We start from the raw sequence: 238,416 nt of genomic DNA, 5'->3' as shown, positions 1-238,416 counted from the left end.
AAGAGATATCGAGCGTGTTCTAAGTTTGCTGCAGCAAGCATTTGGAACGATCTGCCTCCACCTCTAAGAACTAAAATGAACCCAGACACAGACAAAACAAAATATAAATCGGCCTTGTTAAAAAAACAACTTGCTGCAGAAAGCCTGAAACACGCTTACAGGAAGTGCTTAGCCCTGAAAGAGATTTTCACGAGTACATAACAAACACGTATCTTATTATTTATATATTATAGGCATATTGTTTTTATCCCTATATTAACACACACACACACACACACGCACACACACACAAATGTTAAATACTATTTGTTGCATATTATTGTTGCTATATAGAGCAAATTTACGAAGCGGCGATCGCAGGGAGAGGGAGAGTGAAAAACAGCGCTGCACGAGGTAACCCGTGCTAGCACAAGCTGAGACTCTTCCTTTGCTCACAACAAAATATTGTTGTGTGAATTAGATTTAAGTTTGTGATCATTTCTTTTTTTGTATCTTGTGTGGCAATAAATTATTATTAGTATGTTACATCCCTGCGAAGAAAAATCATATGTCACTGACGTCACACTCACATCAGGTATATTCTTCGATCACTAATAAGAACTATATTATATGAAAACATTGCCTATTATTAAAGTATTATGAAAATCCATAAAATGATTTAGTAACCTAAGGACCCCTACAATTACAGACATTTAAAATGCAATTAGCGATTATTTATACAGATAATAACAGATAAAAATTGTCACAGTTAGATCTTCTGATAATTGTAATCCGTATACCTCAATTCAGGGGTATAAAAGGTCCACAATATATCACTGGAGCATTCAAAGTTGAAGCCTTCCACGATGAGACCGATCCAAGTTGTCCTGGCGCTGGCGGTAGCAGCATCAGCTGCGCCTCAGTATGAGCAAATATTCTACAGCTACCACGAAGAGATCGGTATCCCCGAAGCCGCCCGCATCAAGGCTGCTGAAGAGAGCATGGACTTCGATGGCTCCAGGATCGTAGGAGGCTCCGGCTCCAGCGTCGGACAATGGCCTTTCTTTGTAAGTACCTAACCTTTTTAACTTATTTTTATCTATATCCTTATATATTTTATATATCCTTATTACATCAGAGCTTGAATTGTTTTCTGTCTGCGTCAAAGTTCATTTCTTTAGCAATCTTAACAGCACGTATATATTATTATTATTATATCTGAAAAGTAGTATACTTAATATTTTTGGTTTTAATGCCCGAGAGTTTCGTATTCTGACGAGCATCATATTTCAAAGGAGTTTTTATCGACCTCATTGAAACCATTTATGATTAGTTATATTAATTATCTGCTGGATGACTGCTTGAATATGTTCTAAGGATGTTTTTTTTATGCAGGGTGGTCTGTTGATTCAACTGGTGGACGGCCGTCAGTCCGTCTGCGGCTCCACTCTTCTCTCCAACACTCGCGCCGTCACCGCCGCTCACTGCTGGAGGCACCGCACCCTCCAGGCGCGCCATTTCACTGTCGTCCTCGCCTCCAACCGCATCAACGCCGGCGGCACCCGCATCGTCATCAACCGCGTGGAGATGCACGGCAGCTACAACCAGGAAAACCTTGCTAACGACATCGCCATGATCGCCTTCAACCACATTGCCTTCAACAGTAAACATTTTGATGATGTCTTCAAATCATTTTTCATTTGATTGCGAATTATTGATTACCTTAATGGATGGAATGGAATGGATACTCAATTCCAAATTGTTTCCCAGATAACATCAACCGCATCAACCTGCCTGCTGGAATCGCCAGCTACGCCGGTGCCGCTGCTGTTGCTATTGGCTTCGGTCGTACGTCTGACGGTGAGTAAACCCTTAAATCATTATACAATACATTTTTTTTACACTCGAAGTGGCTAAGACGCAAATAAGACAACTACTACTTTTAAGGTCGTAGAACCCTTTGTGGTTCGACTCGGGCGGCACCACCGCCACACCTATTTCTGCCTAATAACAGCAGTGTTACGCGCTGCTGTGTTCCGTTTTGAAGGGTGTGGTAAGGGAGACATACTTTTCCGAGGCGTTTCGAGCTTAGTCCTCAGGGGTAGCGGCGCATCTGTGGCCGACCTCAGGTAGGAATATCTAATCCTATCTGGGGTTGATTGCAGATGTCCATGGGCGGCAGTAGCCACTTAGCATCAGGTGGACTGCATGCTCGTCTGCTACTCCTATATTATAAAAGAAAAAAAAAGTGGCAACACGATGAAAATTATGGAGCTTTTGATGCTTAAATAAATAAATATTTGCAAGATAACATTTTTTTTCTCTTTTATGTGAATTATTTTATTAGTGCACGTTGGGAGTAAGAGTTTCCTGTCACACGTGAGTTGACGGGACTACGCCATTTTTAGAAATGATATAAAATACCTTTTTATAATATTTTAATTATAGAATAAATTTACAAAAGTTAAAAATCTGGTAAAATAATATAAATATATTCTTTCGAAACTGGTGAGAAAAATATTTAAAAACAACTTTTATAAATCGAGAACATTTTACTTTACTTCACTTTAACAAATTAACAATTAAACACAAATGAGCGTTTTACAACAAAAGTGGCAGAGTAACTTTATTTACAACTAGGGGTCGCAAACCGGTATTCGGGATTTCGAAAATACCGGGATACCGGGCCAAATTTAGGTCTTATGAATACCGGTTTTAATTTCACAAAAACCGGAATATTCGATATTTTCGGTTTTTAGTAAACAGTGACATACACACGCACATAAGAAATATATATATATAAAGACTTCTTCTGTGCGTGTGTATATCACTGAACTTCTCCTAAACGACTGGACTAATTTTGATGAAATTTGTTGTGTTCTTTAAAATGCGGGCGAAGCCGCGGGCACCACTAGTTTAATATAAAATATAATTAGGATATTTAACAAGAAAAACAAGAAAATAATCGAATATTCTTTATTTACTTTATATAACAAATACATGTTTTGCAATATTTTTGTACTATATCCAGATACATCTTATTGAAGTGTGTTCCTTCCGTGTTATTACATAGTATAACAATATTTTATTATATGTACACTAATAATCCCACGTCAAGCTATTGTCCCATTGCTGGACATGGATCTTCTTTCAAAGTAAGCGAGATTTACGTCAAATTCATTGGTCAAAACTCAAATTCCACTGCGCTGGCCAAATGCGAATTGGTAGACTTCACACGCGTTTGAGAACATTTTTAAAAAACTCTTATGTGTTTCATCACGTTATTGTCCTTCGCCGTAATAGCAAACGAAAACTAATTACTAATAAGCACTTTTTGAACACGACTTTGTAAAATTGATTGGTCGACCTTCGACGTAGGTCGTGCGTTCTACAGCTTCTGTTTTTGGACAAGAATCAAATATACCGGCCTCATACTTCTTATTATCACTTATATCACAAAATTACACCATTATTCTAAGAAAAAATATTATTTATAATGTTTTATCTGGTGGTTACCGCCCGATTTTGAGAGATAGCAAATTATTGACAGATGGTATTTCAAACTAACTAAAGTAAGCTGTCAGAATGTTATTGAAACGCTTTATGTCATTTTTGTATGGCTCAACCTATGGTAAGCACAAAGCCCTCCCAAAGATAGATAAATAGTAAAAGTTAAATTTTCTAACTATCTTGAGTTATTGAAACGCAAAAACTGTCATCAGCTACTTTTGGTAGCTAATTTAACTTTTAGTTAAAGGTTAGTAGGTTATTGAGACCGGACGTTAATAGATAGCAAAATTTTAGAAATAGGCGTATCTTTTTTCTGCGTCTTAATAGTAAGTAGACTGTATTCTTATAATAAGATCCTATTTTTCGCCATCTAATTTTTAGATAAGTAAACCATACTTTCGACTTTCAGTTTTATTTCGAGTCTAAACCAAAAAACGAAAATCCTAGATTATCCATTGATTACGAAATGCAGAAATGAGAGTATTACGTGCCCGTCTCTCTCGGTGTCATCGTCCGACTGAGGTTATGCCCTTAGCGTTTTCTTCGGCTAATGGAATGGAAACATGTAGGAAAACAAAACGAGAAGTATATGTAGCTTACGTGGCGCGGTAAAGTTTGTACATTAAGTGAACGTCTTCCTGTCTAGTCCTGTGAAACGAGTAATCATGTTCCATCAGTTAAGCAAGGAAGTACTTATTTTCTTTTTAAGAAACGTGTTCGACCCTCGACTTTCCCTTGGCTCCCATAAGAAGTGATTAAGGTTGAACGTGAGTTTGGTTTTGACATCGGGTATAGCAAACACTTTAAGTAATTGCACTTATGTTTCAAATACGCAGACGAACATATGATATGTTTTCAATGATTCTAAGATTAATTATAGGTACTCGTAATTTCAACCATATTGTTAGCCTATTGCTAATACATATATTAAACAGTCCGGTATCAGGTGTCTGGCTAAAATGGCATGGTTATGGACAAGGCCGGATTTAAGGAAGGGCAACCGGGGCGGCACCGGTGCCTCCACAAAAGAGGGGCCCCCACAATAGAGACGTCGGCTTTTTTTTTAAATTCCGACTAGTAAACACTAGTAAAAAAAAAAAAAATCTTTTCCTTTGAATTTTTTTTTCGCTGTTTTACCTTTATCTACAGTAGGTACTTTGTACTAACATGAATACTAGAAAAATCTATCTCCGTTTCACAATAAAATATTTATTGAAAAACTCAACTGAAAAAATGGTTCATTTTATTCGGAAAATAATTTGGGGCTAGGGGGCCTCCACTCCTTTGTTGTCCCAAGGTCCCTAGACCTCTAAATCTGGCCCTGGCTATGGATGATACATACTTATGGATGTTGAACTTCCAATTTTATTCCCATTCAAAATACTACTCAAACGTCAAGAAGAGTTATTTTTCTATTTTTATGCTTACTCATAAAATCAAACCAGCCAGTGATTATATCAATGAGAACTTGTTATTATAAAAATAGTTAAAATAATACTATAATAGAATTATTTAAATAATTATCTAAAACTATGATGTTTGTATGTAGGTTGGGTAAGAATGAAGGATTTGCACTGTGCTTTGATTTTGGCAAAATTTTTTTTTTTTTAGTAATCTCATAAATTTAAAGCATAAACTTTACTTTTATGATGTTAATCTTAATCGCCAGTAATAAAACATTAGCGCACATTAATATTAATAGTAATCTGCATTACTTAATTAAGATCCAATCATCTGCACTGATCACCTAACTATACATCAAGTGGTTTGCAAATGCAAAGGGAAATTCCTTGCTTGCTTGCGTGCTACTGTCTAGCAAAAAGTTACAATTATGTAACGTTTCTTATTGCTGATTTTTTTTTCATGAAAGCCCATTAATTGCTGTAATTAAAAAAATATGGTTCGGTATACTTAGACAACTTTGTCGGTCAAGTAACTTTTTAAATAACTCCTGGGGAAGTTTCCTCGCGCTGTTTTCCTTTACCGTTAAAGCAAATTATAATTAACTTCGGGACATAAATTAATAACATTACACAATCTATTTCTGTAGTACCTACGGATACAAAAAGGGCGATAACGAATTACAAGAACGATTTTCTGTTTCCTCGAAACAAGTCATCAGCTCGAGTTATGTAAAATGGACTGTAAATGAAACTTATTAATTACAAACAGAAGGTTGCTTTACCTTCCCACAACCCGTATAATACATGCATGATTGATGCTAATGACACATGCAAAATAGAATATAATGTAAACATTATGTTTTGACATATATTGGACTAGCGAACCAGCTTAAGAGTCCATGTGATTTTTCATGGTCACTGCCGTCCAAATTACATTAAGTATAATAATAGTACATTACGATACGAGGACGAAAATTTTTTTTCTGACAAGTGTGAGTTTGCAGGCCGAGCCGCAGGCGAGGACTGCAATCACACGAGTCAGAAAAACATTTTTCGTCCGCGTGTTGTATAAAATTTTATATTACGGGGTCGGAAATGGGGGTTTTGCGCACGCGAAGCGTGCGTAAAACGTCAATTTACGCACGCCGTGATATAAAATAGTACATTACGATACGAGGACGAAAAATTTTTTTCTGACAAGTGTGAGTTTGCAGGCCGAGCCGCAGGCGAGGACTGCAATCACACGAGTCAGAAAAACATTTTTCGTCCGCGTGTTGTATAAAATTTTATATTACGGGGTCGGAAATGGGGGTTTTGCGCACGCGAAGCGTGCGTAAAACGTCAATTTACGCACGCCGTGATATAAAATATTATTTTCCTACAAAAATCGGATTAACGTAGAAATGTATATCCCTTATCTTAATATTTAACTAACAGTAATTGGTGCGCAAGTTATTAGAGATAACTCTTAAACACGTTCACTTAATGTGGGCACCAAGAACAAACTGTACGTTTTTTATAACAAACTGATGACTAGAACTATTTCTAGACATCAAGTTGAAAATAACACCGCAGAGAAAACATTGTTGGTAAAACACCTATACCACAATAGATCCACTGAAATTTATTAACATGCTGATCGAAATACAACCACACAACGTTGTTAAATGTTACTCTTACAAGTTATACCTAACGGCACAGAAACATAAACATCACCAACAAACCACCGAATTGTAAAAGCTCATTATACATTAAAATTTATTTCCACACTTTCATTTGAGTGAGGGAATAAATCATAAAATACTCGCCCATATAAATCTTTCGCAAATAAATAAATACTATACTATATATTCAAAGTACTTGTAATCTCTAATTAGAAGTGTTTTAGGGCTGTGTTATTGTGACGAATGACAGCGGAGTTGGCACCCGCATGTTAACAAAATTCTTTGATATTTTTTTTATATATCGCAAAATCACAAATAACATGCTATCTAACAATACTATCGTTGCTATCTAAGGGCTAATTGTTGATAAACCGCTTCAAACCACACTCGCGTTTCTGTCCCTGGAGAACCCTACGTATTAAAGTACGAGTGAGTATCTGCCATATCACACACATCCAACCAAAAAACTGTTACACTGTTATAAAATGTTAAGAACAGAAAAATTAAGGCAGCAATGCGTTGGTACCATCTTAATACAGATATGAAGAACACTATCAACTTCAATAGTGATGAATGAAGGTAAAGTGTTTTAAAAGTACACAGATGTAATACATTTTATAGGAAATACTTGCTTTACGTTTATACTTGGTATAGAGTACGTAGAATTTTGCAAATAATTTCCTGTACACAACATACTCGTAATTATTTCATTTTTTTACAATATGGGAGTGGCAGACGAGCATGCAGTCCACCTGATGTTTAGTGGCTACTGCCGCCCATGGAAATCTATAATCAACCCCAGATAGGATTATATATTCCTACCTGGAGTCGGCCACAAGTGCGCCGCTACCCCTGAGTACTAAGCTGGAACACTCAACACTGCAGTTATGAGTCAGAAATAGATGTAGTGGTGGTGCCGCCGGAGCCGAATCACAAAACGTTCTACCACCTTCAATTCAGCAAGTAAGGAAATCTTTATCAGTACAAACGCAATAATCGTACTTAATCAGTGCAATAGTGATTTAGTCCTTTTTTTTAACGAGGGGGAAACCTTCAAAAGTTAGCCGACGACGTGGGAGCGACGTCGAGTTATGTGGGATTTTTACCGCACTAAAACCCCCCGGTGGCCGTCCTCAGCTTGTTGGAGAACTCCGGGAGCTCCGACGGAACACAACCTGAGTCCTCCAAGCGCGATGCCCCGTTCGGGCTCTGCCCTGAGAGAGTAGTTTTCGCTCCTCCCAAACCATCTGATTTACAGCTCAGCTGATTTACAGTCCTACGTCAATCGCTCTCACCGCCGCGCCGCTCGCCACGCTACCAGCCCCTTAATCATATCGAAGGCCATTACTACCGCTATCGATTGTAATGAATTAAAGCTTGACACTGAACAGATGCCTGTAATGAGCGATGCTCAAACGTCCAATGAACAGCGATAACGATATGATACACGTCAAATACTATCCGCTGTTTAATACAAATTACCAACATTTCGTGATAATGTCTAAGTTTAGTTTGTCTTGCGGTTATCGGTCATTAGGCATAGTAATGCGTGATAGCTAAGTAGTTGAAATTCAGTTTCACAATAGTGGCGTCCGAGGTTTACACCCAAAGGGTGAACCTGCGATTTTCTTTACTTGCTACAATGGTAAAAGAAAATATCGTGAGAAAACCTACGCTAAAAATGAAGGTATATGACGTTATGTATTACCATACCTTAAGGTTTCCAAGAATTGGTCTGGACTTGTAGCCTTTACCGGATGTGCTAAATGCTAGAATCATTAATAGGCCCGAATTAAACTCACCGTCTAAACGAGTAGAACCACGGAAAGAAATCATTTGCCTATTGTGTTACGAGTAGTAAGTGAATCACAAAAAAAAAACGCAACAAAGGCGGTAGAACTCTTTGTGGTTTCACTCTATTTCTGTATAGTGACAGCAGTCCCTGGCTGGCAATACGAGAGCCGTGTATGGCTTTGCAGGTCGCGGTGCAGGAGACACACAGTCATTCATTCCAACTTAGACCTCAGGGCAATGGAACTGTAACTGTCATCAAATAGAACACTAAACCTATCTGAGGGTAATAATAGATGTCCATGGGACGTAATTATCACTTACTATCAAATGGGCTGCTGCTTCTACAATATATAGGAGAAACTAAAAATAATAATTTTAAAAAGATCTAATTTTTAGTGACCTAAAGTACCCGTGAAATAGGTCATTTCGCTCATAAAAGTTACCCTTATCGAAATGATCTTGGCATTTCAGCTTAGCTTACGCTATATCGTTGTACAGGAGTAGATAATGGTCACTAAACGTTACCCCAAAATGTAAGGCCTTATCACGTGGTGCCCGCGGCGTCGGCGTCGGCGCTTACTGCATACAGATTGCCACCATTAGTTTGGAAACCTCTACGACACCTCAAAATTGACGCCACAGCTTGCATGCATTTATGGTTACTTGGTGTTACGAAATAGCTACAGAGGATACATAAATCTTGTCTGTCAAGGAAAACTGAAGTAAAGTGTCGTTCGTTGTTTTAGTGTTTTATATGTCGGAGGAAGAGTCAGAGTTATTTAATATAGCTTTAGCTATACTGTTCCTTTAGTATTTTAGTAATGTTATTGGTACTTGATCAATCGAAGGGTTAATTGATATAAATTATAATTAACAGTCATTGTATAGCTTTCGTATTAGAATCAGAGCAGAGACTTTAAGAGGTCTAAGAGTGGAGTCGAGGTATGTGGCGGTGCGGTGGGGAAACATTGATAAGAACTGATGTGACTGATCGAGGTGGATCATTATTTTGTTGTGCTTTGAGCGTGTAGTTACTACCTTGAACCTACTGCTCAAATCCTTTGTTTGTAAAGTAATAGTAGTAGTATAGTATAGTTATTATGTAAATCCGAAGTTATAAATGTTAAGGACAATAAATACTGTGATTACTGTATTTGTGCCTGCATCTACCCTATGACAACGTCCACAAAACCCATAGATTCTATCAATGATGTCGATGAGAGCCGTCCTTCTCCGACATATATATCTTTAAAATTAAAAACTCAGTTTTTATATTTTTGTCAGGGCTCGCTTGTATATCATTTTGGAAAGGGCTAAACCATTTTCTCGCCTCCAACGCTGTTGTTACTGTCGTTACTCTTCCGGAAATGGTGATCCAGCTTTTATCCCCAGACAACTGTTGTTTTATGAAATATAAGGTATTCTTTAGATGTAAACAATATATTTTCTCGTCACTTACTACTATTACAGAAATATAAGACTTATTCTACAAGGTAATTGAATCACTCATGTTGCTGCGTTATTTTCGTTTTATTGACAATTTAACCAATTGACTTTTACTCACAACGTCGATCCATTAATCTCTGGTCAATCAGAGCTAAATCAATATCATGAACTCAAATTGTTATTCCCGCATAGCATGTTCTAGCGTTCTATCTATATTGCACGTGTAACTTTAATTGAACATTTTATATACCCTTCAAAAATAATTGTATTAATCGAAATGTAAAATCTGTAACCAAGTACCTAACATTATATTAATTTAAACCATGGATAAATATAGACCTTTGATGAATCGAACCGAAGATAAAAGCGTTCGAAGCTAAACACATTACAACGTAAATAATAGGCATTACCGCGCCGGCACAAGACAAAGAACCCTCCTCGAAATAATTTTCTCCAACGAGAAGCGGCCGCTGTTTGCTACCACCGGCGCCGAGATACGGACGCAGACACTAAATCCCCTTAGCCCCCTCTCCGGATCCGCCAGCGCTCGTAATCAAGCATGAGATTAACATCATCATTTCATACATGTCTACATGCAAGAAATAAATGTCTTACGGGCTGCATTTAGCTTCAAATCCGCTGAAGGTCTGGCCTATATCCAAGATTCCAGACAAAATCTACGTGACAAGTTTTTTAAGACTACCAATTTTAACTACGTTTCGAATTACACCGTTTCCTCTTAAACTAATTGACGTTTTGCGATGATTAATAACGAATTTTGTTTTGATAAAATGAAACCACAAGCCAATTAATTTACTGTCTGAAGCAGCGGCAAATGTATGTTTACTGGCAAAATGTTAGATGGGCTGTAACAGTCGCTGTATATCAACGGCATTGTGGGAGCAGACGTCTAAACGAAGTAGAATTAATGTTATGTTATTTAATAGTGTTCTGCAATTGGAAAATTTGCTCAATTAATCTTCTTCAGTTGTCAAGAAACTTCTTTGTAATTGTTTGTAAAATAACAATTACATTTAAGATATTTTGAAGGTGGTAGAACCCTTTGTGGTTCGACTCCGGCGGCACCACCGCCATACCTATTTCTTTTTGAAGGGTAAGGGTAAGGTAAGGGAGACAGACTTTTCCGAGGCGTTCCAGCTTAGTCCTCAGGGGTAGCGGCGCATCTGTGGCCGACCTGAGGTAGGAATATCTAATCCTATCTGGGGTTGATTACAGATGTCCATGGGCGGCAGTAGCCACTTACCATCAGGTGGACTGCATGCTCGTCTGTTACTCGTATATTATATAAAAAAAAATACTTGGGTTTACTATTCTTTAGTACCTTTCAGTAATGATAGAGACAGAAAATAACATAATAGACGCGCTCATCATGTACCTCGTTTATTTACATTTTTGTCTTATTATGTACATCGCTTGCATTCTGTAATCTGTGTGTCTGCATTAGTAAGAGCAATTGAAACTCAATGTGCAATAAGACTAAGCAAGCGCTCGTGATTCGCTTGCGTTGATATGCGTCAAAATCGGACATAATAATTCCGCATATTACAAATCCACGTTGGGATATTCGTATTATTGGTCGTATTTATTACTTGTCATATTTGTTTATAAATTATCTAAGAGACAAATATAAAGAATATGCTCCGTTACTGACATTTAGGGGGTAACGTTTCTGTAATTCTTAGCTTCCGTGATAGAAGCTGAGCTGCTTTTTACTTTAATTTGAGGTTGATGATACATTATTCTTTAGACAATAAAGAGGGCATCGTCCGCCTTGCAATGACGTCGGCGGCGGCTATTTGCGTCCGTTTGACTGGTAACTGTCAAACTGCAGATTAGCAGATGCAGTGTTATTTATTTCATTTACATTGCACACCGCACTGCACTATATCACTCCAGGTTGTTTCTTGAGTGTATTCATGAGATTCATTGACCTGTTTTGTTTATATTTTGATAAGAAATTATCTGATATAATAAGCATAACAGACGTAATACATCCGCATAACCGGTGAATGTGAACGTTAGTTCACATTTGATATATCCCGTTATTAATCAAATATGACACAAGCATGTTAGAATATTAAAGTAGATATAAGAGCTGCGTATACTAAAACGACTTTTTAAAGTGTTCCGTGAGCGTGTAGAATGAAATTTGTAATGGAAGTTCCTGCGGTTGTGTAGAGAAGCATTCTCATAAGTAAGCTGTGTTACTTTTTTATGAAATTTGTCGCTCGTCTGTGGTCTTGATTTCGAATAATGGCTTAGATAGAAATATGCAGGCCCTTGAATCTTTTAAAATTGTGTTTGTATAATGTTGCATTGTTTTTTGCTTTATATGCTTTTTATTTAAGAAGTATGAAGAAGCGCGAACAATTGAACATTGCGATTGAATAATTCTGACCACAAATTTCCATATTCTATTGTCTTGTCTTTTTGATATTTGCAGCGCAACAATGAAAGGGACTCAAGATAAGTGGATGAATGATGGCAGTGATGGCTCCACAGTTACATGTTTCATGATTCAATGATTGACAGCAGCAGCAATAAAACATCTTTATATATATATTTCTTTTGTGCATGTGTATGTCACTGAACTCCTCCTAAACGACTGGACTGATTTTGATGAAATTTGTTGTGTGTGTTCAAGGGGACTTGAGAATGGTTTAGATTCACAATTTAGTCCATGGGAAAAGGTTTTTTTTAAATTTATTTTCAATTATTAATTAGTTATAGAATCGGAAACTATGTACTCACGAGGGTTCGGGAGTTGGTAAGACCAATTTTCGACAGATGGCACCACTGTCATTCCAATGCAGGTACAAATTTTCCGTTTTATGTATGTCATATTATATCTTTAAAATGCGGGCGAAGCCGCGGGCACCACTAGTTTACTAGTTAAATTGAAACGACTCATGATGCGAAGCATCAGAGAGTGCTTTACGATCGAAAAAATTTTTTCGCTTCATTTTGGCGGCTATTTTTATTATTATAGCCTTGATAGTTCACGGAATCAAGATATTTTGCATACTATTGTCGAGATAATTTAATGGAGATTAATTCCATACTTTTTAAAAATTGATTTACTGCAATAGAATTGGAAAAAAATCACCAAAATAGGTCAAAAATTTTTCCTGTCCGTCATGTGTGAAACCTGAAAACACTGTAACTTGTGAAAAAATCCATCATTTGAGTTAATTTTTTTTTAAATTCTAATCGACGATTGGAGGTCACTGAATGCGAATGATTTATTAATTCAGTGTCGTTTAATTGCAATTAATAAAAAACGAAAACTACAAGACTGTATATCTATAGATATTATGTACATTTATTCCACCAGGGGCGCTTGTGCAGTACCTTCTTCTTACTACAGCTGTTTTTTCGGCAATTAATTTTGAACGACTTAAGTTTTTTTTTTTTTTTTTTTATTTCATAATTAAATGAGCATTATGAGTCGTGCACTTTTGGATTTTCCAAACTTTTTTACTTATATTGCCCAATGACATAAAACCTTATGTTATTATCGATCTTTTTGCCATAGTGGTGGAGTCTGGTGGACTTTGGTTTTAAGTGGTTAACATTTTTAATCCAATAAGAGAGCCGTGCTCAGTCAACATTATTACAACATTAAATAATCAACGATAAAGTTACTAATAAAACTGGTTAAAAACCAACCAACCTACTCAATATGAGTATTATACTTGGTAGTATGTAGTCAGTAAAGTAATAAAAACGGTTTAAATGTTTAATATAGGTTCAATTAGGTTCTAATTAAATTAGTTTCTAAGCAGGTGCTATTCCCAAGGTAACACCTTACGGTCACGAAATAATGCTAAATAAGTTATTTAAGGTTTGGTTAACTTTTGGCTGTGGGGCCGTTCAAGTATTACGTAACGCAATTTTTGAAGATTTTTGACCCCCCCTCCCCCCCTTGTAACGCACCGTAACGTTTTTCTATACCCCCCCCCCCTAACGTTACGTAACACTCAAGTGTCAATTTTTACCCTAAACTCGCTAAAAAGTTATGTTATAGTTTTTATCCTTGGGATACTTTTACTTACATATTTACTTTATAATACTAAGAAATAAAACAAGAGATTTTTAATCCGAATAAGAGTAAAAACTAATAAAACATCAACTCCGAAAAAGCCGAACTAAGTCGGCTGAACCCACTCATTCAAGGGATTTCCCGTAAAACGTAAATGAAAAGGGTTGCCAATTTAGGAGTTTTAATTCCCTATTTTTTTATTAAAAAAAATGTTACGTAACGTGTATTACGGAAGACCCCCTCCCGCCCCTGTAACGCATCGTAACGTTTTACAAGACCCCCCCTCCCCCCCAAATTGCGTTACGTAATACTTGAACGACCCCTGTATTATTTTTTGTGCTTGAGCAAGGCTTGCATTAATTGAGCTCCTAATCATTGAAATTATAAATTGCTTTAATCATTAGACGGATAAACTTAATGAAGTTTTCGAGTGCTTAACAGCATCCATCCCAGCAGGTACATAAATATTTATCTGCCTACCTAGTGCCTACCGTTCGTTCATTCATTTTCTATGTCTGGTATTATCCGGCCATTGAGGAAAGGCGCCTGCAGTACACTTCCGCCCTCTGCGCGCCGCAACTCGCCCCGGCCCGCTTCTGCCGCCCGCCAAAGTTAACCCGACCAACGCGAACGGCGCGCGCTCGCCAGTCATCGAGCGGCCGTCTTCCGAGACGCTATGAATCTCCGCGAAACGTTTGTGACAATATTCAAGTGACATGCGCGCTCTTTTCTTGAATTGTGACTAAAAACAAACGACCCTATTGGATTTCAGTGTTCGAACAGAGTGTCAGTGGAGTGTAAACATTGGTTTTTGAATAAGTTACGAAAGGGCGGTCGTTTTACATTTTGTGCTGTGTTTATGTTGGGAGCGTTCCGTCCGGCGTGCTGGAGGGACGTCGCCCTCGAGGACTCCTAATAGAGGTGAGGCTGAGTCTCGATCGTTTTAACTTTGTTTGTGTTAAGCATATGTCTTGTGTTACGGCGGTGCGGTGGTGAGCGGTGATTTACGACGGTCGAGAGCCGGTTTTCCTCCCCGGAGACGGTAATGTTATAATAAATCCGGTTACGAAAATCTACCACAACATAATAACAACCATTAGTTATACCCAACTGACATCACTCACTAATATGTTTCTTAAATTTACTACTTTATAAAAGTCCAGCTAAGTTGGATGTAGATGCCTAAAATTTGAGTGCTTTTTCTGAAATGCCAGTTCCTTTTAAATCGTATGTATTTCTTGTGGGTAGTTCGATGTTTTAAAGATTAGTATAGACACAGTATAAGGATCTATATTATACTGTGATATAGATATGTAAGATAGATATATTGTAAGAGGCCAAGAGGATATTTAGTGAATTTGCAAAATCTTTATTGCGATCTATTAATTATATACGTAATGCAGGTAGGTATTTGAAAAGAATAATAAAACGGCTGAAAACAGAAAGTATTGTTGGTACTCAAAAAAGCTAAGCTCAAAACCAGTTTTAATTAAATGTACGAAAATACCAATCAGCTGTTTTTTATGTACCACCGAGTCCCACTCTGCAGTTTGAGAGCTTATCTACCTTACCTTAATACTTATTAATTAATGTAGCGCATTTTAATGTGGTAGGTAGGCGGCAAAAGTTCGCGATCTGGACAAATTAAAGAACATTTTTCTATTCGGAAGGATTATAAATTAATAGTCCGTGTAAAAATTTATTTAAGTAGTTAACCAGTTGTAACCTTTGCAGTAAATACTCCTTATTATGCTAATTCTTGTTATTGGGATAAAATAGGCAACTGTAAATGAAATTGTTCATTGCATTACCTACTCGTATCTTCACAGTCAGATAGGTATAACGTTTTCCGTTGTAGGTGTAGACGTGCGGTCGGCCAGTGAAACCACAGCTTTTACTAGTAAAAAGGTTTTATATTGAAATAATTTAAAATTTATTGTAACTGTTACCTAATTAGATGTTATAAATAGAATTGTGAATAACATTTTACATTGGAATAAAATGTTATCTCATCACTATTTAAATTGACGCTCGCTATTAATAATAAAAAGTCTCTCAAAATTTTTCCTACTTAAGATAGATCATGGGTAGACAAAACAAGGGATAGATTGGATATTTATACGTTATATTAGTCTGTTTATGGTTTTGAGACTGTTTCCAAAACTATGTGATACTATTATCACATAATATGGCATTAATGCGTAGCTGATTTTCACCATACTATTAAAATCGGTCGGATAGTACCGATGAAGTGAATGGTGTAACTATAACAATACGGAATTTAACCGAAGACCATAGACCATTGTGAATCAATACGACTTGCGTCGATGTTTGTGTCTAAGAATAACTTAGAATTCTTCAAAATTGTTTCCTATTTATTTTATTGTGTCACAAACTATTATTCGAGTTTATACGTAACGTTAATATGTTTTTTTTTTAGTTACAATATGGAGACAATTTTATTATGTCACATATGTACTCGTATAATGTATGATGATATAAATTACAATCAAAGCCTATAAATATAAAGTCCTTTACACTTATACTAAGAATACAGGGACCAGACTAGATACCACCCTAGGATACTATTTGTAATATACAGCAAAGCAATTTTGAGTCTAAACAACTGTAGGACGCTTCACACAAAATAGACATAAACCTTTTAAAATAATTCCGAGCATTTCTCAAGCTCCTTGACTAGCTGGATTTTTTTACTTATACAGGCGCAATTATTCTTATTAGGAAAGTTCTAGTTTCAGAGGAGGACTAGCAAGAAACCTACCCACCTAGTTATTACTGGCTTTCCTCCTGTTATTAATTTGCGGCGTAAAGCTCGTCGTTATCGCGTCGTAAAGATGTAGTAATTACTTTCGAGTGTGGCTTAGCTACGCCGGTCAAAGATAAATCAGATGGTTATTTGAAAAAACATTCCATAAATAATAATGTTTTGAAATAAGTTATGTCTCTCGTGAAGTGAAGAATTGATTATGGAATCTACAGCAGAATGATCATGTGGAACCTTCGTACATTTTTTTATATTTAGAGGTTACAGAGGACGATGTAGGCCTACTCATGATGAGTGACAACTGCCGATCATGGGCATCTGTTATCAATCCCATATGATTGGAGTAATTCCTGAGGTCGGACGCAGATGCGATTGTATGTTGCTATTCCTGGGGACCATGTTTTGCGTATTGAAAATCGAACCTTTAACAACTTCTGCTTACTAGATATTGTAAATTTTCTATCTTTGGTGTGCAAACATTAGATAAATTGATTAGGAAAGTTGGAAGCTTCCAATTATATTCTCTCATATACAAACCATTCGAAGCAGAACAGCTGCGCTTAACACTTGTTTTGTGCAGGAATAAGTAAGTGGTAGTGCCTCCGGAGACTAACTAAAGGGACTTACACCAAGTCCGCCTTATTCACACGAATATTTATAAAAAAAAGTCTAAAAGCTTCGATTACACATGTAAGCACCCTATAGATGCACGTTCACAATCCAATAATTGAAACTGCTACAAATTTGTTCGTTGACCTACATTCCGTGGCAGTAAAATGAATCCGGGATAAAATGTGTTACGCGATGACAAAATCCAATACGCCTGTTCACATCACGTTTTTACAAAAAGTTATGCAGCTTAACTTTTTGTTGGCATCGTGGAAAGTTGGCTAATATTTTTATTAGTTCGAATAAAAACGGAGCTCATGTTTAAGTTGTAATGTTTTATTGCATAAGCCATTTTGTTAAGCCTAATGGTATAATTTATACCTTTGCAACCCCTTACTTATAGTTGTTTTCTACGCGAGAACAAATTGTATACATTACACTATTTGTAAACGTAAAAGAACTTCAATAAAGAATACACGAAAATATATAATGTATTATAGCAGTAATATCCTGGTGGTTAGAAACTTAGCCTCTCAATCAGGGCGTCCAAGGTTTGAATCCCAGGCAATTGAGTAACAATCTGCATTTGGCCAGCGCGATGTGCTATGTCCTAAACTAGAAAAGTACCCAACAGTGGAACAGTAATGGCTGGACGACGACATAATGTATGCATAGAATATAGTTGTTTTTAAAACGACGTAACGACGTGTTTCAGCACTACAAATTACCTTAATGATGTCATGAGCATTATCCGACTAACTCGCATATTAAAGCCGGTGTGTGTGTTTTCAATGCGGTGTTATCGCCACAATACCTATTTAAGAGAAAATTCTTATAAGAAAATTGTTACTGTATATTGGTTTGGAGAGTATGATTAAATCAGATGATTAGATTAAATCTTCAAAGGCAACAACGCATCAGTGATTGGTCTCAGGTTATAAGTACTCCACTTGGGGTCGATTACAGTAATCTTTTACGGCCATGTCCAAAAATTATGTGGTGTTAATAAAATTTCAATAGTCAGTCTGTCGTATAAGTGGTATAAATCATCTAAATAGGCCTCATTACCGAACATAGGCCCGAAGCGAGAATGAAAATGCGTAACCTACTTAGCGGGTCAGCCCGGCAGTACCAAATAGCGAATTATTCGCCGCATTTATCCCAACTAAATGATCTTATGTTTGGCCGGTTTGGTGGTCGGATTTAAGTGTCATATCCTCTTTCGCTTGAAAACAGTGAAAATGTATTTTGGTACGTTTAAAATTAACCAATGTTAGTATGGCTGTTTATATCGCTTTTGCTTTTTCTTAAATAGAGTTTAGAGGAAACATCATCTCACTAAATATCATCATCAACGTCAACTCATTTGGGAAGTTAGGTACTTTGAGGGAAGCCGGTCGCCAAGCTGGTCTGATGCAGATCCTTGAGGTCTGATAATTTTCGTTCGAATTTGCCCTACTTTTGGATACATTAAGCCTTTCGAAGGGAGAACGGTTAAGGGCTTTAGGCTTTAGTCCACCACGTCGATCAATTACGGATCGGTAGACACACTCATTGCAAACTTTGTTTTATCCAACTCACAGCAATTGATGATGTAAATACGAAAATAAAACGCACCATGAAGTGACCTCATGCAGTTAATTGTACGCGAAAATGTGTCTTGGACTATTTATGGCTAACAAGGATCAAATTCTTCGTTTTAGTTGCAAATTGGTAGAATAGTAGGTTATCCGATGCGTATACTCAATTCTCAAATAGCAGAATCGAAAATAAAAGCACACATATTCTACCACTATAACCAGACTAACACTACTACATATTTGTTGTTGAGTAGCATATAAATGTGTGAATATTTCAGCATGTATGAGATGCCGCTTTAAAAAAAGAAATTACTTTAAATATTGGAGCATTTGAGTCACTTATCTTGATTAACTTGGAAAGTAAAAATATCTGCATATAAAATGTCGTGAAATTGTTAGAGGCACTTTAGAGAAACCAATGATTATAACATACGTACAAGAATTTCTCTTTTAAAGTCATGTGTAAGTTCATCTAGTCATTGATATTGATCAAAATATTGACAATTTTAACACTAAAACTCCTCAATAGCCTCCAAAGAAAATAAATCGGCAAATTAAAGAGAAAAGATATAATTTTGTATCTGTTTTCTATTTATACGTGGAAGATGAGTGAAATATGTATTTGAAATAGAGAACACAAAGGCTATTTCACTTCTATCAGTCGTATCCAAGTCTTGTATAACAGGCTCCGTCTCGAATGGATGGAGAATTAGGTTACACAGGATACAAGAGCGCGAGTAAGCAATCCTGAAATAGTACAATCAATAAACAGCTTGAGAGCTACTGCAAAATAGAAATTTGCGTAACTTTGTACCATTATCCAGTTGAGGAATGCTATAAATTTCTGTAGTTGAACTTTAGCTGTAAATAATGTACACCATGTGTTTGGGTCGGCATTTGGCAAAATATTTCACACTTAGTGTTAAGCGCTGCTGTGCTTTGGTTTGAAGGGCGTGGTAGGAGAGACATTTGTATGAGGCGTTTAAACTTAGTACTTAAGTGTAGTAAGGCATTTGTGGCCAACCTCAGGTAGTGTTCTATTTCTATCTGGAGTTGATGATAGATGTTAAACGACGATAAATTCCACTTGCCATCTGGTGGGCTGCATGCTCATATGCTTATTTATATAAGTCTGGGATACATATTTGTTTACTCCAAAGACCATCGCCATGAACAAGCTCGCAATATGATAGGCAAATATTATACATTGGAAAGAAAAGGTATGTCAATTAGTACAATTTGGCTCGGAGTTGACTGTACTTCAAGCACGGATAAGAGGTGTTGAAAAAGTCTTTCACGTAACCAATGGTTGTCTATTCCAAATGTTGCTTTTACGATTATGTCAGATTTGATCCAAATACGTTTTTGTGGGATTTTAAGTTTGAGTAGTTTCGCCTGAAGTTCCATTAAACGTTGCATAAGAAAAAAAGCTCCTGATTTATATTTCAATATTTAATTAACGACTTGATAAGAAGACTCGATTTTTTACTATATGTATATCATTTGAAACATAGTATAGTATACTGTATAGTATAGTAGTATTGTTTCTCCGGAATTAAATAATGTACTGAGTCATATCTAATTTATCAGTCTATATAATCAACTAAGCTACTCGCGGAGCAGTTAGGCGACACAAATACGTTTCGTGAACTATTCAGCAGCTCAATAGGCTCTCGAGTTACTGGCTTTGTTTCAAATGGAACGAGAATTCGGTTACATCGGATAGAAATCGATACCGCACAAACGTAGCACCGAGCCGATTATCGGTTGAACTAATGCTAGTAATTGAGACTGACGGTCTTTGATAAGTAAAATATAAAGATACTTCACCGTCTTGAAATTAAATGAACCCACAAACTCGTGATTTCATAATTTAGTTTTTTAATTCTTGACAGATTAAATTGACGTATAAATATATAACGAATATTACGTAGGTAATTTACGTAATAAATAAATATTTCAAATATTTTATGGAAATTATAGAACGGACACGTGGCACCACTTTATTTAGGCAACAATTTCAATTCTCAAAACTGGTTACACTTTCTTGTTAGGAGTGATCAATCTATGAATTTTACTCATCTAAGCCGACGGTAAGCGATATGATGCTGTGAACTTTGCTACTCGCATAGTACGGCGTGTAGTCTGTCTATGCGAGTTGATTGTGGTTCAAGTGAATTTGAAAGTGATAAAATCCTTTGTGATTTTCCGCCGCTACATATAATAAGGGAAATTATAAAACGATCGAATAAAAAAAAACTTAGCGACTGATAATGACATACTGTTTTAATAACTTGTGCGACTACATTACTAAGTGAGCGACTACATTACTAAGTAAGCGACTGGAAATATAGAGAGGCAACTTTAGTATTAAGATAGATTAGGTTTTTCTAATTGAATTGGTTAGGATAGGTTGGAACATATAAGCCAAAATAAAACTAAGCGAGAGCAGGGCGCGGGAGCGCCCTGCGAGCGGGTGGGACCAATCTGTATGAATTTAGTTTCAGACCTTACCTTTCATTCATGATCAATGACATGAGCACACAATATTCTACTTATTATAGTATTTCTCAAAGTGGTTTTTGTATTCGAAACACTTCATTTAAAATAAAATGCTGTTCAGTATTAAAAAAAAACATTTGCTAAATATTTAATAAAACGCAGGACGTAATGTTTACACTTAGACAAATATTAGGTCGCTTAAATATAATGAAGCTTCTCATTTCGTATTTTAAGTAACTCACATTAATGTTTGTAAGTTATTGTTCTGTTGATTTCTCGTCACTCGCAGCCAGTCGCTCACTTAGTAATACTATAACCAAAATTAATTATTTTTGTCATTCATAACTTGTATTTGCAGTCACTCGTTTAAATACTACCCATATAATAACGACGTTTAGGCGCAGTTTTTAATTTGTAGCTTGTGGTAATGGACTCATACGAGACATTTTAACTCAGTCTTCAAGGAAAGCACTGCATCTGTGGCCAAGATCAAGTAGGACTTTAGTCCTGTCAAGCTTTAGTTTTGCCATCCATTACATCAAAATTTTCTTAAATTGACTCAGCTATTTCCAAGATTAGTTCATTCACACACAGAAATTAAAAAATGTGCAAATAAACACATAATAATAAAATATGGCTATTTTTAGAAATCTCTGCGGAACACTTCCATGTATTTGTTTAGATAGCGTATGAGGCATTAACCTCACACAACGAATTTTTATTACATCAGAACTTGATAACTCATTTAGACTTCGTTTTTGTGGAGTTTTTGCTAAGAATAAAATTGTGTTCACATTTGCATATGAGTCAATAATAAATTTATCATTTAGATTTACCGGTTTCCAATGTATAATTTTAATAATATGTATTTGATTTATTTAAATGGCAGCTTAAAATGATTTTCGTAAGATATTGTAATACAATTCTTAGAAGAGGTCATTAATTTTTGGTCGATATTTTATAATCAGTCGCGCCTAAAATGTTCAAAACTTGTCACATTTTCTGTAAAGAACTTGATTAATGAATATTTTAAAAATTGGTAAACCCAATGTATGTTACAATAAACGCCTATCGCCCGTTAGTACCCAATAATCCACCTTAACGAATTTCTATTGTCTGTCTACACTTCCAAATTTGTCAGTTTATGTAGGCAAACATTCTCTAATTTCGCGATTTTGGTACGCAAAAATTGAATAGGTTGATTGTCGTTGGTAATTACGACCTGATTAACATTCTGGAGAACTTACGGCCGTGTATCTCGTGTAAAGGTTTTAAACATTTGTATTGCTTTATTCATTGACTTTATTACGCCAGCCTGATTTCAGAAGACATTTATTCGTCCAATGCTCTTCAGCCTTATTAACGAGTATGAAAGAGTTTTTAATCAACGTAAAGTCAAGGTACAGGTCACCTATAAGTTTGTTGAGGCATTTATATGCGTTACGAATAGGTCTTGAGCACTTTAATTACTCATTGTTCCCCGGTTTGTAGCGAGGCGATTGCAACAACCCGACGACCCTTTGTTCCGCTATGCACCGCGACGCACGTCAACGATACAGGTCACTTGACCTGCTTGTTATGCTTATTCTTATAATAATAATTCAAGAACTAAAAGTATTTAGTTACGAAGGATTGATTCTTGCTTTGGACGTGGATAACGATGCATTTATCTACAGACATCGTACGTGTCGGCTCGGTCCGTGGCAAAACAAAATTATATCGCTCTATACATTGTGTTTGAACCTATGACTGTACTCATATCTTCCGTAACATGATCGCACTGTGCCTGGCCAAATATTGTACCCATGGCAAAATTATTATGTTTTTGTCTGACACGACACGTTTAATGTGTGTAGATACTCGTATGTACCTTAAAGGTTTATTACACTCATCAGAGTGCCCAGATTTTACCTAAGACAAAAAATCTTAATAATTAACCGACTTAGAAAGAGGTAATCTATTCGTCACGTACTTTTTATATTATACGCAGTTTACACACGTGGTACGTCATAAAATATTCGTTCGTATGCAAAACAACCGTCATGTAAAACTGATAAGAAGTATTGTTTAAAACTAATTAGGGTGTAACGAAATGTAATTAAAATATGACTACATGCTATAAAAAAAAGTGTGTGTGTATCAGCTACGACGCACGATTGGAGTTTACTCCTTACGAACGATAATTATGATATATATCGAATAGAAAAAAAGGGTACATGAACGCATCTGCTAAAATGATAAGAGAAACAAACATATATCTGTAATTATTCGGATTATTTATATTACTTCAATAATGCGTATTACATAAAGTATGTTACAAAATAATATAAATAATAATAATAATAAAAACATTAAAACTTGATGGTTAGGTTGCTGTTTATGTACGTTGTATATAGATGTATACAATAGATGCTACTATATGCATTTATTATACAGCATGCATACCCTGTACTCGGCAGCAGTATACAAGTTGTGGCAGAACTTCGTAATACGCAGGCGCGCAACACACACGTGCAAACATACGCACACATTCAACTCTCAGACTGGAGGTAGTGAACTATACAGTGAGACTACGAAGTATCGCGCAAAGAGGAGACCCCGAGAATGAGATACGCTGTGTAATGTATTCCATCTCATTCTTTTACACGTTCAATCCTACAGATATATATGTTTGTCTCTTTCTACGTTACGCCTCAACTTTTCGTGTTACACTTGATTTTACTCCTCATAAAATTTCCGTACCGGGCCTTATAACTCAAATCGTTTCTTAAGGAGTAAACTCCAATAAACTCCAATAATATATTCAGTATACTTTATGAATGTCTCTTATAATTATTTATTGTTGGACAAAAAATTGATTTACTGACTTGGCGTTCTGTTTGTGTAATTAACACATATTAAGGAACCATAAAAATGAATTATGAGAGCCATTGACCATTAAGATGATGTGAGCGTTTATGATGTTCCGCCAATTAGTGGGGTTTTAATCAATATTTTATAATTTGCGGCACAATACGAAGGTTTTTGTTTTCTACAGTAGCGACGAGTATTTTATATAGTACTGATATGAGGCGATCATCTTGTTCCATATGGAGTTGGTTGCTAACGTCAATTGGCGGAAGTGACAACTTACTAGAGATGGGTTGTACTAGGTAAATTAGGGACTAGGTATGCCTGTTCCTAGTATTTAAAAATACGTGATCCAGATACCTGTTCCACCTAGTCTCATAAAGTCTTATTAGTACAATTTGGTGTGGACTAGGTACTTATTCTTGGACTTGGAAGCTAGTTCGTTTATGCCTTAAACGTGTCATGAAACTGTCGGCGCGACGAGCAAGATAAAAAAAACGGGAACCGTGTCATGAGCCGGCACGACGAGCAAGCAAAAAAGAACGGGAACCGTGTCATGAGCCAGCCGGCTACCTAGTCCGGTAAACTACCTAGTCCAAAAACTAACCTAAACCGAGAAACTACCTAGTCCCTGAACCTATTCCACCTAGTCCCATAAAATACTAGGTACTTATTCTTGGACTAGGTACATATTAAAACTTGGACTAGGTCCGACCTAGTCCGGTAAAGTACCTAGTCCCTGAACCTGATCCAGTATATACGCCTCACCTCTACAACTTACCATAATTTGCTAATTCATTCTTATAAAAATGTATTTAAAAATAACCAACAGCACAAATACGGACTCGAAATACCTAGTACGTTTTAACAAATGCGGTCATTACTGGTATAAACGTTGTTTGTGTAAAAATATTAACAATACGTCTTTCAATGTTAGACCTACTACGTATAATATCGCTCACGTTCTAAACCGGAACTAATGCACAAAAGTTTTTAATTTGCGTGTAAAATTATGATTTCGTGTAATTGCACAGCAAACCCGTTTGTGAGTAACTCGTTTTAACTCTTAATGCAGCCGGTTTATTTTAATAAGCGATGTAAAGAATTGTAAAGGGTACCGTGTTTGTAAACTTTGAGGTATAAACATTAGTTAATGCCTGAATTTAAGTACCTACCCGGCAGTCATCTGCGTTCATATAAAAACTGTTTTTATTACCGTGTTGATCGCGAAAGTCATAACGAGATAAGAAACCGGTTTTCAATTTTAACTTATGGTGTGGTTTTAACCTTTTATATAGTTCATCGATGTTTATCGTATACTTATTATTATTAGCAAATCAAGATTTGTTAAATCAGATCATGATTAAGTGTTTTAAAAAGGATTGAAGGTATAAATACAGATACTTTGCTATCCTTGAGGAATTAGTTAAAACGCTCTTTTCAAATCTCTTTCTTACCACGTTATTAAAACTAGAGTAAATAGTGCTCAATACCGCTGTTTGAAGATAGAAATACATGGATTCTACATCTAAAATTATGAAATCAAAATTGAGATATTTAATTCAAGATAGATCTTTTACACTACTGTACAGATTTCTTTTTATACCTCAATAAATCTACAGCCACTTCGAAAGGTTACGTTATAAAGAAGCGGCGAAGGAAACTCCATAACACACGCACACTCCATAAAAATAATAATTACGATATACATTATCAGCTACGCTAATGGAGCATGTGGAGCTGGAGCCACTTCAGACCACGCAATTGTGTCGGTCAAATAATTACCAGATTTATAGTATGCTTTTTTTACCTATTTAACATGATGGAATGACATGATCTGATATTTTGTTGAAATATATATATGTGAACCAACATAACATAAATGTAAACATAACATAAGTAGATGATATGTCAACAAACTATCTAACAATTTGGCAAACTATTAATAAAAGTTTGATTCTACATTTTGAGAGAAAATAAATAAACATACTAAATTTTTGAGAGAATATAAATATACACGAAACACATAAAGTATGGACATGGTAATTAGCTTTAAAATATAGCTTCGTCTTTCTCCGTTTGTGTTTGTTGTTCGCTAACGAGATGTTTCTAGAAACAATACAAGTACTAGTTACAAGCGAAGCGGTGGCTTGGAGTGACGCCAAATGTCAATGCTTTATAAACAAAGATTTATCGAGCCAACTTGTTTGTTAACGACGGAAGTTGTTTTGATTCGCATTCTATAAATGGGCCTGTAAAATTTAAAGATAGTCTCCCAAGGTGCTAATTTCGAACTGGTTATGGACGGGATATACAAAAGGCACATTTTGACGTAAGAACTCTAGATATTTTTGAATTTTCAATCGTTATTGACTATTTATGTCTCAAATTTTCGTATTCAGCCGTTTCGTGATAACCAGGTACTGATAGACCTAAAAAATCATAATAAATTTAGTACACATCAACAATTGTACGTAAGGTAATGTACACACATTTTTTACGAGATTGGAGTAGCTAGTAAGCCGTGCATCTGATAGTAATTGTTCACTGACTCTCATAGAACCTGTGACCAACGCCACGCCTGCGAAATAAGTTGATAAAATAGAAATGTAGATTTGATTTGTGTAAAGTAGACAAATGTACATACATATATTTCAAAGAAAATATATTTCAAGAAGCAACTTCGAAACGCGCTTTCGTAAGGAAACATAACAAAATCTGTAAGCCTTTTTCTTTTTGGATTTCATTTTCATGTCACGTCAGCCTGGTAGCAGGCAGACTGGGTTCTCAAAGTTGCCGCTTTATATTACATCTGTCGGCGGTTCATATTGTATTGGAAATTTAATATTTTCCGCACTGATAAATACAAAAGGATCGTAGCGTACATTTGAAAGAAAACTGTGTCAGCGAAGACGAACGTTTATTGAACATTTCGACATATGTTGAAACAAGGTGCGCATATAAATGTGGAACAAGGGTTATAGAAATTACTAACTATACATTTAATACTTATATTACATTATATAAAACTCTGTCTACCGGTAATTAATCTCAAGATAAATCATTTGCTGATTGATGCGATACCAAAACACATATTAGTTAAATAAACGTATTAATACTTTACATTTTTAAAAACTTATGTCTCTCAGTACTGGCCTAATGAAGGAACTACTAAAACGATCATACAAGGATTAATCATAATATTGAGATACATCACTTAATTCAAGAAAAACTTAACTCGAAGGGTTGTTGAGATTCTTTTTATCCGAAATATTTTCGGGTTCTGTCGTAAAATTCTAAAACAGTACGAGCGGAACTGCGTGAGGAAGTACATAATGAATTCCGTCTGTTGTGTTGAACTGTCACCGATGCCCACGACCTCGGCGCCTGGCCCACACGAGTGACTCACTGTACCTATCACCTTGCTAATTTTACCAGACTTTTTTTCAACAAAACCGCACTGTGTATGAGTATTTGATGACAACAATGTAATTATATATTATAGATGTGTAGATATCGCGCGTAAATCTACATAAATATGTGTTCAAGTGTTAGTATGTGATTTAGATATGACATAATAATTTGCCTGTTTTTATTCGCTTATTATGATTTATATTTTGCGTGATAAAAACGTTAAAAGTTTTTAGGCTTTCTGTGTAAGAATTGAAAAAGATGAGTACAGTTGTGCACATAATATTTAAAATAAAATAACCAAATGGTTATTTTATTTTAATTTTGCAGTGTTTTTTTTAATGTTGTAAAAATCATTGACTTTATTTTGGACATTTATTACCGTTTCCATTGATGTCATTTTAATGCTAAAAAAACAAATATATACATTTTATACCATAGATATCGGGTTATTCAAACAAAATAGAAGGCTAACTCTATTTCCGACATTACCTGCACGAGAACTTTAATAGGCAAATTCGCATTTCGACCTTGTCGATCGAATGCCCTTGGTATCCAAAAATTTACGGCAAACACGATTACCTAATACACTAATAGCCCGCCACCCTGATGTATAGTTCAAGGATGAGTTTTGTTTAACTGCCTCGGGTTGGCATTGGAGCGTGATGGATAATGGCGCTGGTTTCGGGTCAATCCACACTTTAACAAATAATCTAGTTAGAGTATAGTATTTTCTGCATCGTATGCCAAGTTGATAAGTTCCTTTACTAGAATTTACAAATGGTGACTTCGAAAATTAGGCTTAAACACATAAACTTATAATTAAATAGTTAAGCCAATGACTATTTTCGTTTATATGCTGATTATAGTTACCTTAACTTGTACTAGAATAATTGCTTTCTATTAAACATCTTAATTTAAAAGTAATTATAATTATACATTTTATTTTAATTTTAGGGTGATAGATATAGAACAATGTGAATATACAGAGTCAAGGTATAATACAAGTAACCATCTATGTCTTGCGAAGGTGTACTATTTCGACAGAGCAATCAACAGTAACGGTTTTTTCGTGGGCGTATGAAGTATTGACAACAGTGTGTATGAAAAAGAACACTTTAGAATTCGGTTTTCGTTTTTACTCGTATATGGCTTCTAAAAGATAACACTCACAATGATTACCCTTTTTCCTTATGTATTATAGGAATTTTGTGAATCATTTTCGATATCATGGTTTTATAATTAACGTAACTTTAATTTAGCTTCTTTTAAAATAGTTACTTATTTCACGCGTGTAATTATATACGAGTAAATATACTCGTACATATGATTCGTTGAGTGTCCATTACGACCTCGGTGTGTTAGATAGCCGCTCATGAAGAAGGAGCGCGATTAGGTCCTAAATGAGGCGAGCTACCCCAAAATACGCGTGAATAATGTTATTAAAACTTTAAAATGTATAAGGGGTATGAATTTTTAGAGTTGAAGGTCTAATAAAGATATTGATGACCTGATGAAGTGTTTTGAGTCTCTAAAAAATCAATATTTATTTTGGACACTGTTGGCAATGTTTTTGAAGGTAAAAATTCTGTCCACAATAGTAGTATAAATTTATTTGTGCATGCTTAGATGCTAATTTATTTAACCGTGATCATACTGGAGCAAAGTTCTTGATTATATTAAGCACTTAAATTTTTTATATATATATTTTTTCTTTTCTTGTTTACAAGTACTAACTTCTTGTATACTTCGTGTGTTATAGTTTGACAGACTAGGCTTGTTGGGATGAAATTGATATTCGTAATACCAAAACTTATACTGAAAGTTGTGATAGACAATTTCGAACGGAAGGCCTGTAATACGTTGTTAGTCACATTTATTACCGACTAATGGTTTTCGGATGTCCCACTAATCGTTAATGAAATGTCCTGTTTTTGTACGAGGTGATAAGCGAAATATGCGCTAACAAAGTTCGTCTTGTAAGTATAATGTCGATAGGTATATTAAAACTTTATTTAATGCAATTAACAATTAGTTATGTAAACATGGTAAAGAGAGCGTTTCAATTTATGTATCAAAAAATAACTATAAAAATTCAAAACCTGGTTCATTTAGTTTAGTTAAAATATGTTTTAGTCACAAATAGTGAGACGAGAGCATTAATATTTCCTTTATCCGAATAACATTTTTAAATTGAAGGTCAGACCGAAAATTGATTCCTCAAAAAGTATAGGTGGGTTTTTTTGGATGGAACATTTTGATAAATATAATTTATAGTATAAAAGAATTTACCTCATAATTATGAGCATTACTTCTAGCGTACATTAATTCATATGGTTCATTAGTTTCGATCATGTCATAAGCTATATGAAAATAGGTGTATGTATGATGAAGAAATAGTATTTGTCTAATACAAGCCCTGTATGTAGGGTTTTATCTATTCTATTTAACTCTATCTACGATGTTAAGCTCTACAAAGGTCTTAGAACTTTCGAAGTCACTGTTAATATATCTTTTTCCCCAATGATTTAAGATTCAGATTTTTATTTTCAGTTTAATGATGTGGACATTTCAACCTTCTTTGAGATACGAAAGAGCTGGGTTACAATTGGGAACAATCAGGGGAATAATAGGAAAGGATTAGGAGGAAATCCGGGACTTATTATGTTTTGACTTGTTCCTACAGCTGCGTATAAAGATAAGGTTTGAAACGGGGAAGGCTATTGCTGTATGCTGTCGAAATACGAGCTCGTACTTGTACGCTTCTATTTAATCTTAAATATCATATTTTATTAAGATATATCTCTATTTAATTTATTTAAATAAAAATATATCTCCTTAATATATATATATATATATTTTAATATATATATATTTTGAAATTTATAGCATTTGCAAAGATTGTTTCACTGCAATCCGTTATTGAATCACCGATCGATAATAATACGGGTAATAGTATGCCCCTTTCCTTACATTCGGGGAAGCGAGTAACGTGAATGCGAATTATTTTAAACAACTAACTACGAGTACTAATAACATTTTTTATCAGTCGGCCTGAACTTTGTCACCATATATGACTAACACAAACAGACTATGTCTAAATTCCATTACTTTGCGGGTCGCTTACAATTAGCCACTTCCACAAAGCTATGAGCGCCTTGAGAACAAAGGCTGTTCAAATGTAATAAGTAAGGATTATGAAAACAAGGCGTATGGGGACACTTATTACGGTCTAATATGTACCTAGTAACGGCTGCGTCATAATAAAGCTGGGTATTTTGGGAGCAGGGGACGCCATTGGCGCCGGATGTCGCCAATATATATATAAGGTGTTACTTCGTAGACTTATTTTTGCTTTAATAATCTATAATATAAACGAACGTATATTTAGTATGTTACAGGTACATGGTATAACTCGTTTCAATACTCTCGTTAGAAGCACATGTATGTAGGTACTCTTATGATAGTGTGCGTAAGCGACTAATAATTCGGTTTCAAATCACGATGTTAACTTAACATCAAGTGGTCTGCATACACTATTCGTATTTTACATCAATAAAGAACAGATTAGGTTACACCAAAATTCTCAAAATTGAAGAGGAAACAGTTTATTAAAACGATTGTACTGTTTGTAAATAGTTGAAGTTGTTTAAACATTGAAGTAAAATACATCGAGGTTATTTATTTAGATGTTACGTTTGCACTGTATTTCTGCGTGTCGGTACTTATGCTCTTCGAAATTAACTGCCGCGTAGGTGTGGACCTATTTAGACCAGTATTTTTATGTCTGGTTGTTTCCGTTCGTGCGATCCGACTGCACAATCGCTCACCGCGAGTCGCGAGTCGCCAAATGTTTTTGTGGTCGATAAACTCGTTAATGACTCCCAAAGACATTTTTGTGTTGCCGTCATTTACGTAGTTAATAAAATGTCATTACTTTTTCATTACATTATCTTTTTCGACTATACTTAATTTTATTATTGGTATAGGTATTCCTACAAAGTTTAGTCGGCATAATATTTTTTTGTCTGGTTGTTTCCGTGCATGCGATCCGACTGTGCACAATCGCTCACCGCGAGTCGCGACACGCCAAATATTTTTGTGGTCGATAAACTCGTTAATGACATTTTTGTGCTGACTTTTGTCAACGGACATTTCCAGTCGTCATTTACGTAGGCAATATAATGACGTTACCTTTTCGAATACATTACGTTCTTTAAACTTACTTAATTTTGTTTCTGGAGTATCCTTTGAATGTTTAGTTATTGTATTTTATTGTGGTATTTTCTGTCTTCTGGTTGTTTTCTTGCGTGAGATCTGACTGTGCAAAATCGCTAACTTGTAAGCTATTTTTTGTGGGCAATAAACTCGTTAACGACGCTTAACGGACATTTCTGTCTTGAAACTTGTCAACGGTTATTTCCGATCATAATTTTTAGCAGGCAATAAAGAGCCGTCGTCATCTCGATTATATTACCTTTTTGGACTATCTTATTTATCTATACTAATACTAATACTAATATAATATTATAAAGAGGAAAACTTTGTTTGTTTGTTTGATTCTAATGAATGGGCTCAAAAACTACTGGACCGACTTTAAAAGTTCTTTCACCATACGAAAACTACATTATCCACGAGTAACATAGGCTATATTTTATATGAAATATATTTGATAAATAGATTTTGAGGCGGTACAAAGTTTGCCGGGTCTGCTAGTATTTCTGTAAAGTTGCTGAATTATTATTTTATATTCGTGGTAGTTTTCGCGGCATCACACTTTGGATATATTAAATTATTGTTTTTAGATGGTTAAAGAATTAAATGTTATACTGCTTCTTACTTGTACCGTAAAGAGAAGGTCACACCACATCTAGGAATTGTGTGGTAAAAACGAATTTACAAAGTGAATTGGCTATTCTCGTGTCAATTAACTTTTATACCGTCTGTTAACAAATGTTGAAGCTAGTACAAATAAAGCAGTTGTATATAAATTATAGCAGTTGATTATACAAAAAAATATAGATAGCCAAATTAAAACGAAAATGTCTTAGGACTGCCTAATTACACATTTTATTTGTACACAGTTAAATCAACAATATCTAGAAATGCGTATCTAAGAAACATAAAGTTGAAAAATCTCAGGGGGAGTTAGAGAGGGTGTTTTTTCGAACGTTTCCGGGAGTTCGTTAACGACTGAAATAAAATTTACCCGCGCTCCCAAAAGGCAATGAGAATTCGTGAAAACGAAAAATCCTAACTTTAGTGTACCAGCACTTTTGTTCAGTGCAGTTTAAAATACTCATACATCATTCTCATAGTTTCCGCAGCTCAAACTAGTTTGAAACGGGTATGCATAGTAGGTACAATGTATATAGGTACTATGTATTAGGGCCCTAGCAGACTAGCTACTTTTAGCAATTGCGTTTTGGCGACTGCTTCGATTAGCGGGTTGCAGTCGGTCGTGGTATCGATGACGAGCGTTCTAGTGACTGCATTAATGTTGTATCGCGTTTATTGTGTTAAACTGTAACGAGCATCTAACAGACACTACGAACGGCATTCAAACATGTGCGTGATGTAGCATTTAACCCTGCGTCTAGCATTCGAAGCACCTAAATAATCGACCTCCGTTGCTAAAAGTAGCAAGTCTACTTTGCCCCTTATGTGCATGCTAGTTATAATCCGTAATATTCTATCAAGCTGTACGAGATAGTTGAATTGAAGTATTAGTGAACGTATTAATAGTTACATAATTTATACCCAGTTTCTCGTGTGCGAACTTCATTAATAACTTTCTGGGCGCTTTTCCATTTTCCTCGCGATTACAGTAGCGAGGAACATCTGTCTTACGTCTCTCCTAATTTTCTTTTTCGGACGGCTCTTAAAGGTTGAAGGGTAAAGTGATTTTGTATTAATCTTAATAATTTCTGATGTGAACATGACATGTTCTAATGTTTGATATAATGACGTATATACTTATACACGCCAATATATCGACGAGCCTGTATGTGAGAGTTTACCTAAGAACCATATTATTTTTTAGATTTTAGCGTGAAAATTTTCATTATCTGTTCAACTTATTCTAAGTTATTCCACAAATTCTTGGTTTTTGTTTTTTCTTAATATTTTAAATGCTTTCTCCTTAAGTTTTTGTTTATAAAACATAAGTCTATGACCATCAACGGCTGCCAATTAAAGACACGGGTTCTGACAGTGAAGTCATTAATAAATCTGACACTAATAAGGTGTTAGACGCGATCTTAACGTAATAATAATATGATTAATTGCTTATCATACGTGTGCAAGGGTAAAAATAAATTATACATTGGAACGTGCTGTCTACATGATAACATATCTATGTATGTTTCGATGCAAGTAAAGCTAAATTCATACGAGATGTAGTGAGATTCTACTCCTTGTTTGATATGCATTAGAATTTTATATTTGTTTACATTATTGTGTTTGGAATTAGGATTCCAGTGAGGAACAATTTATGAATTTTAATGTGCAGACGCGGCGAATAATAAATTGGGTTGTTTGCATAAGTTTTGTGTCAATAGACTTTACATTACGTTATATTATGATATAACGTTATTTTTGTAATTTGAATACATTATTGTAGTGTATTTGAAATAAAAAAAAAAACATTTGTGATGTACAGGCGCGCACAAAAGAAAATTGGTTCGTTCGCAAGGTTTTCGTCGATATGTTACGTTGCGTAATATTAATGTAACGATGTAAAATTGATCGAGACTTTTTCTATGTTGTTTTTGTCGAAGTGAATGCAAATTAGACGAAGACGTACATAAGTGATACAATTTGTGTCATAGGAAGCCAAAGTAGTGTATTTAGAACGCATGGATGGGGCCGGTGTAATTCTCGCTTAAGCTTTATGGACACGATGTTACACTTTACTGCTTCGTAAATAAAATAGAATAGAAATAACTTATTTGATGATAGTACAAGCGCCATTATTTGTCCACAATGGACTATTCACAACCACGTAGTGACAAGAATAATGACCGGTAGATAACGTCTATCATATTTTAATTGGCTTCTTTGAAGTGGGTTACTGGTACAGGTTTCCACAGAAAGGCGTATTTAAAAAACTTGAGTCTAATCTGCGACGATTTGCGACGTGGAGCGGACGCTTTACCGGTCTCACATGTAGAGATTCCGTGTTCAATCATTGGTCAGGCATATCTAAATGATGTATTTATACTTATTAGAAATAGGATTTAATGAATTACAGATGAATAAAATGTTTGTAGAAACAAATCTTAATCTGCTTAATAGCAGTGTTAAGCGCTGTTGTTTTGGTTTGAAGGGTGTGATATGAGGGATTTCAACTCATTCCTCGGTGGTAGCAACGCATTTGTGGCGAATTAAGGTAAGACGGTAATCCCATCTGACAGCATTACTTGCTGTAACGGTCAAGGAAAACATCATACCTTACATGCCTAAGAGTTCCTTAAAAAGTGCTCAAGAGTTTAGTCAACCAATTCGCATTTCCATTGTAGTGGACTATGATCTTAATCCCACTTGCTTAGAGAGGATACCGGTGCCCAGAAGTGGGTACGTAATAGACGATCTTCTCTTTACAAACCTTGTGACATACGAAATTCGCGCTTTCTACACTAACTAGAAGTCAGCATTGCTTTTATACAAAATTACACTGGAAATTATTAATGTAGACAAGCTAACTAGACCACGGTCCTAATTACGTACACGTTAGTGTCTGAGTTATATCTGAGAATCTCAAGTGCATTTTGTTTTTGGTAAAATTGTTTTTTATAGTAGTTTTGGGAGTGTTTGCGAGTGCTCTGTTTTGGTTTGTTTTGTTGTGTTGTTTTGTTGTGTTTGTAAGGTTTTTGAAGGTGGTAGAACCTTTTTTAGTTCGACTCCGGCGGTACCACTGCCACACTTATTGCTGCCTCATAACAGCAGTGTTAAGCGCTGCTGTGTTCTGGTTTGAAGGTGTGGTAAAGGAGACGTACTTTTCCGAGGCGTTTCAACTTAGTCCTCAAGGGGTAGCGGCGTATCTGTGGCCGATCTCAGGTAGGGATATCTAATCATATCTGGGGTTGATTACGTATGTCCATGGGCGGCAGTAGCCACTTACCATCAGATGGATTGCATTCTCGTGAGCTACTCCTACATTATAAAAAAAGTAAAAGACAGGTATTATGAATTTAAGTTTTTCACCTCGGAGGCCTGAGTTCGAATTCCAGGCAACAGGCGATATATTCTTTGTCCTTAGTAGTGACATTTACTTAATATCGTAAATTGAGGCCATAATTTTGCTCAATCTAAAGGCTTAGATCATGTGTCGTTTCTGTACGCCCACATTTTACATAACACCAGTATTAAATATAACGCCTCTACTAAATATAGATCTAAACAACGAAACTCTTTTCTCCCCAAGATTAACGAGATAATAATAAAACATGATTATGCTTTGTTATCCGTAAGAGTAATAGATTAAAAAAAATAATAATAGTTAAAAAAACTAAAAAATACGCTTTTATAAAAAATTCGACCAAAAAATGAAAAATAAATAATAGTTTAAAAAAACAAAAAAAAAACACTTTTTATAGAAAATCCAACTAAAAAATAGAAAATATTTTTTTTTAAATTTGAATTAAGAATAGTGTAAATAAGATAAAAATATTTTTTATTGTAAAAAAAGCGTGGGGTGCATGGTGTCAATAGTTATAAATATTTTATTGATAGATATTGAGTAGAAGGATTATCATTTTGATAATATCTTAAAAAGCACCCCACGCTTTTTTACAATAAAAAATATTTTTATCTTATTTACACTATTCTTAATTCAAATTTAAAAAAAAATATTTTCTATTTTTTAGTTGGATTTTCTATAAAAAGTGTATTTTTTTTGTTTTCTTAAACTATTATTTATTTTTCATTTTTTGGTCGAATTTTTTATAAAAGCGTATTTTTTAGTTTTTTTAACTATTATTTATTTTTCATTTTTTAGTGATTATTTTAGCGATTATTTTAACGATTATTACGTAGCGTATTATCAAGTTTATCTTTCGAATCAGCATCAGCACCTTTGCTTAGCAGTGCAAAAATGAATATTGGGTCATTGTTTAACAAAGCTGTATGAAGTGGTGTTTTACATTGGTGTTTATTTTTATTGTTAACGTGAAAATCCCAGAGGAGTTGTTGAATGGCATCCGAATTGCCAATGCTAATTGCTTTCTTTCATAATTTATACCATATACCAGGTTCTCTATCTTGGATAAAAGTAATCACGGAAAAAGGATGATAGAGCATATTTTAAAAACAGGCGCTGATGGCAATACTCAAGAGAAAAACGGTCAACTGCTTTACATCTAGCCATTTCAAAAGGACGTCGTCCAATCATCGATTTAATATTACAGCATGATGATGTTAATATCAAAAATAATTCTAGAATTTCTTCTCTTTGTGTTGCTGCTGCCTGCAGAGATTTTAAACCTGTTAGTAGTTTAATTAATTTTACAGCTCGAGTTAATAATATAAGTTGTGACTATGACGATGAGCTGAAATCATATATGCCTGTACATTTGGCAGCAAGAAATGGGAACAATGAAATAGTGGAAATCTTGTTAAAGGAAGGTGCAGATGTTGAAGTGCTGAATGAATAAGGATGATGAGACACCGCTTCATGATGCTATCGAAGTTGAGGTCAGGTCAGGTCAGGTCAGGTCAGGTCAGGTCAGGCCAGGTTAGGTTAGGTGATCGGCGCGCCTGGTAGATTCCTTTATTGGTCTTAACGCAGACCTTCCGGGTCTCAGGAAAACAAAAATCGCTGATCCTGATTATCCTAGTAAGGATAACGGGTCAGAATGTTTAAAATATTGAATTGTCATCGGTACTTAATAAGTATGCCTAATTTCGAGTTAATTCGACGTTTTGAAGGGGGTTAAAATCATGTTCAAAGATTCCGTTACATACTAACATACCAACATACATACGTCTGAAGCTAATAAAAGCGTATTAAAAAGAAAACATATCATATCACCATAATGTAAACTTATACATTATGGTGTATAAGTACTTAGTAATCACTGCAATTAGTGCTTATGTATATTGTATGTAACTTCCTAAACATGTTTATACTCCATTTAGCCAATTGCCAGTATTTGCCAGTTCAGAGACTGTTTATCACCAATCGTGGATTCGATTAGAAGCTTTAAAGCTTATGGCTTTTGCATTATGTTACCGTTAGTAATAAAATAGATTTGTGTTCATATTTATCAAACAGTGAATGAATCCAGTGATACGAATATTTGCTGAAAATTGACATTTATAACATATTTATGACAGATTGAACATTTATAAGTGCCCAAAAAGAATAGTTTTAAGCTAGCTAACGTTATTTATAATTATTTTGCTGTCTTGGCGATTAAGTTGGAAACCCTTACAAAATATATATCAAATCTCTGAATCAAACCATCACAGGTTTTAACACTGTATGGTGTTGGCTAGTTCGGATTCGAATCACAAGTAGGTATATTTATTTCGAAATCAAAATACATGGAACAGGTGGGAAGTGTTAGTAGATGAAATAAGTAAACTTGAGCGCATTACTAGTGATCACTATGAACAAGCGTGATTTGTTACTCCAAATATTTTTCAGAAAGAGTAATGATTCAACGGATAAAAATCAACTGATTCTTCAAATCATAAATATCTTTTCGCGTAACAAAAATGCATTGTAGGTAACGATGAAATTGTGAAAATATTTGTTACACTGGTAGATTAGGTTTGTGCGTTCAAATTCAAAAGATCTTACATCCTTACAATCAAAAGATCTTACATCTTTTGAATTTTATTTCAGTACTGAAGTGATAATTTGCTTTTTTGTAGCATTTTTTTTGTGATTTGTGTTTGATGACTGTTTTAAACAATAGAAAGTTAAATGTTCCTTAGAAAATGTTTGTTACTGAGACAATCTCAATAATTTGCTCAATCAAAACATACACTCTTTTTTAGTTTAATATTTGTCTTTTATACCGATAACATTAGGAGAAATGTAAGCATAACTTTTAAGATAAAATGAATTGGGTATAAACATAGTATATTAGCATCGATTGCCCTTGGCCTCGTGTATACCATTTTGACTTCAGGCCAAAGCCATTAGGCGAGCATAGTGCTGCCAGCTCCAATGTGGCGTATTGTGGGAACGATAGGCAAAACTGCGCTTGTTCTCCTAACCTGGATGTTGTATGCTTTATACCTTTGACATACTTTGGGTTTCTTTATGAAGAATGTCTTAGATATCTTACGCGTCTACTCAATTGGAAATAAGAAATAAGAGGAAATAAGAGCTATTGGAAACCATAATTTTGATTCTTATTTTTTGCTCTTGATATTTTTTCAGTAAAAGTTTTCGAATATCATTGTAAGTGTGATGCATACGTATTTTATATTTTGTGGAAATAAACAATCGCAGAGTCATGTTAATGAAGCGTTGACTGCGGTTCATATATATATATTGAAGTGAAATTGAAGCACAGTTTTATCTGAAGTCTCATTACGTCTTGTTACTATATTAAAAGATCAAGTTCGCTGACAATTGCTGACAATAACTAGATAATTACGTTTGTCTATTTTGTTAGAATATGGAACCGTAGGAAGGGTTTTTCAGATCAAACGGGTGAATATACCCTAAGTATTAGGTATATGTTTCGATATCTTGCAGACTATTTCACTCACAGGATAAAGTTAATAGAGTTACCTAGTGAACTTCGTACTCACACCAAACTTCAGACATAGTTAAACCATGTTAAAGTTAAATCTAAAACTTAGTTCAACGCTATTCGGAATTTTCGGTATGAATTGTGTGCAGGTTTTTTCCGGGCGTTTACTGCAAGGTCTCATACCTTACAGTAAACGCCCGGAAATTTGAAAATTGAAAATATTGTAAATACGTCTGTATAGAAATATAGATTTAATATTAGTTTCGTACATGGATATGTAACATTGAATAGGAGTTAAATGTAAATTATTTTGGAAGGGACTTTTTTGTCTCAAACTTTCTAAAAAAAAATAGGTTTCGGAGACTGCAGGTTGAACGCCTATACTGCTCCTTTTAAAAAGAGCTTTTTTCGACGACCTTACGCCTAGGGGGACAAATTCTATGATAAAACTAGGTTAAGTTCGTCATAATCCTGGATCCACTACTGATGATGACATAGGTAGTGCTTAGGCGTGCTGGTCCAATTTAGGTACATCTTAGAAGAAAAACATTCGTAATCCACTTTAGTTAGACTCCAGTACTAGTATGAGTTTTTACGTTTCGATAAAAATGACTTTTTTTTGTATTTGTTTACGTATTTGCCCATACATTTCCAATCAGCGCCCCTAGCGGACTGTATCAGAACTAATTGGAAATCTATGGCAAATACGTAAATAAATACAAAAACAGTTATTATTGTCAAAACGTAAAAACTGATAATTGACCATTTGAAGGTGTTACAAATGTCTATCGTCGCAGTGGTCACTTGAATCAAGTGAAATATATGCAATTTTTCTACACTTTCACGTAGAAAGCTTATCGGTGTTAAAAATGTAACCTAAATCTGAAAAATCCGGGTTACTTCTCTAAAGACTACAGAATTGCAAGGCTCTACGTGTAGTCGTAAACGTCCTACGGTTATGCAACTCTATCAAAGCGCTTTGACGGCGCTTGGCTTAAAAGCTCTACCTTTTTTATGTTATCATTGACAGACAATGGACGGCCGACTTTAAGTTCATAAGTTATTACTAAATGGATGCTGTAGTTTTATTACATTTTGAATGACAGTGTACTAAGTGTGCGTTGTGTAATAAGAGTATTCTGTATATAATAAATAATGATGAATTAAGATATTTGTACTCTTCTAGAATCTGTTAATTTCCTGTATATGTGCCGTGGTAACTCGAACTTAGGGAAATCTTAAGTGCTTTATTTTCGCTTTGAATTAAAAAAAAAACGGGGATCGTAGATGCATATTCGTAATATATATATGCACATATCAACGACGATGTCCCTTAATTCTAGCAAGTAAGACCACACTATCAACAACATCAGAAGGGTCAAGCTATGGTAACGTTCTGAAATTCGTTGCATTCTGTAGTAGTTGATCTACTTCTCTTCGTGCTTGTAATGGCTAGTGGCAAAAAGGGTTTAGCTCTTATGACGTGTTATGAGCAAATTTAAATATAATTTATTTTTAAATTCTATCTATTTGCATCATGACGTAAGTGCTAATTTTTATGTGATAAATTTATTCCGGGGATGCGACAGTTGTACATGCGCGTGGTTATAAATAGCGGGAAATTTATTCATATTTCGAGGTGACAGTCTATTTCTGTTTGACCGCGGCTGTCGACATCTGGTGACAGGTTTTTGCGTAAATCCGGGGGAGCTGTAAAATTATTGTAATCGTGCCGAAATCGAAAAATTCGCTTTGTTGGCCCATAAGCCCTTGTGGTTTGGCACCCTAGTTAATACCGGTCTGCAAGCTAGATCTCCAGATTTTCACTCAGTATTTTTTTAATTTTAATTTCCAGTTAAAATTATTTTTTTAGTTTGAGTATTTGCTTTTGTTATATTCATGTATATGTCACGCGTTTATTGCTTAATTTATTAGCTTTGTGCTAATTCGCTCCACTTGAAAGACAATTAAAAATTCATAAAAATCCCTTTGCCCCTTTTATTTCAGTACAAATTGTTGTATGAATATGGGAAACATTAATAAATTATCATGGGGTCGTCCTAGCTACTGCAAAATGAATTGTGAATTATTAATGCAGGTATACCGGTAGCTTTAGACCGTACTTAAAAATTTAAATAAAATTATTGCATGAAGTAAAAGTGCCGCTTTAATTCGTTCGATAATTCTTCACATGTCCGTTACTCATAAAAGTTAATATTCCGCATAAAATAGCCTACGTAAATAGCCCACTATTTAGTTTTAATTACAATGGTATTTAAGATCGTATCAAGGTATTTAAATAGAACTGGTTTGTACGATCCCGAGAACATCTCCCCAGAAACGTTTAAAAAAGTAGACTAGGTTCATTCATTTACGGAGTATATAATTATAGTTAAGAACACGCTATCATATATGGGCTTCGTCGAAATAAGCTTGAGAATTCGAATTCTTTACTAGTAGTCAAAACAAACCTAAAGAAGTCGAATTCGACGCGCATACTCGCTGTAAAAATAATACTATCCACTCTTTGGTTCCATGATTAGACCAGTTCGGTGGTACCCCATTATTAAATTATCATGAACAAACAAATGCAAACATTCAAATGGTTACTACAGTAACATAGAACTTAAATTTTGAAAGGGCTAATAAAAAGTTGGTTAAGTTTGGTGGCTTGGTAAAATCGTTTTAAAAATTGGTAAATAAAAGAAATATTAAATTATCGAAGGTGTCATGTGTGATATAAGCAATATCGAGGGATATGGCTCGAGTGCAATCAACATGCCGTCAGCATACGGTCCAACTAATCTTAAGCGAGGACCGTAATTGAGTTCATGTGGATTGCATTTATGTTATGTATGGAATTATTAGAGATGACATAGTGTAATCAGTGTAATATCTGTGGATATCATCAAGCTGTGGTATTCATTTGTGGTTATCAGAATCCTTCGTGGTTGATTCGAAGGCACCGATGTCACACTTATTTCTGCGTTACAAAACACTCCTGTGGTTGTAAAGGGTCTAATGGAGACAAGCTAACACGAAGTGTACCAACTTAGTCCTTAGAAGTATCAAAGCCGGGAGCCGATCATATGTTCTATTACATGTTCATGGCAACTGTCCATTACTTTGAACATGATAATCTTCTTCTATAGTATAAAAAATAATAATAAAAATGCATCTTAGGGCTCCAATATAAGGCACGTCCCAGATGTATCGGAGACGTGAATTAATTAAATGAATTACAGAATAAAATCAAACCAGCGATTAAGTTTCCTACTAATTGCCATAACGATAAATACTAATAATAAATAATGATTTTATGATAAATACTACGGTATTATTTACTTTAGACTTATATTAAACCGTCGAGATGGAAAGATTTCCGTGGCCTTAGTAGTAGTAATACATCTGTTTTCTAACGGATATGACCAACGGCAAGTTCATTTCTCGTATCGATTCTTTTGGCAAAAGTCACGAAAATGTTTGCCAAAGCCTTCTCAATTTCACCCACTGAGCCGGAGTTCAAATTTCCTCACGGAGTTCTCCCGAGCGCAAGATAGGAAGGTAATACCTACGTGTACGTGATATTTTTAAAGTTTGTAAATGCAGCGACATGTTTAGTATAAATTGAATTTTATAAAAGTATATTCGCTAACCATCACAAAACATTCTGTATATGCAAATTGTTAAAAAAATAGAGTTCACTATTAAAATACATATTTTCAAAAATATTTCAATTGCTTTTTGAGGTAAACCAATTTTGTATAACAAAATGTTTTTGATGTATGCATGGATAAACTATATACGAGTAAAATAAATCAAATCCGACAAACGTTGCCAAAATGTCAACTTTTTGTTATGACCTCTCGTGGTCCATTGTTGCGTTATTCATCGTCAACCCATTACTGTGCGAGTGCGAGCTGATAGACCTCACATACCCTTGATACTTTTTTAAAAATCTCTCACGTATGCTGGTTTCCCCGCGATGTTTTCCATCACCGTTAAAGCAATTGATAATTAATGTTTAATACGCATATACATATTTCTAAGATCAGAGACGACCTGGGATTACCTCGACCCCTTAATTGAGAGATGCGCGAATTGACCACTAGGCTATCACTGCTTGTATAGTTGCATATTGAATACGAATACTGGATAACTTATTATGTAGATATCGCTCGAACTCTAGCGTAAGTTTTGATCGAGATGATGTTACCTTAACATTAGTCACCAGATGAATCACACGTTCGTGACTTAATTGTAATAAATTTGCTTTAAGATTACAACATTACGTGTATAAATAAAACGCTTAGTGGTCTGATAGCTATGTGTTTACTGTGACTACAGATGAGTTTATCAACATAGTATTGTATTCAATTGAGATAAAACTGTTGTATGAAATGTTTTGTGTCCTTTATTGGGAATTGGTCAAAAACGAATATCGATCTTGTACGTACAGAATTGTATTGCTGATAGATTTTTTTATTTTGGACATTTTTAATATTAACAAGGGCATAAAATAATTGTTTACGTCGGTTTTTGTAAACTATTCTTAATGTTTTACAGTATTGTTACATACCTACCTATTAAGGATCATGAGAGCTGTGTCCCATAGTTATATGAGCGCGGAAACCTTTAGGAAATCGTTTAATAACAACTACTAAAAGTATACACAAATTGGACAATACTAAAAACCAGTTACAATGAAATAACACAACTTTATTAAAGTTAACTTTATTTTAAGTGTTAGCGCCTTTATGCCAATGAAATAAAAGTTACGTTCACAAATTGTTCCATTGAACTGTATCGCAGTTGGTTTTTATTTCTCTCAGCTTGTTGTTTTATCATCAAACTGAAGATACGGCGGCGGAAGTAAGTCGTTACTCAGAATAGGCCCATTAATAATAATGTTGACATTTAAATCGATTGTAACGAAGCAGCTGGTTATTATCCATTAGAACATTTATTGATAGAAGTGTAATGTATTGTAAAGTGTATGTAATAATGCTAATTGTAATTACCGTGTAATTTGTTTTGGTACAAATATAATTGTTATTTGTTTAGTGATAATTTCTATATTGAGCTATCAATGAACGTATAGTATTATTTTTGGGTTGCGAAAGTACGTCTGACTGATTAAAATATCAATTAACGATTGATAAAAATTTAAAATGGCTTTGCATATTGTGAAGCATGATATGAAACATAAATTCGTAGCTATAACATAACTTAAATTTAAATTAGAAAATGGCTAAACTGTTTTTACAACATTTTCAAGCGTTGCTATGCTAGAAGTATTAAAGCGCCTGAAATAGGCAACTTATCTTTCCCTGAATATAACTTAGAATGTAGCTAAAAACTTGAAACTCTATGTTCACGAGGAGTAGACACGCGAGTCATTTATAAAAAAAATCCTTACTCGTAAATAAAGTATTCTCAAACAAAATATACAGCGCCAGACATTATGAATAACACCTTTGAATGCCGATCTACACCAAGTGCAATGCACGAGAGCGGAATAGAATTCAAAGTGCACGAGCCCTCACCTATTCGATGAAGTAACACCACTTTTATATGCCTTTAATTAATGTCCAAGTTGTGTGCGGAACCGCGGTTCAGTTTCAAGTGACAACGTTGGAGGGCCATCGTAATTGCAGACTGCAACTTTTTCACTATATTCCCGCTGGAGTTGTGGCTTTTATGACGGCGGAGAGCTGTGACTTGTGTTGAACTCGGTATTGTTATGTGTTTGGTGTTACATTATTAAGAGTGAAATATTGCTGTAATGAAAGAAAATAAGAAATTAAAATTAAAAATTGTTTTGAGTTTTAGCCTGCTTAGCCAAAGTGGCCCAGGTGGAAATGGCTATGTCCTATGCCAGAAGGCTATGTCAGATACCATGTCGGTCTAGGTTCGTGAAAAGGTGAAAAAAAAATGGGGATTCACGTGTTATTATCTAATCTTCACATTTTTACGACGTGTTTTGGTAATAAATGGTAAAAGCACTGGTCCACCAAAAACTTGAAAATGGTGTAGGAAGCAAAAATGTTTGGAAACTTCTGTCCGAAAGCGCATGTAAAGAGGCATACTGGTACAGTCATAGAAACGTTACTAACGTATAGTTAAAAGAAAGGATCATTGTTATAAAAATATCTAAAGTTTACGAAAGGAAGTGTGCGATGTATGAGTATATTATGTTAAATAAAACCACGCTATTGTTCAAATATGTTATCGTTTACTTGTGTGCTTTAGACTATTGACATAAAATGACTAGTATATTAAATAATGATCAAGAAGTGTAGATAAAAGTACAACACCACTAACAAAGGGTTTGCAGGTACACAGAAATGTCACACATACATATAATTAAATTGACATGATTATACAAACTTCTTTTTGATCTGGGTTCTGTTTTGTGTGCAAAAAGTAAGCCTCCACAAAAGTTTACCTTTTATGAATATGCAAATACATTACTGTACATTTAGTCCTTACTTTTCTTTACGAAGCCCATATCTGTCGAATATTAAAACAAACATCTGTCAGCCTTTATTGTAACAGTTCGTATGAAGAAGCGAATTAATGAATGTGAAGGGTCGACAGTAGGGTTGCCAGATATATGGGTTACAAAAACTGGACAATTTTCTTATATTTTTTTATTTATGATGAATTACTTGAAAATATGAAAAAAACCTATAGTAAGTTACAGCTACATAAGCAGTGCCGGGAAGCATTGTTATGTATGTTTTCGCCACGCAGTTGTTGGACAATCAGTTTTCGTATCAATCATAGAAATCAAAGTGTGAATTTAAACCAATTCTTTACTTTATTATTATTGAATTTTATATAAAAACTGTCTGTGTACCAAATTTTTTCCAGAAAGCCACGATACCATTTTATCCGGGATAAAATCGGACAATTGGAAACTGTAGTCGACCGCCATCAAATATACGAGGCAAACAGCGACTGACAAGTCCTATTCATTTGTATGTCTGCATTAATTAATTACCATCTGTTTACTTTATCGTTTTCCAAAGCACAAATTTAAATCTAAATACACGTAACAGGGGAGATTGCGATATCTCGCTCCAGTTTGATTAGTAATGGTAATATTAAGTAATGGACCTGTAAATATTTCAAAACAGCTTCCATCTTTATTGGAAATCAGTCCGATTTTCCCGTAGAATATTTGGTACAAAAGTATATAAAAGTACCCTTATGTGAACTTGCAACCTACATAACTTATGCAACCTGCAATTATACCTACTGTAATTGAAAATTGTAGTATTTAGACATTTTTGATTACCTTATATTCTACATCACTTTACCGTGTGTTTAGCTAATAAAAATCTTAAAATTATAGTCGCGTTACCGTAGTTCAGAAGCGAATAATTCAGTTATTACAAAGTTAGCTCTGTTTTACCCAAAAATAAACAATCGTGGCCCAGATCGGTTATTTGCTCGCATATTACATTCAAGCTCCACTATTTACATTATGCGGTTCGCATTCGGCGATACATTTCGCAGAATACTATTTCTGTTGTTGCCTTGTGAATTGAAACGCGTAGGTGACTTACTTCCTTGCCTATGCTGACCATTTTTTTTAAATTTTAAAAACCAGTGGTTTTTTGTCACCAGAAAAAAGGCTTTAAGTTTTTTAAAATTATTATCTTAAGAAGAGTCGTGATGACTCAATATTCTCTAAAATGTGTTCGGCAAAAAATACACGTACTTTCATTTTTTTTTTATTACAAGATTTTCGCGTCCCCGGCTTGCTATTAGGGGCACTTGGACAGAGATCTGAAAAAAGGACATTCCTGTTCAAAGTAGGATGTGTGGTCACATTACCGTTGCCTGAAATTCAGGAGGTAGCGGACTAGTGACGCTGCGCCCTGCGTTTCTCGTTCACGTCTCATTCGTCTGCCGGGGTGCCTCCTTGGGTTTATTGACCCGACCGTGACCCCCTCCCCCTGTCCCCTTTTTCGCCTTCGATTCGTAAGCCGTGCGAATTACTTTTCGTTCCATATTTCAAATCTATTCCGGATCGGCCGTCTGAAATGAATGTGTGGTATTGGGAATCGAGCATTCCCGGAAAATACTCAATTACAGAACTGAGTGATGAGCTCATTCATTCATTTCATCGACACTAATTCCTTTGACTGGCGGATGATTGTCGAATTTAAATACCGTTCGTTCGCCGGCATTTTTAATAGATGTAAACAGGAAATGCGAATTTTAGCCGCTTTACGAATTTCTTCCTAAATGTAGGTTAGCGTAATATTAAAATTTATGGACGCGTAGTATAAGTATGAACGTGACTGTTTTCTGTTTTGGTCGGTTAATGGAGGAATGACCCTCATTCTAATGAAGATAAAAGTATCTCTTATTTAATGCAGCTTCGTGGCCGTGGTCTCTAATTCGGTAGAAACAAGATGGAATGGTTAACTTTATTGCCGTCCTCAACGTGTCGTTTGAATATTAATGTGCGTTTTGTTCCCAAGTTACACTGAGGTAGTCCGGAAGGACATGCATAATACATAAGTAAGTTACGAAACCGTTAGTTAGGAATGTTAATATGTATATTGGAATTCATTTTACCAAATCTCTCGCAAGACCTCGGATTAAGTGGGGAAATGGAAATTCCGATTAGTTACGGGAACGGAATGGAATGTGGCGGGTCCACGGCTTTATCTATTTCTGCCTTATAATAGAGTTTATAACGCATGCGTTTAAGAGTTACGATGTTTTTATTTTCTTTTATACAATTAAACATAGAGAGATGGAATACTTAATGAAAAGTCGGCGCTTTCGTCGCCTATTTGCAATACCAGAATAGTAGCCAAAACGACGCCGACTTTGAAGGAAATCTCGTTTTGCTCCTTTCTTTAAGAGCCCCGGAGCACTCAAGTTTGTGATATGGCAAAGTCCAAAAACTTACATTCCAAGTTTGTACTTCCGTTGAGGCAACACATTCAGTGTCCATAGCTGACCTCAAAGTAAAATTTCGACTTTTTACGAAGTTACAACTTAACATCTTCTCAGTCGGACTAGTGATTTAACTTCATAAATAAATACGCTCAGTAGGACAGTCTCTCCGGACTCGATCTGAACGAGACCGAGCGAGCAAATAGAGAAATAAAATGTCTCACAGGAAACAGCTCATTAATCGATTCTTAATTAGACTGGCCTTAATAGGATTTACACTTATAAAACCGTTGTAAAGGTTTTATAATAAAAATATCATGTTAAATATTTACTTACATATCGAAATCTACATACGCACAATAAAATACATCTACATACACACATATTGAAATCAAAATCTTGAAAAAATCACTTTGTAATTTTACGCGAGTGCACGGATTCAGAACTTTTCACTCGAACGTCTGTCGTTTACAAAAACCAAAGAGTATTTAGCGCTGTAGCAATCTGAAACGCAAACAGCGATACCCTTTATGTGAAGCCCTACGCGGTCTGGCATAATCTGAAATGCATAAAGAGCCTCCGAGTTTTAACGCGGGCCTGGCAAATGATGAAAAATTACTATTTCTCTCGAAACGTCGACATGTTTTCAGCTGAGCCGCCGCTAAAAGTAATAGGAGTTTTTAACTATATCTCGCACTGTAGGAGCGTAAATCTTTCAGCGTTTTAAGCCAACTGAAAAGTGGATGATTTTTAAGCTTTATTCGTTTACGGAATACCTACTGGGAATAACGTGAATTTATAAGCTGATTGTCTGGTGGTTTGAGTCGGATTCTCGTAATGTAGGTCCGAGGATTGAACCCCAGGTAGCATTATTGATTTCAAATATGGATAAATAAAAAAATATTTAATTCTTGCTTTAATAGCGAAGATCGAAGATCGTGAGATAATTATGGTGAGTTATGGTGTAAACTAAACCAGGAGTAGGAGAGATTTTTTTAAATGATTATGATGAATATTAATTTTACCATTTACTAACTTCGACAAGAGTTACGGTATATACGAATTGTTTTGATTCAAGTTTGCCTATATTCAGAAGACGCTACGAGGGTAGCCGACTGTAATATTATGTAAATTTGCTTGTTTTCTTCTCATCGATATTTGTTCGGCTGACTTACAGAACCCAAGGTTTTAATGTCCAAATAAATAACTTACACGACCCTGTAGTAACGTTACGGCTTTAATATCAGTAGTTTATGAAAATAAGAAACAAAACTATTCTTGGTTATTTTTAGTTTCGTTTGGCACTGAAATTTTATAGAAAAATGCTTATAAAATGTGCTTATAATAAGTATTTCAAGGGCGATTTAATGCCTATTTGCATTTTCTGCATGTCAAACCTGGGCGACGGCCAGAATGTGTGGCGTGAAAACATAACAACAGTAAAATGCCGTGTTTCTCAAATATAACATCACATAATAATAAATATTGCGTCATAACTTAATTAACTTTTATAGAAATATATTATGCTTACATAAACACGCATAAATATTATAGTTGTATAGAAATTTATAAAGTTGAAGGTTGTTAAAGTTTAAGTTTATGTTTCAAATTAAGGTTAAGGGCACAGAATGAGTAGAAGGTAATATTTAATGTAAATAATTGTCTAATATTAAATCCTCATTGGAGTAGCGAGGTGAAACATTCTCCAGACGTCCACTATTTATACGGAGCGGTTTGTGCCCAGTAGTGAATCATAACTAGGAATTGTACATAATACTCGTATCATAAACATAACTATCATAACCAGAAATTTAAAAACAATTAAAAAAAGGGAATTAGTAACTATATCACTCCCGCAATTTAGATGAATCCAACGACACCTCATGTGTTAAAATCCTTCAACCCGTGCGGGCTGTAGAACGTGCCGAAGAATAAGACATACAGACATACATACGGTAGAATAACAATATTCTCTGCAAAAAGGCCTATAGCCAAACATAATCTACGTCATATGCTCTGAGTCGTTAAAAAATCATACTCCTACACAATCCGTTGCCACAATTTACATATTAGAACACTGAATAACATAAAAAGTATGTCACAAGTATAATATTCATAAACAACGCTGATTTCTAAAAGTTCAAAGGTAATTTGCGCGAAGATAATTAGAAATTAAACGAACTTACCTAAGTGAAGTTCCAATTTCAATTGTACGAACTGCATAGTCTCGAAATGATAATGTTGACTTGTAGTACACCGTCAGTCGTCAGCCTTGTGTCACGTATATTCAGAGCTAAAAACCTCGAATTCAAATAATTTAAAACAATATCCAACCTACTTATAGCGCCCCCTACCGGTAAATGTCATTAAGTTTAGAGATCCTGGGGTCAAGATGTAAGTTCATTAGCTCGATTATTTTACAACATAGATGATATTATGGGTAATACTTATCGTATATAAGTATGGGTGGGTGGGTTATAATATCATTTCGAGACTATGCAGTTCGTACAATTGAAATTGGAACTTCACTTAGGTAAGTTCGTTTAATTTCTAATTGTACTTCACTGCATAGTCTCTTCAATGATAATGTTGACTTGTAGATGTTTAGAGATTTGTAAAATAACGAGCCTATTAAACAAGATACAAAAACATTTAAATCCTATTATTTTTAAAATTCCTAATTTAATATATCTATTTAAATATTAATTACAGTTATCAAGTATACGTTTGATGTAACGTCTCTACTACAAAATTGAACTTAGATCTGTTCCATTCAGCTATCCTTCTAAGAGGGTCTTAACTGACACTCATATGTTTAGACGTCAGCGTAGCAGCGTGGTAAAGCGTGCTCTCTAATGGTATGTATTGTAAAAAATGATATATCAATGCCATCATCCTCCGTGGTTGGTAAAATCTAGAAACTGTCGTCTGGGAGGTCACTGTATTATAAGATTACATAAAAGAAATAAACTTATTCTTGTAACTCTCAAGTGTTACTAGGCCTATCTAGGTAATTTTATTAAGGATGTGCTGGACAAATACTATGATTACTATGAAATAATGGTAATACTAGATTGTTTGAACACTGGTTATAGTAAGGTTTAAATTCATGTGGCAATTTAATATACAATATCTTCTGCCAAGCAATTTGGTTAATATACAATAATGTTATTATTATGTTTATGTATACTTTTTAGAAGTCTCGACTCAGATGTAGGCGAATCGGTACTAATAATGGCATTCACGGGCTTACACCAAGTGAACGTCATAATATATACGATATCTATTGTTTTTATATATTACTTATATATATATATTACTCATATATTATTATTGTTTTTTTTTTTTTTTTTTCCTTTTTACTATATTAGTAATTACAATAACCAAAAAAAGTAAATAGTATTTATTCTTCATCTCCACTAAATAATATATAATATTTTACACTTAACTCGCTAAAAATATTTATACATCAGATGTAACTATCCCAACTAATAGCATACTTGGGATATGGAGGATAGAAAACCTAAATATGCTTTTTAAGAACAAAAATAATTCTAGATATATATATATCAAAATGAAAAGAATATTGTAACCAGTCTACAGATAGATCTAGTTATTTACACTGTTTAGGCCAAAATATTACAAGCACCAGCATCACGTTTTCATTATTGCGTCTAACATTGCTTGTAGAGCAACAAAATCTTGAGATTCGTGTATAGAAACGAAACGCTCCTCGAGGAAGCGAGTAACATACAGGGTAAAGCGTTGACGAAAAACAAATGGATCTAGAGATTTTTTTTTTTTTTTTTTTAAATTCACATGAGACCCAAAATGCAACCCTTCCAAAACGAAAGGTTTATTTATTTTTATTTATTATTATTATTTTTTTTAATACTATTTTTTAGGACTGTCTGGACCAGTCTGATACTACCACAAACTCCCCAACCGTTCAGAGATAATCTTTAACAACAATTATTTTATTAGAAATAAAATGAATATTTCCATTTAAATAGTATAACCTTAGTCATGACATGTAAGTCATACTTCTTGTAGGTTTCCTAGTAAATAAATCTATTTAAAAACCTTCAAAGTGTTAATTCGCTTGTATAATCTTGATTTAGTGATAGCAAATTCATTCTGAAATTATTGAATGTATTAGGGAAATAAAAACATTTTTTGGGTATTCAATAAATCCAATATGTGCCTTGATATTACGGTTAAATGTGGGTATTAAACACCATGCTGTTTCTATATGAAATAACTGTGGAGTTGCCTACACGTATTAGGGTTTCACCGTGTTGAAGATGATTATTGAAAAAATATCTTTAAGCACAAGTAACGCTGCATTTAACTTTTAATAGTTGATCGGATTTGTTATTTAAATCAAATAACAAAAATACCGAGAATAATGACCATATGTTACATAACTGATTGTGTCCCGATAATAAAAATAATATGACAACTACCACCTGTAATTATATCTATCTGTAAGAGGGATAGTATATTGATAAACATTATTAAAATTGTTATATATATATACATATCTTTGCATTTATAATAATTTTTATTTTTTAATATTATTATTATATATATTTTTTTTTTTTTATTTATTTTTTTTTTTTTTTTCTTTTTATTTCACCCTTGTGTTGATTTTTAATCTTTTATCTAATGGTAAAGCAATTTGATTTTTTATTTATTTATTCCTTGTATAATACAATGAACAACCTTAACAGTTGTATTATTTCCAATTATCAAACTATCTTTTAAGTAACCAATAAATCCTAAAGAATGATATAGCTTATTATGTCTATGATCCTAAATTACTAAGTGTCGTTATTGTTCCTTGTCCAATATTATGACATTTCAAATAGGAACTATGTTATATAAATATATAACTGACACAATGTCCCTAGATCTTAATCAGTTATGTATGGTCTTGTATCTTTTAAAAGGTTAGTAAAAACATAAATATAGTGTTCTGCTCAAACCAAAGGAAAGAACTTGAAATGCATAGAATTTCCATCTAACCATAGACATGTAAACACTGTTTAAGGTAATCATGAATTAGTATCCAAATATGCATTCTTGAAAACAATAGTAAGTAGTGAGTGGAATGCCAGGCTTTATTTAAAGCTCAAGATTAAGACCAAGATATTCAATATAAACCAACATCACCATCATCAGGTGTTGGTAAAGTAAAAATATTGTAAAAAATTGGTTAAGAGTAAACAATATGTTACCACTGATGTGAGAAGTCTTTCTACACACATACCGAGTATATTTTGAAAAAAAAATCTTCATTCCTTGAGAATAATGAGTTTAAGTGTTTATACAAATAGACTCTTAAAGCTAACCACTTGCAAAACTTGGGTCAATAGTTATTTGTTACAACTGGTCTTTAAAATTATAATTATAATCGACCACATTATTAACCACTCACCTAAAAATCTGTTGTGATTGAAGATTTATTCCAAAGGAAACTTCGATCAAGCCTTTCTGTGATACAGGTATTTGTGCATGAGGCTTGTTGTAAGTCAGATAATGACCCTATTTGGTATGAGTATCTCAAACTTTTGGATGAAGTTTATCATAGGATGAAGTGTAAATATCTTCGTCATATTTGTTATTATAAAATATTGTACTATATATATATGAATTGAACAATCATTGTTTCTTAAACCATTTTTCCAATCATTTGTTCCAGTACTTGTACTATGAAATTTCTTCTTATTATTTATTATACATAATAAATGACCAGCACCAGTAATAAGATAATTGATAGCAAATTATCTTTATAAAGGCAAATAATTTAAAATTATTAAGAAACAATCATGTCAAATGCTCGAGAGCAGTAAGCATTCGCCTGATGTGGCATGGCTTTTGACTCTTTACAGCTACAATAGTAACTGTGACTTGTGCAACTTTTAAAGTCTAATCATGTGTTATCCGTCCCACAGTTTCCTAGAGGCTAGTGTTCTTCCTTTAAACTATTTTTTCCTTTAGTCTATCTATCACCATCTAGATAGATAGATAGTTCCTTTAGTAAATTACTCTTTAATATGCTGATCTACCTAGATACCAAATTCTTATGAATGGTTAAACCAAATTTAGGTTCTTCTAGAGTATTACAAAAGGATATAAATTGTCATCTCTATATCCTGTATCATGTACATTATTAATCTGAATGATTCTTCAATAAAATGTTCATTCATTAAAATCATTACACCCAATTGATGGTAATAGTTGTGTCTATCTACTGATTATTAGTATTTTGTTATATGGGTTATTTACCCGATGTGAAGGACATCATACCCTATTAGAATGGGTGAATATCCGTTGTATCCGTCTACTTAATAGTAGTATCTTATTATAGTTGTTATATAGGTAAATATACAATATGTAAGGGTCCCTTATTTGAACGGATGAATATCCATTAGGTATATTCTACTCAATAGTAGATTATTTTATGTGAGTAAATACTCAATATAAACAGGTTAGTACCCATGAACGGGGCTAAATAGCACCCTATTTCTTGTAATGTAGGTAAATATCCAATATGTAAGGGTCATAACCTTATTTGAACGGGTGAATACCTATTAGGTATATTCTACTCAATAGTAGATTCTTTTATGTGAGTAAATACTCAGTATAAACGGGTTAGTACCCAGGCACGGGGCTAAATAGCACCCTATTTCTATGTTCATAGCTTTATATAAGCGAGATTTATATAAGGATTTAAATAAGCGAGATCACCTAAATAGGTGACAAGCTTAGTTAATGAACATAAGACGTCAAATTCCTTGCTACAGAACAATATGGTAATCTAAAAATCCTTTGCTTGGAAAAATATATATGTAAAAATTTACCTTGTCATTCCTCATTAATATATAAGATTATCATCTTATCTTTAATAAATGAAAATAATACATTTTCAATTTGCGACTGCATTCGTAATGGCCGCCTAGTACAAGTCTTCAGAATAATTTCGTCAAAATTCTTTATTTTCCATTGTAACTTTTCTGCACAATATATCACACCTACGTCTTTTATAAATTATTAATTGAAATATTTGTTATAAATTAACAATTTTTACGATAAATTACTTATTTTATTTCTTATTTTGAAAAATCATAAATGTACACAGGCTGCACGAAAAACGATAATGACATTTACCGGTAGGGGGCGCTATAAGTAGGTTGGATATTGTTTTAAATTATTTGAATTCGAGGTTTTTAGCTCTGAATATACGTGACACAAGGCTGACGACTGACGGTGTACTACAAGTCAACATTATCATTGAAGAGACTATGCAGTGAAGTACAATTTTATGTAATGTGACAGTTATATTTTAGGGAGGCATTGCGAAGTTGTTATTTTACGTAAAGTAGTCTTGGAAAATAGCGAAGAACCCGAGGCTTTGAGTTTGAATTATCTCGGGTTACTAATTAACTACTTAGTGAGGTAATGATGGATGTCGGCAGTCTGAATGCAAATTAAACTTATTTGGATCTTCAGCGAGATAGTGTTAATTCTAAAGGGGATTTACAAAGAAGCAATATAGTTTTCTTGACTAAACTGCGGGTCCTGTAAATAAAATTGAATAAAAACAGATTCGAAATTCGTAGCGTAGCGTAGGCCAAAGTGTAAATAGTTTCAGAGTTTATCCATTACAATTAAACATTTCTTTTTTAGGTGTGAAAATGTAGATTGTTTAGTTGTAATCTTTAATTTTGATTGTAATTTTCATTATACATATTTAGAATCACTTGTTCTGAAATTATTTTGCCAGAGGAACTCCAAAAAGAGTATTAAAGAGACATCAGGGTTATTTTTACGAGATTTATTATTCCTTCTTATCTAGAATTTGTTGCTAAAATTAGGTGGATTTCTAGTGAATATCAATCAGCAGAACTCTAAAAAGTTGTCTCGTGAAATTATTTGTAGCAAGAGAAATTAAGACGAGACTTGATTTATTTATGTTATTCTTCCTTTTTATCAAGATTTTGTGGTTTAAATTACGCAAATCTCTAGTGAATATAAATGGACTTAGCCAATAAGTTTTATAAAAATACTGTATTATTTATGTTAATGTTACTTTCGTTTGAATTGAGGTTTTCTATGATTATACAATTTTATAACCAAAATAACAGAATTTATTTCTGTATCGATTCCTGTCTTAGGATGGTATAGGATCTAGTGATAAGAAACAAGTATACATGTATGTATTTTTATTCATGAAACGATTTCGTGGTCGGGTAGGTACCTTTTGAAGGTTTCCCCCACGAAAAGAAGAAAAAAAAAAAGATGTATTATTTCGTAGGTAATATTGCGACATTAGGTAGGTAGGTACTTAAATGTGGCTTTTTGACCGTTCTTGTAATTTTACGATGACATTATTTTAAGTATTTTTTGTGACTGCCTGTATGAGAACAAGGTTAATTATTCATCGCGAGGTCCCACAGCGGATTAAAGTGAATTTTAACGAATGCAATCTGCAAAGTCGATTATTTTTGAGGTCTTTCGTTATTGTATTTTTATGTTAAGGTCACATAATGAAACTAAATGTTTAGTTGTAGCTGAGGTAAGCGCGAAATGTTATGTTTACGAGTTGTCTGTTTAACGATGATGTAGCCTCACAATTTATAAGCCTCCTTAAACAAACCATGTATTCGTAATAACTTTCTTTATGGACCTTTATTTTAATGTAGCTTATTCGAAACTTTTTACCTCCTCACCAAAAGATTTTCTTACATTGTAATGAATAATTACATATGCGTAAATCCACATTCCGGTTTTGGAGCTTGCTTCAGAAATTAACCTTTCGTGAAGCTAGGTTACTAGGCTTATTGCAAAAGCTTTGCGGGAACGCGGACCGATTCGTACGTTGCTTTGTTCTTTTCTTTTATTTCCTTGCATTCTACTCGTAATGGTTTCAGAAATTCGTTTCTGAATGCCGATTGTGTTTTAACAACTTTGAGAACGCATTGTATTCACCTGTTAAAATATTCTACATGCACCGATATGATTGAGCCCTTCTGTATTACTAATTGGTCTGCGTGTATTTAATAGTTACTAAATTAAATCTAAAGTACAAATTCTTTAAGCAATGTTGATTTACGTACGTATCATGACGACTGACTTGATTTATTATGACGACTGACAAGTAAAATAATAGGAGTACTTGTTTTTAAATAAAAAACATTTATTAACAAATTATGTTATGTTTCTTATTTACATATTAGCAAAACTACTTCTCTAACATTAATCATGTTATTGCCAACTGCAGAACATATGTAAAAATGACAGTGAACATCGAATTATCGCAGACCTGTATCTGAATTATACATACTAGTCAATTAGATATTTTGAGATTACGCTTTAATGTATTTATCAGGAAGCAAGTTTAAGATATAATCAATTGGGTAGGTGCATTTAAGAACGATTTGACAGCTAATGAATAATACTGATATAGATAATAATTTAAGTTACACAAAAAGCTGTGCAAAAGCTATTTCGATTTTAATTAACATCAGTATTGAGAGTAAAGAGTAATTCCAATTACTCAACTTTATTCAGTTACCTGCGGGGTTACTACCATCTCTTAAAGCAATATTATTTTAATCATACGTTGAAATTTCGTACCACGATCTCGTTAAAGTAAGATTGTTTAAACAATATTAAAACAAGCGGTTTTGGGTGAAATCATTCATTCTTTTGTATCGAATTCGTACCATGAAGTGAACTTTTGACACAAAATGTCATAATTTAATGTTGTACTTATGTCAAATTTTGCAATCTTAAAAAAGTGACAATTTCGGGACGAACTTAATATTATTTAACAATTTAATAAGTTTCTACAATTTGGTGTCGATCTCATATACCTCCAAAGTATACAGGGTAAGTAATTCGTGTTTGTATTCGTATATTATGTGTACTTTCTGTAAATAAAAGTGGTTCTGTTTACATCTTATATTTTGTTATTGTAGATGGCCAATGAATATGAAATTTTTGAGTTCTTGGAGGAAGACAAAGCCGAAACGGATAAGCTGAAGAAGATGCAACGCAAAATTTTGCGCGATCAATGTGATCTTTTTGAATTGGATGATTCGGAGTTTGTTAAACGTTACCGGTTAACGAAAGACCTAGCCAACAATTTATGCGAGGAATTAAAACCTCTGCTAAGGAAACCAAAAAAAACAACAGACTTATCAGTGGAGACTAAGGTTTAATATACTCTGTATATTAATAGATTACTTAGATTAAAAAAAAAATTTAACCTTCAATTCTTTTTTTTAGGTTCTGACTGCATTATCATTTTTTGCCAATGGGTCATATCAAAGACCTATTAGTGCAAGTGAAGGACACTCGATGGCACAGCAAACAGTATCTTCTATTATATCAGAAGTTACAACTGCATTTAACGACCCAGATATGAGGCAGAAATATATACATTTTCCTGGAAATGATCAAGAACGTAACAGGACAAAAATAGAGTAAGTAAATGCAATATTTATTATTACGTTAAAGTATTTAATATATAGATATTAATACATGTATATATGTACATGAACCACAGAGCTTTTTAAATTTATTTAAAGTGATATTCATTTCAAAATGAGTTTTTTTTTAGATTTTACAACAAGTTTCAAATTCCTGGTGTATTAGGGTGCATTGATTGTACTCATGTGGCAATAATACGTCCACAAGTTAATGAAGAGCGCTACTATTGCCGTAAACATTATCATTCATTAAATGTTCAACTGGTAAGTCAGACACAATAGTAATTTAGATATACCTGTCTGATATATATTTTTATTAAAGGTTACTTCAAAATTTTCATTAATTACTAGACAATAAGGTGTTTATGCTACTCATTTTGTCATTAAAATAAACATATAATCTCATAGTAAATAAATAAACTTACTAGGAAAAATAATAATAAAATAAAGCACATAAACTTATTTACACTTTTATTATAACAACCTAAATAAAATTTAAATAAGAACACTAAAAATTACAATCAAGTCTTTGTCTTTACAGATTTGTGATTCTAACATGCAAATTACCAGTGTAGATGCAAGTCATGGTGGTGCTACCCATGACTCATTTATATGGAGTCATCATCCTATTCAATCTCACTTAGAGGAGATCTCTAACTTTGATAATATTTGGCTTCTAGGTAAACTAATTATATTTAAATTTTTAAAATAATCACATTTTATAACCTAACTTAGAATATTAATTATAAATATTTTTTCAGGTGACTCTGGGTACCCATTAAGGAGGACAATGATGACACCAATTCTAAATGCAACAGCAGGCACAACAGAGGCACACTATACACATCTGCATGTGCGAGCGAGGAATACCATCGAGCGTGCAATTGGACTCCTTAAAGCACGTTTTCGGTGCTTACTAGTACACAGGGTACTGCACTATTCTCCTGAAGTAGCTGGCCGCATGGTAAATGCTTGTGTAATATTACACAACATTTGTAATAGATCAAATACTCCTGTGCCACAGTTTGATGTTGAAGATTTAAGTTATGAAATACAATCACAGCATCACAGCACAGAGAACCCACATAGCAACAATCTTGCTTTACAGCAGGGTTACGCTTCACGCAGTGCTCTCATTCAGCAGCTCTGGGAAAGGCGTCGAATATAAGAGCCATGTAACTAAAAAAAAAATATATGTTATTTTAAACTAAACCATTAGTTTTAATTTATGTGCTTAATATAAGAGTAATTTTATTCTATACAGTTATTTCAATATTACTTTTAATCTAAATTCACTCAACAACTATTGCGATTGCAATTGCTATGTAGGGAAAGTAAAGTCTGAAAAATCACACAATGGAGTGAAAAGGTGTATGACCAACAGAGAGATAGCAATGGATGTGACAAATAGAAAAATAACAATTGACAAAAACTATGAAATTAAATTTACCTTTGAATGTGTTGTAAAGTGTCGTGGATTCGTGCTATATTTTGATTCATCATCTCTAATGTTTCCGAGCTTCTTTGAGCAGCATCTGCTCTCAATTGAGAGGATCGTATTAGGGCACGTCTGGCAGCCTCTTGCGATATTGGAGGCTCGCGCCGGCGGCGCCGCCGCGGAGAGCGCAGCGGACGCGCAGGCGGTGCTGCAGCGGGAGCGGGTGCAGGAGCAGGGGTGGGTGCTCGGGGATGAGATAGGGGGGGTTGGATAGGTAAATGTGGTGAAGGGGATATTTCTTGAAGACATGGTATATTAATAAGTATAGATTCAGAAAATGGGGAATCCTGCTGACTGCACGTTACTGAACTTGTTGAAGGCTGTTGACGGAAATATGTGTGGTTTTATTATAAGGAACAATTTAAAAAATATAAAATAAGGCTAATATTACAGCACAATTGAGACATTTCAATACTAAAATGTTTTACAGTTTTCTTACTTCTGGAAATGGCTCGACTCGAATGCCTGGAAGACCTTGTCCAAAATTCTCTCCAAGAATTTGAAGGAACTTGACTTCAATAGCATTTAAGGGTGGCTCCATAGAAGGTCCACCTCCAGTCCTTGTTTGGGAGGACCGTACAGCAGATGACCTCTTTTTTAATTTCGCTTTGTAGTCCACCCAGTACTAAAAAAAAATGGATTTGTTTTGAAAATAGGAATAATCAGTATATAGTATATCATATCAATTATGTACCAAAGAAGCACTACACACGACGACATTTTTATAACATAAAAATTGGCTGATCCTTATCTAAATCTAAAGTTTAGCCGAACAATAAGTTATAAACTAATGTTTACTTACTTTAGACCACCCTCTCCAATCTTTATGAGCTCCGTCGCCTTGAGCGTTTAAAAGCTCAGCTGCTTCTTTCCATTTCTTTAAAGCGTATTCTTTCGCTTGGAGGGATCTATTATAAGCGCAAGCTATATCTCTATGAGAATTTAGGAATTCCCATAACAAATCTAGCTGACGCCCAGAAACGCGACGGCCTTTGAAACTGCAATAAACATACACAAACCATTTGAACCACCTGAAAATTCCAAACTCACCCTAGGACCTTAAGTAATTTCTTTATTAAAAAAAATATCATAACATATAATTGAATAAGTTCTAAGTACTTACTCCCTTTCTGACATTATAATAATCTTGAAAACTTATATATACTTTCAAATATTTTGTGTTCAAGCGCCAAGCTACACGACATTTAACGTCAAACGTTCCTTTGCACTGGATAATAGTGTTACACTTGAATAACGTTTTAAAATATATTCAACCAAAAATAATTGTACACGAAATTTAACTATTTACGCAAAATATGTTAATTTCAGTTACTTTTATAAAACTAATCGAAACTCCAAAACTGGATAAGGGTGTTTAAATATTTACTTAATTTAATTAATAATAATAAGACATGTCAAACAAAATTAGGTAAGTCTGTTTAACTGCGTATGCCGGAACACAATCAAGACTATGGTGCGAAAGAGAAGACTCTAGTGTTCATGTCTCGTTTTCTCCGGGATAAGGAATAGACAAATTATTCATTCTTTTACATCACTCGGCAGGAATAAAACAATATTGTTTTAAGGAGGTCGTGGTACGAATCAAAATAATGTTGATGTAATATTGAAATAAAACATTCCGGAACTATGACGGTTTTTAAAAGATGGTGGTAGGCCCCCTGGTTTCCGCGGGGGTTGGGGAATGTAGATAACTAATACTAAAATTACGAGTTTTTAATAGTAGGTACACAGGCATGGTGTTCACCTGATGGTAATTAAATGGCTTACGGTCTCCTTGGTCAGTGTCTCCTGTCAATTGGTTACAAATGTGAATCCGAATTATTATGTACCTACTACCCACCGTTTGTATAATAAATGTGAGATTGCAAACCGCAACTCGAGTCATTCTTTCTTCGGTAGCAACGAGAGACGGTCGAGTCACAAGCGCACGAATTACTAATATATTGTTTCCTTTACTTCTAACACGGACCATAACTAGCGATTTAAAATTCTTTGCACAAAAGCTAACGAGCATATTTCGTTCAGATGAAGCGGCGGGCGGTGCGTACAGCGAGGTGAGGGAGCGGCATGGACCACGCGGTGAAGGCGATGTCGGCGCGCGGGCCGCTCGCGCGGCTGCTAGCGCGCCGCCGCTTCGAGTCCGCGGAGCTGGAGGAGCTGTACGCGCGGTACGCTTGCAAGCTGCAGCGCACCTCCGTGGGCTCCGCGCTCGCGCTGTGGGCCGCGCTCGCCGCAGCACTCGCCGCTGTTGACGCTACGCGCGGCTGGCGTAGAGCGCCGCAAGTGAGTTGCTCTTTTTTATGGTATACTTGATGATAGCGGTAAATGAACATGTTGATTTTAAGCGGTCGTTGAGCAAACCTTTTTCAGATAATAAAAGCAGCATATTATATGTATTGGTACTGCCACGGACCGGGCTCGTCTGTAACCGTTTCAAATACTAATGTTGCTTCAAGTCAATCATAGATGCGTTACTGCCCCTCAGAACCTAGCTTGGAATAAAAGTATCTCGGCATTATACCAACTTTCAAACCAAAGTGCAGTAGTTGAAAATCACGTATACAAGGCATTGATGATGTCACTGTAATCTGTGTCAATTTATTGTTTTGTCTACCTTTAATGGCTAGGTAATTTGACATTTATTTGCACAATATTTTTCCTAAATGAGTAATTAGTTTAAAATCATAAGTGGCTTTAGTTTTATTAATTTGTATAATCGTATTACGTTTGATTGGCTAGACGTAATTAGTGAGAGCACTGCGCACATTTCTTATTGGAATTTCCGGAGTTCACGCACCCTCTGGTATTACGCTTATAAGCACATTAAGCACTTGACCTGGATTATTTTAATAAAAAATGGTAGAAGGATTTTTAAACTTATTTAAAATAAAATTTAAATAATTACATTAAATATTGATTTAATTTTATTATATTTAGTACATTCATGTTCATCTAATAGGTTGGCGTACTAAGTGCGCACGCGGTGCTATGTGGCGGCTTGGCGTGGTGGTGTGGCCGTGCGGGGGGCGCTTCGCCAGAGCGGCGGTTACCACGCGCGTGCTGGCTGGCTCTCGCGGGCGGCGGAACCGCCCTGGCCGCCACGCTGCCTGCTTGGAGCCCCGGCGCGGCCGCGGAGGGCGCCGCGCACGTCGTGTGGGCGGTGTTCGCCGCGTACGCGCTCTTGCCCGTCGGAGCGCCCGTCGCCGCGGCCTTCGGACTCCTCCTGCCCATCGCTCATACCGTTGCAGCTGCTCTTGTCGCTCATCGCTTCCCCTATCACGTCTGGCAACAGGTGAGACCACAATTTATTATTTTCGTAATATCTATATTTGTTTTTAGCAGTAGTCAAAGATGGGCCGACAGTAGAGGCAATTCCACATTTGATTTTATTATAACGACAGTGTTAAACCCAAATCTTTCATTTTAGTCTAAAGGGGAACAATGCACCCGGAATATCGGAACGACTTTGAGTAGAACTCTAATTATATTTTCATGTCCGAAAGCCATAATTACTAGTTACTACATATTTATGATTTAGATTGTAAAGCTCGTTTGCCACTTCATTTTCACAAAAAAATACCACTCCGCTGTAGTGTTACTCTGCAGATAGTGTAGTAAGATAGGTTGACAGATAGGTATAAATATGAGACATGAAAAATTAATCCTCAAGGGGTAGTAGTGCGTCTGTAAACGACTAGTAGGTACTCCAATAACGCTTTAAGTGTATTCAGCGTTAGAAATAGACGTCCTTGTCCATGAAGAGTAGTAGAGCAGAAGTAATCACTTATCATCGTGTCGTTGTACTTTTCCATTTTACTTAGCTGAAATGTTATTGGTGGGAGAATCCTTTGAGTAAGTTCAGAGATACAATCGCCACACATATTTTTGCCTAATAGCAACAATGGTAATAACAGTAAGGTGGTAGTAATGTACCTGTGACTAAACTCAGTTAGAATCTTTTACTTCTTATCTTTTATCTGGAGTTGATTACAGGTTTATATGGGCGGCAGTAACCACTTACCAGCAGGTGGACATACAGTCCATTCCAGCACGTTTGCTAGTTCTATATCATAAAAACATACCGTAAAAGTTCCCTTTCCCTACTTCCATGAAGTAAAGCAGTGTTATTTTAAAACATAAATCCCTGAACACAATCGTGTTGCGTCACAAACGTGGATTGTTATTAATTCCACTGTCTCTAATACATATTTTTAACTTCCGTGATGTTTCAATGGAAATATATTCTGTGTCCAATTCGGATGCGGCCTCCATTTTTAACGTAATCATTTTAGGAAAATTCCAAATTATAGCTACCACTTAAATAATTGGGCCAGATTGTTGATCCTATTACGACACTTAACTAAATTACATAACCAATCAACAGACAAATCAAAGCAAACTACTGAAAACATTATTAAACTTATATTTATTACCCATATTTTACTAAAATAATTGATAAAAACTACATAAAATTTACTAAACATGACAATAGAGAAAGTAATAACTGTCCGCATCGGGTTTACTTTTAAAGAATTAACTTAGTTAACCATCTTATTTTTATCATGTAAATGATTATTTTTTAAAAGAAATATGTATGTTAAAAGTTACACAAAGTAAATGATTGTGCTATGAAGGCACATTATAGTAGTGTAGGTGTCAATATTTCGCGTTGGCTATCGATACTTGACCGAGTAGAAACAAAGGTCACAGCCTTGCCCTCTTGGCACCTAACGCGGTTCCCACTTGACACGAGGGTCTGTGATGGTTGACGGTATTCGTATACATTGCTTTATACCCTAGCTTTGTAGGTTAAAGCAAAAAGAGAATAGACAACATAGTTTTTGAATGTCTATTGTTTATGAAAATAGTATTATTTTAGCAATAAATTAAGTTTAAACGTCAGGTGGTGACGTCACTGCTATTTGTCTTTGAATTTTGTCGATGCTTCACGGATAAAATCAACGAGTTTAGATTTGTATTCAGGTATGACGTCATTCGCTCAGAACGTTTTTAAATTAAGAAGGCCTACTGGCGTATTTTTTTTTATTGAAATTGTAAGTACACGATTACAAAGACTGGGTCATTATATTAGAATTATTTTGATGTTTTTGGTATATAATTATAAATTCTGTGTTTCTTTAACATTGTTGTCATGGCTATTATGCGCGAACACGGTAAGACGTTGACACCACTACGAGCGTCGTGCCCTTCCTGTGTTCATGTTCAGCTGAAGTAAACATTGCAGATTTTTGGCATTCGTAGTAAAAATTGTTGTTATGTGCCAAAAATCTTGTAACGCTAAATTATTAGAATAAATGGTAAATGTTTGAGTGAAAATATTTTACATATCTTTCAACAAAACTTGTGGTATGGTGACGTATCTTATCATCAACTCATAACGGCCGTACTGTTGGGCGCATTTCTCTTCTAATTAGTAGCTTGAGATGTCTCGAACACTATGACGTGTCCTTAGACGTAACTATACGATGATTTCTTACCGATTAAATTAATGACAAACATTTCTAATACGCACACTACGAATTAAGCACTTTTAGCCCAAACCCATAGATTCGTAAAGATACTTCGCCGCCTTGAAATTGAATGAAGCCACAAACGGCTTATTAGTAAGTTCTTTTTTTGAATTCTTGACAAATAAAAACATTTTTAGAGAAAATTTACGAATAAATAACTAATACTTCGTAATTTACATAATAAATAAATAAATATTTCAATTATTTTAGGGACAATTTAGCACGGAGACATGGTAAAACTTTTTTACGCAACTATTTCAATTCTCAAAACTGGGTACATTTTCTTGTTAGGAGTGAGTAATCTTTACTAATCTATGCCCAAACCTCGGCACATTGTTTTTGATGTATCAGTGTGCAGTTTTCAGATGTGCATGACCACGCTTTTTACTCTGAATTGAAACTTTTTACTCTTAAACTCTTTGTCATTAAAAAATATTTTCTAGTTTTTAGTACGATTAGCAATAAAAGCGTGTTTCTTTAGTTTTTAAACTATTATTTATTTTTTAGTCTGTGACAAACTCATAAATTGGGGAATTAATTAATCTAATAACGATAATGGGAAACTGCTATCAAATTATTGCATTGTCATCGGTCCTTGATACGTATGCAAAGTTTCAAATAAATCAGAGTTGTGGATGCTGATGGTAGACCATGGCCTTAAACTTTTCGCTCTGATAAGAGATGCCCAGCAATGAAACAGTAATTCGTTAACGCCTACGACGACACCATGATAAAACGGAGCCGCCTTCAGTTCCCACCTTGATCTCTACAGGGCAATCAGTGAATCACGTGCGCAGATCTTAATTCCCTACAATCTTAGTTTGAGGAAAATAAAATCCTTCAAGGCGATACACTTCTTGCGTGCCCACGCATCGTTATTAAAAAGCTATCATTCCCCACAAACATAAAGCAACTGCGCAACAATAAAAAAGCAGTTACTCGTTATTTCGTGTATATTCTCTTAAGTAGAATCTACTTTGAGGTATATAGTGTATACGTCTACGCAAAGATATAAAACGACGTCTACGTATATATTTGCCTTTGTGTTTAGGTACTTATATATACAACTATTATCAACTTTTTCATGATTATTCTCCTTATAACAAAATCCATTAATGACAAAAACATAAAACTTAACTTTGCTTTTCTTTCAGAGATGTAGATGCGATAACCTTTAAGCAATTGGGTATATTTACTTTCTATTTCCATTTGGTTTATCTACGTATATCGAGTACCTACTCTATTATATTTCACCAACATAGAACGTACATAAATCCATCACACTAAACATAAAGCAATACAAACTCACAGTATCGTGTAACAATACATCCCAATCTGGAACGTATTTGATTTGGATATACATAATGTGTGTACACTCAACTTCAAGCACTCACCACCTTTCATTTCCACACGTAATACATTAAGAACCCATCACTCACACGAACATAAAGAACAAGCTTATTATGTTGCCGATAAACAATAAAAAGTGACCTCGACTCTTACAAAGGGCTAATATATTGTGTTTACTCTCGGCTCCAATCAAGGTAGCTTAGTGTTTTCTCTCTCCATTTCTATATATACTTGTTCTTTAACCACCGGACCGTTTCATCCATACTAGGACTTATAACCCAGTTACACGACCTCCTATATTAGTTCTGTTGTCGCTAATAAAAAACAACTTTCAATTCAATTAATACATTCAATTTCGATTTGTCAGTTTTGTTAAATATGTATTCAGTTGCAATTAAGTACAATAATAAAAATTGAATCCAAATTTTAAACGGTTTCAACAAAAGGCACGTGATCAGATATACCTGCAATTATAAAGTGTCAAATTGTCAACACTCAAAGTAATTAATTGCTTTTCAGGAATTAAAAATGCTTATCTGTTATCGATTACTTGATTTATGGAGCAAACTTTAAAATATAAATGAAACCACCTTTATCATTGTTACATAATAATTATACAGCTACAGTTTTAAATTTAGTTTTAAACATTACTGTTTTTTCAATAATTGATTATTCCATTCCAATTAATCTATTTTAAAGGTGCCAGAACCCTTTCTGGTTTAACTCCGGCGGCACCACCGCCACACCTATTTCTGCCTCATAACAGCAGTGTTAAACGCTGCTGTGTTCTGGTTTGAAGAGTGTGGTAAGGGAGACATACTTTTCCGAGGCGTTCCAGCTTAGTCCCCAGGCGTAGCGGCGCATGTGTGGTCGACCTCAGTTAGGAATATCTAATCCTATCTGGTGTTGATTACACATGTCCATGGGTAGGTACTGCCCACTTACCATCAGATGGACTGCATGCTGCTACTCCTATATTATATAAAAATATCAAATTCATTGATCATTCCTATTGATTTACTTTGAAATATCCTCCTTGAAATATTTACGTTCCCATCTATGCATGCTCGATTGTTACATATCTAAGACGTCCATTGAAACTGATTAGTTTTGCATCTGGCTTGTGTATTGCGGGATTAGCAGATTCAACAATGAATTACTACGGTGAATTAATGTTCTGAAGATAACCTGTTTACTTACACTCGGAAACCCCTGTTATCTTGATCTAGTGTGGATTGCATCTGCACTGATTCGTCTTGGCATTAATTATTACAAAAGCGTTTTAGTAATTAGGTTCTTCATACAGATTACCTGAGGTTACCTTATATACTCTTTTTTTATAATATAGGAGTATACGAGCATGCAGTCCACCTGATGGTAAGTGGCTACTGCCGCCCATGGACATCTGTAATCAACCCCAGATAGGATTATAATTTCCTACCTGAGGTCGGCCACAGATGCGCCGCTAACCCTGAAGACTAAGCTGGAACGCCTCGCAAAAGTATGTCTCCCTTATCACACCCTTCAAAACGGAACACAGCAGCGCCTAACACTGCTGTTATTAGGCAGAAATAGGTCTGGCGGTGGTGCCGCCGGAGTCGAACCACAAAGGGTTCTACCACCTTCAATAATGTAATTCTACCACCTTCCTTGTTTATAGTCCGACCTCAGCACAACCACCGTCAAACTTATTGCTTTCTTTTAAGTGCTATTAAGTGTATTAAGTGCTGCTCTATTCTGGTTTGAAGTGTGTGGTAAAGCAAATATGCTTATTTAAGGCATTCCAAATTATTCCTCAGAAGTAGCAACGCATTTGTTGCCGTCACTTATGACTTCTAACCTTTCTAAGGTTGATTACAGCAAATGTTAGCATCAAAGATCGTGTCTTTCTTATAGTTTTACCTTTTTGCCTATATCCTCAGTGCCTTAAGTTCACTTTTCGCGTACTACCTTTGTGCTGTCCTTTGGATATTGCATAACAGCATCAAAGACGACCTGATTCTTATCCTATTTTTAGCCCCTCGACTACTGAGGCGTGACTATCAGTCGGTATTAAACTTGCAGACTAAGGTATAGGGGCAAATACCTTGAAGTGATGACGTAAATGGAAAACTTTATGAAATTCAGAAATATTATTGAGAACGTTTTTATATTTAACTAACCATTTTAGGTGAGATTTATTGTCATGAGTACATGCTTACAACAAATCAAACTCTATCTATCTGGGATTATTTACAGATGTCCATGGGCGACAGTAACCACTTCATCGGATGATTTGCGTGCTTTTTTGCTACTTGTTTATTATAAAACGTTATTGACGTTTTTGTCCATTTCTTAGGACAAATATTTAAAAAAAATTCTACCTCGGTGTTCTCGTATATAAGAAAATCTTGTGCAAAATTACATTTTAGAACTTTAAACCAACGATTATGCTGTATGTTGTCTGTGAGCCAGGAATTATCAAGTTGATTATTTATTAACATGAAAATATGGAAAAGCAACCTAATTAAAAAATATGTATTCCTCGAATTTTAAACGTATTTGGAGCTTATCAATATTTGCTTTTTAGACAGAACGCAGGTTTGTTTGTTTGTTAACCGTAACTTTATTTTAAAATCCTGCGGTTTTTTAATAACAATACGAGTTTTAACGTTGTGCGAGTGGCTCTCATTCTATCGGCATGGAGTTTTATTTGTATACGTCGATGTATCATTTACTCAGACCAAAAAGGATAGACAGTCTCGCGAAACGTTTCTTTAAAGCAGAATTTACATTTGTAACAGTGACTTCAGCGCTATGAGGAATTTCGTAAATGTGGCATACGTGAACTTTTTTGTTTTGAATTGCACCAAAGTTGTTGAGTTGCACCAAATGTTGTAAAATGACATATTCATTATGTTTCCAAATTTGCATTTATAACAAAATATTGAATTGTACGAGCTTGAACTTCGAATTGCAACGCGCATGATTTCTCTACTCTGATAAGTCTTGTGTGTAATTCATATACACTATGCAAATCGGAAGGATATTTTATACTTCTATATTTTGTTTTGCTTTGTTTTAGAGGCGTATCTATCATTTTTTTGGTAATTGGAATCCTTTGAATACGACAAACAAATATTTGCGTCACAGGCCTGATACAGGTCTGTGATTTGCATCGACCTTTATGCTTCTCTTCGCTGTCGCCCACCGCCCACGTATCCTTGTCTTATAAAATTAGGATTCAAATTGGATTAATCATTTCCGAGATTATTCAGGACAGCTGGAAAGAGATTATATGTAAGGGGGGTTAAAATACTAGCGACAACTTATATCGACGTTGATCATCGCCCGTCGTCCTTGACTGTCTGTTGTGTAGTAGCTCACTGTTACTCATGTGTAATCTTCCTCAAAAATAAGTAAAATTATAGATGACATGAATATATTTTTAACTTGTAACTTTGGTTTTGTTTTTGAGCTACCAGTTTTGCGTTTTCGTAATACGTGAGTGGCTCGGTGAAGTGATATATAGTATCCATCGGCATTGCGGCTAACAAATGTTTTGCTCCGACCTTTACGGAGCGTGTCGATACGATTCGGTCGTTCGTTCATTTGTTCTCGTATTTATAGCGGGATTGTTTACTGAGCGGATACGTTTGACAAATGGTACCGCGTTCAGAAATAATGATTTGTTTAGATGTCATAAAGATTTTGTTAATGCCATTTTGGGATATATGGGTTCTTGAAAATCTGTGGTACTCTGGATACCAAATTTTGTTAATTATACATTCAGTAAAATCATCCTATATGTCGATATTGATTGTCTCCTGTCGTCATCGACTGTCTATTGTGTAGTAGCTCACTGTTACTCATGTGTAATCTTCCTCAAAAATAAGTAAAATTATAGATGATATGAATATATTTTAACGTTAACTTATCTAATTCTCAAAGCACTTTGGTTTTGTTTTTAAGCTACCAGTTTTAGGGTGTTGCGCTTTCGAAGAATGTGAACGTCGATCCCTTGAAGTGATATATAGTATCCATCGGCATTGCGGCTAACAAATGTTTTGCTCCGACCTTTACAGAGCGTGTCGATACGATCCGGTCGTTCGTTCATTTGTTCCGTATTCATAGCGAGATTGTTTATGTAGCGGATACGTTTGACAAATGGTACCTTCAGGAATAATATACTTTGTATTAGATGTCATGAAGATTTTGTTAATGCCATTTTGGTTTACATCGATTCATGAAAGTTTATAATATTGAGGATATATTTTTTAAATGAAATATTCAATTCCAGTTTGTTCAAAGGTAGCCTATTTAGTTTACTGAAAGTGTTATATATATAGAATATATACGACAAATGTTGAAATAAAAATGAGTCGTAGTATTAACAATAATAAAATTGATGAGTCAAAAGTGTGGCTAATTAGGGTAATCGCCAGGCAGCCATTAGTTGCACTTAATTGGTCTGCTCTGTTTACTGAAGCTCGTGTTTCACCCTTTACTGTTCATTTACATAAAAATCAATAATGGTAAAAAGACAAACAAATTTCAACAATGACGTCCCGTGTACATTGAACCTTTTTAAAAATTTGAACAGGTGTTCTACGTGTATTTTACGTTACTCCGATAGGAATGGAATTTTGAACTACTATTTTCGTTTTGATATTTCAAATAATTTGTGAATAACATCATAGATCATAGAACGTGTTTAGAAAAGGTATCCTAACATCTAAATTTGTGTCTAAAACCTTTTGCAATATTTCGATTTCTAAGGGCAAGAATGACTGGTAAATATACACTGGTAATATACGCATATACTGGTAGAAATAAAGCAGATATAGGCGGCGCAGAAGCTCGCTTCTTGTACAACTCGGTTGACTTAACTAGCTCGATTGATCTGGTTGGAATGCAATTCCCTTCCTGCTTCCTTTACCCTGCATTCGTCTTATTAGCATCGTTCTCAGCTTCAACCAATAACATCGTTATTAGATTTATTTATTAGATACATCGAGATATTGAAGGTGGTAGAACTCTCTGTGATTGAACTCCGGCGGCACCATCGCCACACCTATTTCTACCTAACAACAGCGGTGTTAAGCACTGCTGTGTACTAGTTTGAAGGGTGTGGTAAGGGAGACATACTTTTCCCAGGCGTTCCAGCAGGCCCAGTCAGGGGTAGCGGCGCATCTGTAGCCGACCTTAGGTAGGAATACCTAATTCTATCTGGCGTTGTTTACATCTGTAACTCCTATATTATATTAAACAAAACAGGCTAGCCTGTTTTGTTTAATATAATATACCGCCCATGGACAGATGTCCACTAGCCTCTTACCATCAGATGGACTGCATGTTCGTATGCTTCTCCTATATTATATTAAATACGGAACCCTAAAAATATATTAGGTGTACCTACCTAATGTAAGCGTGCTGCTAGCGCCTTAACTTTACTGATTACATTCGATTATTAATAGTTTGCATTGTTTTAACTTTCATAACTTGGATACCGTCACTACTTTGACTGAAGACCAGCGCCCCTAGCGGACTGTATCAGAACTGATTGGAAATGTATGGGAAATACGTAAACAAATACAACAACTGTAATTTTTATAAACGTAAAAACTAATACTAAAGGTACCATTTGTTTTTATGCTTTTCTATGTTTATATACAACGGTAAGTATGTAATAAAGAACCAGTGTAATTACGGTATAACAAGGCATTCAGCCGCTGTCCGGAATCCTTTTGTCTAGTTGCTTCTAGATCCATGCAACTGTAGTCACGACTAGCTTCTTGCGCTCCTTTGTGCATTACAATTACACGTTCGTCCTAGATTTAGCTCTAAAAAGATGATCTTCCGATCCTTTCTTATGGTAATGCAGTATTAATTGAACGTGAAGTGTAGGTACTGACGTTCAAAAGCAAAGAAAAGTCAATGTTGTAACCAACAGTGTTTGTAGTTTACGTAGTTAGAAAGTATTCTTTATGTACTTGATGTTCTGTTTCCTTAGTTAGAATATAGAGACAATGTTTTTACAATACCTACAGACCTTTTTTTTTTGTTAACGAGGGGGAACCTTCAAAAGGTACCCGACGCCATGGGAGTGACGTCGGGTTATGAGGGATTTTTACCGCACTAAAACCCCCCCGGTGGCCGTCCTTAGCGTTTGGTGGAGAACTCCGGGATCTCCAACGGCACACAACCGGAGTCATCCTAACGCGATGCCCTTCTATCGAGCTCTGCCCTGGGGGGAGCAATTTACGCTCCTTTCACATCCCCTGGTGATTACAGCGATATGCGACCACACAAAACCGCTGTCCTTCGCGGGGTCGCTTGCTGAACGGTTTGAGCTCCCACTCTTGCCGCCTGCAACCCCGGAAGCCCCTTTTAGTCGCCTCTTACGACAGGCAGGGGATACCGTAGCCCTATTTTGGTCCCGGTACTACAGGGACAATATCTACAGACCTACACATAAGATTTTTAAAACAGATCATACATGTTTTAAAAATAAAAGGATATCGCAAAGTACACACAATAGTTGACTTGCAAGGATATGTGGTATGATAGTCGACATGTGGGTAATTAATTAATAAGTACTACGTATGCGTCAAAAGTGATCATAAGAAAAATATGGTTTAAATCCGAAGATTTTACGTGGCATTTTAACGAAAACAGTTCTTAATTAATTAATTTTGTTTCACTCTAGATATAGGTACTAAAGAATTTAAAGTAAGTTAAATGTACTTGTATGATACACTAGTTTAGGAAACTACTTAATCTTATAAACAACGTGCCTGCCTTTCAGTACTCATAGATAACTTTTGATGCGGGCGGAACCGGCGCCGAAATTCTGCTGATAAATCGTAAAGAACACTTATTAGCAAGCAATACTAAATTACCTACCAATAGATTTGGTTGATGTTGTGTCTAATCTAAGAATACCGCAAAATGCTGCTTAAAAAGGGTTTGGCAAGAGTCGTGAAGCGTCAGAGAACTTGCGTCATCTATATTTGACATCATATACCACAATACCTTGTAGGGGTGTGCGAATAATTCGAACTTACGAATTATTCGTTCCGAATCGAATATTAATATTCGATTCGAAACTCGAATCGAATAATTCGAAAATTCGAATTATTCGAAAGTTCCCGAATAATTCGAAAATTTTCGAATAATTCGAAAATTTTCGAATAATTCGAAAATTTTCGAATAATCCGAAATTTTTTGAATAATTCGATTTTTTCAGGGTTTCTTATTTTCAATTTTCGAATAAAAATTTAACAGTCAATAATCAATATACTTTATAATTTTTTCACAAAATGGCGACTGCTTGAATAAAAAAAAATGTTTTTGTACTTTTTTTTTGACTTTTTCGAATTTTTTAAAAGTAGTAAAAATTGAAATTTGAGGATGATCCTATTCTTGTAATGTTAATAAATAACTTATAAAAAAATGGATGGTAAAAATATTGATTGCCTTTTTTTACGGCACTTCAAAAAATTACCTGAAATTCATGCTTCTAGACTAGAATACCCCCTTAATTCGCGAATTATTCGAAAACTTTCGAATTATTCGAAATTTTTACGAATTATTCGAAATTTTTCGAATTATTCGAAATTTTTCGAATTATTCGAAGAATTTCGAATAATTCGAAAATTCGAATTATTCGATTCGAATTTCGAATCGAATATTGATATTCGATTCGATTCGATTCGAACGATATTCGCACACCCCTAAATTACCTTGTTCTAACAAATGATATTTGGCCGACACGTTATAAAATATTGTAGCTCTTAATGAATAATAAATATAATTTAAATAAATTTGATTTTTGTCTGATGAATAACGGCGACGTGATGTGACTTTAAGATTAGAATATGTTTTTTGTTCCTACTAATAATTAGGTAGATAGCTTTAATAGAATTGCTGATATCCGCCAAGACGAACGATAATGATAATTAATGTTTCACAGTATTTAGAAATTCAGTGTTTTGCAGTCTTAAATACCAATTCGTAGAAATGCCCTGACTTAGAAAATAGTGTTTTTTTATACATAAAATTCGGCTAGGAATTCAATCCGGCAATTTTCGCTATAGCTGATCTGCATGGCGATCATACGGGAAACTCTATTTAATCACAATTCAATGAGATAAATGAAGCCTTTTCAATCGAGCGTATTTATAAAATTTGATTATTCAATATTGAGAGCGAATAACAGCATATTCGAGAGAACCTTTGTACCTAATTACAAAGGTTTCGCCATCAACGCACTTGAGCGTTATCTGTTCATCCGCATTTTTCATTCCACTGCACCGCCACAAGGGAAAGTCAAACAGATTCTGAAACATTGTCCTCAAATGAGTTCGTCACATTTCCATAATAACAATCTCGGGCCGCACTGTTATGCGTAAATTTATTCACAGACTTCACAGTTTCTCATTATTCACACGCCGCCGACCGTTCAAGGTTAATCGGGTGACACATAGTAATAACAATGGCAATGCTTTTACCAAAACGGTGCCATTACTTTGACGCTTCAATCTGAAATAGCTTTTATTTCTGTGAAGATCTGCTCTGCTCGGTTTGGCACTCATTGGTACTGCGCTTTATCCATTTCGAAGAATTGCAGAATTAAAATTGTTTTATTCGGAATATTAGAAAATGAGGTGAGGTATTGATTTCTATAAAGGATATGACTTGTATTTCAATTCATAAAAATATGTTATTTCTAGAGTATCTACAATCTTGAGGATGATTCTGAAAAAATATCTTTTTATGTTACTGTTATTTATCAAAATCATTATTCTTCCGTTATGTAAGTTGATTTTGTTAAAAGTTATCGCTATTTACATATGGCCCCTGAAATGTATAGGACTTTAGAACTGTTTACACGGTTCGTGGAGTAGAATGCGATATGAATTCATATTCAGGTATTCCTGAACATTTCAAAATATATGCGCTGAAAATTGTACGATGAAAAATTGGAAAATGATCAAATAAAATAGGAACATTCAACCTTTTTATTTACTTTACAATGCGCATTCGTTCGGTAGATAAATAAAACTGTTGTGAAAAGAGATATTATTTTTCTGTTAATTAAATTCTGTGATTGTTGTATGATTGAAAAACGCTTAATATACAATAGCTTGCTACAATTGTTAAAGTGGTAAAGTTAATGTTTACGTCACATGTGAATTATATTTGTAGTTAAGGGTTTTATTTAACAACGAGCTGTGCACCGCGGTTTCTCCTGTGTTTATAAGCGCAACTTTTTGCACGGAAAATTATTTTTTGTTGTAAAAAAAAGTAGCCTAAGTTACTTATCATAAAATTAGCTAACTGCCAGAGAAAATTCTGTTGAAATCTGTCCAGCCGTTCCGGGGATTAGTCGGAATAAACAGACAGACGAACAGATAAACAAAAAATTCAATAATTATTATAAATATCGTATTATAAACTCGTACTTTCATATGCGGTTAGTAAGAAGCTATTATTCGGATATTACCTATTTGTGTAAAAGATCATTTGCAATAAGTTCACTAATGAAGTCAGCAAAAACATGCTGTGCACTTGAGAAGTAGACATTGCCGTCCATGATTGTCTGCTACTAACTCCACATATTAAAACAAAGTTTTTACTTTACTACTAAAATCGCCTGTTTATTTTTAATGCGAATCGATTCGTAAAACTGATCTTACTACTTTCATTGCATAAAAATATTTTGTAATTAAAATGTCAGTAGCACATAAGTATGTAGAACATTGAACCGCACGAACAATGAACGAACCCTTCACCTGCTCTATCTCGTATCGCCAAGTTCATCAGCGAGCTGGCTCGTTTGTCATAAACCTCACCGCCGCACACTTTAGTGTTTAAACTTGTCAAGCTTGCTTTTCTTGTTGCAATTGTTGGGGCAATATATTATATTAAACATATTGTGTTTTTATGTAGGCATGAGATCGTTAAGCTTTAACACTTTCAGCGACGAATCTGGGCATATGAAATGTTTTTTTATTGAGGTTTTTAATAATGGGTTACTCAGTTTATATGATAAATACGACGCTAATGAAGACGCGAATGAAATTTAGTAACTATATGAAATGTAACGAATAGTAAAATATGATATGAAAATTACTTAAGGAAAAAAGTTAACCCTTCCTCTGCTTTATGTCGTATCGCTAAGTGGCTTTGAACACTCCCTACAAATACCATTAGCATTTGAGTGTAAATTCCTTAGTTTGAAGTATAATATTTGAATTAAAAATCCAATTAAAATTCTAACGAACAAATAAATGAACCCTTTACCCGTTTTATCGCATCGGCCATAAATGCGGCCGGCCTTACACTTCAACAGTAAAGGTGGTCGAACACACCATAATTGGTGAAAGTGGTCGAACAAATGTTTCCTTGTCACGGACAATGTCACCGTTGATTATAATGTCTCTTACTTGTAGCTATAGTAATTTGTATAAAATGTTAAATGATACCTTCAGTTTAATGTTTATTTAAGTTCAATTCGGTCAAAATAAAATGTATTTTGAAGTATTGTAATTTTGAAACATTGTAATTTAAATTAATTATGACTTTCAGGTCTCTTAAATAAAAAATGGAATGATTTTTAAAGCCTTAAAATAAATTAAATCATCATAAGATAAAAGATAAGGTCTCTCCAAGATAAGGTTTTATCCTCTACAGTTGCAAACAGTTTAAAAGGGAAGTCATCCGAAACGTAAACAAAACTTTGTACCGCATAATACAGCTACCGAAGCTGTAAAACAAATGGATTGCTCCAAACATGGTCCGCGACATGTCTGGGACAATAAAGCGGTTGTCACAATAGTTGGAGCAAAAAGCGCGGGGGCGGAAGTTCCCCGGGACTGCCCGCGGGCGCGAGACTTGTATTTACATAAGGGCGCTTGCATAGGGATCACTTTTGTTGGTAGTACACAAAAATGACACTGTAGTGTTGTCATTGATGTCGGTGAAAAATAGTGACATTGTACCTACAAGATAGGTATCTTGTCATGTGGCTGTGAAGGTGTTAAATTTTGCAATTTTTTATGTTTTTAATGATGATATTTTAGTTAAAGCCCTTTAGTTAAGATTGTAAATATCGAAATCGACGTCGTATGTCCTATACTAATTTATTACAATACACAACGTACCCGTTCATAAAATTACGTCATTTGCGATTATATTTTTAATTTTTGAAAATTATTAAAAGCGTACTTAACGTCTTTCCATACAAACACTAGTTGCATGGTAATGTAAGAAAAAGGTTTAGTATAGATTTGTTTTGCGTTCAGGGTTTCTTGTCATGTTATACAAGCTTGTACCTAAAAGGTGAATATGAAAGTTAATATCAAGGCTGGTACGAAAATGTAGATTTAATAGATAAGTTCATAATAAATAAGATTATAGTACTGCTTGATCTCGATAATCGAATTCTATTTAATCTTTAAATATAGTGTGTGACACCTCCCGTACTGCACGGCTCGCTTTAATTATTATTCGATATCGATAATTGAGTTCTGTTTAATCGACAACTACAGTGAAATATAATGTGTGTCACCGCCCTTATTGGGGATATGGCACGGCTCGCTGCCTATCGTATAAAGGTTATAAATAAATTATCGCTCGCTCGGTGCTCAAACAGATTATTGAATCAATAACGTAACAGATTTCATTTAGACGCTAATGCATTGTAACTTTCGATAACATGCGATGTGTGGTTTTAATTTTGGTGTATTTCATGATATTACCTATATCATTTTTGTCGTATTTTAAGGAGTACGTATGTTAATGATTTTAAGTGATTGTAAACGTTTCGCACAATATTTTCGGGGTAAAAAGTGTGCTTTCGGTGCCGTAGTTTCAACATAAGGTTATGGCTTCAAATAGCAATACCTGTTGTTTGCTTTTGGATGTCTTCGAAGGCAGTAAAGGAACTGAATCTCGATGATAAGCCGAAGGGACAGGTAAATAATTTAGGAAGAGCTTTACGTGCAATTTTGGACTCTTAAATTAATTTTCGTGATGTTATTTACCTTAACATAAAGTCCCATTTAAATATGTTATGCTTTTTTTCGTAATTAGCGAATACAAAGTGACAAGCACACAAATATTGTATTATTAGTTTTTATGGCACTTGTTTCAAAATTACAGACTGACACTTTTATTCTATTCCTTTATATGTATTTTTCACATAGGTACGAATTATGACCTAGTTTGAACTTGTTAGATCGAACTTGCAGGTCGTTTATTTTCTAGTCTATATCAAGTTATCGACGTTAACCACAACTGACTTACTATTGCATATGTTATGTCATCGCAATGGGGAATGCTGTCTTTGTGGTGGTGTGTTCCACCACGCTGTTCGGATGCGCATTGGTCTTCACTAATACATCAGCATTTATTAGGTTTGATTACTCAACATATCTGAGATCGTAATTAAACTCGGCAGCCTCTTAACAATCTATGAAAAGGTTTGCTGATGCCATATGTACAAGGACCGCAGATAGGTACTCAAATTTTACATACGGACTACGTGGAAATATGAACATTATTTAACCTTTGTGGCACTGAATAATTTTTGTTTGTAGGTACTCAAAATGTAGGATACTTTCGATTGACATAATATCATTGGCCGTCGAAACTAGTTTTCAAAATGATCAATTTGTTTAGAGTAGTTATGCTTGACATACACAAATTTTAGAGGATATTAACCTCTTGCGATCATCCATTCAATGATTAACGTTCAGTTTCATTAACCTTTCCTTTAAAATAAATCATTGATACAAAGCTATTACTGTCGCATCTGCCAACATTCAATTATTTGATATTTCGTTACACGGTTCCAGGGTTATCCAAGCTTCATTTATTTACCCAAAAACAAAGCGTGTGTTTACCTGCCCGAAGTACGTCATAAATGTATCATCAAATATATACAGACGGATATTAAATATAGGTTATTAGAAATTAATACATGCATGTTTGTGGCAGTCAGCCAGCTTGCGGATTGATTTTCACATAAATGCCCTCATAATGAAACCGATGTACGGCCGCCTAATTACACAAAGTTTTTGAAGTGGTTTGCTCAATTTGCGGCTTTTTTGTTTTAAACGCAAACACTCGAACGGTTTGTGAGGTCCTTCCCCTAATGTCCTAGCAGTCAAGAGTAATTGGAGTTTCGTTAGCGCCTATTCACATGTACTAGAACACCGACCAAACGACAATTGATAAACGGAATGTTTCATTCATGGTGACCTCACTTTGCGTGTCCAAATCAGTACTATGGATAATACTGACATTGCAACCACAACGTAATTCGCAAACGACATCGCGCATCTGAAGTCGGTCGTTCCATAAGTACTTTGTAGTTAACACAACACAGCGATGTAAGGCCGGCCATACACGAGCAGCTTGGAGCAGCCAGTATCGAACGTTTCAAGCTGCGACTGCATAATGAACTTCAGACTTATAAGTACGCACATCACGAACCGCTCGAGCAGTGGCAACTGCTTGAGGCGGTTGGTAGCACGGTGATTTTTCATCTTGCGGTCAAGCAGTCGCCAGCCATACACTGACTGCTCGAGCTGTCGACTGCTCGAGCGCAGTTACCTCAGCCCGCACTCTTCATTCCTCGTTGCGCACGCTTCCTGTCTGCACGAATTCCTCGAGCGGTCAGCTTAACTACTCAAGGAGTTATCAATGGCAGCTTCAAGCTGTTGACTCTGACTGCAAAAGCGGTCCGTGTATGTTGATAACAGGGTAACTGCTCGAGCAGTCCATGTATGGCCAGCCTAAGCCACGTGTAACCACTGGTTACCGATACCGACATTTTGTCGCTGCCATGTAGTGTAGTTGTGATACGTGTGAATAGGCACTTACGGTCCGGGGAACTTTGTTTGACATGCCGCTGCTATACAAAGATTTATGTTAAGTGGAAGTTATCTGATCAATATGTTAACTAAAGTTGCAGTAATAATGAACTAAAGCGTTGTTTAATTATATGCTTGTCTGTCAGATTCAGTTCATTATATGTTTATGACTGATTGCAGGTTGGTTTGGTTATAAATATCCTGTTATGGTTAGATTTTATCGTACTAGAACTAGTAGTTACTTTAAATTATTCTGCACATTATTGGCGCACTCCGTGATCATGTCTTAGTGGTTACTAGGTTAAGCTAGATATATTATTTCCATGCTTATAAGTTCTGCATAATTATCATCATCGTTATATACCTAAATTCATCATCATTCAAAATCAGAGGTGCGTGCCTGGGATTTGAACCTCGGACCCCTCGATCGAGAGGCCGAGTTTCTTAACCACTAGGCTATCACTGCAAGTATACCTAAATTGGCTGACACAAAATATAACTTTAATGTTATGAAAAAAAACCTATTTTTTTATTATCATAATCACATCATAATGGTTGAATTTCGACTCCCAGACGAAAACTATAATAATATTATTTAATGTATGTGAAGTATATCGACTTGCACTTTACCAACGTGGTGGACTATAGTCTTAACTCATCTGTTTCTGATCTGATATCAGAGTCCATCAGTATAAAAGTCTATGGTAAATGTAGAAAAAAATTATTACGGCTGCGAACTTGTTCCCGTATCAAGTAGCTATTATTCCCATATACCTAACATGAATATGTAAAACAACAAATTACCTTTTAAAGCATAACATGCACACGTACATGGATCTAGTAGCAAATACAACGTAATTGCATTAAGCTTGACATGTCATTTTCGCATTGATTGATTACGAACCATTTAGCGAACGATTTTTTATTACCACTTGGATTTCAAAACGCGAGATATGGGCACTGATAAAACGTCGTAAATTATTCATTTTATGACGCCCGCGATTCCATTAGGTTGATAATGTGTACTGTCACAAATGGAATTAGTTTAGAAAGCTCGCATATTTTTAATAATAAAACCAAGCTTTGTACGCTCCTATCCCTATATTCAATGTGTCATTGATGCAATGGATATGCAATGGATATAAATATTAGTATAACTGAATAAATTAGAACTTAATAAATTAGATGTCTGACTGGATGATGTTTAAACCTCTTAGATTATTCGTTCGAGGCTTTCATAGTCTACAAAATTAAGCAAAGATGACCGTCTTTGCGAGATACATGAGTGCGCGCTTCCGTAGTTTGGAGTTTTGTATTTCTTATTCTAAGCAAGAACTGTAAAAGCATATACCTACTTCGACTATAGCACTGCTTGAGTGTGTGCACTGTGCAGCAATACCGGTATAAAATTTCTAGCTTATGTACCAATTTTGTACGCGCCGAATACAAGACTATTGTGTTTATTTTAATAAGGAATTTTATATTCATAATATTGCCTCCGGTTGCAAGGGAAACGGGGCTATTTAACTTGCAATTGGCAATCGAGAATTGCATACAAATTGATTCTCAATAAAGGTGCGCTGAACGTATTTGGCAAAGAAATCAATATCGAAATACTGATTTCGTTTAAACGTAAAATCTGTAAGCGTAACTTTTTAAATTGGAAAGATTTCGATACATCGGGAACGCGGCTCCCTGATTCGTAAAAATGTTAATTTAGGTTTTGTTTCAATGTTGTAGTGAGATATTGAATTTACATTTATCAATGTATTAAGTGAGATACGAGAAAGTCTTTTTGAAATGATCACTCAGGTTAAATGCTAAGTGTATGAATAATTTTCACCGGAAAATAATTGTGGAGGGTATCTCGTTCGCCCTAAGTTATCTGGAAGAGGTCAAAATGAAAGGGTGGCTGGCTAAATGTCAAAGAAAAAGTAGCAGCACATGTGAATGTAACGTTAAAGTATATTTTTATGTTAATTAGTTCATTGGATGCAATGATAGTAACATGGACTTCTAAATACCTTCTAGATACAGCATCTAGGTATACCTTTTACCAGTCTTTATTCACAATTATTTTATGTTTCAACAGATGGTGGGCAACGTGGTGGTGTTCGTGTGCGTGAACCTGGTGGGAGCGCTGATGCACTCCCTGATGGAGACGGCGCAGCGGCGCGCCTTCCTCGACACCCGCAACTGCATCGCCGCACGACTTGACATGGAAGACGAGAACGAAAAACTGGTAAATAATTATATACTTATGAAGGCGGTAGAACCCTTTGTGGTTGGACTCCGGCGGAACCACACCTATTTCTGCCTAATAACAACAACGTGTGCTGGTTTGAAGAGTGTGTTAAAGACATACTTTTCCGATGCGTTCCAGCTTAGTCCGCAGGGGTGGCGGCGCATCTGTTGGCGACCTCAGGTAGGAATATCTAATGCTATCTGGGGTTGATTACAGATGATACGATGATGATGATGTTCTACGATACGGACAAAGGAACATTACGCTTATTTGATTAATCAAAGTGAAAACTTCTTTAGGCGCGTTGAGCACTTTTTGGTTGAACAAAAATCTTGGAACTCGCGTCATTGTCACCCAACGCTTTATGATCAAGGATTAAAGTTTAATTTAGTCATAAATACATCTTTACAAACCAAAAATAATTCAAAAATAATCATCTAATAGCTCGACGATACAATTCACAGTTATTTATCGTAGTTGTCAGTTCTATCGGCAGTTGCCAGTCCCCAAAGATTGCCCCGTTTATTTATTTATTACTTTTACTCCAATAGACTTCTAAAGCGTACGGCGTGCAGCCTGAATTCCGCATAAAATAAAAAGTTGGCTCAAAAGCACCTGTAAAAAGCCTAGGCATAAATATAAAACTCAACCACGTAAAAATTACAATTAAAATTGGGTCAGCTAATATTAGCAGATTTGTAATTTAGCAATAAAAAGCAAAAGCTATAAATCGGGTGACTGTTTCTCTCTACCGATGACACACCTCTCGCTAGCTGATTGTTTTGTCAGCTGCAATACGAAGACCAAATCTTAATCTATATTTTACGCTGTGATTCAGAGGCAGAGGCACAGAATTCTTAAAGCGCTTGTTAACGTCCTTTCTTACCGGATGACGGATCGGGTATAATTGTTCAATTATTAGAATATCACATGTATTTTAAGGATATAAATGTAAGGTGTTTACGATGGTATATATCTGTAGTTACCTGATCATTATTTCAAGTTTTATTTTGTCGGATATCCGTTTAAGAGAATTATCGACGGCAACATCTACACACTTCAGTATTGGAGTGGCTAATTAGAGCTTTTTATTCTTAGTTATTCACAAGACATTGAAGAATTAATACATAGTGGTAATTCGTTAAGCGGGCAACAGTAGGTACATGTATCCATTTTGATTTTAAAATTAAAATGTGTTATATCAAAACGACCTCACTTAGAAATTGAGGTTACTTACCGCATCTGTGATCGGCGCGGCTGGTATTCTATTTGAGATTAATTGCTGATATAGACATTCACTTCTATTATGTACTAAACATACGATGGACAGATTCGTTTCTTATATCAGTTATATCTATTTTAAAAAATGTAACGTTTTTTACCGGAGAACCGGAGATAAAACCGGACGTCTAGAAGCGCTTTAACGATATTTTCAAGTCCGCCGGCGCCGGGCGCATGGCGAATCGAATAATGCACGCCCGTCTGTAAACTCATCGGAAAATTATCAATTTCACGCTTACTTATTTTTAGAATACTCCGGACGAGACAGCATTTCTTTTTATCTGAGGTCTATTCACCTTATCTCGATTCTATTTAGACGTTTTTTCTTAAGAAATATCTTCACGTAAAGTCGTAATCATACTAAATTAAATTGTGTTTCTTATTGTCACGGTTCGGTATCGAAGTTACTTAGGTAAGAAGAGATAGAATACATTGATGTTGTAAATATACTGCTGATGGTTCATTATTAGTAATAGGTGGTATTCATGCTGAAAACCATTGCTATTGTCGTTAATATCTTACCTTAAAAAAATATGCTATCTTAACTTAAAAATATTATGTAAAGAAAATAATTTCATTTGAGTTGCGGCGTAATGCTCTGTATAGCATATAATTTCTATACAAAGAACTTTGCTTGCAGGAACGTTTGCTGCTATCGGTGCTGCCTCAACACGTCGCTATGGAGATGAAGAACGACATCATATCACCGGTTGAGGGCCAGTTCCACAAAATTTATATTCAGAAGCACGAACAAGTTAGGTGAGTTGTCCCTTTCCCTATGTAGATACAATTCTGATACATACATGTTTATTTCAGACGATGTGTAGCAAAGTATTAATTTCAGATGGATTGATATTTGTTTATATTGAAATCTATATCTTTGAGGTTACTTACGCTGAAGATACAAATGGATGATGAGATGGGAAATATGTAATCGTGATGTAAACATTAAATTAGCTTAAAGCTTAGAACTTCTTTATACTTATTATGTAGTCAGTTCGGAGGTTTTAGTAACCTTTTTCAATTCAAACTTTCTACTGTTAAACGACATTTAAAATAGGAAGAACTCTTTATTCCTTTTACTTTTCCACCAATTGTACCACCTTAATTTCTGTCGTCGTGAAGAACGTAGTATTTGCAAAATGATACTCGTAGTTCCGAGAAAAACACGCTCAAATTAAGGATTACTATCTAATCTGGTGCAAATACTGCCTTATTCCGTGCGATTTGTTGACTTCCAATTGAAAACTTTTTTCTTCCTATCATAATCTTTTGATCCCATATCTGTCAAAAACTGAATTGCGGCAAAATGACGATTAGGTACTGTGTTCTATATTACGAGGGCAGATTTTCTAGTCATTAGATCACTATGCTATCACGAACTTGTTTCATGGGGAGTTGTATAATGGCGGCGACGTCCGTGAAATCGCGCTTATCACGATTCTAGACTAGTTCTCATATTTGGCAATGCCGTTTATCTAGTTAGTCGTAGGTTTTTGGCTAGATTCCAGCACGGTCTAGACATAATTTCCTCGAGTCAAAAACCAATAATTTATACACATGCGATTAATTGGACAGGAAATTTTGACATCATAATTATGTACAACTATAATTCAACATAATGTACGTGTTAGACCAGTGTTGTTACTATATGTGTTACATAGATCGTGTTAATAAGAAAATTATTTTAGTCTTCTCATAATAATATTAGTAGTTTTTGTTAACTTGCTGAATGTGATTGATGAGTCGTGATTTTGTACAACTATAATTCAACATAATGTTCGTATTAGACGCTATGTTGTAACTATATGTGTAACATAGATCGTGTTAATAAGAAAATTATTTTAGTCTTGATCACAATATTAGTTGTTTTTGTTAACTTCGGGAATGGTGATTGATGAGTCGTATGACGATCTCATTCATCAAGTGACTTGAACTGTTAAATAACATAGGAGTAATTAGAAATACTTCTAATAGGAAGAAAATTATATCAAGATGAGACAAGTCTCCAATATTCCTAATAAACGAAATGTTTTATTAATTGTTGATGGTATCAGTTACTTTGTAGAAATGAATGTTATGGCATACCATGTTATACAATATAGCAACACGTGTCAGCGGTGGTGTGTACTCATATTGTTTGCATTCACATGTGCTCTATGTGGGAGGTAAGGAGGTGAATATTACGCGGCTGAGGAATGTATACCATCATATTTATATGTGCCACTATTGTACAGTGTTTACGGATTGTAAAATAATCTCTTTATATAATGAACGTAAAAACATTTCATTTATATTGTTATTAACAGTACGATGAATCATTGTGGTTGAGTATTGTAAATCTAAAAGCCTAATTTATTCGGTCGTTCGTCTTTACCTAATCTAGTCCATCTAGACTAGGGCATTGACCTCGCAAATCTCAATATCGGCTGACGTGATGAGTGGCCGGATTAATTTGTCCAAAGTTGCTTCGTGATATATCTCGGGGGCCGGTCACGACCTCCGGCTGCTTCTGGCGAGGCTACTTTTTATAAGAGATACACGTCAATCTTTTGTATTGACTTTTTAGGGTTTCGTACTCAAAGCTTAAAAACGGCACCGTATTTTTAAAACTTCGCTGTTTGTCCATCTGTCATGTTATCTTGCACCTTAATAGATGGATATTGAAATTTTCACAGAATGTGTATTATAGGCACAACAAAAACACATATTAAAAAAAAGTTGTAAATAATAAATAAAGAGGTTCCCAGTTCCCATATAAGAAACTGGAATTTTCCAGCATTCTTTGTATTAATTATTGAACCATAATAGGAAGACAGTTTGAATATTCACGATGTAAGCTGTCTGCCATACTGCCAATAAAATTGACAAATGCTAAAAATAAAAATAAATGAAAGTTTTTTAGTACGGAACTCCTCCTACGGCTCGTACGAGTACGTGGCCAATTTTTAGTTATCATCCGCATTGAGTGCCAATATATATTTATGTTCTTAAATACCTCTCTGATTTATAGACGTTAGTCTTTATGCGTATTTTAATGTGTTGTGATTGGAACGCTTCTGGGTAATAAATAATAAACCGGAATGAATTCAACTATTTCTGTCATAAAAAGCTCTATGTTCATTGTGACGTCATCGGGATTTTTCTTTACTCTGGGGATTGCTTTGTGGGTGTGACGACCGTACCTTCACATTGCATGTGTGTTTCGCTCCAATACTTTATGGCAATAAATGTAGAGCTGGCACTTAGGTTTTATATATATGAGCACTCTGCGTTTGAACGCCAGACCGAGCAGCCCCGCCTGCTCGCGCTCTAGTGTTTCCTAACCCAGAATTTTCTCTGGCCTTTCGGCCGGTTCTCGCCTACTCGATATTATCGATAGCGGTCCGTGCTTTGTTTATTGCCAATTTATTGGGAATAAACAAAACTCACGTCCCGACGCGTTTGAGTTGGTGGATACCTAACGGTGCCAACGAAACCAGCTAGCGTTGACCCGGTGCGCTTCTCAGACCTCTCGGCCTGGGAGAAACCGGCAGACCCGATCCCACTGCACTTGGGCTATCCCAAGGGTGACGGTAGCAGTTACTTTCCCTTAGGGGTAATTGCATTTCCCTCCCCCTCCCCGTTAGCTCCCTGCCTCGGCAGGGAGGCATCCCAGGTTACCATGGCCTACATGGTAACAGATAGGTTTTTCGAGGCTCTGTCCTCCCTCTTGAGCAAGGAGCTCAATCGCCCATTTGACTCAGTCAAACTCCGCTCCCTTTGCGAGCCCTTAAAATCCGTAACGGATCCCCTGTCCGTTACTGATTCACCCGCATCCCCTGATGCCACCCCGAGACACGAGATGGACTTCGATGCCATCTCGCTCAAACGCCCCGCCTCCTCCGACGAATCGTCGGAGCACACCCTCATCACCGCCCCCTCCTCCGACGACGACCAGGGTTTCACCCCTGTCAAGTCGAGGAAGACCAAGAAACGACCGGTGAAACGCGTCGCTAAGGCGACAAGTGAAACCTCTTCCGAGGCCTCTTTCGAAGCCACCCCAGCCCCAGCGGCCCCCGCTCTGGCCCCCGTGCCAAAAGCCTCCACTCTGGCCCCCGTGCCAAAAACCTCCACCGAGCCCCAGAGCTCAACCCCCGCGGCTAAGCCCGCCAAGCCAGCCACGCGCTGCGAACCGGCACTTGCCAAGTGCAAACCGCCCCCACACATTTTCTTCAGAGATAAGTCGAAATGGTCCGACTTCTCTAAAACCCTAGTGGAAAAACAGATCCACTACACCAAGGCACGTAACCTTCGCGACTCTATTCGCGTTTCATGCCCCACCACCGAGGACTTCAGGAGCCTCATTAGGCTCCTAACTCACCTTCAACTCCCGTACCACACGTACGCTTTAGAAGAGGACCGCAAAATCAAAGCGGTCCTTAGGGGTCTCCCCTATGAGCTCCCCACCGACGAAATCCTAACGGATCTAGTCAACCAAGGGTTCCCCGTAGAAGGTGTACACAAGCTGTACAACCGCAAAGGGGTGAAATACCCTCTAGCCCTGGCCATTCTAGCCAAAACCCCGTCCTCCAAGGACATCTTCAAGGAGAAGGAGCTCACAATCTGTGGCCTTTCTGAGATCAAGGTGGAACCACCTAACAAGCGTGGCTACCCTGCCCAGTGCCACCGCTGCCAGCTTTACGGCCATGCAGCGGCGAACTGCACTGCCCCCCCAAGGTGCGTCAAGTGCCTAGAACCCCACGCCACACGTGAGTGCAAGAGAACTCGTGAAGATGAGTCCCCTCCTGCCTGCGTGCTATGCACCACTTCAGGGCACCCGGCTAACTACCGTGGCTGCCCTAAAGCCCCCCGTCCCGCTCAAAAGAAGGTTGCTAAAAAGCAGCCCTCGAAAGCAGGCCCACCTCCGGTCAACTCGACCAATTTCCCGCGGCTAGGGGCCTCCAAAACCCCAACCGCTCCCATGAGTTGGAGGAAAGTCGCACCCGCGACCGCCCCACCAACCCCGGCCCCTAAGGCCACTCCCACTCCCCGTCCCACCCAAGACGCATCGGTAAGGGAACATATCATGTTCCTTAAGGACTGCGTTAAGGGCGTGAACCTCGACGAGATCATACTCGTCTCGCAAAAGATGCGTAACGCCAGCCAGGCGGAGCGCATCGCAATCTACTCTGAACACCTAGCGTTGTTCAAGTCCATTCAATGAGTAACGTTCATACTCAACCCCTTCATCCCGGTCGTCAAAAACCTAAAGGCGTCTCGCTTATCTCCTTCAATGCACGAGGTCTTAAGCCTTGCATTCCCGAACTCAAAGAGTTCGTCCGCAACAGGGATATCGACCTGTTGCTTGTTCAGGAAACTTTCCTCAAGCCCTCCCTTAAAGGCGTTAGTCTCCCCTCTTACGCACTTGTACGTAATGACAGAGCCGACGACCGTCGTGGCGGAGGCACTGCCATCTACTACAAGAGATCCTTCCATTGCACCCCTCTGGAAACACCCAAGCTCACCAATATGGAAGCCACCATATGCAAATTAGGCATGACAGGACACCCGTCCCTGATCATAGCCTCAATTTACCTCCCCGCCAATAAAGCCCCTCTCCAAAGCGACTTGGAGGCCCTCCTCTCGCTCGGAGACTCTGTCGTACTATTTGGAGATTTCAATTGCAAACATACCGTTTGGAACAGTCGTCTGACTAACACCAACGGTAAGAAACTCTTAACCATTTCCCGCGCACTGGACTTTGATATCTTCTCTCCAACAGCGCCAACCCACTACCCCGATCGGGAAGACCAAGAACCCGACGTGCTGGATTTCGCCCTCCTTAAAGGCGTCGCGCTCAATACAAGAGCGATCGAAACACTGGACGATCTGGGCTCAGACCATCGTCCAGTCTCTCTACAGTTAGGTCCCTATGATCCAACTCCCCATACCTCCTCGAAAACCTTCACTAATTGGGAAGGGTACGAGAAATCTCTCACCTCGGCCATAGAGGCCCCCGATTCACCGTATACTATTCCCCCAGACTACCTTGTTAGCTCAGAGAAAATAGACAGTACGGTGAACTCACTCACCCAGCTAGTTCAGACTTCGCTTCATGACAACGCGAAGGTGGTAGAGGTCCCGAACCGAAAACTACCTCGCGAGGTCAGGAAGCTAATCCAAACTAAAAACGCAGCCCTCAGATGGGCCGCCAAGTATCCCACCCCTGTCCTTAGGAGGCGCGCTTACGCCCTCCAAAGGAAAGTCAGATCCCGGCTAGCCGAAATGAGGGACTCCAACTGGAACTCTCTCATGAAGGATATCCAACCTTCTCATAAGGCATTCTACAAAGTCGCTAGACGATTTCGTACCGAAGCCTTCTCAAGCACTCCCCCTCTCACGCGTCCCGACGGCAGCATAGCCTTCGAAGACGCTGAGAAGGCCGAATGCTTCGCAGATAGCATCGCTGCGCAGTGCTCCCCCAGCACTCAACCGTGCGACCCTATCCACATTCTCAAGGTGGAGGAGGAGGTCCTTAAAAAGATCTCTCTCCCTGTCACCTCTGCTCCCATTAAAATCACTACAGACGAGGTCCGGACCGTCATCCGCGGTTTGAAACCTCGTAAAGCCCCAGGTCCGGATGGTATCTCCAACCTGGCGCTCAAACACTTCCCCGAGCAGGCACTGACCCTTCTGGTCATTATCTTCAATGCCTGCCTCGATCTCAGCTTCTTTCCAACAGCCTGGAAGACAGCAACAGTTATCGGTATTCCCAAGCCTGGGAAACCGAAACATATTCCCTCCAACCACCGCCCCATTAGCCTCCTCAATGCAATGGGCAAGGTTTTCGAACGGGTGATCCTCGTTCACATAAGAGGGCACCTCTTCCCAATAGATGCTCCCCCACTCATCATCCCTCACCAATTTGGCTTTCGCCTCCAGCACTCGTGCCCCCAACAAGTCCACCGCATTGTCGAGTACATCACAAGCGGGTTTTATCCAAGACGTAACAAGACACTAGCAGTCTTCTTCGACGTCGCCAAGGCTTTTGACAAAGTCTGGCATGGAGGACTGGTATACAAGCTATACCATTCTGGTCTTCCTGATCGCCTAGTCCGCATCGTGGCTTCCTACCTTCAGGACAGAACCTTCCGCTACAGACACGAAGGTATCCTCTCTCCCCCACGCCCCGTAACAGCCGGAGTCCCTCAAGGCTCAGTGCTCGCTCCAACATTATTCATATCGTACTCCAACGATATTCCTATCCCCAAAAATGGGGTGCAGCTCTCACTCTTCGCCGATGACACCGCCCTTTACATCCAAGGGCAAAAGGAGTCATCTGTCCTCGCCAAACTCCAACGCTCGGTCAACGAGTTAGGAGATTGGTTTAGGAAATGGCGCATCGAAGTCAATGCGGAGAAAAGCTCCGCAATGCGCTTCGACCACAAACGCAGGCGCTTAAACAACCTGCCCTCCGTCAAATTACTTGGGGCCCCCATTCCATGGAGGCCCACAGTAAAATACCTAGGAGTTACCCTTGACCCGGGCCTCACCTTTAGACCCCACGTCTCTAAGGTCACCCATACCGCCCGCTCTTACATGAGCCGCCTCAACGCCATGATTGGCAGACACAGCAAGTTGTCAGCCAGGAATAAGCGAACGCTGTATAAGGTTTGCATTCGACCGGTGTTAACATACGCCTCTCCAGCCTTCGCTCACGCGAATCCCACCATCCTAGACAAACTCCAGGTCATACAAAATCTCTTTTGTCGTCGGGCACTTAATGCCCCCTGGTATGTCAGAAACGCTGACCTCCACCGCGACCTGGAGCTCGCTCCAATACAACAAGTCCTCAGACAATTCTCTGAAGCGTTCTTTGACCGCTCAGAAAACCATTCCAACCCCTTAATCAAGGGTGCAGCGGACTATGCTGCCCCTCTTCCTACCCGTTACAATTGCCGTCGGCCAAGAAATATCTTGACTGACGCTCCTAACAAACTCTCCACCGATGTGGAGAATCTTCTGGCCGCCCACAGGGGCGTACAACTCTCCATAGAGAATCGTCTTCCCGACGATTCTAATCTTATTCATGATACGTTGACACCTTCAGTGTCATCTATCCAGCGGTAGCTCTCTAGGGAGCGCCGCTAGCGCCTCTCGCTCCGCAAACGAGAGGTCGCTATCCGATGTCGGCTGTACGGTCCCCTTGGACGAATGCCTTAAAGGAGTTTTTAGTGGGATGGTCCTCCCTTCAGGAGGACCTTTCAGTCAGCCCCACACGACGCAGGCACCGGCCGTCGCGGCCTGTAAGTGCTTGGACGCATTTTTTGCTCCTCCCTCTCCGTAGAGGGTCAGCCCTTTTTCCACCTACATCTGGGCGCCAAAAAAAAAAAAAAAAAAAAAAATTAGGTTTTATTTCCCATTAATATCCCATTGTAAGGCGTTGGTCCACCATGGTCCGTCGGTGACAAGAACAGAAGTTATAGATATGTATGCTATGTTATCTTTAATTTAAAGGACTTGGCCTTAAAGAATACGAGCCGTGCGGTGGTATATGGTCTAGTCCTTTCATTCTAAACGGAGAGCTGTGCCCAGCAGTGGGACAGTAATGAGTTGATAACAATTCTATCACTAATACACGTACTTGGAAAACAGAGTTGGCAGTCTGGGATTCGAGTCTTGTCTCCTTACCGCAATTCATACCAATGGAAACAGAGAAAATTCATTGATTACATAAAGAAACTTCAGTTACATTCAGTTTGTTTGCTACAAGTCGCGAAGATCTTCTGAAGAAGTTTTCAAGTTTTAAATGGCGTTAAAGTGCACGCCAAGTCGATAGAATCTCGGAGAGCAAACATTTCTATTCGCGTGACAAGAACTTACAAGCTTTAAGTTCAGAGTTCAGTCAATTACGAGGAATCTTCAGTAAGGTCTTTCGTTTTAAGTACTGTGTAGGTTGGTGTAGTCAAGTGACGTGGGTATTTCTGGTTTAGAGTAAACTGAACATCAGTTTACTCTTTTTGAGCGATGTAAGCTAGTAACATGAGGCGTTAAAACTTAACCTTCGATTTTTTGTGGGGGTTTTGTGGTGGTGCCGCCGGAGTCGCACCACATAGGGTTCTACCACCTGCAGTTATTCACTTTATATAAAAAGTGTCATTTCTTGTAAAATATTTTTCAAACTTAAAGAGTAGGTGGAAGTATTTTTATGACAGAAACAAGTTACGTGTTCTTGTGGAAAATCCTCGAAGCATTTTTAATGACATTGAAAAAACAAATCTTTCAAATCAGGTTTTTATGGAATATATCTGACCCTCTAACGGTACATAATGTAAAGCCATGAGACATTTATATAGATTGTAAATATTTTGTCTCCTAGCACTTAGTGGAAACATCTTCCGTTTCCAAGAAATAACAAAACAAATCAGTTTTATGGGTAAAAATCTCTCTATTACTATAATATGAGGATGAAGTCACGCCAAAACACTTGTAAAAGATTCCCACCCATTTTAACTACAGCACTCTTAGAATACCATATTTTACAAACTCTAATTCCCGTATCTAAATGAGAAAAGCAATAGTTACTAACTAATTTATTTATCAGTGGCTGCCAAATGATTTCCTCATTAAGATTGTTAGTCGCCGGCGTGTGATTACTTTGCGGTGCCACAAATATTAGGCTACATTTACATGCATTATTTATTTAAATAAGGCGTATTATGGACTATTATTGTTGATACATACATAAATGCTTATTATTATGTATACCCAAGATAACAATCATGAACTTGAAGGTTATGATAGAACCTATTTCTGCCTCATAACAGCAGTTTTAAGCGCTGCTGTATTCTGTTTTGAAGGGTGGTAAGGGAGACATACGGTAGCGGCGCATCTGTGACCGAGTTCAGGTAGGAATATCTAATCCTATCTGGGGTTAATTACGGATGCCCATGCCACTTACCATCAGGTGGACTGCTTGCTTGTCTGCTACTCCTTTATTATAAAAAAAAAACAATATTTTTCTAATCAACGTATTAGGCGGTGAAAATGTTGTTTTCTTTTTGTCGGAAAGTTTTGCTATGTATATTATGTTTCCTATAACATTATATCACTAGAGAAAACAACTCACAGTGAATTCCTCGATTCAGAGGTTATAAGTTATTCAGAATCTAATATGTATTCTTATTCCATTGACATAGACTTACTATATATACAATAAAGTTTGGAAAATCCAAAAGTGCACGACTCATAATGCTCATTTTATTATGAAATATAAAAAAAAGAAACTTAAGTCGTTCAAAATTAATTGCCGAAAAAACAGCTGTAGTAGGAAGAAGGTACTGCACAAGCGCCCCTGGAAATAAATAAATGTACATAATATCTATAGATATACAGTCTTGTAGTTTTCGTTTTTTATTAATTGCAATTAAACGACACTGAATTAATTAATCATTCGCATTCAGTGACCTACAATCGTCGATAAGAATTAAAAAAAAAATTAACTCAAATGATGGATTTTTTCACAAGTTACAGTGTTTTCAGGTTTCACACATGACGGACAGGAAAATTTTTTGACCTATTTTGGTGTTTTTTTCCAATTCTATTGCAGTAAATCAATTTTTAAAAAGTATGGAATTAATCTCCATTAAATTATCTCGACAATAGTATGCAAAATATCTTGATTCCGTGAACTATCAAGGCTATAATAATAAAAATAGCCGCCAAAATGAAGCGAAAAATTTTTTTCGATCGTAAAGCACTCTCTGATGCTTCGCATCATGAGTCGTGCAACAGTCAGCATGTTTAAGATAATTATTGATATAAGGAATAGGTAGTTACAAGTACACACATACATCAATTTCTAGCGTGAATCAGTTATTGTGTTTCGGCGAAAGGTGAGAATGCCGGCTCATTAACATAATAGGCGAACATCTTAATCCTTAGGACTGGTAACTGAACTGTGCTCAGTTTCGGATACAACTTTTCAAGTTTCAACTTTTCAGATTCAGCAGTGACCACTTACCATCAGGTGGACTGCACGCTCGTTCACCACTTCAATTTTATTAAAAAAAATCTTCATACTTTACCAAATTATTGACACACCTTTAATGTTATTTCATTTAAAGATGACAATTAACATGTAAAGCTATTATAGAATGACCGTGTGTATCAAGCCTTACATGGTGCCATTAGCCTAAGCACATAATATGTACGTGCGATAGGTCTGGCCACTAAAATGTTTATCGACACTGTATACAATGTACACAGCCACACACGCTTGCAACGAGTGTGTATATCACACATATTTGAATTAAAAACCCACATACCATTATAACGGTTATAGTGAAACAGTATTTGTCATATTTTTGTATTTTTTATCATGTATTGCCGGTATCCATTCTTTGTATTATTCGTATAAATATAATATCAACCGAGTACAATCGGGTTATAATATTTATGTAACAGTATAAAAGGTAAAATATGTTACCTAAAACCATTTAAAAAAAGACATTTTTTTCTCATCAGAAATTAGTATTGTTTTATTTTGGTATCCCACAATCTTACAACCAATTCGTTCGTATTTTACATGCCTCTAGTAGTTCTAACCGGAGGATATTGAAGCTTTCAAGGATTTTTGTGTATATCGCAGATCGTGACCGCAGGCACGATTTGTGGCTCATAGTGACTATGCTAGAGTTGTGGCCTGATCTGAAGGGCGTGGTAAACTGTCCTTAGTCACTATAAGACCATTCCAGTATTGTAAGGTCTAAGGCATTTGCGCTTAGGCCGCATAGGGGCCGATGTAATATAGATATCACATTAGACTTTTTTGCGTTGGTTATAGTCTAGGTTATAGTTATCGCATAGAACGAAATGTTTGTCTATTTATTACACAAGTAACATAAAAAAATCTATCTTCAGGCTGTATTAATGCAAATAAAATTCATAGAATTCCTATCTATGTTATTATTATAGCAATGTCTTAATAAAATATTTGCGTATAACGAAAATGTTTACGCAGTTGAATGTAAGAAGCGTAATAAATAACGATTACATTAGAACTGTAGATTTATGAGACACTGCATGTTACGAACATAAATTGAAATTTTAAATACGAGCTCTTCTAGTGAGCTTTGCGGAAGACATATCAATTAGAGCAGAGGTTCCCAACCGGTGGTCCGCAGGAGGCAAAATATGGTCCACAAACGATTTAAAATTTACCCGGGCAGTGAGCCGTTTGAAAGAAAGTTATGATTTCCGTGTAATTTTGAGTAAGACTATTAGTCCTCCTATTTATCCTATAATATTATTATTTCTTTTTATGAATCAACCTCGTACCTTCAACCTGGTAGAACCCTTTGTGGTTCGACTCCGGCGGCACCACCGCCACACCTATTTCTGCCTAATAACAGCAGTGCTAGGCGCTGCTGTGTTCCGTTTTGAAGGGTGTGGTAAGGGAGACAGACTTTTCCGAGGCGTTCCAGCTTAGTCCTCAAGGGTAGCGGCGCATCTGTGGCCGACCTCAGGTAGGAATATCTAATCCTATCTGGGGTTGATTACAGATGTTCATGGGCGCCAGTAGCCACTTACCATCAGGTGGACTGCTCGACTGCTACTCCTATATTATAAAAAAAAATTGAAACTTAAAGTTAAAGTTTGATTTAGAATATTGTAGTTTATTTTTATTATACATACATAGTGGTCCCTGTTAACAAGAATGAGATAAACATGGCCTGATCCATAAAGGTTGGGAACCCCTGGAATAGTCCTGAAGAGCTTATCTCGCACTGGAAATAATAATTCTTTTCACACCAATACGTTAATTGCCAATTGCTTTAATTGCTGCCACACAGTGATATTTTAATTAAGTCGAAACTAAAAATCAGCACTATGAACTCGGTACCGTGCTCTCGTTCGCGCGTTCAAAAGCTGTATTTTATTCACGCCGTAGTATAAAAACATCCCATCGATCATTTATACTATGAAGGAGGAAGCAGAATTTTAATTGGGTATCAAGTTAATCCTATGTGTATTAAGCATCACTTAGTATAACGTATCACTTATATTATGTGCCATAAGTTAAAATATTGATAAGTTAAAGTGAAGAAAATTCTTCAAGTGGCGCTGACCTGAAGTGGAGGTGGACTTGAAGAAGATAGTGGGTTATCGCTAGATTTGGTCTGTGTCGCGTCAATTAGGTGAGGCCTAGAGAGGCAGAGGACTTGCAAAGACTAATGAAGGATGGAAGTAGTGTTAAATTTCTATTGCAGTTTAATACAAAACATGATTTCATCGAAAGAAATTAACAGGTAACTCTTGAAGGCTAATTTGTATACTTCCCGTGCTAGTACATGAAGTTAATTAGTAACTAGACCAGTTACTACGGAATATGTTAATAGACTGGTTAAGCTTGTGTACAAGTGAAATGAATTAATTAAATACTTTCCGTTGCAATATTACTCACGTTTTACTTTTACAACTCATTTTAACTACAAACCTCCATAAATGGAACTCTATGGCAGATTTACTAGAAATTAAATATACTCGTACAGCCCTACCTGGAAAGATAAATTAATAAATTTCGGTTTTAGTTTTCTCTTGTTTATTATAGTCCTCATTTCGAAAAATGGCAGAACCCCTTTTGGTTCGACTCAGGCGGCGTTAACGCTACTACATATTTCTACCTAATACTCGTAGCAGTAGTGTTAAGAGCGGCTTTGTTCTGGTTTGAAGGGTGTGGTATGAAAGACATACTTTTCCTAGGCATTCCAACTTAGTCCTCTGGCGTAGCGGCGCATCTGTGGCCGACATCAGGTAGGACTCTATTCCTATCTGGGGTTGATTACAGATGTTCATGGGTACAGTATCCACTTCTTCTTCTGCTACTTCTATATTATAAAAAATGTAGGAATCCGTATAAGCTTCTCTCATATCACGTATTAGCTACTTTCACTTAAAAAGTAATTTTAAACACGTTACATTGAGCACCAAATGAAGTGTGCGATCATTTGACACCATCGATCACACATAAAAAACTAGACTGCTTGATTGAAAAGATAAAACCGGCCGTCGCATACTTGATATAGAATTGGAAAGTTTAGTAATTAACAGATAATTGTAATGGGACTCCTGGCTTATAAATAGGCTACGATCCTCCTGACATAAAGACAAAATAAACGATATGTCATTATATTCAAATTTAATAAGCAATTTAGGCTATAGAGCATGGCAAAAAAAACAACACACACAGAGATAGGTATCTACACTTTAAAAACCATTCACTTCTGAGGTAGTCGGAGAAAAAGTAATAAATCCGATTTCAAAGTAAAAAGTCTAAAGCACGCATTCAACGTTTATAGTAAGAACAGAAGATCACTCATTACGCGTAATAGCGTCAATAAAAGCGCCCGTAAATTGGCACTTATTATATCTTTACGACCTTTTGTTTCTTGAATTATTGTTGCTATCACGAATGCTTACGACTTTACGATAGATAATTTGTTTCGTTGGCAATTTAATTGAAATGTCTTTTGAGTGGTTGAGTGATTGTAGAGATGCTGTAGCGACTCGTTTTTCAGTTAGTCTGCGATTTGCAATTTATCGTCCGTAATGGATTTGTTCCACGTAATGTAGAATTTTCGGAGAGATCTTATCAAGTTTTACAGACTTTCTGAATTGAAATTCGTAGTTTTGGTTTGAATTATTTCGGTCGTTTTTAGACAAAGTCTTGTTACAATGAGTTTGTTACAATGAGTGAGATTTTGGTGAAACATAATGGATACCTAAATAATATTGTTATGTCTGTTATTGTTATGGTACTTCATGGTTTGATTAGCGCTTAAAATTGTTATGTTAATGTAACTGTACATTTATTTTTAGCACACGACACAGTGTTGCACATAAAATCGTTAATAATCGGTGTTGTGGTGTAAAATCAACATGCCTACTAAGTCATTGGCTCGCTTACATCATGTTTGCGGTTAAGCAGTCTCGTATAAATTATGACGGCTCGCGCAATCATTATAATATAAATAGCATTTGAACTTTTGCTGTTGTAAAGATATTAAATTTATTCGTCAAAAAAGTTAGATGTCACACACTCAGAAGGTACAGTCCTGAGTCTTAGAGTCTTGACAGACTTGGAATAATAGATAGATATTAACTGTTTATTTGCTATTTGCATGTCGACTGTTACTAACATATTAAGGTCGTGTGCAGACTGTAAGAACCTAGTCAGTGCAAATAGGTATCGTCGTCAACTCACTTACATTGTCAACGTCGTTAGAATCCATCTACTGGCCACGGGTTTCTTCTCGGTTTGAGAGGGATTACAGGCCCTAGTCTAACCAAACTTAGCTATAACACTGGTTAAAACGAGTAATGGTAGACTACAAGCACCTTAAATAACTTTTATTTAATAAAAATGTTACGTGCGTTTCCTCGAGTAACAAATCTTAAAAAAATGTTTCTTTTTCCTAGGGAAAACATGTTTTTAAAAACTAAAACTTCCTTCATCTAGCAAGTGATAATTAATTTCTACTAAGCAAATAACTTTGAAAAATCGGTCGATCGTTTCAGGGATTCCAACCTCGTACCTGATTTAGAAGTAGAGTTTCAGAAATTGGTAAATTAAGAACCCCTTTTCATTAGACAATTCATTCGAATAATCTGTAGTAAGAGTACAAAGCGATCAAGACCGAAGTCTAAGCGCAAGGTGTCGCCTCGTATGGCTTCGTCACCCCGCGCTACTCGCATACCAGCCAGTGCGCATCGTGGAACAATACGTGCTTAGTATTGGCGCCTGTTCGTATTTATTGGCGCTATTAGGTGCATACTATTTCTTAGACATTTCGATTGTTGTCGATCGTTTTGTTCGTTGTCTCTCGAAATTAAGTCGCAATATACAAGGTTAAAAATAAGAATAAAAGATAGAGAGTCATTTTGATGGTAAGCGGTCAGTGTTGTCCAAAGTCACTGTAATCCCCTCTAAACCCCCAAAGCGGCGGTCCTACTTATGGTCGGCCACTGACTACACTGACACTGACACTTTTTACAAATTAGACTGTTTTGGTATTTGTTTACGTATTTGCCCATACAAATTCCAATCAGCGCCCCTAGCGGATTGTATCAGAACTATAGTATCCGTAAGGTAACATTAAATGTTTAAATTGAAAAAATGGGGTTTTATGTTTTGTCTCTCTTTTTTGCCAACATGTGGGGCAGACAAAAAGACTTGAGCACTTACATATTGTTACGTTTACTCAGTCAAATGGATTGATTAAAAGTAACGTAAAATTGTGGGATGTTATGAAAACTCATGGTAAGGGTACTGATCGCAGCGCCTTTGACATTGCCATTATAAGATAGAAATAAAATCGACGGTCCCTACGTATAAAGCGACATGTCGAAAACGCAGGTTTACAGGAGAGCGTAATTAAGGTTCAAACCACTCTAGAAATAATTTTCTATACAATTCTAAGAATATTGTTTTTTAAATGTTGTTATAGCTTTCGAAAGTTTGTACTAGTATTTTTAAATATTGATTTTTTTAAATATTTACCAGAAAAACTGACAGATGACTGTTTCTACGTGAAAACCATTACTCTTACTCTTATTTTACATTGATGTCTTACTTTTATAGGTTAGAAAAACAATTACATTTTTTTGTGTTCTTACTTATTATTTAAAGCGGAAAATATGCTTTTTAGACGTGATGTTAAGTTAGACATGACCGCGTTCATGCCGAGTAGCGCGTTTTCTAAGACATCGTACAAAACGATAAGTATAGATATCCGCATGTACGACACCTATTTCCTGTAATTGTTATACTTGTTCTCTTATACGAATGGTAAATCTAGTAAAATACATCATATTTAAAGAAAAATCTTATATAGGCATAAGCGTATGGACAATCTAAAGCCAATAAAAAAAATGCAATGCAATGCAATAAAAAAAATTGCAATTTTTGACATGTCGCTTTATACGTAGGGACCGTCGAAATGTTGCGGACGAGTACTGATCGCAGCGCCTTTGACATTGCCATTATAAGATAGAAATAAAATGTTGCGGATCTATGAATCTGAGCAATAAGAAATTTTAGAACGTTTAACGTAAAAATAATAGAAGGCAATATAACATAAACAGTATGTAACTTATGGCATTTGGTTAACGAAGTTCTTAAGTCGTATCGTAACTCACTCCATTAACTTAAATGTTATTGTGCAGTAAAGTATACTGCGAGATCATAAAAATAAATTTACACGTATTAAAATTAATCATTTATTCTTGTACTGCATTTTGTAATTGATTAATCACCGGTTATAAACTTTATTGGTTCCATTTATCATTTATTTCTTTGTAAAAGCTTATGTAACTTAATTCTTATTAATATTATGTTGTATTCATTGTGTCTTTGGTAATAAATGATTCCAGCTGCTTAAAATAAATCTAATGAATGCATGAAAATAACTTCGGTGTTAGTACGAATATCAAAGTTTCATTCACCCCGCATTCAATCAGTTTCGAAGCTTATTTTAAAGTGGCACATTTTTTATAATCCCGTAGACGTCTCATAGATCACGTTTTATATTACTACAGTAAATTGCCCAGGTATTAAGCCTTAGTGACTTATCGCAATGTCTACTGGCGTGGCGACGTCTCTACAAAAGGAGTACATGGAGTAACGACTTCAAGGAGACAGCTAGTCACTGATGCAAAGGATGAAGGGTACGTTCGGAGGCGAAATTAATGTTTCGGATTTCCTGCAAATAAACTAAGAATAATGTCCCAACTCTAATGAAAAGGCAATCTTTTACCTGACTGCAGAGGGATGTTTTTCAAGCTTATGTATGATTTTTTCCACCCCGTGCAGCTCAAACGGTATAACGTATTTCAACATACGAGGTGTCTTTAGATTGGTCTACATTGTGGGAGTGACGTAGGATATATGTTTTGATTTTACAATTATTCTCTAGTATTAAACAATTGTCACTTGTATATTAAATTAACATATATTAATATATCCATCCAATAAATTAACCGCGCACAAATTTCCAATATATCCATCCTCTTTCGTTACTCTGTCCTCAAGGCACAAAAGCAAACTTGAACAGTATTCTAAATTTAAACGAAGCTTAAAGTTGGATATTACAAAGATGAGTGAGAAGTGAGTAAGGGGATTGTTAGTCATTTCATCCAGATGTTTCCATCTCATTACCTTTTTCATTTTGCATCAAATCTCATCTTCACATCCTGGGATGCGATGGGCCGGAATAAGGGTTCTTAATTAAATTAAAATGTAACTTCTTCAGCTACGTTATTGTTATTAAAAATATTTTGGAATGAATCATAATATTTTCCTTATGTGCGTTTATTAAGGGAGGTGATGCATCTAAGGGAGGTAACTCATGAGCGAAAGTGACCTAATATTAGAGGGATAGTTCTTGTAGGAAACTTTCGTTGGCTGTCGCCGTCTGTCGGCGACGGTCGTTAGCGATTTTCGGCGACTATTGTAAGCGTTGATCGTCGTTCGTGTAATAACTAACTAAGAAAGAATCATTCACTTTGTTTTGTAGGATCCATGATGAGCGGTAGACAACGGTCACCTATCCTATAACTGACCATCTTTTAACATTGTTGCCGTTAAAGCCATGGTTTTAATTAATGAGCGCCAGGTGATACAATTAATCTCATAAGCAACCCATTTATTTCATGCACTCAAAATAAATCCTTATCAAAAACATTTTTGTAGCAACGTTAAAAACGAATTAAGATTTATTGGTACTGTCATGTGTTAAAAATAGTCGTTTTATTGCGATAACATCAAGTAGTGTCCATTTAAACTTTTTATCTCTTATGTAGAGTCATATCAATTCAATTATTCATGAATGAATTGATGACGAAGTGTCTTTATCGTTTTTAATTACCTGACTGCGGAGGGTAAGGGTATGTAATTTAATTGATGTAATGGAGAATAATGTTGTACTAGTGTATGTATTTATTTATCTATGTTTGTTTCATTTTTGGCATTACCTACAATCCAAACGGTTTGACGGATTTAAACAATGTCGTTGGATTCGTTTAAAATTTGTAAGTGGTTTTATATTTTTTTTAAATAATTTGTAAAAACCCGGCTTTTTATAATAATTTGTGTAGTTTTAACTAATATTAGTTATTCTGAATGAATGTAAATGATGATGATTACATCTTATGCCAAGCATACTGCATTTACGATGTAGTTGAAGTTTTATTATTGTACGTAAACAAAATATTTCAATGTCTCCTGTTTATTAAAGCTCGTAAAATTTTATTCGAAAAGTGAAAATAAAACTGGTCAAGTGCGAGTCGAGCCCGCATACAAACAGTTTCGTACCACTGTTAGACATTTGTTTGTGACTTGCATTTTTTTAAGATGGATCATAAACAACGAAAAATATATATTTTAGGTCTATCTACGTCGTTTCAAGGCATATCCTATGAAAGTCGAACCTTCAAATAGAGTACCGTTGACATCCTCTGGGTACGGAACCCTAAAAATATTTTAAAATTTTATACCTCGTATTGTATATCAATAACTAGGATTACACAGCTATATTCTGTTTTATCGACGCGATTTAATTATCTATTAAATTTCAAATAACTTTTGCGTAACATATTAAATGACGGTGCAGTCCTGTTTTAGTTCTTTTTACTAAATAAAAGTCTTATAGTAAGTAAGATTTTACCAGCGCAAATGCGAAAAGCAGACAGAACAGTGAAATCAAACGTCGCTGTGGAAGAATCTTGGAGTACCTATATTAAAAGCCACAAGACATTCGCTAACGTTTTTTGTAAAACCAATATTAACTCTACTCGTAATACAATCATCAAATATAATGCCTAAATATTGTTTACGTTTGTCAGTTTATTTTAAAGTGAATATATTTTTAGACCACCACAAAGTACCGGTGTACAATTACAATGTAGTAATGATATGATTCTATTTTCTGTTATTTATAATTATTTTTCAAAATTGAAATTAAAGAATTAGGTAAAAATATCATTAGATATTGCAGATCTGTAGAAGTAAATGATAGACAGACACTTTTTTGAAAATATTTTTATGGCTGTCACCACTATTTTCCACTGCCGGGAGAGTTTTCTCTGTCACAATTGGAAAAGGCCAGAAATATCCTCCAAATTGCACCAAACCGGATTGTTCAAGAAATTATTTTAATGTAGGTCACTATATAATAAATATTTTCGTATTTATGGTAATTAGTGTTACCTTTTATTTACATAATAATGAAAAAAGTTCCACAGTGAAGAAACCGAGTTAAGATAGGCGGAATGAAATTTGAAAAAACCAAGCAAGAAATGTCGGAACTTGATGAATCGAGGTGAAATGAAATACTTTTCAAAGTTCGCCGTGCACCTGCCGCGTTTTATTAAGAGGAGCTGTGCGCCGTACCGTAGGGATGGCGATCTTAGATCGATTAATCGCAGAATCGTTCTTTTGGGAAAAAAATCGATTATTTTAATCGATCTTTCTTCGATCTTTTATCCTAGAAAATCTAGAAGTTGGTGGAATGGGTTATAGAATTTTTTTTGCTGACGGATACGTATTGTAGTCCCATTTTTTTCACTATCTTCACCCTTGTTAGTTAAATAGATCGAAGATCGATTTTTAGAGAATCGATTCTTTGGGCCTTGATTTTTTTGTGAATCAATTAATTACACTTCGAATCGAATTAATTCAAGAATCGATCTTTTTCGGAAAGAATCGCCATCCCTATCGTACCGTTATGAAAACTTTCACAAAGAATATAGTTTTGAATGACTGTTTACTTTTCTAGTTGAGGTTTTAATTAATATAAAGTTTGCGAGATCGCTGCTCTTGTAAGTTTCGTTAAAATTAGGTCGCCCACAGTCCAATATGCTAGACGTCGCGTTGGCCAGTATTCATCCGTGCTCCTGTTAAATCCTGGTTATTATCCTAGTTAAATGACAATGTTACTTTGTTGGTTTATTTCTTATAATTTCACGCCTTAACTACATAATCGATTATTTTGAAATTTTGTACACACGTTGTCTGGGGTTCAGAAAAGGACATAGGGTTTTTATATCAAAAAAAATATCGTTACTGTAGCCAAAAACTGTTTTTAGTTACCACTGTAATTATGTTTATCAGCGCACTATTGTTTCTTATAGTCTCAAATAAAATAATTGTATTGAATCATATTTAATTCCACCTTTTTGGTAATACACGTGGGCTTTCTTCTATTACCTACTTATCGTAGCTTTAATACATATAAAGTGACGTTTAATGAGACCACAAGTCGACCGCGCTACTCTCGGGATTGCATAATAAACAGAAGCGACGGGCTGAGCTCGTGACAGATTTTCCCGGGACTTATTTAGATCGATTTATTAGCCTTAAAAATTTTCGTAAACCAGGGCTTACGGTACATGAAATAAAACGGCCATTAGGTAGTCTGTAGTTTAACCTGTAAATAGTTCGACTAAGACGGCAATACAAGTCTTTCCTGTCCATCTTCAGCTCTTGATTAATATCACCATAGAATTCATAAATCGACACAAAAAAGACCCTTTCTACACCCATAACCTTATGCGATTGCCGTGGACACGCCCAAAGACAAACACCCAGACCCAGAACAGAAATCTAAATTCATCGTTCAGTTATCTGTCTGGCCGGGGCCGAACCCGGGGGGACCCTCTGCGCTTCAGCCCGGTATGGTGACCGCACTGTAACGCGAGTCGTTTGTACCAAAGATAAATATCGTCATAACCAATTTGACCAGTCCAAATTTACTTCATCAGTAATATCATGTAAGTAATTTGTATGTAAATGAGTAAAAGGTGATAATTGACGCTTTGTTCCCATCCGTATGCCATAAATAATTCAGAAGTTTTAATATTTTCTCCGTTCTCATAATACTATGTTTTGAAAAGTTAATTGTCTATTTGTTCTGGACATTGATGCATTCCCTAACACAATGTAAACATATTTCTTTCAAGACATAAAGCTATCCACAAGTAATATAAAATAATGGTTGCAATAACTCTTCAGCAAGCTAGAGCTTGTCGTCTAAGTTTACATTACCGTCCGATTCGGGCTTGGAAGCTCTCTACTTTGAATTATCATGGCTTTATAGCTAACTTACGTGACGACAGAAATATAAAATCTCGTAAAAAGTTTATCTATGGCTTTTGGAAATAATACATCTTTCTTATTACTGCCTACGATATGGCTTTTAATAAGGGTCTAGAATAAATGATTTTAGACTAAAATTATCGCAGAATTGTGACATTTTATGATGTAAGGGGTGCAACTGTGTCGAAATTTCGGCAATAAAGAAATTAAAAAAACGCATATCATGAGTACCCGTTACATAATAAAAAGGTGTAGAATAAATATTTTGAGGTTGGAAACGCAACTGTAATTTCGCAGGTTTCAGTTGCATCTACATAGAAGTGAAAGGGTGATAAATAATATCACGTTCTTGTTTAAAACTTGAACTGTATTATCGAAAACAATATACATATCAATAAATGAGTCAATCAATATATAGAAATCAACATTTACGTGAAATTATCAGCTTAAGATTAATTATGTTTTTCAAGAGGTGGTGGCGAGAGTAGTGTCGAATACTTTTAGAATTGTTTGAGTCATTTTGAAAGGTGCGAGCTTACATTATATTTCTTTTCTTATTTTCACTAAAGACATTGTATGTAATTCTTATTCACAATGACATTTTTCATGTACAAATGTTTTGGATATCACATATCAACTTGTTATTGAATACGCTACATTAGCTCGATAGTTTTAACAATGACTACATTAAAGATAGTGTTGTGTACGAAGAAACATTTCTTTGTAAATCCAGAACAGCGGTACACTCATGGCGATTGCATCCGCGTGTCATTCTATTGGCTCGCTACCAAACCTCGTTCGTAAGAATATTATTGTCTGTTTCACTTTTAATTTTATTCCTACTACCATATTCCTTGTCAATCAAAGCTGACTTGGAGGTAACATACGCGCGTCAGAAGACTAATACGAGCATAATCCGCGTAAAACTGCTAGTCCACTCTGAATATAGAAATGAATCGCGTCGCCATAGCAAACTGTATGACTACACTTGCTCGCAACAACTTCAGAGCGTACTAGTAGCTTGGCGCGGACTATACATGAGCGACTGTCCACGCCAGCGATCGCTGCCGACGGCTGTCGGTAACCGCTGGCGACAGTTTGCGACATTGGGTCGGCCGTTAGTTACTCACGGTATAGGGCGACGTTTGGCGGCAGTCGCTGGCGACGGGCGTCACAATCGGTGACAGTCAGCGTCTGCAGTCGAACGCCGCCTGTCGTCAGCCCCTTCTGAAATCGGTCGCCGGTACCAACTGTCGCTCGTATATTAGATCTCTTACCACAAAAATGTTTACTTTGTCATTTCAAAAATATTAAATTTAATTTCATACGTGTTTCCTTTGCAAATTTATTTTGCATGAAGAATATGATAATGCTTTATTTTAAATATAATACTTACATTTTTAAGTCGAAAAAGTATGAAGTTACAGAGTTATGAAAATAATAAGGATTTTATTTCATCACTCAAAATTAGATGTTTGCCTAATGACATCAGCTTGTTCTTAAAATTACGTCAATGCTTACCTTTACTCACAAGAGACTTGTCCCATTAGCGTTAATGAACAGATGATTAGCGAATTGAGGAATATCATAAAATAAATACGTTTATTGCCTGGTTTATTATCTACAATTGTCGTTTATGTCTATTCAAATGAAGGATTCCTTCTTAATATACTATCCACCTGTATGCTCATTAATTGTATAGTAGTAATGGGCCACACATAAGCGACGAAGTTATTCAAGATGTATAACCGATTTTTTTTTATAATATAGGAGTAGCAGACGAGTATGCTGTCCATCTGATAGTAAGTGGATACTGCCGCCCATGGTCGTCAACCCCAGATAGGATTAGGTATTCCTACCTGAAGTCGGCCACAGATGCGCCGCTACCCCTGAGGACTAAGCTGGAACGCCTCGGAAAAGGATGTCCTCCTTACCACACCCTTCAAACCGGAACACAGCAGCGCCTAACACTGCTGTTATTAGGTAGAAATAGGTGTGGCGGTGATGCCGCCGGAGTCGAACCACAAAGGGTTCTACCACCTTCACTTATAAATATGTGTCAAACGTTAATTACTCGTACTTCTTAAGGGTGCCAATTCCAGCCTTTACCATGTCTGCTCTAGATCCTTATGTTTAAAATCTTTGGATAGCAATGTAACGGTACCTAACTAGTGTCATTTCGATACAGTCGTATATTACAAATAAACAATGGAATTGATTGCTTGTCCGTATATCCCTCGAAGAGCCGATATTCATTGGAGTAGACAGTTCTCGGATTGAACTGCGTTTAAGTAAACATAGTATGGAGCGCTCCCTTTGTGAGGAGGCACGAATACTTGCACCGGACTGCGTGATGGTTGCCAAGAAAGTCGGTATCCATATAAGAAAATTTATGAAGTTTTTCTATCAATCTTATGATAGGGTAGGATAGGATAGGATAAAATATGAACTTTGGGCATAGAAATTGTTGAAGGCGTTTTTCTTGTTACGCGGTTTTATGTTCGCGTCTTATCTGCAATCTGCATGCAAAGCATCTTTAAGTAAAGCTGCAAAGATACATACACTTTACCTATTAGAAAATATCGTTCGTCGCTCATCTGTACGCGGTAGAGCAAGCCCCTAATGTTGTATTTATACGATACATTGTTACGGTATTACGATATCGAAATATGAGCTCATTCCTGTGACGATCACGTAATGCAAAAGATAATCGGAATTCAATTATATTAATGAGATTATGTTGTAGGTTTTCGTGTCTTTGTTAATTTATCGCTAGAATTCCAATTAAGTTATAATTGGATTTATATACTATATTATAATATATTGGTTGGGTGGATTTAACTAATGAAACACGTTGCAATACATTTGCCGTTATTGTTTTTGCTGTTTAGCAGCTGTTGCGTATGCTACATTTTCGTATTAAAAGGTGTGGTGAGACAGTCTACTAGCACACGAGGCAGGAATATCAAAAAATTGCTTTGCAAGAGTTAAAGTTATGCCCGTCAGTCCATCAGTGTCATGTCTCGTGATATACAAGAATATAAGCGAGATTTCATTTGTAGTGACCGTATTCATTCTCGGGCCGCTCCGATTCTCTAATCAACTCAATTGTGAAAAGCTAGCACAAAGCTAGCAAAAAAGCTAGACGTTTAAGTTGGTGCCCAGGAATAGCAAAAAATATTTTGGACTATATTAATATAAAAGGTTTAATATTAGTATAAAAGGTTTTAAATTTAAAGTTCAGTGACAATTGCAGTTAGTTTCAGGCGAACATGATCTTTTCCTTCTAAATCTTTCAAAGGTTGATTTGATCATATTACATTTTTTTATATGGATATTAAAGTTTTATTATGATGTTTTTCCATGACATATAGAAAGGAGCATAAAATAATTTTAATGCTCATGTTATGTACCTGATAACCTTATGCATATATTATGCATGATGTAGGTAGCATGTGGGTAGAAATCCGAATAAATACTTCACATTTTGATTGTAGTTGTTGTTTGATATGTTACCGAATATTATTTATGGAACCTTGACCCTATGGTTATGTAAGGGAGCGAATATAACAGTGACAGTTCATGGCGACTTTCGCCGAGATTTTTTATAATAGAAGTTGCAAAGGAACATGCAGTCCACCTGATGGTATGTGGTAATTAACGCTAATGGAAATCTGCGATCAATCCTAGTTAAAATTGAAATATGATTATTATTCATATGATTGATATGATACATCATTTGAGTTTTAGCTCGAGTATTAGTTTGTGTTACAGCTCGTGTTACCTCCTTAAATATCGTTATGAAATATTTGGTTATGACGCGTATTTAAGAATCAAACGACTACTCCTACTTACGACGAAGTGGGCAACAATCAAATTATATTTAAAAAAATCGAGCAGTACTGCTGCCATAATAAAATTCTACAAGAAAATTTAAATCCCCGTTTAAACTTTTAACTCTGCAATTTTAAAATTGACTTTAAATAAACGCTAAGTTTCTCTCTGCAAATCGAAAGCTACTGAGGTTGCTTTTTATAGATTACGTTAAAATCCTCAGAAATACGGTTTCGAATAGGATATCGCATTTGATATTCCTTTGAAAGGTATCTAGCTTGTCCGCTCAGCGAGCTACTTCGAAATACAGTTTACATTTTGTAGCAAACTGTGATCCACGTTGCGGACTGGCTTTATATTTTATACCGGGTCTGCGTAAGGCTTTTCAATTTTTAGATACGTTTTCTTGGATCAGGGAAAACCTCGCTCAATTTGGGTTAGGCATTGTTTCCAAGTGAAACCCATAAAATCAGTCATACTATTTTTTTTCATGTTTCTATATCGTTCAATTAACATGCCGGTAACTTAAGATGTATTTGAAATAAATTAAAAAATGGGCCTTACAGCCATGCATAACAACCAGTCCCTTGATAATGGATGTGTCGTAGAAGTCGTATAAAAATTTTATAGGTTTTTTTATATTTTCTTAGTTTTCTAATAATGTTTTGTCTTGTTCGTTGCAGATACCAAACCATGTTTTTTTATATAATATAAGAGTAGCAGACGAGCATGCAGTCCACCCGATGATTAGTGGCTACTGCCGCCCATAGACATCTGTAATCAACCCCAGATAGGATTAGATATTCCTACCTGAGGTCGGCTACAGATGCGGCACTACCCCTGCGGACTAAGCTGGAACGCCTCGGAAAAGTCTGTTTCCCTTACCACACCCTTCAAACCGGAACACAGTAGCGCTTAACACTGCTGTTATTAGGTAGAAATAGGTGTGGCGGTGGTGCCGCCGGAGTCGAACCACAAAGGGTTCTACCACCTTCAACCTTATAAGTCCTTGTCCTTATAAGACTAAAATACAAGCACTGTATTTTGATATTACAGACCGATATCAATTTATTTACATAAATAGTTGATAGGCCTCGAGTTTAAACCCTTTTCGTAAAGTCGCGGAAAATCACCGATGTTTTATTATACGTTTGTCTCGGCCGATTGGCGCTATGACGTCCATCAGCCAAAGTAGGGATTGGCGTCGTGTGAAGCCCTTCTGTGTGTAGCAACCGTGGCAATCGATATGGTTGACGTGATCCTTTATCGAGGCTTTGTATAACAATATTTTGGCATACAAACATTTATGGTTGGTTGGCACTTTACAAAATGACGTGATTCTCTTTTTTTTTTGCTCTGGAGGGTAAGGTTTTTTTAGTGTACAAAGAAGGAGACATACTCATTATTTGGCACGCTGATGATTCGTCTTCATTGTGACAGTATCACACGCAGGCATATATCAAGATAAATACCCCGAAGTTTCATAATAATTCTCTAGTTCGAAATGATATAAGGCTTCATATTGAATAGTTTCTTTCTTTTAATTTGATTCATATGCTATAATAAGACGGTAAAGCTCGTGTTAAAAATGCAGTAATAATGCAGGAGAAAATTGTATTGCAGCCTTGGTAACTACGGTAGGGATTTTCTATGCCTTCCTTTCATTGTTACGGCGAGGTGTGAATTTATTACAGCTTTTTAATATTTCCTTTGTGGAACAGGTGTTTATGAAACTGAAAAGGCTATTTTAATTTCAGTAAATATGTATCCGTCCTTTGTTGTTGACGGGTAGCTTTTGTTGTACATTTTTAATGAATATCCTGAACGTGGCGAAATTCCTGTCATTGTGTCATGCTTTTGCAACTTGTTGTTATTGTTGATGGTTAAATTTAAATTGTAAATACTGAGTTCTTATACGCCTTTACTCCTTTTATTACGAGTTCTACTGGTCGAGTTTCTCACCGCAACTCGGGTGCCATTATTGTAATATAAGAATATTATTTATTAACTATTGTTCTTTACGGCGGAATTACCTACAACGATGAGTTAACTACAATTAATAAAAGCAAATAATAAGATAACTGCGGTCACTAATATTAATTAACGTGGTAGTTTAAATTTCAAAAAGTGTTATACATGAATCAATTTTGAATAAACGAGATTTGAATTTGAACAGAAATTAATCAATAATATTTTACGTTTAGCTTAGCTCGCAGGTACACTTGAATCGTGTCAAAAATAACACATACGTACGGTAGTACATACAGAAGTACAAAGTATACTATTTAGAAAGATCAGCAATATAGGTCAACTTTAACAATTTCCATTCTTTGTTGTAAAAGTTATAAAGGTTTATTTTTCTGCTAAAAAACTGAGGCTAAAACTTATAAAAATTTGATAGAAAACCACAACGAAATATCGAAATATTTATCTTAGTAGAAAGTTCACTGAATATTAAAATTGAGTCTGAAAGTTTGTGACGTATCTCTTTTAGCTGCGAGGCATGTCGAAACTAATTGGAAGATATCTTACTTTAATCCAAGATAACATTTTTGAATAAATTGCAAATTAAGGTAACAATTTAGTGGTTTACGAGTATGTACTCGTAAATCAGTAGATTAACTAGTTGAATTTACTTTTTCATCCCATTAAGTATTAATATTCGCACGTTGTTTGATTAAATATAAAACAATAAAAAATACTATAAGGGCTGATACACATAAATGCGTTTCGGTGCAACATTATAAGAATCGGTAATGTCGGCCCGTGATAACGCGGTGCGTCGTTCAACGCGCCGCGTATTCCTGTCATGGTTTGAAAAATGATCCCTGCACGTTTTGCAGTGCGCTGCCGCAGAGCTCGACGTTTTTTCTTTTACGTGTCTCGGCCTTTTGTTTGTTGGAATATTACTTATCTTACCGAGAAAACAATATGCGCTTTACGTGATGGTAAATGGTCATCGTGGCTTATGGACAATGGCTTCACCTACTTACTAACATAATATGTTGTAACACAAGTTTTAACTGATAAATTTTATCTTTATGTTTAAGTTAATATCTTCCTTCATTACATAGTTGCTTGAAATGATTCGTTCACAATATTTATTGCGTCTATTGATATGCCGTAGTCATGCAACGTGGCCGTACAATTGACATCAATAGGAATGTATCCGAGGCCTGTAACACGATATTAGGCCATTATTGTCTGAATGGCAAGTGTATTCTGCTGCATAAATTGTACTGGCATTTGTAGAAGGTTATTGTTATTGTATATTAACTGTAGCCAAGTTTCTCGTTGCAACCAATTTATGACGTACGTAATTTAATAACCAGTAAGTATGAACAATGGACCTAGACAATAGATGTTCTACCTGAAGAACATCATCGATACGTTATTATTCTTAGAAGTTCGAATGCAACACTTATATTAGTATAACCCAGAAACTAATAGAATAAATAATGCGTCGTATTCAAACCATAAAGAGGACTTATTATACGCCTTTTTTGGGAGTTCTACTGGTTGAGTCTTGACAGCAACTCGAGTGTTATTCCACTACATGAGTACAATGCGATTTGGTAAATATTTGTGCGAATTGGTTTACCGTTACTTGAAATCCAAGTTATAAGTCAAGTCGCAAACTTAAAATATAACCAACGTTAAATTGACATGTAAGTGCGGCGATGTCCTAATAAAATCACATAAAATGTCCTAGGTGGTCGCTGGACGCCTTAGCTTTCTAAGCACGTTCGCTGCTATATGATTACGCAACGCCATAAAAACTCTGACGTCACGTCGGCAGGAAGTCTATTACCGCACTTGATCCTGTTAGCTAAACGGATATTCAGCTCATGGGATTGTCTGTCTGCCCCCTACCACCCCGCGCTACCCCTAAAAACGAAAACGTCGCATGAAATTTTAATGCACTCCTGAAATTTTGTCGAATGTGTCCTCCATAAAGGAGAGAGGATTATGCTGTATGTTCGTGAGTGTGCGTCGTAATTATTTTGTATTTTGTGGAGAACGGGTAAGTATTTTGGTATTCTTTTGAATTTGCGTTAACTCAGGTAAGAGAAATACCGTGATTTTTTTGTATGTTTAGTTGGTTCTATTAACAAATAAACTATTTGATTTGATTTGGAGAGGATAAAACATTACTACGAACCACTAGATAGAGAATGCCGGGTGAAAAAGGTGTCGCTTTTGATGCCTAGCGAACTTGTATTGAAAATCTTGATTTTAAATGATTATCTATTCTAGATCTAAATTTTCATGAAAGTACTTTGTTTTATAAATTAGGGACAAAAATATTGACAGACATATTTCTATAGGTATATGATTCTTAGATTTTTAACTGTTGACAATTACCACACTTGAGTTGTAAATAATGACATAAATAAGTTATAACTGAAGTGTAAATAAATATGTTGTGTTTCGCTCTAAATAACTCGTAATGGGCTATATAAAGGACAAATAACGTAACTACTATCGTTACTTGCCTGTATGACTGAGTTTATAGTTCGTTCGCGTGTTTCAGCGTATTTTGTTCTATAATACGCGAACTTATTCCTAATGTGAGCGAAAGCCATTTCGACTGGTTCTTTGTTTCTGTAACTTTTGACAATAATGGGTGAATGTGGATTGTCCTTTTTGAATTTTAAGAGGTACATTAATGGTAGTGAAAGTGATTTTTAAGTGATAAGTTGTCTTATGGTAGGGTCCGAATTCGATTCTAGGCGGCATTTTAATTTTTTTTGAATTATTGTGCTTATAAGAAATTAAAGATGACATGATTGATGGTTAATGATGATCATGTGGTTGAAGCCCACTTACACGTACCTACGTATTAAAATAGTTTGTCGTAGATAATTCCTTCATATTGAAATCCTTTATCATCAAACATTAATATTTAAAGAATAATTGTTTTTACACATCAGACCAGTTGGCATTCACACGTGAACGCAAATTTCGCACATACCGACAAATATTTTAGTTAGACACTCAGACGGTTAAATATTTGTTTTAAACCGGAACTATTGGTGTTATAAGTCTTAGTGTATGGTATACACTAATTTTGTTAAATAATAGGTATATTTTTTTTCTAAAAATAGCTTGAACGTTTTAGTATCACAGTACTTCAGGCATAGGCTTCCCTTAGAAAGGGAAATTTTCCTGTACTTATCTCGCTTAGCTGTGCGTGTTGGTGGTTGCAACAGATACATGTACAACTTCGCGACAAAATGCTGGCGTCTATTTCCTATGTGAGGGTAATGTTTTTCGAACGTATGTATGTGTATAATTATGTGTGTATGTATGTATTTTTCTTTGGACGGATTTAACAAATGAGGTGTCGTTGGACTCGTCTAATTGGAGTGACGTAGCCTGTAGGTTTTTTTATTTATAATAATTCTCTAGTTACTCGACTATTTCATACACAACTTCTTAAACGTATAGAAGGTGAAATTAATTTACTTTATTTTCAGTTTAGATTTTGATTAGGTACCTAAAAATCGTCAAACACTGTACACCATGTATATCTTCTGTATACCCTGTCTACCAAATCGCATTAATTCCTTATTTAATATAAGTTGTTTAATCTCCGTACCTACTGTAATATGCTTGAGTGGCGACTTCTCTGAATTCCGCAGGGTCCGAGCCACGCTTCAGACAGTATTAATAGTGCAAGGCGTCGTCCTCAGAGGAAATCCTCTCAGATTTTCCGGATACTTCGCCGTAATAACGGACATCTCGTACTATGTTGCCGAAATGCTCGTCTGCTACGAAGCTACCTACGCACTACTACTATTACATTGAATAACATTGCCTATAAGACTATTTAATGCGAAAGTAGTTACTGACTTATAATTTAGACATGTAAATAAAATTGGTAGCGTCAGTCTATAATTTCAAAAGCAGTAATATTCTAAGGTACATACTATGCTTATTTGCACGATATTAGTTTATTATAAACAAGAAGCAGTTTGTCAGTGTTCGCACTTATGTTGCAAACTACTGTACCGAATTTGTCGAGAATTTAAATTTAGAATTGTTTAAGATGTAGGACTTTGCAGGGCGTAAAAGGATATTTTTTTGAGTACTACATATTTAGGAATCCTGCGTTAAAACGGAAAATCACGGGTGGCGTCTTAGCTTTGTTTTCTAAATATAAATTGACAACATATATATGACCGGGTAACAGTTATTTTAAATTATAATAAACAAATAAAGTGCTCCTACAGAAATACGTTGTAATCCGATGCTTACATCAAGAACAGCAGGCGTAATAATTTAAAATTATTATGTCCGCCAACTATTTAATGCTCACGGCGGGCGTCCAGGTGTCGGGTACAAGGTTTGTTCAGGAATTGTTTGTTTGTTGTTGACATTATGGTACACGAATTTTCGCGTGCTTTTTATTTTTTTACGTAAAATTTCCAGGGGGAAAAGTATAAGGTATGTGTTTAAAGTCATGTATATTTGAGTAAGAGTCCCGTTAAAATGGGGTTAACAATTTACGACATAAGTCCCGTAGATAAAGTCAGCGTAGGATCTTCAAAATTTCATTATGGTCAATTATTGACTGCTAGGTGGAAATGAAATATATAAAATCACTAGCTGACGGCAAACGTTGTGTTGCCATATAAATAAAAAAATATTAAGGGTGAACAACCCTTATCACTTAGGGGTATGAAAAAAGGATAGTAGCCGATTCTCAGACCTACTGAATATGCATATAAAATATGGTGAAAATGGGTAAGCCGTTTTGGAGGAGTACGGTAACTAACATTGTGACACGAGAATTTTATATATAAGATGAATTCCTAGACCCTCAGACGCTTTTGCATTTTTATCGAGGTTAATTTTGGAAATAAAGAATTCAAAACACCATGATAATACGTGTCTAACTATTTTGAATAAATAACGAGACAAAGTTTTAATGGCAGTCCGTCTGCATAACTTTCTTTTCAAAGAATAAATTGTCTCTAGCAAAAGAAAATAACACTAACTAAAAGAAACTACTGCGGCGCCAACGCTACATTATAATAGTTTAAAGAAGAAGTTTAAAGGTCTAGGTCTAGGTAGTAAAAATATTAATTGTTTTTTAGTCTTAACCTTAACTTAATTAAACTGATTAGTTGCACCGTAGTCTTCTTTAAATAAAGTTGACAACTTTTGTCTTATGTTTATTTTTTCTGTACCATAATATTTAAAAACGTTTGTTACTTACATTGCTTAACATTAAATCTAATAACGTTTAGTAGGTTTTAGACAGTCGATAAAAAAAACAGTTCCTAGCGCCTAATTTTCTTGTTGAGTAGAAGGAGACGGAAATGAAATATGAAGAATGAAAACCAATAAAACCAAGTCCGTACACTACACTTTTAGATGTTATATTTGTAAATTTCATCAGCTATTATCGCTTGATGGGACACAATTTGTATTCCCCGATGGAAGGGTTAATTTTCTGTGTCACTAAGCACGCACCGCCCATTAGTTTCCACGTCATACAAACGACTAGGATGACAAGCTGACACCGTCGCGATTAGAATTTGAAAATTAACATTCTGTGAAATTTGTTTTTGCTAACCAAAAATGTTCGGCGAAAATTCGTAAAATGCCTGGAAACAAAAAGAAAGGATAGGTAATTTAATTTAAGCAAAACCTTGTCTTCAACTTGTGAGGTTTTTAGAAAAATATACCGGTCTAGAAAATTCGTATCCTTTGTACTGATGGTAACAGAAAAGAAAAACTTACCTTAGCGAAACTTCTTACAATAAAATTTCAACGTCGAATTATTTTACTTTTAGCAAATTTGTATAACTATTTTGGTGCCAACCCGTTACTGGCCCGCTGCTGACTACGGATTTCATTAAGAATCAGTTATGCTTAGGCCATAGTCCTCCACTCAGACAAAACACAGACTGGAATAACTTTTTCACATATTTTCATAGCATGTCTTTAAGAATACTTTTAGGGAGTTAACTGACATGTAAGCCTCAAGATGTTTTCCTTTACCGCTTCAGAAAGTGATAATTAATTTGTCATTATTGTTACAGTATACTATTCGCTGACATCGTGGGCTTCACGGTGCTCGCATCGCAGTGCAGCGCGCAGGAGTTGGTGCGTCTCCTCAATGAACTATTTGGCCGATTCGATCAGCTGGCGAACGTAAGTTATATCTCGTTACTCGAAATACGTAAGAAAAGAATAGGTAGCTATTCTACTATCAATTGCATCACTAAGCTACTTAAATTATCTTAAGCTAATTTAACCTTTCTCGCGTCGTCAACGTCATACTACGCTTAGTAAGAGAGATCTAAAACGTTATAAGTACAAATAAAATCCTTGTTATCATATTAGTAGATAGGGAATAGGGAATCAGTTTTATAGTGTGTTTGTTGTAGATCTTATATACATGTGAACTCGTTGCAGTATATGTGAATTGCCATTTGACTGCGATATTCCCAGGCATGCCTTAACATAAGATTTATTTGACTGAAGCAAAACTAGTGAATATATGCCTGGCATTTGGAGTCTTATTTGCTTGGTATGTCTATACATTGAATAGTTACAATTTCACGGTCCTTCAGAGTCGGCTGGTACCGTCTGTGTCATTTTCATTTGCGCCAAGAAATTTCTTGTACATTCTCAAATATTCTAGGATTAAATAAGACGAAGGTCTAAGTCTCATAAAGGCTTACATCTGTGATTCAGTAAGTTACCTATTACATAATTTCTTTGCCTAAGTCCAAGTCTAGCAAGTAACAAACTTTGCTGTGTCCAATTTGGAACAATAAACGTTTTGGTCCTGCCCTTTATACGTCCTATAACTATTTAGTATCTCTAAGCTCTAAGCTTCTTTTGAAAGATTTCGTATGTTAGGTATTTATTAGGGAAGAACTTTATTTATTTGTCTTGAAAAATCTATTTACTGGATATTTTTTTCGTACGTCGTTTGTGGTCTGCAGGTGAAACATGTTATGTAAGTAGAAAATTAGTATAAAGTACATCTAATGTGGTCAATGCTGCTCCGGGAAGGCTGTTAACAAATCGAAATGAAACAAAAAGCTGCTTTACAAAGAAACTTTTCCGTCAGAAACAAGCATATAGGAGTATCGGTAGATTGCGTTTCGATGTGGATGTTCTGCAGTATATCAATAACTTCGCAGGAAGATGTTGCTAATCTCCTGGATACAATTTCACAGATGCCTCCAATGACTCCTATATTGCGGAGAGTGACTGGTGCTATTATAGGGTGACACATGACCCTTTACAAAATTATTAGTGAAAGTTCCGTTTGTGTCCCAGGACAACCATTGTCTCCGCATCAAGATCCTGGGCGACTGCTACTACTGCGTGTCCGGGCTGCCCGAGCCCCGCTCTGACCACGCGCGCTGTACCGTCGAGATGGGGCTCGATATGATCGACGCGATCGCGTAAGTTACTTACACATTTGTTAGTCTATTTTAAATTGACAGGTTTCAGATTATAGGTGGATATGTTTAAATTCCAAAGCTTTTAATCCAATCTGACTTTGAAATGACCGTTCCTATAAATAACCTGCGGAATTTGAGGTGTCAGTTAGGTTATCAGAATTAGAATGGGTATAGTACGAAGCAGCAGGTGCATCAGACATAATACGACCGGCTTTTCAGTCTTTTGCCCAAATACAATATGTTTTTTTTTTGTATGTTTTGAAAAAATGTTTGGATACTAAAAAATGTTATGGCAGACTTTTTGGACCAGTAGAGTCCGGGATATCGACTTTTGTATTCCTAGTATGTAAATAAATAAGTTTCGTTCAAAGTTCCATAATTACCAAAATAACGTCTTCAATCTATATTTAGCTTAGAAGCACTTGTTCAAACATTACCAGTAGGTAGTTAAAATTTATTCGCGTTTGTGTAGATGTCTACGGTTGATACGAGATGATAATATCATTCATCATCATTAACATTAGATTCCAACACAAAAGCTCACAATCAGATAAACTGCATCTCTGCATTCATAACACGATGCTTATCATGCACATCACGAGCAGTGCCACAAATTGAATTATACGTCACTGTTAACTTACTTGTGTAGTAAACGTACAAAATCGCGGAGTAATTTAATTCTGATGCAGCGAGAGAACAAAGTAACTTGTTTATTTATCGTGTTTAACGTCAAAGTTTCTTGTAGCTCGTTATGCCGACATGTTGCCGCTAGGGCGTGCAATCTCGGGATCCCGAAATACCGGGATTCCGCAATTATATGTGGGACTAATCCCGGCCGTGAATGATACGGGCTCCTGCGCGGTCTGAACTATTTGCGGTCATTTGGAAGCTACGTTTAAAATTTGATTTGTTTCAGTTAAGTCCTTTTAGTTGTATTATTTATGTTGTACTTATTTGCGAAACCAACTAACCAAGCGAAATCCAGTAAATACCTCGATTCCGCGGGATTAAAAATGTCCAATCCCGCACATACCGGGATTGGAAATTTATTACGGAACTACATTCCCTAGTTGCCACGAATTTATCTATCCTTTTCAAATTTACACTTATCGGGAAAGTTTCGTCGTTTCATTTAATTTGGGCGTTTCATTAAGATAATAATTAAACGTTACGTTGAAAGTTCAGTGGTTCTCTTTACTGACGTAGTAATTAATTCATTTATATGTTAAGTTGCTACTTTAATGGTTAAACACAATTTTACTATGTGTTTTTGCGTAAATAATATTACAAAACATGGTATTGCTTTTTCGTTTTACACCCATTTATATTTTCTGATGCTTCCTTTCGATAAATGAAGAGTGCTTCGGTATGGCATGATGTCTTTTTTTGTAATATAAGCGTAACAGAGGAGAATGTAATCCACCTGATGGTAAGTGACTACTGCCGCCCATGGACATCTGTTATCAACTCCAGATAGGATTAGATATTGCTACCTGAGATAGGCCACAGATATGAGATAGGCGCTGCTACCCCTAAGGACTAAACTGGAAAGCCTCGGAAAAGTATGCCTCTCTTACCACACCCTTCAAACCAGAACTCAGCAGCGCTTAATACTGTTGTTATGTGGCAGAAATAGGTGTGACGGTGGTGCCGCTTGAGTCCCACCACAAAGGGTTCTACCCCCTTCAAAGGTCTGAAGGTTTGACATATTATTGTTGTTATTGGATAGCCATTGTTTTAGACATTTTTGGAAGAGTTTCAAATAAACTGGTCGTTTTAAGCTCCAAGTCATCCTCAGTATGGGCAAAGATCCCACCGTCGGCGTTCCGTGTCTGTAGTAATTGAAAAGTAATTTGTTTACGATGATGATAATGAATCGTTCCCCATGGTCTGACAAGACCGTTGGTGGTTGCCGAATTGTTTTCCGCCCACACAATCTAGTATCTGATCAATAAATTATTTGTGTAGATTAAAGTAATCCCTTGTCAATCGGGTTATTGATATTGATTGACGGAGGGTCCGACGCCACCGATTCGTCTAAGTGAAAGAAGTCAGAAGTCTTTCAGCAACGAAAATAAACCATTTGGAAATAGATCACTATGATCAAGATCGTATCGTTAGGATTATAGTGATATGATATACAGCTAAAATTTAGTATTCTTTTTCGGTACTTTGATAATATATTATTTGAGTATGGTATATTTGAGTGGCATTTAAATTCACCTGATGTAAGCGGGTTCTGCCGCACATGGACATCTTTAACCAATATTAGTCGTATATCTATGTTTAGTATGCGTCGGCCATTATTACAGATTTATGTATATGTTTGTTGTCATGTTATTTAACAAAAATAAAAGACGGAACAAATAAATCTTAAACCGGCGACTAATGGTTTAAAAATACTCGTTTGATCTGACATAATTATGATATTCCGTGTGGAGCGTAAATATAGTATGTTGAGACAGCGTAAATTGTTTCCGCGTAACTGTTGAATATAAATTGAACCGTCGTTTACGTTTCATTGTGTGGGCCTGGATAAAGCTTATAGGAATTCCTGGTTTCAATATGCATTGTGTTTGTAACAATGTTTAATTTTATTATGTAATTGGTACTCTCGATAGGTGGTTTTAATTAACTTATTGCCGATATTTCGACCCAGTTTTTTTTTTATGATATAGGAGTAGCAGACGAGCATGCAGTCCACCTGATGATAAGTGGCTACTGCCGCCCATGGACATCTGTAATCAATCCCAGATAGGATTAGATTTGATAATTTACAGATCGGCTTTAGATAGATCTTGTTTAAAAAGTAAAAGGCGGAATTGTTACGGCGATATCATATCATACTTACCATGTTTAGACTCAACATACGAGGTTAAAGTACGACTTTTTGTATCACAATCTCATTTTACTACAGAAAATTATTCATGAAATACCTAGCTACAAGGCGTTAGCTGGGCGTGCGGCGGTACTCTGCACTTACAACCCCTATTCCGCCCCAGTTATCATCCATAGCCTGGTGCACCCCACGGCAGCTATTGTGTTACCTTGTTATCGCTATTATTATGAAAGAGCGCTTGTTGGTTTGTTCGAGGCAATCTTATGAGCTTTTTTTAATTCTTTTGTTGTTCCACAGCCACTTTCAACTGTTCTTAGTTAGTGAATCGAGATACTGTAACGAGCAGTGGCTTTAACTTGGGGAAGGTGTGGGAAAAAGGGTACTTATATGGATCTTATATGTGGAGTATTCGCAAGAAAGATAGTAGGTATATGTTACACTTTAGTAGATAATTTACTTTAATGGGATATACTTTAATAGAGATAGTTTTTACACAGCAGTGTGTCTTCAATTATAAACTTTTTTGTTATGCCGAGTGTTGAGTTGACATTGAATTAGCACGTAATTTTCGTGATAGTCCATGTTTTCAATTAATTGTATAATCCCTCACAGATGGTTATTTAAGCCCTTAGCCTTGGTTTACTGGAATTATCATTACAACTGCTTACGTTAAATAAACGTTATTCCCAGATACCTAACAACTTCAATATTTATTCGTGTTCTGTTTACATATGTAGGTACATATGTCAGTGGCCGCCGTGTGCGCATTCAGGCGGATAATTGTAGATACTTGCATATCGCGATAGGGCTTATCTGCGGTACCTAGTACCAACTCATTAAAGGAACATCTGAACAGTTCTTTGTTGTCGCATGTACCGTGGGTGGCCCGCTCTTGTTTGTTTAATGCCACAAGCGTAGGTGTGATCACTTACTGGACGAGCATTCTTTAGAAGTTTTGTAATTATTTTAAAGCGCTTAAACACTCGTATTAAACGTAAGTTGAGAATCATTGAGATAAATGGTGACAAGCAATTTCTGAGGCTGAATTTTAAATTTTTAATATTATCTATAGAGTACTTTGTGGTTCGACATTTTTAAGGTAAATGTAAAACTCTTTTTTCCATTAAAAAATTTTTTTTACAAATATAAAACCATCGTAATTTTGATCTACATTATACCGTTATAAGTAAATGTATTTAAATATTTATTTTAGTTGTTAAGTAAACTGTAGCTCTAATTAGAATAATAGAATGTCAAGGGACACTTAGCGAGAGAATTCTAACTAAATTAACTAATTTAAAGTTTGTAACTTACTATAAACTACATTTGTGAAATTTACATTACATTTTAGTATTTAATATTAAAATTGATACACGAATTAATTTATACAATCTTTGCCTATTAATTATTCAATTCTAAAACTCATTGAAAAACTTGTGACTTCGAATGATGGATATCATCCAGGGAATTTACAATTCATATTCGAGGTTGGTTGAAAAATTGGCTTATACAATATGCATTACCGGGTTAATAAATTCTATCCGTAATTTTCCTGGGAAGAAATTTAAGCGGATTCTTTAGTGCGCCGTAAATAATTCTACCACCGGCGCGTAGAGAGTAGAACGAATATACTTGTCTTAACGTATTTCAGAAATTATGGAACGGAGAGATATAATTAGGGTTGCCACAGTAATAAAATATAGTATTGTATTATATTTGAGGCAATTGTAATTTATATTCACGGTATGAAAACAACTATATTCTCCTTGGTAATTCTGATGTCGTGGCCCTACCGCGAAATCGCTTCACGAGCAAAGTAAAGGTTGTCACAAAAATAATGTCGTCTTGCCTTAAAACTATAATTAGACATCCTTAAGGCAATCTACGAAAAAAATGTGTACCTACTAAGTACATTATTTTTGTTTTTGTGACTATCAGGTACCACTTTTCTCAAAAATGGTTGCCATCCTAGATAAAACATACGATCATACTTAAATCTTTTAATTTAATTTAATTTTCCTTAATATAATTAATCGTCTGCCTCTGCTATCTAGTAATACGAAAAGTTCCGAACTCCATCAATTGTTCGGTTTCTATTTATTTTTTGCGCGGAGTTGGCACTGAGCTGGCTGTAAACGAAAAATAGGATTTTAATGAAAGTGGCCCGGCCTAGTCGCGAAATTAGCTGCAAGTGACAGGCGGTTTTATAGGCCGTGCGTAAATCGGAGTTTTTATTAAACACGTACCGTATCTTCGCGACATAGATAATTTTAATGAATCAGTTATTTTTGTTTTGATAGATTTCAACGCAGGAATTCTTGCGAAAGTTCGGTTATATTTTGTAGCAACGAGTTAAATGATAGTTTTTTTTTCGTCTTTCTTTTTTATTTTATTCCTTATTTTACCGTACTGGAGGGTAATATTTTTTAAGCGTACCTAGATGTCTAATTCTCGTACGCCTAATAGCCCAAACGGCTTGACGGATTTTAACATACGAGGTGTCATTGTATTCGTCTAAATTATTTTCTTTTCCAGTTAATTATTTTCAAGCAGGCTCATATTTCGTTTTTTATAGCAATACGAGTTTTTGGTGTGTTTACTAATTAATTGCAACAACACGTCAGCGCAGATACCATACTCCATGTTACCATATTCTTGCACTTTTTGCGTCAATATCATATGAATTAATTTCCATTTCATGAATATTTTACACAAACTGGTGTATTAAAATAAAAACAATATACGACAGAAACTCTGTGCAATGTGCACTATTATTTGTAACCGGAGCGCCGGAACGCAGGCCGATCAGGAAGGGAATAAAATTCCGGGCACAAGCTTTGTCTCGTCCCGCTCCCGTCACGTACCCGCCCGCGGCTCGTTACCGCTGTCTGCACTGCACATTTACTCTAATTAAGTAATTACTAATGTGAGGTTTGTTGTAATTTATTCGAAAAATGATAAATGTGTTCTGAAGACAATGTACGACTTTAAGTACCAATGCATTATTTTTGACTTAAACTAGATTCTAGTTGGCATAAAGTTAAAGATAATATGCCAATTAATAATATGCCAATTCTGTTTAGTCCTGAACCGACGAACATTATTCATTCATAAATTTTTAGGAAAATTTAAATTGAATTCTTTCTACCGTCATGAACATCACTACTACGTTTTCTTTATTCTTCATCTTCAAACGCCACACGTAAATACATTCAGACAGGTGTTTTGAATTATAAGTGTCATATGAAGTGTGACATAGAAGAGAGAGCATTATAGGATTGCGGTGGGCGCCAACACTGTTGACGCGACCGCAGCCGCACTCCGCAAGACCAATGTCTACATAACCTGACGTATCTTCACGGCTTACCTTCAACATACCTCTATAATAAGATGTTGCTTCTCAAATTCCTGTGGCTTATTTCTTGTCGGGACTTATGATAATCCGATTTAGGTTTTTTCGTAAGATATCGTGAATTAAGGTACTCGTAAATTTAAAATGTTATCAGAATGCAAAGTCAAATTTTAAGGTTTTGATGATTTAGTCTGTAGCAGTTGTGGTCTAGTTATATATGGAACTTATTTAGGTAACTTTTTAGGTAACGTCCAGATTAACAGTTCTATTATGAAATTCACGTTAGTTTACTACTTTATTCTCTTCATTCGTCTTCGAAATACTGATGTAAAATTCAGACAGATGTTTTAAATAATGTGTCATATGAACTGTAGAGCATTATAGGATTGCGGTGGGCACCAACACTGTTGACGTAACCGCAGAAGCACGCCGCAACACCAATGTCTTCATAACCTGACGTATCGTTCGCGGCTTACCTTCTACACACCTCAATAATAATACGACGCTTCTCAAATTCCTGTGGCTTATGTCTAGTCAGGACTTATGATAATCCGATTATTTTTTGTTAAGATATTCGGAAAGGTAAGTTCTAGTACAGTTTATAAAGTGACATTGGTTATTGGAGTTTACTCCTTAAGAAACGATTTGAGTTATAAGGCCCGGTACGGAAATTTTATGAGGAGTAAAATCAAGTGTAACACGAAAAGTTGAGGCGTTACGTAGAAAGAGACCAACATATATATCTGTAGGATTGAACGTGTAAAAGAATGAGATGGAATACATTACACAGCGTATCTCATTCTCGGGGTCTCCTCTTTGCGCGATACTTCGTAGTCTCACTGTATAGTTCACTACCTCCAGTCTGAGAGTTGAATGTGTGCGTATGTTTGTACGTGTGTGTTGCGCGCCTGCGTATTACGAAGTTCTGCCACAACTTGTATACTGCTGCCGAGTACAGGGTATGCATGCTGTATAATAAATGCATATAGTAGCATCTATTGTATACATCTATATACAACGTACATAAACAGCAACCTAACCATCAAGTTTTAATGTTTTTATTATTATTATTATTTATATTATTTTGTAACATACTTTATGTAATACGCATTATTGAAGTAATATAAATAATCCGAATAATTACAGATATATGTTTGTTTCTCTTATCATTTTAGCAGATGCGTTCATTTACCCTTTTTTTCTATTCGATATATATCATAATTATCGTTCGTAAGGAGTAAACTCCAATCGTGCGTCGTAGCTGACACACACACACTTTTTGTTTTTAGCTAGCGGTTCCCTACAATCAACAAGGAAGCAGGTACAAGTTGCATAAAACGATATGTGGAATCGTAGTAATGCAACCGAACTTAAGTTAGCAGAGAAGCCTTTGAGTTTCAGCATTACGGCTGTGTAAGATGCTGTGTTTTGGTTTCAAGCGTGTGGTAGAGGACACTTACAACTTAGAATTCCGTAGCAAGATACAGTCATCCTGTAGGATTATATATCCTGTAGGATAGTAGGATTCCATTCCTACTTAAGATTGACTCAGCTGTGTCTTCTTACCTACAGATAAACTACATGTTTGTTTACTTCCAAAATAGATGAAAATAACCGTGCTTGTTCCGAATCTAATAGAAGGTATATTCGTGGACGGAATTACAATGTGTATAACAAGATTAACTCGTACATTTAGCTCCAGTAGTAGATGAGCAGATAGCATCATAATTAGAGGAATATCGTGCAGCGTCAAAATTAGATAAACACAAATTCGTCAAAAGTAGCTGAACACCGCATGTGCAAATGGTTTACGTCACTCATATGATATGTCATTGTTCAGCTACTTTTGTCTCTGTAGTGTTCATCTAATTTTGAAACTGTACGACGTTCATCTAATTATCGTGCTAGTTCTGTTAAGCTACCTATGAACGTTTGGGTGAAGAGGTATTTTTTAAACCTTAATCTGTTCATCTACTTTTGAAACTAACTGTACATTTCTTATATTCTTGCGGTTCACGTTTAGTCGGTATTCATGCTAATCCTCAACTCAATTTCGTTTATAAAATATGTGCTAGTGGCGTACCAGAGCGTTGAAGTAATTACAGGTAAATGTGTGAAGTCGTTAAGTACGATTTCTTTATACGGGATTCTTAATTAATTGCACTGCCAGGCGTTTAAGAAAATTCTATGAATTATCGTTTATTTAATGAACACAATTTTATACGAATGTGGGTAATGTTTATATGAATGTTTGTATTTATTATTTGGGACGTCCTGCAAAGGGCATTACAATTTTTAACGTAAAAATTGTGTGAGCGACATAGTCTATATTTTAAGCAGTTGGTATTTTTGTTATTATAATAATTAAATTTAGTTCCTCAACTCGTAAACACGACGAAATGACGCGATTCATTCACTTTCAAACTAAAATATAATTGGGTTTATGCAAATATGTTTTATCCTAAAATCAGTATTCAAGATAAGTATCAGAGGAGTGTGAAGCCGTCATTTATATCGCAAATTAGAGGTTAAGCTTTAACCCGCCACAAGCTGCATACATTTAGTTTGCATTATGATCTAGGTCACGATTAAGACAAATTAGGTTTCGCTCATCTGTGTACACAGCTGCAAACTTTTTGCATTTCATTTCACAAAATTTTGTTCGTAAAGTGGAATTTACGGCGAGCGTTTTTGATCTCATTTTTATAACTTTCTTAAATGTTAAGGTATTATTAACGAAACCATAGATAAGTATAGATATCTCATAGCCTTGTAATTGAAGGAAGGCATTAAATGGCTTAAACGGCTGACAATTCTGTCAGCCATTTAATGGCTGCCATGGTGTAATTTATGCGGAACAATGCTGACATGCGCATTTAAGACACGAAATCGAAAACAAAAAGTGCGGAGAAATATCGTTTCATTATTAAATGATCTAAAAACTACAATTTCTTAATATTTTTCAAACACGAAAATAGATGACAGTGACAATTTCAATTGTCAAAACTGGTTACATTTTCTTGTTAGGAATGAGTCATCTTTACTAATCTGTGAACGAGACGAAATTAAATTTGCATTCTAAAATTCGCTTTGAAATCAGACACAAAACCGCTTCAAATACCAAAGTAATTATGCCAGCAAGTGGGAACAATAAGCGCCAATTGATCCGCAACCTATGACATGTGTTCATAAAACAGTTTCTATAATAGCATCAACGTTGGCAATTGTGATGCAGGCGATGCCCTAGCGGGCTGCGGACCTGCGGTAAACAATGCCGTGTTTATCGTACTATGCACACTGCACAGCTGTCTTTAGTGTGGCCTGTTACTAGGAACTGTTAGAATAGGAGAATATTGTGAAGCTAAAAATAAATCAGATGAAGGACATTTCTAGTTGTAAATTATATAAACCTTAGCACATGCTTGAAGTTAGTAGAACCCTTTGTGGTGCGGGTCTGGCGGCACCACCTCTACACCTATTTCTGCCTATTAACAGTAGTTGCTGTAGTAAGCGCTGCTGTGGTTTGGCCACACCCTGTAAACCAGATTACAGCAGCACTGACAGACTACGGGAAACATACATTACTGAGGTGTTCCAGCTTGGTCTCAGCGGCACATCTGTGGCCGACCTCATGTAGAAAATTAGAAATATCTAATCCTTTCTGGGGTTGATTATACAGATGTCAATGGGATTCGAATAAAATAGATATAAAATTTAATCAAAGAAAGTAAAAGAATTTGTACTGTAGTGCATATTTTTTATAACTTACTTTATGTGAAAAAGTATATATAAAATATGGGATCCACTCTGGTTCAGTTAACGCATCAATTTTAATTAAAACCGATGTATCTGATATTAAACATCCAGTAATTACAAAACTGATTGAGAACTTAAACTATGATTCGTTTCCATATGCTTTTATGATATGTTAAGTTTTAATTAAAATGGACTTGTAGGCTTAAGGTGGCTTTCGAAGTACGAAAGTTTTCATGAAAGCCACTATCAACTACTGACTACTACCTACTACCCTTCAACTACTACCCATCAACTACTGACCGCTTTCGCCGTTGTTTAACTTTGTACAGCTATTAAGATGCACACAAGCGAGTCTTATGAAACTTATAACAATAGTATGAAACAACAAAATAAACAATATTATTATCATAGTAGGAATGTTCCACTATTCTGCAGTACCTACTGCAAATTTTTGTTGTTGCGTGACATATTAGTTCTTCCTCAATACTTGATTTTTTAGCGCGTGTGGTTTCGTATTTGCCTATTTTTATTTATATGTTATTAACCATTTCAATTAGAATCTTATCCCAATAAGTACAAAATACATTTTCTACACTCATAGATTAGCATTCTCCATAAACAAATGCAAATCAAATGTGTAAATTCATTAAGCCATGGATCAAACAGCATATATTATAGTTAAGTTACTTTACGAAAACAAAACGAAAATGTAGGAAAATACTTATAGTGAAGAAACACGATTTTACTTAAATCTTTTTACTTGGGACAGCAAATTAGGAACGGATGGTTTCCGTTCAAGAAATAAATACGATCGTACTTATTCCAGCGAAGAAAGTTGAAGGGATAAGACTAGATCCGATAAGCTATGTAATAGAGAACAATCTTTATTTGTGCCACGAGAACAAAGTTTTTGTTGCGAGCGAAGTTTGAATCCCGAGCGGCTGAAGGATTATAAGTATAATTCTATGTTAGAATTACGAGAGGAGTGAGGTATTAACTAGTAGAAGAAGCAAATTACTTATATTCGCATGTCATATACAACTTCGTCAGTAGCAAGAAAATTTAAGAAAACGAAGAACAAAATTGAACCAGGCATACTCTTATTTAATACTTAATAGGTTTTTTAACTTTAGTGGTTTATTCAAAAATGAATTTAAATGTAATTTATTCATTCATTTACAAAAATTGGCTTGTGACTGACTAATGAATTAAGTGTTAGGACAAATGTAGATTCTGAAAATTTCGCGAGAAACGCAAACGAGAAAATCAGTGTTCTAAATTCAAAATTTAACCTGCTTAAAACCCAAAATGTTAATCTACATACTGAAAAGTTAAAGGAGAGAATTTGTTTTAATGTACCTTATTTATACTCATTTAATATTACGATAGAATAATTTGCTTTGTTTTGTTAGAACTACGAATCTCTAGAAAGGTTAACAAATTGGAATACTAACACTTTTAAAATAAACATTAAATGTTTTTGTTTTGTTTGCCCAATAAACATAACGGTATATAATTAAGAAGCAAATATTAATTGAATTATGTAAATGTCAAATAATAAATCTTGTGGTATCAAAATTGTTTTCGGACCTCGGGTTCTTCGAAAATATGACCGTTTTAGCAATTAATTACACTTGTTATAATAACATGAGGACACTTATGTACTTGATATTGTTTGAAGTCAAATCCAACCTTACTTACCGTGAGAGACCAGCCTAAAACCTTCTGTGTAATATATAAGTTTTTGTTAATGCTAAAATTGAGGACGGTAATAAATGATTTATGTATTTAATGATAAAAATATAGCCATAATGCTTACCTAACCTATATTATTGAATTAGAAAAGTCAATAAAAATAAGATAGTTTAAATCCATCTCTTTGGATGTTGAAAATAAAGCTCGTTCACATATGAACTATTTAAGAACTACGGCAATGAAAAAGCTTACGCTGATATAAAAGTTTAAAGAGTCATCAATCAGATTATAGAGATCATGTCTAGAAAAGATTTTTCATTCGTTATAATTTAATTTTAATAACTTAGTTGAAAAATTATTTTATTTCAACAAGAAAGTCTACAATTTTTTTCTTATTTGAAACGTAAGTACCTCTTCGCCACTCAATTGTATACTAACAATTATTTTATGAAATAAAAATCCCGGAGTCTAAAAATATCGCGTATGGGAGAGCCACAATTTAGATGGATCATATGTTAAAATTCGGCAAGTCTTACGGGGTAGGATGTGCCAAAGTAGAAGACATAAATACATACATGCAAACACACGCTTTAATTAAAAACATTATCCCTTCGCAGTCGAAAATAAGGAATAACGATATCTCGAATGGAACATCATAAACATTAAAATATAATCCATAGTATTCTAGTGGTCTAGCCAAGTTGCAAAAGCTAACAAACCCACTAAGCATTACCTCAAGATCGTAAGTCACTTGATAGCTTTTGTGCGGCGGTTTTGTTTGACAGGGTATATTTATTTGACCGGGTCGTATGACAGGGTTTTGATTGGTCTATTGGCAAGTTATGAATATTGGCCACCAATCCAATTTTCGTTGCAGTAATCCACGGGACATTTCGATCGTATGACACGTCATTCTATTTTACTACCGTTGTTCCATTTTAGGAACGAGCATACGACACTACTATTTTATGGCGTACACCGAAAACGTATTATTGCACCGAAAACGGGTTATTGCAATAAATCGAATAGATATGCTTTGGCGAGAGCGCTAAAAGCTTATTTGTATCTTGATGTTTTCAAGTACAATTGACATGAACTTGTTGAAATGTCATAATTTTTTTTGGGTGGAATAACTCTTAGTTCGACTTCTGTGATATTGTCACCTTACATATTTCTGGCTTATAACAACAGTTTTAAGCGCTGCTGTGTTCTTGCTTGAAGGGTGATGTAAGGTAGAGATATTTAAACGAGGCGTTTCAATATAGACCTCAGGGGTAGCTGCGCTTTCACCGACCTCTGGAAACGGTCTTATGCTATCTGAGATTACATTAATAAAAGATGTCCATGAGTGGCAGTGGCCTCTTACTATCAGATATATCAGAAGTTTAAAAGTAAAAACTACATCAAACTAAATGTATGTATATATATCTTCAGAGTTTGCTTTGAAGAAATGGCGATTACCGCTGTGTATTTATCGATGTCAATCCGTCGCCCCCGCCTGTCAGCTATTCACGAGCGCTCATATTTTCCATGCGATTTATGGGATTTATATGCCAATTTTGTCAAGACGAATAAATACATAATTTACATTGTTTACTGCCTACTGACGGAAAGTGCCGTTTAAGACGTAGTTGTGTTAATTATGTTTTGAAAGGAATTATAGTTTCGACTTGTTTATCAAGCTAATTGAAATAACCGTTATAATTTATATCATTCATTCTTACGTTTGATTTGCTGTGTTGTTAAATAACGAATGAAATGTATTCCAGCTAAAAGTGTTAATTTTAGGATTGAATAATGATGTAATAGAAGAAAAGTTGATAAAACTTCTATGCATCGCCAATCTATCTTAAGATCTCATATTTTAATGCGATACCTTCTCTATAAGAAATCTTGGAACAACAGTTTATAAATCTAGAGAAAGACTATACAAAAATATGGGTCAGTAATTTTTGTATTTTTTACTCGGTGAAAATACGCCGGACACGTGTACATAAAAACATTGTTAATTCTGCATAGTTTTGCATATTTCACGAAAACAAAAGCAGCTCATTTGTTATATCATAAGTAAATAAATGACACCGGTAACAGTAAAAGGGTCCGGTAACAAGCCCACCTTAGTGTGACTCAAACAGGATGTTATCTGAGCTATCGCGATTGTGCGGTGGAGGGCTCTAACAGGCCCGTCGTGACCAGCGACCCGGCGGTTTCGTGTTCAAGGGTTGTTAGCCGCCGATAGTGACATGTGTCACGTATCACTAGCTAGCACCTCGGGAATGTAGATAGCTAGGTAGGCATGTGTGGATTATTGAGCTCTATTCAGCAATAGGTTATTGTTCTAATCTATAATCTACCGTTATGGCTGTAATCTATGTAGTTATTGATAATATTATGAGAGTTCAATCCAATGAACATTGTTTCCACTATGAAGATCCAAGGTTTGAATTCAAGGCATATACATACATCTCCGATATTTTTGAATACAAGGAAATATCAAAGGAAAATAGAATCTTAAAGATAAAACTTTACTTATTTACACTTATCAATGGAGATACCACTATCCAAACCCAATTTTGTGGATGATCAACATACCTTAACTAGGTAACTATAAATTATAACTCACACATTCATCTCCCCCTCCAATGTTCACCAAACTTCGCAAACTCCGTAAAAACAACATTGATGTGACGTCACGGGATATAATACGGAACTTCCTCCCATTATCTACCTTAAGCAATGTAATTACGAGTAATAAATTATCGTCCCTTAATAGGGTTAGCTGGGTATACCATCGGAAAAGGGCAACGCCGTTTTAGCGAATCGAATCGACTAATACGATCGGTCCTTAGCGCATCGTCACTTCCTCTGTAAACAATGAGAGGAAACTAAATAATGATTCTAGTTAAATTCAAGGTTACGATCTATCAAGAGTGTTCATACTATATCTGCATTATCTGCATTATCGATTTCATTGATGTACTATCAATATGACGATTCCTTGACAGACTTGACAGTAGCGTCCCAATATCCTGATACTATCGATAACAATTTTAATGGTTTGGGCTATTTGACATTTTAGTACACTAAATGTTCACTACTGGACTTGCTGGCAAATATGAGTTCATAAGATTTAGCCTAATAGTTCATAGAAATTAACCTAAATTGAAAAGCTTCTTGAAGATGGTAGAGACAGTATGGTTCGAACGGGGACGTAGCACCAAAATATTTGTTTCTAACGTGAAACAATTCTGCGCTTTCTTTAAATAGTGTGTATGCCGGCTGATTTACTTGTAATCGTTCGTAAATTAGTTCTCAGCAGTGGCAACACATGGGTTATTGGCATCAGATCTTGTTCTGTATGGAGCTGGTCACACGTTCCCATGGGCAGTAGTGACAATCAGGTAGACTGCAAGCGCGTTTTGCTACTCCAATCCATAAAAACCCTACTCGGTTACTAACTATCTCTTCTCTGAATGTTTAGTTCAAATGCTCGATTGGTGCTATCGCTAGCTAGGAATATCAATTGAAGCGCTTCGTGACCGGCGACCTGATTCCTGTTTAAGGGTTGTTATTGGTTAGCGACGTGTGTTCGATATCGAAATCTACCCAACAGTTTATTTATCCACTGTACATTTAATATCATGTAATGTTCCATGATGTAAATTACGTATTCGTTGTACAAATATATTACCGCGAGCGTCTAAATAACTTGCTCGTAGCCAAATCGTGTACCTAATTAAATTATTATCATTTATATTATAATTGGCAGCCGATTGTTTCATGTGAAGATGCTCACCTTCTGTGAAGCTAAAATAAGGTTATCTGGAGCATTGTAATTGAGTTAATATATTATTAATAGGAGTAAATTGCTACGTAGGTAGTCTGGATTGTTTCATGGATGGACGTTTGTAGTACCTAGCTGATAATGATTCGTTTGATTCTGTGTTATTATCCTATTCTTACTTCTATTAATTTATTAATTCCCTTATTCTTGGCATTATCTTATTTATAATATATTTAAATAAATATAGTTCAAAAAAACTAGAAAAACACGCTTTTATGATAAAATCAACTAAAAAGCTTTCGGTATTCTATTTCATTCTTTCATACATGCAGGGTAAGATAAGGATGTATGTTGATCTCTTTCTACTGAATTATATAAATTAACAAAAATCATATTTTTCAAATTGAAAAATGGAATAATTTTATCAAATTAGTGTATTGTCATCGGTCCTCAATAAATCTACAAAGTTTGAACGAAATCTGGCCGTTTAAAGTAGGTCAAAATCGCGCCCAAAGAAGTCGGTTACAAACATACAAACATACAGGTGAAGCTAATAAAAAGCGTGTAATAAAAGAAAATGTTCGAATGCGAATATCATTAGAAACGATATGACTTTTACGTGCATGTGTATCAAGTATATGTAGATTTTGTAAATTATAAAAAATATTAAATTAGTACAAAACTACAAACACATGTTGGGTACGAGTAAACAGCACGGTATAGGTACTTTGATCTTCATTTGTAGCCAACTGAAACGGTTCCTAAAGGAATACATCGTTTCACGTGAAGCTTATTTGGTTTGAAGTCGTATTAATGAAGTCCCACAGCTGGGACTAGTAAATGTTTAAAGCTCGAAGTTACTCTGAAATTAATATGCAACAAATGTATGTACAATATTTTGATATCTTCAGTTCTCATTCTCTCTCATCTTCAGTTTTAATTACTACATTCGTGATTGTATTTTTGAACATCTTAAGATTAGGAACATATTGGTATTCCGTTCGTGTTGTGTGTTCTTGTCTGTGATATATTTCGGATACTTCCGACGTCCTAACTAAGTCTTTTAGAGTACTATTCCCAATGTAGTTGTGACCAAACTTACGTATTACAGTTGTTCTATTTTGAGTTTGTTCCCAATATCTATGGGATAAAGCTCAGGTCCATTTCAAAGCACATGGACTGCATTCACGTTTTCTACTATTAAAAGATAAATAAAATATTAAATGTTGAAGTCATTTGATCAAATCGTAGCAGTGAGTAATGTTGATATGAATATAGTTAACTCGGTTAGCAGGTCAGCCTTGGAAGCGCTAGGTCTTTTATACCGGGCCTTTCCCAACGGAATTGGACCGATATTCAACATTAATGACATTAGATAAACGCTTTCTCTAGAGCCCAGAGGATGTACCGTACGTAAACTGATTACCCATTCGATAACGGGTGAGATTGGGTTTATATGTTGGTTCAAATATTTTTTTGCTTAAATATTGTAATTTATTGCTTCTATCCAGGCAGCTAGGCAGCCAACCATTTTCTTTGCTAACTTATTTTAGAAACAGATTATTGTTATAAGATTTTTTATTGTTTTCTCTGATTTTTGGGGGACGACAGAATATAAATGATTCTGAAAGTTGGCGATATACAAAATTAGTTTCAGAATCTTTATTTTAAAGAATGCTACACAGTTTCAGCATTTTATTGATAAGAAAATACTCATATACACTCATATACAGTATACACTCATATATTTTTAATGAAATTTTCGTATTCAATATAAGTTGGTAAAACAGAGTTTATTTAACGCGTGAAATTCCCACAAAGCTCTCCATTTTGTAGACGGTTCAGAAGTAAATTCCGCTCGCAAAGTTGATATTGCCTCCGAAGTCGTTAATAATAACAAGGCACGAACTCTCGTATTCGAACACGCGAGATACTGCCTCCCCTCAACCTTATTGTCAGTTATATGACATTAATGTCGGGAATTGAGAATAGCCTCCATTTCTTCATATTATATTATCTCGTTTATAAAAGAATCAAATAACGCCCGATGAGAATATATTTTTTTTGCCTACTCAATAGCAAAATCTGACAAGTTCTAGTAGGCAAAAATTGTCAAAATTTAATGTTTGTAACTGAAAAATTAAATTTTTGGTTAGATCGATATTAGATAATGTCTACTATGCATAAGTTGTCATATTGATAGTTACTAATTTTTAATGTATTCCTGATGCAACTTCTTTAGGTCCGTTGATATTTTCAATATTAATTAAAATGACATTATTGTAATATTGTACTTTATTAAGCTTTGCAATTTATGTTCATACATTTAGACATCCGTCTTAAATTGTGGTTACAGTTTGCTGACGACAGCTTGCGGGCATGGTTTCCTGTATTAACATATACATAGTTGCTTTGTCGTGTGCTGAATCTGTTTATTGTTATGTAAATCACATCAATGTCCATTTCGAACCTGATTACATTGTAATGTGTGTCATTTTCTATGTAAGAAATGCTTCTATTACTTGTAGTGTTATTTTCAGCTCAAATACGTGTGGTTATACAATAGTTGACTATAATAAATATTGAATGGTTCTTCACACATTTTAAATTCAATGCCACGAATTGTTTTCACACATAATTTGCCCGAAGCGAAGAATTAATGCGTATGTTTCTTCTTTCTAGATATTTTTCTCTCGGAAACAAAATGAAATAGAAATGTAAGTAATGGATGAGAAAAAATACGTGCTATTAATCAACGGGATTGGATTAGTGAATGATTGTAGTAATGTCGTTAATTTTCGTTTACTTCACAATAGCGCGATTCATTCTAGCCACGATATCAATCTTATAAGAACACGAGTACATGTGTTTCATTTCGTTAAGCAATGTTTAACTTGTGGAAAGTTAGTTGAAGAGATTAAAATGAATCGATTTATTAACAGTTTTACGTTTCTTAATTTTTCGTACTTGCTTAACTACAGCAGCAGCCAAATCTTTTGTTGTATATGAGTAGTGTTTGCTGCTCTTGATAAGAAGGGTGTAATAAGAACCCCGGAAAGCTAAATTTAAACTGAGCTTTCCAGTTTCGGAAGATTTTTAGTCGGCACAAAAGAAATCTGCCCAATTTGAATGTTAGATAAGATTTCATTGTAATGTAGGATTACTTGCAGCCGTCAATGATCAGAGTAATTATTTAAGATCAGGAAGTCTACCTTGCTCCTCCTCAAATAATAATGAAAGGGGTAGAATAAATAGGGAACGCACTCAGTAAAGTACGAACTCATGTACTTAAACCATGCAAATGTTACGTGAGCGCGACATGCAAATGGATTACTCTCACCGTAATGGCGTCTGTCCATACATCATCATTTGTAGATAGTTCCTTATGCCTATCTTTTGAAGCTTTCACTATTTTCCTGCTGGATCTTGTTTTGTTTTTTGTTACATACCTGGTGCTATGTGATTCTGCATAAAGTCTATAAATTCTTCTATTTACGATACACGTCTACGTTTATGGCATACTAGTAGTATTTGTGTTAATACGTAAGATTTGATTATTTCTGTACACTTAGAACTGGTGCACTAAAAACGGCATTGGCCGCTCTTACAGCTAAGCCGGATAGTTCTTAGTAATATAAAAGTTTGGGGAACTTTACTGGTAACCAATCAGTAGGAATACTAGAAGGTCAGGTTTAGCATTCCATACTCTTTGCCTTCAAATTCGGGGCACATGGTTGCCAAACCACATTGCAGAGCACATATAAAATTTGAACCGTATTCTTCCAGTAACGACTACTTATAAATCACCGCACTGGTTTAGAATCCACGCTCCAATTGCGCCTTCTGTTGTTCACAATGAATTATGGTACTTCTCAACTACCTATATTAAATTACGTGTGCTCTCCATAGTCCCATTTGGTTCGTTAGTGAGAAGTACGTATTTAATTAAATGCAAATTAATTTAATTAACATAAGAACGATCTTATTCTGCTGCAATACTGAAGCTACTTTTTTCTTCGTTACACTTTAAATCCTGCAATATATTCTTTAACTAGGTACCTACGTGGCGAGAAGTAAATTCAATTTCATAGTTCTGTATACAATATGCTGATATAATAATATTTATAAATATATTACGAGTATGTATCTTTCTGGCTAGTAAATGTTTGAAGTTTGTAAACCCAACAATTTTTACAACGTTTCAATTTTGCATTTCAATTGGAGAACAGTAGAATGCTTTGGTGTTGCCAAGTTGCTAGTCATTAATCTTCTGGTTGTTTTATCAACTCAATAGCTGAGAATCGTAGGAACGTAGTGATTTACGCCTTAAATAAATATACTGGACGTATGTTTATCACAGCTTATTTTTCTTACCGTTTCCTTGATATATTTTGTGTTCGCACTTTTAAATGCTTTTACCTTGCCACATTCTCGGTATCTAATGGAGAGACTAAATTTAAGTTTCACTACCGATTTATGTTTCTAGCTGCGCAGTAAATCATTAAACACAAGCGTTATTCTTTTATTTATTGCTATAAACACTTGTTTGTTTTGCCAATAAAGATATTAGGATAAAATATTACATTTCCTGTTTTTTATAATCATTAATTCTTGTCAGTTTTTTTATAGAAAAAGAATTATCATCAATTTTTGTCATTAAATATTTTCCATGGAATATTTTACGTTTTTTTTTTAAATCAAGTCTATTACCGTATTGTTTAAAAATCTATTCAGATTATGTTATGGTATTCTTGGCATCTTACTCTTGTATTCAATCTTATCTTGACTTTACCTTCCGTTAGTCATTGGCTTTTGGCCCGTGACGTTCATTTTACGAGAGAAGTCGAAAGTGCTTTTTTATTACTTGTCCACGTTTCTGATTCAATTCATAATAGGATTCCGTGACAACGTTCTTGTAATCGTCTTCGTAATACGTATAGGAATGTTGGTGCACTTAAATTTGGTTCATTAAATTAATATTAAAATCTGACTGTTCAATTTTAGTAATGGTACATAAAATAGTACTGAGCTAAAATATTCTATTTCAGAAACTAAAATTGCGGTTCACAAAATTTAATGTATCTAACATTCAAATATGATTTTGCGTTATCGTTCCCAATAATAGTATCTGTAATGGCCATTCCCACCGCTTTTGTTAGTTTTTGACCGCGATTTTGAGTCGAATGAAGTTTAACATTCAATTGTTTAGCTTTAGATCACTGGACTTTATGGAAATGGTTAATGTAATAAAATAACAAATTTTGTTCAACAGATTTAGCTGTTCCCAAACCTGTTCAATTGTTTTCAAATATTTTCACAACGTTTAAATAAATAAAAACGTGGGTAGGTTAGGTTAGTTATACACGCAGTGGGTAGGTTATACACGCAGATATGTTGTCTCTTATAAATATATTAAGATTACGAAAATTTAGGGTTATTATCTACCGGTCATTAATATTGCGATTAACTACAACATAGGGCGTTAAATTAGTCTCACGAGATTCAATATAATATTGGTTTGTTTCAGATCTGTGGTAGAGGCTACGGACGTGCAACTGAACATGCGTGTGGGTATCCACACGGGGAGGGTGCTTTGTGGAGTGCTGGGCTTGCGGAAGTGGCAGTACGACGTGTGGTCCAATGACGTCACGCTCGCCAACAACATGGAGGCTGGTGGCGAACCTGGGTATGTAAACATTGTCATATCACTTTGCTGTCCCATTTCTAGTTATAGCTTTATCAAAATAACAATAGATTTATTAAGGCAAAACTCAAATACGGTAGCCAAAGTTGATGGGCTTAACTTTTTTGTGTGGAAACATGGCGAACGACAGACATATAAGTTTCTACTTGAAGTTTTCTTATTCAATACAATACACTTTTGATGCAATAAATCATTTTTTATTTTTTATTTATTACAATGATGAATTAATAACTCATGTAATTGGAAGTTATGGAGTACTTTAAGAAGAAGATTAGAAGGTAATAAAATATTTTTCACAGAGAGTGTGTTGCTGGCCGATATAAAAACAATTGTGGGCCCGTGATCCCTTACGATGTGAGAAAGCGATCTCTAAACGGTGATAATGTTTGGCGATACATATTTTATTTTTACGTCTACAGATGGAACTAATAATTTACTTCACTTTGAGGGTGGTAGAACCCTTAATGGTTCGACTCCGGCGGCACCACCGCCACACCTATTTCTACCTAATAACAGCAGTGTTAGGCGCTGCTGTGTTCCGGTTTGAAGGGTGTGGTAAGGGAGACAGACTTTTCCGAGGCGTTCCAGCTTAGTCCTCAGGGGTAGCGGCGCATCTGTGGTCGACCTCAGGTAGGAATATCTAATCCTATCTGGGGTTGATTACAGATGTCCATGGGCGGCAGTAGCCACTTACCATCAGGTGGACTGCATGCTCGTCCGCTACTCTTATATTATATATAAAAAAAAAAAAAAAAAACTTCACAAGTTCCTTGCTACCGGTCCACTTCACAACTTATCTCTACCTACTCTAAGTTGATCATAACTTCTTTGTAACGCTTAAGTGTATGTTTTTGACTATTATTTATTCCATTCATGTGTAATGTAACTTTGCAGTCGGGTGCATATAACGCAAGCGACGCTGGAGTGCCTTGGCGGGGCCTACGAGGTGGAGCCGGGGCACGGGGCCAGCCGTAACGCGTACCTGCGTGACCACTCCATCCAGACCTACTTCATCATACCGCCGCCGAGGCGGAGAAAGGTTCGTTTATACTGGAATAAATTATTTGATATCTGTTATTTTGTGAAAGCGCATGTTTATCTAAATGTTAATTAGTTCTTTTCCCTTTCTATTTTTGTGTAAGTGTTTTTTTTATAAATGATGTCTTTTCGACTTACTACATTAACCTAGGCAAAATTTAGGCACCTTTTCCAACCAAATACATTTATATGAATATTACATTTACTTAGTTTGTTTCATCTTTGTTTCATTGGCGTCTTCTTCAAACTAGTGCACAGCTACGATACAAAAAGAGGTGTGGCCGTGTCACCTCACTTAAAAATCCCAGCTCCTAACTAATCTAGTTGTATCACCACAAAATGTTCCAGATGTGTATAACAGCGGGCGTGGGGCTGGGAACGGGGTCTCGTCGGAAGCTCTCCTTCAAGAACGTCTCCAACGTGGTGGTGCAGCTGCTGCACTCCATCAAGTTCAACGTGGACGTGCCCTTCTCCAACATGGCCGCTTCCCCGCAGGAGCTCAAGGCCAATGCTGCGAGGAAGGTACGTCGTCAACCACACAGCGCGGTGGCCTGGGACGATCTGCGGTGGCAATATTACGTGATTGGTTTATATAGGATCTTTTCAATAGGTGTATATGCGACGGATTTTTATGAAAGTGGTTGGGGGCGCCACTTTCTTTGTGGCTCTACCAAAAACTGTCAAGCTTGACGGATGCGCTCATAGGATAATTTTATTTTCAATTTTGGGCGCTTTTATAATCATCCATGTTGCAATTTATGTCCGTTGAACTCGTATAATTAGTATCCTATAATTAACGTATATTTCTGCCAACTCGAACTTGAACAGTGTAAACTGTAATGTTAACCTCTCTTGTTCTACAAGAAGAGTAGTGTCGAGTAGTTGGACAGTAATGGGTGGATTACGTATGTTAGATGTTTGAAGAATTCTTGGAATCCCTTGGCACAAATATACAGTTCTTTGATGAGGAATTTTCAGAAGTTTTGACTAATGCCAAACTACTCTCAGCATCCATTTGTCAATGGCTCTGCTGAGAATTATAGTTGTAAATAATAGAAAATGAATTTGTTAGTTATGTATTTACGAATGACGGTAGTTTTAACATTATTTCGCTTACCGTCAACACATATTCTTATACACATCAATCACGTAAACATTGTCAATCGCATCGTCTCAGGGTGACAGGTGACAATATCTTGGACAAAACAACATTTTGTTTTATATCTCTGCACCTTGACGTTTATTAAGGCATATCTCACTTTACTTTTGGACTTACTGGACACGGCCAAACAGTACAAGCTCGATGTCCACGGCTTTTCCTTTCCTTCAGAATGTTTCATTTGAGTGAAAATTCTTGTTTCGAAGAACGCTTCTACTCTTAAGGTAAGTTTTCTTTTCTTTATCTTCTTATGATGATATATAAGTAATTTAATGAATTTATTTTCATGTCTTATCTCATATCTTATTTTACTGATAATATAATTGCTATTACTATTATTTATATGATTAATATCGTATTCTTGAGGCAACTGTAACACATTTACGGAATAGTACCTACTAATACGTACTTGAAGAGTCACGAATTTTAATTAAGTTTGAATATTAATTGTTATAAAGAAATATTAATTTTATCTTGAAACAGTGTTCACAATCAGTAACTGCTTGAAGCTTGCTTTCGATGGAGCTAATGTCACTTGAGTATGTAATGTGTGGTCACTGGAGCAAGTGTTAATGTTGTGGAATATACACACAAACATTCGGTGTATATTAGGAGCTTTGTTGTCGATATCAGTGAAGGACATTGGGCAAGTATTACTGTTGTATTGTATATGCACTAACCTTAGTCACGTAATATTTAAAATTACCTATTGCGAATCCAAGAGAGAATTTCAGTTAGAATACTGACATACAGACGTGAAAAAATATATACGAATAAAAACATGTTGTCAATGGATTTATTTTTTATTTATAATTATTTAGTTCACCCGTATCTGATCTTAGGGTTTCTTTGGTTATTTTGATTAAGCGGTCCATTGAAATATTAAAATGCTTAAATTTAAATAAAAGGAAATTTTAAAGAAAATAAAATAAAATATTTTTTGTTCTACATTTGTTTTTACGGGAGAGTATTCAGTTGTTTATAAAAGCGGGAAATTAGTACTTAATCTAAAAGGGGGTAGTTGAAAATAGCAAAGAATAGGCTTAGGCGTAGGTTAGTGACGGGCGCTACATCGGCAGAGGCGTAAGTCCAAGATCTAAATGGGGGGTAGTTCAACAGGCAAGAATAGGCTTAGGCGTAGATTAGTGACGGGCGCTACACCGACAGAGGCGTACGTCCAGGATCTAAATGGGGGCAGTTCAACAGGCAAGAATAGGCTTAGGTGTAGGTATGTCACGGGCGCTACACCGGCAGAGGGTACGTACAAGATCTAAATGGGGGTAGTTCAATAGAAAAGCAATAGTGTTAGGTGTAGGTATGTGACGGGCGTTGCACCGGCAGAGGCGTACGTCCAGGATCTAAATGGGGTAGTTCAATAGCCAATAACAGGGTTAGGCGTAGGTTTGTGACGGGCGCTACGCCGGCAGGGTGCGACCGCGACCCAGTGGCATGGTGTTGGCAGGTGCTGGACCTGCGGCGCGCGCTGCACGCGGAGCCGGGCTCGGCGGACGCGCTGCGACTGGCGGCGCTGCGCGCGGACGACGTGAGCGCGGCGCTGCAGCCCCCCCGCCCCGACACCGCCCCCGCCCCCGCCCCCGCCGCCGCCCCGCACCACCACACCTTCGACGCAGTCATGCAGCACCACGCACTGCGCACACACGCAACGGTCACGCACACGGATCTCACCTTTGTTTGTGCACGTTCGAGCAATGCGACCAGTTAGGCACGCTAGTTGAGGAGTTTTAGTACTTTTGCATAGATAACACTGAATTACACAATTGTTGAAAGGAATATTTTATGTCCAAGCATAATAAGTGAAACTTAGAAAAAACACGTGTAAGTGAAATAGTTTGTTGAAAGGCACATTTGTGTGGAAAAATAGTTTATAAAATAGTACATTACAATACGAGGACGAAAAATTTTTTTCTGACAAGTGTGAGTTTGCAGGCCGAGCCGCAGGCGAGGACTGCAATCACACGAGTCAGAAAAACATTTTTCGTCCGCGTGTTGTATAAAATTTTATATTACGGGGTCGGAAATGGGGGTTTTGCGCACGCGAAGCGTGCGTAAAACGTCCATTTACGCACGCCGTGATATAAAATATTTTATAGCACTCTGTGACCTAAACCCGCATTTTAGCCACGCATTTCTGTGTCCAAAGTAGCCGATTTTTACACCGTACGAATATTAATACACTACCCTCACAGTTGAAAAAAATAAACATACCTATGAACGTTTCATACTTTTAAATGCCATTTAAAAATTAAAAGTGAGTAATGAGTATTTTGTTTAAAGCTATAATTATTTTAATATTTTATTTTGGACGTATTTATAAATGTTTTTGCCATTGTGTACATATTAAGCAATAGCATCACTATAAGACTAACTATTGGGCTTTATCGAATTTTATTGTTGTTTTGACTGTGTTTGTTTTATTTTCGCTACACACCATAGTAGGAGATATTTAAATTAGGAATCGTTATCAATTCAAAGTTATTAGTATAATACTACTCCAGTAGAATCTCGACTAAGCGACCTATTTGTTGTCGTATTTGTGGCATTCGGATTATCGAAAATTTGGATAATTGAGTTTATGAAGAAAAGCTATTTAAACCGATTTAGGAAGGTGATGTTTTTCGACTATATGTTTGTTACGTATGTATTTTTCATTCTTTGGCAAACTCAAACGACTTCATTAATTTTGATACATGATGTGTCGCTGAATTCGTCTAAATTGTGGCGATAACATAGGTTATATTTGTAGCAATCGGGTTTTTGTTTTTTATAGTAACTATTTTGTTGCGATTTGGCGACTATCCGGAATTTAAATGCACAAGTCACACAAAATGTGGCTGATCTGTAAGGGTTATTACAAAGTTACTTGTTCACGTTTCACAATCCGAACCATCGCGAATATTTATAACTAAGGTCCGGATAATCGATTTTCTACTGTATCACTAGTATTAGTTATGTATTAGTACATTATGTGATTGCTTATCATATGTTTCTTTAATACGCCTGTATGTAGCCTAAATGGCTTGGTAGATTTCGACGTATGTGTGGTGTTAGATTTGTCTTTATCACAAGTGCAGAATAATTACTAAATTTTCTAAATTTCAATGGTTTTGGTTGTGTCACATTTATATTGCTTTTTTAGTTCATAATTTTTAGTTTCAATCATTTATAAGTTTCAAAATAATTATCATATTTTTTCATATTTCTTCACAAGTATAAGCGGGTTTATGTCACACGAGCTATAAAATAGTATACGATACTTGTGACAAAAGTAGCCTATTATCTGCACGGCGTTTAGCACCCTCGCTGCGCTCGGGCGCTAACTTCACGCCGTGCAAGAATAGGCTACTTTGGCCACGCGTATCGTAATGTACTATTATATAGTGTGTGGATTGTAAGCGTTTACACGTGTAGTACAACAAACATATGTTTATAGTTTATTTCCATTGAAACACTGTAGACATTTTAAGCAAAAAATACCATATGTTTCATATGAACACAATAAATGAGAAAACTTAGTTGCAAAATTAGATATATTTTAAAATTTGACTTAACTTTTAGTTTTATAGGGACCCACAATAAAGCAAAAATATATATAAGAAAACAAATTATAATTGAAAAGTGCTTTTGTTCAAACAAAACTTACAGCAATTCAATCACACAAGTCCGTCAATTTGCTTGAACGTGCAGTAAAGTTTAGTTTTATGAATTTAATGAATGAGTGAGATATGACAAAGCACAGCTAAATGAGTTTGACGCAACACTGCATGGAACATACACACATTACTCTCCAATGGAATATTGTCCACACGATACATAATGTGTCTATGTTCACCAGCCGACAAACTACAAAATGAACATCGATCAAACCCAGCAAATAAAACAGGCATCCATATTGCTATATCCCTTGCGGTTTTTGATTTTCGCTTCAAAATCTGTACATGAAACGCATTGTTTTTGCAAATCCAATGCGCTTCATACTGTAATGCGCGGCCGACGATAACCTCGCTTAATTCTAGTAGTTAGATTGGTTTTGAGTGGTGATTTTGATACTTAATCTGTGCTGCTTCTTCTAAATTAAGGTTTGCCCTGATGCCTTGCACTAGGTTAACGCGGGGAATGTCCTGATTGGTACGCATAAATTATCATTTTCGGTGTTAGTCTATCTATACTCTATACATTGTTAAACGCCCTACACTACACGGTCCATAGATATTTCCGTTTGTTGTTTCCGTTGTTGCACATGAGCCTAAGTGTTCCTCCACCTTAGAGCACTACTTCGACGTCTTAAATATTACACTACATTTAGTTGCTGTACAGGCTTTCACCCATTGCCGCTTACGAGTTCGGTGACTTCGAGATTTTATTTATGAACTTGTTCCGTCGTGTCATGTGAACCCTGGAACGCTTGCATCGGTGTTGTTCTGTACTCCTCAACCAATGTGTGGAAGGCCACATTAAACAGCAACTAACGTGAGACGTCTGCTCATTGTTTTTCAGATTATCCGCCCTTGGACATTAGTTCCACAACAAATACCCGATGAAACAGTAAGCGCAGACAAAAATGTTGTTCTTGTGTTATTGTTTACCACTACACACCGGGTGACACTCAAACCCCATGTAGGTTCTCGATGTTCGATGTTTACGTCCGTGGACCACACCTACGCGAATACGTTCGCACGTAGCCTTTACGGAACGTGAACGACCGGTAAATACTTGCACACACGAAATTCACTCTCCGTTTCTCTTGGAATTATGAAAAATGTAAAACCTGGAAAGATATTTTTTATTAAAATGTTGTTGAAAAATAAAGTCGAATGCACTGAACTGTGTTTCACTCGCTACCCTCTCTAGTCACGAGCACAGCATGGCATGGCTCCCACCCTACTAACACGCATGGAGTTATCATGACCGCCCGTTTTCCTCTATGCTTGGTTATTTCTTGGTTTGTGCTTATTTTAGTGATTTTTTATAGTTTTGTTATAATAGATTAAAAATTACATAAGTTAACAGATAAGTTGTCGAGTCGAGAAATGATCAAACATAAGATTTGCTGTTGTTCAAATGAAGTAAGATTATCGTATTCTAATCTTTAAGAATTTAATGAGTTAAAAAAATGATTTCGTTCATTATTTTTAAATGTTGATTTACTGTGTTCAGTTCATTATATTTTGTTTAATTTAATTGCATTTCTAATGATGTGATGCTGCTTTGGAGTCCGGAACTTTTGTTTCTAAGGTCAGTTCGAACATTGGATGGAGCATGGCGTCAGCATGGTGGACCCTCCGTGTACCCTGAAGGCCTAAACGCCCCTTGTGACAGTGACCCGACGACATAATTTGATGTTTTCCAACAGCCCATTCCCATAGGAGATGCAGTGTGTTAGGTTAAACAAAGGACATATTCAAGATAATTCATGAACCCAGATGATTAAAAAAATACATTAAAAAATATGAAACGCATCGAAAATGTCTCAAAAAGTTAAAGCTTTTGATACGTATTGACACAAGCCAACTATTTAATCAAGCGTGGCATGTTTCAGCATGATTGACTTATTTTACTATACGATCAGACCTAGGGCTTGCTTCTATTAATTGATGTTGTATTTTAATTGATAATCCAAAAAAATAACAAATTTTTCATACATTTAGGACAAGACCCGATTAATGAATACTCTCCTGAAATATGTTCATTTATTTACCTAACACCCTGTATAAACACCTAAAAAGTAATATGAGTTTGATAAAAAGAAAAACAAACCAAAACCGTTGCGTTGAACGTCCAAAATATGTCCACAGAATAAAGTGACGGAAAAGTTCAAGCGGCCTTTGAAAAAGCGTCACTCGTCTGTGTACCACCAGCCCACGAACCGAGTCAACAAGTACCTCGCGCAGGCCATCGACGCGCGCTCCGTGCACCGCGAGAAGGCCACGCACGTGCACCTGCTCACGTTATGCTTTAAGGACGCTGAGAAGGAAGCGCAGGTGGGTGATATGTTCTATTTCTTTCATTGCAACGGCCTAATGTTTTAGTTCGTACTGTAAACTTTGTTTTGTAAAAGAATGAATAATTAATGAATGAACAAAATGAATGAGTTACAGTGAATATTGGGAACGTCATAAATACTGTCCATCATAATTATAATAGTTTTACTAAGGTCCCATCTGGTACATAAGTCCAAATAAATCGGTTACTAAAAATCATAGATTTATTTTAAAAAACATACAACGTACATTGAATGACATATTAAACGATCTATCTCTTTCAATCTTTTCATATACATATGAATTCACTCAGAAAATGTGTATAAATTATATTAAAATGTCATAATTCTGTCAATGTATTATGTATGTAATAATGTCCCACAGTACCGTGCATCAACGGACGGCGGCTGGGCGGGGTCGTTAAGCGCCGCTCTAGGCGCTCTGGTTGCGGCGGGGGCGCTCCAAGCGGCCATCCTTCCTCGTACCACTATCCTGCTGCTCCTGTTCGTGACTGCCTTCGCCTGGTCTGCAGCGGTCCTCGCTTTGACTCTAGCAGCTCGACTCCGGCTCATCCCATGCGATGTGTCCAGACCGTTTGCCCTTAGGAATGCTATCACGACGTTCACTATTGTACTTGGTTACGCTGTGGGACAAGTTAATGTTGTAAGTATTCATATAAAATTGACTAATACCTACTCCTATATCATTATTTGTTTTTCAATGTTTCAATTATTTATTTGTACTGAAAATACAATTTATTTTTCAACGGACATACATTTCACTTTCACCTGATGGTAAATGGTCACCTCCACGCATGGATCAACTGTTAGCTATACGTTAGCCATAGACACGTACATTTCTAAGTAAACAAAAATAAGTGAATAATTGAAAATTAGACGTGGGCACAAACGCAATTACGGATTCGTTCATGCGTTGAAATTAAAAATTTTCTGTTTTTTTGGTTGGAGATAAAATGCCGCGATTGAAGATTTACACCTAATTTGTTCCAGGTAACATGTCAAGAGATGAATATATGTCGAAATCTAACGGAGAATGTAACAACAATGGATCAGATAAGGTCTCAGACCGGCGACGTGGCAGCCGCGCTGTGGAGTAGCAACGACCACCGCGCGTGTCCCGTGCCTCTATACATTACCTTAGGATGCTGTCTCAGCATGCTGGCCGTAGCGGTGTTTCTGAGGCTCCCGATATTGGTGAAGGGGATTCTGTTGGCTGTGATGACGGCTGGATATGTCGCAGTCATATTGCTGTACCATAGGGATATATTCGATTGCTATGATATGATGACTGGGTGAGTGTGAATATTATTAATATTACCGAAGTTATATATAATGGAATCTTATATTAGCAGTTCAATATGTTAAAATATTCAGGAATTTCAAAAATTTTCCTACCATCCCGGATTGCGTTGGTGTGCAGATCCAATCTACTTGCGTACCACTATCGTTTCATAGATACTTTTCCTGTCATGCATGCTTAAATTAATCAGCCGCACGCACGCGTGTAGCGAAGAGTGCACCTGATTAATTTAAGCTTTCGTTTTACACGCCCCCGGCTTGTAAAATAACTGCAGCGAATAGATTTATGTGTGTCCCACGAGCGTGAGCTTAAACACGCGTGAGGGCGCGTGTAACAAAAGCATCCTTAAGACGACCAAATTATATGCGTGTTAATATGTATGAATAATGTATGGGTGGATGCGTTTGGCTTGCAGTGGTGCAACAGTGGGCTCTGCGTACGTGGCAGCGGCGTGGGCGCTGGCGCTGGCGCTGGGCGTGCTGCTGCACGCGCGCCAGACCGAGTGGACGGCGCGCCTCGACTTCCTGTGGCAGGCGCAGGCGCGCGACGAGAAGCGCGACATGGACGCGCTGCAGGTCTCACCTTACTCTGAGATTAACGAGATCTCAGGAACCTGAATTTAAATCATCAGGATCAATGGAATATGAAAAGATGTCCACCTAAAGTAGACTGTAAATTAGCATTTTAGTAAAAATTTGCGGCGTTGTAAGGTGTCGGATCTTGTATTAAATACATGAAAAGCCACCCTTTTTTTAGACCGCTGAGATTACCCGAAATATACATCTTATTTCAAAAGCTTGTCGATGGTCTATAATTCTGCTTCTACGTCTTAAAAGTTTAATTGTAAATCCTGTAACACCGTGTATTTACCATATTTTTATATATTCTTTATATTTCAGGCTTCCAACCGAAGAATTTTGTTCAACTTACTCCCCGCTCACGTGGCTACACACTTCTTGGACAATCAGTTCAGAACCAATATGGTAATATTCTACACAATAAAGTTCTCGCAAAATCGACGCATTGGCTATCGCAATCAAATTCTTATTGCTTAAAATATCGCGTGCTTACGAACTTTGTGCCTTAGCTTTGTGTGTGCTCACGTGCATGAGTCACTGCACTGACTCAGTACGCACTATCGTTCGTTCATTAATCACTCGTTCACATGTTCATTCGTTCACGTTCAGTACGATCAATCCAAATTCGTTTCACTCTCATTCGTCGCCTTCGCAGTGCACAAAATTTTAGGTCAAGTGATTGAAGTGAATACTATTTAAAAAAATATTGTTAGTATAATAATAAAATAAAGTAAATATCTCCTTGATATAATACTAAATTCACGTTATTTATATAATGTGTAAAATTTGAATTTTCTATTATAAATAAAGTTAAAGACAGCGTAAATAAATAATATAGAGTAATTGTCCGTACAACGTAATTTTAAAGTTTTATTCAAGTTTTTGAGAGATTTCTTATAGCAATAAGCACACACACCGCCACGCTCTATAACCATGTCATTAAGCTGCACTTTTCATTGCCCTCGACTGCATGGCTTTCGCTCGCACTGTTCGCTCGCTGACTCAAGAAGCGCGGTTGGCAGGATCTGTACCACCAGTCGTACCACCGCGTGGGCGTGGTGTTCGCCTCCATCACCAACTACCACGAGTTCTACATGGAGCTGGACGGCAACAACCAGGGCATGGAGTGTCTGCGGCTCCTCAACGAGATCATCGCTGATTTTGATGAGGTGATTCTATTTTGTTATTTGTCAATTGTTTTAATAAACCTTTTTCTTCACTTACTATTTTTATAAGGTTGTCAAATTGAGTGTTATCGCACAAATTCAATATAAAAGTGAAAACAATTCAATGTAAGAATAAGACGATAGACAAAACTACTATACTACGTTCTACACTACTACATAATTATGTACTATAGAGAACAAACAAAATGTCAAAGTTGCTTACAATCAAGCTTACAACACAGTAGCTACTTACAATCAAGTGGACTGCATACTTGTTTCCTACTTCTCTATTATAAAAAAAATCTATCATACGAAAGTCTCGAAAAAATTACATATTTGGTAGAATTTGAAGCAATGGTAGTAGGAATTTGAAATTTATTAAAATTTATTATAGTACATATTAGTACACTGTGGCTATATAAATTAACCATATTCTTTATTTCAGTTACTCGGCGAAGATCGCTTCGGCGCTATAGACAAAATCAAAACCGTAGGATCCACATACATGGCAGCCGTAGGTTTGATTCCAGACAAGAAGATGTCAGATGACCCAAGCACCCGTAAACTCATGGCGACCCTAGTGGAATTTGTGTTTGCAATGAGAGATAAATTGAAGGATATCAACGATAACTCATACAACAATTTTATGTTGCGAGTTGGTAAGTGCTTCATTTGAATTGATTTATTAATTCGTTCATTCATTCATTTATTTACTCATACACTATTAATTCACGTGGCTGAAGTTTATTAAAAGTGTGGTGCTGACGTGTCAGAATGCTTTATAACTCTTTAAATAAATGAGAATGGTATCGCAATCACTGTTACTACAAACCAGCAAAATTTTTGATGCTGTGGTGGTCATGCTACCTTTTTATTAATAGGAGATTGTTACGTCATTATCACTACCATCATTGTAGATAGAGTGTATTTTAATCAAGTAAATAAAAATACCCATTTGCAGGTATCAATGTTGGACCGGTCGTCGCTGGAGTAATCGGAGCTAGGAAACCCCAATATGACATTTGGGGCAACACTGTCAACGTAGCCTCTCGTATGGACTCCACGGGACTTCCGAACCATACGCAGGTTACCGAGGAAGTGTTCCAGGTGCTGAAAGATATGCCTTATCAATTTGTGTGTAGAGGAAAGGTAAAAGTTAAGGGGAAAGGCGAGATGACGACGTATTTCCTGACGGATAGGGCACCGGCGAATGGCAATGGCCAAAATTCTTCATCAAACGGTCCCGCACCAAATCCCCCAACGGCTTACGGTGGCGTGGCGACGCCTCTCGCCATGTTGCAGAACTCGGCGAGGAGGGCGGCCGCTCAACCGTCGAGGCTGCCACCTCTGAGGGAATCGTCGGTTGCTGGAGAAAACGAACCCCTGTTACCTAACGGACAAAATGGCAACAACCACAAGGGTAGCAAAGGGCGTCGGAACAAGGAACCGGAGGATACGCCACCACCTCCCCCGCCGCACGGCATATCGGCTAACCCGCGGTGGCCTCCTCCCCGTGCCTTAGTGCCCCCGTGGCCCCGGCCGCAAGAGCCGAGGCCTCCCGCCGTGCACAAGCGGAGGCCCCCGACTAGACTTCCGAGGCCGCGGTCGAGCGAGAGCTTACCACTGGCGAGGAGTCCCCGCGTGCACTCGTCCGCAGACGAGCTAAGCTCGCTGACGAGGTCCCCCAGCCTGAGCTCGTCCGACGAGAGCTACTCGCGCACGACAGACGCGTCCCCCTCGCCCCCCCGCGCCGCCGCCTGGCTGCCCCCCGCGCGACCCCCGAGAGACCCCAACTCGGGGTACGATTACCCTCCCATCAGGGGCGCTAAACCCACTCCCAGTATCATAAACGATCTGTACGCGAAACATAAGATTATGAAGAAGCCCTCGCTCGACGACAAGCTGCTTGACGGGAGCATCAACTTTCATAAGGAGGAGGAGAAATTGCAAAGAAGTATAATAAACATGCTCCAGGCTTCCGCCAAGCGTGACGGTAGCAGTCAGACTGACAAAAAGGATGTACCGCGCCTCACGCAACGGACTAACTCATTTTCAAGTTCAAGTAGTCGTCCTACTAACTTGAAACACCTGAACCACGATTCCAGGGAAGTGTTCACTAAAAGGAGTCCCTCCGATGTCGCTTGCGTCCCTCCTTTCGAGAGAGAAATTCAAAGGCTGCTCGATGATAAGAATCTAATTAAGGGTAATCCGCCGAAAACGGAGCGAAAGGAATTGAAGCTTGAACTAAGGTAAAAAATTTAATTTGAATTCATCATTGTCTCGCTGTTGTTATTAGATTGCAAAAACTCAACTATCTCCAGTATACATATTTTTTGTAAGATTGCAATAGCAAAAGATATTGCAGTCCACCTTATTGTAAGTCTATCGTAGATACATTGCCATTCCTCATAACTAAGATTTTTACCTCACATGTAAATCAACCGGCAAGCAAACCTGAAAAGGTTAGAAAACCGGAACGCAAAGTCTGCTTCAGGCTAGAAATATGTACGGCGGTGATACCTTTCAAACTCCAGTTGAAACATACTGATTCAACACCCGTCTTACGAATTCTATATTTCAGAGGTCAGAACCCATCCTTGGAGCCGGTGCGCAACTGCAACAATAACAACAGCAGCCCGCTTCACGCGGTAGGGCTGGCCGCTATCACACAGTTGGCACGTCAAGACCTCGCCAGCCCGGGCCGGGCCTCTCAAGCGGCTGCGTCGCCTCTACGCCCAATGGCCGACTTCCCGGGCGTCTTGCCCACTGACGTCATCGTTGAGCTGCCCTCACCCTCGCATTCGAGAGAACAAAACACGAGGTACGTAATTATACGTACGTAATCATATGACGATATACTAACTTTTATCGCAGCTTGAAATATGTATGTATAGAGAACATACTTTATTATTACAACTTTTAAAAAACTTACCTTAAGGAAAAAATTAAGGCGATTAAAATTAAAAACGTAAGCAAGTATATAGTTAAGAAGATATCTGCTCGTTTGAAATAAATTTTATAATGTTTTTATTTTCTTTCAGTGCACCGAGTACGAGAAAAACAGATACAGCAAACACCAAAGAAAAACAGGACGGCCCGACACAGGACCGACTACATAACCGGGTATGTAACAAGGAATTTATTTTAGGAACCTTAAAGATGTTACACACGTTTACGTGGAATGTCAATTTTGAGAAAATAGTATAAAAATAGAGAATTTTTATTACGAATACATTTAGTACGTTATTTGGGCTCTTACACCTAACATTATGTATACGTATACGTTTGTCCAGTCACCGTTAGAGACATATATTAAGAACAATAACCAAATTTGTCTAGAGAATTTTCTGACTCTACACATGTGTAACACCTTTAGATATTTCATGAGGTAAGGTTTTCCCCATACATTTACCTATGAACTTTCGTCCAGGTGACCGCTTCTAATCATAGAGAACTGGGTCTTTACGGGGAGAGTCAGTCCGAATGGAGTTCGTCGTGCTCGGAGGGCGAGGGCGACGGCGACGGCGGGCAGCCCGAGAGCACCGGCTACACCACCGACGACCCGGCGCTCGAGAACGTGTCCATGCTGAACGAGGCGGGGCTCACGGACGCCGAGGCGGCGCTCAGTGACGTCAACTCGTGCTACTTTGATCGAGACGACGACGTCTCCTCGCGCGCCTCGTCCCGTCTCCTCGACTCCGAGGCGCTCGTCTCGCTAGAGTCCCTCAGCGCCATCTACGACTCGGACGAGCCCGCGCACCGCTACCTGGCAAACATCCGCACCGTCAGCGAGTCTATCACGAGGAACTTCGGCCAGCCAACGCACGTCACCGACGGCGAGAGTGACGTGTGATAGTGATGTGATATGAGTGTCGTAGTGTCATGTTTCGATTGAAGGTTGTATTCTTTACCTTTGACAGTCCTATCGTTCTAGATCGATTCTTCGTACTGTGATGAAACATTTTTGGTAATCGTTTAGTGGACTTGGACGGGGTGCGGTATTGATGTCTGGATGACGTGGAAAGTAAGCTTTTATTAGGCTCTCTATATGAATATGAAGAATACTCAAAATTTTTAATTTTCTATTGCAACTTAACTGTTTTGATATATTATGATGGACCTTTGTTAATTTTACATGTTATTTGACAGGAGCGAGTCGGTTAAGTTTGAATGTTTCATAAATATTCAGTTGTCGTTGCTAATTAAAAAACAAAGAGCCTGTTTTTGAACTTTCTCGTTTTTGTGTATATTGTCAATATGTACCTATTAATGTAACACTGTATGATATTTATGTACAGTTCAGTGCCATGTGATGGCACCTCGAATCATCTATTGATACGCGATGATCTCTACAATTATAAGGTGCTCTGACTTAGAATTATTTGTCGTTTGTCTTGTGATATGGAATAGGATTTCGAGCGACCAATATCTGTTAACGTCAATGTTTTATCGTAAGGGCTGGCCCCGTTACTGTACAATTATTAACTTAATTCTACTTCGTGTCTCGAAGGAAGTTGGTACTTGTATTTGATCACGTGATTAGGGATTACCGTTGGGGAGTAGTTGTATGAATATGACGTAAATTTGTGTTTTGCATTTCGATATAATTAAGAGTATAATTGTTACCATATTTCTCGAAATTATGTTTCCTGCTCCTTATCAGCCAATGGTTCACTAAATTTTATCCATGTTGTTCAGAATTTGGACGTATTTAAAATTAGAGGCCGAATTATATTATTTCTTATGATAATATTAATCATTGATATAGATTATATTCTTGTATTATGTAACACATATATTGTAAGTCAAATGATGTTAATAGAACTTCAAATTTTTCAATTGATTCAAGCAGCTACAATAAAGCTACTTATAATCATATGAGTAAGTAAATATATTTTTAAAATATGACATTTTTTCTAGTCATTGTATCATTTATCAATTATAGTCCATTATTAAAAATTTGACATATTTATGCCCGAATTAATTTAACTTAATATAATATTAAAATTTGACAATTGAAGTAGGTCTGAGGCATCTTGTCGCTCTATTCTAGCGAGAATTCATTTACTTAGTTTTTGAATATTCTAAACACAGTCGCTTAATGAAACACTGAATAAAAACCAAATTAGTATAAATCACAAATTCGGCCTTGTGATGTGTTTTTTTACATAGAATTAAAGTTCAGTTCTCTTAATTACTCATTAAAATTAGAACCGCGTTGCGGCCTTGCTATCTGTAGTGTAGGTAGACCATGAGACTAAAGTACAACCAATATATTAACACCAGTAGTGAATATTTGTTGTAGAATATTCTCCATTGTATTAAGAAACTTAATAAAGATATTTAAAATTAAAATATCATAAGTTTGTGTCAATTTCATGTCATTATTGTTATTTACTAGTGTAAGATAACAGATTGCAGTTAAGTAATTTTCTCATTTCGAGGCACATGTAGCCTGCATTGCATATTTCCGAACCGCGCCGTTCATTTGGCTTAGTGTGTACTTATTAGATATGGTTGGGAGTGGCTAATGACTCACTTCTTGCTGGTCGTGGAACATAATATGATTTATCGTAATTGTAATGCCAATTTATTTTCTTGCTGTTGCTTGTATCAAGCGCTGTATTCATCTTTTTAGCTGCGTTTAAGTCTTTAGTCAGTGCGTTATTGACAAGATGCTCGAATTAAAGAAATTGACGCTTTCGCTGGCTTGTTTTGTTAGTATATAGCGGAATCTCTTTTCTCGAGGAGTTTAATCGTCTTGTATAGTTATGTACGGTATACATATGCCCGGAATACTTGTTAATCTTTGTAAATATTGTTAATCGTCTGTCACTTACATGACAAAGAGTTTGACTGGGCAATAATCTTGATTTCGAATAGCCTTGTTTGCTTATTTCTTCAGTAAGTTCTATTTACGATTTTCTCATTATCTTGTGTAGACATAGTGCCAAATATTTTGAGTATTGCTTCTAATCAAAGTATTTATTTTTCGCTTCGTTGTTTTAAGCGGATTAATCTCTATATTTTCGAAAATACTGAATTTGGAATTTTTGAATTTAAAAATTGACATTAGATATACTATAATGTACCGTGTATGATGAAGTAGTTAAAATATGCTCCTGTTGTCATTAACTTAGGTACTTAGGAATTCTCATTATGACGATCCAATTTAAGATACTGTCGTTTTTTAAGTTTTTCAAAATGGAGAAAGGAATTGAGGCACTGGAATAAATATTTATTTAATCACAGTTAATTAACAAGAGTAACTTAAACCAATGCGTACTTTTGGCAATTATAACACCATTTCTAGTTTAGCCTTTTCTCTTCATTTTCCTTTTCTCTTCTCCACTTTGTTAAACTACTTACTGGTTAAATAATCTGTTATTCACATTAATGTTACATACTTTGTACTTATTTTTAAATAGTTAATAACAATACTGTGGTGATCTCTCGTTACAAGCTTAAGACTGTTAAAGCCGTCTCTAGTGAGTTTAATTCGCTATTCCTTAAAAGTCGTAAAAACTTGACATAATATTAATGTGAATAAACAGTTTATTTCAAATTTAAAATGTACTTTGATAGCGAGAACTATGTATACTTACCTATTTTTTGTAGATATATAAATTGCGGCGTATTTAGACAGTGTATTGTGTACATTTATTTATTTCAATTCAATTAAGCAATATTAATTACTTATTACAAATTAAAGTGGTTACATTACCGGTAAAATTGTTTTATTGATCCTTGTTGTTTACCTAGTAATCTATGTCTGGGGTCTGAGTGTTCAATATAATTTAGAATTTTAAACGGTTAAAATTAAAGTTTTAAAGGCCGTTACTTGAGTTTAAAAAATTGGTTCCGTATATCAACTACATAGGCGTGCGGGCCAATACGTCGGCTTTGACTGCGTCGACCGCATACTAATGCTTATAGCCTTGAACTAAAGTATCATGAACATCACGCGTTCCTGGCCGCTTTATTATGTCTTTCGAACGCTTCCTTTCCATTAATAGTTGAAATAGAAAATTATTGAAGGTATTTAACATATACCTATTCTGGTAACATTGACCGTAATTGCTTGTTAACTTGTTATGTACTGTAAGTGCGATTAAGCCATATATCCTCGATAAATACAATCGGATTGGAAAACACCGGCATTCCGATGTAATTGGTACAAAACATCGCATTCTGTTAGGTTTACTGCAATTCATTATTTCCATTTTACTAAGTAATGTTACGCAAAACCATATCCAGTAAATGCTGTAATTTGATGTAAGTACTCGGCAATCATTGTTATTGAAAATAAATTAAAGGAAGCCTTAAATGCGTTGTTTGAAATTTTTAATGTATTTATTTTTAAGTTTCCAGTTGTTTTCTTGAATGAGGATGTTTTTGTGTTCATTTAATTCTCTGCAGTAACTGTAGTCATGGCAACATTGATTTTTTGGACAAAACTTCTTCAGTAGCTTGTCATATCATAAAATACCTACCTATCATAAAATGCCATCTAGTTAGTAGTAAGTTTTTTTGTATAACATAACCGCTTTGAACGGCTCAGGTAAATTATTGGTATGATAAAGATAACTTTTTATAACCTACCTGCAACGGTTTTTATAAATTTAAAATGTGTTCTCCTCCTATACAAATCGAAACTAATTACTTGTAGATATTGAATGAACATTTTAGTCATGGGAAATACATTTTAGTTATGTCTTCCACCACAGTACTTTGGCGAATATGGAGCGTCTGAGTCAGTTAGCATAGTCAGAGGCAGTTTCATTCAAATTACGATGAGGCATTCTGTATGCAAGTGAAATATGTACGGTAGGGAGGCAGGTATGAGTGGTGCCGCGGTATGACGCTCGCCACCACGCGCGCCACAGCTGTCCGCGCGCCGCCGCCCATTGGCTGCGGAACCGGTCCGCGCCCCGCACCCCCGCGCCCCGCCGATACAACTTCCAAACGAATTCTTATTCATGTTCCTCGCTACGACCGTTGCTGTTGAGCGCGCGCACCCAGCCCGTATTTCGCGTAATCTTATCGAAATGTTTTCGACATTGCGTACGTTTGCTCTATCGGTGTAATTTTTTGGTACAGTCGAGCTGCTCCCGAGGCTCGTGGCGCGGTCGGGACGTTGCCCGCCGACGCTATGACGACACACGGCGAGACCAGTGTTTTTGTCCTTTTTGTTTCAACGGTGCTTCGTGAGCGGCTTCGATGCAGGGCTACCTTAACCATGTGCGTCAGATAGTGTCGTGCTCCTATTAGTTTTTTGCCAAACTAATATGTTAGCTTGTGGATATTGCGGTGCGTGGTGAGCGAGAAGCTCCGTTGTGAATCATAGTGCAGTGTCGATATGAAGGTGACTGTGTGTTTCGGGTCCGTTCGGGTACTGGTACCTTGCGGCGCTGGCGACCTGTTGGTCAGAGACCTCGTCCGAGAAGCAACGCTCCGGTACAAGAAAGCTACCGGACAGGTCAGTTGAACATGTTACTATAAACAGCTCCGCCCTCACTTCAAACTGTTTTCGCGCGGTTTTCTATATGTTTCATTGGTTGTGGTTGACGTAAGTTCTAAGTTGTTTATTGTTTGGTACGCAGTTATTACTCACCCAAATCTTTATGTGTGATTACCTACGTTCATTGTATGTGGAAGTTGTATATAAACGAACGTTTACATCTATAATCCACCACATCTGATCAAAGCACTTAAAGGTTACACAATCTGTTGTAATAACAGAAACTTGAACATTAATGGCTATCACAGTTTGACGCTTTACCATCGCGGCAACATCTCGTTTTTGCGCTAATGATCGTTTCTGTGGAATTCACGATCTTGAATCGTCTGTCAACCTCATCGAAATCCACTTTCGCGACAATGTATAAATTGCCAGTGAATAATTCAAAATAGTCGCAGCATTAATAGGCATCCGCCGTGGATGCGGTCAAACCAGATTGGGGCACGACTCGCTAGAATATCATAATGCAGACGGCTCAGTTTTCGACAAATTATTCATTCGGGCCATAATTTACACGGGGCAATCTAGTTGACCCTAACTGGAAAAGATTTCACATCGTAAATTCCATAGTTTATCTAGACCTTCGTTAAAACTCATTCCATTCCAAATTTGTGGGTAGTTGCCAAAAATGATGACAGTATATTTGTTTTGGGTCTTTCGGCTTTAATATAGATAGGTGTTCAATGTCAAATAGGTAATATATAAGCAAAAATGAATACTTATATCATTGAATAATACCCCTACACATAAAACTCAAAATAAATGACTTCACCCTTGAAGCCTCCAAAATCGAAAGGTAATTAAATATGTACGCCAGATATTAGTAAGAACTGTTTATACGCATATTACATATCTAAATATGTATATATATCACACAAATTTCTAGCAAGTAGCAGTTCTGGGTTCCGATGGAAGTGTGTGGGTATTGGCTGGCTTACATCTTAATTTTCAGAAGTGGCATCACTGGCAACTTATCTGTGATCTGTTTCAGATAGAATCCTTGTTCTATATACAGTAGATTGTATGTATCTATTGATATCGATTGTATGTATATATTGTTGCTCGTTGCTACTGTAATAGTATAAAAACATTCTTCTCTTCTATCCTTAGATTATACTTACTTAGGTAATTCTGTAATTAATAGTTTCTAGTAAGTAAACATTCCTACATAGGATCTTTGTTTACATAGGTAATTTATTAGACGCTCGCCTGCACCGCGCACCTGCTTGCGTCTACATAGGTACATTCGTAGGAAGCGGCCGACCTTGCATTTTACTTCCCTGCATCATCTGTAATTACCAATGCTATAACCTGATCTACAGTACCACCACTCCGACCACTATGACGTATTGTAAAGGATGCAAGGCAAAATGACCCGGCGTTAAGTGTAATAGGCATTTGAAGCTGGTGGTTATGTATTTAAGTGGTTTCTCTAAAAAATTTTAGGCGTGCCACCTAGGGTTGTGAAGATAATATTTCTTCAGTAGACTGGGTTGGTTTATAAGAGTTATTTATATGATAGTAAACGAGCATGATCACATTTGTTCTGTCTCCGACGTCAAATTTTAATGACAAAATGCCTTGTCCAACCCATCCAGTCAAACTACATTAGCACTGCATTACGGTCTACGGTTAAAGGCAGAAATAAGTGTGACACTAATGCCCTACCCGTTACTAAATGTTACGTTCACATACTAAGAAGTTACTGCTTGATTTCTATTTCATTTAGATTTGTGATTACTTAGAGAAGTTAGAAGCTAGAATTTAAACAATAAACCTCAATAAAATAAACCTAAATAGTCAATTTTTTCACCATTCCATCGTTGTTCTCAATGGTAAACCGGAATGTTAAAACTGAACGTGAAACTTACCAAAATACTGTTAGTAAATGAGCTTGCTACTGTCACAGATGTCTACAAAGCTTTAATTAAAATATTCATTAACTTAGGAAACATTTTGCAAATTAAGTGCAATAAATAAAATAAAATGACGTCAAGTATGCCATAAGTTTCAAATGTTTAAAGTTTGTACGTTTAAAGTTCAATCGCTTGAAATTTCGATTTTACACTGTAACATGTGCAAACCATTACTAAGAGTATCCATCCAAAATCGAAAACAAATTCAAGAGGTACGGGTCAAAGAAATACATTAATTTACCCGTCAAGAGATTACACATGGCGCTATGGGAAATCCACTTTGTTATTTTTTCCACGATCTGTTTAACGATTGAATTAATAAATACTTTTATTATAATAACATGTTTAAAAGAAAACGTTTCGCCCAGTAAGTTTGGCATCAGGTGGACCGTTCCTGTTATCCGTTACAAAACTATTTTTATCTTTATAGTCCAATAAAATCCTATTGTACTTTTTATATCCTAAGCCCTTAGTTTTATTACAATTTTTAGAAACAAACAATGGTCCATTGTTATTCTAAAAGACCACACCATAAGGTTTTGTAATAGCTCAGGTGTTTTAGATAGTTTGATTTACCGTGGTCATTACGTTTTGCTTATTGCAACAAAACGTACCTTAATTTAACAATCATTGGACTTCGATTATGTTATGTAGGCTAACTTAACAAAATGTAGAAGTCGAAAAGTATACTTAATTCGGTTTGAAGTCTACCTAAATGTTTTAAACCCAAAATATTGATGTGATATCTACTTCTACTTTTAAATAAAGCGAAATATACGCTAGTTTGTTTGTACAAATTATTGATATGAGTATTTTTATACCTCCATTTGTAATGTTTTCTTTTGATCGATTCATTTAAAATGAATCCTCATAGGTACAGTAGGTACGTTTAGGGTAAACATGGAATGGAGCAACTCTTATTCTTCAATGGGACGATACATATTATGTACTAAAATATAAAACGTATTAATCTAGGTAAACATAATACTAATAATGAATTAGGATGGTTTGTAACAATTCGTAAACCCGAAAAACCAGTATTGCGGAGAGAGGAACTCGTGCCCAGTAGTTTTACTATATGCAAGTGATTTACTAAATCGCATATAAATTGCATATCTGCTTCGTATTTGTTTGTACTGTTAAATTGAATTATGGAAGCATCTTAAAATGTCCCGTCATTTTTCTGAGAACCGGTCGGGCGCCGTGCATATAGCACGAGGTAGATACAATAGGTTCCAACCTCTCGTGCGCCCGCGCCTCTCGCATACCTGGCGCGCCGAACCCACGACAAGGGACCCATTGTTTCCTCCAAGTCACTTCATGACTTTTGGCCGTTTGGGCTGGAATACGCGGAATAAACTTCCGCGAATAATACGTGCCGTGACAAACAAGCATAACCCATGTTTTGAACTTTTTACCCTATAATCTGAGTTGGTTAAGCCGTGTCATTTAATACTGTTTTGCCAGTGGAGCGGCAAGCGGCCGTTTGCCGCTCGTTAAGTCCAACCCGTGACCTTTCAGTTGTGTAACTGGCAACCGATCGTGCAGAACGTTTGCCAAAACTACATACACTAGCCTACTACGTTTAAGTAACACTTAATAAGTACGAGTGTTACTGCAACCAATCTCGATTCATAATGTATTGAACATTGCGAATTGGGAATTGCGATTTACGATTGATTGATGAGCTCTAACTCATTCGGCCGTGAAAATATATTTCTCTATTATTTCAACTGTCTTATTGCTTAAAACAACATTGGCTAATTCTTATGAATGCACATGACTAATTTGTTAAGACAATGCTCACTCTTACGTTAGTTATATTATACGTATGTAAAATATATTGTGCAAAGTGCAAACTGCAAACCCCAATATTTAGTTAAGGTGCATGAAATAAAGTTAGAAATTGAAATGCAGTTTTATTCGACTTTTAGTACTCAAAGGCCTTACAGTGTCGAGATTACAGGGAAAAGATTTTTTTTGCCACATTATGGTAACTGAAAAAATACGTGTGATAAGCGGGGGATGAGTACAAAATTACCTGTTTATAATTGAAATAATGACCATGTAATCCACTTAATGCTAAGTAGTTATAGCACATACTTAACATAAGTAATCAACCGCAGATTTTATTGTAGTCGCACCTGAGATCAGCCACAGATGTGTTACTAGGCCTGAGGTCTAAGTTGAAATACCTCATATACGCCTATGTGTCCCTGTCTTGATGTAATATCAGTTGAGATTTCACCGAAGTAAAAAAATGAAGGCTTCTAAGTACAACTCTTACTATCTTTTCTACAAAGTAGTAGTATCCCTCCTCACGTGAAGGCTTTCCTCGGGTAAAAAAAATAACTTATTTCCTCCCGTAGCTATAATTTTGTTTTTCCTATATATACTTTTGGACGAAACGCCTTGTCACGTTATGTGTCATGGCTCATGAGCAATGATCAATATGAACATGCATGATTTTGACATACATTATTATATTTTAGTCCATCAATACAGGAGCATTTACCATGGTAATCTTGAAAATATGCATGACAAAACCTCATTTTTATTTTTATTTAGAATGCTTCTCACAACATTTATTCGCTGTGATTAGAACTTATGTATCGTATAATCTTATCAGAACCTATTTAATGGAATAGTTCTTAACCAAAACTAAGAGTAGGTCGACAGCTCGATTAGATAATATATAAGTAGCTACAACCCTATTTGATACATTGACCGCAATATTTTTATACGACTTGAAGACAGCCATACATTTTAATTATTCGAGTATAAGATAACTTACATATTATGTAGTGCATATTACATGAGATATTAAGTTATCTGCTATGGCCTCCATTTATAATCATTTTTCAATTAAAAAATTAGGTAAAGACTCGTGTCAAGTTTTGTTTGTATTATTTATATAAATTTGTGTAAACTTAAAAAAGTCCAAATTGGGTCACCGCTTTAAGGGCCTGTCTGTAAATAATTACATATTATCTAGTACATCTGATATCTCTAAACTAAATAAATCATCAATTAGAACGTTCAACAAATTCAAAAATCTTTATTACAAAATAACTTTCTAAATAGATACATTGATATATATTATAATAATAAAACTTTCAAAATAAAACAAAAAACTAGACAAAGATGTGCTTTTGTAATAACTTTACGACATAATTCACGTTAAGTCCAAGTTAAGTTGAGCAAGAAATAGCGATTATGTTATTACAGAATTGGTTATTAGTTACCCATGTGGTAATAAACAGTACGTACTTAGCAGGGAAATTATGCTAGGAATGTCAGGATTATTAGTTGCATAAGAAGATTGCCTTCCGACATCTTGACATATTGCGATGATGCGATGCGCTGGTAGAGAATCCAGATATTTCCTTAATCTTACTTATGAAGTATGTGTATGTACTATATTTGGTATCAAATTACAAAATAATCGAACGTAGACACGTCGAAGTAGTATTAAATTAGTTAATGATCTATTTCTTCATACAATAAGTACTGACAAAGTTCTCAAACGTTCCGCATAGGTACATATATGACCATTTTGACCATTTGACTTTGCCTCTCGGTATTTTCAATTAATCGTGTATATCTGGTTATTGCAAGCAACGGATGCAATCTAATGATCGACCTCCGATTTCTTGGCTGAGGACCGATCAGAAAGCTTGATATTATTTTAATGTATCCGGCCCTAATTGCAGGACAACCTATTAATTCTAGTTAGAAGTTATCAAATCCATGCTAAATATTTTATTAAATTGAACTTTTGTTTATAATCCTAGTAGATGAAGTAGTCCACGGAGATTCTGCTGGCCATCTCCTGATTTGTATTGTTGTTACAAGAATACAGGGAGTGGGGCTTTTGGGACCCATGCTACATGAAAAATAACTGGATAAAATAACGATAATTATGAAAATATAATTAGAATCTACAAATGATTCTAAGTTGTTTTCAAGATTGATTGCTTGTTAAACGTATAATTGTTTAATAAATTACTACCAGTGCTAATATTCTCATGAAAGTTGGCAAATGAATTCAGTTTATATCTTATACCTAAATAAAATTCTCGTGACACAATGTTAGTTACCGTACTCCTCCCAAACGGCTTTACCGATTTTCACCAAATTTTATATGCATATTCAGTAGGTCTGAGGACCGGCTACGATAAGGGTTGTTCACCCATTTTTTTTATTTATATGACAACACAACGCTTGCCGGATTTATTATGAAAACTTCATAGAATTAGGTAGAGTCGATTATGCGTTTTCATCTGTTTCATTCTACAGTATTTTTATATTGTTCGTTGTTCTACAAATCTTCGGTAACGGACAAAATATGAGCTGTCTCAATAAAAATTCAAGCTTGTCCGTTACGTGGGCGGCGTGGAGCGTCGGTTACTCACGCGCACGTGCATCGGCGACATGTCCCATGACCAATTATGTGGTACTCCATACGGAGGAATACGTGGTACATAGCCAAGCTTTATTTCATTTATCGGCATTTATAATTGTTTAGAGTACCTTGTACATATGAGTATCTAAGTACCATATACCTACATGTAGCAATATTTTTTACAAAAAATATTCTTACTTTATTCTTCAACTTTACCTATGTATATTTCACCTACCTATATTTCAATTGGTACAGTCAACATAATATTAAATAAATAACTTACGATATTTTTCTTTATAAATGTTCGTAATTCTGAATATTTTTGAATCCTTGACAAATATGTAGTTTTGCTTATCACCGCGCACATTTTAGGCTATCCACTTTTAATATAGATATATAATTGTTAAAACGACAGGGCTAATAACTAAAACTAAAAAATCCAAAGAATTATTGATGGTCAACATTTAAATGAACTAATGACTATTTTGAACGGGGTATTTCCCAAACACATTTAAAATTAGCAACTTACAGTATATTATGTATTTTATTCATAATATTGTCACGTATTGAGGCCAATTTCGCGACACTCCCAGCTGTATATCATATACCTTATATACCAACTAGATCCAGTAACGTTATCAGTTAGAAACTTGATCTCCGCAGGTTTGAGCGAGGCAGTTTAGAGCCGGATTATCTCTACGTGTTGTAACGTTGTAATTTTAAGAGTTGCGAGTGTACGGAGATTAATCATCTGGGTAGTCACAAGTCAGTCAAGCCTGTGGAAGTTGTTTTAAATACCTGCAATAAATTTACGCTAACTTACAGTAACGAGAGCTTAGATAACTTTATTACATTTTTATATTAAGGATTTTTAAATTATTATTTTTAAGTTCTATGATGAAAAATGTTGACTGTATATATATAATGGTTACTTACAAATTTACTATTATTTATAACACAATGATCGACTTAATGATAACCAGACAGTGCTCAAGTCTTACTAATATCACAAATTCTAAAATTCCTTTGCACTCTACCTTTACGGTTTTGTCGATTTTCATGAAAGACATTAAATATGTAGAGTAGGCAAAATAATATATGATCCATTTATTCTCTATTAAAGGAATTAAACAGTGCATGACAATGATGCAAATTTAAACAATGTGATGAATTTGTATTAAATACAGTAAGTAGAGCATATTATTTATATAATTGACAACAGGAAACTCAACTCTACACGCCAATAATTAATTTCATACCTGGATCTTGTGTTGTTCTAATCTCTAGTTCAATATATTTACATATTCTATTTAGAATGCACAATATGTAATACATTTACATATGATTATCATTGGCATTGCACTTGTTAAGGAGTGGGGGTACTTGTTAGATCACAAGTTCCTATGTCATGTACTTACTTCATGATTATTAATTAATTATAATATAAGGTACAGAATAATTAATAATACGGTAGTATGTAAATATTATTAAAGCAATAATTATTGATGCATTAAATTATACTTCTGTGAAAGCTCTGTTGCCTATAATAGATTAAAAAACAACAAAACAAAATGTTATAAAAATAATAGGTTATTGATATCGTCGTAGCACAGGAAAACGCATTTGTTGCATAAATTCCATTTAATTTACTTGATATAGAAAATGTGATTCATGCCGTCTTTATTACTAGTATATCGAGGGTTTCATGTACTTATTTTTTATATCCTGATTTATAATATTTCTGTTAATGTTTCAATATTGAATAAAACACATTAAAAGCCAAATGAACACATGACTAAAACTACACACCAGTAGGCATACATAGATAACGGCTACGTCGTTTAAATTCATCAGAAATTTACCATGCCACGCTGTGTTATGCTGGTGACTCACGTAGAACCCGTCATAGATTAACACTCAGAGTTACTCTACAATTGGCTACGCGATATAAAATACACATACATGTACATATATAGCTATGCTATTGTCGATGTGTTCACATACCATGATACCGTTTGGGTTTTGTATTTTTTTCTGATGGTAGTTGACTAGGTATGAAAGAAGAGATAATATATTATACTTAATCTCTGATGTAAAGGGTATTCGTTGGATATTATAAACAGGGACTGTAACAGTAGAAACTTCTACTATATTTTATTTTCTTACTTCTATATACATTGTTTTCATACTAAAGTACGCTAACTACGTAAACCTGCTTTAGGTTTTTGACTTTAATTGTCAATTTACTGCATACAGTTGTTAAAGTTTTTCAACCCTAAATAATAATAGAAGCCTAAAGTAAGTAATGAACTGAATTGCTTAATATTTTAGAGATAAACACTACTTGAAAATGTATTTACTTTATATGACATTGAGTCAAGAGCTTTAAACATTGTAATAGCCTATAAACAAAGGCTAGTTTCATAGCAATGTTCGAACTGTTTGATCAATAGAGAATTCGCAGTTGCAAACGCTTCGTGTTGCATGTCTTAAACCTATATCCGGAAATCTCAATCTAATAGCGATAGAAGGATATACTCTGTTATGATTTGTTTTATCAATGTTCATCTATAAATACATTGATGTTTCACAATCAAGCTTGTTAAGAAAGCTTTGAAAACCACGAGCGGTTTCTTCAGTAAAATAAACTAAATTTGTGATTTAAAAATTTATAAACTTGTTAACAGATATTTGAACTATAAAGATATTTTGAGCATTTTAGAGTTCGTATAGGGAAGGTCCACTTTATATTGATTAAAATAATAACAACTAGGTACGTATTTCATACATAACAGATCTTAAAGTAAGAACAGAATAATTCTCACGATCGTGTTTAACATCCCCAGTACAAAAGGTATTTGATTATTATTAAAGAAGTCTTAACTTGATGAAATGATCACCGCCGGAGTGTGATGTGACCGAAACAATGGAACATCACACGATCATTGTTATCTCAAATGCTTCCTAAACGTAACAAACTTTGATAAGTAAAATAGAAAGATACTTCACCGCCATGAAATCAAATGAAGTCACAAAAGGATGATTTTATCATTTAGGTACTTATTGAATTCTTGACAAATAAAAACATTTTTAGTGAAAATTTACGTATAAATACTTAATACTACATAACTTAGGTAATAAATAAATAAGTATTTCAAACATTTTAGGGACAGGAACGGAGACGTGTAAACACTTTATTTATGCAACTATTTCAATTCTCAAAACTGGTTACACTTTCTTATTAGGAGAGATCAATCTCTGTATTTTACTGATCTAAGGTAACAAAGTTTAGTTTTTCTTACGGTTTCAAGGTCGCTTGGCAGTTAGGCCACGCAGTCTACGAATTCTGCAATATACTTACATTCGAATTGAAAGTGATAAACTTCACGCTTATCGAATATTTCATGTGACGTTTTCCGATAATGCTGTAGGTATTTTGAATTTCTTGTTTTCAAATTATTCGGTAGCTATTTGTAGAGTCGCGTGAAGTAATAAGTAAGTACATAAATAAATGAATAATACCATTACTTCGGCATATACCTAAACTTGTAGAGCGGCATAGAGCTTTTTTTCTCTATTTTTTGTTTTTTGTTGACGCCCTCGTCAAACCTTCAAAAGGTACCCGACGCCATGGGAGTGACGCCGTGTTATGTGGGATTTTTACCGCACTAAAGCCCCCCCGGTGGCCGTCCTCAGCGTTTCGTGGAGAACTCCGGGATCTCCAACGGAACACAACCGGAGTCCTCCTAACGCGATGCCCTTCTATCGAGCTCTGCCCTGGGGGAGCAATTTACGCTCCTCTCACATCCCCTAGTGATTACAGCGATATGCGACCACACAAAACCGCTGTCCTTCCCGGGGTCGCTTGCTGGACGGTTTGAGCTCCCACTCTTGCCGCCCGCAACCCCGAAAGCCCCTTTTAGTCGCCTCTTACGACAGGTAGGGGATATCGTAGCCCTATTCTGGTCCCGGTACTACAGGGACAAGAGCTTTTTTTACCCAAGACCTTTTTTTAACGGGACGTTATTTATAATATCAATCTATCCATTGTTTTGTCTACCAATAATTGAAGAACAGGAATTGTCTAATTTTGATCTTTGGGAGGCAAAAATCGGATATGTTGATTATTAATAATGAACGTATAGTTACTAATTAATAACAAATTTAACACATCGACGCACAATTCATAAATACAATTTAATATTAATTAGTTAAACTACATTTATACATTATTTTTTATAAGTAAATAAAATATGAGCTCATTGACTAGACGAAATGATTTATTTGAAAAGGATTTACTACGTTAAAGATTATTATTTACAACACAAAATAAAACTATTATTCAATACTTTGAAATGAATTAGACCACGTGGTTATCGACAACCTTACGAACTACCTGCTGGTCTCAGGTAGTAGAGCTATTCTATAATTTAAGCGTCCTCACGGCACCAACAAAAGATTTTTTACTTTCACCATATTTTCTTTTGGTATAGAGGATTTTGGTAAAAAAAGTATGTAGTAAATGTCGGTTTCCTCTGTTACCCGAAATGTTGTACTACCTACTGATTACGGTTGATGTATCCTGATAGCGTAAGAATGGAAATACTTTATATTTCAATTTTATTACAAATTTGACATTGAATTTGAAATGAGTAGACATTTCAAAATAAATATTGTTCAATTCAATACTTGAATGCCATTATATTTATAATAATACCTGTAAATCACACGGCAAATTTACGAAGGTACTTTTACGATATATTAAACCGTATACTACTGTAAAAGTACAGTTAAAAGTACAGGTTACGTAAGGGTACCTGTTTGTGGAGCTGATTTTGTTACCTATTAAAAGTAATAAGGGTACCTGTTTGTGGAGCTGATTTTGTTACCTATTAAAAGTAATAGGTAACAAAATCAGCTCCACAAACAGGTACCCTTACGTAAACCCAAATACTTACAAAAATAGAAGTGTGTTTAATCTCGTCTTGTATAAAATCTCGAAATATCTTCACGTAAAGTAATGGGCGAGCCCACGTCGGATGCGTAGTGTCTCGTTGAGGCGTGGTTTTTGTCCGTAATTACTGGGACTAGCCCTGTCCAAGGAATGCTACCTGCGATCCTTTTACAGAATCGTAGATCCGTTCGTCTAGGCCAGGGATTCTCAAATTTGTAGGTCCAAGATTTTGTTAGTATTGATGAAACATACATGCCTGATGGTAACTGCCGTCATGTAAATCTGAAACTAACTCCACATAAACTATGTGTTTTGCCTGGAGGCTGGAGCTGATCATAAACCTGTTGCCACTTGCCTCTCCTGAGGGCTAAGATGGTCGCCGCATAGTTAGTTAGCCGTCATCCAGGCCTTTCTAACGCAAGAACTGCTAGAAATTGATATAGGGGTGCTACCTGGTGAACCCATACTAGTTCTACCAATTATTGATATCCTTTCGTACCTCTTTTACATTTTCAAAATAAAGCGGACCCCTAAACGCATACATACATACATACATAGGTCAAAATAATTCTATGCAAAAAATAAACAGTCTCGAAAAGCAAAGGATATGTTATTAAATTTAATGTGATGGTTTCATGTCTTAATTTTGTTGTTTGTTGCATCTAAGCAGCGGCATTACCTATGTAATTTTATCGTATACTCTCTACGATTAATTGGCGTAAATAAAGGGACGCGTTCAGCTTTGAGAAGCTCTGGTCTATCCTCGCTATAAAATCATTCGGAACAAAACCGAGCGAGCATTTCTTTATTCTACGAGCGCTTCTCAAGTTTATTGTCCTCCTATTTATAGATCCTTTCTCGGGATTACTTGCCTTAAATATGAGAAGTCTTCATTAAATTCGTATTGAGCTTGAGACAATAGTGGGTTCTATGGGCCCGCATCGATTTCTTAGGCGAAAAACGTTCGAGAGCCCCGCATGGCATTTTAATTCTATGGGAAATGTTGAACACTTGTCCGTCGTGACACATCCTTTAAATGTCAAGTTATAAGAATTTCACTAACGCCGTTATTAATATTCAATCCATTCCATGTTTTGCTGCAAAGATCGATTTGACAATTTCTTCATACAATTTATTGTTAAATTTTGATTTTTTGTAGGCAGAAATTGGATCGATCGATAAAGGATGAAATAGTATAAATAATAAATAAATTGATTTCTTACAGAAATACCATTACATGTATGCATTACAAAATAATAATTAATAATAGAAGGTGGTTGAATTAATTATATTTCTTTCTGCTTTTGTTCCGCTCTACCGAATTAGGTAAATACTTTTGTTGACTGAAACATTGTAGTTGTTTTCGGTGGACATATAACAAAAGTAATTAATAAATGTTGCTTTTATTAAATAACAGGTAAGTACACTATGTCAATATGTGTGATTCAATTAGTTATTAGTATAAGACGTCACTTTGCTGAAATCCACGATATAAAGTTGGGTTAAACCTACTTCTACTAACATATATTTTAAACCGTGAACCACTTTCCCTCCCACATACGATACGTGATCGTGTAAAAAGTAATAGAGACCACCATGTATGCCATCACGTATTTAACTCCAAATCAGAGTATCATTCTTGTAAATTGTCTATCACGCAGCAGTGATGGCCTAGTGGTTAAGAAAATCGGCCTCTCGATTCACGGGTCCGAGATTCAAATCCCAAGCACGCACTTCTATTAAATTTATGTGCGTATTAGACACATTAGAATTATCACGGTGAAGAAAAACATCGTGAGGAAACCTGAGATATTTATAAAAAAAAATCAAACCCTTCTCATTCTCTCACTGCTGGGCTCGGGTCTCCTACTCGAGCCCAGCAGTGAGACAATAATGGGTTGATGATAATGACGCTTGATTATTAAGTCATTAAATTTCAGCCTTCGACAGCTATTTCTTGCCCCTCCATCTTCAACTTTAGTTCCAAACGATCCATTGCTGTAATAGTTATACGTCTTACTGTTTTCGTCACGGTGAGGACAGTAATCTACCACCAACAATCAACCGTTATCGTCAGCTGTCAATCGGTTTAATCGTAGGCGTGGGCATTACGAATGCCATACCCGAGGTCGCACTGCGTGGGCAACAATCCCAACATAGTGCTTAGATGATTGTGATTTTAAAATCTAGAATACTGGCTATTCGGGACTTGACAAAGTTTTCGGGCCTTAAATTGAACTTTTACGTTGGAGTATTTTGTTTGAACTTCGAAGAGCCATAATAATATGATATTATATATATTCTTAATCAGCCAGTAAATCCATAAACCATGAAATATATGATGAGAAAAAGTAAAAAAAAAAGTTAAAAGTTTGTGTTAGTCGGTAAATACTACACTTTTTTTGTTGAAAGAGTTATCAGTTTGTTTTTGCCATTTTCACAATGTTTCGTTATTAGCACGGTTTATGTAGTTACAAGTTAACAATTACAACTTCCATTAAATAAACCAGTCAGAGAGGCCTAATAAATTTAAGGAAATCCTCGTTCCAGTCGATGAATGCATAGGGAAAGGGACACATTATTATTGTAGTCATGCAGTGTAAGTAACATAATGTATACGGATATAAGAATCGGAAATAAAAGAACTTTCAACGTTATGTTATGTTATTTTCTAATTACTTACCTGTGATTTAAATTAATTGCATATTTGCATTGTATGTTTCTTGCAAGCTTACACGATAACAAATGTTTCTATTATGTTGCTTACGCAAGCTTGCCAAATCTCCACAAATACAAGCGTGTGGATAGAGCGTTTGACGTGGTTTGTGTTGATTTGGAAGCGCTTATAAAAGCTTTTGATGAAACATATTATGTTCTCTACAAATGTTTGGAGTTTGTGGCAAACGTCAAGCGCGTGGACGCAGCATTAGGATTTATATAAATTGTATAGCTAATAGTCTATATCTCGCTAAGTAAAGCTAGATATTGAAAAACAGTTTAACAAAGGGCGATTAAATACCTAATGATATTTTCCGTCCGTCAATACTGGTAGCTGAGAACATGTTTAATAAAATTCGCTCGTACAAGCAGTTTACACGTGCATAATATATACCGAGGTATTGTTAAGGCTGATGACTGTAGTGCGGAAAATGGAACAAAACACGCCTGGCGACACCCGTGGCCGGTGGCTGGCTGGCTGTCACGCGGCTATTGTTCCAGCGCGCCAGTTCACGACCTACACATCACACCACATTGTGTAGTGGGCCCCGTTGTCACTTAGTAACTTACTAAAGTTGTATGAAAGTTAACTTTATAGCCACGTGGTTTATCGAGGAGTTATATAGTATAGGTAGGACTTCTTAATAACAAACACAGGTAAGGTACATCCTTACCTGTGTTGTATTATTAGTGACACTGTTATGTAATGCTGTACATGTTGTACATCCGTTAGCGAAATGGTCGCCATATTTTATACTCATATTCGTTCTGCTATTACTAAGTATTGTTCCAAGTCGAAGAGCAGAAGTAAAAAGTATCCAATATGGTTTTCTAATAAATTAATCAGGATCTTGCGCGAAAAACTAAAGTATAGAAATAAACTTAGAAAATTTAACAACAACCCTCTGGATAGACTATCTTTTGATTTAGCAAAGAAACGTGCTGATCATGAAATGACTAACTGCTATAACGCTTACATACATCGACTTGAACAGAATTTCAAATCTAACCCCAAACTTTTCTGGTCTTTTATAAAGCATAAAAAAAAGAGTCAGAATTTGTATCCCGCTGAAATGTCTCTTGATAGCAGCACTGCTACCAACGGAAATGATATTTGCAATCTGTTTGCTAAGAACTTCTGTGCCGCTTTTAGTACTGTTCCTTTTGACTATCCTTCTTCAGGTCCTAGCGATCGGGTAGATATGCTGACGAGTAACTACCTTACATTAATAAAATTTAAAGACGATCAAGTTTTAAAGGTTTTAAAAAAACTTGATTTGTATAAGGGTGCAGGGTCTGACGAGATACCTTCGGTCTTCGTATCTAGATGCGCTCAAGCATTAGCTAGACCGCTGACAATGATACATATATAACAAGTCCTTGTCAAGTGGCATTTTTCCTACGTGCTGGAAGTCGGCACTTGTAGTTCCTATTTTCAAGAAGGGTAGAAAGGAGAACGGGAAGGATCGATATGGGTCTGTAATTCTAATAGAGAATTACAGACCCATATCGATCCTTCCCGTGCTGGCTAAAGTCTTTTAACAGCTAATTCATCCTATTTTAACTTGGCACCTTAAACCCATTATGAATACTCGTCAACATGGCTTCTTGAAAGCTAGGTCTACAACTTCTAACCTTACGTGTTTTATTAATGATGTGTCCTTGGCACTCGACCAGCGCTCTTCAGTCGATGCGATTTACACCGATTTCAGCAAGGCATTCGATCGAGTAAACCACAAAGTATTACGTCATAAGCTTTCAATTCATGGAATTGCTGAACCACTTCTGAGTTGGTGTGATTCGTATTTGACAAATAGGGAATCTCGTGTAGTAGCTAATGGTTACTCTTCGCAATCGTTCTTAGCACATTCTGTAGTACCACAAGGTTCACATTTGGGTCCACTTTTCTTTAATGTTTTCATTAACGACATAGGTGGTTGCTTCGCCCAGTCCAAATATTACGTATATGCAGATGATTTAAAGTTTTTTAGGCCTGTAAACTCTTCCTTGGAAGCGGTGCTGTTACAAAAAGACCTTAATCAATTAGTAGCTTGGTGTGGGAATAACGGTATGCACCTAAATGTGTCCAAGTGTAACTATATTCGTTTCTCGCGCAAGAAACACGATTCTTCTAACGAATACAAAGTTGGAGACACTTCATTACTCCAAGTAAATAGTATAACAGATCTCGGCATTACACTAGACAGTAAGCTGCGCTTCAACAATCATATAGACACTGTCTGCTCAAAAGCGTTCAAAAATCTGGGTTTCGTTTTACGCAATATTCGCGAATTTAAAGCTAGCGAAACAAAAATCCTTTTATATAACTCTTTAGTTCGTAGCGGATTGGAATACTGTAGCGTAGCCTGGAAGCCATACTATGAAATTTATATCAAACGTATTGAAAGCGTACAGAGACGTTTTCTTAGGCACCTAATTTACTCGTGTAATATGGCAAATAAAATTATCTCCTATAACGACAGATTGACTTTTTTTAAAATGCAAACATTAAAGGATCGAAGACGTATGCTGGACATGGTGTTTCTTTTTAGGCTTGTAAATGGCTCTTTGGACGTGTCGGAACTATTAACATCCTTAAACTTTTCTCAACTCAAAATTCAACATTATTAAAGACATACCATGTAACTCTAACTTGGGCATATAAATTCTCCTTTAAACAGAATTATTAGGGAATATAATAAGACTGTAAAAACTATAGAATTGGACCTATTTCTGGACACCACACGTAGCCTTAAAAATAAACTTTTTGCAATCTCTGGATAACTTAATAATTAATTAAATTGTGTTTTAATTTTTTTTGATATATTTTAAATTGTATGCAATTTTGTAATGTATGGATTATTTTAATCTCTGTTCGACTGTCATATACAATCTATATTTGCCATTTAATTTAATGTTAATATAATTTAATTTAACCTTATTTTTGTGTAAACTGATGTCTTGTTTTCATGCTGTCATTGCCTATAATTATTCTAGCACTTACCTTGTACTTTTGTGTATTGTTTAATTTAAAATGTAAAGGTGTAATGAATGTTGGCAACCTTTAATAAATAAATAAATAATAGTGTCACTAATATTACCATCAGTAAATTTATTACAAGTATAATAATATATGTATGTTGCAATTTTTGACGTCTAATTTTACAGCTATTAAGTTTTTAATTGTTAATCAATATATTACATGTATGCTGGCACACACTAGGTTTCTTAACAGATTGCTGTAGTAATACGTCTGATGAATATACATAAAAGCTTTGATATCTAAATCGTGCTGAGAATTAAATAACAATTCTCATTCGCAATACAATATGACCTATAGCATAAGCACACATAATGACTATAATATTACCTAATACATATTACATATGACATAACCATATACATATATAATATATATGTACGTAATGTCTGATATTCTTATGAACTTTATTACATTCTTTACTCCTTTTTTACGATAAATGATGCAATCGATCATGCAGTCCATCTGACTGTAAATGACTTCTTCCGCCCTATAACATCGATAATCTATTAATCAAATAATTATGTCCGTTTTTGAATAACTTACATAGCCTAAAAAGACGAAGGCAAAGCCACGCGCTTTATTAAGTATATCATAGAGGTATTTTATATAGGTATCTTGCTGAAGTTAGAACTTTAATTGCCTTGCACTCTTAAGCCCTCTGAGTTAACCACAGAAGCAAGAAATCTATCGTCAAATATGACCCTTGCTTAAAAAACGCAGGTTTTTGTCCTCGTTTTTATATCTCTTGATATATTCACAATCCACGGAATGTTTATTGATTTCTGCATTATCTGTAATGTTCATTGTGGCCTAGTTTGGTTGTCCGATAAGAAAAATCGTATTTAAATAAACTTCATCGTTGAGTACCTAAGTGCCAACAAAAAGAACTACCTATAGATATGCTTGTAAAATAGAAATTATTTTTTGTTGAGTTTTACATTTTATAATTTGTGAGCTTCGATCAACAATTGATCGAAGTTTGTGAGCTACTGATCCATTTTCTATTCCTACATCTGTCAACTATGTATTTATTTATTTATTAAGTTTGCCAATGGTAACATCACATAGGTACTTTACACATTTACATGGAGGTACTTTATATTGATCAATATCTATTGATAATATCTTTAGACCTTCCTTAAAAAGATTTTCGGACTTTTGTAGTCGCTTAGCTTCACCGTGCTTGTCACCGCAGTAGATAACTTCGTTAAAAGACGCTGCTGCTGTCTCCAGGATTTCATTCCATAGCTAGTTTTCGCAAGAAGATGGAAGTGTGTCTTATTCGAGGCCGACATTAAACGCTCCGTAGCCATGGTTATATCGATATCTAACAAGATTGAAGTCCTACCAAAAGTCGGTCACGAATACGTTGCTAATGTTATATATTCGGATTAAGCTAGTGTAGTTTGTTTAAGCTATACACTCCAGTTAAGATGACACTGACCTGTTGATATAACCTTTGTGAAGTAGATTAGTGATCACGCGAGGAAAGTTTTATCATTATAAGATTTCAGTACCATTTAGGTACTACTAACACTTTTATTAAAGACTCATTGTACATACTCCTAAAATTACTACCTACAAACATAGATAAGTAAAAACTAATTCAACCAGGGTTTAGTTAGGTACTTGGTGATAGCGTTTTAAAAATAAATTATTACAGTAAGTAATCTTTTATGGCATGGTAATGTTATATCGTGTATGGGCACTGTAATTTTGAGAATTTTATTTGGAAGGAATGCACAAAATATGATACAAGTACGTACCTACAACCAGGTTACAATATTGTGAGTTGTGACAAAACTCGTGTAACATGATATAATTTTATTGTATATTTAGTACTTACTTGTTATAATAAAATGAACATGTATCCTGTTTGCCATTGATTGGAAGGAAAGTTAATTACAAAATAACCTGAATAATTGCGCCATCCCAATAATTATAATATTTAGCTACTGCTTAATTTATGTCCAATATTATGCTCTCCGGGCTTATCAAATAGGAATTCACTCATATTTAAAACAAAACATCAAACATTTTCCCACGAGTTTCGACGCAGGAATTGATAATGATAATTACGATAATACAGCAAATATTAAATTTGGCTGTGATAATGATAACATTACGACATAGCTGGCGATATTGATAACACAGGAAGCGGCAGAGCTTCCCGACCTATTCCACTAACCACTCTCAGTTTCTCCCACGGAGCGGTCACCCTCCGGTGGTCACCCCGCTAAATAATTCACGTGATAAAACATCAGCCGACGATACAATTACCCACTTTCCGGCTACCCGGTTTCCGTTCCAAGTGAGTAACGAAAGTGGTCTTACTTGTATGTTATGTGCTTCACTTGCCGTCACTACAGTTTTCCGACTCGGCACTGGGTTTCGGCTAGTTTTTGTTCGTCGGTGTCCTAATTACGTAATGCCGAACTTGTCTGCGTACGCCATCGTGGATTTGATTGCTTTAATAGCTTCTGGTTTTACGCTCCTGTGATGTGAGATGATGTCGAAACTTTCATCAAGTTAAGTGAGACACATTTAATGTTGTTCGCAAGAGGCGAGTTAAGTTTCGCAAATTATACTTAATTTCTTTACATCGTGTTTGAGACAAATCTTGTCGTATTTGAGAAAAGACCTTCCATCTATTTTAAGTTATGCAAACATTGTGTGGCTGCCAATTTAAAAATCATAGCAAGGTTAAATATTAACATCGATTAGACTTGAACACATTGAAAGTAGAACAGGTGAATGGCAGCCGAAATTCTAACGTACAATAGAAATCATAAGTTCATGTCATCATATACAATCGCCAGTACAAAAGAAAGTTAAGTAATTTTTGACTATTTTGTACGGCGCGGAACAGCCGTAGATTACGTTTGTACTCGTAATTAAGATTTCACTTTGAGGTTTTGAAATGGTTATCACGATTTTTAACAAATGCTTTGTAGTTAGCGAAATAGATGTTGGGTCTAAAAGGAAAATAAATAAAATTTCCAATTAGGAATTACTTAAGGCTTATTGATTTTATTACCGGTTTAATTATGGTCTTTTTTCAGAAAATTATAAACAATAGCTATAAATATAGACCTTGGTATAAAATTACACGAAAGAAATAACCAGTGATACAAAATAATCAGGGTAGAGTCAGTAGAGGCGCTTAAATATATTGTTATATTTGCCGATATATAATTATTATTTTTTCCATGCATATAAGTGAAATTTTGTTACCACATCTCACGACTTACCGGCAATAATCAGCTTATTCACAACGATCCGAATAGGAATATTTTGAAATATTTCCTCATGATCTTCAATGGATCGCCAGTATAATACGATTAAAGACATTATTATAGATATTGGTGACTCAATAATACGCATGAACTACAGCTCAGTTCACGCTAAAAGTAATTGAACCGGATCTGTAAACCTGCTCACAGATTAGCTCAATTCGTACAATATCTATAGATAGACTCATTCAGTATTTACACATCTAGGAATAATGAATCATACAACTTTTGATTCTATTTCGTAAGGACTTCATCTTATGGTATCGCAAATCATGTAATTTACACTTGGATTGTAGCTCAATGAATGTCAATAATAATGTACTCGTAAGTATTTGGATCGGTCTGGACTAGTCTGGAGCTACTTCCATACGTGTAATCATTATACGGTTACGGCAAAGGCTAACACTACAGACTAATTTATGAAAATTTCAATATCTTATTTTGTTTTACTGTTCATTTCTAATACTATAATTAAACTAATAATCTAATACTTTCATATTGAACGGAACGAAAAGTTTTTATAAATATGTGGTACTTAGTGTTGCTATAATTATTGTGTCAGTTCTCATCCCCATTGTGAAAGTTTTCATATCAATGCAAGTTCACGGTGATCGTTATTACGATGATCATTCAATTAAAGAGATCTCCATTGTTCCGGAGTAGAGCAAACTAGAAATTGATTTTCTCGTCAGGTGTCGTGTTGATTGCAATTTATTGTGGGGGGCACGTGAAAATACATTGTTTTTGATCGATGCTACTGCTACAAACATGTTATGGGAATTAGAAAAAAATGTGTATAACGGTTTTTGGTTTGTTTTTTATAATATAGGAGTAGCAGACGAGCATGCAGTCCACCTGATGGTAAGTGGCTACTGCCGCCCATGGACGTCTGTAATCAACCCCAGATAGGATTAGATATTCCCACCTGAGTTCGGCCACAGATGCGCCGTTTCCCTGATGACTAAGCTGGAACGCCTCGGAAAAGTCGGTTTCCCTTACCACACCCTTCAAACCGGAACACAACAGCGCCTAGCACTGCTGTTATTAGGTAGAAATAGGTGTGGCGGTGGTGCCGCCGGAGTCGAACCACAAAGGGTTCTACCACCTTCTAAAACATGCCTTCAGTAATTCTTTTATCGTCGTCAACCTCATTATTGTTTGCTGGGCACGGGTGCCCTCTCAAGATGAGAAGAGCTAGGCCATAGTCCAACGCGCTGGCCAAGTGCGAATTGGTAGACAGTTCTTTCATAATAATATCGAATAAGCGTAGGAAGGTTTAAGTTGAGGGTCGGTCATTGAACTCTAAATGAATGTAATATCTGTAATAACAAGGATCTAATCTTGTCTTCAAACTTAACTTACTCTTAATCGGAGATCAATCTTTAGAGTCTGGTGGTGGCTATAACCACTCTATAGAATTATTTGGTAGTGACAACTTTACATATAAGTTGTAAAATGATATTTATATAGTCTGTTGGACAAATGAATACTTGCTCCCTCTATGAGGTGTTTATAGAGCATGACATGAACACCGCGGCGACAGGATATATAATATACTCTACTTCCTGTAGCATGTAGGCTTTTTGGTTATTTGGTATAAAAATGTTCATTAAAATAAGTAGAATTATAAATAATTGATAAGTATGTATTTATCTCGTATCTAATCGCTATAATAGTACAAGTTACTAAATACAAGTACCTACATATTTAATGTTTTTTTTTTTAATTTAGGAAATTCTTATCAGATAACTGAATCTCTATATTATACCATAGCTTCTAATATTTCGTCAGCTTTATGTAAATTTTAAGATTTATTCTGTAATTAATGGACTTTCCCAGCTTATGACTTCATTGTCGTAATTACACAAACGCGTCACACCTACTTCAGTAGTCGGTACATTAATTACAATTAATCACTTCAAAAGTCGCCGACAAAGCTTGCGCAGACAAATTTGTGGGTCAATACACTTTGTTACACATTTAGATCCAGTTTAAAAGCCTTGCATAGCAATTTATGTAAATAGCAAGTGAGCGTAAAATACCTGAGATCGATAAAATACCAGCCGAGAACAACAACCTACAAGTTGGGCCGCTTTTGTCAAAGTTACACGCGATAATAGTTCTTACGTAGTGATAATAGTTGCTAGATCGGTGTGTGTAATTGTAAATTGTGTGCGGTACTTTGTCGAGTGTACTTGTAGTTAGAGTAATCCCATAAAAGGCCTGACGACTTCCCGATAGCAGGACTAATACGTAAAACTAGGCGAGCATCTGACAGGCTTCCTTCTACCCGCTTGGTATGCTGATGTAAGTTTCAAGTGATTAACATTTTTGTAAGGATTTTTATTAAAAGGATATTAAGAGAGAGTCTGAAGTGAAATGATTAAATAAGGGTCTAAATAAAAGCGAGCTTTATGAACGTAAGGTGTTAACATTTTAAACTCTCAATGGGAGTGAGGTCAACACTTTGTCGCAATTTTGGCTATGAGGTCGCACGGTGTCAATGTCAAGTATATAATTTGTATAATAATCAGAATAAATAATGAATCATTTGATATATATTCATTATACCGGCAGGGCAGTAGATAAAGGCGTAGAGTCTTGGGTTAGTTTTGATCGGTACCTTAGCTTTTATACCTACTGAAATTTAGTCTGATATGACTAATCGTGTATACTTATTTATATACTAATAAATAATGTATTAATGAATTGCAAAATATTAAAAACGTAAACATATATTTGAGTAGGTAGTACCACAACGTTAAATAAATGTATAGGTCCAGTCTCTTATGTTAAGTAGGAACAGGTACTTGTTTAGGCAAAGGCAAGTTAAATCAAATGATTATAAATTTAAATCATTTTTTTTATTTAGATAGAGTCAAACAGTTATGATTTTTAAAGTGTCCACTTCCGTGAGGCATTTACAAATATTTATCAGGTAAGTGTTTGATAAAAAAAGTAAATATGTAATTGTAGGTAATGTGTATGTAGCAAAGTAGATGTATTTATGACGATTATTTGTAAATGAGTAACCAACGGTTAATATCAAATGTGTAACGACGGTTACAAAACGGCTGATAAGTTAAACCACAGGTGCTAAATGTGAGGTGGGGGAATGGCCGATAGCAAGTATCCTTCGCCATATGTAATTGGTCTTGTAACATTCTAAGTAACACATAGTGACATCTGGTGTATGGAAGCCGAAACAACCTTAGTATGCATAGCACAGCATAAGTTGTAACATAATTTAAGGAATTTGATTTGTATTCTAATATTTAATTTATTCGTCTTTATCCATAGTATGGCTTCTTTTTTCCTTTTAATGTTTAAACAATATCAATTAAAGTTAACTGTACCATTCTTGTCAGCTAGGTTAGTAGCTAAATAGCAGTCCATGTAGTACTCCATGCTTGTCACAGATGGCGTTATTAACAGTTGTTCTCTATTAATTATTTAATCGGTGATAAATATTATTCAATTAATATCTACCGTTGTGTATATAATACAACTAAAATATGTCGTAATTAACGAATTCATTTCTAATTTAAGGCAAAGATTCCGATTAAGAATCAGTGTACTAAATTGAAATCAATTCATTAGCATTATTTAGGTACTTTGACCTTTCCTTGTTCTCTTATTTAGGTAAGAGAATGCATTGCGTGGTAAGAGCCCGTGTAAGAAATGCGTGATAAATAGCGTCCTTGAATCGGACGGGAACTGGTCGCAGCGCCCCAAGTGGCGCGCGTTCCGCTGGGTGCTCCGTCGCGCTTCGCCACTCTCGCCGCGCCATTGACCCTAACACATTTAAACCACCCTTTCCATTGTGCGATAATATTTGAAGATTTTCGTTATCATTTTTTTTTCAAATGAATATTGTTACTAATTCCTTAATTTAATAAGTTCCTTGCAGGTTGCTTTTGCTTACGATTTTCTTTATAGTTTAGTCTGCAATGACAAATATTTTGCTTACAGGGTTGCCATAAGCTTAATTTCTCGAGGGACCGATCGACTCTATCAAATGCTTTTTCCACACGATATGACACGATGTAATATAAGTTTCAATCAGTTTGATGAGTATAACCTATCCTATCTGCCTAGTTTTGGATTTAGTCGGATATTTATTCTGCCATACAATTTCTTGCTGAAAAGCCCACATTGGTAATTAGTAATTACAGATAGTGATGAGCGAAAGAGGAAAAACTTGTCCTATACTTACAAAATGTTTTCATGCGGATGAATCAGTCTTGCCATATGTGGGTAGCTAAGTTCAATGATACCTTACTCGCCAGTGTTGCCACAGACCGAGGAAACTGCCTCCTTCAGTTACCAGTTGTGGTGGCACAGGTGTTGTGATTGTTTACACGGTGCGAACTCAATTCAATGGCTCGCTCGCGGAGGGGGGCGAAGTGGCGACCCATCGGCCCTCCCCGTGCCCCGCGGTGATCGCGACCGGCGCACGCGCAGAAAGTCGAGCCAGTTGCCCGCCGCGCAGCCTCCTGTTTGTTTACATCGATAATACTTTGTGACGTTAACTTTAATACTCAACAGCGTTGATTATTACATCAGTGGTACAGTGTTTCGCTTATTAAGGTTCAGTGATCGCATTGATAAACGTGGTATCTAATGACCAACCTCGCTCGTAGAAGGCATTGTCGTGTTGCACGCTTGCCAGTTAGGTATTTGTATTTGCACAGTTGGATACTGCTTGATGATAATGTAACAGACAGTGAAGGTTATAATCTGTCGGTAATCACATGAAAAGTGCTAGATTTCAGAGGTAACTAAAATGTTATGCCGATCGTACAGAACAAAAATTTTAGACCATTATGTGCGGTGTTTTTGCTGAACGAAAAGCGGATATTAAAAGGTTTACGGTTAAATAATTAAACCTTTGGAATAACACAAGCAGCTCTGGGTCTAGAACCAGTGTGGCGTGACTGCACGCAAGTTCGACGCTCTTGTTCGATTGCGGTGGATAATGCAACAATTATAAGTAACTTAACATTACTTACTTTACTAATAAATCTTAATATGCCTCGTTGCATAGAGAGTTCTGCATGGAATTCTTCGCCGACCACTTTCTTTCCCTTTTCGGTTCATGAATTACATTATAACTTAACTTTCTAACAATGAAACCACGTTATACCTTATGTTAGTTAATATGACGTGTACTAATTAGGTATTAATGATTATGACTACTTAGTATTGAGTACGAAAGATAACATGATTGCGTTAATGACAGAAATATTGTAAAATGATTGACTATTGTTTCTTTCTGTAAGTTAATCAGGTCATAAATGACACGAAATCAACTTGTGTTAAGTTTTACTTGAACATACTGTTCAATTAAAATAAAATACACGAAAACAAAAAAAAAAACGAAAATAATCCATTTCGTAGATTTTATTTTAAATTGCAAGTACTTCAAGTCTCCGCCAGATTGCACTAGAGACCCTAATAAGCTATTATTTAGTATGATTGCCCAGAGCTTACTATGTATTGTAAGTTTCAAAGCGAATTGTAACATAATAGCTGGCATCGATCTAGATACCCAGATCCCGACATCAGTAGAAAGCATCGTGAGACTCAGAGATAGTTCCAACCCGCAATTTCTGAAACATTACAAGTTTTTATCGCATTTCTTATATTATTTAATATATCGATCAAGTTTACTCGTTAATGGTATCTAGCCATGGCTTCAAGTACCTAGTTAATGTTCTTCTAAACATTGAAGTACTGATATGTATTACTATTCTCTAAGTTAATTGTATGAGAATCTAATGTATTACAACAACGATTTTCAGATCTTTTCAAGATTCTTCTGCTATAAAGCTTCTATCAAAATCACCTATTCAAAACAAATATCTAGAATTAAGTACATAATTAATTTTCATTTCCGTTGTATGAACTCTATATGGCCCTTGTTTGAGACAGGTATCATATGTATTACCTACTTTTAAAAGATTTCTGTCAATATGGAAGGGTGCCTAGATGTAGACTTAATGCGAATCAAATGCCATTCTCTGTATGGACAGTCCCACGTTATTTCAGCGCATTCTTCTGATAACCTCCACTAAGAGCTGACAATGGCTCAGCTCGCAATGAATAGCCCGGTGTGGTAACACCGAGGTAACGACTGTGTTAATCGGCGATTGTTCAAGATTAACATCTGGGGTTGCCAACTCCGAGGGAATTTTGCTTGATTAGCTGTAAAGTATTTTCATAGGCACATACCTAAGAGTACGTTAATTATGTTGCTTGGTTAGTTATACAAAATTTAAATTTCCATGAAAATCCCAAAAATTGCTTAAGTATCGATATGAAATCGTATTTTTGTCTAATCGTGTCACTAATTCAGCCATGTGTGACTAATTAAGCTAGTTAAACACCGAACCCCTTTCTAAAAGATTAATGCATATTGGAATAAAAATATCATCAACTACAAAAGTAAAGCTTAAGGTATGTTTTCAAATTCCCCAATTTTTCTTTCTTTGAAATATTTTTCTTGTAAGTTTTGTTGATGCAAAAACGATAAATAAGTATTATTGTCTAATACATATACATACAATATACATACTTATCAATCTATATGTAAATGCAATCGCAAATGGAGTGGAACTCTACACCGGTGCTCTCCGGTGACAAATCACAACGTAACATTAGACATTCCCTTTCTTTGTCCTATTTGCTCACTGAGCGATATAAGATAAACTTACATATTAAAGTAGGAGAAATTGCAAAGAACCCATCAATTACGAATTTTATCATCGTTTTTAAAGTATATCTATCCATGTAGAACGACATCGAGATAAGTTGTTCCGAGATTATTTAAATGTCTTTTTATGATCGTTTATTATCCAAGTAATTGTAGAGAAATTACAGTTATATTTAATGTCGTTAACAAAAAGAGGCATAATACACATTGCTTATTTATATTTTCTCGTAAAAGATAGAGTAGAAATCATATAAAAAAGATTCCACATAGTATGGATTTATTAATTTCATCATAAGATTATGTTTAGAAATTGATGATTCGAATTCCTTAATTATTTGGTTACCGACTTTATGAATGGAGACACGCGCATATCAGACTATAACCTTAGCTATTTGTTTTAACTCTGCTTTGTTAAGGTGTTGCAATTGGAGGGGCGTTAATTTACAGATAACGATAAAACGATAAGGTAATTGAGGCCGCTAGACCGCACTGTTCTCAGCGTCATTCGCTAATTTTTTCCACACTTTTTGCACGTCTGCAAATCGCGTTCGTCAATTCACTAATGCGTCAGCACTTGCGGGCTGAATATAATATTGACAGCCAATATTTGTTTAACGAATGCCGACCGAGAATTCATTTATTATTATGAACGTGTTGGTTCAAAGTGCGCGGTAAAATAATTGGCTGCTTAAATTCGAATTTCGAACTTTTTATAAGTTTCAAACGATGCGATGCAACGGATATTTACGTAGAATCATACCTAGGATATTTACAGTTTTTTAATGTCCATCTCAGAACCTGACGTGGCTTAACATAAAAAGTGATTATTTTATTAACATAATTATTGTTTTCTCTGCAATCTGCAATACTTTATGAGTGCAGAGTCGTGATCGCACAATGCCTTCTACTTGACGAGTTGACACAATACATGTAGAATTATAGATCGTTAGAAAGGTGGTGTTGTGGTGTTCAATAGTGATGTTATAGTGTAAAGATACGATGAAGGACGCTCCAAGGTGTGAGGATGTGGCCGACAAGCTAGTGAGGCTTTTCGGGTGGCGGCAGACGTATCCGGTACAGAAGCTGCAAAGGAATTTGTTGCCACAGAACAATGAAACGGTAAGAATTAGGTATTGTCGATATTAGTTTCTATACATTAACTTAAGACATTCGACTATTTAATGCCAATAGACGGGACATGGGGAGGACAAGTGGCATCCACCCGTTATTATTGGTTGTAAGTTTATCGAAAATTTATATTCTATACTAGTGGTGCCCGCGGCTTCACCCGCATTTTAAAGAAATAATATGACATACATAAAAAGGAAAATTTGTACCTGCATTGGAATGACAGTGGTGCCATCTGTCGAAAATTGGTCTTACCAACTCCCAAACCCTCGTGGGCTCTTGGACAACAACTTTGCTTAAGATTATCACTTGATCAAATGCGTAGTTCCCGATTCTATAACTACTTACGAATTAAAAATTAATTAAAAAAAACCTTTTCCCACGGACAAAATTGTGAATCTAAACCATTCTCAAGTCCCCTTGAACACACACAACAAATTTCATCAAAATCAGTCCAGTCGTTTAGGAGGAGTTCAGTGACATACACACGCACATAAGAAATATATATATATATATATATATATATTATATAAAGATATTTATACGACTGTGAGTAATGAAACAAGGCTGGTATTAGTGTGAAACGGGATGAAAATTTGTATGAAAATATTGACAATTGGACATTGAAAATGTAAATAGGAGCTGTAGAGTCCATTGTAGAGTGGACTTGCAGCTCTACATCTACAGCTCTATATATTTAATCTTTTTGATTTAAACACTGTTATAATTAGAATTGGTGAAAGTAAATATGATCAATGATCATATACTTTACATGTATTTATATTTTCATAAACGCGTACTTAATTTTTGTATTTACAAGTATTCTATTAGTTTTAATAATATTATTAGATAATTAATATCAATATGGTTCGTGCTCTATACACTTTTTCAAATATTCACGTATAAGACCATGGTATTTCACAATATTTTAAATGTAAAAATAAATTTTATATGCAATATCTTTACAACACAAATGTAAAAGCTTACAAAATAGAGTCTAGTTATATTTAAAGAGCGCTTCAACGTATATCCGGCTTCAATTAACAAAAACTAAGCAGCAGCACGGTAGCAGATGACTTACACGTGAAGGCATTGTGAACAGGCACTTTCTCGAGCCTATTGTGATCTGAAAGTGTTGGAAAGTACCGCTAGGTGTAATTATGCTGTCGATGTCATATGATTTACGTGTAAGTAGACGTAGTAAGTCATATTAATTTATTAGGTAAATATTTTTTTATAATATTTTTTTTTATAATATAAGGGTAGCAGACGAGCATGCAGTCCACCTGATGGTAAATGGCTACTGCCGCCCATGGACATCTGTAATCAACCCCAGATAGGATTAGATATTCCTACCTGAGGTCGGCCACAGATGCGCCGCTACCCCTGAGGACTAAGCTGGAACGCCTCGGAAAAGTATGTCTCCCTTACCACACCCTTCAAACCGGAACACAGCAGCGCCTAACACTGCTGTTATTAGGTAGAATTAGGTAGAAATAACTTTCATCCCCTACATAGAGAGTGATCTGGAGATGAATTATCTAAAACTACGCAATATATTATGTCAGATACGGTTTAACTGTACCTACCTATTACGTACTTACAAATTTCATGCAACTGTGCCCACTGGTTAAATATTTACATCGCCTGATAGTCAGTGGTAAAGATACATTAAGTAAGAACCTAGATCAAGAAAACCGAAGAATTTCGAGGTTAAAATCTGTATTTTCAGGAATTCTTATGTAATCTATATACCACTGCTGTCTGATCTTGTAGAATGGACTCTATTTAGGCTATGAATGCTGGTGAAATTCTAGATGGACGATAGGTAGGACTTATTTACTTAAAACTAACATAGGTTTATATAACATGTCCCTGTAGTTCCGGGACCAGAATAGGGCTACGGTATCCCCTGCCTGTCGTAAGAGGCGACTAAAAGGGGCTTTCGGGGTTACGGGCGGCAAGAGTGGGAGCTCGAACCGCCCGGCTAGCGACCCCGGGAAGGACGACGGTATGTGTGGTCGCATTCCGTCGTATACACCAGACGGTGTGGTGACACAAAGTCACCTGGGCGGAGCCCGACGGGGCAGTGCGCTGAGAGGACTCCGGTCGCGTTCCTTTGGAGATCCCGGAGTCCTCTACGCAGCGCCGAGGACGGCCACCGGGGGGGTTTTAGTGCGGTAAAAGTCCCACATAACCCCGTGTCGCTCCCACGGCACCGGGTACCTTTTGAAGGTTTCCCCCTCGAAAAGAAAAAAAAAAAAAAAAAAAAAAAGGTTTATATAACAATACTACTAAGTATCGCATTAAGATATTCTTGCCATTGCAAAGATACTTACAAGAAACGAATATGTAGTCAAAACACTAAGAAACTGCGATATTATACAATTATCTATACAATATACAAGTAAATCTACATAGATAGTAATTGATAGTTACGATGAGCGGTAATACCAGCCTTAGCACAAGGCTAATCTCGCATTCCTGTGATACCAGCGGTCTCTAATGAGTAACCACAGGTGTGGAGATAACATTGTTGATAACGATAGCTTATTTAAATAACTCTAATATTAAGGTTTAAAAATACGCCGTTTGGAGGCCTTACATTACTGATTGAAATTGGGTTATTATTTTATGTAGAATAGACTTGTTAATAAGTATTTGGGTGTATCTATATTGAGGCTTGGTTTTGAATTCTATAAGCGACTTTTTTTAAATTGCATAACATTGTTTTTGTAATGCAGTCGTCGTAAATCCTATCACTATTTCGATTTTCTATTAGGTGAATGCCGTTTAACCATTAATTTCCCACTGCTGGGTATGGGTTTCCACTCTCCTCTCGCTCGGTGTGAGAGGAATTTAGATCAAAGTTCACTGCATTGGCAATGTGCGAATTTGCAGATTTCACACATCCCTGACAACTTTTAAAGAACTATCAGGCATGCAGGTTTCCCCGTGGTATTTTTATTATTGCTTAAGCTAGCGATAATTACTTAATTTCTAATCACACATTCAAGCGTGAGTAAGATTTCAACCTCGAAACTTCCATTGATAGAGTTTTGTTTATGATAGTGGTTAGCAACACGGTGGTGCTAGTTGGATGCCGCCTAACTTTCATCTGAAGGAACTCGATCCTCAGGATTAACAATGCATCTGCGATCTGCCTTGGATAGAAACTCTGTAGGTATGTTTTGGCTACAGACTTCCAAGGGCGGCAGAACCTTACCTTCAGATAAACTGCAAGCTTAATTAGTTCATTACTAATGCAATCCCATAAAAACCATACTGAATGTGACACGAAACATATTCAGATCAGGCCACGAGAACGATCAATTCATTCACGAATATTTGCATTGATAACTGCCATCAATATCCCATTGTCCTGCACTTGCATAGCCTTCAGTCCATAATCGACTTGCTTTGCACGAATGGCTTTACGAGTAGGCTTGCCATCCGACTCATGCCATTGTTGACGGTTCACAACTTCCTGTGCATTCAACACTTTGAATTAACGACCTTTCAAAGTTAACTATTTGCGGGTTTATTTCAATTAACGGCTAATCATTAAAAAGTAACGGCAGCTTTATGTTGCGTACAAGCGAATCTGCAAACTTAATTAAGTAAGTAGATTATTATCGTTTGGAGAAAAACTGCTGTTTCAGATTTTCAGAAAAAGTTTAATAGTCTGCTTGGAACTTAGACATTATGTTTTATGTTATTACTAGATGACCCGGTGAACTTCGTACCACCTAATTATGAGTGACTATCTGTACCTCGTGGTTTCACTCGTGTAATTTATGTATTATGTCCATAAACTACTGGTAAATATTAGGAAATGGCCACAGGAGAACAGGAAAATAAAAAATACAATTAAATAAAATTCACTCTACCTCTCTGCACTCTGTTATTTTTTTACCGACTTCAAAAAGGAGGTGGTTATCAATTCGGCCGGTATCTTTTTTTTATGTATGTACACGAATTACTCCGCCGTTAGTGAACCGATTTTAATAATTATTTTTTTATTGTGTTATTTTTTATTGTAGGTTCTAATGAAATTACAAAGTCAGTGCATCATTGACTATTTAAGGGTCTGATAATGTGGCTCGGAGACAAAATATGTAACTCCTCAACCGATGGGGATATTTGAGTTGTGTTTGAAGATATTTGGTGTAAGTTCTAACGAAATTGCAAAGTCAGTTCATCATTGACTATTTAAGGGTCTGATAATGTGGCTCGGAGACAAAATATGTAACTCCTCAACCGATGGGGATATTTGAGTTGTGTTTGAAGATATTTGGTGTAAGTTCTAACGAAATTGCAAAGTCAGTTCATCATTGACTATTTAAGGGTCTGATAATGTGGCTCGGAGACAAAATATGTAACTCCTCAACCGATGGGAATAATTGAGTCGTGTTTGAAGATATTTGGTGTAGGAGGTTCTAATGAAATTGCAAATCATTGACTATTTAGTTAGGTTAGGTTGGAACACATAAGACAATATAAAACTAAGCGTGCAGGGCGCGGCAGCGCCCTGCGTGCGGGCGGTTCCAATCAATGTAAATTCAGACCGTACCTTAATTCATGATCACGTTTATACAATTTTATATAAATGTTATTATGTCATCACTAAAAAGGGTAAAAAAATTTTTAACAAAAAATACAACCGACTTCTATGTCACTACATAGTAAAAAATAATTCAAATAAATGTTGGTTTAGTACATATTTCTGAAGTCGGCGCTCAATATATTTCGTTCGAATTATTTTTTACTTTGTAGTGACATAGAAGTCGGTTGTATTTTTTGTTTTTTTTTTTTTTCAAACACGCGAAAAGAAGTACCTATAACTTCAATCACGGTTTCTTTTAAAGGTAGTTTATTTACTTATAGTACTCTAATCGGGTTGTTGAATAGCTAAAAATGCTGAAACAGGTGTGTAAATAGAAAGGCGATTTATAACAGTCTTAAGGGTTGATCTAAAAAAACAAACAGTGACTCAGATGCTTCATTATGTCTTATGATAATTTTCTTAGTGCTCCAAATTAACGGATATTAAATTAAAGTTCCATATTAAATGTCCCTAAAGGTTGATTTTCCAAAAACGGTGAAAAATGTGTTCTATTATTTTGAATCAAAAAGCTAAATTCCAATTTTCATAGACTTTGCTTCAAAATCTGCCGATTTCTAAACGAAGTGTCTTCTAAAGCCAAATGCAAATTTTTACAGTTTTTGCTTCCAAATTAACGGATTTTAATATAAAATTCCAACCCCTACTTAACCAACTTAAGGGTTGATTTTGCAAATATCGTAAAATAGATATTTAATTACTTTCTATCGAAATCCTATCAAATACCAATTTTCATATAGATTTGCATCAAAACTGGGGGACTTTAATACAAACTTTCAACTCTTATTTATTCACGGAAACGCGGTCGAACAGGATAAAAAGTATCCTATGTCCGTCTCCTGGTTCTAAGCTACCTCTCCACCAATTTTCAATCAAATTGGTTCAGCCGTTGTTGAGTTATAAAATGCTTCACGAAAACGCGGTCGAACGGGATAAAAAGTATCCTATGTCCTTTTCCTGCTTCTAAGCTACCTCTCGATTAATTTTCAGTCAAATTGGTTCAGCCGTTCTTGAGTTATAAAATGACTTCACGGAAACGCGGTCGAACGGGATAAAAAGTATCCTATGTCCGTTTCCTGGTTCTAATCTACCTCTTTACCAATTTTCAGCTAAATCGGTTCAACCGTTCTTGAGTTATAAAATGACTTCACGGAAACGCGGTCGAACGGGATAAAAAGTATCCTATGTCCGTCTCCTGGTTCTAAGCTACCTCTCCACCAATTTTCAGCCAAATCGGTTCAGCCGTTCTTGAGTTATAAGTGGAGTAACTAACACGACTTTCTTTTATATATATAGATTTAAATAAGGTAAATTCACAAGCACAAATTAAGTTCTTTATGCTATTTTAAGGTGTTTCTAAGAAATGTCTTTTAATTATTTTTAATGTTTGTGAAAAACTTAACTTGTTTTAAAATGTTTTAAACTGTCATTAAAACCTGTGATAAATACTTTGAAGTAATTATCGTGTAACGAGGTAGCTAGGTACGTAAATTTATTTGGTTTTAAAGGAAGTCTTTAATTACATGGCGTGGTTCTGATAGGGTAAACTCGTTTGAGATAATTTTTCGTGTCAGTTCGTATATGAAGTTAGGTATATTATTTTTAATCGCCATTTAGAAAACTCATCACGAAATAAACACAAAATAAAAAGATTTCGAGCTAGGTAGAATAATTGTCATACATTTCATTCAAAGGAACAGCGCCACCTATTGTCAAACTGAAGAAGTTATGTATGAAGTCCACTCGTTCTTAGGGATATCTTAATCTTTTGTGATATCTTTTAATAGCACTACAATTGGACATATCTTTGCTTTAACAGTACGTATTATATTTAGTTTTATGAACCTTAGTAGTTTCTGTTTAAAGTTGCCTCCAAATAGAGTTTATACACAAATGGCAGTGGCCACTTAAGTTTAAGTGGATGACATGACCGTTTACTACTTTTCTTATATAAGGAAACCTAATATGTTTTTTCTAAATTTCTTTTCTAATTTCATAACATCACAATCATGTTGTTGTATGGAATCTTGATTAGGTTTGATTTCGCCTGAATTATCGAAAAGGATTAAGAAATACTCTTTCGGCTTAACTATCGCTTTATCGATATTTAAACTTGATTCAAAAATTAACAGGGCATATGTTTCTTTGTTGGCAACCCTTTCCTTTCCCTTTGCTAGGCACGGGTCCACCATGGCCAAGTGTGAATTGGTAGAGCTTTGAGAACTTAGAACTCTTTGGTCATACTGTGTTAACCCTATCGCACTCGAAGTTTTTTAAAGTAGGTAAAATATTACGTTTTATATAAATAGTATTAAATACAATGAATCTTATGAATTACACAAGTACCTACTAATAGGTTATGTTCAATAATATGCGTAATACCGATGTTATCTTATCGAACATGTATCGAAATCCGTAGTTTTTATCTCGGACGCTACATACGAAAACATGCATTTTCTACAAAGAAGTTGTAACCTACTCAGAAGGTAAAATACCTCTTAAATAAACAATTATGAGATGTACCTAAGTGTCTACATTTTTTTCTAAAAATGCTCTTTATTGCACTGATAGACGCATTATATAATTTAGGTGGTCATTCTTGTGTTTTTATTTTAAGTATTATTTATTTATTTGGATAATGATACGTGCACCGAATCTGTTATAATAAAACTAAACTTTATATATATATTCTCTCCGAAATCTTAATTAATATTATATCGAAATTAAGGCTCGAATTTGAATAACGCATTTTCAATGAGTTCCCCTAAAATTGATAATTCTGAAAATATGTAATGACTATATAGGTTTATAAAACGGTATAAAATTGAAAACGATAAGTTATTTAGTTACGCCGACATAATTCTACATTGTCCAATAATTCGTGACCGATATCACCTGCGTCGAAGGCCAGCATCCAGCTCCATCGAGGCGTTACGTTTTTTATTTCCGTTATTTAACTGCTGCAGTGGAGCAAAGAAAACGAATTGGTGTTTCTTACTGAAGTTTGTTTGTGGTTTGCGATCTTGTATCTGTATTCTGTATCAGTGAAGTGGCTTCAGTTCAGTTACACTCGCGACACCGCGCGGCGCGACTGCGCGCACGTTCGCGCCATTACGCTATTATTTTTAAAACACGTCGGTAATAGACTTTAACGTAACAAATAATTGCTAAACATGGTTACCAAATGAAGTGTGCTGTGAAAATTGTTGCCGATTAACAAAAGTGCTCGAGTTAGTGTGTCGTCCTGTAACGGTTCAGTTCAAAAACAATAAACTGTGGATTTGAATAAATACGTAATTAAACAGTCAATTGTTTGCATGAGTCGTAAAATCAAAACAGTAAATTAGTTGGATATATTTATCTATTTATAAAATGTACCTTGTGAAATTTCACAGGTGAAATTGTTAATATCGTATCCCGCACAAGCCATAATAAAATGCAGCATTTATGAGATGCTACATTGAATTGAACATAAACTCGAGTGAATAGCACTCGTGTCGAAATGTGTTGGAGATAGGACAAAACATTAAGTTTCGCTTGTGTTGGCCAGAGAATTGCGAAAACTTAGAAATTGCGAAGAATGCAACGCGTATAGTGTATTTGCATAAGAATTTCGCGAGTCTCCTTGTGGCATTTTGAAACTACCTTAACATAAACCATAAAACAGATAGTCAACACTGACAGAGATTGATTTGGACCTCGTTAACGAAAATTGTCCGCGTAATTACGTACCTACCTAGGTAATTTCGTACGAAAAACTTAAACTTTGGTATGAAGCTATTTCTACAATATACTTTACAACCATTGCGATTATTTACTCGTTTCAATTGCGGATCACGCGGTCTATTTCCTATACTGTAACAATTATAAAAACGGCTTACGTGTCAAAATAAAACTGCATTCGTACTAGCTTTGATATGGTTCAAGTGCATTTTACTTCAAATATAATGCAGATCCATATTTCCGTCTCACGATGTAAATAGAATGTAAGGTCGATTGTAAAAAGGAGCTGTATGATCTACAGCTTTTTAAAGTTATTGAACTTTTAAGTTAAAATAGTGCTGTATTTCCTTACTCGATATTTTAATTGCAATGGGATGGATTTGGGCATAGGCTCTCGTTCATTCTACGCGTATTATTCTTATTGAAGTATTTTCCACTTAGCCATTCGATGCGCGAACTTTGAGACCATAAATGCAAACGTTTCCGGTGGCTTAGGTACACTAAAAAGGTCATCGTCAATTAGATATTAGGTAATGAATGATTTTTCCTCGACGTCCAATCGTAATCGCGTAGGAAGTATTAAATAACCGTCCAAAATTTAAAACTAAAAATAGAATCGTTAACATACTCCAAAAATATGTTTGATGTGATAACCTCGCTATATTAGGAAGTATTTTTAAACTTTACAATTGGCAATTAATGGGTGCTTAAAACGATATATGAAAAATGTAAAGGTTAAGGCAATGTCATTTTATTACTAAAATTTGTACAGAACATGATAAAAGCTTGAAGCTAATAAAGTAACTCTGCAAAAAAATTAGAAGAAAATTAATTCAAATAGCCTTTTTGCAGTTAGCGTAGTTGTTTTGGGAAACGGGAAATGATGCGAGCGATTTTTTGCGCTAACTAAAAAAAAATCAATCCATAATATTGATACTCAACGCCATCTATTATTTTATCAATCTCGATGGTTGTCTCGTTATGCAAAAGTTGATAAGCAAATATTTTCAGGTTTGATTCGACACACACGAGTTACAAAGGATGATAACCGTGAAAGATCAGCACGGAAGTGTTTTCCCGTTTATTCCGAGAAGAGGATCGCGTGAACAGCGGTTGGACGATCCTCCTGAACGCGTTCTTGGAATTCATGTCACACGCACCGGCGTGAGCGGAGTTATGTGCAACTTTTATTGCAACATTGTTCTCGTAATCAGATGAAATTTTGATTATCTCGCTTATTACAATTTCGTTCCAGTTACGTGCACTTTCTTCGAAATAATCGGATTATAAACGTACCGTAAATTACAACTCCTCTTAAAGGTCCATTCGTTTCTAGGAACCTATAACGGCTAGGACAGTTGGCTCCATTTAGGAGCAACTTTAATCTGAATCACTGATTCCCTTATGGGATGTAGCATCTGGTGCACAGCGGTGAGGCCGTGTTTGGTCGCCGGCGCGTGAAGGTCAAGGCCTCATCCGCGCCACTGACCTGGTACAAATAGCCCGATACTTCGTCTAGTCCAAATTAGCGATACAATTAAACCTTGTCTATTAGTGTAGGTACTTAATAAATGAACGATGACTGCAAACGAAGTGTTACCGATTACGTTCAAATTATACAATTCGTTTCATGACTTTGTGGACCAAAGTTAGTGAAATCGTTCTCAAGTGTCTTCACAAGTGAGTGACATAAGTGCGTGATCATGTGAATGCTAGTGTGTTCTTGCGAATGGTGCAGAAATGGAGGAACCGGAAGAGATACCTGTACCACCTCCTAGGTTTAAGAAATTAGCCAAGGAGGCAGCTCGTAAGGAGCAAAGGAGATCCGTCACTTGGGTACTTATTTAGTTTTTTACGTTAATATTAATTTGCGAAAGACAAAGGATACGAAACATACATTTACACGATGTATTAAAATAGATGTCACGTTTGGACTCGCATTCTATTCTGTCTTGTTAGTCTCTTTAGACTGCAGTGATTACTTAGCATTAGGAAATTTGCATGCGCGTATACAAGCCACAATGAGTGTTATCTATTATATAAAGGAATAGGTAAATTTAAATATTCAAAATGAATGTCTACGTATTCGTAGAATTGGGCTTCAATAGGGCTAAATCATTTAAAAAAAATAGCATCGATGCCAGTAACCTCCTTCAAAAACGAAAATGGTAATAAAAAGGTTGAGTAAGGAATGCTTATTGTGTGATGATATGAATTCGCAAGCCTTTTCAACGTCATTCAAGGGAGAGCCCATCGAGTTGACTGACAGCTACACAAAGGCTAACAGACAGACTGATGAACAGACATAACATGCTATACGTATATCTGAAGCCATACAGGTAACTGAATAGACTGAATGGCACAAACAGCGCGTGGGAAGATCACATATCCGAGGTATAACGACTCACGTATGTGACGAGAAAAACACTTAAATTCGCTAAACCAACAGCATAACAGCATACAGTTATAAAGAACCACTATGTATATTACTTGGTACGTTACAAATACGTGCTGTTTTGTATTTGTACGGACGCAGCTGTAATCATTAAGTTATTACAAATCGAACGATGTAAAAAACTAACCTATCAGTATGAAGTAATTGAGACAAAACACGTACTTGTGACGTTAGTTCATTCGATTAAAAGTCAACTGCAAATAAAAATGTAAAAAATATATAACGTTTCAAGCGTTAAATACGCATACAATAGGTACAATGTGGAAACAGTTTCTGCCTGGTATTACATTACATTAGCTCGGAGTTATCGCGAAATACATTGCATAAATAAAGCAATGTGAGGTGTCCCCCTGTTGAATTTCGGTCTTTTACGCTGTGGAAAATATCACACCCATCCTGGAGTTTAAAAATTATTTTCATATTAGATAATGTAAAGGTAACAAACATGCTTAAGAATTCTACAGAATATTCTAAATGTAAGAAATATCACAAGTTACCAACCCGCTCTTTGTCCTGACAAAGTAGACTATACTTAGATAGCGTTAACTCTTTTAATTTTGTCCTAGAAACTTCTGCCATAAAATTTATAATGTATTCATGATGGCTAAATTTTATGGTGAAGTAGTATTTTTACTGGTAGTACTGGTGGTAGTTATAATAATATGCGCGAGTAACTATGAAACTACAAATAGGATAGAGGAAGATATTCTTTCTACAAGTAAATATCTACTTTTATTTAAGGAATTATAGTTAAAATGTAATTTCTTGATCTTGATATACATTATCAATTTTCCCCTATTCCAAATCTTCACACCTTTATATTTTTCCTGGAATTAATTATCTTATTTCCTTCTTCCAGGGTCCTGAAACATGGGTGGGTGTTCGAGCTCTCCGCGCCAGTTCTGGTGGTATCCTGGACCCGGACGACCGCGTACGTGACGTCGCCGATGACCGAGAGACGCTTACGGCGGAGTGTACCAACCAGGCGCCGCAGCCGAGAGCGGCGCAAGCAGATGGCGCTAGTGGGTCGTCCGCGGGAACCGCCTCCCCTGATATGTTCCGAGTGAGTATCTACAACGATTTTTTTATCTTTGCTAGATAATGAATTTGTGTCTCATTAAATAATATAGGTATTAAAGGGTATTAACGATTTAATTTTTTTTTAGATAAATTTTATACAAATTTTGTATGCCCGTACGTATAAAAATTTAAAGAATTGTAAAGACAGTAAAAATACAATAAATATTTGATGAATGTTGAAAAAAAGAATTTATATTAATATATGATACATATACAGCATCGTAATGGTTTAAAATGAAATGCGTTTTAATATATTTTTTATTTTATTATATGTTTATTAGGCTGAATAAGTATTGTTATCTTTGCTACATTCATTTATGAAAGTACGAATGCGCGCCAAAATTCATGTTGCGGTGATCATAAAAAACTTGTCGCAACATGTTTTAGAACTGAACGTTTTTCCTAGGATTTTTGTATGGTGCATAACTTGACAACCTGAAATTAATTTCTGCGATCAATTCTTAACATGTTTTATGATGTTTGTTTTCAAAAATAATAAATCATTCAATTGGAAATTAGAAATGGGTGCGTGTTTTTCTGAATGTTGTGGTTCTAATGCCCGCACGAAGGTGAGTTTTGTTATCTGTAAATTATAAATAGTTGTAGTTTCTATCAATTTGTGAAATTTATAATCTAAATAAATTATTTGAAGATTTTCCCCTCGAAAACAAAAAAAGGTCTAGTAGGCAATGACGTGTTATAGATCAATGCTAGTAAGTGTGTCATTTGCTTATGCCTATTTTAAATAAAGGTGTTTTAATTTAAGTATCCAAGAACTGAAATAATATGTACTTATCCTAGATACATATTATATTCCATATACTAAGATATTGTTTATTTTTATTTACGATTTTGCACGTCGACTTGGCTCGGCTACGGTCCCCGTTTCCGACTTTTTTCTATTTTCATTTTATATGTAATTTTCAAACTAAAAATTAAACGATGTAGCAATTCAACCTTTTATATTTCACGCAAAAGTTGTATTTATGTTGTACTTGTTTTTTATCTGTTTAAAAAAATTAAAACAGATTCTATGTCTTGTTATGTTAAAGTATAATAGAATTAGAAAGTCGTGGTTATGCTGTTGAATCCGGGTTTACTTGCTGTTTAAAGTTCAAAAGCACTGTACCTAATATAACAGATCATGGAAAAAATACAAAAAACAAAAACCATACGGGACTGATAGTAAACCAAAAAAATGCATGTAGTACTAATCTATAGAGATATTAATTAACTTATTATTATAGCCGCAGTGATAGTCTAGTGGTTAAGAAACTCGGCCTCTCGGTCGAGGGTTCCGAGGTTCAAATCCCACCTCTGATTTTTCGAAATTATGTGCGCATTAGAAATGAATTATCACTATAACTGTGAAAGAAAACATCGTGAGGAAACCTGCATACCTGAGTATTTATAAAAATAATCTCCAAGGTACGAGTATGTGAAGTCTACCAATACGCACTAGGCCAGCGCAGAGGACTATGGCCTAATCCCTCTCATTCTGAGAGGAGACCCGTGCCCAGCAGTGGGACTAAATGGGTTGATGATGATGATGATTATTGTTATTATTTTGTAAAGTGTGATTTGAAAGTTTTAATCTAATTTGCTAACGAAGAACTTATGCGATAAAATAATTACTAATTTTATTTTACGGTAACTGTACACGTGCTGTAACGAATGTTTTTATGGTCGTATGAATCACACGGCGGGGTCTAAGTACCTGCCTACACACACACGTACATACATTATTGTAGCAAAAGTACAGACTGATACAGAATGTCGATGTTTCACAGATAACAAGCTAAAAGTAGGCTAACAGGATTACAGCTCGCGTAGCCACGCACTCTACCATTGAATTCGCGTAAAGTTTATTTTACACTAGGTTTATACATCTACAATTGTGTAAATCTGTAAATTATTTTGTCTTATACAGCTTACGGGTATAGTAATCGATTAATCCTTGTATGGCCTTATATGTTATGTAACTGTTCTTATTGTATACGCACCTTAATAGTGCATCTATCCATTTGATTTTAATTGAATACATACGAAACTTTCGGTAAAAATCACAAATTTTTCCGATAATTTTATATATATAATAATTTATTAACTTTTAATTTTAAAACAATTACTTATGATAAATCTTGTTTTATATTGTTGAAGTAGATATTGGAACTTGGAAGACCTATTATATACAACTAAGATCTAAGTATTTTATTTTATACCTACATGTCGTTCTCACAAGACATAAACATATAGCCACAACAACTTTTTTGTGGTTTCTCGTAATGTTATTTTAATGGAATATTGAAATTTGAAAACGCGCCATGACCACCAAAGTAAATGCAAACTTATTTGCAATGTTGTGAAACCGCAATGTTTTAGAACTGGAACACTGATAAAACGTGGAAACTAAAGAATTTCTGCTGTTTCTTTTTAATTTATTTAAACCACTTTAGGTAGGTACGGTTAGTGATTGTAAAATAAATTCCATTGTACTCGTATATAGGTACTTACGTTCATAATGTTTATTTGCACGATATCAAAATCACCCGACTGTTACCTACTTTTAACCTCCAAAATGCTTAAATTTTCCGCGTACACATTGAAAATTAAATCAGGAGACTTTAAGTACTCGTCGTCAAGTAATCATAAAAATATTTATTTATTTCGCTAAATCACCAAAATCATAAACCATCAACCATAAATCACCAAAATATCAATAATCACCTAATGGTTGCGACGCTTTTCCTGTCACGCGTGTTTACATCCGCACGCGTCTTTTACTCGAATGCGTGCCACTTGCATCTTCACGTTTCATATGCACACGCTAACTTACTACTTTATAATATATGTTAAATTTATAAGATGTCCACATAAATTCATCATGTCAAAGTAACTGAATTTGAGTACCAACCCTTGATTTCTCATCAGAACCGTGATCATAACCTGTCGTTGGTTTCCAGGGGGGCGGCGGCGTCGGCGGCAGCTTACGGGTGCCCAACACGGACTCGTGCGTGGAGGTCGGCGCGGCGGACCTCGAAGACGGTGCTAATGGGCTACAGGTTCGGCGCGGCAGTGAGCCCACCTTACACCAAGATACCCTCCCACCGCAGAGACAGGTTTGTAAATCTGCCTTTAAGAAAATAACTGTAATAGATCCGCTGCAGATGTTTTGTGTGAAAATGAAATAGCAGGTGACCCTAATGGGTGCACCTGATGGTATGGCGTCACTGCCGCCCATTGATTTTCCGTTTCAGATTGGATTTATGTCTTACCTTGGTCACAGATTCTCGGGCGGGCTAAATTGGCATAACTCTTGTTACCCTCGCTAACATATAACAATAGCCTCTTTTCCTTACTCCCTTCAGGAGACAGCAACACTTCACACTTCCGTTATAAGTAAGAAATAGTTGTGGTGTTGGTGCTACCAAAGACGAACCATGGATGACTATACCTTTTTTCAGTACATGGGTTGGGATACGTTTGGACCAATTTGATATTTATATATCATTTAGAAAGATTCTTCCATCATACAATATTTATATGTATTCTTCCATCACATGCAATATTTCACGATCAAGTTTATTAAAGGGCATATACATAATCATGATTCCTAGAGTCCTTGATATCAGTAGAAACGTAGTTATGGCAAAGACAGGTTTGCAACTGGACCTTTCTAATTGCTTTAATATCCTCAATAGTGAAATTAAAGGATAACTAGTTCAATTGCATTTACTCAGTTTGTTGTTAAAAGAGGACAGAATAATATTCTGTTCAATATTTTTTGTGTTGCCTTGCCTTAACAATTAAGCCCGTTAATAAACCCGATAGCTTTGTTTAGTTGGGGAAAATGTATTTTGTATTTTACAATCTATATGTAAATAAAACTATAAATAATTACTTTAATAATATCCTCTCAGAAATGACAACAAGCAAATTAAACAAAGAATTCAAGCACTGGAATATCTTAGGTTCTAACCCTTACAATATTGTTTCCTCACTTATCTTTTCTTAAAATAATATAGTATTAAGAATATAACGGGGATGTGGGTTTAGACGCAACTCATTCCAGAAATGTTCGTTCATAATGTATCATTCATTTTAAACGGCGTTTTTGACGCCTTGCCTGACCCAGTGGTAATCATACCGCATTGGCACGCAAAGGGTTTCGTGTTCAATCTCAGGATGGTGAATTTAAATTTCTATCTGGGGCTGTGTGTTTTAGAAGTCTTTTTGTGTGTTTTTGTGAAACTCACGAACTAGGAAATTCTAGTGTAAAGGTGTGCATAAAAATTTAAAGTTAAACAAGTATTTCGATTAAATCCGTAAAACAATAAATAAATGCTGTCTAACATTGGTCTCAGATCTTGTTATTGAATACCTATCAAAGTCACGAATACATACCTAAATAATTAAATGAAAAGATCGATAAATTGGTAAATAATACTAAAGTCAAAAGCCGCTTATAACGCTTGCTTGGATCCATTTAATAGCTTGAGCCGCAAATCAATAAACATACTTACATAAAATAGGAAAGAAGATATACTATCTAACAACAAGCTTTACCTTTTACGAAGTCGGTTAAAAAGAAATGCTATCTTTTGAAGAATTATAATGATACTTAATAAAGAATATAAAAAAATAACAAATATAAATTTAATGTTTTATTTGTATATAGTAGTATTATATAATATGACCTTATATAGGTTGCTGTGTTTTTATTATGCTAACAAAAATTGGTCAAGTGCGGGTCGAACTCCCACGCAGAAAGAAGAATTTATTTATATTTTACTAGCTAACCCGGCAAACTTTGTACCGCCTCAAAATCTGTTTATGAAATATATTCCATATTTACTTACCTTTTAAACCTTCCCTGGACATCCACAAATTATTCTAAACTAAAATTAGGCAAATCGGTCCAGCCGTTCTCGAGTTTTAGCGAGACTAACGAACAGCAATTGATTTTTATATAAATAGATGTCTTTTATTTTATGTTATAACTCGTTTCCAGGTTTCGGAGCAAACGAAGCGATGGTCGGCAGCGGTGGTGTGCCGCGACGACGGGCGCGTGACGCAGAAGGTGCACCCGCTGGACAACCACCAGGAGCAGGAGAAGCACGCGGGACACTTCCAGCGGCAATCCAACAGGCTCTCTATGCAGTTCTCTGGACCTGGGTGAGTTGGAATTTAATACTTGATTTTTTTATTTGCGATTTTAGAGCTCTTGTAATAATTTACTTATTTATATTACGTTGTTCGGATAGTTTGTAGATGTAAATATTCATGTAAAATATAATAAACATAAATATAGTTCAAAAAACTAAAAAACACGCTTTTATGATAAAATCAACTAAAAAGTAGAAAAGTATTCTCTTTCATTCTTTCATAAATGCAGGGTAAGATAAGGATGTATGTTGATCGCTTTCTACTGAAAAACGTAATTACTCACTGACAAACAAACAAGTGAAGCTAATATAAAGCGTGTAAAAAGAAACAAAAAAATTTATTTAAGAGGATAGAAAATTATATTAATAGTTAACTATTTACTATGACTTAACAAAAAGTTGATATGAGTAATATGAGTTTTAGCCGTAATATTCAAATACTGACTGCGTATATTGCACGTTGTACATAGACTTCGTGGCCTTATTATGTTAAGTTTTATAAATATCAGATACGTTATTACTGTTCTTACTACTGCCTATCTAATACGCTTGATTCTACGTACATCCTACCATAGTTCTATTGAGTAAAAATATCAAAATAATAAATTTATATAATTTACATGAAAGGCTTATTTTGGTTTTAAATATATGAAAACATATATTTAGTTACACACTACGACCTTAAGACACAAGTAATCTATTCATATTTACATGTACCTATCTACTAATTTTACAAAATGGGACCATAAAAGGAATTCACCAATGTATGTATACATCAACATGAATTATGTATAATCAGGAGGAAATACTTGCAATTTACCTATATTTATTGTAATTGTGTATTTGCAGAAGCGGGGTATGGTTGGACGCGGCCGATCGTGTGCAAATATATGGCAGCAAAAGTCTCCCTCGGGACGCCAGGCGGGAACCTTTAGGGCAGGACACACCGATGGACAGCAATCAAAATCATAGGTATTATTCATTTTATTTATTGTAGATTTATTGGGAAGGGAATAAGCGTATTGTATTTGTTACCAGTTAAAACCTAGTGAATTAGAGTACAAGCTTTCCAAGAAGGGAAAAGTCGCAATGAAATGTACTTGCCGGAAAGTACTTTAAAGAAAAAAAAATAAAGTATGTAAAGTCTATTAATTAGCGGTTGGCTAGCGTGGTGCACTGTGGCCTTAATCATTATCATTTTAGGACATGTCTAACAGGTACGGTAAAGGGTTGAAGACATTTGAAAGAAGAAAAGGTTTTACATTAATAATTTCATTTCTACATTTACTATTAATTAAATTTACACAAGTATTTATAAATGTATATTTGTGTCGTTTATTTTGTTTATGATATAACAAAAATTATCATGTTTGTTTGCAGGGTAGAAGATATGTTAAGATGGGTCTCCGGAGTGAATTCAGTGAATAATGTCGCTAGCGTACATCCTGTTCAAGAACGTCCACTTGATCTCTTACCGGAAGGTATTATTTAATTGATTACTATTTATTCAAATCGTTTTCCGGATCCGGTGTATTGGTACTGGATCCGGATTCCGGATTGCAGTCCCTAAATATACGTGCTATATAGCAGCGATATACTTTATTATTTATTTGACAAAAGTTTATTTTGACCAAAAATATATATTTTTGTTGTATTTCAATATTTTTTTATTAAACTGGTACATTTGTTTTTAAATCATAAATAAATAGTATAGATGCCGGTCATAGATGTATTGCCTTAGTATAAAATGTAATTGATGCCGGTGCACCAGTCAGTAACATTGATTGAAGTTTCTAATATAAAAGTTATTTTTATAATTCAGGTAACAGCGAGCGCGCGGTGTCGGGCGCGGAGGGCGACAGCGGGGCGGGGGGCGGCGGCGGCGGCGGGGGCGCGGCGCGGCGCGTGCGCGTGTCGCTGGTGAAGGGCGAGCGCGGGCTGGGCTTCACCATCACCACGCGCGACAACCCCACCGGCGGACACTGCCCCATCTACATCAAGAACATCCTGCCCAAGGTGTGTGTTGGCTTGCTAACCTAACCCAACCTCACCGGTGGTCTTTGTTTTACCTGTATTATTTTTATTATGTATATATTGAAATTATTAAGATGTAATTTCTCGGGATGAGCATAAAGCTAGTCAATTATTTTAATTATAAAATATCGGAAATCAAGTGTAGCCTATATAACTTCTCAAAAGTCTTAAAGAGTTTATAAAGCCTTAAAAATTCTAAACAGATACTTAGGATCCGGAGGTTTATTGTAAATTCGTTGCCAATAATAAATTCAGTATATAATTATATTGTATTTATTTCAAATTAAATTGGTATATACATCGGATTTTCAATATGCTCTTGCTTACAAGAACATTTACTAGCAAGGAATAAACTAAAGAGTTGTTTAAATGTATTCGCTCTTAGTGCACAGTACCATTACCTTAGTAGTCTGGCGAGTAATCTTCATCTATACTAATCTCACTATCCAGAACGAAATTGTCCACTTATCAGTTATACCCTTGATAGACGGACGAGGCAACCATTCCACATGCAGTGACAGTAACTTCCTCCTCAGGGCGCGGCGGTGTCGGACGGGCGGCTGCGCGCGGGCGACCGGCTGGTGGCGGTGAACGGCGCGGCGGCGGCCGGCCTCACGCAGCAGCAGGTGGTGGCGCTGCTGCGCAACACGCCCCCGGACTCCACCGTCGACATCGTCGTCGAGCGCACGCTGCCCAACCGGACGCAGGTAGGAACGTCACCTTTGATGAACAGTGACAGATCAGGGGGTCTACCACCATCTTTTAAAAACCATCGTAGTTCCGGAAAGTTTTATTTCCTCCTTAAAACAGTAAAATATTCCATCATACAGTCAGTTCAACAAACTTAAACCCTTATTAATTTTTCACTTATCCATTGTATAAAACCAACTGAAATTGTCATATTTTGCTTAAAAGTTATATTTCCTGCAAAAAATGTAAAAGTATGATTAAAATAATATTGTTTTAAGAGATGGTAGTAACCCGCCAGTGTGAACTTATACACTGGAGGTCCAAATAAAAAAATCAGAAATGCTTGTGATCTATAGACATCTATAGTATCATCGTATAGTTCTTGGAGTAAAACCTCTGATGATGATGTAGATAGACGACCAGACGCTAGAGACAAGCATGCAATCCACCGGATGGTAAGTGGCTACTGCCGCCCTTGGACATCTGTAATCAACCCCAGATAGGATTAGATATTCCTACCTGAGGTCGGCCACAGATGCGCCGCTACCCCTAAGGACTAAGCTGGAATGCCTCGGAAAAGTATGTCTCCCTTACCACACCGTTCAAAACGGAACACAGCAGCGCTGCTGTTATTAGGTAGAAATAGGTGGGGCGGTGGTGCCGCCTGAATCCAATCACGGAGGATTCTACCACCTTTGAAATTTAATTATTTTCAATCTAAGAATATAAAATAAAAGTAACCATGAACGAAGTAATACGAGTATTTACTGCCAGTTATAGCAAAATAATAGGAAACAAATGAAGACATACATTTAAAAGAGGATGCCCCAAAGTAACTAGGTACAGAAATACTGGCATAATATAGAAAACGATGGTATTAATAACGGGGCAAACGAAATATACCAAGTAAAACAAAGTCTTCAGTTTACAGTATTCTATAAATACATAATATCGCAAAATTTATTACGTATTCTAATGACACATACAACAATACATACAATGTTTCAAATTGTAATCCGGATTACGTTACACAACACTGATAATAGTTATATCGTCTGCTAAGTTATATCAACTATAGTTATATCAACGCATAAGTGATTTAAAAATAAACCTCAAGCCTTCAATATGGCTTCCCTCAAAGATATTTTAATTGCATTACTCATAATCCCTTAATGCATGCACGCGATACACAATAATACCTTAATTAAATTTATATTATTTATTCTTTCAGAGGGTAGAACCCCAGCAAAGTCCTACAAAGTATGTGGAGAAAGCGGTAGGGCATCCTAATGGAATGTCGAAGTCAGTAGATGCAATCAAGCCTGAGAATGGTAGAGTTTCGAGTATAGTGAACGCGATAAACCAGAACGCGAGCAACACAAGAGGCAGGATACCCAAGAGCTCGTCGAAGGATGACCTGCTAAGTAAAGAAGCGACTGACAATGCGTTACAAGATGCTTTGAATTCGTCATCTAATTCTGTAAGTTCCTAAATAACCTAAAAATATATTCAAGAAGAGATAACAATTAATTAGCACTAATGTTAAAATAATAAAATTAATACTACGATACTATTACGTTTATAAAAACGATCGTTAATACTTGAAAATTTAAGTCATAAAATTAATAATTGGAATATTCCAGGTTTTAGGTCTTCGAAATCGACTTATACTTCGGCTAGATGTACCAGTCCATGATTCTGAGAAAGCTGGTCTTGGTATCAGCGTGAAGGGCAAGGTTACTGTAGGGCCCGACCCTCAAGACCTAGGTATATTTATCAAATCCGTGCTAAACGGAGGTGCTGCTTCTAGGGATGGCAGGTAAGGATAAGAAAATAAAAAAATACATATAAAAATAGATATAAGATAAGACCCATATAATTCTTTCAAATTTGAATTAGCCGATTGCAATAATACAATGCGTGAATATGAAACCAGCCTAATGAAATTTGAATTTACTATCAACTTGTCGACAATAATGCTTCCATACAGGTATATTTTTTTTTTGTATATAAATAAGTAAAGTATTACTAAAAGAGTTCCAATAGAAACTTTAACTAAGGATGAAATATTTTTGTTCAATAATTGCAATATGTGAATAAAAAGTGTTTTATTAAATTTGTTTTCAGATTACACACTAACGACCAGTTACTAAGCGTGAATGGAGTATCATTAGTCGGTCAGTCAAATGCAGAGGCGATGGAAACATTGCGGAGAGCATTATTACACTCTAGACCACACGTACACGGCAGTATATCGCTCACGATAGCTAGGAGAACAGGTAAGTTACTTTCATAATGAGACTACTTATAGTGTTTCATTTTACTAGTAGACTCAATTTTCTTCATGTGGTTTATCTTGATATGGTTACAATGGACTGATCCCCATAATTGCGGGATATTAGGAGATTACTACTACACAACAAGTTTTTTGTTGGTTTAGTAGTTTACATTGCATGTATGTGCATTATGTTCAAGCTTATGTTTTCTTTTCACGTTTTATGAAATAATTTAAAAGTGTATTAAAAATTTTACAGAAAGTATGGACAGCCTAGCAAGGTGGAAAGATGACACGCCACCCAACGGCAACGACTCATCGACCAATTCAAACGAGAACAGCAATTCACAGAACTTCAACACCGTCATATACAACACCACCAACGACAAATCCGTAGACAACTATAAAGAGAAATCCATAGACAACTACAACCACAAGTTCGAATCGAAAAAAGAATCGTCAATCGATAACCACGATGGAAGGAATAGCCAAAAACATGCATCCATAGTCACGATAAATAATAACAATAGTTGGGTTACGAATCAGTCTGATGACAGCAAGGGGTACTTAGAAAGAGACAAAGATACAATACCACATGATAGTAAGCGAGATAGCTTCGAATGGAGTAGGTTAGATGGGTGGAACCCAGTGATAGACAGACTGACGGGGCTTAGGAACGAGAGCTATTACATGGCGACTCAAATAGATGCGCCGCTAACGAACGGACATCATTATAGGCAAAACTTAGGTCATGTGCATATGTCGAGATCGCCGCCCGCGCACCATAATGTTATTATTGAGGAAGATTATGGAACTGCGAGGTGAGATTAAATTTACATGTTTTACCTATACTATTTACTAAAATACGTAACAATAAATTGTAAAAACACGTGATTTGCGGATATTAACATATTGATGTTAGATTTTATCATATAGTTGTATTGAATGAAATGTATTCGTACAATTTTATCACATAAGGTAAGTAGTATTATATGTACTAAATATTTTGCTCGGTCAATTGAATTGTGTCGATCTCTCACAACTCGTTAAAAGATGGTTCCTTATGTTTTTGAATCACGCTATGAAAGTTTTCTCAATATCTTGTTTATATACAAGCTTCGAACTATGCGTGACAAAAGATCTTTGTTTGCTTAACCATTATTGCATTGTTTTCTTTTGTCGCTCTTTAGTTTGCATATTTTTTAAATGTAGTTCCGATTGAGTCATTACTTGGAGGGTCAATGTCATTAATTTACCTTTAATAACGACGCAAAAATTGGTCCTTCTCTATAAAGCTTATTTTTCTCAACTATACCTGGAATACGGAGACAATCCTAGCTTCTTAATACTGGGGTAGCTTGTTAAAACCGAGGTATTACCCCCTTACGTCACTTTACACATAGTAGTATAGTTATCGCCAAACCTTAATATTTACACATAGGTATAGTTATCGCCAAGCTGTTAGTTCGCTCTGAAGTTGTTGCGAGCAGGTGTAGTCATACGATTTTCTATGGCGACGCGACTCGTTTCTATATTCGGAGCGGACTAGCAGTTTTACGCAGACACTTCTAAGCATATTTTTCTATTCTCAGGGGCAGCGTGTGCGAGTCGGGCAGCGAGAGCGGCGGCGGCGCGGGCGCGGCGGGCTTCAGCCGCGACGCGGTGGGGCGGCGCTCCATGTCGGAGAAGCGCCACGCCGCGCTCGACGCCAAGCTCACCGGCACATACAAGAAGATCAAGGAGACCAAGGCCATCTCCGGTTAGTGACAGCCCCTCTCACTCTTAGATACTCGGGTCCAATAAAGCGACAGTAATTGATTGAATGCTGTGGTCATCGCTCAGAATAGGAGAAATTTAGTTCATCACGCTGGCTAAGTGTGCATTGTTAGGTTACACACACCTTTGAGAACTTTTTTTACGTGCTAAAGAATTTATTACTGTCTTAGTAGGACATGCACTTGGAACAGGTCTTCTCTCGTAATAAGATGAGCTTAAGCCGTAGTCTACCACACTGGCCGGAATTGATAGTAAACCTCACAGACCCTTGAAAAGGTTTTTTAAAGAGATCTTCCATTTATTTAGATTTTTTAAAAATATGATCTTGTTTGCATCACGATTATGAATAAAGTAGGTTTTTCTTGTGTAATGATGTAGTTTTAATTACTATCAAAGTCTCGTAACTCCTTTAAGCATATTTTTAGAATAGAATAGAATAGAATAGAATACTCTTTATTGCACACTTACAGTAGAATTTAACAGTAGTAATTAAGGTAAAAAGTAAAACAGTATGCAATAGGCGGCCTTATCGCTAAGCAGCGATCTCTTCCAGACAACCTATGCATGGGAAAGAGAAAAGGACAAATAAGAAAGTAGGATAGGGTGTGCGAAGTTAGAGGTGGAGCAGACTACAAGGAATAGAATTACAGTAAACAATAATAACATAAGATGTAGGAATCCGATAATAAATGAAGGACAAGAAAACAAAAAAGACAAAAGCACATCAGATAAAATAGCAATAATAATAGACCAAATAAAATATATAATAATAATAATAATTGAAAAAAGAAAAGGAGTAAAACTAAAATGTGGAAATGACGAGAGCAAGGGATGAAAAAAAAAAAAAGAAAACAAGATTTATAAATAATGCTTCCTCAGTTGATTTTTAAATTCGTCAAGCGATTTAGCGCGGCGTATGGACAAAGGTAATTTATTCCACAGGCAAACAGCAACAGAGGAAAAGGAGTTTTTGTAGAAGGACGTAGTATGAGTGGGAGTTCGGAGAGAAAGATTAATAGAGGAGCGAAGACAGTGGTCATGAGTAAGGTAAAGATACTGGAAACGGTCTTTTAAATATGAAGGAGCGATGGGGCTAAACAGCACGCAGTATAATGCAGAAAGAATATGCATATTCCGGCGAAGTCGGATTGGGAGCCACTTGAGTTTTACACGATACTCGGATATGTGGTCATATTTGCGAATGCCAAATATGAAACGAATGCATAAGTTTTGAAGGCGCTCAAGTTTATTAAGTTGCTCCTCAGTGAGATCAAGATAGCAAACATCGGCATAGTCGAGAATTGGAAAGAGTAAGGATTGGGTTAACGCAATTTTAGTAGCAGTAGGGAGAAAGTTGCGAAGTCTTCTGAGTGACCCTATTACGGAAAACATTTTTCTACTCACCTCGTCAATTTGAGGTGCCCATGATAAATGTCTGTCTAGGTATATGCCGAGATTCTTGACTTTGTCAATATATGGAATACATATTCCATCAAAACTTATGCTTGGTATCAATCTCATGTCTAATCTGGATAGTAAGCGAGAGCTACCTATTATCATAGCCTGTGTTTTGCTCGGATTAACTTTAAGGCCATGAGACTCGCCCCAAGTCAAGATACGTTTTAGGTCACTGTTTAAGGCGTCGATAGTCTTAGGTAGATCTATTAATGTTGCTTGTTGGTAGATTTGGAGATCATCTGCATAAAGGTGATAGAGAGAAGTTAGATTGAGACTTACAGAGTTAATGAAAAGTGAAAAGAGAAGAGGAGACAACACGCCACCTTGCGGTACCCCGGCAAATGTATTAGACCATGCAGACTGCGCATCCTGAATCTGAATACGTTGCCGGCGCCCCTGCAAGTAATTGCGAAACCAGCCTATCGCAGTCGGAGATATGTTGAACGAGCGAAGAATGGCCAGTAGGATATCATGGTCCACGGTATTGAAGGCACTGCTGAAGTCCAGAAGTACCAACACCGTGACCTCTTGATTATCCATACCGCGACGTATGTCATCTGTGATATGCAACAAGGCAGTAGTCGTACTATGACCAGGGCGGAAACCAGATTGGAAGGGATTTAAAAGATTGTGCTCGGAAATAAAGGAACTAAGTTGATGATGTACGAGACGCTCGAATGCTTTGGACAGGAAAGGTAGAATGGATATGGGACGATAGTCAGTGAAGCTGGACGGATTGGACTTCTTGGGAATAGGAATGACTTGAGCTTCTTTCCAAGTATGTGGGAAACAGCATGTCGAGATGGAGAAATTTAGGATGTGGGTCAGGACAGGAGCTATAATGTCAATTATAGGAATGATCATCTTACGACTAATACCGTCGCCGCCAACCGAGTCAGAGTGAATACTTAGAATGCTCTGTTCAACATCACGAACTGAGAAGGTACGAAATTCAAATGGAGGAAATCCAGGAGTGGCAAAGTTAGAAAGAGAATTCAGTGTCACTTGTTTTTTTGCACTATCTATGCAAGAAGAAGAGGAGAAATGCTGATTTAGAAGATTTAGATCTAAATTTGATGAACAATCTTGGCGCGCCTTTCCAACTCCAAGGGATCTAAGAAATTTCCAGACTTTAGCAGAGTCTTTATTTTGGACTGAACTGTAGATATGGCGTCGTTGTGCATCTCTACACTCTTTATTGCAGTGATTTCTGGCAGACCTATATATTCTCCGATTTTCGTCAGTTGGACTCAGCTTATACTTGGATTTGACTTTATTTTTCTTGGCAATAAGTGATTTAATATTTTCCGTAAGCCAAGGAGCAGGTAGGTGCTTGATTCGGACTGGGCGAGCGGGCGCGTGCTTGTCCAGCAATTCAATAAGGAGTGACGTGAAAAGTGCCACCTGCTCGTCAATATTACTCGCATCCCGTACCACACTCCAGTCGACTTCTGCAGCATCACGCCGAAACTGTTCAACGTTTATGCCACTAAAGTTGCGTTGAAGAAGAACTCTCGCCTTAGCCTTCGGAGGTTTTAATTTGTATGATAAATAGATTAGATCGTGGTAAGAGAAAGCGTCAGCAGCTATTTGACCATGCTTTGCAACACTGTGAGGAGAAGATATAAACATTAAGTCTATTAAAGAGGGGGAGCAATTAGGAAAGAAATGCGTTGCGGAGAGAGGAAGAATATGAAGATCAGCTGCTTTAATGACAGATTTAAGACGATTGGATTTAATATCATCTTTTAGAAGACAAGTATTGAAGTCCCCCATAATAATGACGTGTGCATAGCGAGGAGTAAGTTCTTCCAATAAGGTTTCTAAGGTGGAGTAGTAGTTAAAGGAAGAAGAAGGATTATAAAATACTCCTAGAAGAATTTTTGTGTGAGACAGGAGGACTTCCACAAGTAGATATTCTGCTTCACTACCAGGTTGAGAGTGGCGTATTATAGAAAAAGGAATATGAGAGCGGAGATAAATAGCAACGCCGCCTCCCGCCCGTTCGAAGCGATCGTTGCGAATTAAGTGAAAACCCGGAAGTGAATATGAAGTAGAAGGAAGACATGACTTAAGCCATGATTCTGAAACAAGTATCGCGTGGATATGTTTGCTATCAAAAGTGGAAATCAGATCTGTGTAATGTGCCGGTATGCTTTGGGCGTTGATATGGCAGATGTTAAAGTTTTTATTAACATCCGCAAAAAGAGTTTTTAAGTTGACATTTAAAGGAGGAATGCTTTCAAAACTAGCATCACTGCTAACCCCATCAGACGCGGAAGAAAAAGAGAGGGAACATACGCTTTCGTCATTTTCACTGTTAACTACCGACATAATTACTTTTGTATTACTAACTTACTTGCTATTTTGTGGAATACTATCAATGATAATAAATAATACTAATAAACAACAACAACAACAACAGAAAATAATACAACTACAAAAATACAAATCAATTAAGCTTCTAACTCCAACCCACCAGCAGCTTAAATTCTAACACCAATAAAAATGAAAAACAATCAAAGGTCAATAAAAAAGAAAAAAAAAAACGCAAAATATATTACAGGTAATTCATAATAGTGAAAACAATATAGTTATAGGCCCCAAAACATTTATTGAGCTATTAGGTTAATGTTTAAAAAAAAAAAAAAAAAAAAAAGTAATTAAACCAAAATCCTGCAGTCACTATAATGGCCAATAACTATATTTGTTACCTTGGTAGTTTAAGAAGAGAATAATGCAATAGTAGTATTTTACCAACATTCCAACAATCACCCAAGACAATTTGCACCGAGCGTCTACATTAATAAGCATGAGTAGTGACACCTGGTGCAAAACGTAATAACTATTAATAGACAATGGTCAAAAGCTTAGAATCTATGGGAGTAATTGGTAGTATTACCATCATCATTCAAAATCATAGATCGAACGTAACAATAACAAAACAACAATAACAAGATAACCTATAAAACAATACTTATTAAGCAAAATAAACAAAACAGTAGAAGAATTATCACCAGAAAGATACTAAGGATAGTAATGCGCATACAAAATTAGTTAGAAGAGGAAATAGTGATAGAAAATACACGATACACAAGTATTATAAGAATAATAGTTATCAGTTAAGTGTAGAAGGAGCGTTATTAAGAAGCATTATAATTAAAAAAGCGAACACAACAAGAAATAGTAATTTAAAATGTTACTTTCTCTGCGTCCTCTTGGGCCGTTGCACGACTTTATCGTCCGTCTGGGTTGAAGGATGCACTGAGGAAGCAGCCGGCGCGGCTCCCGGGATGCCTTCCAGGTCTGCCAGGCTATCCACCTGGTGGAGGGAGCCATCAGGGGCCAGTACATTTATTAAACCACCGCGGGTCCAGCACTTCGAGACACCAAATCGATTTCTAGCCTGCATGAACAGTGAGTGTCGAGTTTTCGTTAGAAACTCTGACAAGGTAACGCCAGAGCCTTTAAGCTTGGTTTTCCCAAACCACACTTTATCGCGTAAAGGAACTTCACTAAACTTGATCATGATTGGCCTGGTCTTCTTTTCTGACGGGCGCCCCAAACGATGACAGCGGGTGATGGAGGATTGAGTAAGCTCGGTGATGTTCAATCGCTTGTTGACCGTGGATACAGCCAGAGCTGCAGTATCCTCCGATTGTTCTTCAGGGACGCCATGTATAAGGAGCATTTTACGACGCCCCTTCATCTCCAGACGGTCGAGCTCTCTTCCAAGGAATTCAACCTGTTTTTGAACCGTGTCAAGTGCACACACAATAAACTTTTTAAACGCTGCAAAGTCTGAAGCCAAGGTCGTAGTAGACGGTGCCACAGTGCTGGTTTTTTGAAGTTCATGTTGGAACTCAGCCATACGGGCATTAAACAACTCGGACATTGCCGTCAAGGTTCCCTTCAGTGAATCCATTGTTAATTGGTTTAAAAGTGCAGTGCTGTGATGTGAAAATAGTGAAGGATATGCCGAAAGTAGCTGGTAGGTGTTATGTGAAGCTTAATTGCACATAACTCTGATATAATTATTTATTTCTAATTTTAAATAAAGAGTCCAAAATAGTTCGTTTCTAACTTTTCACGCCTACCCGCGAAAAAAAGTTTATTTCCTGTGAATGAAAACGTCTAATGCATTTATTTTAACCCTCAGCGATGCAAGTTGGACCATCACTAGGGATGCGAAAATCTTCAAGTCTAGAATCTCTACAAACAGCAATACAAGAAACACAAAGGAATCCACGCAACGAACCCATATATGCGCGAGCGCATCCACGTAAGTTAATCATGTAATTTGCTTTTTTTATATCTAACCTAACGATAAGAAAATGGGCAACCTGACGGTAGGTAATTACCGTTGTCTATAGACTTTAATGCAACGCAAGAAAAATGCAACTTTGGCTGTGAAGCAGAGTTCTTCTTGCACATATTTTGAAGAGCCCCATGTTATTACGTTACGAGAATACCTTATAAGGAAGTCCGAAATACAAGAGATGAAATTAATATGGTTTTTATTAATCAATAGTTACAAAATAATAATTCGTCTCTGATACATAAATTATTTTAAATCAGTAATTAATTTCCTAGAAGAGTTAAAGTCCAACACTGGCCAAGTGTAACCAGTAGGTATTTCTCATGATATTTTTCGTTGATGTTAAAATAACTAATATTAATAGATAACACGTACGCTGAGAGTACGTGTTGTCAGTAGACTGAAAAAAACTGGAATCACTGATTCAAGCTTACGGATAAATACTTACGTGGGAATCCGGAAAGAATAATATAGTTAAACATTTTTTAATAAGATTTTATTATAGATACGTATTATTATAATTAATAATACACATTTATTTAAGATTTTTTGCTTTTTTCCGAGGGTCAAATTAAGATGCTAATTAGCCGGATATATTATATGTTTACTCAACAACGAAACAAAATAATAAAATGTTCAAAACATTCTGTGTAAATTTACGTAGACTTCTTATTATATACTACTTTTCAAAAACATTATTTATTTCATATTTGTTGCGATCGTTTTATGTCTTACTTTCACTATAACTGTAGGAAGGAAGCTAGGCAATTACTCCATCATATTAAACATAGTTAAAACAAAACGGTAAAGGAAGATTATGGTACTGTGGCTAAAGTACAATGTTTTCTTCTTTACTGTCAATATTTCGACCTAGTTATATAAATAGTGGTCACAGTGTAATTTCATCATTAAAAATTTAAATAAAAAATAAATAAAATAATGCTTCTTTGTTGTTTTATATGATGACTAAATAATATGATGCTTGCAGCGTTAAAACATTGGTTAACGGACGACAACAGCGCACCAGATTCCATCGTCAGAGGCTCACCACAACAGTCATCACTCTCACACAAAAAGCCTTCGCTGCTCAAGTCATTATCTACTATGTTCAGGTAACTAATTATCAGTTACTTACTAAACAGCAAGGTATTTTTATAGGCATTTATTTCATTAGAAAAGTGACATTTATTCTTGTAGTGATACAGTCGCCTATAGAAATCTGTTATTAACCCCAGACAAGATTAGAGTTCCATCTGAGATCAATCACAGATGCGTTGCTACCTCTGAGGACTAAGTTGGAATGCCTCAGATGAGTATGTCTTCCTACCAAACCAGAACACAGCAGCGCCTAGCACTGCTGTTTTCAGGCAGAAACAGGTGTGGCGGTGGTATCATAAGAGTCGAATAACATACGTTTCTACTACTTCAATAAATAAATGATTTTATTTGTTTTTTAACCGACTCATATTGCAAACGCTTTTTACGCCGTTATCCAACGAAATATATTGAGCATCGACTTCAGAACTATGTACTAAACCAACATTTATTTGAAATATTTTTTGCTTTGTAAAGACATAGAAGTCTGTTTTATTTTTTTGTTATTTTTTTTTAATTTCATAGGATCGGCAAACCGAACAAGAAGACTGAAGAAGTATACGGTCGGGCAACGCCGGGCCGCTCCTCAGAGAAGTCCCTGTCAAGAGATGCGCTCGAAAGGCACAACCGGATCGACGAGCGTCCCGACGAGAACACACAGACACACAGGTACAATATTATGCTACAGTGTTGCCATGTTAATATTAATTACATTACAATGTTATAATGTGGCAACATCTAAATATTGATAATTTGTGATTAAAATTAATCGCCTCAGATTTACTATTTTTATTAATTAAGTATGGTAATAAACTATGTAGCTTATATTCGACATGTACTACGCCATCATATAATAATTATATTTAAGTGAAGTAAAGCAGATATACATTTACTTTATTATCTCCTTTTAAATGCATTTTATGACCGTGGATTTCTTTGCCGTTCCTGTGCAGGAGAAATTTTACTATCTGAAGTTTTTATTGACTTATAAAGAACCAATTTTTATTTATTTAAAAAATCTAACATTTGAAGTTCTTTTACTAATATTATTGTTTTTCAGAGAGGAAACTCGTACGAGGCACGGCAGTAGCGAGCGACGGACACACGGACAGCACTCACAGGTATAATGTGCGATCCAATATTGCATTATGTATTGTATTTAAATTTTATTGCATAATAATCTTTGAAATCGTATTAGCATAGTAGTATAGATACCTATCGCTATAGCGGTTTTATAGGAAGTTTTTTTTAGAAATGTCAAGGACCCTTTTCATATATGTATTTAAAGATTAGTAAATCTACGTCTATTTATTGTAAAGTTTGCAGATATTTAACTACTATAAATTTGCAAACAATTGGTTTAAAAAATACATGTTATATGTGAATTTGCATGTTTTATACAAAACAACGCAATTAAAATCTTCAATTAACATTCAGAGCTTCCTCATTAATTTTATCTTAGGTTAATATTATTTAATTAAGTAATATTAGAATTTTAAATTGATACTATGTTTTGTTACACAGGGTATGGACGGCCAATGGGGTCCAACGGGCCACTACGTTAATTATGAAGAAATACAACAAAATCTGAAGTGAGTTTTAAATTGAAATCAATAATTATATCATCACTAAATATTCATATTAGTGGTGGAAGAAATGATTGTGGAGGGATAGTACTGTTGTCATTTATAGCATTTGTATGTCATAACTACATGTGGGTCATAATAGAGGTGCTGTTGTGTTTGAGTTGCGTTGGTTTGGGTTGGGATAAATTGTCATCACCCTAGCTGGTATTCTTGGTGTTCAAAATTTTGTGATATCTGTATGGGTTAACCGTTAATGTAATGTTTGTAAACAAGGTATGTTGTTAACTTAATGTCTGTAAATGTTTTATCCATATAAAATCATAAATAATATTATATACAATATCATAAAACGACATAAATTATATATACGTGCGGAATTAGTTGTGCCGTTTCTTTTCCATAGCAATTTTTTTCCGAAGCGGTTTAAGATTGTTAATGTGCAAAAAGAATTCTATAAGAATCAATTGAATTACTACCGAGTAAAGAGTAACCAATGCTTTAATGCATACACATGCTACAATGGTGAAGGAAAATATCGTCAGGGACATCTGAAATTTCAGAGTTATTTAAAAAAATAAATATATCAGAAAAGTCTTTGAAGTTTACCAATCCGCACAAGCAAGCGCGGTAGGCTACCCCTCACTCTGATACTAGCAGCACCCTGTGCAGGGGCCATATGACCGTGAAATTCCGTCAGTATAGTCTGCGCTAAACTGCTAGTCCGATCTGAATATAGAAATGAGTCGCGTCGCCACAGCAAATTGTATGACTACACCTGTTCGCAACAACTTCAGTACCGTATACTGTATACCGTTACGTATTGGCCCATACGATTTCCTAGTTCTGACACAATCCGCTAGGGGCGCTGATTGGAATTTGTATGGGCAAATACGTAAACAAATACCAAAACAGTCATATTTGTTAAAACGTAAAAACTCATGGTAAGCGTACAGAGCGGCCTAGCAGTTTGTGGACTATAACAGTGTGGTTGTAGCGTGCGGCGCGGCAAGCTGAGCGAGGTGCAGATCGGCCAGATGCGGCGCCAGGTGTGCGCCCAGCGCGCCAAGGCCGACGAGGAGAGGTACATTCATGTCTCTAACACCCCGCCTTCCTTCACATTGTTACAAACTTCCTTCACATTCTGAGATGAGACCCCAGTAATAGGGCAATAATGGGTTGATGATGATGAACACCCCACCTGAGATGTGACCGCTTGGAGATAACGCTTAATCGTAAACGTAGGTTCAGTTTTGGGTTAGAGGGGAGAAGGATCAGTAGTTGCGCAATTGGGGCTTGCAGCTTATACGTATAGGTAAAAAAAAACCCTCTTCAAGAAGGCATAAAAAATAATAATAAATATCAAAAAAGGCGCCTATTCGAATCTACGTTATGCCACTAACTTCAAGTATAACTGATGGATGGACATGAAAGTAGATTTTCTGTCGATATTGTATTCGAAGCACATCGACTTCCAAACTTTGTCTTTCAGTTCGAAATTGTGTAATATTTAAAAATTGTATCACAAAAAAATATTATTCATAAAATTTATCTATCCAATAAATTAAAATTTCTGTCTACGACAAATTGACAAACTTCCATCTTTGGGAGGTAAAAATTGCAAAAAATGATTAATAATAATCATGTATGCACACTGTAATTATTAACTTACGTACGTAATAACTACAACTTAATGGCGTAATTACTTTCCAAGTTAATTTTATACGCAAGTTCCGGTAGATATTTCATTAAAGTGGAGCGTGGAATAAATATTTCACCAAAGTGTTAGTTTAATGTATTCAAGTGTAGATCCCTTGAACGCTCAGAGAGGTCATAGTGTCGTATTTAAATTTCTAATTCTCTTAAATTTTATTGCTAGGCTTCCTAACTAAATGATATTTTGAATCTATTATCTTAAGTATATATAAAATTACTTTTAAGGGCGTTGGTTAAATTAAATATATGCTGAGTATTAAAGTAATTCATAATATACTGCTTATTTTAGCTACATGAACAAAGTGCGCAGAAGCCTGTATTTTTTAGATTAATATCACTAACTGTCGTATAAAATTTAATGCCTATAGGATTAATGTATTGTGATATTTAAAATAATATAATTTACATACATAGTACGTGATATAATTATAACATAATATGAATTAAATTATATGTAATTAGAATTGATTTATCTTGTCACAATTTATCTTTTTTTTTTAAAGTAAAACATCATGTTTATAAATACCGTACTAAACATACACGTGTCGTTTTGCTGAGGCAATCTCGAGAACCCCCGTTACCAGTACCATTACATACTTGTCATAAATTACCAGTTTTAATTGCGGGCTCTTTTGAGAAATAGTGTAACACAGCGCAATAAACGCTAAACTAAATATGAGGTGTAATTACGTCGTTATTCGTTTTGTTTCCTGCTTCTGTATGGCGTCCGTCGGTAAGCTGCTTATGCTTCGTAATATTAGTTTATATATCTATTTTTTATGTTTTTACACAAATACATACATTACTCATACATGTAGTTGTATGGGCCTAATTCTTTGAACGCGTGTTTAAGTCAGCATGCATGTCCCATTTGTATGTATGACTCAATGCAGTCTTTGCCAGTGTTCCTGCGTGCGTGAAGCATGTGTGACAGGAAAAGTATCTATGAAACGGTAAGACGCAAGTGGTGCGCATGCGGACACAAACTCGCGTGATAGGAAAAGGACCCTATATATCATGTTTTACTACAATTCATGCGTTTTCAATCAATTGAAGATAAATAAATATTATTTTTTTAAATAGAAATTATGCAATTAATTTACAATTTTATTGACATAGTCTTGTAGAAATATTTTCTAATAAAATACCTAATACCAAACTCAAGCACAGCGCTATACGCAATTTCAGGCTCTATTACTGAATAATTATATCGAGGGGATAATAAACTTTGGCGGCGAAATGTACTCAGTAACTCATAATTGTAAATTGGAGTAATAGTATAAATGAATAAACTTATATAATAACTAGCTGACCCGGAAAACGTTGTGTTGCCATATAAATAAAAACATGTTAAGGGTGAACAACTCTTATCACTTAGGGGTATGAAAAATAGATAGTAGCCGATTCTCAGACCTACTGAATATGCATATAAAATTTGGTGAAAATCGGTCAAGCCGTTTCGGAGGAGTATGGCAACGAAAACTGTGACACGAGAATTTTATATATTAGATTAGTATCCGCCGTCTACAAACCAATCTTACAGAAGTTATATCCTTTTATGATTTCGAGTTAATGATGAGTCTTGGGTACTCTAAAAGTGCTGTAACAATTTTAACATCAAGTGGTCCGCCTGAAATTATAGTGCTTATATACAACTACGTTCTAACTATAAAAGTTTATATGCTAGTTTTTTACATTATTGTGTAAATTTAGTTTCATCTTGGCACATAATGATTAAGTAGGAACTACACAATGTAGAAAGTCATTTTGAGACAATAGATGCTTACTCTTAATGGCAATGTTTTGGCAAAAGATCTTGTCAACACTAAGACTTAAAAGACGTTTCACTGTAACAACGTCGTTACTTAACAAGATAAAATATGGCGTGTCTATTTAAAAATGTATTATCCGGGTATTTCGTTTTCTCGAAAAGAACAAGTATTTTCAGGTAGAGATTATTATTATTAATTCGTGATACAAGTACTTAATATTTTTTTAAGTTTTTTTGAACATAAAAAATGGCCACTCTAAACTGTAATAGTTATACTAATTGCCGTTGTTACATTACTAGGAACCGTTACTTGAATTACATGAACATGCAAGTAAAAAGTCATATTTGCATATGAGTTGAAATATTCCATATAATTAAAAAAGGTTTTTAATTCCGCTTATATTAATTTTGTTATTATTTTTTAACATTCGTACACGATTCTATTCTATATAAATATATTTATGCATTGTATGACAAACATTAAGTCTAAAGTACTGATGCGAAAAATATATCTTATCTCTTTTGTCCGTACCTACATTGAATCCCTCGAGAATAAGAATCCCTCGATTCGCTTTGGACTCAAATATCGCTGACGACCTAAAAATATTGTTTTGCCTTAACATACAATGTTGTATTTAGATTATTTATGTAAAACATAAGTCAAATGTAACGCAAAATATTTTATTATAGCTAAGATATTTAATGTCATGTAAATATATTCAAATTTTACATTGAGAATGTTCACTTATCCACCTTGACATTATTAAAAATTATCGCTTATTTACAATACGATTTTTTATACTTATTCTGCGAATAAAAACGGTCAATAACCTACTTTCCCCGACATCCCCTAGAGTACAATAAAGTCAAGTTGGCCCCCTCCTGAGGCTCACTGGGGAACATCGAGCCTACTTGAGCTGCAGTAATTTACTTCTATATTGGATCCTGACCGAACTCTATTGACTAGCTAATAATAGACAGGCTGCCTACTAGTATCACTTGACCCTGTTGTGGATTTGAATGTTGTATTTTAATTGCGAGGCGATAAAATAAACAAAAGTAATATTTATTTTATTACACGATTTATATAACCTTAACACTCGTAAATCATACACTCTCTGAAATACAAGCACGCTAGAACACATGTACCTACTACGTATACATGTACGCATACATACACGTTCATATGCGTGCGCGCACACATTTAGATGCAAACACACACACGCGTGCAACCACACATAACACACATGCACGCGTGCGAATACATACACGAGCGCGGTTAAGTACGTAAGCAGAGACCAAGAACAGAAATCTGAAATTTGCTTTGCCACGCGATATATTTTTCACTTTGTAGTTGTAATCTTATGCTGTCTTTATTACGTAACACTTTAAGTATTTGCACATAAGCCGTTCTATCCTAAACAGTTTAAAAGTAGCAATTTAGCATAGGTACACGTAGGTTAAAAATTGCAGTCACGTATGCAAAAGGCACATTATGATCTGCCGTAAGTCGTAACGACAGTAAGGCAATTGAGTCATATAAACGTTAGCGTTATAGAAATTGTATTGCAATGGATTTTTCAAACTTCAAAAGAAAGAGTTCAATTTGAAGTCTACTTTTTTCTGATTTAATATTATAATGAACTTTTGGTAATCGTTATTCTCGTAATTACATGTTGGTACACATGGAATTATTAGGTAGTTTATATGTTAATTGAAGATCAGTGTATATTTTGGCCTCATTTGTCTTGATCGAAGATAGTGAGAACATTTATTCATATATAAGTATGTATATTTTCGTTTTATGTAAATATATAGTGTAGTTATCAATTTAATTATCATTTTAACAAGTCATGACTTAATTTATGTTCTCTTGCAACAAATAAAGTAGAATTAAAAATTAAAGTTGAATGTGAGTTAAAGCGGCAATATCTATTGAAATCTATAATACGCAGAGTATCATGAAAAGTTATAAGCAATAAATCGAAGGCCAGAGCGAGTTGACAGTAATTGAATTTATTTGCCAGTGAGCCACAATATAGTAGGATTTTATCGAAAGAGGTTCCGATATGAGAATGCTAAGCGACCTTCGTCAGTTTCAATTGTATATCAAAAGTCTTTATCGATACAATAAGCTCCTTAAGCTTTGTAATAAGAAAGAACTTTTATGCGATACATATTGTTTATGCAAAATATAATTTATGTAGTATACTCCCTATATGACCTATATCTGTAACAAATATTGTTTCAAAATATCATTTGTATACTAAGTAATATTTAAAGATTTCTCTTTATTTCTTTGTCTAAGTTTTTGTTTAAAATTCTGAAAATCCTTATCTTTTCTTTTACTTTAAGAGTCAATTTATTTTGTTTAAAAACCAAATACTATTTCCTTTTTGGTGTATCCTAAGTTGCTTGCTTTACTTTATGCATTTTCTTTCTAAAGTGCTCGGGACAGCAAAGGCTCGTGAAATCAGTCATAAGATTTTTCTATAATGTATTACAGGCCGGTTTTCCATGCAACGTTATGCAGTGCTCTCACAGTATCTATACATCATCCTTTTATGGGGTCAGTCGATTACAACATAAGTGAATGCCGTCAATAACATATTTTATGTATTTGCTGGGGAAATATTAATATTATGAATGCTTGAAAATCAGTGTGAAAATGTCTATGCATGATGTTCTTTCATTAAGCTTTTAGTTATAGACGCTAATACACTTTAATTATAGCCGCTATTCCAATCTCACTCTTAACCGAAGCAGAAGTGACTGATAGCTTGGGTAAAGCGACTAATTTCGTGTAACCTCAGAGTAATCATTATTGTAGAGCGCGTCCATGCCAACATCTTGGTACGAATTGTTTAAATTTAGCTTGGTTTTGTAATGCAATAAACAACTACATAGTTTTCGTCCGATTTACGATATTAGCTTAATCGATTTGAACTTAAAATATGACTTTGCGCCCATGTGGTGTAAAATTAACTCATCTTGATATAAGTTTTATTGTATTGTTAGTAAGTTAAAGATGCGCGAAACGACATTAAAAAAAGACACGCGTGTTTGTCTTTTTTTAATGTCGTTTCGACGAGTTTTAAATCAAGACGGTGTTTAATAATTTTTTACTTGAAAAAAATTAACATTACAATAAACATAACTTATATTAAGATGGCATAGCTCCACCACAAACTATACTACGCACAGTGATTGTGTTACTTGTGCCTATGTTCGTACGAGCAACGCTCTACTTATAATTACTCTGAGGCCTGCGTGTAATGTGGTGCGGGTAGTAATGTAATGTGGTCGTTCCGCAGCCGGCGGGCAGGCGCGGCTGGGTTCCACTCGCAGCGCTCCTGTAGGGAGGGCAAGGAGCCGCGGCCGCAGTCCAACTACTACGAGTACGAGAGCGCGCCGCCCCGCCGCCCCGGGAAGCTGTCGCACTACCACTGAACGGATTTTGAAGGACATCGGACATTAACAATTGGAACGGTAATGTGGTTTTTAGGTATAGTTCACGCCATACTGCTAGTCCGCTCTGAAGTTGTTGCGCATAACTACAAGTATATATTCCGTAAGAACGGACGGGTGCCGGGAGGGCTCCTGCACTCTCTTCGCCCCGCTAATATGTACAATTTGCTATTTGACGCGACTCGTTTCTATATTAAGAGCGGACTAGCAGTTTAGCGCGGACTATACATTTTATACGAATACAATTTTGAGGTTTTTTATGATTGGAAAATACCAAATTTGACACAATAGTGGATTTTTTGATTTCATATTTCGTGTAGAGAAAAATTTTCGTTTGGCACAAAAATCAGTTCCCTGGTTAATAGTAAAGTCGAGTTATAAAGGTGACCCAAAATATTAAAAATTTCCGACACAATACGTCTCCTAAGAATTTAGCAGAATAGTAATTTAAAGAATAGAAGAAGAATCCGCATTTTTGATTACAAAGTTTATTGAAATTTATTTTAATAAAAAAAGATAATATGTTTTCAAATAAACCGTTAATTCTAAATTATGTTTGTATACCATTATACCATATAGATGGATAGAATTCTTAAACGAGACAAAATTAAACCATATCCGTCCGTCTTTAGTGCCTAAACGTAAAATTTAATTAGAATTTCTAAAACCAAATAATGTACGAGTATGTTCGTTATTCAATGTTAGTGAATAGCTAAAATGTAATATCCTTTGTACGCTTAGAAATACTCCACATAGCGTAGCGTTAAGCCTCGAGCTGTTAGGCAGCTTTCAGATTAGACTATTTGAATGGGCTGCTGTCGCACTATATAAAAAACGGATGTACTGAAAACTTGTTTTTCTTTGTGTTGTTTAGTATAAAAACACAACACAATTAGGTTTTTTTCATACAAAATCGCTCTTCATGAGAATTTATATATATAGATAGCATTACAATCGTTACTGTTTTGTACGAAAAAACACAAGTGTCCGTACGACAACCGTCCTGCTATCGTCCTGCCTTAAATCGTTTCTATCTGAATGCAACCTTATACTGGATTTTACATAAATAAATTAAATTTTGCTTTTCAGTAACGTTGTATTATATTATGAATGTTGTATGCAAGATCTGTGATTACAATGCAAATTATAATTTAGTTTGTATAAAACGTGGAAAAGATCTGTTTCCAATTACAATTATTTTATGTAAAAAGTACATTATACATTCCATGTGAGGTTATATGATGATAAAAATTATTCATGAAAATTTTAGTTATATTATTTCGTGTTCAAAAATTATTTTATCATGATTTTTATGTATAAAATGTTAGGCCAAGGTACTGACCAGAGCATTCGCTGTTGTAACGATTGAATATTAATTTCGAGTGCATGGCGTTGTTTAGTACTGCAAAGTAAAAGTACCAAAAATGTCTGCATTGTCTAACATAACTTGACGTATAAACTTTACTTAGGTGGTGCTTGTTTCCAAGACTACTCGAAAAACTAAGCTCTTGGCCAGTACACCCACTTTTGAAAATAATTGATATTTGTTGTGCTAAACCTATTTTGAAAAAATATTTTAATGGAGGCTACCTTTTTTAATTTAAAGTAACAAAACAAATAATATCTTATGCTATTTATGATTAGACAAATAAAACAAACACAAAAATGTTTAATACTTAGTTGATCTTACGTTATGAAAAAAATACTATTGGCTCAATTTGCTAGAATTTAAATTTATCCGAGAGAGCGCAATTTAATTTGTAAATGTCAGTTCCCCTTATAACATAAATATTTTTCATTCACATTACACTAATATATAATCTATATAATCATTCCCTTGAACCCAAAAATTGCAGGGAAGTTTTTGTACCGAGACGTGGCATTGTCCCTTTAGTAAAGGCATTAGCCACCGACCAACCTGATTTATTTGATTCACACTCGCTCGCATGGATATAAATTCGACTCGTGTAATTTGAGCCTCAAATGGCTATGTCTGGTGCCATTGTTGGACTTTTGTGTGAAAATGTAGGAACTATTCATAAATTCCTTTTGAATAAATTTTATTTATCTTACAGTACCCATTTGAGTTCATGACCATTCGTATTGAAGGATAGTGCTGGGTTGGTTAATGGTTTTGATGACATCGGCATTTGTGGATATAAGTGAGTTTATTCGGGGTATCAAAACAATAGTAATATAATTATAGGTATTTGTATTATGAATAGAAAAAAATGTGTTTATCAGTATTAAAAGTAAAAAGTTGTTTTTAATATCTCTATAATATTTTAAATTTTTTTTGTGAAATAAAGTCCACACGTGAAACCACTTGCTTTAAGATGAGCAATACTAAATAGGCAATGGTCATGAATTCACGTGTCTTATTGTTAGAAATATTTGTATTTTCTTATTTCCCAAACTCGTGTATCAATTTAGTAAAGATGTAAAATGCTTTTTTCTCGCATATTTTTTGAAGAATTTTTATTATTCCAATGTCATTCCCCTGTCAGCTTTATTTCTATAAACGCACCTCACACGTCATTAAGGTGCGTTTATAGAGATGACGTCAAATCGAAGTAAAATTGATCGCCACACATTTTTGCACTAAAGACCCATATAGAAAATTCATAAACGATCTTATGATTTACGGAGTCATGTTTAATTTTTTTAATTGCGGGTCATTTTTCTGCTATCACGTGTATATATCTCTTTTACAAGAGTGAGCTACTTAATATACTTTAAGAAATAAATCATGTATATTATTTACATTCCTAATCACTTTTAAGTTAAGTTCATAAATCAAAGAAGCTTTAAAGTTTAGGTAAGGTAAATAATGTAGAGTTAGATATAATTATAAAATCAAAATTTTAATTTAATTGGACTGAAAATTACTTACCGTCAGTCAATTATTATGAAATTTTTAATGTATTTCTATGACTGATCAATTAAATGTTATTGTCGAAATCAATGCAAACTACGTATGTTACGTATTCTGCTTAATTGTAAAGAGTAATTTATTAGACTATTGCAATTTGAATTCCCTTTTACATTTGAATTATTTGTGATATTAAAATGTTGCTTATACAGGTAATTTAATATTCCAATAACTGTGACATTAGGCGATATCTTTGTAAATATATCGACGAATATTGAAAATCGATTTTGTATAGAATTTATATTAAGAGTATATTTGAGCGATGTGACTTGTTAGAATACATTTATTTTATTGATTACGAACAAATGTTTAGTGTTAAGTTTTGCAAATAAGTTTGCACCCGAGTGCCCATAATCCTGTATATAAAATATTGTAACATGTTTGTAACATGTACTGTAAGCGATGTCGATTTGTATAATTTTTTTAGTTGTATCAGGTGTTCAATGCGAGGAACGGCCATCTGTACCTTAATAAATAAGAAGTATAACTGTGTTTGTCTTTATTCACTCATTAACTTACCCAGAATCCAATCAAATTTATTTTTAAGCCATAAGACTAGTCACTATATTATCTGAAGAGATTAGTATCAGTTATGTTCCTATAGTAATATTCACTATATTAACATAATACTTGAAGATACATAATACAAAGAAAATATTTTGAAGCCAAAAAAAATCTTTTATTTTGCTTTATCACATTGCCTTTTATTTTTATAATGGCTAATTTAGATTAGAAAAAGCAATTTGTATTATATTTATAAAGAACTTTGTTTCCACCAACAAAATCGATAAAGCCGGTTCATTACAGTTTCTACTACAAAGGCCGGTTCTAGCTAATAGTTTAAATTCCTTTGTAAAATATCTCGTATATTACGAGATATTCAATAACCGACAAAGTAAATGCTGAAGGGAGTAGGAATATACCTAATAAGTACATGAGTACATGATGAGATCTGGCATTTAAAAACACGTGCAGTTTCTATTACTACATAAATTAAGTATAGACTCTACATAAAGTTACGCCTACGAAAATCATAGATCTCTACATACCGTACTTGTTGGAGATAATTAGTAACGCTCTACGCTCATCTCTACCGCAACATTATTACAGAGTTATCCGTATGTATAAATTTTATAAGTTTTATTATTACTTTTAGGAGTCTACATGAAAACTTTGTCTATGTTACAAAGTAGATGGATGTAATAACATTAATAACAACTATATTTATGACTGATTCTACGGAACTATTAGCGCGACCATGAGCTATAAATTATTCTAACACTTTTTTCATACGATGATACTTGTACTTCCATTTAATTGCAGTCTTTAAGATTGTTTGGACAGTAAGACATTGCATGACATCTACAATTAGCATTGAAGCAGCATTGACCCACAAGGTTTAGATTATTACGATTATATTTTAGAATTCTGTACAATAAATAATCAAACTATTTTTCCGTTAAATTCTGATTATCCGTTTTTTTGCTTTATAGTAAAAACCTTTACTAGCATCAAACTTGATGCGGTTATAGAGTGAACTCGTAAGTAAAAAACTAATAATAAAAACCGGTTAGGCACCTATATGTAAGTCGCAATCATACTAGGTAACGATCCAGAACTGAATGAGATAAATCATATTTTGAATAATTTATTTTGCAAACCGCTAAAATCTGATAAAGTTACAAGAATACATGTAAGTATGTGTATTTTATAAAGAGTAAGTACATGTTAACGTATCTTTATGATAAATTGCGTTTAGTAAAGTACAGAAGAAACAGTTGTTTTGTCGTTTAGTATAATCCAAGCCAATTAGGTGGGCTGTCGTGTAAAGCAGCATTTATCTCGACAATACGATGGTTAGGAAGGGCAAGGTCGGGCCTCGCATGTCGCCTGTAGTTATCGCAAATTGTTCCTACCCTTCGTCTTGGCCTATGTGACAACCGCTTTTTCTATAGCTGAGTGGCTAACGAGAACAAATGCCTATGGTCAGTAGTTACTAAGCCACTTTGGATCTGAGTTCAACTAATTTTATGTCCAACTGTTGGGGCGTTTATGATTTCATTTCATAATAAGCTGGAATCGTCTTTTTAGTGAATGTGGGTAGGTGGGTATTTGTCTCAGATACGTATCACGCATACGTCATCACTGTCATTGGATGCAAGCCGGCTATGAGGCAGCCTGTGCGCGACCGTCTACGCAAAGTCTGAACGGACGTGGTGGTGTTAGCGAGCCAAATAATATTGAGTGTGTGAAGGACCATCAGTGTCGAGGAAACTACAGACATGTTAGCCATCCATCCAATAACCAACCAAGCCTAACGTTGTTTACCGTTATACTATATGAAGGTAGGTGGACAATATTATGGTTAAGTTGGCATTAAAATCATCACATGATTATTATAATAGGTACGTATCTATAATATTATACTCATTATGCATGCTGTGCATAGTTCTTTCGAGATATTTGCGAAATCGGAGTAAAATATTCCAGGATGCCACTAACCTGCGGTTTTGCGGCCACCATACCGGTTTCTACCTACGTCATGCATTTCTTATCTGATGTGTTTTTACTTCTTGATATTACAATAATCTAGCACTTGGTAATCTAAAGGAGCTAGTACACGAGCGATAGCCCACACCTTTGATCGCCGCCGCTGGTCGGTAGCGATCAACACCATAATCGCCTACGACATGTGGCGACCGCTGACGACCGACTTCGACGGACATCAACACGAACTGTTGCTCGTGTGGTACTATTCTTAGGGTCCATCCCTATAGATTTACCTATTGGTCAATAAATTCAGTACCCATATTTTTCGAGTACAAAAATAAATAATGTTTTTATTTTCGTTAAAAAAAATGATAAAATATTTTATAACTTTAATATTTTATTAAGCGTCCACGTTAAATTTCATCAACCAAATGTTTTAACTTGAAACTAGTGTGCAAACCTCTTAGAATAGTCAATTTGAATTATATTCAAACCTCTAAATAAGCATTAGGAGTTACCTTATCGTCTCCTTGAATTTATCACCATCAAGCGCCCATTACCTACTGCCTTACTACCGGGAACTGATGTCTTCTCAGAATGAGAAGTATCTAATGCCCTTGGTTTTGTATACCAGAAGTTTGCGTCTATGAATCAAAATAGGCTTTATTGGTTTCATATTTTACTGCCTTATTGTGCTATTATTTTATATTACAAATATAAACACATAAACACATTGTACCTACTACGTTACATACAACATATAAAACAACACCTGAATAACAGAATGGGTTTATCATCAACCCATTACTGTCCTACTGCTGGGCAAGGGGCTCCTTTAGAATGAGAAGAATTAGGCCATAGTCCACCGCGCTGGCCAAGTGCGAATTGGTAGACTTCACATACTTTTGAAATCATTTTTTTTTTAGAATTCTCGGGTATGCAGGTTTCCTCACGATGTTTTCCTTCATCGTTTAAGCAAGTGATAATTAACTTTTAATACGCACATAACTTTGAAAAATCAGAGGTGCGTGCCTGGGATTTGAACCTTGGACCCCTCGATCAAGAGACCGCGTTTCTTAACCACTAGGCTATCACTGCTATCAGAATGGGTTAATCTATAAGATTTCAGACATTAGATACTGAAATGTGCATAGAAAATTACAGGCGAAATATTTTCGCGGAAAAAACATCTTAATAGGTAATTAATTAAAGCATCTCACATATTTATTAGTATTTCATCCTTTAATAATATCTTTCAAGAAAATGTGCCGATCAAAAAAGGATACTAACCAACCCACGTCTTCAATATAACTTTTATGATCGTGGCATTTCCAAAGGCTTTATGACAGTCGCTTTATAATGTTTTATATGATTCTGAATAGAACACTACACGTCACGTACCTAGCTCACAATGTATTACCGTAGGTATTTGTCGCTTGGATCAATAAATCGCAAACATATGTCATAGACGATTTCCAATGAATAAATTAGCGTTCACTCAATTGCCTTCATATTCTTGCAAATTAGTGTGGGACCGTAAAATCCCATGACGTCAATCGAATTAAGGTCGACAAGTAACGGAGCGTATCCCGCCGATGGGACAATGTATACGGCACCTAAGGGAACCTGTCGAATAATGAAACTTTTATTTTGTGGACGCAGCAGAGAAATTAGTCTACTGCCCATTGTGTAATTAGAAGTAGAACCCTTTGTGATTAGACTCTGGAAGCATCACTACCATACCATACCACCGCCATAAAATAACGACCATAAAATAATAATGTTACCATACCATACCATACCTACCACCATTCTACCATAAAATAATAGTGTTAGCGTTGCTGTATTCTGGTTTGAAGGGAGTGGGTCCGTGACCGCCTTCAGATAGGACATCGTTCTGATGTTGTTTACAGATTTCCACGGGCGACTTTCTAGAAATATTAGATACTAATAATATAGCAGCCTTAAAAGGGGCTAGTCATAAAAGCGGTGATTTTCCAGAGAACTAAATTAGAACGCCCGTTATCTGTCGTACCAGTCCTTTCACTCGAACATGACACAAGCTTAGGCAAGTGGAATAATATTTGTGACGACAAAAGCTTGTAATGACCTCACGTCCTCTCAAGTGGATAATCTTGGTATTTGCGCGGAAAAATAATTTTGTTATTATTTCACGTTAACGTGAAGTTAGCAGCCTTAAGAGGAAAACCACAGAGTAATATCATTACAAAAAATTAAAAAAATTGCTTTAGTTTCAAGTTTAAGTACAGATAAGGAGTTAATTGTTTTAAAGTACTAATTACTCGTATATACGTAGTTTTAATTCGTTAGTTATGGCTTACGAGTAGGTATATTTGGTATTTGGTAGACACGTGCACCGGCGCCGTAATTAGTTAGAATATTTTGATAATAAAAAGGTAATTCACCCTGAGCATGGGTCTAATGAGAATCTATTGCATAATTATAATAATTTCGCCGTTGAAAGTCTAATTGGACATAAGCATCTCCTAAAAAAACGTTTATAAATAGTTATCCCAAGTCGAGATGTGGTGTTTAATAATGAACTTTTCACTGACTCGTTGAAGTCAAAATTCAAAATCCAAAATCGCTAGATGAGTAACTGCAGAAAAATCCTATCTCCTGGATTTCAAACCTTAATCACCTCCGACAATCCAGGGGTAGAAGTGGTATGTACCATCTAATTGACACAATTTGTACCCACTTACAGAGTCAGCAAAATTTCCGGATACCAACAAAATACTGTAACATTTTCTATTATTCTACTGTAAGAGTACCTATTTATATATAAACGTTTACTTCCTTTAATTAGTATTCTGTAATCAACTTTGACTTTGCTAAAGTACGCATAAAGAAAGTTAGCAAGTAACAAACTTCGCTCAGTATAAGTACCTACTTAATAGAAGTTGATTACAAGAAAAACAACAGGCGCAAGAAATTAAGCGAAACTCTAATGTAGCGAGACCTAACGATATAATTAAGATGTTGTAAAAGTACTTTCATCAACCACATTGGGGTAACGTGGAGGATATTTTTTTAAATATACCTAACACAAAGAAGTAGCAAAGGGGCATAGAGTTCGCCTGAAGGCAGACAATGCCCCTCATGAACATCTGTAACAAACACTAGATAGGATTTTCAAGGATTTAGATAGATTTCCAAGGTGAACCCATTATGGTTCGACTCCGGCGGCACAACCGCCACACCTATTTCTACCTAATAACAGCAGTGTTAGGCGCTGCTGTGTTCCGTTTTGAAGGGTTTGGTAAGGGAGACAGACTTTTCCGAGGAATTCCAGCTTAGTCCTCAGGGGTAGCGACACATCTGTGGCCGACCTCAGGTAGGAATATCTAATCCTATCTGGGGTTGATTACAGATGTCCATGGGCGGCAGTAGCCACTTATCATCAGGTGGACTGCATGCTCGTCTGCTACTTCTATATTATAAAAAGAAAAAAAAAGGATTACTGTCTTACCTGAAGTTTGCCACAGATGCGTTTCTACCCATTACTAAGTTGAAATGCCTCGTGTCTATTTAACCCATCGCATCCTTAAAACCTACGTAGCAGTGCTTGACATTGCTTTGATCGGTTCTGAAAAAAATGTAATAGCGGTGATGCTTTCAGAGGCCAAATACAAAGGCTTCTACTATCTCGAACGGTTCCTTATAAGCATCTCCCAGTTATGAGGTAAAGACTTTGTGCCCAGCATTGAGGCATGTTATTGTGAAGTAAATAGCAAAAGCTTCCTGAAACAATTGTTATTTTTATTATTTTAAGCAAATGGAAATAATAATATATCTCGAATACCTTGACTTTTTCTAATGCTTATTATAAATTTTTTGCTACCGTAATACTTGAACGGTACAGGTACCTAGTGATTTTTTCCTGTACAAAATATGAAATACATTTTAGCCTTTATAATAGCAGTGCTAGCCCAGTGGTTATGACACTCGGCCTCTCGATCGAGGGGTCGGATGTTCAAATCCCAGGCACGCATCTCTGATTTTTCAAAATTATGTGCGTATTAGAAATTAATTATCCCTTGCTAAACGGGGAAGGAAATCATCGTGAGGAAACCTGCATACCTGAGAGATTAATAAAAAAATCTCAAAGGTATGTGAAGTCTAGCAATACGCACTTGACCAGCGCGGTGGACTATGGCCTAATCTCATTATGAGAGGAGACCCGTCCGTGCCCAGCTGTGGGACGGGAATGGGCTGATGATGTTATGTGATGATACATTTGAGCCTCTTTACTCAAGCATAAGACACATATATTATGTCTGATGTAGCTATAAGTGTATTAAGAGTTAAATTATTTGTTTTAAAAATGAAAAATTGATATTTGTTTGCACGACAATGCACGAGCACAAAAATGCACAAGCGTTGTACCTACGAGTACGTTGCGTCTTTTTTACATATAAAAACAATTAATTTGAAGTATTTGTAGATTTGTTCTTTTAACTCTAATCCAAAATAAATTTACAAAAAATGTGTCAAGTTTTAATTAAATTGATTTATTAATAACTTACTTATCTATTTTATTCTTTCTCTCCCGATGGGCAATGATTTCAAATCATATTAAAAGGGTATTGAAATGTACTCTTGGTAGATAATTATACATTGAGTTTTTTATTTCTTCTTTCTAATCAAAAAACTTCATCGTGTAAAGCGCAAAGTATGAGGATATTGTACAATTATATTAACGATACTCCGAAATCAAAATCATGACACTAGAGATCA

General features: G+C 35.8%; 3 protein-coding genes across 17 annotated transcripts; all 3 read left to right on the top strand.

Moving 5' to 3' along the window:
* Positions 1-838: 838 nt before the first annotated feature.
* On the top strand, positions 839-14,539 carry LOC140753063 (prostasin-like). Its single transcript, XM_073087434.1, has 4 exons — positions 839-1,046; positions 1,375-1,642; positions 1,750-1,839; positions 14,412-14,539. Exons 1-4 carry the CDS (start codon positions 846-848, stop codon positions 14,537-14,539), a joined length of 687 nt encoding a protein of 228 aa, XP_072943535.1. The 5' UTR covers positions 839-845.
* LOC140753186 (adenylate cyclase type 1) lies at positions 14,480-158,640 on the top strand. Of its 5 annotated transcripts, none has more exons than XM_073087623.1 (22): positions 14,480-14,780; positions 62,273-62,530; positions 63,207-63,539; positions 83,083-83,232; positions 85,157-85,275; positions 118,540-118,651; positions 119,792-119,919; positions 140,873-141,031; positions 141,944-142,088; positions 142,436-142,609; positions 144,709-144,789; positions 149,060-149,245; positions 149,630-149,908; positions 150,256-150,557; positions 150,981-151,140; positions 151,465-151,548; positions 152,151-152,312; positions 152,755-152,968; positions 153,271-154,558; positions 154,891-155,130; positions 155,351-155,432; positions 155,740-158,640. In XM_073087623.1, exons 2-22 carry the CDS (start codon positions 62,315-62,317, stop codon positions 156,160-156,162), a joined length of 5,037 nt encoding a protein of 1,678 aa, XP_072943724.1. In that variant the 5' UTR covers positions 14,480-14,780; positions 62,273-62,314; the 3' UTR covers positions 156,163-158,640. The 5 variants fall into 5 exon arrangements, with proteins under 5 accessions (XP_072943724.1, XP_072943723.1, XP_072943722.1 ...); XM_073087622.1 differs by having other exon boundaries at positions 144,709-144,912; positions 152,166-152,312; XM_073087621.1 differs by having other exon boundaries at positions 144,709-144,912.
* A 1,637-nt stretch (positions 158,641-160,277) lies between these two features.
* Positions 160,278-229,005, top strand: baz (par-3 family cell polarity regulator). Of its 11 annotated transcripts, none has more exons than XM_073088268.1 (22): positions 185,627-185,727; positions 188,757-188,993; positions 200,664-200,867; positions 203,848-204,003; positions 205,896-206,059; positions 206,899-207,021; positions 207,430-207,530; positions 207,872-208,065; positions 208,620-208,790; positions 210,005-210,253; positions 210,417-210,592; positions 210,901-211,052; positions 211,308-211,869; positions 212,641-212,807; positions 218,442-218,564; positions 219,589-219,712; positions 220,221-220,364; positions 220,756-220,816; positions 221,220-221,287; positions 222,276-222,362; positions 227,272-227,334; positions 228,080-229,005. In XM_073088268.1, exons 2-22 carry the CDS (start codon positions 188,874-188,876, stop codon positions 228,213-228,215), a joined length of 3,345 nt encoding a protein of 1,114 aa, XP_072944369.1. In that variant the 5' UTR covers positions 185,627-185,727; positions 188,757-188,873; the 3' UTR covers positions 228,216-229,005. The 11 variants fall into 11 exon arrangements, with proteins under 11 accessions (XP_072944368.1, XP_072944375.1, XP_072944377.1 ...); XM_073088271.1 differs by having other exon boundaries at positions 185,632-185,727; positions 188,817-188,993; XM_073088272.1 differs by having other exon boundaries at positions 185,632-185,749; positions 188,817-188,993.
* Positions 229,006-238,416: the final 9,411 nt, after the last annotated feature.

The sequence above is a fragment of the Epargyreus clarus genome, unplaced genomic scaffold (genome assembly GCF_041222505.1).
Source record: "Epargyreus clarus isolate Ecla_fem2 unplaced genomic scaffold, WU_Ecla_fem_2.2 ptg000026l, whole genome shotgun sequence".
Lineage (NCBI taxonomy): Eukaryota > Metazoa > Arthropoda > Insecta > Lepidoptera > Hesperiidae > Epargyreus > Epargyreus clarus.
This window is presented reverse-complemented; position numbering and strand designations above follow the sequence as displayed.

Coding starts and splice junctions, on each gene's coding strand:
- LOC140753063 (XM_073087434.1), top strand. CDS start 846: ATGAGACCGATCCAAGTTGTCCTGGCGCTGGCGGTAGCAGCATCAGCT. Junction 1,047..1,374: donor TCGGACAATGGCCTTTCTTT/GTAAGTACCTAA, acceptor TTTTTTATGCAG/GGTGGTCTGTTGATTCAACT. Junction 1,643..1,749: donor CAACCACATTGCCTTCAACA/GTAAACATTTTG, acceptor ATTGTTTCCCAG/ATAACATCAACCGCATCAAC.
- LOC140753186 (XM_073087621.1), top strand. CDS start 62,315: ATGGACCACGCGGTGAAGGCGATGTCGGCGCGCGGGCCGCTCGCGCGG. Junction 119,920..140,872: donor GATATGATCGACGCGATCGC/GTAAGTTACTTA, acceptor GGTTTGTTTCAG/ATCTGTGGTAGAGGCTACGG. Junction 151,141..151,464: donor GCGACATGGACGCGCTGCAG/GTCTCACCTTAC, acceptor TTTATATTTCAG/GCTTCCAACCGAAGAATTTT.
- baz (XM_073088267.1), top strand. CDS start 160,669: ATGAAGGTGACTGTGTGTTTCGGGTCCGTTCGGGTACTGGTACCTTGC. Junction 219,713..220,220: donor TCATTATCTACTATGTTCAG/GTAACTAATTAT, acceptor TTAATTTCATAG/GATCGGCAAACCGAACAAGA. Junction 220,365..220,755: donor GAGAACACACAGACACACAG/GTACAATATTAT, acceptor ATTGTTTTTCAG/AGAGGAAACTCGTACGAGGC.